The following is a 285,474-nucleotide window of genomic DNA, read 5'->3' as shown; positions in this document are numbered from 1 at the left end:
AACCACAGAGACTCACCTTGAAAAGGTAGACTGCCAGTCCCGCTCAGCCTGCCGCTGTTGTCTGAAGCATAGCTGCAAGGGAGGCATGCACGTTCTTGATAGCTGCAAGGGAGGCACACACGTTCTTGGGTGATGAGCAGTCCGGTTTCCCCTGGCCTTGGGGGGCTTCTAGTGCCAGCAACTGGAGAGGCCAAGGATGAGGCAGGTGTGTGGTGTGTGCCTACAGTTCCAGGAACTTGCAGGCCGAGATTGGGAGTCAAAAGAAAACCTGAATGTAATGGGATTAATTGCTGACTTTTTGACTTAATCTAGCCAACTTCAGGGAAGCGCCTGGAAGCATGTGTGTTCTTTTTTGAGGGAGATAGGGGTTAAAGTCCAGGGTTTGGGGGGCTGGGGAGATGGCTTGGTAAAGTGCTTGTCTCAAAAAGATGACATCTTGAGTTCAGGTCCCTAGCACTCGTGTGTAAAGCCAAGCAAGGGGCATGTCTGTAACCCCAGCTCTGGGAAGGCAGAGACAGGAGGCCCCCTGGAGCTCATCAGCCACCCAAAGCAGCTCAGTGAAAGACCTGTGTCAGAAAAATAAGGAGAGCAACCGAAGAGGACCCTCTGGTCTACACACACACACACACACACACACACACACACACACAGACACACACACACACACATACACACACACATGCACACGCACACGCATGCACGCATGTACGCGCGCACACACATATACACAAACACATACATACACAAGCACACACAATACACAGAACCTAGGACTTTGTGCACTCACACATGCTAGGCAAATGCTCAGTCAACTGGGTGAGAAGCATGTATACTGAGCCAGTGTCCCACAGGCCCATGACACCCACCCCACCTCCCGCTTTTCCCTTCTCAAGCATTTGCATTTCCTGCCTTCCTTCTGGAAACGGCAGCTAAACAGGAACCACTTAAAGGACTAGACTGCTGGAAACGAAGGGCTGTGCAGGAAGCCACGGGAGATGGAGGCCCTAAAGCCGAACTGCTTGGGCTCTTTCTTGTACTGGACAACCTCAAACTTAGTGGAAGATTTGAATAAAAAAAAGCAAAACAAGCCTGTCAGAGGTGTGCCTCTGTCACGGTTCATCTCCTTATAAAAACCCATTTTTTTTTATCTGAAGGCAAATAGACTGTGATGTGTGACCTTTTGTGTTTGTCTTTTCATTCAACACCATGTTGTGAGATTTATTCATAATTTAGCATATTCTGTCCTTTTCATGGCTGAATAATATTCCAGTGGGTGGCTACATCACATGCTGTTTATCTGTTCATTCACCAGTAGACACTGGCCTGTTTTCCCCTTTGTGAGTAATGTTGCTATGAACACATCAGACAGGATCCCTTCAGTCTCTTTTCTGTTCTTTCCAGTATCTGCCTAGGCATATATTTACTGGATTATATGGTAATTCAGTGTTTAAACTTTTTCAGAATCCTATTTTCCTTCTTTTCTGACCTATTATATGTGCAGTTCTGGCACTCTCGGCCAGGCATTCAGAGTTCTTTGAGTGGCTCCACGCAATAACCAAGTTTGGTGACAAGGAGCCATTGATACCTCTGATTCCTTGACCTTTCCCAGGATCCGCTCTCTGTTCCAGCTGGGTGGAGCTGCCAGAAGCAAACAGAAGCCTCTCCTTTAGGAAGAGCCTCCCCAGCTTCACTGTGTCAGCTCAGTAGAGACGGGCACACATGCATCCAGCGAACACACAGCAGAGGTCTGTGCTAGCTGACACTGGGGCCAAGGAAACAAAAGTCCTTGTCTTAGTGAGCTTGCACTCCAGTGCCGAGAGGCAGAGAGTGAACAACGCAGATAAGTCAGAGTAGCCAGGGGAAAACCATGAGTGTGTAATAGTCTTGGTACTTTAAAAATCTGTGTGACTATATGTGGTTTTTTTCCTAGACACATCTCTACAAGCCTTCCGTCTTAATAATCTTTTTATAAGACAGCCTTTAGTTTTGTTTTCTCAAATTTTTTATTTCACTGATTTCTACCCTAGTATTTCCCTTTTATGTCTTATAGTTGGTCCTGTTATTCTCCAGTGTGTTAAGTTGAACGTTTTGATTATTTTTTCATCTTTCTAGTTTCCTGGTGAATCATTTAGGGCTGTGTATTTCTTTCTGTCTGAAGTATTGCTTTAGTGGTGTCTACCTGCTTTGACTTGTAGTGTTTTCATTATCTTTGATTCTGTAAGTTTCCAGGAATCATTTAGCAATCATTTATAGGGGTTCCAAGTAGTTGTTGAAATGTGTCTTTTGAAAATTCATTTTGAGTTTCACTGAAATGTGCTTGAAGAAACTGTTCTGTGCTATACTGAGCACTGGGTGTAGATGGCCTGATGCATGTCTGCCTATTTCTATAAATGTTCCATGGACCTCCTTCCTAGAAGAGAAAGTACATTCTTGGCAGAGTGTCGAATTCTCTGTGTATCTGTTATCAGGGAAGAAGCGGGTTTGAATCATTTATTCTGATAATCGTGCGTGTGCGTGTGCGTGTGCGTGTGTGTGTGTGTGTGTGTGTGTGTGTGTGTGTGTGTGTAGGGGTGATATTCTAGGCAAAGAGAACAGCAAGAATGAAGGCCGTGCATAGGGATGAGCTTGCTATCCATGTCCCAGGGACACAGAGAGAATGAATTGAGCAGAATGGACTAGGAAGGCAGCGGTGGAGTTCAGGCTCTGGGGCGTCATCAGCGGCCAGAGGAGGTAGGGCCTTTGAAGCCATGGTGTGGACTTTCGCTGGCACAGCGGATTCTTGACCATTTACCAGGTGGTGTGCTGAGCACTTTGCATACACTTAATGTCAAGCATAAATTGAAATTCATCTTATACAATGGAGAGAGCATTTTGAGATTAAGAGTACCCAAGAGGTCCTAGTCAGCCTAGTTGTTTCCTTTGCAAATAGGAAAACTAAGATGAATTCTGGACAAGTTTCTGTAGTTCAGAGCAGAGTTCTGGATACCCACCCCCTGTCTTTGAAGGAATATTATGAGTTCAAGACCAGCCTGGACTACATAGCAAATTCCAGTCCAATCTGGGTTACATGACAAGACCTTGTCTCAAAGGAAGGAAAAAGAAGAGTCAGTGTCCATAATTTTATTCACATGCTGTTGAAAGGGATCTGTCTCATGAACCCCATCTTAAAACAAAACCCACTCACCCATCCAGGTATTTATTTTGTAAATGTAAGTTTTTGCGCTGGCCAGTGGTGGTGCACGCCTTTGATCCCAGGACTCAGGAGGCAGAGCCAGGTGGATCTCTGTGAGTTCGAGGCCAGCCTGATCTAAAAATCAAGATCCAGGACAGGCACCAAAACTACATAGAGAAATCCTGTCTCAAAAAACAAAACAACACACACACACACACACACACACACACACACACACACACACACACAATGTAGTTTTTTGCAGATCCAAGTTAGTTTAAGTCAACTTTCCCAAAAGTATTCCCTTTCTTCTAAAATGTTCTGCTTGCTCTAATTTCACCCCTTTCTGCTTCATTTCCACGCGTGGGTCTGTTTCTGTGAGAGAGCCGCTTCAGCCTTCCCTGCGTTCCCCCAGGCGCCAGTTTCATTTCCAGGACAGCCTATCCCAGCCCTTTTTTAATGGGGCCTCTGTGCCCCATTCAGAAGTCTTCGAACCCACGGCACTGACGGCTGTGGCAGTTTTCCCAACCTGCCAAGACAGCATGCCAGGTGGGTGCCTGCAGGGGCCGCCTCTGGTGTTAAAGCACCTTCAAAGGAGCCTTTCCTATATCTCAGCTGAGACTTTCTCACAGGGCCAGAGGGTAAAGGCACTTGTCACCAAGCCGGGCCACCAAGTTCTGCTCCCAGAACCAGCGTGGTGGAAGGAGAGAGCTGGTCAGTGTGTTGTCTTCTGACCTCTGTATGTGTGTGTGCATTCACACCCAGTCACACACACACACACACACACACACACACACACACACACACAGTAAAATAAAACATGTTTAAAAACAAGCAAATCACCAAGGGGCTGGAGAGATGCCTCACTAGTTAACAGAACATGCCGCTCTTCAGAGAACCCAGGTTTGGGTCCCAGCACCCACAAAGTGGCTGGAACTCCAGTTAGAGGGAATCCAGCCATGCTACTTCTGGACACCCATTCTGCTTCCACAGGCGCCAGGCATGCACAAGGTGCATGGATATGCATGCAAGGCAAAATCCCTGCTTACGTTTAAAAACAAGTACAGGAGAACAAAAGCAGGAAAACCAAAAACAAGGCTAAATGGTTGAGAATACTTGCTGTTTTTGCAGAGGACCTGGGTTCGGTTCCCAGCAACCACATGGTAGTTTACAACCATCTGTAACTCCAATTCCAGGACACCTGACCCCTTCTTCTGACATCAGATGACACCAGGTACACACTCATATAATACAAAATGAAGCAAACCAACCAACAACTTTGTGCTATGAAGTGAGCATGGCCAGAGGCATGTCTCATGTCTATCCATCACTTTGATCTTTTACACGGGTTCTCCATGACATTGAAGTAAGTACACCCCAAAATCTTTCAACCATCTTTTCTTTTTATTTTATTTTTATTTTTATTTTTTATTTTTTTTTGTTTTTTTCGAGACAGGGTTTCTCTGTGTAGCTTTGCGCCTTTCCTGGAACTCACTTGGTAGCCCAGGCTGGCCTCGAACTCACAGAGATCCGCCTGGCTCTGCCTCCCGAGTGCTGGGATTAAAGGTGTGCACCACCACCACCCGGCTCCCATCTTTTCTTTTTAAAGTTATGACTTCACACTGAGCATCCTCAAGAAAGTACTCCTTAACTCAGCGTGCTCAGGAACAGACTCCTTAAGGGAGCATGCTTAGACATGGGCCCGACCAACCCTGTGTGAATGTGTATAAACCTCGTGCTCTCTTTGCTCCACAAGGTTATCACTTTGGAAATGACCCTGTGGTCTCCTTGCCATCTTTCCCGCCTGGGCTGGGTTGGCTTGGCTTGGCACTCACTCACTTGGGACTCCGTTAGGGTTGGTTACAGAGCCACCTTGCCCTTGTGGTGACACTGTGGCCAATGCGGGTGAACCTGAGCAAGCCAATTTCTCCCGATGACACACAGGAGTCCTGGACGCTGCAGTGGGGACAGGGCCCGCCTGCCACCTGCCTCCCAGCCTGCCTCCCGTTCAGGGAGCTGAACCCGGTGGAATTTACCCTCAGTGCCTTATTGGAGGAAGTGCTGGATGAAGACCAAATGGATGCTTCAGGCGAGGTCCACACCAACAAAGCCAAAAGGAAGAAAGAGTAGGGGGGAGGGTGGGAAGAGGAGGAGGAGGAGGAGGAGGAGGAGGAGGAGGAGGAGGCAGCAGTGATCTGTGAGTTGGAGGCCAGCCTGGGCTACATAGAGACACCCTGTCTCAACAAAAAGAAAATTCCCTCATCTGCAGAGTTTTTATTTTTGTTTTGTTCCCCCCCCTCCCCAAGACAGGGTTTCTCTGTGTAGCTTTGGCTGTTCTGGAACTCACTCTGTAGACCAGGCTGGCCTTGAACTCAGAGATCTGCCTGCCTCTGCTGGGATTAAAGGCGTGCACCACCACCGCCCTGCCAGGTTGTTTTTACTTTAAAAAAATTTTTTTTGTATTTATTCTGTGAGGACTTTATACAATATAAGATCATATTCTTTCCCTCCCCCCAACCCCTCCCAGATCCTGTTTGTTTTTACGGATATTGCTGCTTCAAATGGTCATGAGTGCCCGCCCACCTTCAACCCAGAGGGTGTGTACCGAGAAGCAGAACTGATGACTCATAAGACAATTCCATTTTCACTTCTTTAAGGAACTATTAAACGCAAGCATTAGATTTTTGTATCCAGAATTATTTGTCACACCACAGGCCATGATGGCACATGTCTGGAATCCCAACATTCAGGAGGCTGAGTCAGGAGGAGCCTGAATTCAAGGCTAGCCTGTGCTACCTAGCAAAACCTTGTCTCAAAAGGCTAAGGACTCAGGGCTGGAGAGATGGCCCAGCAGTTAAGAGGACCGACTGCTCTTGCAGAGGTCCTGAGTTCAATTCCCAGCACCCACGTGGCAGCTCACAACTGTCTGTAATTCCAGTTCCAAGGGATGTGGCACCCTCAAACAAACATGCAGGCCAAAACACCAATGCACATAAAATAAAAATAAATAAGTCTTAAAAACAAAACAAACAAGGGCTGGAGAGATGGCTCAGAGGTTAAGAGCACTGATTGCTCTTCCAGAGGTCCTGAGTTCAATTCCCAGCAACCACATGGCGGCTCACAACCATCTGTAATGAGATCTGGTGCCCTCTTCTGGCCTGCAGGCATACATGCAGGCAGAATATTGTATACATAATAAATAAATAAATCTCAAAAACAAACAAACAAACAAAACCTACAAAGGACTGGGCACTGGGGGAATGGCTCAGCCGCTCTGGGCTCTTTCTGAGCAAGTCTGAGCAAGTGTGAAGACCCGAGCTCAAATCTCCAAACCCATGTAAATAGCCAGGCATTGGTTTATAAACACAGTGCTGTGGGTGTGGAGAGGAGGATCACTGGGGTTGCTGGTAGCCAGCCTAAGTCTAGGCTCCCTGAGATACCCTGTCTCAAGGGACTACGGTGAAGAGATAGATGCCATGTCCTCACATTGCATCAGTCCTCTGGGCGCCACATACATGTACACCATACACATAAACACACACAGAAGAACAACTGCGGGCTAAAGATGTAGCTCAGGAATAGAAGGCTTGCTCAGCACAAATCCATATAGGAAAACTTGAAAGAGAGCCTTTGCTTGATTTCTGGATACAAGAATCTACTAACCTTTTCAGGAATCTCTCAGTAATTGAATTTGTTCTTATCCACGATACATTCATATTCCAATGAAGAGCTAGGCTATTCTTTATCTACTTAAATGTGTATTCAGTGTTGTATTAGTCAAGGTTCTCTACAGTAACAGGACTTATAGAATGACTGTTTTATATATACATATATGTGTGTGTATATAATGAATATATATATGTATATATATATATATAAAATGAACGTGTGTGTGTGTGTGTGTGTGTGTGTGTGTGTGTGTATGTGTGTGTGTACATATGGGATTTATTAAAAAGACTTATACGCTGTGGGTCCAGCTAATCAACAATGGCTGGCTGTGAATGGAAAGTCCAAGAATCTAGTAGTTGCTCAGCTCATGAGGCTGGAAGTCTCAGCTGGTTTGTCAGTAGACACTGGAATCCCAAAGAGGTAGGCTGTACTGCTGGTGAAGGAATAGACTTGCTGGCAAGGTGAGGGCAAACAAGCAAAGAGCAAAAACCTCCTTCCATGTCCTTACAGAGGCTTCCAGTAGAACGTGTAGCCCAGATTGATTGACTGGCCTGGAGAGATGGAGAGCACTGGCTGCTGGAAATCCTGAGTTCAGTTTCCAGCAACCACATGGTGGCTCACAACTATCGATAATGAGATCTGGTGGACTCATCTGGGCTGCAGTCATACATGCAGGCAGAACACTGTATACAAAATAAATTAATAAATCTTAAAAAAAGATTTGACCTATTGATTTCCCTTTGTTTTGTTTCGTTCTTTTTTTTTTTTTTAGAAAGGGCCTTATTGCTTACTTTGTAGCTCTGGCCGTCTGAACTCACAGAGATCCACCTTCCTGGGCTGGGATTAAAGGTATGCCCTGCCATGCCCAGCAAGAAATATTTTGAAAGTACTTTCAGATTCTTCTCTTTCTTTCTGTCGGGAGCACCAGGTGGCTTCTGGGTCATCCCATGTGATCCCAGAGTTCTGAGTGATGTCTCCTCCCCAGGGTCCCCCCTTCTGCTAGTGTCTCCAGGGCTGTTATCTGCAGCGCCGCCAATTGAACTCAGGCCTTTGCACGTGGTAAGGATTTTCCCTCTCTTTCTCTCTTCCACTGAGCTACATCCCCAGGCCCCATCGTTTATGTGTGTCTGTGTATTTTTTCACATTTGCATGTTTGTCGGCATGTGAGGGCATGTTCAAGCACAGGGAGGCCCAGGGTTGAAGTCAGGAATCATCCTTGATTTCTCTTCCATCTTAATTCACCCAGGCAGGGTCTCTCAGTGAAACCCAGGGCTCACTGGTAGAGTCTTTCCAGCCAGTTTGCTGTGGGGACCCGCAGTCCCTGCTTGCCGAGGCTGGAATCACAGACATCCCAGTCACCACCCTCCCCTTTCCCCTTGAGACAGGTCTACCTATGTACCTCAGGCTAGCCTTAAAGTCGAGAGCCTCTGCCTGAGCCTCCTCGCACGCCTGGACCGCAGGGCTGTGCTCCGGTACCTCACCCAAGGACACGTCCGTCACTGCTCTCGTGATACCAGACAGCCCAGGAGTGGCTCTCGGTAGCTTTACAACTTGGTCAACAACCTCAGCCCTTTCTGTTTGAAGATCTTTCTCAGCTCATCTCCCCCCCCCCCCATGTGATCGTCGCTTACTTTCTTCTCTGTCTGGGGGATGAGACAGGTGGGATCTCAGCCTGGCTCACACTGTGGGATCGATGGGAACGACTTCTTTTCTCCCGGGATGTGTCACTTTGCTTCAGCTGGTGAGGCCTCCTGCCCACATCTCACGGGTCTGTCAAGCTCTCAGGACGACATCTGAATCTACGTTGTCTGCCTCTCTTTGAGCTTCTGTTTTTGTGAAATGGGATCACATGGTCTGTGAGGTAAAACAGCCACACAACACCGAGCGCTAAATAGCTAAGATCAGCAACAGTTTATTCCCCACAGCTTTGGAAAGGACAGCTCGCTGGCCATCAGAGCCGCTTACAGCAGGTGAGCGAGAGGCTGACTTTGTAGGGTCTGGAGGGTGAAGAGCTGTACCGGCTTCATTCTTTTTTAGATGTATTAAGTATAGTGTTCTGCCTGCATGTATCCCTGCAGGCCAGAAGAGGGCACCAGATCTCATTACAGATGGTTGTGAGCCACCCTGTGGTTGCTGGGAATTGAACCCAGGACCTCTGGAAGAGCAGTCAGTGCTCTTAACCGCTGAGCCATCTCTCCAGCCCCAGCTTCATTCTTTTGCTGTGATAAAAACACTCTTGACTAAAAGTGGCTTGTCGAGGAAAGTGCTTATTTGGCTTACACGTCCAGGTTGTGATCCATCAAAAAGGAATATCAGAGAAGAAACCTGAGCAGAAACCACGGAGGAACACTGGTCACTGACTTCTTATGTGGCTCACACATTCACAGGTGCATGCTTAGTCAACTTTCTTGTACAGCCCGGGACCACGTGCCTAGGGGTGGTGCCGCCCACAGTGGCCTGGGCCCTCCTATATCAATTAGTAACCCAGACAATCCCCAAAGACATCCCCACAAGCCAGTCTGATCTAGTCCGTTCCTAGACTGAGGCTTTCCTCTCAGGTGACTTGGTGCCAGCTTGACAATTGTTGCTTCACTAGAACAAGGACCCAATTCTGAGGGAGAATGAGATCGGCTTCTCTGGCCAATTCCATCAGTGAGCAGGAAGTAGAGCTGATCTCTTGCATGAGGGAAGGTGTCTAACCAGACCTTTCCAAGGAGGGGCTGAGGAGGACCAGTGGTCAGGTCGTTCTCAGGTACCTGACTTCCACCTTTGACCTTGTGACACAATGGCATCACCTATGAAATTCACTCTTGAGGCCATGCGATGGAATTACAATAAATAAAACCTCCAAAGCCTCGCTGTTTGAAGTAGGTTTACAGTTAGGTGTAGGACCACATTCAGAGCTGTTCTGGGATGCAGAGAGGCCCTGGGCACTGTTGGAAGACTGCTTCAGACCGTCCATCACAGGAACTCGTCGGTGGGTTCTGATGACTGCTTTCCATTTCTCCATGTGATGCACACATCTGTACCTGGCCTGACACTCAACATCCTCCCCAGCCTGGGCTGGGGGTGTTTCTAAAATCAAAGCATCCCAGAGCTGTTTCTCCTTGTCTCTCACTGCTTGTCTTTCTGTGACTCTGAGAGGAGGAAGATAAGGGGAGAAAGAAGTTTCATAGTAGGAAAAGGTTGAAATTTAAAACCATATCTACCATCATCCATATTTTCTACATAGTGATTTTTTTTTTTCTTTTTCAGTACTAAGTCTCGAATCTGGGGCCCCATACACACAAAACAAGTTTACCAGTGAGGTCTAGCCTCAGCTTCAGAATGACCCTTTCTTTCTTTCTTTCTTTCTTTCTTTCTTTCTTTCTTTCTTTCTTTCTTTCTTTCTTTCTTTCTTTCTTTCTTTCTTCCTTCCTTCCTTCCTTCCTTCCTTCCTTCCCTCCCTCCCTTCCTTCCTTCCTTCCTTCCTTTTTTCCTTCCTTCCTTTTCTTTCCTTCCTTCCTTCCTTCCTTCCTTCCTTCCTTCCTTCCTTTCTTTCTTTCTTTCTTTTTTTCTTTTCCTTTCTTTCTTTGTGTTGAGATAGGGTTTCACTATATCCCCCTGGCTGCTCCGGCATTTTCTATGTAGACCAGCCAGACTGGCCTCAAACTCAGAGATCGGCCTGCCTCTGTCTCTAACTGCTGGAAGCTGTGTGCCGCCATGCCTGGCTCAGAGTGACTTTTCAAATATTAAATGTGATATTACCAGACTCCTGATTAAAACCCTTCATGGCTGCCTGTCTACTGATTTCAACATAAGAATATGCTCTTTATTAGACCTGTGACAACCCCCCTTCCCCTACCCCACCCCCCTACCTTACCCCCACCCCCCGCCCATGCAGGACACTTGTTATAAGCACTACTTGGAATGCTCTACCCTGCCCCATTTAGAATTCTAGTTAACTAAGAGTTTCTCTGCATTTTTTTTTAGCTTAATTGTTCCTTCCCCAGGTAGAACGCCTCTGATCTCTGCACACAGGTCAAATTCTCCCATTAAGGGACCTCAGAGCATCATTTACCTTCAACATGATATATACCACAGGTGGCAAGTTTTCATTGCTCAAATCATTTGATCCCTGTCTATGCTCATATATCTCTTTGGGAGGAATAACCTCATCTACTGGGAAAATGAATGAATTTATTGAGACTCAGGACTCTTCTGGGGGAAAAAAAAAGAAATCAAAGAGAAGACTTAAATAAATGAATTTAAATCCATTTTTATTATTAAAATAGTTAAGAAAACTTACATTACCAACCTGAAATTAGGAAATGTTTAGAAGATGGTTCCCGTTAAAGAGAGAAGTGAATCAATCCACCCTGAGTGCTGCATGAAGTCGGTCACCTGCGTCAGGAAGCGTCTCTCCCTTCTCACTGAGGAAGCCATGAATACCGGGTAATGGACAGAACAGAATGTGGCTAACAGCAAAGAACTGATCCTGCACACTGGGCTGTTTACGGCCTGGACCATGGCAATACCCACGCAGGAAGGATGCACAGACCACTGCAGCTGCAGAATAGCATGTCACCCTCACCACAGCACCAGTGACCAAGGCAAAAGAAAACACTAGAAGGATCCAGTGATCATTCACTATGTGAGGCCGCAACATGGAAATGTAAGCACACTAGGAAGGAGGCATCGAGATGAAGTTTCGAAGATTCTGAGCCCACAGGACAGGAAGCCTGTAGCTCTTACAAAGAATCCTTAGACTAAAAAGTTCAACTCTGAGGTCAAATACAGCCCACTTTAAAAAAAAATATATCTCCAACCGGGCAGTGGTGGTGCACACTTTTAATCCCAGTACTCGGGAGGCAGAGCCAGGCAGATCTCTGTGAGTTCGAGGCCGGCTTGCTATAGAGAATGAGATCCAGGACAGACACCAAAACTGTACAGAGAAACCCTGTCTTGGAAAAAAAAAAAAACTCCAAAAAGATAGGAAAAAATAAAAATCAAAGCTGGTGCAACTAGTGTGATTCCTGAGTTTAAAGCTAGAGAAAACTCTGGGCTTAAAAAAAAAAAAATAGGTTTTATCCATGCTGTTTTCTATCACTACAGTAGAAATCTCTGTTTTTAAAAATGTATGATATTACATCACGTACTGGGGGCGGCCAGTGCTTGTGTGTGGAAGTCAGCGGACGCCTTGTGGGAGTCGGCTCTCTCTTCCCATCATGTGGGTCAGGCCAGGCCATCCAGCCTGTCAGCAAGCACCTTTTTCATTAAGTCATCTCGGCCCCACCCTTCCAATCTATAGTTATGGCTTCTGGCTCTTAAAAGTCTCAAAATGGCAAGTCTCAGAGCAGATCATCAGTCACAGTAATACTCACAGTCTCTATTCTGCGGAAGAGTCTTTTAGAAACAAGCGGCCATGTCTAATGAAAAAAACCATAAAAAGGAAATCTTGAGGCGGGACCCCAAACCTGTGACTGTCCACTCTTAGTGCTTAGCAGTTGCAGAAGACAGTGAAGGGTACTGGCTTTTTCTTTAAAAATTAAATTATTTTATTTATTATCAGTGTGCACGTATGGTGTGTGGGGGGGCACATGTGGAGGTCAGAGAACAACTTTTAGGAGTTGGTTCTCCACTTCCCCCACAGATTTCAGGGGTTGAGCTCAGGTCATGAGAATGCGTGGCAGGCTCCTTCACCCTCTGAACCAGCTCTTTATGTGGGTACTGTGATCCAAACTCAGGTCCTCTTGCTTGTGCAGAAAATGCCATTGCCCTCTGAACCATCTCTCTTCCCCCTTTTTTAATTATTATGATTATGATTATTTTTCTTAAGGACGTGGTTTTGAAGCTGGAGAGGTGGCTCAGTGGTTAAGGGCACTTGTTGCTCTTGCGGAGGACTCAGGTTCGGTTTCCAGCACCCACATGGTAGCTCACGACCATGTGCAACTCCAGGGGCTCTGATACCCTCTTCCGACCCCCACAGGCACCAGACATGTGGGGTGCACAGACGTACATGCAGGTCAAACACTCCACCTTCCTGCCTTGGCCTTCTGGGCACTGGGATGGCTCTGCACTTGGCAGTTTGGGCTGCCTTTTAAAGTAGCACTCAGGTCCCTGGTTCGATCCCGGGTTTCGGCACCAAAAAAAAAAAAAAATTAAATAAAAAAAAAATAAAGTAGCACTCAGATTGCCTCCACACTCGTTGGCTGTAAAGTCCAGGATGTTAAAGGCACAGAGGTGGCTTTTACCAGTTTCTGACAATAGTCACTTAGAACCATAGGCTAGCAATGAGGACCAGACTCTATCTTGTATACGTTAGATGTCATGGCTTCTAGGCTGGGTTAACGAATCCTCTTACAACTGCCCAGTAGAGTGTTACATTTTGTGGTGACCCCAGGCCTCCATGTCCACCTCTTGTCCCAGTTACCTATTGCTGTGTGCCAGCCCCCTTCCCCCAAATGTAATGACTTAGGACAGGAGGGCCGACCTCTGGGTGGACTGGGCAGTTCGAGCTTGGCCTGACTCCTGCAGTTCCAGTCACGTGTTAGTAGGGGCTAGAATCACCCAAGGCAGCCTCTCTCCCTGTGTGGTGACTGGACTTCAAGGCGATGAGCTGGCAGCAGGTTGGGTACTTCTCCGTGGGCTGCTCAGGCTTCCTCACAACAGAGAAGCAGCCTAGAATCAGACTCTCTACTTGGGTTGGCTTCCCCTCAGCAAGAGTTCCAAGGGCAGGAAGTGGAAGCCGTTAGGCTCTTAAAACAAGGTCCTGAAATAGATGCAATGTCACATCCACTACTGGATGAAGCCACCAGAGCTGCCCATAATGGGGAGGGGGAAACAAATGTTTTGGGGTCTTGAGGTTTGTGGGGGTGGGTGTCAAAGAATCTGTGGCCATCTTTAATCTCTCAGGGCATTCTCAAATGCCAAAGGTTTAGTTTTTAGGGTTGGACCTTTGCATCCATGGAGCGATGTAAACATTTACAAGAGAAAGTAGGCTGGGAAATGAGGACCCTCTGTACACATTCAAAGTTGAGGGTGGCGCAGCCAGTCTCGGACTCCAGGCTCAGATCTGCATCTGGTTCTCATTCATGTGGCGAGGGCTGGTGCGCCTGTGGGTTGGTCTAATCAGGTCCTCAACACACAAAAGAGAGGGAAGCTAAGTTCCCTTTGTCTGAAAACATGGCTCTAGGTCTTTACGAGAGAAGCTGTCCGAGGAGCCACCATAATGTGCCAAGCTGGACTGTCAGTAGGGACACCTGAAGCCACTGTACTGCCCCTCAGTCTTGGGGAACTCCTTCCGGATCCGCCAGCGACAGCAGCTGGGCAGGATGGCAAAGTCAGCCATGTCCTGGGAGCCGAAGCGCCAGAGGGCATAGCACCCGTACGCGCAGTGCCGCAGCCTGCGGTTGCCGACCTCTTCCTCCAGCCCCAGCAAGGGCTCCTGGTAGAGCAGGAGGAGCTGCAGGGTCTGCCTGGACAGCACGAGCTTCCGGAAGAGCTCCGAGGTGGTGATGCAGGGCCCCCGCTTCCTCCGGCAGCACAGCTCCTCCAGGGCCCTGCGATTCTCCGGTAGACGGGACGGGAGGCAGTTTCCACACTGGCACCAGCCTGGGCTGTCCCCGGACCTGGGGGCCACCTCTTCCCGGAGCAGCTGCATTTCCTCAGGTTGTCCGGGAACGGGAGGCGAGTCGTGGAGAGACAGGGACAGCCTAGACAGGTTCGTGATGTCCATCCGAGGCCTCTGAAAAAGTCAAGTTTCCAGACCCTTCATTTGGGATTTAGGCTCAGTAGCTGCATCAACCTATGTGATCACATGTAATATTACCGCGACTGGAACAGCTATCACCTTTTTTTTATCTGTATCCGGGTGGGGCAGCTGTTCTGCCATCAAGTTACGAACCTCTTGTAATGCAAATGCCTGTCTCCGCTGTACGTATTGGAAAATGAAATTCAGAAAAGCCAGGTATCAACGGGGACATGGCCTCTTGCCCTGGCTGCCTCCTCCTGGAGGAGTCTCCCATCACATCAAGACAGTAGACTGCCCTCTTCATGGGGCTGACCTCTCAGGAAGGATCTTACTAGGGAATATGTTTCTTTGGTGACTGTTGTCTTTTAAGGGAGAGCAGAAACTATGTTTATTTGCTCCATATCCTTGGTGCCTGGGGCAGTGCCCAGTCCACAGCAGACGGTAGGCATTTGTTGACTCGTTCCTAATATTGCCGTGCCTGCCAGACTCTCTCTACTGGTATATCCATTTGTTATCTTCCTAAGTTGCCAGAATTGCCACGCCTCGTCTATGTGACATATGCCTTTATTCACTGCGTGAAGAGTATGTGAATGGTCACAGCCGCACTATTTATGAAAGGCTGAACCACCCCAGGATCCGCCGACTAGTGGGTGGATAAACAACAGCTGACCTATCCAGGCAGCCTGTCTATCCACGAAGACTACTGAGCCATAAAACAGACCGGAACAGTGGCGGACCGAAACACAGAGCAACATAGATGCGCCTTGAAAACACGATGCTAAGTGAAAGAAGCGAGGCAGAAGGATCCCAAAGTTTATGACCCATCTTATGCAAATTTCTAGAGCAGACGGACCAATCGGAAGTCAGTGAATAGTTACCAGGGGCAACTGGAAATGGGAAATGACGGCGTGATGGATTGGGGTTTCTTTCTGAGAAGGCACAAGAGTTCTGGAGTCGGTGGCATTGACTGAATAGCATTGTGACATATGGAACATCACTGAATTATGTGCCTTAAAATGGTAAATGTACACACTCTCAAATACTATATATATATATTTTTGAGACAGAGTTTCTTATAGCCCAGGACAACCCCAAACATACTTTATAAGGCTGGTCTTGAACTCCTGATATCCCTGCCTGTACCACCACACTCAGCTAAATAGTTCACTTCCTACCCAAATTCTGCAAGGACATTATAAGAAAGGAAAATTTTGATCAGTTTCTCCCAAAATGAGATATAAAAGTTTTAAAGTTTTAAATATTAACCAAATCCATGAATAAACGCAAAGAACAGCACATCATAGTAAAATGGAAGTTGTAAGATAAGGAAGTGGTTCCACTGGCAAAGTACCTATCACGCGAGGATAAGGACCTGTGTCAGGTCCCTCCCACTCAGGTAAGAAGCTGAGCACCTCAAGTCCCAGTGCCAAGGACACAGAGACAGGAGGATTCCTGGAGCTCACTGGCCAGCCAGTCATCAGAATTAGGGAGCTCCAGGTTCCGTGAGAGACTCTGTCTTGAAACAATAATGGAAGGTAGAGAGTGATTGGGGAAGACGAGTGATCTCAACTTCCGGTGTCCATACACACTTGCACACACATGCATTCACATGGACGAACATGCACACAAGCCTACACACATACCTAGCTGTTGTGGGGTATTTATTAGCTTAAGATGTGTTACATTTGTTTATGCTGTGGAATATTTGTTTAATGATGCAAAGATGTGTTGCCTTCTTTTATGCTGCATTTGTTTAACTCTGTGAAGCTGTGATATTTTGCCTGTCTAAAACACCTGATGGTCTTATAAAGAACTGGCCAATAGCAAGGCAGGAGAAAGGATAAGCGGGGCTGGCAGGCAGAGAGAATAAATAGGAGAAATCTGGGAAAGGAGATCTAGGAGCAAGAGAGAGAGAGGAGGAAAGGAGAACTCCAGGGGCCAGCCACCTAGCTACACAGCTAGCCACAGAGTAAGAAGTAAAGAAAGGTATACAGAAATAGAGAAAGACAAAAGCCAGAGGCAAAAAGTAGATGGGATAATTTAAGAAAAGCTGGCAAGAAACAAGCCAAGCTGAGGCCAGGCATTTATAAGAAAGAATAAGCCTGTGTGTGTGTGTGTGTGTGTGTGTGTGTGTGTGTGTATTTGGGAGCTGGGTAGTGGGCCCCCAAAAAGTAAAAGAGTAAAACAACAACACCCAGCCTTTGTAAATCAGGAAGTTCCAGCAGCTTAGAAAGCTGAGGATCATCCCTGGCAATTCACCAGGACTTTGTCCTGAAATAACACAGGGGTGTAGTACTCAGTAGTACTATATTTCCCTAGGTATTCAAGGACCTCGGTGCAAACCCTAGTATTCCCCAACTTAGACAAATCATTGAAATTCACCTCATAACAGGAAAAAGAAAACCTCACAGATTATTTAAAAAGAAGTAGAAAAATTTTTTAAATTCCATATTCATTCATGATATATATATATATATATCACAAAAGAGAAATTTCTTGAATCTGATACCACATTCTTTTTTTTTCTTTTTTTTTTTTTAAGATTTATTTATTTATTATGTATACAGTGAGTGTTTAGCCTGCAAGCCAGAAGAGGGCGCCAGAGCTCATTACAGATGGTTGTGAGCCACCATATGGTTGCTGGGAATTGAACTCAGGACCACTGGAAGAACAGCCAGTGCTCTTAACCTCTGAGCCATCTCTCCAGCCCTGATACCACATTCTTAAAAGCTCACCAAAAACCTCTGGCAGAGAATGAACTAGCCAAGCTGTCTGCTGAGAAGGGAAATGAGGTAGAAACCTGTGCTTTCTACACTGGTGTGGAAGCCTGCTGGGGCCCAGCCCGTGCTGGGGCTAGTGGGAGGATTCTTCCCTGAAGCCTCCAGGGGGATCCAGTGCCCTGCTGAGACCTTTAACCTCAGCCGGTTAGGTCCTGACTGGAGTGTAAACCTGCTGTTGAAGCTGTCTAGTTTGTGGTCGCTGGTTATGGCCACAGGAAATCAATACATCTAGTGCCAGCGGCCGGAACTGTGGGGAACACACATGACCCCAGCCACCTTGTAGCTGTTTGTTGGTGTCTTTTAACACAAAACATATACTGGCTGTGACTCTCGGGTGATCACCTGACAGAATGCCATATGTTTGCCATCATGGCATGATTGACATTTGCCCCCATACTAGAAACTCCCCAAATGAACTTCCATGCTGAATGGGTAAACAAAATGAATGTTTACAAAGCAGAAGTTATACAAAAATGAGCATGAACTATCACCATATGCAATGTCAGATAACTCACTAAAATAATGGATGATAGGAGTCAGACTTTTTGTTTTGTTTTTGATTTTTTCAAGACAGGGTTTCTCTGTGCAGCTTTGCACCTGTCCTGGAACTCACTCTGTAGCCCAGGCTAGCCTCGAACTCACAGAGATCCGCCTGCCTCTGCCTCCTGAGTGCTGGGATTAAAGGCGTGCACCACTTTCAACAGAGTGTGTTTTATGACAACGTCTCACTGGGTTTCCCAGCCTGGTCTGAACTCCTGGGTCCAAGTGATCTCCCTGCCTCAACCTCTCAAGTACTGGAGTTACAGGTCTAGACAGCTGTACCCAGCTTGTACAGTTCTTTTATACAATTCTAGAATCAAAACTAATCCTTAACCTCAGTGGTGGTAGCACATGCCTTTAATCCCAGCCCTCGGGATCCAGAAGCAGGTCGATCTCTATGAATTCCAGGCCAACCTGGTCTCCATTAAAGTTCCAGTCCATCCAAGGCTGCATAATGAGACCTTGTCTCAAAAGAACAACAAAAACTAGATCCTAAGCCTTAGATGCAGGATGAAGACTGTTTTTTAAGAGAAGATGGCAATTCAGGAGAGGCATAAAAAGAACTTCTGGAATATTCAGTCTCTTGTCTTTCCTCCTCTGGCTAAGTACTCTACTATTAAATCCCAGCACTTGAGAGGCAGAGGCAGGCGGATCTCTGTGAGTTCGAGGCCAGCCTGGTCTACAGAGCGAGTTCCAGGACAGCCAGGGCTACAGAGAAACCCTATCTCAAAAAACCAAAACCAAAACCAAACAAACAAAACCCCCAACTCTACTATGAGCTATGCAAAACATCTCATTTTATTAGATTTATTTGCGTGTGCATTTGTGTGTGTGTGTGTGCATTTGTGTGTGTGTGCACATGTACCATAGGAGATCAGAGGCTAACTTGCTGGAATTGGTTCTTTCCTTCCCCATGTGGATCCCAGGGATCCAACTCAGGTCATCAGCTTTGGCAGGCAAACACCTCCACCCTCTGAACCACCCCATCAGCCCCGGAGCAGCTCATTTTTCAATCTGGGTGCTGGTCCCATGCGTATGTTTACTTGGCTAAAATTCATCAACTGTGATTTATATAAATATCTCCAAGTGTTTATATTTAAGAGCGACACCTCCTAAAAAAGAAGACTAAATGTTTTCACTTACTGGAACTTCTTGGCCTTTGACAACCTGCAGACTCTTCCCGAGCAGCTGCTGGTCCACCATCCGAATGTAGGGTTCATCCACAAAGGACACATACTTTAATGTCTAGGAAAAGAAGGACAAAAGTCTGCTCTGGAGCTGGGCAGTGGTGGCGCACACCTTTAATCCCAGCACTCGGGAGGCAGAGCCAGGCGGATCTCTGTGAGTTCGAGGCCAGCCTGGTCTACAGAGCGAGATCCAGGACAGGCACCAAAACTACACAGAGAAACCCTGTCTAAAAAAAAAAAGTCTGCTCTGTACGGAAGTTACAAGAATCTCCTGTCCAGACGCATGTGAACTCCTCTGCTAATCGCACTGACCACACGACAAAGCAAGCTAGCCAAGACCTAAAGGGAAGTCAGACATGGAACCCCGCGCACCCTAACTGGGAGAGCCATCCTGGCCCCAGTCCAGCGAGGCCCCAGCACAGTGTAATGGCCTGTGCTGAGTCTCCTGAGTCCAGTGTCCATGGGTGCAGTCTCTGGGGGGCTGTGGCATTGTCCTTTATTTGTTTATGTGTTTGTTAAATTTCACTCATCTGGGAGGGGCCATGTTGAGCTTTAGTTACAAAGGTAAAATAATCTTCCTCTTCCCCTCCCTCCCTCCCTCCCTCCCTCCCTCCCTCCCTCCCTCCCTCCCTCCCCCCTCCCTCCCTTCCTTCATTCCTCTCCTTTCTCTCCCCTCTCTGTTCTTCTTCTCTCCTTATTTTCTTTTTTGAGTCAGGGTCTTATTCTCCAATCTGGACTAGCCTCGGATTCGACATCCTCCTGCCTCAGTCTACCTCCTGCTGGGACTGCAGGCCAGTGGCACCACACTGAGCCTGGCTGAACTTTCATTTCCATCAGGACCACAAAGACAATAGACAATAAACAATGAACTGTGCCTTTGGCCCCTGGAAAAGGACAGTCAGTGATGTTCCCAGGGTAAAACAAAGTAACCCTCTTTGTGTTCAAGGAGCCAGCGGTTTCTCTGTGGGGAGCATGAAAGTGAGTGGAGTAGACTGCCTCACGGAGTAGACCTGCCTCACGAAGTCCAAATTAGTAAAATCAAAGCAGTACAGGTGTGCCTACCCTCCTGCCTTAGGCTCTTTGTCAGAAGCTACCAGCAACCACTGCTGTCAACACTCTCGTGTGGGTCCAGGACACACATATGCATATATACATGTACATGTGTGAAATGTACATACAGAGAATGCATAGAAGTAGATTGTGTGTGTAGTTGCCTTTCGGAACCTATAAATGGTGATATATAGTTCTCTTATTTACCTTTTTCCTCTCAACAAAACATCTTGGCTATTTGCTCAAGTTATCACCTGTACCTAAGTGGTTATAGCAGATTCTGAGGCCAGCTAGCCTCAGGTGGAATCCCAGCCCTGCCGTTTACTGTATCTGTGACTCTGACACAGGAGTAGTTAATCTCACTCTCTCCTCCCTCGCCATCTCTGTTTCTCACTCCAGACCTATGAGGGTGTTTTGTTTTGTTTTGTTTGAGACAAGGTCTTTTTCTGCAGCCTAGACTAGCCTTGCACTCAAGGCAGTCCACCTGCCTTAGCATCTCCAGTGCCAGGATTATAGACATGAGGCTCCACATCCAACTTTCTGGGTTTATTTGTTGTTGTTGTTGTTGTTGTTTCAGGTTGATCTGGAACTCTCATTCTTCTTGCCTTAGCCTCCTATGCAAGGGGATTACCGGCATGTGCAACCATACCTGGTGGTCCATCTACCTCATTCTAGTGAGTGGTGTGTGTGTGTGTGTGTGTGTGTGTGTGTGTTGGGGGGATCTGACAGGGAAAGCATGCCTTACCCGCTTTGGCTCCACCACCGACTCACACTTTTTCCTGTAGTAGTACTCATTGACTGCACAAGGTTCGCAGCATGTACAATAGGGGTAAACGCTGGACTTGCAGAAGGCACTGGAGTAGGTGTTGATGAGCAAGTCAATGAAAACAGTGGCCTGTGGAAAAGCAGACACCCACACCGGTGAGACCTCCCCTGCCACATCATGTCCTTCGGTGGTTTTGTGGCTGTTGTTTTTTCAAGCCTGGGTCTCACCATGGACACTGGGATAGCCTCAAGCTCACAGAGATCTGCCTGCCTCTGTCTCTTGAGTGCTGGGGTTTAAGACGTCCGCTGCCACCACCGCCTGGCCTGAATCACTTTCTTTCTTTCTTTCTTTTTTTTTTTTTTTTCAAGACAGGGTTTCTCTGTGTAGCTTTGCACCTTTCCTGGAACTCACTTGGTAGTCCAGGCTGGCCTCGAACTCACAGAGATCCACCTGGCTCTGCCTCCCGAGTGCTGGGGTTAAAGGCGTACGCCACCACCGCCCGGCTCTGAATCACTTTCTTAAAGGGTGGGGAAGAGACCTCTCTTACCAAGCCAAAGTAGGATAGTGTGGATCCAATGTACACAACCAGCTGGATGATGTCAAATTTTCCTCCCTGAAACAGAGCGGGGAGCATCACTCAGCTGAACTCTAAGTGGTGCCTTTTGTTTCTTGCTAACTTGCACTCGCTGCACCTAGCATGCGCAGAAGCCAGCGATAGCATTGAGGCACACACCGGAGTGCTCAACTGTCACAGAGACTGTGAGACATCATGCTTCCCCTTTCCGCCATCTAGAATGTTTTAGAGAGATGTGGTTGGTCCGTAAGGGGAGGACCTCTGAGACGAAGGTTTCAGACAAGCTGTCCCATAGTGTAGGATGACTGGGGGAGCAGACATGTCTATATCCATCTGCCTTTTTTTTTTTTTTTTGGTTTTTTGAGACAGGGTTTCTCCGTGTAGCCTTGGCTGTCCTGGAATTCAATCTTTAGACCAGACTGGGCTTGAATTCACAGAGATCCGCCTGCCTCTGTCTCCCGGGTGCTGGGATTAAAGGCGTGCGCCGCCGCCAATGCCGCCGCCGCCACCACCACCACCATCCAGCCCATCTGTCTTCTTATTGGTTTCTTCAAGGTCCGCTCTCAGTGACCTTTCCATTCACTTATTTTATGGGTTCTTTTCTCTTCCTTCCTATTTATTTAACTTGAGACAGAGTCTTACTACATAGCCTTTACTGGCCTGGAATTTGGTGTGTAGATCATGCTGCCCAAACTCACAGATCACGTGCCTCCTCTGCCTTCAGATTAAAAGTGTGTACCGCCACACCCGACTTCGCATATGATTGATTCTTTTGTTACAATGTGGCATCAATCACATGCCACCAAGCATGGTGTGCTTTACGTGGTAGAGATCAAACCTAGGCCTTCTTATCTCCCGTAGGCAGGCATTCCACCTGCTGAGCTATGCCCCAGCTCAGTTTCAGATGCGGTTTATTTATTTAGTGTGCACTGTCTGTTCTATGTGCGTGTGTATGTGTACAGGTGTGCTTGCCCATGCATACCTGTAGAGGAGGTTGATTTTGGAACATCTTTCCTCAATCTGTGTGATTGCTTTTGAGATAAGTTTCTCAGTGAACCTGGCTGGCCAATGAGTCCCTGGAATCCTCCTATCTCTCCCTCCAGTGTTGGGATTACAGACCTGCACACGCTGATGTGCCCAGCCTTTGCCTAGGTTCTGGGGGTCCGAACCCAGGTCCTCATGCCTGTTGGTAAACACTTTATTTACCCTCTGAGCCAGCTCTCCAGTTCCCCATTAAAGTATCTGAAAAGCTGAATATTAGAGCTAGGTGTATGGGTGCACACCTATAATCCCAGCCCTGAGAAGGATGAGGCAGGAGGATTGGGAATTCAAGGCCAGCTTGGCTACGGAGCAAAAGCCTGTCCCAGAAAAATAAAAACAAAGGTTGGCTATTTGGATTTTTTTCCCTCAGTCACATTTCATGTTCTTCAGATGGTTTGTTCATCGATCAGAAGCCCCAATACATCTCTCCCTGGTCTCATTCCGCAAGTGAATCGCACAGAGCCAGCTACTGAGTCCGGCCGCCAGCAGTCACTCCTAGCTACATTCATAATTAGACAGCCACAGGAAAGAGAGACTTACGGTGCCGAACACCAGGATGTCAAAACGGATCCCATAGGCTTTGATCAGAGTCCGCTTTTCCACGTTGTTTTCCTTGTAGTACTTGGCGTACCTGCGGGAGAAGAGCAGCCACATTTACCACACTCTCTCTGGAAGTGCTGCTGTCTTGTGGCGAGAAAGAGCAAACCAGTCGCCAGTCCAGTCTTCCTCACTGGCTTCTGATGCCTGCCACAGCCGGCAGAGGAAAGAATACAGTCCACCCCTCTGATTCCTCTCTGCCCGAAGAGGGACCCCAAGTTACCTCACCTGCTTCCATCATCCCTGAGTAACAGAAAGTTGGCTTTTAGTTTCCTATTAAAATATCTAACATTTGCCGGGAGGTGGTGGCACATGCCTTTAATCCCAGCACTCGGGAGGCAGAGGCAGCTGGATCTCTGTGAGTTCGAGGCCAGCCTGGCTACAGAGTGAGTTCCAGGACAGGCGCCAAAGCTACACAGAGAAACAAACAAACAAACAAAAATCCAACATTTAAGGCAATATAAAATCAACAATAAGCAAAGAAACTTTAAAGAGTAACTTCAGACAATGTGTTTATTTCTCTCTTCTCTTTTTTTTTATTTTTAGACAAGATCTCTCTATATATAGTCCTGGCTTCCTGGAACTCACTATGTAAACCAAGCTGGCCTCAAACTCAGAGATCTGCTTGCCTGCAACTGCTGGTATTAAAGGCGAAGGCCACCATGCCAGACGTGTTTATTTCCTTCTCCCTTTCTTTTGGTCTTTCAAGACAGGGTTTCTCTGTGTAGCCCCAGCGGTCCTGGAATTCACTCTGTAGACCAGGCTGGCCTTGAACTCAGAAATCTGCCTGCCTCTGCCTCCTGAGTGCTAACAGGCGTGGCTTCTAGAACAAAGCAGGGAAGGACAACGTGAGTCTCAGCTCTCTGTTGTCCACTGGAGGCAGCTAAGGATCTGTCATAACTGTGGTTTCTCAGATTCTGCATGCATCTCTCTGCCAACCATTAGTCCCAGAGCCGAACCAAAGGTCGGTCACCTTGTGGACAGCAGCCTGAAATTCATCTTTTGTGAGCCTGTGAAAGTCACGTTCCAAACCTTCAGGCCAGTTCTGGATTCCCTGCCACCACCTCCTCTAATTCTCAGATCCGGCCAGAATTTCTCTATTCTCAGGCACACAGAGGCAGGTAGGGCCAGGGCCAGACATATCATTCATGAATGTCGGGGTTGGGGATTTAGCTCAGTGGTAGAACGCTAGGCCCTGGATTTGGTCCTCAGCCCCAGGGGAAAAAAAACTCATGAATGTCCTTGTAGCCCAGTGTCCAATGACAGCTCTCAGCCCTCTCCCCAGCCTACCTCACCTTTCCTCACAATGCAGGCCTCACCCTCCCCTTGCTCTGTCTCTGACCAAAGCAGTGCTTCTCTTGGGCCCTGGGTGGGAGAGCCTGCTTCCATCCTCTGGGATATGTAGGCCTTAGGTTTAAGTCCAGTGACGTTGACTTCTCCATGTTATCATACAACCACCTTTATGAAGTAACCTGGCACAAATCACAGCCACCCCAAACAGGTGCAACAGGGGTGTGTGTGTGTGTGTGTGTGTGTGTGTGCGTGTGTAACTTTATTTTTCATAAATAGTCAGGAAGACGTAAACCACATATGTTTAGCAGGGTATGGGACTACACACCTGTTATCTTGGCACTTGGAAGGCTGAGGCAGGAGGATTGCCTTGAGTTTAAGGATAGCCTGGGCTGCAGTAAGTTCAAGGCTAGCTTGGACTCTATGGTCAGACCCTGCCTCACAAAAGCAAACAAAACTGCCACCAAACAATGCAGTCCAGTGCAGCACAAGACCATAAACCTCGTGAGGCTTTGTCACGAGTCTCTCTACCTCTGCAGGTTGTTCTTACATAAAAACACGGATTTTCTTTCTGAGTCATTCACAGCCTATTTCCAGGTGTAGGAAGAGAAGAAAACAGAAGACAGGTGCTCTGCCAGAATATCACCTGGAATAGTCCGGATCCTTTCGGTAAAAAGCCCTCAAATCCTGAGACTGAAGCCAGGCGGTGGTGGCACACGCCTTTAATCCCAGCACTCGGGAGGCAGAGGCAGGAGGATCTCTGTGAGTTCAAGGCCAGCCTGGGCTACATAGTGAGTTCCAGGAAAACCCTGTCTCGAAAAACCAAACCAATTAAACCAACCAAACAAGAAAAACAAAAAACCCTGAGACTGAATCAGGCCGTCTCCGGCACTTCAGTGTTTGGTTTTAGCCAGAGGGGTACCCATTGCCTTGACTCTGTTTCATTCCGAGAGAGTTCTCTCCTTCCCGCTCTGGCGAATGAATCACCTTCTAGCACACAAGGCGGCATGCATCAGTACTCCACGCTTGTGGTTGGCTTGCCTGGGAAAATTAGTTTTGTAAGTTCTTGAATTTCTGCTTCTGGGCTCTTGCCATTGTAGATCATAATGGAGGGCAAAGATTATATGGGGAGACTATCAAAAAGGGGGGCCTCTGGGCCTGAATGCCAAAGAGGGGTTTCAGAAGGTCTGAGCAGTTCTAGGAGTCATCTCAGTACAGGCAGGTAGGGGGTGAGTCACTGAGGGACTCTGGACCAGGATGCTTTTCTGCACGTAATGGATTAAATAGTGAACCCCAGAGACGACAGGTCCAAGTACTTAACCCCAGGCCAGCACAGTGATTATGACCTTATTTGGAAACATAGTTCTGCAAATGTATATAAGCATCTGCAAATGTATATAAGGGATTGTGAGCATCCCTTGACTTCCTGGCAGTCCTACATCCCATGATTAGCAGGCGTCCTTATAAGCTAAAGGGGATGGGAATTTAGACTGGAGGACCGCAGCGAAGCCATTCGGAACGAAAGCAGAGATTGGCCTGGTTCAGCTACGAGGCGAGAGATTCCTGGAGCAGACAGAAGTAGGAGAGGCAAGATAAGAAGACCCCCTCCCTAAGCCTTCAGAGAGAGCACGGCCCTCGGGTCTCAGACCTCCCGTCTCTATGAGAGAATCCACGTAGCAAGCATCCACTGTTCACGACAATCGCCTTAAGCCATTTGTGGTCATCTGTTACAGTAGCCACAGGAAACTCATACTTATCCACACACGTTCTGGACCCGAGAAATGCATCTTATACCCCAGTATCACACATATAAATCAGTGAGGTTAGGGTTAAGCTCACCAGAGGAGGACATTCTTGTGTCGTCTTTATTTTCGTGTGTGTTTGTGTGTGTGGAGACTGGGGTGGGGTGGGGGTGGGGTGTCCACACCAGATAATCTTTCTCCATCACTTCCTTTCTTATTTTGTCAGACATGGTCTCTCCCTGAACCTGCCGCTCACTAGTTTGTCTGGACTGCCCAGCCCGCAAGTCGCATGGATTCTTGTCTCTGCTTGCCCGGCACTGGGATTCTAGGCACACAGCACTAGGTCTGGCTTTTTACATGGATGCTAGGGAGCCGAGCTCATGTCCTCCTTGCTTACCCAGCAAGTTCCTTTCTGACTGAGCCATCTCTCCAGCCCCCATAGATCTTTTTCTTGACCAAGTTATATAATGTGAACTTTTTAACTTCCTGTAAAAAGAGAAAGCTATATTTCCCCAAATACCTCATGGAGCCTGTAATTTCCTTCTCTTTTGTGACGCTGTTTGAAAAGAACTTGTTCTCTTGCCTATCAGATCTCCACAATTTATTTTTGGCCAAAGAGTTCTCCTGGTGCTCATTCAACAACAAATCTGCTAACGCTTTAGTCTAAAAAAATACTGACGTCATAACCCCTCCTGGCTTCTAGAGAGTTCAGTCCCACCAGGAGCGGATGTTCTTAGGTTCAACTCAGAGAACAGGAGGCCGTTGGCCAGTGTCTGCGTGGTACATTACCCTGCATGCTTTGGCTGACTGCTAAATAAAAATGCCCAGGAGAGTCAGGGGACCATTCTTCATGTCCTCTCTTTCTTGCTAATGGCCACAGCCTCTTCAGCACATCACCCTATTCAGTAAGGGTGATCACAAAGTTACCGGAACTAAGAGCCTCTTCCTGAGCCAGGGATGAAACTTCACTGACCCGGAGGAGGCAAAAGGCCTCGGTCGGCTTGATGCTGAGTCAAGAGTCTCCAGCTCAGATCTCCACAGGGGCCAGGCATAAAGGATGCAGGTCACAGAGAAGGACATAAAGAGTTCAGCCAATGGGAGTGGATCGGGTGGGGGGTGGGTGGGGGGAGTGTGGTTGGTATGTAAAGTGAAAAAAAAAATTGAAATAAAATTGAGGGAGACCAGTTCCCTCTTATTCCCCTAGGGTACTTTTGAGCAGGGAGAAAAAAGGAATTTGGAGATAGAAAGATATATGTAGAGAGATAGACAGAAAACACAAGATAGTCTTGGGAGGGCCTGGGTCCAAACCCACCAGCCCCTTCTGTCTCTACTAAAGGGCTTTTTAAAGAAATGCCAAGGGGTGGAGCAAAAGACCTCCCCCAGCACAGCCAAGTGCAGACCATCCCAGTCACCTGGTGACCTGGCATGTGGTCCAGCCATCCCTTAATGCAGCCCTGCTGTGTAAAGCAAGCTCAGATCTCACTAGAAAGCCTTTGTGGGCTCCCACATAAAATAAAATGTTAAAAAAAAAAAAAAAAAAAAAGGACATGAAGAAGCGGTAAGAACAGTGTCAACGTAAAAGCTATGTGCTCTTTCTCCAGGGCCCACACCCAACTCCAGCCAGAGCTGTCCTAGGGCATCTATCTGGGCCCAGTGTTACTTAAAGTTTATAAACTCTTCGTCAAGCACATTAGCTTTTCAGGAAAAAGAGGAAGCCCAAGTCTGTGTGTAGACTATCACAAGGTTTAAAACATTCCACAGGTGCAAAGGAATAAATGGAGTCTCCAGGGCTGGTCCAATGCAGGTGTTTGCTAAGTCAGGGGTGGGGAGGTACTGTGTGTGATGCTCCGCACCATAGCTGGCACCCAGGTGAGGCCCCTGACCCAGGTTCCGGGATGGAGCTCTGAGGAGAGGCGTCTGCACCCAGCAGGGTTCGAATTCGAGGGAACATCAGAGCCCCATGGAGACTTGTGAAAATGTAGATCACAGGCCCACCTCTGTACAGTCTGAACCAGGAGGTCTAGGCTGGGCCCAGGAATGCGCATTTTCGAGTCACTGTGTGCTGCTGCTGCTGCTGAGTGCTGCATTTTGAGAGCTGCTAGTCTAGACGGGATGTGAAAGGGATTCACAGACGTGACTTTGTTTCCCGAGTTCCCTCTCAGAGCCCAGGTTCCAGTCCTCCCTCATAACTAGAAAAGGGAGCCATACCTGCAGGGTCCCCATCTCCTGCTTGGAGAGGCTTCCCTGGCCACATCTTCCCATCACATTATCTTGCTTGATTTTCTTCAAAGAACTTTACCGTCATCAGAAATGCCCTAGTTAGATCTGTCTGTTGGTTCTATAGAGATATCATTTGCATGACTTACAATGCATAAGTCTCGGTTCAGTTTTTATCTTTTGTTTGTTTGTTTTGAGGTAAGGTTTCTCTAAATAGCTCTGGCTAGCTTGGGACTTGCTGTGTAGACCAGGCTGTCCTCAAACTCACAGAGATCCACCGGCCTGTGCTTCTGGCGTGCTGGGATTAAAGAAATACACCACCATGCCCAATGAGCCATTTCCATGGCCCTACAATTTTATCTTAGTGTGGTTTTAATTTGCATTTCCCTAATGACTAGTAATGTTGATGAGCTGTAACGTTTTATTTGCTTACATTTTTGTCTATGTGTCCCTTATCAGAATACAGCAGCAACCATGACGTCGCAACCTTGTCTTTTCTGTTTGCTGACTCTGCCCCATTGGCACATTCTATACTGGTACCTGAAGTTGTAGCCAGGGACCAAGGACTCGTTGGTGTACTTGTCATCCAGGCGGCGGAAGCTGTATCTGGGATAACAGTGATGGGACCAGCTGTCCAAGTTGCAGTCCCAGTAGATCTCAATGCCCATGATTCCTCCCTTGGGGGACAGTCAACAAGAAAAGTCACTGAAGTCTGTTGGGTGTGGGTTATGCACCATTATATCATTAGTAATGATATTGTAATATTATTGCGGGAAGGTTTTCTCTCTGCGGGGGGGGGAAAATGCTCATTAAAAGGTTTCAGTGCGCTGGGTGGTGATAGTGGTGGTGGCGGCGGCGGCGGCGGCGGCGGCGGCGGCGGCGGCGCACGCCTTTAATTCCAGTCCTTGGGAAGCAGAGGCAGGCGGATCTCTGTGAGTTCGAGGCCAGCCTGGTCTACAGAGAGAGTTCCAGGACAGCCAGGGCTACACAGAGAAACCCCATCTCAAAAAAAAAAGAGAGAGAGAGAAAGAAAAAAGAAAAAAAAAAGATGGAGGAAGGGACGGCCAACCAACAAATAAACCCCAGGAGCACAGCGGGGAGGTAAAGCAAACATGCATTCTCCCCTGGAGCCTCCAGAGGGCGTGCGCTGCTGTTGACACCTGAGCTCAGCTCAGATTCTGGTCTGCTACTCCAGGCACAGAAGAAAACATGTAACATTAAGCCGCACATCAGTGGTGATTTGTTACTGCAACCACAGGAAAAAATACACCAAGTAGCTCACTCAGGATTGTGGGAGTCCCTGAAGGAATGCAGGCGAAACCCTTGGCACTGGGTATGGTTTACCAAATGCAAACAAATGTGAGCCAGGATGCCAGCCTCTACCATCAGACACTGCCAGATGACATTTGACATCCTCTACCTCCCGACACATATACAACCGCTGTGCAAAAACCCCACCAACCTGGACTGCCACCTCTGAAAAGTTCTCTCCTGCTTCCTGGAAGATGTCCCCGAGTCGGAAAATGGGACACTGAGGGTTGTGAATCTTATGAAAGGTGCAAAGGATGCCCGTATCTGGCAAGATGTTTCTCCTGTGAAGAAATGCAAATGAACAGATGTTTTACCAATCATCTCTCTAAAGGGAAAACTGGTGCCTGCCAAGTAGCGCTTGCTGATTACCGTGGTGTAAATGCTCCCACCACCAATGGGACATTGTTGAACTTGACGTTGATCTACTACAAACAGATCCATTGCTCATTGGTGTGAGCTGTGTGGCAGCTCCCTTGTCTTCTGGGGACCCTTGTAGCATGTCCTCTTACATTGTGCTAGGAACAGTCTTTGTGACCAACAGCACATTGCAGAACTGGTTGGGTATCACTCCCAGAGATTGGGGCTTCCATCTCAGTGGCCCTTGCTCATCTGCGGTGCAGACTGCTTGCTCTGGTGAAGCAGCTACCGCATCCTAAGGAGACTCAAACAGTCCTTGGGTGAGAGGAGGAACTTAGCCCTGCTGCCTCAGGCACATGGGTAAGGCTGGAAAAGGACTCAGCTCTGACCAAACCTAGAGCTATCAGAAGCTCTGACTGACAGCTCTGGAAAGAGCATGAGCCAGAGACACCCAGCAGAGACATTTCCGGATTCCTGATCCACAGATGAGAGAGAGAGAAAAAAAAAGCTCCTGATAATTTTTAGGCTCCCTAGGTTTGGTTCATTCGTTCCACGGCCTTGATAACTGATGCAAACAAACTGACCCACGCAGCCCGGCATCTGAGATGCTTACGTCGTATAGTTGTGGCCGGGGAAGTCGATGTTGTTCTTGATGAGCACAGTGAAGTTCTCTGCACTCCTCAGGAGTGCAGGCCTGGGAGAGGGAAAGGGGAAGAAAACCAGGATCAGTGACCTCAGGGACCAAGAGTTGACGGGACCAGAGGGTGATGGCTTTGAGTGAAGAGAAATGAATACAGCCACTTCCCAGCGTTCTCCACAAGGCCTGTGGCTCCTCCCAGAGGCCTTCTACCTTCTCAAGACCCCCATGGCGAGGACAACATCACGTCCAACCCTGATACAATTGCATGCTTGGCTGTGGTGCGGGGATGTGTTAACATCTGACAACTAGCTCTCCAAGGGACAGACAGGAAAGAGCCTCTCAGGTAGCACTTGCTGATGACCATGCCGTAAGTCTCCCCACCGCGGCTGGAGTCAAGCCCCCATCCACCAGCAAACCTGAAACTGAGGCAGACTAAGCATAATTAGCTTTGAGCCAGTGCCCGTCAGCTCTTGAGTAGCCATGTTTGAGGCTTCCTGGATAGGCTTGAAGTCCTTGCCAGGCTGAATGATAATTTTATTTTGGTATGCCCAGCCTTTATCACAGGACCACAGACAGAATTGTCTATCATTCATCCATTCATTCATTCTTCCATCAGAGGCTCTGGGTAGCATGTAGTTCTATACTGAGTTAGGGGAATCAAAATTCCAGGCCGCAGGAAGGCCACCTACCCACCAGCCAGCCAGCCACTCATTAGCAAATAATTATGGTACGGGACGTAGAGCCGGGGCACCGGGGTACGATGATGAACAAGACCATTAGCAGTTGATAATCTATGAAAGATGGAGTCTGGCTGAAGGTTAAAATGCCGAGTGGTGGTGGCACACGCCTTTAATCCCAACACTCGGGAGGCAGAGGCAGGTGGATCTGAGTTCTAGACCAGCCTGTTCTACAGAGCAAGATCCAGGATCCAAGATCTGTGTGTGTGTGTGTGTGTGTGTGTGTGTGTGTGTGTGTGTGTGTGTGTGTATACAGGTGCGCAGGCCTCAGAATGCTCACTTGTGGAGGCTAGCAGTTGGTATCAGATATCTTCCCCCATCACCTTACATTTTTGAAGCAGTGTCTCTCACTGAACCTACAGCTCACCCATTTGGTGAGCTAGACTGGCTGGCCAGCAGCCCCTGCCTGGCTCTGCAGCCATCTGCTGCCACACTTGGCTATTCACGTCAGTACTTGGGATGCCAAGCCAGGTCCCCGGGCTGGCTGGGCAGGCCCTTCACTTACTGCGCCACCTCCACAGCCCTGCTTCCTCATATTCTTTGTCATTTAATGAGCACGGATGGATCAGAGTCAACCCTGCTCTTCCAGAGCAGCCATGATAGGCAGGGCCATCTAACGGCGGTCCGGGTCACGGCTACATGCTAGCTGGTTCAGGATTTCTATAACATGTTAAGAGCAGGCAGGGCCTTCCTAGAGATGGCTAGAGGTCTCCAAACCAGCACTTTGCAGCCAGGACTATGCTGATCAGAGAAGCCCAGGAGCCAGGGAAAGACCTCACCAGGAGCTGCCAAGACCATTGTTTGTGCCCCCCCACACACACACCACGAGACTCACCGGGGGGCTTCTTTCCCCTCCTCAGTGGGACACCAAGCAAAGACTTCACAGGTCTTCTCCTTCTTGTTCTTATCGTCATAGGGTATACACTTGCCAGTCTGGATTCCTACAAGTTTTAAGGGGTTGAAGAACCACAGATGTGATTGTACCCGAAGAGGAATATCTCTAAGGGGCACCATGTACTCAGCCCACACAGACATGATGCTACACTCTTGGTTTTTTTGTTTGTTTGTTTGTTTGTTTTGGTTTTTCGAGACAGGGTTTCTCTGTGTAGTTTCTCTGGTGCCTTTCTTGGAACTCGCTCTGTAGACCAGGCTGGCCTGGAACTCACAGAAATCCACCTGCCTCTGCCTCCTGAGTGCTGGGATTAAAGGCATGCACCACCACCACTTGGCTCACTCTTTTTTTTTTTTTTTAAGTTTGTTTATTTATGATGTATACAGTGTTCTGTCTGCATGTATGCCTGCAGGCCAGAAGAGGGCACCAGATCTCATTACAGATGGTTATGAGCCACCATGTGGTTGCTGGGAATTTAACTCAGGACCTCTGGAAGAGCAGCCAGTGCTCTTAACCTCTGAGCCATCTCTCCAGCCCTGATGCCTCACTCTTAAACCCAAGCAGCTCCCTCTTCTATGAACCCCACCCTCCTCACATATGCACTCCAAGCCAAACAGAACACTTGACAAGACATCTTTACAAAGGCCCGGAGATAGCACAGGGAGATGCTGGAGTTTTGTTAATTTTTTTTTTTTTCAGAGCTGAGGACTAAACCCAGGGCCTTGGGCACTGAGCTAAATCACACAGCCCTTGTTTGTTAAATTTTTGCAGGGAGAGATGCCTGCGAGAGAGTTCTGTATACAATGTATCCTATCCATGGACTGAAGTATGGCTTTTCATGTGGCATCTGAGTGCCTCCATAGGTACACAGCTTGTCTGGGAATGTGTGAAGCCCCATGATGAACTTGGGGAGCATCTTTCTGAAGTGTCAGGAAGGGAGAGAACTGATAAAAGGCCAGCCACATTACAATGATCTCCATGGCAACTCATGTACACATGTTGTGGAATGGACCGCAGCACTCAGGTGCTTTTCTGTGAGCATGAGTGTGTACATTGCTTTTTTTTTTTTTTTTTTTTTTTTTTTTTTTGGTTTTTCAAGACAGGGTTTCTCTGTGTAGCTTTGCGCCTTTCCTGGAACTGGCTTTGGAGACCAGGCTGGCCTCGAACTCACAGAGATCTGCCTGGTTCTGCCTCCCGAGTGCTGGAATTAAAGGCGTGCGCCACCAACGCCCCGGCTGAGTGTGTACATTGTAACCACTGGTGGCTCTTACTTCCTTGTTTTGAGACAGGGTCTCTATTTAAGCTCTGGCTGGCCTGGAACTTGCTATGTAGACAAGGCTGGCCTTGAACTCACAGAGATCCACCTGCCTCTGCCCCAGGAATGCTGGGATTAAAGACCTGCACTACCACACGAGAGTCTTACGCTTTTTAAAGTTAAAACATGAGGCAATGTCTTTTTGCAAGGTTGGGACTATAGCTCAGTGGTAGAGTGCTTACCCAGCCTGCAAGAAGCCCTGGAAAGAGAAGAAAAGGAAAAAGAAAGTGGAGGGAGGGAAGGAAGGAAAAGTAAAATTAAAAGGCTAAGCTCCCAGGTTTGGAGGTTCAAGTCCCTCCACCCTTGGGGAAGTTCTCCAACAATTAGACCCTGAACCTACATCTCTCCCCGGGGCATTCAAGCCACGCTTACAGGCTTCAGCTGGTCTATTGGGGACAAATCAGGGGACAGATAGCCTGACCTGTGATCTGGTGGAAGAAAAGGCAACTGAAAGGCGGAGGCTGAGGACTGGAAGCTGGACATCAGGAATCACAGAGATGCCAGACCGCCCTGCCTCAGCAGTTCAGGGAAAGGCAGAGAAAAAGTACCTTTACTTTGTGGGTCCATCCACCCCTCTTTACAGTCCTTGTTAGAATCACACTGCGCACCTCGGCGGGGATACTGCAGGAAGGAGGGCAGGAGAACAGAGAGTGAGCACTGCACCCCCAAGACACCACAAACCCCTGCTCACCACTGTTCACTACGGCACTGCGCCCAGTGGTCAGAAAGTGAAAACGGACCAAATCCATCGGGGTGAGACAGGACAAATTAAAGGGGGTTCATCCATAAGTGGAGCGAGTGCGTGCGTGCGTGCGTGCGTGTGTGTTTGTGCGTGCATGCATGTACGCGTATAAGCCAGAGGTCAATGTCAGGTGCCTTTCTATCACTCTCCACCTTATTTTCTGAGACAAGACCTCCCTTCATAAGACTGTCGCTCACCGATTTGGCTGGGCTGGCTAGCCTCCCATCAAGCCCCGGGGATCCACCTGTCTGCCCACCTAGCAATACGATCACAAGTGAGTACAGCTACATGGGTGCGGAGAATCAAACTCAGATCCTCCTGTGTGAATGGCAAGTACTTTAATGGCTGGCCCATTTTTTCAGCCCCACACGTGGAGGCTTGTTCAGCCAGGTCCTGACACACGCTACGTCACGGACTGACTTCAAAACAGGGATGCCGTGTGAAAGGGGACAGACACAGGAGGCCACATCCTGTATGGGTCTGTGTATAGGAAATGGCCTGGACAGCCAAATCCACAGAGGGAGAGCAGATGGGCTGTCAATGGCTGTGGAGACAGGGAAGAGATTGGTCACTAGTGGGGACAATTTGTTTGGGGAGTCAAAGTTTCCTGGGGAGGGGGTGTGGAAAATTTTCTGGAATTAGGTAATTATGGTGATGGTTTACATGATGTTGAAAAAAAATCACCAAATTGTATACTTGGAAGTCATAGGTTTTAAAGTGTATGAATTATATCTCAAAAATAAAAATGTAAACAGCAGGTGTCAGGGCAGCCAGGAGGCACTTTCAGGGATGGCCTTTGGGGTAGAGAGCAGGTGGCGAGGTCGAGGTTGTAGTGGCCGCCACTGGACCGAGAAGCTGCCAGGTACCAAGGCACAGCAGACCAGGTGGGAAGAAAGGACATCGCCAGCACCCTCCTGCCCGGAGAGGATGGGTCGGCTGTGTCCGGGGCTGAAGGATGGAGCAAGGGAAGAGAAAAGAGGGGGATTGGTGGATGTTTGACTTCATGCAGCAGGTCCAATGGCCAGTCTCAGGAGAGACAGAAGAAACACAGATGTGCAATAACCTCTGCTCAGGGTCACCTGGGCACTTGGTTGGTTTTTGTTTGTTTGTTTTTTGAGACAGGGTTTCTCTGTGTAGCCCTGGCTGTCCTGGAACTCACTCTGTAGACCAGGCTGGCCTCAAACTCACAGAGATCCGCCTGCCTCTGCCTCCCGAGTGCTGGGATTGAAGGCGTGCACCACCACCGCCCGGCTCATTTGTGTCTTTTTATAAGATCAGGGCAAGGATCTAGGCCTTGAGTCCGGGTACTCCTGTGTTCTGTGAGAGCACCTTCCTCCGTGGGTTGTGTTACCTTGGCCAAGTCATTTCACTTCCTCTAGGCTGTGTTTGGCTCATCTGTTAGAGGAGGGTAAAGCGCTTTGACTTGTAGGGATGCTCTGAAGATGGAAGTAATTTTGGAAAGAGGGCTTAGCATGTAGTCCTTGCTCAATGAATAGTTCTATGTTTTCAGACTCATTTTCTCTCTACTACCTGGATTATTTTCTTTCTATGGCCCACCAAGTCCCTGGGTTCTCCTCTTGGTAACCCCTAAATTCAACTATCAATCTTTTACCTGCAAAGCCTTGGTCACATCTGTATAGCCTAACTACCTGCCTGACTCATAACAGGTCTTGATCATCGTAGTGGGAATGAATGAATGAGTGAATGAATGAATGATTATATACTATGGCTTTTGGGCAGTTGTGATTTTCATTATCAACTATTAGGAACTCCTGAGAAAAAAGATACACCAATTCTGTTCTTGTCTGTAAAAGAAACTCTAACAACATTAGTTTTGTGTTGGTCGCATGGGTTGGAGAGAGTCCCGGTCACTCTCCTGACCGATAGATGAAGTATTTCCCTCCCTTTGGAACTGGGCCTGTGTGTGATCACAGAACTCACAGAACTAACGCGGTGCCAGCTCCAGGCTTAGACCTTCCTCGGCCCCTTCTTGGCTCTGGGGTCCCTGAGCTGCAGTTTGGAAAGTTGGCTACTCTTCTGGAGGAAGCATGTGGAAAGACTCCGAGAAGAGAAAAGCCCTCGAGAGTCCCCGGAAGTGAAGAGGTGCCCAGCACTTTGAGCTGCCAAATGATGCTTAAGGGCAGCGGCCTTGCAACCACAGCTCTGTGAGAGACTCTGTGAGAGACTCTGTGAGAGACTCTGTGAGAAAGGAGCCAAACCAACAGAAAGCCAGTCACCCAGCTGAGCCCAGCCCACGACGGAACTGAGACTAAACCAAGCTGTGTGAACCCCTGCAGGTGCACAGGAGTTTGAAGAGCTGGAAGAAGCCATACATATTCAGGTGTACATTAGGGCTTGGCCGCGTTTATTGAGATGACCAGAGACAGTGTGAATATTGACAAGCAAAGGGAGGAGGCACATGTCCAGGTGGAACGACCCAGGCCAGGCTGCAGGTCGGCTAAACTCCCCTTCCCAGAGTCATGTGGTACCCTCCAGGCTGGCAGTACCCCCGTGGAGGGAGGCCTTGGGTTTCATCTGCTCTGGGTGATTATTTTTGTTCCACAAGCAGCACATTTTCTGAGGGCTGGTAGTGTACCATGAAATGTCTTAAGTGTTTTCTTGTGTAAAACAGGGCCTCCTGAATTTGTGAGGCTCTGAGGAAATGTGAAATAACACACATGCCTGGAATCATGTTATTGTGAGCTGCACAGAGAGCCTGGGAAGGTAAGAGCAGGTGTTCACACAGGCCCCTCGACTAAGGAGAGCAGACAAAGATCTCTTTCCCAGAATGCATCTCCCTCTCGGCCTCTCTGAGAGGGTTCCCTACCTACCTCAGGACACCGCTTTTGTTCTTGGCCTTCTGACTTGAGAAAATTGGTCATTACGAAGAACGAGTTCCCCTGCAGAGAGAAATGGAGGGGTAAAGGCAAGACCTTGGGGAGCAGAACTCCTTAGGCAGCATATGTTTCGCTAAGTGCCGGGGGCGAGCCTTTGTACTCTGAGAAGCTTCTAGAAATCAGCCGTGGGCAGCATGGACTTTGCCAAGGGTTTAACATCAAAGCTGCAGGAATTGTCTCACCGGGCGGGCGGGGGGGGGGGGGGGCAGGAGAGCTTTCAAATGTGGGGAGCCGTCATTTTCCGAGCCAGCCTCAAAAAGCAGCTGTGTTATTTTCCTGACACAGTAAAATCCCATTCAATGGAGGCTCTGGAGAGCTGGGGAAGCGGAGGTGGGGTGTGGGCCGCACCCTGGGCAAGCTGTTCAGATTTCTCCGGGCTTTAATGGAAGGCTGTGGGGGCTTCCCACTACCTGGGCAATCAGTGGCTTTTATGGTTTCTAGCTAGAAACTAATAGCAGCCTGGGCCTGATGGTTTTGCCAAGTGCTCTGGCTCCCCAGGGTTGCACATGGGTTCTTTTGTTCCTCCCACCCCCATCTGTTCCTAACTCCCTGGCCTCGCTTTTATTTCTCCTTTTTTGGTGAATCGCTTTCATTTCTCCTGCGCGCTGTAGCCTCAGCCGGCCGGTGCGACCTCCACCCTTTCTCTCTCTCTCCGTCACCACATCCTTTCTTGAGAAAGACTCGAGAACCTTCTCCCGGAGGCCTTTTCAGTGATAGAAGGTCATCACACAAGCAGATGCAATCGACAAGCTCTCTGCCCTTCTGAATCCTCGCTGAGCTGGCCCTGCGGTGGCCCTGCTTCTAAAGCCGCTCGCCCTCGCTCGCATGCCGCATGCGCACGGGCGCGCCGCCGCCGCCGCGAGTGAATCAGATCCCATTTGGACTGCGCCAGGACCAGGATGTGCTATTTCCAGCAGCCCTCCCTGTAGGGCTCGATAAAGCAAAGACGCATCTTCTTTGAGCTGCTGGCTGTGACCCAGTTTGGCAATTTTTAGGTTTTCTCAGTTGGGATTTTCATAGGCTCTAAATAGAGCCGACGTTTTTTTTTTTTCTACTGAGACAAGGTCTTACGTATTCCAGACTGGCCTCAAACTCACTGTGCCGCTGAGGGTGACCTTGAACTCCCAGTTTTCCATCCTTGACCTCCTGGGGCTACAGGCTTATACTCCCACTGGTTTTATGGGGTGCCAGGGATTGAACCCAGGGTTTCATGCATGCTAGCCAAGCATTCTACCAGTTGAGCTAGATCCCTGGCGCCAGCTGCCTGGTGCTCACCTGCAAAGGGAAGGTGTAGTCTGCGGTATCAAAGACGCTGTGCAGTGACTTCAGCACCCCACCCTCCGTGACATTCTCGGTCACCTCTGCGATCCCTTTGACCTTGGTGTGCACGGAGCTGATAACAGATTCTTTCCGCTGATACAGCTTGTCACTCACCAAAGCAAAGCTGAGGACAGATGAAAAAGTGTCAGTGGTTTTCTCACAACCCAGGGCGGTGGTGTGGGCTGCAGCCTCTGTGATCGTGGGAGCTGCTTCTGCCCAGCGACCTGCTTCCTTGTGACGCTCTGTCCCTGCAAACTGGGACCAGAAGCTGTACCCCATCCCGCCCCTTAGTATAACCTACGATGGACAGAATTTCAACTCAGTCCCGTTCCTGGTGGGTTGACTGGCTCCGTCCCAGGGTTCAGGAACACCTCAGCTCTGCTTGCTCTTATTTCAGCTCGTTAGATTTTTTTGTTCTGTCTGTTTGAAACAGGGTCTCTCTATGTAGTCCTGGTTGTCCTGGTGTAGACCAGGATGACCTTTGAATTCACAGAGATCCTCCTGCCTCTCTGGGATTAAAGGCGTGCACCACCACACCCAGCAGGTCATTTCATTTATTAGAAATATGCAAAATAAATCTATAGGGGCAGAAGATGGATAGTGGCAGGAGAGAAGAAATGGGGAATGACAGTTAATGAGTATATTATTTTCTTTTAAGATGACAAAAATAGCCAGGTGGTGGTGGTAGTGGTGGTGGCAGCAGCGGCGGCGGCGGCGGCACATGCCTTTAATCCCAGAACTCGGGAGGCAGAGCCAGGTGGATCTCTGTGAGTTCGAGGCCAGCCTGGGCTACAGAGTGAGATCCAGGACAGGCTCCAAAGCTACACAGAGAAACCCTGTCTCGAAAAACAAAACAACAACAAAAGACAAAATATACTGGCAGATAAAGGCATTTATTATATAATACCAAGCATGTGTTAAATGCCACCTATGTGTTCACTTTAAAATACTCCTTTATTCCCCCCCCCCCAAGTGGTCAGTTTTATGCTATATGAATTTTACCTTGATAGGTAAGATAAAAATTGCACATGCCTTTAATCTCAGCACTCAGGACGCAGAGGCAGGTGGATCTCTGAGTTCGAGGCCAGTCTGGTCTACAGAGTAAGTTCCAGGACAACCAGAGCTACATAGAGAAAACTTATCTAAGAAAAAAAAAATCATACATTTTTATAGATATAGACATATGTCTATAGAAATATCAAAACAGCCGGGCGGTGGTGGCGCACGCCTTTAATCCCAGCACTCGGGAGGCAGAGCCAGGCGGATCTCTGTAAGTTCGAGGCCAGCCTGGGCTACCAAGTGAGCTCCAGGAAAGGCGCAAAGCTACGCAGAGAAACCCTGTCTCGAAAAACCAAAAAAAAAAAAAAAAGAAATATCAAAACAAAGGGACAAACATCAAATTCACAATGATATTTACCAGGGGAAAGAGAACGGGATGAAGGATGAGTTTCCAGGGAGCAAAGCTGGATTAGTATGCTTAAGTTTCTAAAGTTGCACAGTAGCACGTAGGTATTATATTATTCATAGCACATTTTAGTGTTTCTTCAACATCGATGGAAGAAGAAAGAAACTGGGCTGGAGAGATGGCTCAGTGAGTTAAAGCACTTGCCAACAAGACTGGCGACCTGGGTTCGATCCCCAGAACCACACACATGATGAGGGACGGAGAGAACTGATTTCCAAAAGTTGTTCTCTGACCTCCACACGCACACCAAGGCACATGAGCATGCACACTGTGGCATATGAACACAAAATGGGAACAGTTTATTTTAAGGTGTGGGTGCTAGAAATCCAGGTTCAGGACCCACTCAACATGTATGATATACACAGTTTGATAGAACCCTGTAGACAAATACAGTTATCAGCGTTCTTCGGTCTCAAAACACATACAAAACACTTGCAATGTTCTTTCAGGTTATCCCTTGCAACATCCCTCCAGAACAACACATGTTCTACAATTTGGGAAGCTCAGTCTGATGCATCATTTCCATTCCAGAACGTGCAACACATGATTATCTTTAATAGAATCCAGCCCTGTCAAAATCATAAAGGCTTTGAAAAAAATCATAAAGGCTTTGCAAATATAATGGGCTTTTGTGTCGTAATAAACATGAAATTCTTTTTTTTTTTCCCCCGAAACAGGGTTTCTCTGTGTAGCCCTAGCTGTCCTGGAACTCACTCTGTAGACCAGGCTGGTCTTGAACTCACAGAGATCTGCCTACCTCTGCCTCCTGCCTGAACACATGCTGGGATTAAAGGTGTGCACCACCACCAGCCAGTGAGCATGAAAATTCTATTAACACATCCTAGAGATGCATCAAAGGAGAAAAGAGAGTTTGCAGTCTCTTGCCCGTTAGAAAGAACAGTCTAATGATCAATCTAGTCATGAACTCTTGACCTTGTGTGATGATTCAAGAGAAACCAAGCTTCCTCTCTGGGCCATGGGCTCAGTCCTTGAATGAGGTCACAATTCTCTAATCTCTAATCCTGGTGACTATTAGCTCTAAGAAACTGATGTTCAGTGCATCCAGGCGCACACAAGTCACCAGGCCCTGGAGCAAGCACAGTGTTAAGGAGCCAGGTATCTAGCTGTGCCTGGTAGAATGGGTAAGATGGAGAGGTGGGGAGGGAAAGAGCTGGAGAACCTGGCCGGCACAAGAGACCTGAAACAGGGGAAGCTAGAATCACCCACAGACCCTTGCAGACCCGTCTGGCCCAAGAGAAGGTAGCCAGGAGGTGAAGCCAGAGGTGAAGAGGGAGGTTTGATCCTGAAGCCCTGGCACTGGCTCTGGCCTGACTCACCAAATGTAGAGGCAGATGGCCACTAGAAAGATTTTCTTCAGAGTCCCAACCCAGACGCTTTGGATATGAAGGACTTTCACCGATGTGTAGCTACAGAGCTGGTCCGCAGACAGCATGATGAGAAAGAAGGTCCTCTCTCTCAGCTCCCCGGGCAGGAAGTGCCTCTCAGCAAAGTCGGCCTGCCTCTTAGAAGGAACCCTGAGCTCTGAGCAAAGGTAACTCTAAGTGAAAGACAAACCCAGAGAGAGGCCTGCCTTCACGTTGGTTTACTCCACAGCTAGCCCCAGGACCTGGCTCCCGCCTTTGCGGCCTCTACCCCCTCTCATGTTGCCAGGAGCATTTGACACTTCTCTGAGCAAAGACACTCCTCCTGAGGTGAACCGCCAGGTCAAAGGGCATGCACATTTATGTCTCAATTCCTTGGGTCAAAATACAGAAGGCGGCGTTGTCTCGTGCAAAGCAAAAGCATGCACCCGGCCTTTCACAAAGGTCTTGACAGATAAGGGCATGGTCGCATGGGGGTGGCCGAGGCGGTGAAGGGTCTGGGTGGTACCCTGGGCATCGGTATGGCGATGAGGATAGATGTAGCAGCAGCGAGAAGCCCTCTGAAGGAGAAGGGCACAGAACGGAGCTGTAGCGTGATTACAGAAAGAAGGGGGCCCCGGCAAGCTTGCCCTGGGGTAGCTAGCTGGTGCCAGTGAAGGTGACAATGACCGGGGTGGTTTGTCATTTACGCCACCCCTTTCCCTCTTTCCCCCCATCTCTTTCCCATCTGCACTTAAGTATGATTCCTCATCTTAAAAAATACAGGCTTCCTCCTCCCCACATTCTTCCACCACGTGCAGGGCCTGGCTCCTCCCGTGCAGGCCAGTCTTTTGAAAGAGTGAGTCACCACATCCATTTCCGCATCTCCATTCACTCCTCCACCCACTCCAGTCTGGCTCCCACCCCCACCGATTCTCCGGTGCCTCCTTTGCCAGCTCACTCCCTTCCCGGTCCGACAGACATGCTACAGATGCCATGATCGGCTCTGGTGGCCATGGACCGCTTCCTTCTCCTCTTCCCTCAGCCTCGAGGAGACTACATTCTCCTGACCTCCTTGGCTCTCTCTGGCCTCGCCATCTCTGAATCCCTTGGGAACTTCTGCATCTCCTTGCCCCTTGGATGTCAGCACCACACAGGGCTCTGGTCCAAGCTTCTTGCTTTCGTTTTCTTGCTGGTCAGTTGAAGATGTCCACGGCTCCGATTACCATCTATAGGCTGGTGATATATAATCTATCTTAAAGCTCTGAAAGCAAATATCTACACAATCAAAATGCACAGCTAGGAGCCTCATATACCATTCAAACTCAAAGCCTTAAGCTCAGAACTTAGCCTTTGACCCCAATTGCTTTTCCTCCTGAACATACTAACTCCAGGAAGGTATTCCACCAACTTCTTATCAGCTGCCCAAGTCAGAAATGCAACACATTCTTGACCCATTCTCTCCGTAAGGGTCATACATTGCTCATTTATGGAAGCTGCTCTGTTGTGCCACAGCAGAGGCTTCTGGGTAGACTGGTGTATACCCAAGGCTTCTGGTGTCCACTCCAGCCAAGCCTCCCCGGATGATAACACAGCACTGGACCATGAGTCGACCCATCAGGCTGGTGTTACAGTGTCTCAGAAGGGAGGCCCAGGGTACGCCTCATCCATCCTCCTCCTCACAGATCTTTCAACTGCAAATCCTATCCTTTGAGCTGGGCAAGCATGCCACTTGGGTGGTAGCGGCAGGAGGTCAGCTGAATTCGAAGTTACTTGAAACCCTGTCTCTGATACGGCTGATGTTGCTCAACTCCACCTGTCCCCTGTCGCCTCCTCAGTTCAGATCACCCTCAGTTCACAGCTGCATGATCCAATACCGTTTGACCTCCCGCCAGGCCTGGTCCTGACGCCTCCACTCTCTAATCTGAGCATGAAGTCTGGATAAGATGTTCAAAGTTCAGTCTCAGCTCTGCCCCGACTGTCTCTGTGACTTTGGTCACCAAAGAGATTTGTAAAGGTTGTTGGACAATTCCAAACCAACAGTCCTTCTCAGTGGGAACCAGGCACCAGGGCCTCGGCTGCCGCTGCCCCCCTAAAAGAGCTGGATCCTATCAGTAATCCTTCCTGTTGCATGTCGCCAAGGATTTGCCGATCCTGATCTCTAGCAATGGTACCTTATCAGGGAAGAGTCGAGACACATGAATGTGGACTTTGAGATGGGGGATTACTTCGGTTACTTGGGCGAGTTCCAAATGCCCACGTGTCCCTGTCAAAGAGGCGGAGGGCAGCCTAACACCCACGCAGGAAAAAAAAGAGGCATTATGAAAACACAGCCGATAGAGAACCGAAGAGGCGGCCTCCTCTTCATGTTTTCCAGCACCTTCAAGATAAAGCTCAATTCTGGCCAGAGTCTGGGCCCTGCTGGCTTCTGCAGTTCCCCGGGGCCTCCCCTCTGAGACACTGTCACACCAGCCCAAGACAGTTAACTCATGGTCCAGTGCTGTGTTAGCAGCCGGGAAGGCTGGGCTGGAGTGGACACCAGAAGCCCTGGGTGAGCACCAGTCTACCCAGAAACCTCTGCTGTGGTACGATGGAGCAGAAGAGCTGGCTGCCCCAACAGCTTCCATAAAGCTAAAGAGAAAGGGATTGTGCTTATCTTCTTTCTTTCTTTCTTTCTTTCTTTCTTTCTTTCTTTCTTTCTTTCTTTCTTTCTTTCTTTCTTTCTTTCTTTTTCTTCCTTCCTTCCTCCCTCCCTCCCTCCCTCCCTCCCTCCCTCCCTCCCTCCCTCCCTCCCTCCCTCTCTTTCTTTTTTTTTTTTTTGAGATTATATGTTTCAGAATTTTTTTTTTTTAACATCTTGGGGCTAGACATGAATTAAAGGACCTCACAGCACAAGTAGTCAGAATGTTTTAGCCGCTTGCCCAATATCTTTACCAGTCCTGACCAGTGAGTCAGCGAGCATGCCTCCCTTTGGTCTGGCATGGGTCAGACAAAGTCATCCCCATCCACCGGACGCCTGAGCCACCTCTCCCCAGAGCAGGTCCATCTCAACTTGGTCCGCATCTCTCCAACTCCACCGCCCGCTCTAGCCCATTTGGGTGGCTCCAGCAGTCTCTCAGGGGCGCACTTGTACCCCATTCTGGTCCTGCTTCATGCACAGTCCCCTTCTCTCTGCACAGTGGCACTGGAGCCTTTAGGTACACCAGTCAGATGGCTCTGCTCCCCAGTGACAGATAGGTTCTTCAGAGGATCACAGTCCAGCTCTTATCCACCCTGGCTCCTCCTTATGTCCTTGCTGTCCTTCTTATTTGCTTCCTCAATCTTTGCAGGTACTGGCCTTTGGGCCCCGTGTGTCACGTGACTGGATTCTTCTCCTACAGGGGTCTCCTCCTCAGTGGCCCTTGTCTAATCCTCCAGCTGCCCGAACTCTATCATATCACCCAGGGCCAAGGTGATGAATGGCACATTTCACTTCCCCTGAGGCCATCCAGCGGGGCCTGGGTTGGTTGGGTTTGGTATCCGGTATCTTCTCCACCTCCAAGGCAGCTTCACAGAAGAGGCCCAGCCTTCCAGGTATGAGACCACCTTTTGGGGAACAGCCAGTCAGTCTGGGGCTGCATTTTAAAAGCCATACATAAGCACAGACACACCCTCTCCCCAGCAAAAGACAGCCCGAGGCTTCAAAGGACACACTGCTTGCTAGTAGTGGAGGATGGCTGGGCCAGGAGAAGCTGCTGCCAGCGAGATCATTGTTTGGCCACTGAAGTATTTCTGAGATCAGTCTCCAGGAAAGGGGGGGGGGGGGCGAAATTCACAACAGAAAGCAAATATCTCTTACCTCTCAGCACCAAAGCATCCTGTGGCTTCTCAGCTCGTGGAATAAAATTAAAGACGGTGACATTACAGGTGGCCTGGTTCAAACAGTAGCCCCTGGTCACAGCAAACCAAATAGGAGCACAGCACCAGTGGGAATCAGCAGTTGCTGTGGGCTCCTGCTGGGACTGAGGAAGGGGCTAGCCTTGGCAACAGCCAGAAGCATAGTCTCCACAGCTGTTTCGGGGCTGAGACGACATAGACAAACCATGACTACAAGCGGGCCCCAGACTCCCCTGAGATCTCTTACTTGTTTATTATTTTTATGTATGTGTGTGTGCCTGTGTGAGTTTATGTGCAGCATGTATGTACAGAAGCCTGCTAAGGCCACAACGTTTCAGATCCCCTGGAACCGGAGTTACAGGCTATTATGAACCATTATATGTGTGCTGGGAACTGAACCCAGGTCCTCTGTAAGAGCAGCCAGTGTTCTAAATCCCCAAATCATCTCTCCACCGATCTCTGGCTTTTGAAATGACCTTATAGTCGGGCGGTGGTGGCGCACGCCTTTAATCCCAGCACTCGGGAGGCAGAGTCAGGCAGATCTCTGTGAGTTCGAGGCCAGCCTGGGCTACAGAGCAAGATCCAGGAAAAGCACCAGAGCTACACAGAGAAACCCTGTCTCAAAAAAACCAAAAAAGAAAAGAAAAGAAAATATAATAAACGTTTTGTTTTTGCTTGCCAACTTTCCTCCTTTCTCTTTCTTTTTTTCTTTCTTCCTTTCTTTCCTTTCTTCCATTTATTTTGGTAACAGATTTTTTTTTTCCATTGAGATAGGGTTTCACACAGCCCAGACTGGCCTCAAATTCAATTATGTAGCTGAGGCCGCCTTTGTTACTTTGATGAAACCCTTAAATTGTCCAGAAAGCAGACCCAAAAGAGCCATCCTAGCTTCCAGTGGCGCTCTCCCAGCTCTAAGGAAAGCTGCCGTTCTTCCCGTTTATCTCAAGGTAGAGGTGGTTGACTCGTTAGGAGCCCTCCTGGGGTTTACATCTTGGTGAGCAGGTGGGACAGTAAGACATTCACTCTGAGAAGCAGAGGGAGTGAAGGTTGATAGAGGGGTCCCTAGACCAGCTAATCCCTCAGGTTTATGACGGGCACCTAACTGCGGGGTCATTACACTATTGAAATTGCTCTCTCCTGCCGAATCTGCGTAACTGAATTTGGGGGTATTCAACACACATAAGGCTTGATTCCACCACAGGAACGGATCTAGTTATTATTTTTAAAGATTTATTTGTTTGTCGTTGTTTTTAAGTTTTTGAGACAGGGTCTCACTATGTAGCCCTGACTGACCTGAAACTCACTCTGTAGACCAGGCTGTCTTTGAACTCACAGAGATCCGTCTGCCTCTGCCTCCCCAGTGCTGGGATTAAAGGCGTGTGCCATAACACTTGGCTGATTTATTTATTGTTATTTTGTATGTGTGGTGTTTTGCCTGCACTTATATATGTATACCATGTGTGTGCAGCGCCCATGGAGGCATTGGATTTCTCTGGAACTGGAGTCACAGGTGGTTGTCAGCCACCATGTGGGTGCTGGGAACAGAACCTAGGTTCTTAACCATTGAGCCATCTCTCCAGGTCTGGAACTAAGTGTTCTAAGGAGTTTTCATAGTTATCTGTTTGATCTGCTGTAAGAAACCGTGTGTTGGACAGGTGTAGTGGCATACACCTTTCATCCCATCATTAAGAAGGCAGAGGCAGGTTAGTTCCAGGCAAGCCAGGGCCACACAGTGAGACCCCACTGCTAAATAAATAAAACAAGAAATCCTCCACTGGACCTAATAATGCCACAAAGTCACACTGCTGGGAGAACTGGGACACCATCCATATATTAACACAAAATGAGCATTTCCTAACCAGCGCCCTTGGCCACTGGTCCCCTGCCAGCTGGTCAAAGGAGCATCTTATTTTTTAATTTTGACATATATGTTTGTCATCGATATTTACTGAATAGTAAATACACAGACCAAAAGTAACACCCCTAATAATAATAACGAAAGCCAAACGAGGGTTTGCCAAATGCCATAGAGTTCTCTAATAGCTTTGTTATTAGCTCATTTAGTAGTCCCAGTGATTGGCCCTGTTTTATAGATGAGAAAACTAAGACCCAAAGAGGCAGAGGACATTGGGGAAATGGCTCAGTCAGTGAACTGCTCGTCACCAGAGCATGAAGGCCCGAGTTCTCACATGAAGGCCAGGTTTGGTGGCAGATGCCTATCATGACCGTGCTGGCAGATGAGAGAGAAGGGACTCCCTGGCTGCCAGCCTAGCCAAATGGGTAAGCCTCGGGCTCAGGGAGAGACCCTGTCTCCAAACAGTAAGGTGGAGATCAAAGAACCCATGTAAACATCTACACACATGTGTGTGCACATGCACATACAGATGGACACCTCCAAAAACATGCAGGGGGTGGGGTTGAGTCCACATTTCTACATCTTAAACCCAAGCATGGTTGTGGTTACTCTGAGGCTCAAAATAGAGGATGGATCTAAAAAATATCCATTCTGCTCACAAAGACGATTTCTTAGAAAGAGCTACCAGTTGTGGATGGCTCCCCTCAAAACCATGATAAGAGGTGGACTTTTTCTTCTTTGGCTATCCAGACATTGCACGAACGGACACAGAAACAGCGGCGTGCTGGTTAAAGTGACTTGGCCAAGAAAATGTATCCAGGAGCAGGACTATAACAGAGGCCACCTTGGAGCTTGAGCAATGGCTCCGGGGGCTGTTTGCTGTGCAAGTGTAAAGACCCACATCCAACCTGCGGCAACCGTGTACAAGGTGACCATTGCTGTGGGATGTTCTGTATGTCCTGTGGGAGCCCTTCTTGGGTTCTTTGTGGCATTACCCAGCAGGTCCGCATAAGAGGATGATTAGGACCATGGGCCTGAGTGCAGGTGTCTGAGATGGTCTGCACTTGGCTGTGCTGGGGGATGGTCTGTATGTCAAGTTGTTCTGATTGATCAATAAATAAAACCTGATCGGCTGTGGCTAGGCAGGAAGGATAGGCGGGACTAACAGAGAGGAGAAATAAAAGGACAGGAAGGCAGAAGGACTGACTGCCAGATGCCGCCATGACCAGCAGCATGTGAAGATGCCGGTAAGCCACCAGCCACGTGGCAAGGTGTAGATTTATGGAAATGGACTAATTTAAGCTATAAGCACAGTTAGCAAGAAGCCTGCCACGGCCATACAGTTTATAAGTGATATAAGCGTCTGAGTGATTATTTTATACGTGGATTGTGGGACTGCAGGGCTTGGGGAGCCTGGAGAGAAGCCCTCCAGCAACAGACCATAGTAGAAGGTGCCTGGAATCCCAGCACCAGGGAGGCAGAGCCTGTAGGATCCTGCCGCTCAGTGGCCAGCCAATCTGCCTGAACTGGTAAGCTTCAGGGCTTCTGATTTGTTTTGTTTTTTTTGTTTTGGTTTTTTGAGACAGGGTTTCTCTGTGTATAGTTCTGGTGCCTGTCCTGGATCTCGCTCTGTAGCCCAGGCTGGCCTCGAACTCACAGAGATCTGCCTGACTCTGCCTCCTGAGTGCTGGGATTAAAGGCGTGCACCACCACTGCCCAGCTTCAGGTTTTGTGAAAGACACTGTCTGAAAAAATAAATAAATAAATAAATAAATAAATAAATAAATAAATAAATAAATAAATAAATAAATAAATAAATAAATAAGGAGGAGAGCTACCGAGGAAGTTGACCTCTGGCCTCCACATACACACTTACCCTCACAAACAAGTTCACACACACACACACACAGAGGCCACTCTCGATCTTAATAAACCACAGCACCTCCGCATGTCGTGTCAAAAGCACCATGGTTACCATAGTCTGAGAAACACAAGGCAAAGCCACAGGAGAGATCACATCACACCTGCGAGGTTAGTTATGATCAGAAAGCCACAGTATCGCGGTGTTGGTGAGGAGGCAGGACCGGAGCCCTCACGCTCCATTTTGCTGTGAAAAGGGAAACCTTCCCTGCAAAGCAGCCCATCCGTGCCTCCGAGAGTGACATGCAGCTGCCGCGTGACCCAACAAGTCCCCTTCTAGGTATGACAAGAATAGCAACAATCCCACATCCATCACCTGACAAATGAAGTAGTTTACACACAGTGGGCTGTTATCCAGTCATAGAATCTGGACAGCATTATTAACACACGTGACAATGTAAGTGAACACTGAAAACATGCTAAGGGGAAGAGCCAGTCACAAAGGACCGGATGCTGTATGGCTCTGTTGATATGAAATGTGAGAAATAGATAAATCCATGGAAACTAAGGGACAGTGGCGAGGTCAAAATGATGGCTAGAGGGTGGGGAGATTCATTTTGGGAAAATGCTTTTTTGTTGTTGTTGTTTGGGTTTGGGTTTTTGAAGACAGGGTTTCTCTGTGTAGCCTTGGCTGTCCTGGAACCCACTCTGTAGACCAGGCTGGGCTTGAACTCAGAGATCCACCTGCCTCTGCCTCCATGATCGGCTGGAAATGTTCTAAACTTTCTTTTTCTTTGTTTGTTTTCTTTGTTTTTGTTTTGTTTTTTGTTTTTGTTTTTTCGAGACAGGGTTTCTCTGCGTAGTTTTGCGCCTTTCCTGGAGCTCACTTGGTAGCCCAGGCTGGCCTCGAACTCACAGCGATCCATCTGGCTCTGCCTCCCGAGTGCTGGGGTTAAAGGCGTGCGCCATCACCGCCCGGCCTGTTTGTTTGTTTTTTTTTTAACCACCATACAGCTCAATGAAGACACTGAAAACCAGGAACAAGGACACTGTAAATCGGTCAAAGTCCAAGGTACACACTGTAACTTCCTAAGCTGGTTTAAAGGGGCCCCCTCGATGCTCCAAAACAACATTTCCAAACCTGGTCCTATACCTCCTAAGCTCGAGGATGACTCAGACTCCCCAGGGGAAATCCCCACCTCCACTCTGGGAGCCCGGGATGTTGGCCTGTGTCTCCAGGTTCCTCAGGCATGCCCGGCCCTGCTCATCCTGGCGTCCCTGGGCTGCAGCTGAAAAGGCTGAAGGGAGGCACATAGGCCCGCCACCCTTTCTTTGTGGCTTGCTCCAGCTGCAGCCAAGGGCCGCTTCCTCCTCCCGTTTCCTCTAAGCCAGCTATGAGAGCGTGTGTCTCGGATTTAAACCACCACGTGGAATCCAGCAAGCTTTGCACCTGCAGCTGCACCCTGGGAGCATTGGTGCTGTCCAGCGCTGCAGAGATCTGCCCGTCCCACACCCCACTCACCTCACGTAAGAAAAGACGATCACGTGCAGGAGCCACTTGATGGTGCCATAATTCATGCTCTGGATCCGGGTGACTTTGTTCGTCTCATACTGCAAGACGTCACTCCAGCGGCAGCAAGCCGGCATGGCGACGACGGGCTGGCTCTCCGTTCAGGCTGGACCTTGGCTAGACCCCTCCCAGGCTAGACCTCAGCAAACACCCAGCTAGGAGCAGCCAAAGAAAACGCACCAAGTCTTAGCAGGAACACTGGACTTCCAGTTCTTCCAGTGACTGCGGAGGGGGCGGGTCCTGGCAGCGGCCCCAAATGTGAGTGGAATAAACAAGAACCGAGTCCTACAGGCTTGGCTGACAGATGACTCCGCCCTGCCATCCTCCCCCAGACACCCGCACAAAGATAGTGTTGAGGAGATGGGCATTTTTTAAATTCTCCCCTCCCCCTTTCCTTTTGCTCTTTTGAACCCATTTCACTTGCCCTTCAAATGTCATAAGACCCTGTGTGACTCAGAGAGGGGTCTAGATACTTCCATTGCCTCTAGCCCCGTGAAGAGGCATCCGTTTTGTTTTCTTTTGTTCATTGGAGACGGGTTCTCAAGCATCCAGGCTGGCCTCAGATTTGTTATTTACCTGAGGCTGGCCTTGAACTTCTGATCCTCCCGCCTCCACCTCCTGAGTGCTGGGATTATTGGATCGCGCCACTACAAATCACAGAAATTACCCGTTCATTTTCCACATCCCTGTGTTCAGTCCACACGTACAGATGTGCGGGGTGGATGAATGGCGAGTTTTGTCCTTCCCTGCTCCCGGCAATACGCTGGTCTGCAGATGACGGTGGGCGGGATCAGATTCATTATGGGATGGGAAGACTATATCCACACTGCTTCTTTCTTACTCGATCCTCTAGATTCTGTCCTGCTCCATACCCTGGGAGGTCAACCCATGACTTGGGCCAGTCAGCTGCCAACCACCAAGAACAAAGCTACCATCCAGAAGTAACCCTCTTGAGTAACCCTCCTGCCTGAGGCAGACTATCTGCTGGAGGACCAAGGATGTCCCCAGACAGGAGAGGAGTAGGGTTCCTAGGAAGGTGGAGATGGCATCTTGTTTGATTTTTTTGACTTGGCTTTTTTTTGTTTTGTTTTGGGACAGGGTCTTATGTAGCTAACTCAAGCTTCTTTTGAACTTTCTGAGTAGCTAAGACTGGACTCCTCATCTCCCTGCCTCCACCTATCAAGTTCTGGGGTTACAGTTGTGAGTTACCACACCGGGGTGAAACCCCACTGGGCAGGCTGATGGAAGACAGGGCGTATAAAATGGGCCGCTTCCAACACGGGTAACACAGCAGACCCAGGGCCCTGTGTGATATAGGCATGGTTGGCATCGAACGGGAGGCACTCGCAGACCCCTGTGTCTGAGGCTCTGCACTAACGTGGATATGGTGGCTGTTTCTCTGCATCAAGACTGAGGACCGTCCAGGCACAAGTGGAATGTTTGATTCTGAGAATCTGATTTCAGAGGACAGTGCTCCTCCCTAAGAAAGAAAGAAGGCAAGAATCACTCGCTAGCCAGAAAGAGTAGGAAAGAGTCTTCTCTTTGCAACTGGCTCAATCCACTGCTCTCTCTCTTTCCGGCCCGATTACTGGCCAGGCAGATTTGCGCGTTTCCCGTCTGAGTTTGTACTTTCTCTTCCCTATGATCTCCATCAAGGCTGCTGTCCCCACCTCTGCTGGCTCCAGTTCAAGAGACCAGGGGACAGGGAGGCTGGATGAGTCTCCCAGCCCTCTCTGTTCAGATTCCTACTTGGGAACTCTGGCTTTGTTCTTTAGGCTCGGGAGTGATAAGGGTTTTTCTCTGTTGCCAGCCACAGACAGCACACTCTGCTTTCTCTTAATCCTGCCCCCAACTTTGTACCACCACTGGTTTCTTTGCTCAAGAAGGTCATGGCTTTCCCAAAACTCAGGAATATGGTAATCTTCGTCTGTAAACAGAATAGATGGGGCCACTGAGATGGGAATAGTGCTTACCATCAAGCCTGATGACCTGAGTTCAATACCCAGGACCCATATAATAGGAGAGAAATAACTCCATTGAACTGTATACACACACACACACACACACACACACACACACACACACACACACACCTCAAAGATGAATGTAACAACAAATATTTAAATAGCAGATATACAGGGTTCCCATTAGGGCAGTCAAGTCTGGTGGTTAGAACTAGAGGGCTAGCTGCCTGATTTCCAATCCTGGCTTTGTATTGTATCAATTATGGCTTTGGACAGCTCTATTCATGCCATTCATTCATTCATCCCCAGGAATACAAGGAAATAGTAGATATAGCAATGAATAGGTGTGCAAGTCCAAAAATGTCCATTCACTAAAGAACGGATCAAGAAAACATGGCATATGCGTATGATGAAATAGTATTCGGTCATAAAAAAAAAAGGAATAAAGAACATGTAGATGCTATAACTTGGATGAACCTTTGGAGATGTGAAAGGAACCAGAACATCTGATAATTCAATTTCCAGAAATGCCCAGAGCAGGCAAATCATTCTGCTATTTTCTTTTCTTTCTTTCTTTCTTTTTTCTTTTCTTTTCTTTTTTTTTTTTTTTTTTTTTTGGTTTTTTGAGACAGGGTTTCTCTGTAGCTTTGGAGCCTGTCCTGGATCTCACTCTGTAGCCCAGGCTGGTCTTGAACTCACAGAGATCCATCTGCCTCTGCCTCCCAAGCACTGGGATTAAAGGTGTGCACCCCCAACGCCTGGCCATTCTGCTATTTTCTTTGCACCACCTACTGAATATCTCCCATGGATATGTCATGGTCTTTCTTTCCTGTATTTTCACCACCCTATCACTCCATGAATGCTGTTGTCTAGGTTAGTTATTGCTATGAAAAGACATCATGACCACGGCAACTCTTATGAAGGAAAACATTTCATTGGGGCTGGCTTACAGTTCAGAGGTTCAGTGCATTATCATCATGGCGGGAAGCATGTGGTGTGCAGGCAGACATGGTGCTGGAGAAAGACCCGAAAGTTCCACATCTGGATCAGCAGGGGCAGCAGGAAAAAGAGAGAGACACTGGGCCTGGCTTGAGATTTGAAACCTTAAAGCCCGCCTCCAGTGACTCACTTCCTCTGAGAAGGCCACACCTCCAATCGGGCTACTCCCTGGTGACTAAGCTTTCAACTCTGTGAGCCTATGGGGCATTCCTATTCCAGCCACCACAGCTGTTCTCAGGAAGATTACCAACACTTCCCAGCGCCGGATTTAGCGAACATACATACATTCCTTATTTCGCTTGACCTCTTGGACTCATTCAACAGCATGGCCACTTACTCTGTACTTCTTGGGATAATTCCTCCCTTGATTCCCACCCCCCCACCCCCAGCTGAGGACCGAACCCAGGGCCTTGCGCTTGCTAGGCAAGTGCTCTACCACTGAGCTAAATCCCCGACCCCCTCCCTTGATTTCTGTGACACCCCTGGTCTCATGCTGTCCTTTGGGGCTCTTCTCGTTCTATGACTCCCTTCTCCTCACACATATCAGCTCCAGCAATTCCTTCTCAGCACTCGTGTGTTCCTGTCGGTCAGCACAGGACAGACTATGCAGCCATTACCAGGCACCCTCGCGGCTTCAAGTAATGGTTTCGCTCTCATCCGCGCTGCCCACCCAGCACTAACGGAGCAGCCTCATCTTGAACTTTGGAAGGAGAACTCGGGAGATCTCACAGCAGCAATTAAACACGGACCCAGAAACAAAGCCCTTACTGGTGCTTGTCACTCATTGGCCAAAGTAATCTCGTGGTCCCGCCCATCCACTCGAGAGCCTGGGAGCTCAGTGCCTCGGTACATCCCCGGTACCCCGAAACAGAATCAGCATAACTATTTGGTGAATAGTGTTGGTGGCTACAACCCACCTTCCCTCCCTCCCTCCCTCCCTCCTTCCCTCCATATATGCTGTTCTAAGTATTAAAAAATAAAATCAAAAACAGGGCCTGGAGCCGGGCGGTGGTGGCACACGCCTTTAATCCCAGCACTCGGGAGGCAGAGCCAGGCGGATCTCTGTGAGTTCGAGGCCAGCCTGGGCTACCAAGTGAGTCCCAAGAAAGGCACAAAGCTACACAGAGAAACCCTGTCTCGAAAAAACCAAAAAAAAAAAAACCAAAAAAAAAAAAAAAACAAAAAAAAAAACAAAACAAAAAAACCAAAAACAAAAAAACAAACAAAAAACAAAAAACAGGGCCTGGAGAGACAATCCCACAGTTAAGAGCACTTGCTGCTTTTCCAGACAACACAAGTTCAGTTCCCCAAAGCCATGTTGGGTGGCTCTCCACCGTCTGTAACTTCAGCTGCAAGGGACCTGACGCCCTCTTCTGGCCTCTGCAGGCACCTGCATGTACATGTGTGTACATACAAGCAGACATACATAAAAAAAAAAATAAACCTTTAATTTAAAAAAAAAATCACCAGGGGTTGGGGATTTAGCTCAGTGGTAGAGCGCTTGCCTAGCAAGTGCAAGGCCCTGGGTTTGGTCCTCAGCTCTGGAAAAAAAAAAATCACCAAAATCTGTAGCTGGGCTGTGGCTCAGTGGTAAAGTTCTTAAATAGCATGTGCAAGTCCTTGAGTTCTAATCCCAGCGTGCTTTCTTATTTCTTTTCTTTTTTTGGGGGGGGGAGGGGGGTGAGACAGGGTTTCACTGGGTGGTCCTGGTTATCCTCAAACTTGCTCTGTAGACCAGGCTGGCCTTGAACTCACAGAGACCCACCTGCCTCTGCTTCCCGAGTGCTGGGATTAAAGGCCACCACCGCCCAGCTATAGGAGTTGATCTAATGGAGCTATGGTGTCAAGGGAAAATTGCAGGAGGGGGAATTAAAGATGTGAGCATTGGATGCTTTCAAAGAAGAAGTAAGCTAGCTAGAGAGGAACGTGGCTGTCGGTGTCTGTCTCTTTGTGAAGTGGGAAGCCAGATTGTGATGTGAACAGGGATTGTAGGATTTGAAGGGTGACTTTCTTGGAAAAGTGTGTGTGTGTGTGTGTGTGTGTGTGTGTGTAGGTGTCTTAGGTGTCTGGTTACAAGTTCCTGAAGGCCCGGTTTCTTTAGGGGAAACTGGGGGTTTTCTTTGAGAAACAGATAAAGCTGACTGCAGTGGTAACGGGAGTCAGCATTTCTCTGTGACTATGAGAGGATCTGAAATGTTCTCGAGCTCCTGAGAACCTAGAATCGGAAGCTGAAATCTCCCTGTGCTGAGGTTGCTCTTTCAATTCTACTCATCTGAGCCACGTGGTTCTGTCTCTCTGGACACCCACTGGGTGTCTCTGTAATGTGTGATTTCTCTGAAATCCTCATCCACCCGTCCCCCTACCCCCTACCCCCCCACCCCCAGCCACCACCACCACCACTGGGCTCTTACTCAAGTACAAATCCAGACCCACTGGATCCAGGATCCAAGGAGAATAAATCTGATTGGTTCTGCCACCTCTCCCTGATCCATCAGCCACGCCTGTGGGCGGGGCCACAGGACAGATGTCATCTAGATCAACCTTCCAAAAGAGGGAGAATGAGAGGTGGAGGCATGGGGGTGTGCTTCTCAGAATAGACCCGAGGCCAGGGGACCCACTTCCTCTCTCGGATAGGACCGCCCTGTGGGCTGCCTAGGCCATCTCCCAGGGCAGCAAGCCCGGAAGCAGGGACTGGCCCTTGACTGCTTCCGCTTTCCTTCCTCCCAGCCCCGTCCCACTTCTCCAAGGTCTTTCCCCAAGCAAACTACTGATTGTAAAACACCTTTAATCCCAGCACTCGGGAGGCAGAGCCAGGTGGATCTCTTCGAGTTTGAGGCCAACCTGGGCTACCAAGTGAGTCCCAGGAAAGGCGCAAAGCTACACAGAGAAACCCTAAAAAAAAAAAAAAAAAAAAAAAAAAAAAAAAAAAAAAAAAAAAAAAAAAAACACTCTCGTTGGGCCTGGGGAGTGGTGCATGCCTTTAATCCCAGCACTCGGGAGGCAGAGCCAGGCAGATCTCTGAGTTCGAGGCCAGCGTGGACTACAGAGTGAGATCCAGGAAAAGCGCCAAAACTACACAAGAGACCCTGTCTCAAACGAACTACAAAAAAAATAAATAAATTAAAAAAAAAAGTTTGGGAGCCTCGGTGGAGTAGGCCCAGCAGAGGGGATCAGAAGCGGCCCGAGGACACTAGACCAGAAGAGGCAATTGGGAAGGAAGGAAGAGCAGGAGACACTGTGCCCCCAGAAGCCATCGGAAGAACACTTCTCCAATAAGCCAGCGGTCACAGACCATAAGGACAGCGACAAAGCTTCGTCATTAGGCGGCGCTAGTGAAGGGTGGGCAGATAAGCTATGGAACAGGACAGAGTCAAGGGTTAAGCAGGGTGAGAATGGGAGCTGGATGTGGGATATTAGTTGAAGATGTGTTACATTGCTTTATGCTGTGGAACGTTTGTTTAATGACACAAAGCTGTGTTGCACTCTTTTATGTTGCATTTGTTTAACTCCATGAAGCTGTGTTACTCTGCCTGTCTGAAACACCTGATTGGTCTAATAAAGAGCTGAACGGCCAATAGCTAGGCAGGAGGGAGGGACAGGTGGGGATGGCAGGCTGAAAGAATAAATTGAAGAGAAATCTAGATAGGGGGAGGAAGGACACCAGGGGCCAGCCACAGAGTAAGAAGGAAAGAAAGGTAAGCCGGGTGGTGGTGCACGCCTGTAATCCCAGCACTCAGGAGGCTAAAGCCAGGCAGATCTCTGTGAGTTCGAGACCAGCCTGGTCTACAGAGCTAGTCCAGGACAGGCTCCAAAGCTACAGAAAAACCCTGTCTTGAAAAACAAAACAAAGATATATATAGAATAAAGAAAGATTTTTTTTTTTTCCTTTTGCACTGAACATGTGGCCTGAGGATTCATGCGATCATTGCCAGTCTCATTAGGACATCGTTAGCAATTCTCTTCACGTAGATTCTGTGTTTACTGTCCTGCAATGCTTACTCCGAGTCACATTTTTTTGTTGTTGTTGTTGTTTTGTTTTTAAATGTTTGTGTTGTGGGAGATTAGCCCATAATCATGCCACCTAGAGGGGAGGTTTACAAAAATAAAGCACCAAGTCTCTGAGGGCAGCATCAGCCACTGACCACCAATTGTCATGGAAGTCTCAAGAGTTCCCGGGGCTCAGGAAGCCCTGCTTTGGTGGCACTTGGTGACTCAGTAAAGAAGGGAGCTTCTCTTTCCATACAGAACCTGGGTTTGACCTCGGGGCCTTGGGGAACTAACAGACCATAGAAAGTTTCTGCAGTCTCAAGAGGGAGGTGAGACCTGTGGGTGGTGCCTCAAGGGCGCCCCCTGAAGGCAGTGGTGAGAAGTTTTCTACAAACCCATGGGACCAGAGCAGGAGAGGGCATCTCTGTGGATGGCCGGCTGACTACATTTGAGAAGCCCCATTCCTGAAGTTTCCAAGAAGCAGATGAAAGTGAGATTTGGCAGGCAGGCAGAAGTCCTGCCAAACCTGTCTGTGCATTCTAGATGAGGTGCTCTCTGCAGGGGTTTCTGATAGGCTAGTTTCTTTAGAAAAGTAGACATTTGTGATCAATTTTTGGTTCTGTTGTGGTTACTGAAATTAGAATTGGTTGAATCTTAGCCTGCAAGAGACTGTGGGACTGAAGACCTTAACATCTAAAACAAACAGGCCCTTCCGTTTGTATTAAGTTACCTGGCTTTATTTTATTTTATTTTTTTCATCTGTTCAGACAGCTATATTTTACTTAAGTTGTGTAAGTGAGATTTCTATCCATCTTCCCCTTCACTGTTTGATTTATGGCAGACATTTTTCTATAGGCTAATCCATAATCTAAAAAGATTTTAGCCTCCCCTCCTGAAAGTACAGCAGGCATATCCTTTCATCAGCTTGAGGCGGAACAAATTCTTATCCTAATAGTGAAATGTTTCACTAAAGCTTGCCCAGTGATTGGGCAAAACTAAAACTTACTATAAGCCACAATCATTCTAGGGTCCTCCCTGCGTGGTAGCCTCCCTGGATCTGTGGAGGAAAGAGAGATATACACAATAAAGAAAGATAAAAAAAAAAGGCTCAGAGGCAAAAAGTAGTTAAAGCGAACTGGGACAATTTAAATTAGAAAAGCTGGCTAGAAACAAGCCAAGCTAAGGCTGGGCATTCATAAGTAAGAGTCGGTCTCCATGTATTTATTTGGGAGCTGGAGGTGGCAGGCTCCCAAAGAGTTTAAAAAAAAAACAAAAAACCTACAGGAGTTCTATGGACCCAAGCATCCAGCATCTGAGGAGGAAGAATTTTCTTCCAGTAGAGTCTGGGAAACACTGGCCAGCCAAATGGTGTGGACATGGCAGAGATGGGGACTGTGGTCCTTGAACTCATCCGGTTTGAGATGTTTAGCTGTAGGAAACGGGGCTGGAGCCACCGGAAGCAAACCGGATCGGCTACACCAGACGGGTTTCCTTCTCTTTCGATTGCTTGCGTTTGGCACCAAGGAGGAAATCTACCTGGTCCTCCTTCGCAGGCGCTCACCAGTGACGTCATCTCTGGCGCATCCCTCCCTGGCTAGTGTTGGAGTCTTCCTCCTCCCCGCTCAGGTTCTTTGTTCCTGTGGACGCTGTCGTGGCTTTGCATCAATGACGAGAGCCTCTCTCTGTCCTTAGGTGTGTCCTCTTCCGGCACAGTTCACCGTGGTTGTGCAAACAATGCCAAGAGGGACTTTCCCCTCCCCGTGGCTCCGTGGCTCCGTGGCACCTGGTAGTGGCTCCGTGGCTCCGTGGCACCTGGTAGTGGCTCCGTGGCACCTGGTAGTGGCTCCGTGGCTCCGTGGCACCTGGTAGTGGCACCCTCTGCCCTCTTGGCCTTCCCTCTCCCTCATCCCCTACTCCAGGGGAATTAGAGCCTGCTGCTCCGTGGCGGCAGAGGTTAGGAGGACACTCTGAATTTAAACACGCTTTTCCCTAAATAAATAAATAGGCTCCCCACCCCCAGCTCCAAGCCTCTCCCACAAGCAGCTGTTTTTTAAAATTAATTTAAATAAAATAAAAAAAATTGAAGCATCCAATTACACTAGCCACATGTGCCTAGTGCGGTCCCTCCCCCTCTCCCCCCCGCACCTTTAGACAGTGAAGATATAGAAGCTTCTATGGGACAGCGCAACTGCCTCTGTCAGTTGGGAGAGAGGAAGAGGAGAGTGTGTTAACAGGTCAGTGATGAAGGGGAAGGCGGTCCCATTGTAGCAGCAGGAATCTTAAAAGTTCTTATCAATGAAAACAAACCCGGAGCCAGGTATTGGGGTCAACGCTGGAAGATCAGAGAAACAGAACAAGCCACAGCTAACCTCACCTTGCCAATTCCTCAACTGATCCTATTTCCTCAGACTGGAAACCTCTGAGTCCTCATCCAAATGAGTCTCAGCTGAACTGCTTCTCGAAAGCCTGAATGCTTAACCAGCTAAAAGCTTCTAGTTTCTGGTCCTCACGCCTTATGTACCTTTCTGCTTTCTGCCATCACTCCCTGGAATTAAAGGCTCACTTTCTGGGGTTAAAGGCGAGAGTCACCGTGTTTGACTGTATCCTTGAACACACAGAGATCCAGGTAGATCTCTGCCTCTGGAATGCTAGGATTAAAGGCGTGTGCTACCACTGCCTAACCTCTATGTTTAATGTTGTGGCTGTTCTGTTCTCTGACCCCAGATAAGTTTATTAGCGTGCACAATATTTCGGGGAACACAATACCACCACAAGGGAAGGGGAAGAGCCAGGGTTCAGTGGTGGGAGAACAATGCAGAAAATTCAAAGTTGTTGCTATGGTGACCAGGGCGAAAGAGCCAGCAGGAAAAACAAGAATTCCAGGGTGGTGGTGAAAACCGGAGACCATGAATTTGCTATCTCAACCGTCTGCGTGGCTGTGCATGTGACAGGTTTGGGCCTTACCCCAATACAACCCATCATTGCTGGCCAAAGGGTTGAGCGTCTCTTAGGACTTGTAACCATTGGTGCCATCAGTGTAAGATGGGCATCAATGGTGGCTCCTGAAGCTGCAAGCAGGGTCCCAAGACACAGGAGCAGAAGGCTGACTCTATTTCTGTCTATACAGCCCCTGGCTGTCCTGGAACCCCTGTGTAGACCAGGCTGGCCTTGAACTCACAGAGATCCGCCTGCCCCTGCCTCCTGAGTGCTGGGATTAAAGGTGTGTGCCTCCATGCCTAGTTGTTGTTCGAATCTTAGATGGTCTTATAATAAAAACCTGGTACCAGATGTTGGGGTCAAAGCTGAAAGATCAGAGAAGCAGAGCAGGCCACAGCCACCACCTATTACCTCACAAACTCCACGAATCCTCTGACTGAAATCCTCTGAGTCTTCACCCAAAAGGGTCTCAGCTGAACTGCTTTAGTTCCTGTTTCCTCACACCTTATAGACCTTTCTCCGCCCTGCCATCACTCCCTAGGATTAAAGGCGTGTGTGCTTCCCAGTACTGGGATTAAAGTCATGTGCCACCACTGCCTGGCTCTGTTTCCAGTGTGGCCTTGAACTCACAGAGATCCAGATGGATCCCTGCCTCCCGAGTGATAGGTTTAAGGCTGTGTGCCACCACTGCCTGACCTCTATGTCTAATCTTGTGGCTGGCTCTGTCCTCCGATCCTCAGGCAAGTTTATTAGGGTACACAATATATCACCACGCCTAGTTTTTCTTTTTATTTAAATTTCAGACAGGATCTCAAGTAGCTTGGCCTACCCTCAAACTCCCTATGAAACTGAGGATAACCTCAAAATTGTGATCCTCTGAGGTCCTGCCTCCCAACTGCTGGAATTCTAGGCACGTGCCCCATGTGAAGCTTGAATTTATTTTTATGGGTGTGTGTAGATGTGTGTCATTGCCTGTGTGTAGAGGTCATAGGACAGCTTGTGGGAGTTCTTTATTTCCTTCTGCCATATGGGTCCTGGGGGACAAATGCAGGTCATCAGGCTTGGTAGCAGACTCCTTTACCCACTGAGCCACCTTGCCTTGAATTATTGTTCAAGCATCCAGTTCAGCAGCACTAAGTACACGTACTTTGTTATGCAACCATTGCCAACACCTGTCTTAGGCTGTTACTGTTGCAATAGATAAAAATACCCCGATCAGGCAATTGATAAAGAAAAGAAGTCCTAGAGCATGGTGCTGACATCTGCTTGGCGTCTCCTTAGGGCCTTCTGCTGCGTCAAAATGTGGCGGGAGGTGTCACGTGGTGGAAAGGCAAGTATATGTCTTAGCGCTCTCTCTCTCTCTCTCTCTCTCTCTCTCTCTCTCTCTCTCTCTCTCTCTCTCTCTCTCTCTGACTCTTTTGTTATCAGGATCTTTCCTCCTAGGCAAGCTGGCCTTGGCTCCTGACCCTCCTGTCTCAGCCTGGTAAATGCTGAGATGACAAGTAGGAGCCACCATGCCTCTGTGTGTGTGTGTGTGTGTGTGTGTGTGTGTGTGTGTGTGTGTGTGTGTCCTGGATCTTGCTCTGCAGCCCAGGCTGGCCTCGAACTGACAGAGATCCTCCTGGCTCTGCCTCCCGAGTGGGATTAAAGGCGTGCGCCGCTGCTGCTGCTGCTGCTGCTGCTGCTGCCGCCGCCGCCGCCGCCGCCGCCGCCGCCGCCGCCGCCGCCGCCCAGCCTAACTATTTTGTTTTAAGACAAGGTCTCACTCTGTAGTCTACCTTGGCCTCACTGTGTAGCCCAGGCCGGCTTTGAACTTGGGGCAGTCCTGTCTCTGCCTCCTGAGTGCTGGGATGACAGGTGTGGGTCCACACACCCAGCTCCGGCTTTTAATTCTCCTGGGTATAAATAGCTCCCAGAGGAATTGCTGGACCATATGGGAATTCTATATTTAAGCTCCTGTGGACCGGTGGTGGTGTAGCTCTCAGCTACTTCTCCAGCACCATGTCTGCCTGCCTTCCACCACGCTCCCCTCCATGGGGAGTCCATGATAATGGACTAAGCCTCTGAAACTGTAAGCGAGCCTCTAATTAAATGCTTTCTTCTTTTTTTTTTTTTTAATGAGTTGACTTGGTCACGCTATCTCTTCACAGCAAAAGAACAGTGCTTCCCTTTCCAGCTTCAATCTGAAATCAAATGTCCTTTGTGTCCTTAGCTGTGGCTCATTAGACCAAGGAAGGGCTCCACCCAGGAGAGTCAGACCATTGGCTGGCTAGTGGGCTGGTCATGGCTGCTCCATCGTGAATATGAATGAGGGAGTTGGAAAGATGGCTCAGTGTTTAAGAGCACTGGCTCCATCTTTGGGTCATTGGGCATGGCGCTGCTCTAGGCCAGTTCTCTCTTGCAAGGGCTTGTCTGAGGGCAGGTTTTCAATTCTTTGGGGGTAAAAAAAATCCAAGAGAATTTGCTGCACCATAATGCCACCAGCACACAGTAGGTGTTCTAGAGACCTCCCTCCACTGTTGCATCATCACAGTTTGCCCAGCAGATACCATTTTGGGCATTTAGGCATTCAACACACACACTAATTTAAATAGTATTTTTTTCTTCATTTTCTTTTTTTTTTTTTTTTGGTTTTTCAAGACAGGGTTTCTCTGTGTAGCTTTGCGCCTTTCCTGGATCGCGCTCTGTAGACCAGGCTAGCCTCGAACTCACAAAGATCCACCTGTTTCTGCCTCCCGAGTGCTGGGATTAAAGGCGTGCGCCGCCCGCCGCCGCCGCCGCCGCCGCCGCCGCCGCCGCCGCCGCCGCCGCCGCCACCACCGGCTTTTTCATTTTCTTTACTTTATTTACAGGGTCTACCTATCTAGCCCTGGCTGTCCTAGAACTTGCTATATAGACCAGGCTGATCTTTCTTCATTTTAAAAAATTACTACATTTATTCACATGAGTGCACGCGGGTGTGTGCCTGTGTGCTGTAGTGTGCAAGTAGAGGTCAGAGAATAATTTGTGGGTGCCATTTCTCTGCCCCCACCATATGGGGATCTAGGGATTGAACTAGGTCTTTGGGCTTGCTGGCATGTGCCTGTAGTCATTGAGCTATCTCAACCAGTTCTTGTATAATATTTTCAATACAAGTCACCATAATGGCTTGCTTCATTTTTGTATTTTGGTGGTAGAATGTTTACTCTGGGGGCTGAACTTGAGAGTTCAAGTCAGGCATCTGTGTTTATTGACTGATGGACCCCAGACATGTGTCTTAACCTCTCTGAGCTTTGTTTTCTTAGCCTACCTTACAAAAAGATCCCTGATAAATAAGCACCTGACACTCAACAGAGCTTAGGGCCTCTGGTCCACAGGCAGCTAATGTAGTGTAAGTAAAATGAAAAGAATGCCAGAAAGGGGAGGGGGTGTCCTTTTCTCTAACAAAAGCAACTCAAGGGAGAGAGGGTTTATCCTGGATCACAATTAGAAGCTGAAGTCCACAGCGACAGAGGAAGTCAAGGCCACAGGAGCTTGTGGCAGCTGGTCACACCGCATCCACACTCAGAAAGCAGAGCCAGAAGAGTGAACGTGCCCAGCTCCCTCTCCCTTTACATGGACCATGAGCCCGGCCCTGGGAATAGGTGCCACCCACAGCCGGAGAGTGTTCCCACGTCAGGGAGCCAGATCAAGAGCCTCCTCCTCCCCCAACCCCCGGGATGTGCGCAAATACATCTCTTCCAGGTGAGTCTAGATTCTGTCAGGTTGACAATTAACACTTACCATCACAAGTGGCAAAGGAGGAGGTGGGGGGAGAGAGAGAGAGAGAGATCCCAGACTGTTTGGAAAACTCCGAGAGCCTGAGAAGCTATAACACACGAGTTTCCGGTCCTTTTTTCTCTCTTTACTCAGTAGCCCCTGAGTCAACATACTGTCCCCTCTGTCCAGGATAGCTCTGTGCCCTCAGACAAGTCCCTCCCCCTTGAAGTGCCTGTGGTCCAGGGGCCGGGGACATGACCAGCAGAGGGCAGCAGTGCACCAACATTCACTATGGCGTCAACGCTGCTTCTTGGCTGACCCTGGACAGGAAACCGGGTGAAATAATGCAGTACGTCACTCTTTTCTAAGACGGTTATTTTACCCTCCATGCACAGTCGGAACAAGGTCTTCCCACTGGGTACGGATGAAAAAAAAAAAGTTGAGTCTCCAAAGCGTAAGAAGTGTAACAAGGTTATGTATAAACAGTAGACTAAGAGTTGGGGTCACAAGTGTCCTAAATTTAGACTGTGGAGAGGTGTAACTGCTGTGTGTTTGGCTGCAGAGCGCTGATGACCTTCCCCTGGCTTTATGCTTCACAGAGCTCTTTCTGAGCCTCGATATGAGAGAATCCTCATCTTAATCCCCCAGTTTGCAGGCGAGCAAACTATGACCTCTGAAACTCATTTGGTTTGGCACTTGGCTTAATCTTATAGGCTAATAGTAGACTCTCAGGAATAGCACCCGCGAAACGACACAGTCTAGGTGTTCTGCCATGTTGTTCTTTTTAAATTTAACTTCACAGGTGCGCATACCTGCGTAAGTTCACGTGCACGGTGTCTGTGTGTACCACGTCTGGGCAAGTGCCAGGGAAGTCCAGAGAGCATAAGATCCCCTGGAGGTGGAGGTGAAGTTGTAGATGGTTGTGAACTGCCTGACGGGCATGCTGGGTATTGAACTCAGGTTGTCTGCAAGAGCAGTCACTGCTTTTAACTATTCCCAGCCTGTTTGTCTTTGAGTTGTGTGTATGTGTGTGTGTGTGTGTGTGTGTGTGTGTGTGTGTGTGTGTGTCCATTTGTGCATGTGTGAGTGCAAGTGCCCTCAGAGGCCAGAAGGCGGCGTGGGATCCCTTAGAGCTGGAGTTACAGGCAGTGAGCCACCCAGTGTGGGTGCTGGGAACTGCTCTGGGGTCTTCTGTAAGAGCAGAAAGCATTCTTACCCATTGAGTGGTCTCAGCCCAATAATGCAGGACGATAATGCGATAATGCATTATCAGGTGCGATAATGCAGGACGATTTCTAGCCCACGTGATCCGCCTTGACTTCAGACAGTAAGGCAAGCTGCTCCTCTGGCTTAGGGCATCTGGTGTTAGCGAATCCTTCTAGAACTGGGATGGCTTCCGATCAGCCAACAGTCCTCCAAGGACTATCAGAGAAACCCCGCGGCAGGTGCTGCTGCCCACCCTCTGCTGCCCACTCACGGGTGCTGATGGCTGTTTGGCCAGTTTGCATGTGCAGTGCCTTCAACAGACGCTTGGGTTGGCTACGATGATGTAATAGGAGAGCACGGCTCAAATTAGCTTCAACATAAGGAACATGTAATTCCTTGGATTTAACAAGCAAATCGCAAGGTGGTGCGGGCAGCCGTTCACCAACTTCCAAGGGTCTCTGATGCCTTTGCCTGAGCACCTTTCTCTGCTAGGTACTGTATTCCCAAACACAGGGCTGCAAGACCCCGAGAACAGTGACTTGGAACCACCAGTTGTCTCGTTTGAAAAGAAACCACCCTCCACCCATTTGCTCTCTCATTTCATTGGCCAGAAGCGGATCACATGGCCCCGCCTAAACCAATCCCAAGCCGGGGCAGTGAGATTGCCATATAGGTTTAGACCAGGTTAGCAACCAGAGACTTGGCTTTGTGGGAAGGCAATGAGCGATGTTTGTGGTGCTCCCCGGTGCGGATACTCTAGCTCACAGGGAGCAATGACCAGCTCTGACATCGTGGTCCCTGCCTTAAGGAGCGAGGAACTACGAGAGACCATGGGTCCTGGTGTCCCATTGCCCAGCCCTGGCTGTTCGTACCACTTTATTTCCTTTATGTTGTGGCCACTTCTGTCTCTTTCTCGTGGTGGAAAATATGACGAGGAAGAAAAAAAGCACAATCCTGATTGCCCATGACCCCACCACTCGGAGATGGCTGCTACCGACAGTTTTCCTCCCATCCGGGGAACTCTTCCTGAAGATGGAAATCCAAGTGCAGTGTCTCCCCAGACTTCAGCCCCAATGCTGAAGCCACTCGGATTCTCTATGACCCAGGAATCCTGACACAGTTTCCATTAGACCCAGGGAGCTTGAATCCAGGAGGCACAACGTGGACACCAAAGTCCAGTTAAAGGGGGCGAGGGGTAAAGGTTTAAGGGCGGCCTTTGCCCAAAAAGAGGGCAAGCTTCAGGAACATTGTAAGTGGGGCAAACGCCTTTTTTCGTGGGAGAAGGGGTCACCCAGCATTCATTCCCTTTTCTGATAACAGAACCCATCTGTCCTTGAGAGGAGTCACTGTTAACCTTCCCTCCTGTCCTCTGGTTCCAGCCTGTTCCCTGATTCCCCGTGATTGGTTCTCAGAAGGGTGGGCACATGACCAGATCAGGCCAATCAGGACCAGTGAGGCTCAAGTCCGGTTAGATTTGACAGCTGGCAGTTACCTTGCCATGACGGATGTAGAGGTTGCTTAAAAATAGAACCAAGGAGATGGAGGTGTGGCTCAGTCAGTAGAGCACTTGCCTAGCACGCACAAGGCCCTGGGTTTGTTCCCTAGCACAGAATAAACCCGGTGTGGTGGTATATGCCTGTAATCCCTGCGCTTGGGAAGTACAGATAGGGGTATCGGAAGTTCAGGACTGTACTCAGCTACATAGTGAATTCAACACCTGCCTACATGAGGCTCTGCCTTAGAATAAAATAAAGCCGATATGGTAAAGAGTGGATGTAAGAGACAGAGAGAGGACAACCCAAGAGCAACCTTGCAGCTCCTCCCTCTTTGCGCTGAAATCCATGGCCTCCTTGGACTTTAAATTACACAAACAAGTCGATTGCCGTTCGTTCTATATATGTGTGTATTTCTGAGATGGGGCTTGCTGTGTAGCTCATACGGCATTGGACTCATGATCCTCTTGCCTCAGCCTGCTGGGTGCTGGGATTACATACGTGCCCCGTGACTAGTCAATTGCCTATTCAAGTTTTAGTTCATTTCTGTCACCTGGGTTGGCAAGGCGCTCAGTGGGTAGAAGCGCTTGCTGCACACTGACCTTAGTTCTGCGTCCTCCCAAAGCCACAGTGGAAGGACAGAGCCGACTCCCAAAAGCTAGGCTCCGGCCCCACACACATGGTGTGGCATGCCGGCACTCAAACGCACTGCACACACAATAATTATAAAAGTGACCTAAACATTTCTGTCTTGTGTAACAAAAGCGCGAATTCATTTTGTTGCTAAAAGTAAGGGGGAAAGTCTCAGGACTGGGGGTGTGTGCGGGGGTGGGGGGGTGGGGGGGGTTTGCTGTGCCACACTGCCAACCAGCTGTTCGGTCGGATAAGTCAGCTCACCTCTCCGGACTCAATGCCGGGAAGTAGCGGAAGTAATCCGTACCCTTTTGGGGGAGGGGTGGGAGAAGTGATGGACTCTGTGGAGCTGACAAGTGCTTCATGGATGTGATGAGAAATAAAAATGTAAAGGATTCTTCTGAAATGTCAGGGATAATTTTAGAGACTCCAGAAGGGCTTAGAAGGGTGGCACATTGCGAAGTAAACACATATGCTGCCGGAGCTAAATGGCCTCGAGGAGGAAGGAGGTGATGGTTGGGATAAGGGAGCTGCCAGAGCTGAGCATGGTGGTGGCGCACGCCTTTAACCCCAGCACAGAGGCAGAGGCGGGTGGATCTCCGAGCGTTCAAGGCCAGCCTGGTCTACATAGGGAGTTCAAGGCTATCAAGAGCTACATAATAGAGAAACTCTGTCTCAAAAACAAAAACAAAGAAAGATACTGGGCCTTCTGGTCTACCCTTCCTTTCCCTTTTTAATAGATATGAGCGGCAAAGGACTAGTAAATGCCCTACGAACATGGCAACAGAGTCTGGAGATGTGGCTCAGTTGGAAGATTACTTGTCCAGCATACTGGAGGCCCTGGGTTCAATCCCTAGCACCACGTAAACCAGATGTGGTGGTGAATGCCTATAAACCAGATGTGGTGGTGCATGCCTATAAGCTCATCGCTTGAGAAGTAGAGGCAGGGGGATCAGAAGTTCAAGGCTATCCTCAGCGGCATATGGACTTTGATGGCAAGCGGGATACATGAAACCCTGTCTCAAAAAAGGGTAGGAGGAAGCGGGGCAGACGGTAACGTGTCTGAGATGCATGGATGGGAATCTGTGTTCTTATCTCGAGGACGCACATGACAGCCTTCCCTGTAACCTCAGTGCTAGCGCTGAGGTGAGCCGGGCCAGAGACAAGTGATCCCGGGAGCTTACTGGCCAGCAGCCTAGCCAGATCACTGAGCTCCACGCACAGTGAGAGGCATAGACCAGTTGGTAGAGGGCTTGCCTAGCATGTGGGAGCTTCTAGGTTCAAGTCTAAGTACTACAAAAACAAACATTTGAGAGCCAGTTAGAATCTGCCACCTGCCTTTGCCGAAAGGTCTTCACAGAGGCCAGTGAGTGAGAGTGGGCTTCGCCATCGTGGCGCTGGAGAAAGCAAGGCTCACGGAGAGCCTGCATCCACAGCTGCTAACCAGAGGTACCTGAGGGGAGGAACTCAGCTGCTCATGGGTTGTACTGGAGATAGAGGTGGCTTTGAAGATCACTCAGAACAAAGGAATGAAAATACCTTTGCCTAAACTGAGGTATGACCCCTGCCCTTTTCGTCCACTGCATTGCTGATATCTTGGTTCTGGGAACCAAATCCAGGGCTGCCTGCATGCACTCTGCTTACCCACGCCCCTCCTTCCTTAGGGTCTCCTTTTGATCCCTCCCCCTTACAGTGACTGTAACCACTGGGCAATGCTTTATGACATGTTGCTCCTGTTTCCTCCCGGGATTCTGTCTCTGAGAGCACTGTGGCCTCCAAGTTCATGTGAAGGCCAACCTTCCTCTCTCTTGGGGGCCAACCGTCATGGCGTCTCTCTGCCAGCTCTGCTGCTCACAGACAGTTGATCCCTTTTTCCTGTGCCTTAAGCGGGCTCCCCTAGCGAGGAGGCCAAATGTCTTTGACAAACTGATGACTGAGTTCCCACCCCACTACCCCTTCCTTCTTGGCTTCATATGTTTGAATCCTTGATCCCTAAGCTGGACCTGTTTTGGGAAGGTTCTGGAACATCGAGGAGGTGGAGCATGACTTGAGGAAGTGCGTCACTGGAGGCGGGCCTTGCGATTTGACAGGCAGGCTCCACTTTCTGGCCTCTCTCCTCCTGATTGAAGGTGCAATATGACCCGCTGCCTCACGTTCTTGCCACCGAAATGAACTCTACCTCCCTTAAGTTCTCTTCTTGTAAGGTATTTTGGTCACGGTGACAAGGAATGGAAAGACAATGACTTCCATCCCTTCTCAGCTCCCTTCCAAATTCGCTCCTTCCTTGGCGTTTGCTTCTCAGAGGATCCAAATGGCCAGAGGTCTTCGTGAAGTGAGCTGGGGAGGGGGGGAGCGGGAGGGGATGTTTCAGACATCCAAACTCATGGCCATGTTGCCAAGGAGACAGGGTTCCACTCTGCAGTGGTTAGGACCACAGGGTTAGGACCGGGCAAGCCAGAGCGTGGGTTCTACTCACAGCCTCTCCACTCACTCTGCACCCTCCTCTTCCCCAGCCCGCCCCGCCCCCATCAGGGATTCTCAGCCAGGAGTAACCTCGCCATTTTTCCATCCCCAGGACGTTTGCCATCCACGTTTTGTCATGACTGGTCAAAAAGGCGGTAGCTGCTGCTGGCTCCTAGCAGAGGTCTGAGATACTGCCGGATGTCTAGCGGTAAAGACACAGCCCTCTGCGACAGTCCAGTGTCTACCATGGCAAGGTTGACATGCCCTTTGCTAAATGGAGATATTCCTGGGAACTACTCGAAGAGCTGACTTCAGAACCCAGGGAGCATTAGGACGTCATTTCCGCCTCCTTTCAACCACCATGGCAGAGGCCGGATGACTCTCAACCGTGTTCTGTGTCATCGGTGATGAAATGCACGGTTAGGCAAATGATTATTAATTGTGGAGACATTTGTCAAGCCTTTGCAGCCCTGGTTCAGTGCCCGAGGCATAAATGAATCTCGGTATTTGCTGAATGGCTGAGTGACCGATGCCAGGCTTTTTCAGCCCACTCATTTATGTGCTTTGGGAAGGTCACTGGAGACTCTTGAGAGACAGGCCTGCTCTTCCTGAGTTCTGCAACAAGGGATATGGTTCGTCAAAGAAATGACTTCAAAAGACTGGGACCTCTGTCAGCCAACCTTGGAGCAGGGAGCCGGGACCAAAGTCATGGAGAAATCTGGATGGAAGTCTTACTCCATTTAGGCAAAAAAAAAAAAAAAAAAAAAAAAAAGGAAACCAGGCCAGGCTTTGTGCAGCCTCACTGAGGAACAAGAGCTGTTTTCTGGGCCCAGAACCTGCTCTGTCCCATGTTTAATTTCTTCCATCTGTCTGGTATCTGACCTCTGCTGCCCCCGAAGCCATTGCCACACATTGTCTGCCTGTGTTCCCATATAAGGCGATCTCTCTCTCTCTCTCTCCCTCCCTCTCGTCCTCTCCCTCTCTCCCTCTCTTTCTCAGGGTTGGATAGCAACACCACTCGCTTCCTCCACCCTGCTCTCCCTCCCTCCCTCCGCCTGCCCTGGCATCCTCTGCTGCCAGGATGGACAGCGGCTGAGAGCGGGAAGGGGCAGGGGGCTGCCAAGGAATGCAGCAGGTTTATTTTTATTCAAGCTGCATTCTTCGCCTGCCCTGCAGGCCTCAGCCACTTGGGGATGTCACATGCCGATAAGCCGGGGCTGAGGGGTGGGGGTGGGGGGGTGGTGCTCGAGTGAGATCCCTCGCTCAAATCTACCACACCCCAGGTGTGAGCCGTCGTAGTGGAGCTGGGGTGGAGGGGAGGGAGCAGGCAGGGACACTGAGGTCATGGGATTCGCCTGTTCCAGCTGCTCTGCCTCCGGTTCCCAGAAGTTTGGTTTTTCTGAGAAGCAAAGGCAGGGACTGAGAGCGCAACCACCAACTGAGGCCCAACTCTGGGCAAAACTCAGCACCTGCCAGGACACAGGGTGAATCCAGGTATCTGAGTGGACTCAATAGCCTGTGATCCTTTGTGACCTTGCTGTCAGTTTCCTTCTCTATCAAAATAGTAACATCTGTTTGATACTATTCTGTTGTCCTAGAGAAGCACGGACCTACCAGGCAGGATTTTGAGTCTGTCTTGTTCCCTATTGTGGCAGTGGCATTTGTACTAAGGCCTGGCACACAGTAGGTGGTCAAATCTGTGTAGAGCAACTCGATGAAATAATACTTCTCAGTTTTCGGCACCCAAGAACCGATAGCTGGGTTGACCATCGTCTATTTCATGCCCACAGGCATCTGGTAGATATGAGCAAGTGCCAGGTCATTTTAGGTGCTGGAAAATGTAACAGAGAACCCCGCAGAGAGGGTTGGGAGGAGGCTCAGTCATTAGAATGCTTGCCCTTACAGTATGTGTCCTGTGGGATGGATTCTTCCCCTCAGTACAAAGTTCTCCAGGGTCATCCATGGTGCAGCGTGTATCAGTACTACATTATTTCCGTGTGTGTACGTGTGCGTGTGCGTGTGCGTGTGTGTGTGTGTGTGTGTGTGTGTGTGTGTGTGTGTGTGTGTGTGTGTATACACACAGATGTGTGCAGGTTCATCCATGGTGCAGCATACATCAGTATTTCATTTCTGTGTGTGTGTGTGTGTGTTTGTATACACAAATGTGTGCAGGTTCATCCATGGTGCAACATGCATCGGTATTTCATTTCTGTGTGTGTGGTGTGTGTGTGTGTACAGATGTGTGCAGATTCATATGTGTGCCCATGCTAATGTTCAGTGTCTTTCTCAATCACTTTCTACCTTTTATTTATTTTTTTCTTAATATGTTCTGTTATTGATCTGGTGCTCACCATTTTGGCCTAGACTTTTGTCTTAGAGTTTCTGTTGCTGTGAAGAGACACCATGACCATGGCAACTCTTATAAAGGAAAACATTTCATTGTGGTGGCTTGCTTAGAGTTCAGAGGTTCAGTCCATCATGGCAGGAGCATGTCAGCATGCAGGCAGATGTGGTGCTGGAGCTGAGACTGCTACATCTTGACTCGGAGTCAATAGGAAGTTGGCCGACTGACACACTGAGTGCTGGTAGAGAAAAAGATCTCAAAGCCCGCCCCCACAGTGACACACTTCCAACAGGTATGGCCCAGATTAAAGGAGTGCCCTCCAGCCTCAAGGTCTGGATTAAAGACGTGTGTCACCCAGCCTCCTCCAAGACCACACTTCTTCCACCAAGGCCACACCTAATAATGCCACTCGCTATGAGCCTATGGGGGCCAAATACATTCCAACTACCACCACTGACTAACCAAGCATCCTCCTGACTCTGCCTCCTGATTCACCCTCACCATGCCTGACATTTCCGCACAGATTCTGAGGATCTAAATCAGGTCCTCAGGCCTGTACAGCAAGCTCTTTATCGACTGAGGCATCCCTCCAGCCCCTAAAGTCTTTGTTTCTTTTTTAAGGCAGACTCACATTTTACCGTACACATACACCACGGTTCCTTGTTCATTCCTCAGCTCACCCATCTTTGGGGTTCTGCCATCCCATCTGTGACCCTATCGAAGACCTTGACGTGACGTCATCAGTTCCTGGGAGCTAAGAAGATCTTGGCCAAGTGAAGGGTGAAGCCCCTCTGTGTCCTTCTGCTCTCAGCCTTTTCTCACCCGCTCCAACCCTATCTACCTTTTCCTGCATGGTTCTGAGTTTTCTGATGGCCTCAATGCAGCTCTATCACTGGCTACCCTTAAATACTCCCCCTGAATTCTATAAATACACCAAACATTCAGCTCAGGAAAAGAAGATGGAAAAAAAAAAAAAAGAAAGAAAGCAGCCGAGAAGCATCCAAAACAAAAATACACTTTTTCTTTTCCATCATTGGCCAAGGGTTTTTGATCCATCTTCCTCTGCTTTGACTCTGAGGTATGTGCTTGGATTATTTTTCAACCATTCCCCCCACGTGGGTAGGAGATTAGGCGGCTTGGGCTGGTCGTAGCAACACACACCTGTAATCCAGTGCTCGACTAGATCATGAGTTCAAGGTCAGCCTGGATTCTGGGGTTCCATCTCAGAAAAGGAGGGGAAGCTTGGCAGGTAAAAGTGCGCGCCACACAAGGCTGATAACCTCAGTTCAATCCCCAGAGCCCACCAAGGGTTGGATGTGGTGGTTCTTGTCTGTAATCCCAGGACTCCTACTTTGGGATGGGAGGTGCAGACAGGAAAGTTGTCTCCAAATCCACAGGTCAAGTAACCTGGAGTATGAAGAAACAAGAGAGACACTGACTGCCTAATAAGGTGGAAGGAGGGACTGACTTCTCCGTGTTGGTATCTGACCTCCACATGATGATGTGGCATATCTGCATGCACACACATATGCACATAAAATAATAACAATAAAAATTAGAATAAAGGAAAGAGTGAGTGTCCCCAAAAGCAAAGAAAGCCCCACACTGTGTTAATGCCAACCCTTGTGGGGACCTTTGGCCACCTACCTTGGTAGCCTGACTGTGGTCTTTTCTTCTATGCTGGTGTGAGGCAGTTTAGTGGACGGTGAATATGGCTTTGGGATCATGTAGACTGGTGTCTGAAGTTTGGCTCCACCAGCCATTAACAACGTGACTGTGGGCCCTCCATTAACTCAGCAGGCCTCCATTTCTTTCATCATAAAACGCCATGAGGGTGAATGCCTGGCCTCAAAATGCCTTTTTGCTCATCATTTGGTTTCAGAATTCAACCTGCAGAGACTCAGTCTGCCCGTCCAGGTCCCCCTCTACAATCCAAGGAGGATGAGCTATATGGATGTGGGAACTTCTCCCCCTTTGGCTACCTGTCGGGCTCAGCCTGATGGGAGATCAGGCAGGAGATGAGAGGATCGGGGTACATAGGATCTGACTGCCTATAGACAATCCCTGGATTAGCAGCTCCCTCTGGCTTTGTAGGATTCTGGTCCTTTCTTGAACTTCCTGCTTTCAGCTCAGGGAACCTATGACACCCTTGTTGCTGGTCCCCTGTTAGGCCACTTAAATCCTGCTCACACCTTTATATACAGCCCTGGGTTACACTCTCCTCAGTTGCTCAGCGTGGGCAGTCTCTCTACCTTGATGGGCTCGCTCACTGATAGAGGTCATTATCGGCCTTAGGCCGGGACTCAGGTCTGCCAGAAGGATTTTATTTTGTAATCTGCTGAAGTCTGAGCCCCTCTTCTGTTAGGCTGGAAGGAAATGCAATCTCATGATTGAGTGTCCTCCCCTTGGTACACATGCTTGGGGGGGGGCAGCTCCCCGGAACTTTCTGCAGTGATGAGGTTTTGGGGTACCTTATGACCACTTGCTCACTCATCACCTCACCCTGCAGCTCCGTTCTCAGGCGCGACTGCCTTCATGTGACTTGCCTCCTTGCACAAGGAAACTGTCATTCAGACCGGAAGCCCCAGGGCTCCTGGTGCGGCCTCTTTGGAGTACTTTCATCTCCTCCTGGGCTCGGTCCCTGCCCTGGAATTCCTCACAGCACCTCTGTGTCTGCTGGTCCACTTGAAGGCGGTCCCCTCTTCTCCCCGCAAAGACTGAACAGCTTATGCAGCAAGTGCAGATTTGCTATGGGAATTGCCGCCTGCTCGCGACAATTGGAATTGCTTGCAGAGGAGGGGACATAGGACCGCACCCCACACATTAATATCGGAGTCAGTTCTGACCCAATCTGAGCTATTTCTCAAAGCTGCTGATAAATAGTAAACTCTCAGCAAATGATGACTTGGTGGTTTGAGCCCCTGGGGGAATGTCCGGTGAGGACTGTATTTCAATCCAAATGGATAACCAAGGAGTCTACATAAATTGTAATAGAAGTTTGGATACTTTATATAGCCCATTAATCTCACTGGTGATTTTCAGGCTTTGCAAACTGTAGTCCATTTGCAAACACAAAATCCATTACCAGGAAAGCCTGAGAAAAATGTAGTACCAGGCATGCATTTAATTAGGCCTCTGGAATCTCATCCATTTAGCCGAATGTTTCACAGGATATTTATCTTTCTGCCTTTTAAGAAAGCACATCCTGCTACCAAATGTGCCCACAAGATCCAACTGCCAGAGCAGAGAGCGCTTGGGGTATCTCCAAACCTCAATTCAGGTTTCCACTTAAACTCAATGACTTTCATCTCCACGTAACCCAATGGCAAAGGCGTTAAATGGCAATCGATGGGTAATGAAATGACCCACTTGCAGGCATGTTCCGGCGTCCGGGTCATTTTCCCCCTGTTTTCAAAGGATAAGATAATGTGGGCAGCGGGCAGACTACCCCAGATGGGATGGCATCTTGGAAACTGGCGTTCACTGAATGCTCGTTCAGGCTCCAGAAATATCTCCTGGTCAGGATGATAGGTCTAAATTTAATACCCCAAACAGAAAATTGGCTTGGATTCCTTGGATTCTGCACAGGAAAGTTTTTGTTTGGAAGTTCTGAGCTGAAAAAGGGGGCTGGAGACGTTGTGTTTGTGGCATCCCTCAGATGTCTGTGAAGACCTATCCTGGCCCACAGTAGAGGCCTGCCCTAGAGGCAGATAATTCCTTGGGAGGAAACAGAGTTCCCATTGATACAGACACTCCACACAAGGTATACCTGTGCATTTCTTTTTGGTTTTGAATTATTTCTCATTTATGTGTGTATGTATGTGTGTACGTATGTATATATGTGCATTCCATGTGCCCATGTGTGAAGGTCAGAGGACAAGTTTCAGGAGCCCGTTTTCTCCTTCTACTCTGTGAATTCTAGGAACCAAACTCAGGTCATCAGGCTTGGCAACAAGGCGGCATCTCCCCTCCCACCCACCCCCTCCTTTTTTTGAGGTAGTGTTCCACCTAGCACAGGCTGGCCTCAAACTCACCGTGTAGCTAAGGATGACCTAGAACTCCTGGTACTCTTGTCTCTGCCTCCCCAGTGCTGAGATAATGGGCATGTACTACCATGCTGGTTTACGTGGTACCGGGGATCAAACCCAGGGCTTTGTGCGTGCGAGACAAACGCTTGACTGATAGAACCACATTCACAGCTTTCAAGATGAAACAGCCTCTCCCATCACAACTGCCCTGTGTGGCTCTTGGCACAGCATCTCTCCCACAGCTAACAGGCCCAGCCCTTCCTTCTGGAGAACCACCCTCACCCACTCCATTACTGTTGCTATAAGAAAAGAACCAGGAGATTCAAGAATGGTTTGAACCGGGTGTGGTGCACATGCTGATGGAAAGTGGAGGCAAGGCAGAGTTTGAGGCCAGCCCGGGCCACACAATGAGTTCCAGACCAGTCTGGGCTACATATTAAAGACCCTGTTTCAAAAAAACAAGCAAACAGAATGGAGTATGGCATGGTGGTGCACACTTTTAATCCCAGCTATTCAGGATGCTGAGACAGGAGGATTGCAAAATTTAAGGCCAGCACGGGTGACTTAGCAAGACTGTCTCAAAATCACGTATGACCACCGAAAGAATTTTTTAAATATTTAAAAAGGAAATTGTCTGGGGGCTGTAGAAATGGCTCAGCAGTTAAGAACACTTGCTGCTCTTCCAGAGAATCCAAGTTTGATGCCCATCACACACATTATAACCACCTGTAACTCCAAGAGTCTGATGTCCCTCTGGTCTCCGTGGGCGCTGCATGCATGTGGTGTGCACACACGCAGGCCAAAACACCTGTACACATAAACTAAAAATGGAGATGGGCGTCAGTCATAGTCTGTGCCAATGAGAGTCTGCTCTGGGAGTTTCCTGAACACCAGGTTGGCAGGATGTAAGCCTCTCACCGCTAACAGCCCGTTCTGAGCAAAGTGGAGAGGAGACAGGGAGAGAAGGAGGGAGGAAGTCAGGATGACCGTGAGCTCTTCAATGAAGTCACACCTGAAGGTGGTGAGGTCCTTGAACTTGACAGTACCCAGCATCTAATCAGCGGTTCTAGTTTGCTTTTCTGTGGCTGTGATACAATGGCCATGACCCAAAAAAAAACTGGAGAGTCGAGGTTTTGGAGAGATCACAACCCATCCTCCGGTAGTAAAGGCAGGAGTTCAAGGCAGGAAGTTGAAGCAGGAACCACAAAGCAACACTTCTGACCGGCTTGCTCCTCCTGGCCCGCAGTGGGCTGGGCTCTCCTACGCACAATAAGTAAATGATATAATAAAGATAAAAGGGAAGATTGAAGAGGTAACTCAGTGGTAGAGTGCTTTCCTGGTGTGGGGGAAGGTTAGCAGGAAGAGATAGAGGAAGAAGAGGAGGAGGAGGAGTGGGAGGAGCGGAGGCAGAGGAAGAGAGGGGGTGAATTAGAAGTGACAAGCTTTCAAAACTACTGTCACATAGGGTTAGAATCTATTAAAAATCTCAAATACAGTTCAGTTAAAAGGTATCATCGAGAGGTTACCTGCAAGACTTGACCTGGAGGCAGGTTGTGGGGGGGTGTGGGTGAGTGGGGGCGTGCTTGTAGCTTGCTCCAGACAGAATCAACAATGCCTCTCTGTTGTGAAACTGTTACCGGGAATGTCTCCTTCGACTCCTCAATGAGTCCTGTCAAGGTTTTAATCTTAAGGAGTCACAGGCAGAAATCAATTCTCCCGTTGGCCCGTCAACCGGCGGTCTGTCTCCGTCTCTGTGGAACCTGACATTAGGTGTGTGCACCAAGCACCTTTACCAGCTGAGCCCATCCCACCAGATTCTTTTCACTGGTCCTTAAACGTGGCTCTTTGGGATGGAGGCTTGACAGTATGACTCCTTCAGCCCTCCCCGTCCCCCAGTAAACGCGGGGCTTCATCATCACTGGAACATTTTGTTACATCTCTCTCAGTCCCGGCCTGTTTAATTGTGTTCTCTGTCTTACCCTCCCCCGCCCCACCTCCCCGGGGGACAGAACCCCGCTGGATCTTGCTCTCTATTGCATTTTCTAATTGCAGCAGCCAGCAGCATGGGGCATGTAAGAAAAGTCTAATTTGTCATTTGTTAGTTTTAGGTTGTGGTTAAGTCTGATGTTAAAGTCACCGTTTCTTCAAGAATGTCTGAGCAACTAACCCAGTTTTCAGAGTAGGACTCCATTTGTCTGTCTCTCTCTCTCCCTCCATGCATGTCGTGTCTCTTAATCTATACTCTAATTGTTCCCATGAACGTTTTACTCTGGAGATACGTCGAAAACCTAAACTTGAAAACCACGCCCAATGCTTCCTGACCCCAAAACCCATCTAGCCCTGCTTCAAAGAAGTAGTCGAATCAAGTTTAGTAAATAAATAAATGAATGAAACAGCATATGCAAACAGCACAGGCCGAGTACTTTGTCAAGGGAGAACCGTAAACGGTTTCCAAAGGTTATTAATCGCCCCAGGCTTTCAGCAGTGGCTCGGAACCCCAGGCGCGGGGTCCAGCTTCCCAGCCCGAGGCCCCACCCCCGGTGCGCGCCCTGAGCCCGAGGAAGTGACATCAGCGCATGGCAACCGTTGCCAAGGAGCCGTCTCTAGGAACCCGCGTGCGCCCGGGTGCCTCCCGTGGGGCGGGGGTGGGGAAGTGGTTTCGCGAGGAGGATTTGAGGTAACCCCGCCAACTCGCGGTGGGGAACTCGGCGAACCCCGAGTTCCCTCGAACTGCGCCCGCTCCCGGCCGCGCCAGGGCCTGCTCGGGTCGGGGGTGGTCGGCCGCGCGGGGCCTGGCGGGAGCGGGGTCCCTGGTCCATCCCCCCTCCTCGACCCCGGCCGCCGCAGGAGCCAGCGGGCCTGCGCGCGCAGCCCCGACTTGTGCCAGATAAACGCGCGCCCTGGTTTTAATTCTTGCCCCGGCCCCCTGGGTGCTGCTGTGGGTGAGTTAGCTGGTGAATTAGCGCGGCCAGCAGTTGCGCTGGAAGAGGGAGACTAAATTGCTTTTGCTAATTTTAGCGCGCAGCGCCCGCCGGGCACCGACCGCCTACCTGTTCGAGAACATCTTTGTCCTCTGAAAGCTGGTGGGCGGCCCGGGGTGCGGGAACCCCAACGGATTCCTTTCTTTAAAAAAGTTTTTTTTCCCCTCTTTTAAATTGGCACATATTAGTTATGCCTAATGGGTGCCATTCTGCTGTCTTCATACCTATAGTGTATTTTGATCATTCCACTTCGATTTCTCTCTTAGGACCACCTTTCCACTCCCACTGAATCCCTTTCCATTTCCCAGCTCGTCTCCCTTCGACTTTAATGCCCCTCTCCCTTCCTTTTTGGTGGCCCAATGAGTTTACTTATGGTTTCTTTCAGGAGCGTGGATTACTTACTTATCAGTGGCACACCACTGAAGAAAACGCCTTTCCCTCTCCTAGCAACCATTACCTGCCTGTAAATACTCCTAGAAATACTCCCTAGAATCCCACTTTTATTCTCTTCCTAGCAGTGTATTACTCGTGTATCCAGATATTTGGTTTAATTTTGTGGGTTTTTTTGTTTTTCGAGACAGGGTTTTTCTGTGTAGCTTTGCGCCTTTCCTGGATCTCACTCTGTAGACCAGGCTGGCCTCGAACTCAGAGATCTGCCTGCTTCTGCCTCCTAGTACTGAGATTAAAGTCTCACACTACTATCCCTGGCTAGGATATTCTTTTGGTATAAGCTTAAAAGAAACCTTAAGTTTAGAAGCTATTCTGGTTATTTCACTTTGTTTGTTTTTGTGTTTGTTTGTTTTTTCTTTTTACTATTTTATTTATTTACTCATAATTTTATTATTATGAAATAGTATCTTTAGTTTTGTTTTGTTTTTATGTTTTCTAAATGTAAGCTTCACCTACTCAGTTAAGAAACGCATTTCATACCAAGCTTGGTGGTCCTTGATTTTCATCCGAGCACTCAGGAGGCAGAGGCCTGGTCTACATGGTGAGTCCCAGGCTAGCCAGGGCTACACATGGAGATGTTTCCAAAGGAAAAAACAAAAACAAAAACATTTTTTCTGTTTTAGAGCACAATGCCCATGCCCTCACTGTATGTCTTGAGTGAATAGTATCTATTTCATAGTTTTAACTGAGAAAGCATTGAGATAACCTTTTCTTCCTTTGTCTCACTCATCTTTTCTAGTTTAATCGAGTCTTATGTAGCCCAGGCTGGCCTCAAACTCTGGCTTCTTCTTTCTCTCTCCAGTCCTGAGGTTACAGTCGTGTGGCATCATACACGGGAGAGGCAGTTCAGCTTTGTGGTGATTTTGACAAGGTCTCAAGTGGCCCAGGCTGCTTTCAGCTCACTAAGTAGCCGAGGATCACCTTGCACTTCCGATCATCCTGCTTCTGTGTGCAGCCACATCCAGTTCATTCAGGGCTGGGAATCGAACCCAGGGCTTCGTACATTTTAGGCAAGCCCTCTACCAACCAAGCTACATCCCCAGCCCAGCAGTTCATTTTAGTAAAGCAATTTCCCTTGGTAAAACATAAAGCCTTTACAGCGGTTGAATCAGATATACTATTTTTAATTAAAAATTTAAAAATATTTATTTATTTTAGGTGAGTGTTTTGCCTGCATGCATGTATGTGCACCACATGCATGCCTGATGCCTGTGATGTTTAAAAGAGGACAATGAAGTTAGGGATGGTTGTGAATCACAATGTGGGTTCCCGGGAACCCCCAGTCTTCTGCAAGAGCAACCAGTGTCCTTAACTGCTAAGCGCTCTTTCCAGTCCCAGACACTCAGTTTTTTAAGGTTATGGCTTTTCATAACATCCTTATTTCCTTTAGACTTTGGCTTCTGTGTTTTTTATTTGTTTTGATTTTTGGCTTGAGGCCTATGAACAAGTTCATTCAGCCTAGCAGAACTCACTGTTTTCAGCTCAGTGTGTATTCAAAATGGAGTTGGATAGATTGCTCACGGAATGTACAGTTTTGCAAAGCAAGAAATAATGTGCACCTAAGAAGCTAGAACAAGATAAAAAGTAGACTAAGGAAAGCGGTGTGGATGATATGGTGGGGGTGGAGGGCAGGCTCTGTTCCTTTGCCGCAAAACTTGAGGGTTTCCTGAGAAAACTTGCACCTGAGCCCGGGCCTGGATGGTGTGAGATTTACACCTCCAAACAAGGGTAGAGGAGGCAGAGAAAAGTAGGTGAATCAGGGAGCAGTGACAGCTGGTTTCAGAGTGAAAGGTTGAGGTAGATCACAAAGGTCATAAGATGTCAGGGTTAGCCTTTATTTCATAAGAAGCAAGAAGCTTACCAGTGATTTGGGGTGGGAGGTGGAGGCCAGAAAGCCGGAACGGTTTCCTCTTTGAAGGGAAAAGGAAGCCAAGGCCTGAGTTGCTCAGAATTGAGGTCTCCCAGGCTAATCCAGTAATAGAAATGGGTGGAGAGTGTTTGGCAGAGACCTAAACAGCCCTAAAGGATGTGCCTGGGCTGAAGTGTGTGGGCCCTACTTGCGTTCTGTGTTTGAGGCTAAGCACAGGTATGGGCACCGGGCTGCCAGATCTGATTTTCAAAAGGAACAAGATCTGGATTTTACCATAAAAATCTGATGTTTTCAATGTGAGTTACCAATTTAAAAAAAAAAATAGCTTGTCTGTAGCTCTGCCTTTAAGCCAGATTCGTGAAAACTTTGTGGTTCTATTGAAGAGGCTTCACTGTAGGACGTTATTCATTTGCCGGGTTCAGGTGATTGCTGCCAGAGTGGATGGATGTACAAAAGCAGTCCATAGTGAATATTAACAGCATAAACAGATTGCATAATAAAGTTTCATACTCTGATTTCTTCCGACAAAACTGGTCTTTTCACGGCATTCTGTATGCCGTGCAGACATATACCACCTCTCTGCCTACTTCCTATGATCTTTTTTTTTTTTTTTTTTTTTTTTTTGGTTTTTCGAGATAGGGTTTCTCTGTGTAGTTTTGGTGCCTTTCCTGGAACTCACTCTGTAGACCAGACTGGCCTTGAACTTACAGAGATCCGCCTGCCTCTGCCTCCTGAGTGCTGGGATTAAAGGCGTGCGCCACCACTGCCTGGCTACTTCCTACGATCTTAATTCTGATTTTCTCTCAACACTTTTTTTAGCTATCAAGATTGAGGAATCCTCTTTTTTTTTTTTTTCCTCTTTAGTTTTAAGCTATAAGACTTAATCATGAGTGACCAAATCAAATTCATCGTGGACAGCCTTAATAAGGAGCCTTTTAAGAAGAACTATAATTTAATCACATTTGATTCTCTGGGACCAATGCAACTATTACAAGTTCTCAATGACGTTCTGGCTGAGATCGACCCCAAGGTAAGTTTTCTCTTTCTTTCTTTTTTTTATTTCCTTTGACACAAGTTTCTGTGTGTGACCCTGGCTGTCCTGGAACTCACTCTGTAGACGAGGCTGGCCTCAAACTCACAGCAATCCACCTGCCTCTGCCTCCTAAGTGTTGGGATTGAAGGTGCGGCTAAATTTTCTCCTTTGTAATGAAAAATGTGTTAGGACAGTCCACCTTTGCCTCTAAATAACTATCGTAGGTCTGCAAAGCCCTTCCTGGGCCTTCTTTACTGTGTTGTAAAGGGGTAGTTAATGATCTTTTAGGCCTCTCTAGTAACTCACATTTCAGTTATCTACTAAAAAAAAGAAATTTCTTTTTACCTTTTATTTATTTTGTGTGCATGTGTGTGGGCATGTCCGTGTTTTTCAAAACCATGAAAGAGGACAGCTTTCAGGTATCAGTTCTCTGCTTCTACCATGTGGATCCCTGGGGTCAAACTGGGTCGCCAGGCTTGGTGGCAGACCCATTTACCCAGTGAGCCATTTCGCTGGCCCCTCAAGTTTCTACTCAAGCCTTATTTAGACATTATTTCTCTACTTCTAGACACAAAAAGCTTGGGTCCTGGAATAAAGATGCATTTGACAAAAGGTTCGATTGTATTGCAAGTTAGTTCATGTCTTTTATACGCGTTCCCATTGGAGACTTGTTTTGACGCTTGACATTCTGAAGGTGAATCCTGATCTGACTCGTGTGCTCCCTCACTTGGAATCTGGGCCCTGGACTTAATCTGTTCTATGAAGAGACCATTGTGCCTGTTCTGCTCCAGCAGAACAAGCTTGTCAGTGAATTTAAATGTTTTCCTTTGTTAAATATACAACAATGACGTATTTTTCAATTTCTTTGTTTATTAGCAAGATGTTGATATCAGAGAGGAGATGCCAGAGCAGACAGCCAAACGGATGTTGAACCTTCTTGGTATCCTTAAATACAAACCTCCCGGAAATGCCACAGACATGTAAGAATCTGCTCATGTATCATGCTTTCTTAAAGCCATGGTTTAAAGCTCCAGCCTCCGGATGCTACAGTTAGTCTTTTTAGGCAACCTGGTCTGTCCTCATTTGATTGCCTTAGGACATAACAGAATTTGAAGAGTTTTAATCCTTCTAATGCTGTTCTGTCACGTAGACGTCTTAAGTGGGTCAGTTCTTCTCCTCTGGCCAAAATAGTCAGACAAATACCATTTTATGATTTATGCCATTCTACATAAAAACAACTCTGGGGCTGGAGAAACGGCTCCGTGGTTAATAACAGCGTTTGCTGCTCCTCCAGAGGACCTGAGTTTGGTGGCTCACAACCACCTACAACTCCAGCTCCAGGCGCGCGCACACGCACACACGCACACACACATGCAAATATACACATACATATAAATAAAAACAAATCTTAAGAAACCAAAACAACTTAAAAGCTGCCCAGCCAATGAAGAATTAAGGTTTACTCTGCCAATGAATGGTTTCAAGATAACTTCTTGGATAGTTTAGTGTGGTGGTATTCTAATTGTACTGAAATGTGATTTTGATTGTATGTTAATAAATAAAGTTGCCCGGGGGTCAGAGCTATTAGAGCCATAGACAGAGTGTGGTGGTGGCATACACCTTTAATCCCATAGATCTCTGTGTGTTCAGGGATACAGCCAGCATTGGAGACATATGCCTTTAAGACCTAGGGGGCTGTACATTCAGACAGTGACGAGGCAGTCACGTGTTTGGGTTTACAACCAATGAGAAGGCAGAATGACTATGAAACGACTTACACACAGGGAAATAGCTCTCTTTTGGGAAGTTAGGACGACCGCAGGAGGAAGGGTGAGATTTTAGCTCTGAGCTCTGACCTCTCGGCTTTCTCTTTTACATTAGTTCTGTGTTTCTTATTTAATAAGACGGTTGGTTACATCTACAGTTTAGTAATACATGGAGGATCCAATTTTCTAACTAATGTAAGGCTGACTATAGCCTTGGATCTGTATTTTAAAAGTAGTTGTGTAGAGCAATAAGGACCCTGTACATCCCGCTTTGAACACAGGCTGTCTTCCCCGCTCTGCTGACTGCGCCTGCGCTGTGTGTCCTTTGCAGGAGTACTTTCCGCCAGGGCCTGGTGATCGGGAGTAAGCCTGTCATTTACCCAGTGCTGCACTGGCTCCTTCAGAGGAGCAGTGAGCTGAAGAAGAGGGCATACTTAGCTCGGTTTCTAATAAAACTGGACGTGCCGAGTGAGTTCCTACAGGATGAGACTGTGGCCGACACCAATAAACAGGTACCTCGTAGTGAACAAAGCTGCTCATCTGCAGCGTTAATCTTTCTCTACCTGTGACTTTAGGGTTCCAAGTGACACTGAAAGGAAAATAGTGTCAGCTGATGGTCAGTGACTTCCTTGTTTTTTTTTTAATTGTTTTTTAAAGATTTATTTATTATTATGTATATATGCATATATACATATATTATTATTATGTATATTATGTGTGTGTGTATATATAATATATATACATATATATATATATTATATATATGCCTGCAGGCCAGAAGAGGGCACCAGATCTCATTATAGATGGTTGTAAGCCACCATATGGTTGCTGGGAATTGAACTCAGGACCTCTGGAAGAGCAGCCAGTGCTCTTAACCTCTGAGCCATCTCTCCAGCCCAGGTCAGTGACTTTCACACTCAAATACTATAGGGTGATAGGACCTTATGGATAGGAAATGGAGATGTGCAAATACTTCCTGTACTTAGTAATCCTGGGTAGATGGACTCCTGGGCTTGAGATGCAGAGCACTGTGCTGATCATCAAGGCAGTTATGCAGTTTGTCATCCAGATGAGAGAGAAGCTGGCTGTCATGGTTGGTACACCAGGACAAATGATAGACGTTGGATCTGCCTCTGGCGGGTTGGAACATGTGAGCCCCTGCAGCTGATCCAGGCTTGCCAGGTTTTCCAGGGCGGAGAGAGTAGTGGGAGTTTGCAGTGCATTTCCCTCACCAGCATTGGCTCCTGTGCTCTGGTTCCTGGGTCCTCTTGTCTCAAAGTACCAGGCTCAGGCGGTGGTGGCGCACGCCTTTAATCCCAGCACTCGGGAAGCAGAGGCAGGGGATCTCTGTGAGTTCGAGGCCAGCCTTATCTATAGAGTGAGTTCCAGGAAAGGCTGCAAAGCTACAGAGAGAAACCCTGTCTTGAAAAACCAAACCAAACAAACAAACAAAAAGAAAAAGAAATAGAGAAACCAGGCTGAATTTCAAAGAATTTTAGTTTTTTTATACTTTTATTTCATAGTAGTTAGGCTGATTTGGGTCAGTTTGTTATGAAGTTTGTCATTTTCTGGTAGACTGTGAGGTCCATGGAGACAGGTGTCGAGTTTATACTATCCATCTTTGTTTTCTTCCAAGATTTGGTGTAGAGGCTTTCTGTATGTTGGTTGCTCAGTATTTGGACTGTATCAAAACAACTGAATGCTTTTATTTTTCATTTGTGTATTGTTATAGCTGTCATTAAAAGTAAAGTTAATATTGATCTTATATATAATATTGATTATAAGCCACAGCTATATAAGTACATAGGTCAGGTGTCATAGTAGGCATGTATATGATACAGAAAATGGATGTGTAAGTGTGGAGTATTCTACTCCTCCCCACCCTCTTCATAAGTGGGTTCATATGTAGTACGTAGATCACAACCAGGGACTTTAAAAGATTGCATTTTGGATATTTATTTGATAGTGTAAATAATTCCTCTAGAGGGAGTTTATTAATAGTACCTCTTAATATGCTCAGCTAATTAAGAGGATAAAAGGTAATAAAGATGCTCTTGAAGCATGTCTGAGAGGTATGTGTTTTTAAAAAGAGACACATTTAGCAAAAACACTAGTAAAAATTGTATGTTGTTGTCAGGTAGGAGTGGTGCACACCTTTAATCCCAGCACTTAGAAGCAAAGGCAGGTGGATCTCTGGGAGTTCAAGGCCAGCCTGGTCTACAAAGCAAGTTCGAGGACAGCTAGGGCTGTTAAACAGAGAAACCGTGTCTCGAAACACACACACATACACACACACACACAGAGAGAGAGAGAGAGAGAGAGAGAGAGAGAGAGAGAGAGAGAGAGAGAGAGAAAGAAAGAGGGAATGTTGTCTTTCTGAATGAAAAGTTTTAGAATGAATAATTTGTAGATTTATAGCATATGATCAGTCAAAAATATCAATTTTCTGATATTGTCATTTAAAACATACTGTGGTGTGTGTGTGGTGCTAGAAATTGAACCTAGGATCATTTAAAAAAAATTATTTATCTTTATTTTATGTGCATCAGTGTTTTCCTTGCATGTATGTCTGAGAGTGTCAGATCTTGGAGTTACAGACAGTTGGGAGCCGCCATGTGGGTGCTGGGAATCGAACCCGGGTCCTCTGGAAGAGCAGTCAGTGCTCTTAAACCATTGAGCCATCTCTCCAGCCCCTGAACCCAGGGTCTTAGGCACGTTATGCACATGTTCTACCACTGAGCTGTATTTTCAGACCTTAGACTGCCATTCATTTAAAAATCAGGATAACGGCTATGGTCTTTTCATTCATCTGACCACTCTTTACTGCACACCTGTGAGGCTTACGGCCTGTAGTAAGCCCTGGGGTTATGAAGGTGCTCATAGCAGATGCAGTTCTGGCTCTCCTGGCTATGGCTGCTTCCTGGAGGGAGGCAGACAAGAAGGTACTCTGGTATAACATGATCTCTACTCCGATAGACGAGGGGCCGGAGCAGGCCTGGCTGAGAACAGTGGTAACTATGCTGAGACTGTTGGAATGCATCTGTTAGCCAGGTTAGCAGGGAGGGCATCATGAAGGTCCCCAGAGGGGACAGGACAGGTAACCTGCAGGCGGGGGCCAGGGCTGTCCCAGCGCCAACGTAGCTCCAGTTGAGATTGTGAGAAAGAAAGTAGCCAGAGCAGTGTTCAGTGAGCAGACCATGCAGATCTTGGTTTATATCCCGCATGGATTGTAAGAATGCGCAGGATTACGTTTTGTTTTTGAGACAAGGCCTTGAGAGGTAGCCCATGCTGACCTCACACCCTTGATCATTCTGCCTCAGCTCTCCAAGGCCTAGAATTACATTCATGTGCTATTGTGACTGTTTTTTTAAATTAATTAATTTTTGGTTTTTCTTTTCTTTTTTTTTTTTTATGATTTACTTATTTATTTATTGTGTATACAGTGTTCTACCTACATTTATGCTTGCAGGCCAGAAGAGGGCACTGGATCTCATTACGGATGGTTGTGAACCACCATGTGGTTGCTGGGAATTGAACTCAGGACCTCTGGAAGAACAGCCAGTGCTCTTAACTGCTGAGCCATCTCTCCAGCCCCTAATTTTTGGTTTTTCGAGACGGGGTTTCTCAGTGTAGCTTTGGTACCTGTCCTGGAACTCGCTCTGTAGACCAGGCTGGTCTTGAACTCACAGAGATCCACCTGCCTCTGCCTCTCAAGTGCTGGGATTAAAGGCATGTGTCACCACCTCCTGGTGTGACTGCTTTTTTTTTCTTGGAGCTGAGGATCGAACCCAGGGCCTTGAACTTGCTAGGCAAGTGCTCTACCACTGAGCTAAATCCCCAACCCCGTGACTGCTTTTTAAAAACATGTTTTTAATGTTGTTCTTGTAAGGATTGAAGTGATTGCTGCAAGTTAGTGGGCAGCTTGATGACGAGGACACTAGATGTAGTCATAACTGGTAACCTGCTGACCTCTTCTTTCAGTATGAAGAGCTGATGGAAGCCTTTAAAACTCTGCATAAAGAATGTGAGCAGCTCAAAACATCTGGATTTTCTACAGCAGAAATAAGAAGGGTAAAGAAATATCCATTTGGACTTGAATAACACTGTATTCAGATTGTTTGATTTTGGTTAATTCAGAATGAGTTTTAACTGTATGGAAACTAGTGTTGGTAAATATCTGCTTTTGTGGGACCTTTAATATTGGTGTGTATATGTGTTGGTGGTGTGGACATATAAATCTGTGTGTGTGCATGTAGAGGTCAAAGGACATCTGGAGTCTTCCTTTGCTTTCTACATTGATTTTTGAGGCAGAATCTCTCACTGAACCTGAAGCTTAGTCAGAACCTGTCTGACTGGCCAGCCATATCCGTCTGTCTCCAGGTCCAGCACTGGAATTACAGACACACTCAGCCATGCCCAGCTTTTCCTTTGTAGTTCTTTACTGAAGAAACCAGTGAGGACAGTGAGTTCATGTTTCATGTTGGCAACTTGCAGGCATTTAGAAGTACTTCATTTTGAATCTTTATTGGTATGTATTCCATATATGATATAGAAAATGCAGAGGAGAAGAACAAAGAAGAAAAAGTTGCATTGTGTGTATATGAGATCATGCAATACATGATTACCCCATCTTGCTTTCTTCATGAAGGCTAGAAGACGACTTCAGGTGTCATCCTCAGGATGCCATCATCCTCCTTAGCGACGGGGTTTCTCGTTGGCCTGAAGCTCACCCATTAGCTGAGACTTTCTGGCCAGCAAGGCTCGGAGAGCCTCTTGGTTCCACCTCCCTAGTGCTGGGGTTCCAAGTATGTGCCCCCCCCCCCCCCCCCCCCCGTTCACTTCTTATGTAGGTGCTGGAGCATGAGACTGAGCTCGGGGCCTGGCAACAAGCTGAGCCACTCCCACAGTCTCAGGGCTTTTTCCAGATTTGTTTGTATTTTAAAACACGTGTCCACGTGTGTTTCTGTGTGGGAGAATGTGCATGTAAGTGCAGGTGCCTGCAGAGCCCAGAGGAGGATGTTAGATCCCCCCAGAGCTGGAGTCACAAACTGTTAAGAGTCATCCAACATGGATGCTGGCAACTTAACTCAGGCATACATGCCGCTAACCACAGATCATCTCTCCAGCGCCTTGCTGCTTTTTAATTATTACATTGTGAATGTATTTTCATTGCTATCTTTCTACAAAATTATAGCAATGACCGAAGTTGTTATATATTAATCATATTTAGGTTTTGGCTTCTTCTTCTTTTTTTTTTTTTTTTGCTATTATAAATAATGCCATGATTATCAACCTAATTTTGGTATGGCTGTGATAGTTTATTTGCAATATTTTTTAGATACAGAATTGCTTATTAACTCACATAAATTATTTTAGGGCTTTTAATGCATGTTCTCCAGAAAATACCTTTACATTCTGCCTAGGCTTTCAGGTCCTTCCCTTAAAGACTTGTTATTCTGACTTGCATGAATCTTGTATTTTTAGAATTCCCGAGTTAGGAGTGCTATCTTTATATTCTCATTAAATCAGGGACATCAAAGTTTCTTCCTCAGGGAAGCCGTCCCTGGCTCCCTAAATAGATCACGTTCCCTAGTTCTTTTCCTGTTATGGCATTCATTGCCCTTTAATTGCCTTAATATCTGTCTTCCTAAATGCGTGAAGCCCTAAGAAGGTAAGGGCTGTGTCTGTGCATCTTCACCCCTGTATCCCCAATGCCAACGCGGTGTTGGGTGTCAGCAGGCCCTCAGGAGGAGGTGGTTGATTAGAAATGGAAGGTGAGCTCAGCTCTGGCAGATAAGAAGGACCAGTGAGAGATCCTCCATTCATCCGCTGTGTCCTGTGAATGAATTGCAGGTGATGACTCAGAGAACGCAGAGTCTGACTGTAATTTCATTCATTCTTACTCAATAGTCTTCGACCTCTTCTCTGCAGTCAGTTTAGAAAACACGGTTAGAGAAGAAACAGAAAAGAACGCACTCACATCACACACTCTTGAGGTACCTACTGTTGACAGTTTTCCTTGGAACTGAACTATATATAACTAACTATTGTAATTTGCTTCTTTCAAGGAATGTCATTTCATAACTTTTCTCATGTCATTAAACACTCTTTGGCACCATTTTAATGACTTTCATTTTGTTACCTTCTAGTTAATCATTGTCAGACGTTTAGATTCTTTCAAATCTGAGCTTCGTTGGTATCAGTAAGAATCTTTAAAGAAAAGTAGAACTTTAAATGAATGTTTTTATTACATTTATTTGTGTGTGTGTGTATGTGTGCACGCACAGATGCACACCACAGTGTACATGTGGAGGGAGGTCAGAGGACAACTTAGGGTCGTTATTCCCTCTTCTACCATGTAGGCCCTGGAATTGATCTCAGGTTTTCAGGCTGACACCAGGCGCCCTTACCCACTGAGCCATCTTGCTGGCCTTAGTGAATATTTTTATTAGCACACCTCCAGTGCAGAGTTCCTGGCCTGAAGGGATGCATGTTTATTTTATGACTTCTTGTATTATTATTTAACACAACACTATCAGTACTGAGGAAGAGTGTCCATTTCCTGAAATCCTACCAGTAATGGCTGCCATTGTTTAGGTTACCCTATAGTATTATTACGTAGATTTTTAATTTTTTTTTTGTTTAGGAAGGATATTTGTTTGTTTCTCTGTTTTCATTACAAACTATTGTAGAGATGATTTAAAAGAAGGAAGTTTGAACCGGGCGGTGGTGGCACACGCCTTTAATCCCAGTATTCGAGAGGCAGAGCCAGGTGGATCTCTGTGAGTTCGAGGCCAGCCTGGACTACCAAGTGAGTTCCAGGAAAAGGTGCAAAGCTACACAGAGAAACCCTGTCTCAAAAAAAAAAAAAAAAAAAAAAAAAAAGAAAAGAAAAGAAAAGAAAAAAGGAAGTTTATTTATTTTTATTTTTTTCCAGAGGAAAAATTGGCTAATTAACAAAAACTATACTTATTTTTACATCTTAAGAACACCACATGGGCCAGGCATGGTGGCGCACACCTTTAATCCCAGCACTTGGAAAGCAGAAGCAGGTAGATCTCTGGAGTTTGATGCCAGCCTGGTCTACAGAGTGAGATCCAAGACATTCAGGGCTGTCTAGGGAGACCTTGTCTCAAAAACAAAACAAACAAAAGCCCACCATAACCTTAAAAGTAATTTTGATAGGAAATCAGCAGGATACATGGTTTGGTATTCAACAAAGCAGTTGGGATGTCAGCAGCTCTTCATGTATTTAGGCCTGCATACATTTCATTATGGAAAATTTTTGAAGAATCATGTAGCCATATTTGGAATGAGAACACGAGTGTGCTGGCTGGCAGCTTTTACCTTGCTGTGCCGTAACCTGCCTTAGTTGCTTTTCTAGATGAATGCCAAGCTGCCAAAAAAAAAAAAATTCTCTTGCATAAAGAAGCCTGGGGGAAATGGAGATGCCCTTAAATCCAAAGAGGATCTTTGTTACTTGCTGCTCTGGTGATGATGGGATGGTAGATGGCAGGGCTTGGGCACAACTCACCTCAGTCCTGTAGGTTGAGAGCGTTTTTAATGATGGCCTCTTGACTGCTTTTTAGGACATCAGTGCAATGGAAGAAGAAAAAGACCAGCTCATGAAGAGAGTTGAGCGTTTGAAGAAAAGGGTGAGTCGAGAATTAGCCCAGTAGACTTCAGCGAGTCCTGAGGACTGGCAGAGATTTAGGAATGCAAACAAAGATGAAGCCAGGCTTGGGCATTCAGTGGAGGATGGGACTCAAGTAGCACTGGGGAAAGGGAATCTCCAGGCAGGAGCCCAAAACTTTCAAGGACCTGGAGTTGGAAGCTTGGCTGTCGTCTCTGGGGAGTACTGTTTACCAAAAGGAAATGATAAGTGGATGTCGGAGTCACCTGACCTGCTAATGCCTTTCTCAAACGTGACAGTAACATGTACTACTTATTCCCTTACTGTAGGTGGAGACTGTTCAGAATCATCAGCGGATGCTTAAAATAGCAAGACAGCTTCGGGTTGAGAAAGAGAGAGAAGAGTTTCTTGCACAGCAGAAACAGGAACAAAAGAACCAGGTATCCACAGAACGTTTATACTCAGGACCACAGAAGTAGCTCCTCTTGGTAATTAAAAAATATACATGAAAAATGAATCGTAGAATTTCACATTTCCCTTTGGCAGCATGAGGGACCTCCTCTTTTTCTGTAGGACTGGGTGTGTGTGTGTGTGTGTGTGTGTGTGTGTGTGTGTGTGTGTGTGTGTGTGTGTGTTGCTGGGAATCAGACCAGGGGCCTTGCTCATGCTGCACATGTACTGTATGACTGAACTTTATCCCCAGTCAAGACTGTTTTTTTCTTTCTTTCCATTTTTTTTTTTTCCTTTTTGGCAGTATTTGAGGATTGAATCTAAGGCACATGCTAGACAAGCCCTCTACAACTGAGCTATATCCCCAGCTTTCTTTTTACTTATTATTTTGAGACATGATTTGCTTCTTTGCCACTGAAATAATATGTCTAGGGTTCTGTGATCAATGAAACCAAAAGAACATTCTTCCTCCCTTAGATGTAGGGTGCCCTGTAAAGATTCTGTTCTATCCATTAACAGTTAATCTTGCTGCTACACAGTAAAATGATCCTCTGCTCTGTATAAACAACATGAGCCAACTGCAGTCCAAAACACAGTACTTACACACATAGTATGGAGCCCCAAAAAAGGTGTTGCTGCTGTTGACAATGTCACAAAATACTCTTAATTAAAAATAGTCTGGGGCCTCAGAATCACCCACACTGCTGTGTTTTTAAGCTTTACCTTAAAGAAGAAATTATTTGGCTTGAAAGTATTACTTTAATTTATTAAAAATCAGTCTTAAACTTTAAAAACATATTTCAAATGAGTGTAATTTCTAAATGGCCACTTGAAGCTGGCAGCTGAGCTGTTTAGCTCCATGGGAGCTTGACTTGGCCCCGCAGCAGTGAGTTCCATCTCCTGAGCCTCAATGGTCATTCAGTGTCAGTTTCTGATGCTGAAGCGTTACTGAGAATGTTCACATTTCCTTGGCTTAAGGAAACCTTGTTACACAAGGAAAGGCTGCTGCATGTGTCTCTCCAATGAATAGTATTCATTCATTCACTCATTCATTCATTCCATTCATTCATTTATGGAGACAGGGTCTTTCTATGTAGTCCTGGCTGTCCTGGAGCTGGCTATGTAGGCTGGTCTTGAACTCAGAGAGGTCCTCCTGCCTTTTCTATCCCAAGTGCTGGGATTAAAAGCAAATGCCACCACACCAGCCACAAAGATCTTTCTTTAGTCACTAACTGAAACAGTAACTAAAGAAAAATGTTCCGGAAGCATGTTTTAAATTTTGCATGGGGGACTAGGTAGATGGTTCAGGAGACAGGAACCCCTGCTGCTCCTGCAGAAGGTCTGTGTTTGGTGCCCAGCACCCACACAGGATGGCTTACACCTTCCTGTAACTAATTCCATAGGATCTGACACCCGCTTCTGACCTCTGTGGGCACCTGCATGCAGTGGCACACATGCGTACACTCAGGCACACACACACTCACACATAAAATAAATAAAAATTTAAATTTACGTGAATACATAGTGAGAAAACTAATTCCATTTTTGGTTTAGTGAACTTATTTTCTTTTTTTTTTTTTTTTTTTTTGGTTTTTTCGAGACAGGGTTTCTCTGTGTAGCTTTGCGCCTTTCCTGGAACTCGCTTTGGAGACCAGGCTGGCCTCGAACTCACAGAAATCCACCTGGCTCTGCCTCCCAAGTGCTGGGATTAAAGGTGTGTGCCACCACCGCCCGGCGTGAACTTATTTTCTTAGTATCTACCTGTTTCTTCTGTAGTGTAGGAGTCCCACAATTCCCATCGCTTGCCTATGTGAGTGAGTGGTGTTTCACTTGACTGAGCAAGTAGTGAATGACGTTGTTGTTTACAGCTGTTTCACGCAGTGCAGAGATTACAAAGAGTGCAAAGCCAGCTGAAAAGTATGCGGCATGCTGCAGCGGACGCCAAGCCTGAAAGTAAGTGAAGGTATTACATGACGCAGATGATTAGAGCATGGTCATTTTCACCAGGGTACTCCTTAAGATGACTGGTGGGCATTCATTACCTCAGCATTTTGGAGCCTTTTTTCTTACCTGGTCAATGGGAATCCTGATAAAAACATCCATGGGTTTTCAAAAACATTTTTCCATGTCCTATTTCCCGTCAAGGGGGTGAAAGAAATGTTAACTGTGAGAGTAGACTCTTCCCGGTGTGCTTAGGATGGGGATTCTGAAAAAGCTGGGTGGAAGAAACATGAGTCCTCGTCAAGGCTATAAAGAAGAAGAATCAAATACTGGACTTACATCTGAATGTTTTCTATGGCTTGGTTTCTAGACTAACAGGTTAATAATGTGGGTGTCCCGGCTGAGTTCTGTGTAGCGTTGCCCAGTGATGAACTGTTCTCATAACCCACTTAAGTCCATCCCGGGCATGTTGAAAGTGTTCTTGAATGCCAGAAAGGAGATTACCCAAGCAAAAAACAATACAAAGTTCTTATTTGTGTTAGAGAAATATTACAATATAAATATCTAGCTAAGGGAGAGATGGTAAACTATAGATAGAACATGAAACATAGAATGACAATAATAAAAGTAGCAGACAATTGCAAGTGTTGGCAAAGATGTACAGAAATTAGGGTCCTCATTTTTGTTTCTGGAAATATAAAAGGATATAATTGCTTTGAAAAACAATTCAGAAATTCTTCAAAATGCTAAAAATTGTCACCATTGGCCATCTATTTCTTTCTTTTCAACATTTATTTGTAAGAGGACACACGTGCCACAGTATGAGTGTGGAGGTCAGAAGACAACTTGTGGGAGTTGGTGGTCCCTTCTATCATACGGGTTCCAGAGGTCAAACTCAGGTCATCAGACCTGGAAACAGCCACTTTTGCGTGATGAGCCAGCTCACCAACTCCCGAACCACTGTTTCTAATCTTCGGCATGTAATTAAGAGATCTAAAACATGTATTCATACAAAAACTTGAACATACATGTCCATAGTAGCATTATTTGTGATAAGCAAGTGTTGAAGTAACCACATGTTCCTAAAGTGATACATAGACTAACAAAATCTGGCATACATTGGAATATTATTCTGTCACCAAGTGAATGAAGTACGAATACCTATTTATGACATACATGAACCTCAAAAACATTTCTGTAAGAAACTAGCCATAAAAGACCACATATTGTACAGTACTATTTATAAGAAATATCTAAAATAAGAAAATTCATAGAGATAGAAATCAACTCAGTGGTTATCTAGGGCTGGGAAGAAACTGGTTAGGGAAATCCAAGTAAGTGCTTGCAGATGAGTTCAGAGACTTCTTTGGGAGCTGATAATAATGACCCAATGGACACCCGTTCATGTACTGAAACTATGCAGTTATACCTGTAAATGGTCGAACTTCGTGGCAGGTAAATGATAGCTCAATAAAACGATTAAAAGAGATAACACAGGGACTGGCGTCATAATGGCTCAGTAGTTCAAATGGCTTAGCACTTGTAGCTCTTGTAGAGGACCCAGGGTTGGTTCCCAGGACCACATGACAGCCTACAACCATCTGTAACTCTAGCTCCGGGGGATCTGACGTCCTTCCCTGACATCCATGGTCACTGCACACATGTGGTGCGCAGACATAGAATGCAGGCAAAACACCCAGACACGTAAAATAAACCCTTAGAAAAAAAAAAGAACTGAATACGAAACTCCTGTTTACAAGATGAGTAGCTGTACATCCGCCTCTCACTCGTCTCAGTCTGAATTCCAGATTAATCAGTGAGCGTGCATTTAGGTGCTGGTGTTCTTTAATTCTTCGTTTCCTAAATGTTACTGTTCCAGAGGCTAATTGTCAGCAGGAAGAGTTTTGCCTTCATGTGTAGGACATGTTCTTTGTATGCTTCTATTATAAAAGGAAGAGAATGTTCAAAAGTCTCCATTAAATTACAGCTATTTAACGATTAATATCGAAAAGTAATTTGTGTGTCAAAAATTACTAAATATTCTGCTTTAGTAGTTGGGAGGGTTGTGTCATAAAATTTTACCTGGAGAGCGCCAACACATGTCTACTCACCCCAGATAGGGAGCCCACAACAGACCAAAATAGGGATACGAAAGTCCAGCTTGGTGAGCCATGAGTTTTATGGGGGTTACTTAAAAGGAAGATGAGTGAGGGGTTACTTATAGGAACAGAAACGACTCAACGAGAGCTGTATCACCAAAGCCCACCCCAGCATGGGTGACAGCTCATAAAAACTGGGGACCTGGAGCGCACTGCACAGCCTACAGGCAGCTCAACAGGTTGGAGAGTGTCCTTTCCAAGTGTCTCTGGCCTAAACCTCTTCCAGGAAGCTAGGATACTTTCTCCTTCCAGGCAGCTGGTCTGTTTCAGTTGTCTTTACAGCTTGGCCAGTGTATTAGTTAGGGTTCTCTAGAGCAGTGGTTCTCAACCTTCCTAATGCTGCGACCCTTTAATACAGTTCCTCATGTTGTGGTGACCCCAACCATAAAATTATTTTGTTGCTCCTTCATAACTGTAATGTTGCTACTATTATAAATTGTAATATAAATATCTGATATGCAGGATATCTGATATGGGACTCCCCAAAAAGGGTTGCAACCCACAGGTTGAGAACCACTGCTCTAGAGTAATATAACTTATAGAATGAATGTGTGCGTGTGTGTGTATCTGTGTTTAGCAAAGAGATTTATTAGAATGACTTACAGGCTGCAGTCCAGCTGTAAATGGAAATTCCGAGAATCTGTTAGTTGCTCAGTTCACAAGGCTGATGTCTCAGCTGGTCTTCACTATGTGCTGGAATCCCAAAGAAGTAGGCGAAAGAATGGGCTTGCTATTGTTGTACTCAGAGTCCCCCAAAGACCACCAAGAAACCAAATTTGGTACAAAAGCAAGGAGTCTTTTTACTCTTATGAGTTAACTCGGGCTTCTCTGTCAGTCTGACGCAGCAGCAGAGCAGAAGAGACCCTGAGTAGCAACGGGGCAGGGTTTTTATAATGGTTAGGGCAGGGGATCTGGGAGAATTCCAACTCTGTAGTTACAAGCTTAGGATTGGTGTTTACTTCAGGTTAGAGACGCTTGGTTTGAACTGATTGGCGAGTTGCAGCTGCAAGGAAATATCCTCTAGCAGTTCATGTCGTCACATCTACATCATCAGCAGACCCTTTCCTCTGGTAGACATCCCATTTTTATCTGCAGGAAAGTGATTCCCACTGACAGCTATGGTATACAATCCATAACAGTAGAAAGCACCCCACAGGACATATCTGGTGCTTTGTTTATTATGCCCGTTGTGTTATATCATATCCTTTAGGTTATGGCAGGTAATGTCTGGAACTCATTTTTGTGTAGCTCCTAATTGTCTCGGGGCAAAGGGGCAGCACATCCTCTGGTGGGTTTTTAACAACAATTTGTCCAAGGGCCTGCTATCCCCTCTCCGACCCTTCTATAAGATGACTGCAACCCTAACCTCCTCTCGCTAGCACTGTGAGGGCAAGCAGGCAAAGAGCAAAGACCTCCTTCTTATACAGTCCTTATACAGGCTTCCAGCAGAATGAGTGGCCCAAATCAGAGGCGGGGTTTCCCAGCTCAAAAGATCTGGAATAAAGGCATGCCTTCCTACCTCAACGATCCAGATTAGATGTGGATCTTCCTACTTCAAATTAAACTAAAATCCCCAGCAGGTGTGCCCTCCATTTTTGGGTTCTAGTTAATTCCAGATGTAGTTAGGTTGGCAACCAAGATGACCCATCACAGCTAGTCAGAGAGTAACTCTCAGCAGCTTTATTGCTTGCTTTGGAAGGGTGAGGCCTCCCAAATCTGGTCAGTTTCAGGAACTTCCTGAAGCTATTTTGAGTTGTTTATCCTTCCTGCTTAAGGAGTCTTCCTGCAGGATGTAGTGCTTCAGTGTACAGTTTCTAGGAAACCGTTAAGCAACAGGAAATGGGAGTTGAGCTTTAGCTTGGATGAAAAAACAAAAAACAAAAAACAAAACCAAAAACCACAGTCTTTTCCATAGACAGGAAGGGAAAAATCAAGTCAGGAAAAATTGGCTGAAATAGAGATAAAAATAAAATATTATATGTAGAGCTGAAGAGATGGCTCAGAGGTTAAGAGCACTGGCTGCTCTTGCAGAGGTCCTGAGTTCAATTCCTAGCAACCACATGGCGGCTCACAACCATCTACAATGAGATCTGGTGCCCTCTTCTGGCTTGCTGGCATACATGCAGACAGAAACTATATACATAATAAATAAATAAATAGATTTAAAAAAATATTATATGTAATGCATACATTGTGTGAGTGTGCAGGAACTGGGGCCTAGGATTCCCTAGGATTCCCTAGGATTCATGCATGCTGGGCAGACACTCTGTCTTACTTTTGAGCTCTATTCCCAGACTGCTATCAGCCTTTGATCAAGATCGCAGACATGCCCCTACTCTGAACTTTTTTTGTGGCCTTTGTGATGTCTCCCTCAGGGCCCTTCCTCTTCTCCAAGCAATCATCGATCTACTTTTTGTCACTGTATGGTTAGTTTGTGTTTTCAAAACTTTTTAAAATAGAAAACTAATCCTTAAGACTTTTCCATTCAAATAATATTTTAGGCTTTGATTCCATGCACCTTTGCTTATAGGAAGTGTGAAGTACCTGGAGATGAGAAGGCTGGGTCCCCACAGAGCCAAAGCGTTAGTGAGAAAATGCTTGGGAATGAGTACCTAGTAGACTGTGATTCATTAAACCTTCCTTTCTCCAGGCCTCAAAAGGGGCGGGGATGGGGGACATTGAAAGAATGAATGGAAAACTTGCATGTTCTATTTGTATAAGAGAACTAAAAATAATTTTAAGGCTTTGAGCCATATTTATTATGCAATCTTTGTACATAGATTACTTAACCTGGAAACTCATGGTTTTTAAAAGTCAAGCCAGAGCCGGGCGGTGATGGTACACATCTTTAATCCCAGCACTCAGGAGGCAGAGACAGGCAGATCTTTGTGAGTTCGAGGCCAGCCTGGTCTATAGAGTGTGTTCCAAGGCAGGCAGGACTATATAGAGACACTGTCTCAAAAAACAAACAAACAGCAAAAAAAGAAAAAGAACAAAGAAAAGGAAGAAAGACTAAGGTGTCTTTTGTGTAGAAGAGGACCTGGGTAGATTTCATTTGGCTCACTGGCTTCTTAAATACTTAGAAGGCAGAGTAGAAAACTGAGAGATCTGATTCTGTAACGGTCACTTGTGCATAGTTTGTAATTAGGAATTAGGTTACAAAGTTAAAATGATCATAACATCACTTTTACTATAATTATCTAAATATTCTTCTATGTAAATTATGATTTCGACTCATACTGATGGACTAATTTAGACTCATCACTAATTTCCGTGATCTTTATGGTACTGTATAGATGCTCCTTTAACACACAGCGCCACTGCCCGTGCCTTACCTCTAAAGCAGAGTGCAGAGTATCATAGCACTTACGCTTTTGAACTAAACTTTCTTCTTCTTTTCTCCTTCTTCTTTCTCCTTCTCCCCCCCCCCCCCCCTTCTTTTTGGTTTTTCAAGACAGGGATTCTCTGTGTAGGTCTGGCTGGAACTAAACTTTCATATACTTGTTTTTTTTTTTTTAAAAGGTTTAATGAAGAGGCTAGAGGAGGAGATAAAATTTAATTCCTATATGGTCACTGAAAAATTCCCGAAAGAATTAGAAAGCAAGAAAAAGGAATTGCATTTTTTACAAAAAGTGGTTTCTGAGCCAGCTATGGGCCAATCTGACCTTCTCGAACTGGAGTCCAAAGTAAGTGACAATCACCTTCCAGTTCCCAGCTCTGTCTGTCCTGTGAAGAGTACTTGCACGGTTCCTACTCGTGACTCTAGAGCTAGCCTGGGCTAAGGGCTGACAGCTCTGCTGATGAGTTGTCCTTGTGAAAATTCTAGAATGTCGTGTTCTTACTTCAGAATAACCATAATAGAATTTCAGATTTTGGGTTAGTTTTAATAGGGAAGTTTTACATTTAAAGCTTTTCATGTGTGCTTTGACTAGACTTGATTTCAGTGCTTGCTGACTCTGGTAACGTATTACAACATTTTGTTCCCTATAAATAAAACACTGCTCAGTTGTACATTTTTAAAAGTTATGAAAATTGATTGAAAGGTTTTTATTTGCTGGTTCCTTAATTTATTTAATAGTCTTTATAATTAAATGTCTAATTCTAACCATATCGCTCTGTTAATTTACTTAGACAACATAGACGTCCAAGTCAGAGATGACTTGAATTTAAGGTCACAGGTTAAAGGAGAGCCTCGTCTTGGAAGGATGGATATACTGGGAGCCATGTTTTATTTTGTTTCCTTGTTGAGAGGCTGGTGTTAGTCAGTTTTATTACTTTAGAAAGGGTTACTGATCAGTGTAAATAATACCTATCAAAGGACCACAGACCCTTAGGATAGTAGGAGTTTTGGATGTTCCAGGTCAGCTTTCAGCTGGGTTCATGAACCCCCTGTACTCTGCCTCTGGGGAATGTCTGTCTGGATTTACATGGTGACTTAGTGACTTGTAAGTCAGAGCCGAGGTGTATGGGTAACTTCAGGTTTGTAGAATGCACCTTCCACATAACAATGTAAGAATAGTTCCTATAAATACTTCAGGGTCATGTAGGCACGTCGGATTCAATTTGTAGAAGTAATCAAATTGTACAAATATTGCTATTAAATTTAGTTGTTTCTAAAAGTGCTCATAAAAGTCCACTCCTACAGTAGTTGAAACTCGGCTCCTCTGGACTTCAGAAATGGTGAGAACTGTAAACTCCAGCTGAGTGTGGCCTGGGGTCACTACTGAGTTTACTAGTGTACATGATCACAGGGAAGGCTGTATGCTTGTCTGCTTGTTTGATTGGTTGGTCGGTGTTTTTGAGAGAATTCCACTGTATAGAGAATCTGACTTTGAACTATCTATCCTCCTGCCTCAGCCTCCCTAGTGCACTGCCACTCCTGGCTCTCACAGGGGGAGTTTTAACATGTCTCACTCTTATCCTCTTAGGTCAATGAAGTAAACACGGAGATCAACCAGTTGATTGAGAAGAAAATGATGAGAAATGAGCCAATTGAAGGCAAGCTCTCGCTGTATCGGCAGCAGGTAGGGCCTCTGTCTCGGCGCACTTACTTCAGTCTGTAGGTTGTGGGGAAGGCCGCGCTGTCTGTAAGGTGAGGAGGAAGTACAGAACAAAGGCTTTCTGTCATCGCTAACCTCCACGTGAGAACAGAAGTAACAGAGACTCCGGGAGGGCAGCAGTGTGCCGCTTCCTGTGAATATGCAATTCTGTCTTCTAAACGACACGCTTATGTGAGGTGGCGTGAGTCAAAACATACGGACACTCTCAGATTAAAGTATTGATTTGTTACCTGTAACTTTGCTGTCCATTTTTCAAGAGATGTAATTATATGTTATACAGCTTCCAACTTTCAAATTCTTCTGCTTCTTGTCTGTTGGAGTTAACTAATAGCTTCACCACTGTTGGACACAGGGAGATGCTGGGCACTTTGATCTGGAGGGATACTCGTGTTTCTCCGTTCTGTGAGATCGCGGCTTGGGCTGAAGTTTCTGTTTCTATTGCCTGCCTCCACCACAGATCCCAGAGTGCTACCTCCCTTCCTTGTCTTTGGACATGGAGTGCTTGCATGTGGGGAAACACTCCTTCATTGCCTCTCTTTTTAGTTATTTTTTTAATAAAAAAATAGATTTTTTAAAGGGTTTGTACTAGACAGTACCCTTCTGTCACGTTTGTTTTACCCTATGATATTTGTACTGTGCCACAATTGGCTGATATCCTCAGAAACATGAATATTGTGATTCAGCTAAGAAAATTCCCCAGGGCTGGGTATAATGGTATCGGCCCACACCTTTAATCCTAGCACTCAGAAGGCAATAGCAGGAGGATCTCTGTGAGTTCAAGGCCAGCCATAGTGAGCTTCAGGATAGCTAGGACTACATACAGAAACCCTGTTTCAATCAATCAATAAAAGAGAGGGAGGGAGAAAGGAAAAGAAAGAGAAAGAAGTAATTTTCCAGAGTTCTAGCTCACATAAATACTCATTTACCTTTAAGAGCAGCCATTTGGATTATGTAAACACATGCACAATTCTGATGATTCTGATGTTTAAACTTAAAAAATATATTGATTTATTATACATATAGTGTTCTGTCTATATGCATCAGAAAAGGGCATCAGATCTAGTTGCTGGGAATTGAACTCAGGACCTCTGGAAGAATAGCCAGTGCTCTTAACCTCTGCGCCACCTCTCCAGCCTCCTGGTGTTTAACTTTTAACCTACATCTTATTTATTAAAAGGCTGGAGAGGTGGCTCTGCAGCCAAGAGCAATTGCTGCTCTTGCCGAGGACCCCAGGTATGTTCCCAGCACCCAGGTCAGGCAGCTCACAGTCGCCTGTGACTTCAGCTCCAGGGGATTTAAATTGAACGCTTTCCGGTCTTCTGGTCTCCGTGGCCGTCTACATACACATGGCACTCGAGCACACATGCGCGCGCGCTCTCTCTCTCTCTCTCTCTCTCTCTCTCATGCATGCACAATACAAATAAAAATAAATAAATCTTGGGCTGGGAAGATGGCCCAGTGGTGAAGAGCACTTACTGCTCTCCTGGAAGACCTGAGTTCAGTTCCCAGCACCCACATAGCAACTGACAGCCTCCTGTAACTCCCATTTCAATGCCCTCTCTGACCTCCATGACCTTATGTACACATGTGGTGCCATGCACACACTGAGACAGACACACACATGCATGACAAATATTTTTTTAAATCTTTTTTATTTTTTTTCCAGAGCTGAGGACCAAACCCAGGGCCTTGTGCTTGCTAGGCAAGCGCTCTACCACTGAGCTAAATCCCCAACCCCTTAAATCTTTTTAATATGTATCATATGTAGTAGATATTTTGACTTTTTATTTTTAAAATATTGGTATTGACTTTAGTGAGCTGAACTGCCTCGTAGTTCTGAAAATAGATGTTCTTATTTTCTTCCAGTGAGTGGAAACCTACCATGTAGAGAAACAATAGATGGGGTCTTATTCTGGATACTTCCCTAGAAGGGGTTTTCATTGCCGTTCAGAGCTACTGAAGAAGGCTTGAATATTTTTACTGTTGCATATTTGGATTTTAGTGTTGTTTTTTTTTCCAGGCATTTGTATTTCAAAATGTTTTGAGTTTGACAATACACATTTTGCTCATGGTAAATACTAACTGATGAGAATGGACAGTAGAGCCAGCAGTGTTGGTCAGGAGCAGCAGAGCTGATACTGACAATTTAAATTGATGAAAATCCCAAGACTAGATCATTTCACAAGGTAACAGGAAACTGAATGTATTTCTTACTTTATTTTCATATTCAATACTCAAATAGGCATCCATCATTTCTCGTAAAAAAGAAGCCAAAGCCGAGGAACTTCAGGAGACCAAGGAGAAGTTAGCCAGCCTAGAGAGAGAAGTGTCGGTGAAGACCAACCAGACCCGGGAATTTGATGGCGCTGAGGTTCTGAAGGGAGACGAGGTCAGTTGAGACATCTCATGGATCAATGTTATGACAGTGAGGTTTTGTTTGAAATCACTAACGTGTTTAGTTTTCTTAAGTGTATGTTGATGAGAAGTTAATCTCATTTTGTAAAACTTACTGAAAGCTGAAGGATTAAATATTAAGCCTGGAAGGCAGAGGCAGGCAAATCTCTCTGAGTTCAGGCCCTGTCTCAAAAAACAAAAACAAACAAACAAACAAAATACATACATACATATATATATATATATATATATATATATATATATATATATATATAAAGTCTTTTTGAGGTAATATTGAAACATTCTGGATATAAGACGTGAAAGACTGATGTTTTGTGAGATAGTATTCTGGAGTTTCACTTAGCTTTTTAAGTTGTGTCGGTGTGTGTGTGTGTGTGTGTGTGTGTGTGTGTGTGTACATGTGAATGCAGTATAGGTGGTTGGGAACCACCTGATGGGTGCTGGAATTGAACTCAGGGCCTCTGGAAGAGCAATACATGCCCTGAGCCATCTCTCCAGCCCCAGTACTTTCACATTTTAGTGAAGTGGATTTACTTATATTGGATTTATTTAAGTATTCAATGATAAAAGAAAGCGAAACTAGTAGAATCAAATAGATGATAAAACTTGACCTTTGTTGATAAATGTATTTCCATAAGAAACTAAGAAAATAGCACTAAATTACTCTGTCAGTGGTATGTGTTTGACTAGCACCTGTCAAAATGACCTCAAATGACATGCTTACAAGTTTTTAAATGTGCATTTCTCTGTTCTTTAAGTTTTGAGCAATGCTCTAATGGTTGCATTTATTGCATCAGTCTCGTAAGTTAGCGGGACAAATAATACTGATTACTGATAGCTGAACTAGCAAAAGTTCCGTTCTTCATCATTTTTCCTCAAGTTAACTCAAGAGCCCCGAAGGGTCAAGGCAGACATCTTGGATAAAGGAGTGACGGAAGCCTGGAGTCCTGTCTCAGCCCAGTGCTTTCTTACTCCGCAGTCACGTGACAGGCCACAGCTGGATCCCCACACTGTGCCTGTGCTCCTCACTCTCTAACAGGCTGTTGCATTTATCTCAGCTCCTGCTCCTCAGCAGAGGCTGCTTGTGTCCAGACCTCATGTTGGACTTGGAGAAGTTCTTGAGTTCATACTGTGAAAAACTGGCTGTGTCCCCTCACTGTGCCAAACACTGGATTTTTCCCTGCTGCAGATGTTTCCTCCAGTGCTTCCGAGTGTAACCATCCATTGTGGCTGTTGGTCTGAAGGGAAAGTAGTGACTTTGAGAAGGCAACATTTGGTTGAAAAAATTCCCTTTGAGAGTTAGACGTGAGGCTTGAGCCTATCATCATGGCACTCACTGGGGGCCCCAGGCAGCAGGGATGATGGAACTCTTAGGCTAGCCTAGGCTACAGTATCTCAAAACAACAACCACCACAACAAAAAACCCTCAAAAACTAAATTTCTTTGGCTTTTAGCATCTACTTCCAGATGGTTATCAGACACAGCATATTTTAAATGGTACTTGGAAGCTGAGTGTGTGCTTCATGGCGTCTTTGATGTCCAAGAAACAAAAAGGTTAATTATGCAGCAATTTTGCTTACAGGGACCCATGCTGCTTTCTAGTGTTTTTTATCTAAGTGAAGGCCCAGTGACAGGAGAATCTAACTGCTGTGATCACAGTGCTGTGAATCATGCCTTGAATTCTCTCCATGCAAATGTGTAGGGAAAGAACCCAGTGATAAACTGTGATCCTTTCATTTTGAGACATCATGTTGTGTTGAGGTAGCTTATGGCAGATCAAGAATATTTTTAAGTGGAAAAGATAACTTTGGAAATGCTATGGTCAACTTAATTTTGCATTATGTCTGATCAAAACTAGAACAAATCAAGTAAATTATTTGGCAATTACCTAAAAGAACAGAAGGTATTGGGGAACATTATGCATAATTTTATAAAGAACAAATCTTGGTAGACCAATTTTATTTTCAACTTTGATAGAGTGATAGGCCATATGGGCAAAAAGAAGGAAGTTTGTTCTACTTAAAATTATGTAAGATAGCTGGCCTTCACTGAAGTTTCTTATTTGATATCAAGTGGTAGTCACCCCCCACAACACACCTCATATTTAAAAATTTATCTGTCAAAGCACTTGTGAGGAGGTGTTAAGAAATAGTAGTATGCCAGGCGTGGTTGTACATGTCTTTAATCCCAGCACTTGGGAGGTAGAGGCAAGTGGATCTCTGTGCATTTGAGGCCAGCCTAGTCTACAGATTGAGTTCCAGGACAGTCAGGGCTACACAGAGAAACCCTGTCTTTAAATAAAAAGAAGAAGGAGAAGAAGAAGAAGGAAAAAATGAAAAAGAAATAGTGGCACAAAGCTGGGTGGTGGCTGGATCATGTCTGTAATCATAGCACTCAGGAGTTTGAGGCAGGGGGATAGCCAAAAGTTTGAGGCCAGCCTCGGCTACATAGTGCCAGGCCAGCTGGGACTATATAGTCTCTGTCTTAGAGAGACAGAGAGAGAGATAGTGTTTGTAAAGAGTACCATGACTGAACCACATGCAGAGTGAAGAAGTGGGGCTGACGTTTTTGAGAGCTTCTCATGCAGAGCTTTGTGCTAGATGTTTTACACATAACTTGTTTTCTTATTATAAGAACATTGTTATCATTTTTACTGTACAGTTTCATGACACTCAGGGAAATGATAGCATTGCACAGCTAAGACTTGTGCAAAGTAGAATCTGTGTTTCTGTTTTCCTTGAATGGATTCATTGGCTCATCTGAGGAGTTTCTATCTGCAAAATTAAGATGATTATCTCTAGGGAAAGCACATTAAATAATTTATATCAAAGCTTCTGACAGCTCACAGGTGCAGTTACCACATAGCATGTGGAGTAGTCGTTCCGTGAGGTGCAGAAGCATTTGCTTATATTGTTCTATTATTAAATAAAACTCAGGAATCAGATATCAGGATAAAAACCTGATTGATCAGAGAAGCAGCCAGTGAGTTCCTCTTTCTCTCATTCCCTGATCCAAAAAGGCCCACAAATCTTTCTAAGCCCCTCCCTACTAATTCCTGTGTCTATTTGTATCCTGGGTCCTCTAACACATGTATGGATAATTTTGGTCAGCTAGTCACTAACTCTGCCCTCTGATTCAAAGTAAACTTTATTGTCTGTCTTGGAGTGTCAGTGTGAACAAGTGTCCCACAACATTTCCCCCTTTTTGTCTAAATAAAAAGGAAAGGTTTTAACTTTAACAAAGTAAAACTATATACAGTAAGAACAATTATCAAGTAAGAATTACATTCACAATGTCCAGTCCATTTGTATTTGGCAAATTTGGAGAAAATACTCCATTATCTATCCAATCTTAGTAAGTGCAAAGTTTTGTACCTAATTTACTTTCTATCATAACTTGTATTATCAACCTAGAAATATCTTTTTAGAAGACCTTAAATTTTCTTAGATTATGACTTAAGCATTTATGTCTCTCAACCTTGTACACTTTACATCATTCTTGTGAGTTTCTTTTCTAAATTTGGTAACAAGGAAAATTGTAACTATAACTATCTAGTCTTTAACCCATCAGACCAGAGAAGATATAATATTACCTGAGTAAACAGAAAGTACCAAGCAAACAGCTTCTCAAATTATAGAAATGACAGAGACATCTGGCTACCTGGAAAGTCATCCAAGGTTCCTCTGTAACATGGGGGCATCCATCTTCAGCCTACAGGCCTAGAATATTTGACAGACTTTTATTTGAAGCAGGAATTTTGAAAGACTGTCCTACCTTGTCTTGGCAAAGTTCGGCAGTTGCCTTCTTCTGTGTCACACTTGTCCAATTTGGACAGCAGACTGTCAGCAAGTCGAGGAAAAGGCAGTTTCTTGCCCAGTGGCTAACTTTTCCACAATGAAAGCAAACTCCATATGGGGGTTCTTCAATGCCTATCATCCCTTTTTGAAGTAAATTGGTGCTGCCAGGAACAGATGTGTCTCACTGTCATGAAAAGCCTTATGTTATTAAAACATCTCAAATGACATATTCTGTAGGTCTCTGAAGTGTTTGAAGACCACCTGTCTATCTAAAATATATCTGTTTGACTTTGAAAACATACATCACATGGGTACAAATTTGATTGATATAGATAACTAACTACTAACCTGCATTTCTTTATTATTCTAAATAGTTTGTAATAATAATTTCTAAGGACTAGAACTTTAAATTACTTTGTTAAATGAGCTGTATAGGTACAATACCTTAAACAAGATTACAAGTATATACAGTATAACAAAAACAACCTTAAGTTTGTATTAATTTACAAAAATTCATACCAATGTAAAACATGAGACTACTAGTTGTTTTTTTTGTTTTTTGTTTTAGTTTAAAAGTAAATTCAATAATCTATCCTTTTATCCTATCATTCCTATATCTGTCCTTTTGCTTTTCAGAATGAGATGCCTGAATTTAATCTCCTTTGCTTAGTTTCCTTCCTTCCTTCCTGACTATAACCAGTAACTTGCAAGCAACCACTGAATGACCAAAAACCACCTACCCCACCTCTTTGGAATGTGGGTGTCATGGTTGTTTTTTGTTTGTTTGTTTTGTTTTGTTTTGTTTTGTTTTTTCAAGACAGGGTTTCTCTGTGTAGCTTTGGAGCCTGTCCTGGATCTCACTGTGTGGACTAGGCTAGCCTCGAACTCACAAGAGATCCACCTGGCTCTGCCTCCCGAGTGCTGGGATTAAAGGCATACACCACCACTGCCTGGCGGGTGTCATGTTCTTAAAATTACTTTCTGTTGCCTGGGGGTGATGGCATCTTTAGGGGACCCTGAAAATTTTGAGATAATGATCAAGTCCTGGAAGAACTAGCTGTTGTCCAGTCCCAGTGTGATGGGAATGTGCCGGGCTCATCTGAAGTCCTGACTGGAGTAGTCTATGAGGCTGGACCATCTTATCTAACCACTTTGAAGCTGTCCTGAGCAGTTTTTAGTCCAAAGCTGACCTTTGGGTCATGTTTGTCAGCTTAGTGACATTACCATCATGCAGGTGGATTTATTTTTATTTATTTATTTTTGAGGTTTTTTTGAGACAGGGTTTCTCTGTGTAGTTTTGGTGCCTATCCTAGATCTCACTCTGTAGACAGGCTGGCCTCAAACTCACAGAGATCTGCCTTGCTCTGCCTCCTGAGTGCTGGGATTATAGGCATGTGCCACTGCAGCCCAGCCCAAGTGGATTTATTGTTGGAGGGCCCCACGTCATCTTTAGGTCACTGCCTGGAATGGTCACAGTTCACTGCAGAAAACTTAAACATTTAAAATGTCATATGCAGCAGTTCATCAAGAGGTTAAAGGACCACAATTTGTTAAGTACATCTAGGGTACACAAACTTAGTTACTAGTTACCTGCTTCAGACTCAAGCCTGAAATCATGTACAGGAAGCTAAATGAAGCCTATTTCTAGAATTAGTTAGTACTCTGTATGACCATTAATATTACAACAGAAAGTTTATATATTTTGAGATGATATTAAAACTTTTCTTAAGTTTTAAAGAGTCAAAATAGAACCAAGAATTGAGATTAGTGGTAATAAAATAGTCCCTTAATCTTGGCTTTTCTTCTGTCCCATATCAGGTGGCTCTTCTGACATGAGACAGATTTTAGATTTCTCTTGTAACAAGTATGCTTGGGTTTAGAGAAGGAGAGAGCCACTCTCCAGCTCCAAAGCCAGCTTTAATTTTTAATTGAACTTGGACTGCAAAAAGACAATTAGCATTTTATGTCTGTAGAGAACAGCAGAAACAAACATTTGGGAAGACTTATGAAATTTTATTCTGCTGTATCAGGGCAAACAAATGTCCCGCAACACAGTGCCACTACTCATGGCATGTGGAATAGTCATTCCGTGGGGTGCCACTACTCATAGCATGTGGCGTAGTCATTCCGTGGGGTGCCACTACTCATAGCATGTGGAGCAGTCATTCCATGGGGTACCACTACTCATAGCATGTGGAATAGTCATTCCGTGGGGTACCACTACACATAGCATGTGGAGTAGTCATTCCGTGGGGTACCACTACATGTGGGAGGAACATACCGTGTGCTGGAGGAGTTAAGAACACAGAGTCTGGGATTCGGTCATTTGAGTGCCACTCATCAACGGCCTTGGGCAAATGTCCGCATCTCTTCACACTGAGCTGTAGAATGTACAGGGTGTACAGAATGTACAGGATGTGTAGAATGATGAGAGCAGTGACTAACAGTCCTTAGCGTCTGAGGACTGACTGCATGAGCACCTGCAGAGTTCCCAGAACCCCAGTGGCCGCATGACAGGCTCTAGTGTGGTGGCTCCTGACGCTCTCAGGTTTTTGTTGTCACTCGGGTGGAGAATTTGAAAGCTAGAACTGTACTTTACAGCTTAAACTTTGAAACCTGTGTTACTCAGACTGGAGCTATTAGAAATAAATATGAAATATTTTCTACTTCTAAATAACCTAGATTCGGATGAAGTAAGGAAGTGCTGGGAAGAATTATTTAGTTCACTGAGCAGTTAGCATGTGCTGTCTTTTTTTTTTTTTTTTAATTTTATTTTTTGCCGAATGTCATTTATTGAAGGAGGGAGGAGGTCTTAAATACAGGCTTACAGCACAATGGGAGAACCTCAGAGGGCAGAAGTTCACTACCGATGTTTTACAATCTTGTATCTAAGCTGTTAACGCCCATTATGCAGGATACACAGACAAGGAACTTCCCTTAAGCATTCAGGAGGGTGGAACCCGGCAGGGAATTAGCATAGGGAGGATATCAAGGTCAAGGTCAGCAAGCAAGGCAACAGTTACCCAAAATGGGAGGCCAGGGACCTACAGGTCCCCCTTTTACTAGAAAATGAGCTTTTGACTTTGGTTGCATGGGATGTCAGCAGGTCACCTTACCCATCATGGAGACGCCTGCCCAGGCCACACAGGCGCTCTGTCTTAAGTTGGTGAGCGCCCCCCAGGCATTACCCATCTCATTATCATACAGGCTCAATCGTGTGTGAGCTGCAGAGTTAACTGCTGCCAAAGATCTCAAAGTGGCGCTGGGCTTGCAATCTGTGTGTTCGACACAGAAAAGACCAACAGAAGTCCTAAACCACCCACAGCCAGTAGGCTAAAGGCAACTGAGCCATTCCCTTCCTTAATGAGCCTTTCTGCAAATTGGAGTCCTTGTAAGATGGTATCCCAAAAGCAAATGGAACTTGAGTTTATAAATTTATAATTTTCAAAGCCAATCGAGATGTATATAACTACTGAATTAAATTTATCATGCCCAATAGAATGAAAGATTAACTAACTGTGGTAGCTACTTTTGCTGCTAGGGTCTCCACTGTGCTAGCTGTAGTAAGCAATTATGAAATGATAATCCCAGAAACAGTAGCAGCAGTTGCCGCCACTGCTATAACAGCAACAATGGCAGCAGCGATGTCAAATTCTCTTCTGGAGCGTATGGGCATCCACTGGCATTGATACAACTCCAGGAACACGAACCGCCAAGACCCATTTTTCTTGATCCCAGCATGACTTTAGCTGGTAGCTCTGCAAAAGAACAACTAAGAACCATAAAGAAGAAATAGGCAGCTCACAAGGAACATAGCTAATGGTCTCATAATGGCTACGTTCAGGCTCATAAATTTTAAGGTATCTTCAAAGGGAGCTAAATGAATTTTAGGAGGCCAATAAATGTTGCACAGAGTGTGCCCAGTCTTTAAAAACGTAGTTTTTGGTAATGGTTGTCCACAGTAGGAATGTATTGTAATGGTTAACACAGTTAGAATAAGAGACATGTAGAAGATCAGTGAAGCACCTATGAGCATGGATGTGATGGTACCACGCCCAGCTAAAACTTTTTATGTGTATGGGTATTTTGTCTACATGTACATCTGTGTGCCATGTGCATGCCTGGTGTCTGTGGAGACCAGAGGGAGGAGTTGGAGCCCCTGGAGTTACAGAGACTTGTTAGCCACCATGTGAGTGCTGGGAATTGAATCCAGGTCATCCGGAAGAATGGCCAGTGCTCTTAACTATAGAGCTGAGACATCTCTGAAGCCCCCTGAAAAGATTCTTGTAGCATGAAAATTGGACTGTTTACTGTTGGACTGTTGGCTATCCCCAGTCCAACCCTTCCAGAGAGAACAACTGACAAGAGGTCCTTAGATCATTGTAGGTCTGTCTCTAAAGACGGAAACAGAAACAGTGCTGTTCTGTGAGTCTGAGAAATCTGAGAAGCATCATACCTTGTTTATTGTGCACTTGCTTCTGGAAACATGTCTTGCAGATGTTTCCAAGTCAGTACAGAAGAGAGGCCAAAGAATGTCCCAGAACACCTGTGTGCAGATTCTAAAAATAATAATTGCATGTGTTTGTGACACATTGTAATGGAGCTGTGTTTGTTCTAACAATGGAAACAGTTTGATCTATTAATTCTTTGAAATTAAAAGTTCCTTTATGGTGTTACCTTTTGTTTTTTCTCCAATGTTTTATAATTTAGATTCTATTCACATTTTCTTTTGTTACTTTTAAGGGTTTTTCATGGCTTAGGGTTTCTGGGGTGTGTGTACAGTCTTTCTTCAAGCTCAAAATTGTTGTCAGTGTTTTTCACCTCCAGCAGAGCAGTGGCTGGAGGCTGAAGAAGTGTCTCAGCAGACAGTAGGGGCATGCTCTCCTCCCCTCCTCTGCCTTCAGCTGTCCCGGTTCTGGGTTCATCTGAATGGTATATCGGGCCTTCATGTAATGAGAATAAAATCCCACTGTTAAAAAAGATTTGAAAATCAGTGAGTTAAATCAGTGAGTTAAATAATCAATGAGTTAGAAATCATTGAGTTAAATATGTGCCTCAAGGAACATATGAGGATTTCCCAATGTGACTTTGCTAAATTTTATCACTTATAAGAGAAACCACATTTTAATTTGTAAGTTAGTTTGTTATTAGATTCTAGTTCAAATCTTCATATGGAGGGCTGGAGAGATGGCTCAGTGATTAAGAGCACTGGCCGCTCTTGCAGAGGTCCCAGGTTCAGTTCCCAGCACCCACATGGAGATGCTTTATCTCCAGGGGATCCAACACCTTCTTCTGGTCTCCATGAACACCACACACATGTGGTGCATAGACACATTCAGGCAGACACTCCACACATGAAATAAAAATAAAGTTTAAATCTAAAAGAACAGTTTACATTCTCATATGGTTGTACCTTAGGACTAGGTTTAAAGTCCAAAGTGCGGCCGGGCGGTGGTGGCGCACGCCTTTAATCCCAGCACTCGGGAGGCAGAGCCAGGCGGATCTCTGTGAGTTCGAGGCCAGCCTGGGCTACCAAGTGAGCTCCAGGAAAGGCGCAAAGCTACACAGAGAAACCCTGTCTCGAAAAACCAAAAAAATAAAAAAATAAAAAAATAAAAAAATAAAGTCCAAAGTGCTACCATTATTCCAAGTTCAGACAGCTTCAGATACTGGAACAAGATCTTAAGATTACATGATCTTCCCTTTTTTTTTTTTTTTTTTTTTTTTTTTTTTTGAGGGGGTGGGGGTGGGGGCGGTGGTTTGAGACAGGGTTTCTCTATAGCTTTGGAGCCTGTCCTGGACCTCGCTCTGTAGACCAGGCTGGCCTCGAACTCACAGAGATCCTCCTGTCTCTGCCTCCCGATTTCTGGGATTAAAGGCGTGCGCCACCACTACCACCTGGCACAATTTTTTTTTTAACATAGAATATCTCTTTGTGGGTGGAGCCTGAGCAGCAGCACAGCACGCTGCAGTAGTCAGAAGTCAGGTCTGTGACCGGCGTCATCACAGACAGGCTGCAGTAGTCAGAAGACAGGTCTGTGACCAGCGTCATTGCCGATAGGGTGCTGCTTGCTGTCAGTGTTCTTTTCTAGAAGCAGCTTAAGTAGAACGTCTTCTGGGATGCCCTCCCTAATACTGTCTCCTGTTTAACTCTGTCACTGTGGTTCTCCAGGACATGTTCCGACAGCGCTTTTTCTTGATGTTACAACATGCAGCACTCTTGAGGTCACTTGTTCAATTTCTGCCTTCCTAAGAAACCAGTACTAGCCAAAGATATGTCTTAGGTACCAGACCACCCTCCCTCCCTCCTTCTTACCTCTCTCTCTCTCCCTCCCTCCCTTCCTTTCCTTTCTATCTACATGGTCTCAACTATGATCCTACCTGGCCTGGAACTCAATATGTAGGCCAAAGTGGTCTCAAACTCACAGAGATCTGTCTGTCTGGTCAAAGTTGGTTTTTTTTGTTTGTTTGTTTTTAAATTGGGATATTCATATTAAATGTCTTGGCACTATTTTGCAAGCTTCAGTTAATGAGAAAACTAGTCATATGTAACTCTTCACCCTGACCTCGGCTGTTTACTTCCTCACATAATTTTATGTGCCTGATCAGAAACTGAAATTTGCTATTTCATGTGGTAGCCTGTAGCCAAGTCTTTTTCTATGATTTCTGCCATTTCTTAGTCAACAACCTACACTTCTAGACTGTGTTCCCTGGGTTTTCATTCAGAGTGATGTACGTCTTTTGGGTCTGAATTTTTTCAGAGCCACTAACGAACCTCTGGCTCCAGTTCCTGTGGTCCATGGGTGGAGAGGTCACCACTGGTTTGCAGCCGGTTGCCCTTTCTCCCTTCACCATCACAGGAAGCTTAGCAGCTTGGAAAATGTGCTTAGTCAAATACTATTATAAGTGGCTTTAGACACAGCCAAGCATCGCATTCTGCAGCTACCACCAGAAATCCTAGAGCTGAATAGGGAAGATTATGAAATCTCTTTAACGACTTCAAAGGGAAGCGGCGCGGAGATAAGGGAATCCTGGCAAGAGCGGCCGCAGCTGTCAGTTCCCGGAGACTCAGGAACCACATTTTGACACTTGTAGTTGAATCATCCACCGTTTCAAGGGAGCCTAGGCAAACCTGAGGTATTTTTAGAACCTTTCAAATCACATTGTGCTCTTTATCATGGCAGGGCCTGCAGCTCCTAAAATTTCCCAAGAGCTAGAACAAAACAGGACCAAATAAATTTGGCTCAGCTTACAGTAATAGAAATAGTATATGATGCATGCAATTTTAGATGTAAAACTCTTCATCTTTTTTCCTGGCGCATTAAAACCACTGGGACAGCAGCTGAAGCATTCATTAGAACAGTGACAGCTGTGAGGTGGTCTGATCCCTAATAGACTCCCAGAGACTTGGGAGGGCGTGATCAACCCTCTTACAGGTGGTCCTGGGCCAGCATGTCACTTAAGGCTGATTGCTACAGCATATATCCCATTGTTCATTATAGACTGCAAAGACAATGCGGTTAACTAGTCACTACCATATGCACAGAATCACGTTGTTCATGCTTGGCTGCTGAGCCTTTCTCATTTACAGTTAAAAATGTAATACTAACAGGTTGGGAAAGGTTGGGATCGAATTTGTGTACATGTTTATGTCACACTAGTTCTGCTGAGTGTTGTGAACAGGCAGCCATGGTAGCAGAAAACAAAGGTTGCTTGGAAACATTTTCTTTTTGCTTAGAACGGGTAGCCGCTCTGAGAGCACACTTCCGAGCCTGTGGGTGATCTGCAGAAGGAGACAGCCTGAATTCAGACAGAACAGCAGACGCTGACCAGTGGGGGATGCTGCCTCTGGACGCAGCCATGCTACTTGTAGATGGTGGCGTCTTATCTCCTTACTCCTTCGCTCCCTCAAGCCTGTAGAGTCCTATAGAATATAAATAAATAAAGAAGTCATACGTGTCAGTTGGCAAGGCAATTGACAAAGATATGATTTAATTAAGACATGGAAAATGGCATGGATGTCGCACTAATAGGATTTGAGAACAAAAAGTACTCATTCTGGTCCAGTTGTTCTAAAAAGAAATTGGAAAGTTTGGTGGAATTAGGAATTTCTCTTTTAAAGTAAGCATAGCTAGCTCTTTATTGTCTTGAGCAGCAGAAAGTACTTCTTGTAAAACTCTTCCAGCTAATTACTTAGAAAATAATTTTCATGCCACATCTTGAAGCAGAAAGTTTTCAGCAGGGGCAGATTCATGTTTTCATGTAAGTGTGCAGAGTGAGGTTGAGAATCCGGTAACTCTCTTGTCGTTCCTAATAAGCTTGGAAGGTGTCAGGGAAATAGGCTAGCCCAGACGCGGATCATTCCTGTAAAAGGTTAGAAACACAGTGAGTAGATAAAAGAGAAAGAACATTTGTCACGTTCCATTTTAATCACAAAGGAGCTGAGTCTGTAATGTTGGTCCTAAAGGCAGAGCTAACACTGTAAATCATTAATCCATTACCCACACCCAATGCATGCAGATAGATGAGAGCTCCAAATAATAGAGTGCTCACTTAGCACCTACTGGCCTAACCCATAAAGCATTATTCCTGCTGATCTAGGCCTGGAGAATGAGGGCCGATCTTTCAGAAATGACAGTGTTGGATTCCTTATGGAGAGGGGTACATATGATTACTGCAGCTGCTCTAATGCATTTTTCCACCCAGTAGCAAGCTTTGTATTTTACTTTAATGATGGCACATTTGTTTGAGTGACCATCACCGTGCATAAAGAGAAGCTTTTATCTTAATCTTGCAAAGATTTGTTGCTTATATCCTTTGCCTTAAAACCTCCCTTTAAAATGACTACTTGTTTTTTCAAACTCCTGTTGACTGGAGAAACGACTCATCAGTTAAGAGCATCTCCTGCTCTTTGAGAGGACCAGAATTCCCAGAGTCCACATCAGGCAGCTCACAACCGCCCATAACTCCAGCCTCAAGGAACCCGATGCTCTCTTCTGGCCTCTGGGCACCAGCACACATAATCATAATCATAATAATAAAGTAAATATTTTTTTTAAAGCCTGGAGCTGGAGAGCTGGCTCTAAGGTTAAGCACACTTGCTGTTCTTACAAAAGACCCAGGTTCAGTTCCCAGCATCCACATAGTGGTTCAAAACTATAACTCCAGTTCTCGGGGATCTGCCTCCTTCTGCTGACCTCCTCAGGCACAGGCACACCTTTAAAAGTATTTTTGTGGCTGAGAAAGTGACTCAATCAGTAGTGCTTGCTGCTTAAACGTAAGGGCCCGAATCAGTGTGATATAACCACACACATGTGCAAGTTCACACACATGAACACACACAACACTTCATCTTTTAAAATATTTTTAAATTGTTCCTTTTGAAGTCACTCTTTTAATTTTAAATTTAAATTTACATTTTTTCCTCTTTTGTAGCTCTTTTTTTTATTTAAATTTTTTTTTCATTTTACATACTAACTCCTGTTCTCCCTCTCTCCCTTTCTCCCACTACCCCCCAATTCTACCCCCTCCTCATAGGGGGTAAGGCTTCCCTTGGGTAGTCAACACAGGCTGGCATAAATTTACATTTTTATTTATTTACATGTATGTATATTTGTGTGCCACGGTGCACTATTGGAGGTCGGGGATAGCACGAGGGAGCTGGTTCTCTCCATTCACTCTTGGGTCCCAGGGTTCGAAGTCAGGTTGTCAGGAATGGCTGCACGTGCCTCTACCCACTGAGAAGTCTCACTAGCACAGAACTGATTTCTTTTAATGAAAGATTTATCTATCTATGTATTATGTGTCCAAGTGCAAGTATGCACGTGCCTAGCACACATGTGCAAGTTACAGGACAACTTTTGGGAGTTGGTTTTCTCTTGCCTTGTCCTTACATAAGGGTCTCTTGTCTTTTTTTTTTTTTTTTTTTTTTTGGTTTTTCGAGACAGGGTTTCTCTGTGTAAGCTTTGCGCCTTTCCTGGAACTCTCTTTGGAGACCAGGCTGGCCTCGAACTCACAGAGATCCTCCTGCCTCTGCCTCCCGAGTGCTGGAATTAAAGGCGTGCGCCATCACCACCTGGCTGGGTCTCTTGTCTTTGTACTGCATACACCAGTGTAGCTTAGGGTCTTCCTGCTGATTCTCCTCTGTCTCCCATCACTTTGCAGGAATGCTAGGATTACAGATGTGCACGGACACATCTGGCTTTCTGCATGGGTCCTTGGGACTGAACTCAGGTCATCGGGCTTGCCCAGCAAGGACTTCCACCTGCTAAGCTGTCCCCCACCCGCTCAAAATTATTCTTGTAAATAGCTAGTTCAATTTTTAAAGATTATTTATTTTATTTAATGTATATAAGTGTTTTGCCTACTTATGTGTATGTGGAGCACATATATATATATACACATATATGCCTGATGCCCTCAGAAGTCAGAAGAGAGCCACAGATCTCTTAGAACCAGATCTGTAGATGGTTGTGAACCACCACATGACTGCTAGGAACCCGGATCCTCTGTAAGAACAGCAAGCGTTCTTTCTTCACTTCTGAGCTGTCTCTCCAGCCCCTCCCTGAAACGTTTTTAAAAACTTTCACAAGCAAAGAACACTCAAGGTTTTTGGGGGCGCTGTTTTGTTCCTGTTGTCTTTGTTTTAGTGACTATAGACAGAACCGTGGTGGTCAGCCCACCCTCACCCACTTTCCAGCCCAGAAGTGGGAGGGGTCATGGTCCAGCAAGCAGGAGGAGAGAGCAGTTTAGAACCCGTCAACAGACCTGAGGGAGGAAGGCAGACCCAGGTGCACAGATTATATACAGGGACTGGAGCTCGGACCAGGGTGCCAGGCCAGACAGGGTATGGGGTCTCACTCGTTTTCTAGCCAGCCATCCTCATAGAAGAATCTATTAATGACTTCCTTCATGGCTGAGTTGGAGATGAGCTATTCCTGGGTCAGAGGGCCCCAGGTCTCGGGTGGCTCACACCTACAATTGCTCCTCAGCATCCTTCGCCATCATAGTGATGCCGATGGGTGTGTTGCGGGCTTCCCACATCAGTTCAGAGCTGGTCTTGCCACACCAGTGTTCAGGGATCTCTTCCTTGTTTCCCTTCTTGTCCCCCCGAGAGAAGAGCTCGTCTCTGTCTGCCATGTATTTGTTGTACTCCATGTCGGCCTGCTGGGCCTGAATGTGGCCGTCACTCTCGCCTCCCTCCCTCGTGGTTCCGAGGATGTATCAGTGCCCTCTCGGGCTCAGCAGCACCGAGCCTGGGGAGATGGGAGTGCAGCTCACTCTCCTGGTGGATGTGCCTTGCCTCAGTCCTGTTCTGATGCTGCTGATGATGCCAAGGGGCTAAGGGATGTCATCTGCAAGCTGAGCCGCTGCCCCTTGGCCGAGGTGTAGGCTCGCTGCCGACTGGCAGTGGCCTCACCCTCACTCGGCACATCCGGCTAGCACTGCCCCAGGAAGAAGTGTGCCTTCACAGACTGCCAGGCACGCTCCAGGGCGCACTGGCAGTCGGCACGTGCCTGTTACGGCTGTTACTTAATCTTCAGGTAGTAGAGGGCCCAGTTGCTAGGGTACACAACCGCTTGGGTGTTGCAGGCAGTGCTGCAGCCACAGCATGCCCCTGCCTCTGGGTACCTTCAGTGCCCAGCTTGGCACCTCTATCCTTTTCCTCCTGGCCCAGTTCCCACAGCCTGAAGAAGCAATTCTTATAGAAAGCAAACACCTTAAGATAATGTTGGGTGTATTCAATAGTAAAAGTTATAACGAAGGTGAGAAATAACATACAGGAATCATAGGGTTCCTAGTTTAAAGAAATCATTCAGATAAAACAGTCTCGCTCAGCCCTGTCTGTCACTAGTTCCTCCTGAATTATTTGCAGAGGTGGATTATGGGAAGCAGAGTGTACCGGGCTTTGGTTCTCAGTTGCAGCTGCCAGTTTAAAAGTTTCTGACTAGAAATATAAAACGAGATATGCTGGGGCTGGAGAGTTGGCCCTGTGGTTAAGAGCACCTGTTCTTCCAGAGGATGTGGGTTCGATTCCCAGCACCCACTTAGCAGCCATAATTCCTGTTCCCAGGGGACCAGGTCCCTCTTCTGGCCCACAGACAGTACGCATATATACGTGCAACAAACCAGTCATGCAAATAAAATTTAAAAAATTTTTTTTATTTTTCAAGACAGGGTTTCTCTGTGTAGCCCTGGCTGTCCTAGAACTCGTTTTATAGACCAGCGTGGCCTCAAACTCACAGAGATCTGCCTGCCTCTGCCTCCCAAGTGCTGATATTAAAGGCATGTGCTACCACTACCTGGCACCAATACAATTTTTAAAAAGGATTTTTTAGCTCCTCAATTCTACCCATCATTTCCCATCCTTGGAATTCAGCCTACTGGTCTCACTTGCATAAATACTCCAAGCACCTCCTACTGCTCCACCTCTACACAGTTCCCTGCTCCTCTGTTTCCCTTTGGTCTCTGGGCCCTCTGGCCATGCCACTTTGCTGCTGAGTCATCGTCACTGGCCATCCCTCCAGGGACCACTGTCGTTCCTCTGAACCAGGAACGGGAGGTAGTTCTTCCTCTGACCTTCTCACGAGTACATAGTTTATAGATGCTTCCTGTGTGAGCATACCATTGCTATGGGGGCTAACAGAGTATATGCTTGCTTTTTCTTGTGTTCTAGAATGTGTGGTATACCACACTGCTGATTTTCATTTCTAGTATGGTAACTATGGATAGATAAGATTGTAAGCCGGGCAGTGGCGGCTCACGCCTTTAATCCCAGCACTCGGGAGGCAGAGGCAGGCAGATCTCTGTGAGTTTGAGGCCAGCCTGGTCTACAGAATGAGATCCAGGAAAGGCACAAAGCTACACAGAGAAGCCCTGTCTTGAAAAACCAAAAAAAAAAAAAAAAAAGATTGTAAGACGAATTGCTATATGGTCTTATTAATGAAAACCTGGAGCTGGATATTGGGGTTAAAACTGAGAGATCAGAGGAATAGGACAAGCCACAGCCAACCTTACCTGGCCAACTCCTCAGTCTCCAAAGAGAGCTACTTCCTGTATACCAATGCCTATATGCCTTCTTGCCTGCCATCTCACTTCTTCTCTCCACCCAGCTACATCACTTCCTTTTCCTGCCCAGCTCTGTCACTTCCTGTCCGTCTGTACAGACCTCCAGATCTTTATGGTTAACTAGTGTTGGAATTCAAAGCGTGTGCCACCATGCCTGGCTCTGTTCCCAGTGTAGCCTTGAACACACAGAGATCTGGATGGATCTCTGCCTCCCAAATGCTAGAATTAAAGGCATGTGCTATCATTGCCTGACTTCTATGTGTATTATAGTGGCTGGCTTTTTCCTCTGATCCTCAGATAAGCATTATTAGGGGGCACAATACATTGGGGGGACACAATTTATCACCACATAAGAGCTACATAAAATCTTGAGATCTTTGATAATTTTAAGAGGGTTGCTGGGCATGATGGTACACTTCTGTAATCTCAGTTCTTGGAAGGAGTTAAGAGGATGATGAGTTCAAGACCAGCCTGGGCAAAATAAAAAAGATTACATAAAGGGTATTTGAGAGCAGAAGGTTTGAGAATCCCTGTTCCAGATGCACAAGGCAGTAACACAGCAGGCCAGTGACAGAGTGAAGCAGTGACAAGCAGGCTGTTCCGGAAGATCCCTGCAGGTGCTCAAGAAACAATGAAAAGCCGAGCTTCCTAATGGAGACTTGCAGGGTTAAGAGGATGCTTGCTTCACTTTTCAGATCAACTGTAAAAGTATTATAAATAGCCTTCTGCAGAGCACTTTGGCAGAATATCAGAAATGCATGTTCCTTTTGACCATTTCTGGAAAAATACCCTACAGAAATCGTGAAGTGTGTATTTAAGGCTAGCGTGGCGACACAAGGCTGTAATCCCAGCACTCAGAAGGCAGGAAGATCTGGAATTGCAGGCCAACCTGTGTCACATAGCAAGATCCTTGTTTCAAAAAAATAAAGTGAAGAATCAGTGTGTTTGTATTGTTTTGTGTGATATTTAAAAGCCCAGAAATAACCTAAAGCCCAAGTGGTAATTAGAAGGAATGTGTACAGTGGACTGAAAACATTGGTGATGTGTTTCTTTCTCCTTAATTAGCCAGGAGCAGTAGAGTACTTAGATGCTAAATGGCCACCCTATTGCTTCTTTGTGTGGAACTGTGACTCATGTGACCCTGGCTGTACCCTTCCCCTGGGTACAATGAATGCCCAATAATAACCAGTTCTCGTATAGTATGGTGAGTAATATGTGGAATTGTTCTTCCTCCAAAGCATTTCTAGCTTTTAGCTTTTAAAAATAGTTGTGGAGCAGAGCAAGATAGAGAAGAGAAGTTGGCCTAGATGTTACACAGGATGAGAGCAGATGAGCAGGGCTGATTTCATTTCGGGCGCTTTGCCCAGGACACTTTTAATAGAATGTATAGTTAGTTACTCTAGGGATTCTGAGTTGGTTATATCAGGCTTCCACATTTATGCTTTAAAAGGAAAATTAGCAAGTTATTAGACTAGGTACTTTGCTATGGCTCAGATTTTTCGAGCCGCTTTTATAACCCATCCATTGAAAATTCACTGTGTGGGGGCTGGATTCCAGAGTAGCAAGACTAACTCATTATAGAGAAATACTTGGAGAGCAAGGCATGGTGGTGCATGCTTGTGATCCTAGCCTGGGAAGTGGAGGCAAGAGAATCAGTTCAAGGCCAGCCTTGGCTGCCTTGTGAATTTGAGGCCAGCCTGGCTACGAGAGACACTGAGACAGTCAGTCTTCCCACTCCCCAGTACTTAATTAACCCCAGTGTGGTGTCACGTGCCTGTAATACCAACACTCAGGATGCCAAGGCCCAGTGTCATGTTCAGGTTCAGTCTAGCCTGGACTGCAGCGGGAGACCCTATCTCAAAAATCCGTGAAGAAAAAGAAGGAGAAGTATTCTGAACTTGCATCATCTACATCTCGTTTTCTGAAACTGTGGATGCTAAGTTCGTGGGGTGATGTAGCAGAGCTTGGGGGGTCACAAAAAATTTGACAGCAGCAAAATCTTTTTGAACATGCAATAACCGAAAGGAATTCAAAATCAAGTATGTCCAAACATGATGCATCTGCAGTGCTTTGGGCAGCGCTGACCCTCATTGTGTTGCAGGACCTCTCTGCAGCCCTGTTTGCAACACAATACACACTGCGCTGCACACACCGTCACACCATGGCTCACATTCGACACCATTGGCCTATTAAGAGTGGTAGTGTTGGGGGCTGGAGAGACGGCTCAGCAGTTAAGAGCACTGGCTGCTCTTCCAGAGGACCCGGGTTCAGTTCCCAGCAACCACACGGCAGCTCACAACTGTCTGTAACTCCAGTTCCAGAGAACCCTCACACAGACATACATGCAGACAAAACAGCAATGCACATGAAATAAAAATAAATAAATTATTTAAAAAATTATGGTAATGTTTTTACTGTCCATACAAAAGTTTCTGCTGTTATAGAAACAGTGTCTGATTATAGAAAACACAGACTTCGTATTTTCCCACCATTGTTCCTCAGTGTGTAAGTATCAAATTAGTTTATCTTTGGATTGGATTGGATTACAGTGTTTGATCTTATAAATGGCTGAATGAGTTATGGTCTTGAATTTCATTGAAAAATATTGGTAAATTAACTTTAGCCTAGGATTAAGAGAAATTTTTCCATAATTCTGAGATGGCCATAAACATACTGCTGACATTTTGTCCTGTGTGTTTATGTGAAGCAACATTTTCAACATTACTGAATATGAAATAAAAATATTGTGGGGCTGGAGAGATGGCTCAGTGGTTAAGAGCACTAGCTGTTCTTACAGAGGACATGAGTTCAATTCCCATGGTGGTCACAACCATCTATAACTCCAGTTCCAGGTGATCCAACGCCCTCTCTGGCCTTCACCAGCAGCAGGCACACACATGGTACACAGACATCCATGCAGGCGACACAGCCATACACATAAAGTTTTTAAAAACCGAATATTTAAGTGGTGCATGGTGGCACACCACACACCTTCACTCCCAGCACTCAGGAGGCAGAGACAGGCAGATCTCTGAGTTCGAGGCCAGCCTGGTCTACAGAGTGAGTTCCAAGACAGCTAGGGCAACACAGAGAAACCCTGTCTCAAAACACCAGCAACAAAACAAAACAAAAAAGCAGTGTGCTTTCTCTGCAGTTGCTAACGAGCTGTCTCGAGTAATACAGGAGCTTGCTGTTCTATGGAAGTGGTTTGTGGCAGACGGGGGCCTTAAGATAGGATTTCATCATATATTTAATGAAATGCTGCCTATGGTAGAAGGAATACACACTTAGAAAAGAAGAAATGGTCTATCAGAGGAGTGGGTGTCAGAAGTGTTCCTCTTCAGTAGTTTCTCATGCAGTATTTTTTTTAAGATTTATTTATTATGTATATAGCATTCTGCTTGCATGTGTCCCTGCAGACCAGAAGAGGGCACCAGATCTCATTACAGATGGTTGTGAGCCACCATGTGGTTGCTGGGAACTGAACTCATGACCTTTGGAAGAGCAGTTGGTGTTCTTAACCACTGAGCCATCTCTCCAGCCCTCATGCAGTATTCTTAACTTCTTAAATTTTAGGATGAGTCCCTATCCTGTGTCTGAGATGCTTCCTAAGGAAATGGCCACAGTCCACTCCTCAGGTGACAGTAGTCACTGTGGCCGACCCTGGTTTTCTGTACTGAGCCCAGCAAATCAAGTAAACTTCTAGCAGAACACAGTCATTCATGAAACTCCATGATGAGACCAGGCCAGAGCTAATCATGGCCTCTTCCTTCTCTAGGCCTTTGTACTGTTAGAGAGTTGAATTTCTGTTTTGTTTGTTTGTTTGGTTAGTTGATTGTTTGTTTTTTCCTTATTTATAAAGTTGTGTTTTGTTTTTGTTTTGTTTTTGGTGAGTTTTTGTTTGTTTGTTTTTTGTTTTTCGAGACAGGGTTTCTCTGTGTAGTTTTAGTGCCTGTCCTGGATCTCGCTCTGTAGACCAAGCTGGCCTCGAACTCACAGAGATCCGCTTGGCTCTGCCTCCCGAGTGCTGGGATTAAAGGTGTGCGCCACTACTGCCTGATTTATTTATGAAGTTTTAAGTGAAAAGCTTCTATATAAGAATTCAGGGGGTTGGGGATTTATCTCAGTGGTAGAGCGCTTGCCTAGCAAGCACAAGGCCCTGGGTTCAATCCTCAGCTCCAAAAAAAGAATTCAGAATATTTGAGTTCGAAAATGAAGACACACACACACACACACACACACACACACAGAGAGAGAGAGAGAGAGAGAGAGAGAGAGAGAGAGAGAGAGAGAGAGAGAGAGTTTAATTAAGCAGTTAGTCTTGATGCTGGAGAGATGACTCAGTGATTAAGAGCACTTGTTGTTCTTACAGAGGAACCAGGTTCATAGCTGGGCATGGTGGCACATGCCTGGCTAGCCTGGTCTACATAACAAGTTCTAGGACAGCCAGGACTGCATGGAGAGACATTGTCTGGAGAAACAAAGACGAACCAGGGTCAGTTCACAGCACCAATGTGGCGGCTCACACCAACAGTCACTGTGGTTCCAAGGAGTCCGTTACCCTCTCCTGACAGCTCTGTCTCCTGCCTGCATGCGGTACATACAAACACACATTAAATGCATAAATATTAAGCAATCCGTCTGTATGAGTTTTCTAAGAAAACTAGGTTATTGTGTATTTGTGATGATGCATCGACTGCTAAGTAGAGAGGAGAAGCTTTCTAATAAAATGTGTTTATTTATAATGCTTGGGTACTTTTTTTTGCAGTTCAAGAGATATGTCAGTAAACTTCGAAGCAAGAGTACAGTTTTCAAAAAGAAGCATCAGATAATAGCTGAATTTAAGGCTGAATTTGGTCTCTTGCAAAGGACAGAAGAACTTCTTAAGCAACGTCAGGAAACCATTCAGCATCAACTGGTAATATTGCTTTATCTTGGCTACTAAAAATACAAATGTCAAGAGGTTTATGGCTTGTAACTTTATGCTGAGGTCATTGTTTTTACTGGAAAATCATATAATTATTAATTTTCTTTGACTAATTACAGAGATGTCATATAAGCTGATTCATTTATTTTTTAATGCAGCAGTAAGCACTGCCTTTTAAAAATATGTGTGCTAACTTTGGGGTTATTAATAGATGTTGGAAGCCCAAGTTGGTTTTTCTTTTGGTTAGCTAGTTAATTTGAGTAAAATTATCATTCCAAGAGAGTAACTGTAAAACATTATTTATCATGGCCTACACATGCACTTCCAAGGAGCTTTGGAAAGAAATCCCAAGGGAAGGCGCTGTGGGGAAGTTTGCCTGCAGCCTTGCCCTCATGTTTGGGTTATGAGGTTGGCAGGTGAGAGCTGAAGCCCTGATGTGGAGCTCCTCTGAATGCCAGGTCCCTGCCGTTCTCCTGTGGGACACTTTCCCTCCTCTGTCCCCGTGGGGAAGCTATTTCATCAGGATGCTGCTGTGCCCGAGCAGTGTGGCAGAGGTCAAGGGCATTTCACACGTCGATGACAATATGAACTTTGCCGCTTCGTGATGATTTGCATGGTCTGCTTCCCAAGAACTTAGGACTGAAAATTTACCATGAACCAAACATGGATCCCGACAGCACTATCTTCAGGACTGACAGTAATAGTTGCATTATTGTTGAGATTGTTTCCTAATTCCCATGGCCTTGACTTACAATCAAACATCTGGGGATGTTTCAGGTTCCTCTTGTCCTCTGGACGTCTAATTCCACTGTATCTGTCCCGGTCATCAGTGCTTCTCTTCCCTTTACTTGGACTCCACTTACATCTATAGTAGACTTCATCGCCATTCCCCATGGCCATTCTTATTGATACTACATTTGTCTGTCTGTCATGTTTGTTCATGTGTGTGTGCGTGTGTGTCACGGCATGTGTGGAGGTCAGAGGACAACCTCTAGGAGTCTGTTTTCTCCTTCCACCACGTGGGTCCCAGGGATCATACTCGCCAGGCTTTGTAGCAGGTGCCCTCACCACTGAGCCATCTCATCAGCCCCTTTCTGTCTTATTGATTATGTGTTTCACTTTTTCCTTTCTTTTCTTTTTTTTTTTCATTTCCTATTACTGTTTCTCATGGTGAGTCACTTTGGATTGTTGATTGTTTTGTGTTTTGCTACCTTCTTTTATTTTTTTATATTTATTGTATTTTTTATGTGTATAAGTCTTTAGCCTGTATATATGTATGTGTACCACGTGTGTACCTGGTGTCCACAGGGTTCAGAAGAGAACATCAGATCCCCTGGAACTAGAGTTACAAATGGTTGTGAGCTGCCACGTGGGTGCTGGGAACCAAACTTGGGTCCTCTATAAGAGCAGCCAGTGCTTTTAACTGCTGAGCCATCTTTCCAGGCCTGGTTTGCTACCTTTCTTTATTTATCTGTAATTTTTATTGGCTGTCAGGCTCCACGTGTTTATATTTTCATGGCCCTGGCTGTAATTTTCCTTCCAAAGGAGTTGGTTTTTTGTCTTTGTTTTTTATATTTATGTGTAACAGCTCTGGCTGTCCTTGAACTCACTTCATAGACCAGACTGGCTTCAAAGTCACAGAAATGCACCTGCCTCTGCCTCCCGAGTGCTGGGATTAAAGGCGTGCGCCATCACCGCCTTGCAGGATTTAATTTTTTTCCCTTTCAGATCACTTTAATCCAATTGAGGGATGTCATTAGAGCTGATATTTGTCTAGTTTTCAGTATTCGTAAGGATACAGTCCTCATGCCTCTATCAGGGACTTTATTCCTTGGAATTGGTTGTTACTGTCGGGCCCAGATCTGACTGTGAGGTTATACCTGTACCTCTGAGATGCAGCCCTTCTGGGGCATTGGCTGGAGGACGGGGCATTTACCAGCACCCATATGTTGACAAGTCTGAGCTGTTCCCTCTGTCTCCCTTGTATGGTGAAAACGTTGAAATCTGTGTCCATCTCTTAAGCAGTCATATCGGGTTTCTGAGTATCTTCCTCGGGTGTGCACAGCTTAGGGTTTGATTTTGCCTGTCCACGGATTGTGTACAGAACTGTAAGCTTATTCTCTGTGGTTCCTTCTTCTCTTTAGGTCTAGTCCTGTTGGCAGCCCAGAAATCCAACCCTTTGGAATGAATTTATTTACTTATTTATTTATTTTTGTTTTTTGAGACAGGGCTTCTCTGTGTAGTTTTGGTGCCTGTCCTGGATCTCACTCTGTAGACCAGGCTGGCCTTGAACTCACAGGGATCCTCCTGGCTCTGCCTCCCAAGTGCTGGGTTTAAAGGCATGCGCCACCACCACCTGTTTGGAATATTCTCCAATGGTATTTTTTATTCTTCTTTGAGATGAGGTCTTCTGTGTAGACTAGGCTGCCCTAAAACTCACTATGTAGTCAGAGCTGGCCTTGAACTCCTGATCCCCCTGCCTCAGTCTTCTGAGTTCTGGAACTACAGTCATGTGCCACCATGCCTGGCTTCCAGTAAGCTTTTGGGGTTTTTTTTTTTTGTTTTTTTTTTTTTTTGTTTTTTGTTGTTGTTGTTGCTTTTTTCGAGACAGGGTTTCTCTGTGTGGTTTTGGTGCCTGTCCTGGAACTCGCTCTGTAGACAAGGCTGGCCTTGAAATCACAGAGATCTGCCTGCCTCTACCTCCCAAGTGCTGGGATTAAAGGCGTGCGCCACCACTGCTCCTCCTTCCAATAAGGTTTTAAAACTTACCATGCCACCAAAACTTCTCATTAGATCACAAGTACCTTCAATTGTGAGTCCTTTTCTTTATCAACCTTTTAGCAGCATGTAACATAGCTGAGCATCCCTTCTTCCCTGGAGCGTTTTCCACAGGCACTCGGGAGATGACTCAGTCAGTCAACTGCTTGCCCTGTGAGCAGGAGAACCCAAGTCAAAGTCACGTGCACCGGTCCAAGCCCATGACCAGGGAGGCAGAGACCAGACCACCACTGGGCTCCCTGGCAAGCCAGGCTAGCCAAATGGCTGAGCTCCAGGTTCAGCGAGAAACACTGTCTCACAAAACTATGGTGGACACCTGGGGTCAACCTCTGGTCTCCACACAAATGCAACCTCACAAACATGTGCATATGCAACACATTTTCTCGTCTTCCAGGATGTTACCTTCACATGTTTTCTTCCAAACTCCATGGGGGGGGTTCCCCCACTTCTGTACTTCCTCATAGCTTTACTCAGATGTCATACACTTTCTCTAACAACCTTGTGATTTAAGTCTTCACCTTGAATATGGTCTACTTACTGATCTTTGTATTGTGTACTTATTTCCACTAGAAATGAGCTTTTTGAGGGAGGAGCCCTCTCGTTTTTTGTTGCTGCTCTCCACTGGTGCCTAGAACCAAAGCTAGTGTATCAGAAGTGCCAGATGAGTGAATGAACGCAACTTGTCACTTAGGAATGCATGCCTTCACCAAATACTTATTGAGTGCACCATGTGGCTCAGGTTCCACACTAAGAATATAGCGTTATTTGAGAGTCTGAAATTAGATATACTTCCTGTGCTTCTGAAGAGAGCGTGGCAACTGTGAATGTAGGTTTAGAGTGAATAAAGACGTGTTCCTGGATGAAATAATAAGTGAGGTGAGGGCAGATTGTCTCTCTGCAAACTTATCATTCACAACTTTTCAACAGAAATAGAAAGCGCTTCTCGTGGGAAAAAGATGTCAACACTCATGGCCCTTCATTTCTTCCAGCGAACCATTGAAGAGAAGAAGGGTGTATCTGGGTACAGTTACACCCAAGAAGAGCTAGAAAGGGTGTCGGCCCTCAAGAGTGAGGTTGATGAGATGAAAGGCCGAACCCTGGACGACATGTCTGAAATGGTAATGACACCTCTGTCTTGTTTATTTTGTTGACTTATATGGTTAGAAGGCAGGTTTTTTATGTCTAATCTTCAGATAAACATTTAAATATTAGTCTTCATGCAGTGTTTACTTTATACTCTTTTGCCACATGCTTGCATGTCTCCGGGGGGCAGTGAGGGAGTGAAGACAGACACACAGGCACGTGGGCAGAAAAGGGGGGCAGGTGGTCTGAGCTCGTGGATAGGGAGGCTGCAGCCCCCACACCACGCCTAGCTGTTGACTATATGCCACTGCACTGGGGGCGGGTCGAGCCAATAGGAGCAGGTCTCTGCAGGGCAGCAGTCTTCAGACTGAAAACAGCCACGGGGAGAAAGCCGTGGTGGACATGTTCGGCACACACTGTCGACTTTCCGCACTTAGACCAGAGGAAGGTTTTGTCCCTACCTTGGGACTGAGGCGTGGGTCCTTGGCTCATGTCAGCAACACACATTTATTCAAGACTTCACTCTCTTCCTACATTCTTTCATCGATTTTTTTTAAGATCAATCTCTTGAATTTTTCCATTGCAATATGATTGTTCAACTTAAAACAGTGTATACCTTGTATCTTAATATAGCATTAAAGAAGATTTATGGTAAAAATAAGTCCTAGAATTACTTCATCTTTGTGTATGCCCATGATGTTCCAGATTCAGGGCTGCTGTCCTCCAGATGCACTGGGACATTTTCATCAGGCATCATAATTTTGACATCTTTCACTATTGGTAAATGGTTGCTGCCCCCAAACTCAGAGACTATCCTGGGTATTATCCTAGAACTTTCTGGTTTTGCCCAAATCTAGTTCCTAAAACAAGATTAGTATTTAGTATAGAGAAGGCCTTCAGGACCCCTGCTCTTAATTCAGGTTAAGTATATTGGAACTCACCCACGCATATTTATGTGTATTTTACATGACCTCCTGGGGTGCATGTGTCTTAACACTATATCACTATATTGGCATACGGGTAACTTTGTAGTTTCTTTATGCAGTCAGTGTTAGATTACAAACATTTCCTCATCATGCTTTGCAATCGTGATCATTGACATTTGGAACCAGTAAGTGGCATTTCACCTTGCTAAGAAGTTAACATCTGGGCTGGAGAGATGGCTCAGGGGTTAAGAGCACTGACTGCTCTTCTGGAAGTCCTGAGTTCAATTCCCAGCAACCACATGGTGGCTCACAACCACCTGTAATGAGATCTGGTGCTCTCTTCTGGCCTGCAGGGATACATGCAGGCAGAATACTGTATACTTAATAAATAAATAAATAAATAAATAAATAAATAAATAAATAAATAAATAAATAAATAAATCTTTAAAAAAAAAAGTTAACATCTACTAGCCAGGCGTAGTAGCACACACCTTTAATTCCAGCACTTGGGAGGCAGAGGCGAGAGGATCTCTGAGTTCGAGGCCAGCCTGGTCTACATAGTGAGTTCTAGGACAGCCAGAGTTACATAATGACACCCTGTCTCCCACCCCCCACCCCACCACCACACCACACCACCCCGCAAAAAGAAAACAACCAAACAAAAAAGAAAGAAAAAGGAAATTAACATTTACTAAATCCCTTTCCTGTAGTTCGCACTGAGGTGATTGACAGGTTTTATTTCCTTTAAGTCTTTATCTAACTGCAATAGTATTTTTATGTATGTAGCATTTTTTTTTTTCATTTTTGTAGATGTCATGTTTTTGTTTTGAATGACAGGTGAAGAAACTGAATTCCCTGGTGTCAGAAAAGAAGTCAGCTCTGGCCCCAGTTATAAAAGAACTTCGACAGCTGCGGGAGAGGTGCCAGGTAAGTGTGACTCCGAGGTGTGTGTAGCTCTGCCCTGCTCAGATGGACTGGGGGACTCGGAGTATTTTATTGGGAGAAAATGGAAAGGAAATTATTGTTCCTGTGTTGCTGTGGCATAAGCCAGTGATTATGTAGCCCACACAGGTTTTACTGAATTGATGCTACTTACTTTGTCTTAAATTAATGAGGGCTGGGGAGGAGGAGGAATTCAAATAGAAATACAGACTGCAGCCAGATGAAAATGTTCTTTTAAATCATTTGCATTTGAGAGCTGTAAGAATTAAGCCCGATTCTCTGTGGCCCGGTCAAGGCAGGGCATCACTAAAGTCAGCCATCGATGGCAGGCTTACTGTCCTGGCAGGCCTGGGGAGGCAGAGGACAGCAGGGTAAGTCCAGGTGCCGTTACTTGGATGCTGAGTGTCGCCACTGCTTTAAAGATTTACGGTCAGAAGATAAGTGCCCTCCACAGTGGCATCCAGCGGCCTCTGCCATTTGGCATTAGCAATTACTCCCTCATCATTCTCTGTAGTAATTGTACATCTGAGTGGGAGCCATTTTGCCTGTGCCTGAGGATGGAACTAGAAAACCAGCTCTACGTGAACACCATCTGTCAGTGTCAGCCCCGGAGTGGAAAACCACAGAGACTTTGGAATCCGTTAGACAGACTTTCCTTACAGAAAAGGCCATGCAGTCTGAGATAGGTTTAGTAGCTCATCAGAGAGACAATTGGGAGACGAAAGTAGGGTCTGACTCTAGCCTGGGAATTGTCTTCTTCTTTTTAAGACATGGTCTTTCTCTTCTATTGTGTAGTATTTGTGTAGCCATCATATCATGCCTGGTGACACTATCATATGGTTAAAGACCAAGAATATTTTAAAGTATTGTAAACTTCTAACTTTAATGGGCTACCCTCAAGTATTTAGGGAATTCTACAACTACCTATTACACTTAGAATGCATTCTAAAATTGAATATTACAACTATTTAAAATCAAGTGTATCATCAATTCAAGATTTACAACTACAGTTTATCTAAATTTTTATAATCTGTAACTATGGCCAGCTGGTGGCGCACGCCTTTAATCCCAGCACTTAGGAGGCAGAGCCAGGTGGATCTCTGTGAGTTCAAGGCCAGCCTGGTCTACAGAGTGAGTTCCAGGACAGGCACCAAAACTACACAAGAAACATTGTCTCAAAACACCAATAACTAACTAACTAACTAAATAAATAAATAAATAAATAAGTCATCTGTAACTAAAACAGCATCTTGAAAAGTTTATTCTCTTAGAGGCAATTGTAGAGCTGTGTAATTAAATGAAATAATTACATGTAATTGCTAATATATCAGTTTAAAGTATACAAGCTGATAATTTAGTTTCCTTGAAATACTTTTTACTGATTCATTGCTTTTTTTCTCTTAAAAGTAAAACTAAGCTGAATGTGGTAGAGCTAGAAGGACCAGAGGTCCAAGGTCATCCTTGGTTGTAGCTACATCTTGAGCTGGAAGCCATCATGGGCTCCAGGAGATCCTGTCTCAAAAAACTACAAAAACCCAAAACTATACATAGGTCAAGCTGCACAGAACTGTTTAAGGGAAAGAAAATGGAGTAGGGATGCAGAGCTCAGTTGGTAGAGTGCTTGCCTGGCCTGCACAGAACCCCAGGTTCAGTCCCCAGCACCGAATGGAACTGGGCCTGTGGCCAACACCTGCAACCCAGCCCTTGAAGTAGCCTGGGGTGGAAGGGAATTGAGGTCACCTGGGACCACAGAGGCTGCTGCTATAGAGGGGCAGCCACGCCCCTCTGCAGCTTTCTCTCCATCCCAGGCCCAAGGCCTGGCCTCGTGTCCCATCCAGTTCCTTCACTAAGCTGCTAAATCTCCAGTCTACAGAAGCCCTGTTACCTTGCGGTAAGGCCTTATCCCCTTTAAAAGCTGTGACTGTGTGTTCTAGCTTGTGGTTTTGTCTTAGCCATTCTGTGTCTATCTGTGCTAATCACCCATTTCCTCAGATAGCATCTATTAACTCCCATCTTGAAGAGTGAGGACACTGGTTTGGTTTGGTCTTACTAACTTCTTCTCACCGTTTTTAACTTCTTCGCCTCCTCTGGCAGCAGTTTTGTTACTATAGTGTTGTCTTTCAGTGTGTGCCTGTGTGCTGTGATTATGTCACACTGGTGTAGCTGGGAGAGACACCCTTGACATTCTCCCACTTGCTCCTAGCAACGTTTTTTTAAAACAAGAAAAAGGCCAGGTGGTGGTGGTGCACACCTTTAACCCCAGCACTCAGGAGCAGAGGCAGGCAGATCTGAGTTCAAGGCCAGCCTGGGCTACAGAGCAAATTTAAGGCCAGCCAGGGCCTTAAACTCTGTCTTGAAAAACAAAAACCACCACCACCAACAACAAGATAATAAACTCCATGTGTGGTGTGTTTTACCACACCTAAAAACTGCTTACAAAATCAAACAGAAATCCTTTCCTGGTGAGCTATGTCTTATCTTTCTGGTTTCTGAGGTTACTCTCGATGCCTTTCCTGGGGTGGTTTTGCTCATGAAGCTGGTGAGGCAGGTTCCACGTTGCTTTGCTGCATCCTTTAGTTCTTCTCCCTCAGCCTTCTGTGCCCTTGTGATGCGCTGTGTGTCCTGCACACAGGGAGCTGGCCTTTGTGTGACTGCGCTGCCCTGCGTCTACTCGGATCGTGGGCGTCCGCACTTTCCCTCTCGTGTATCCTGCGTACCGTGCTGGTTCTTTGCTTCAGTTCTTCCTGTCCCCTTCCACTCCGGCAGCCGATTTTTCTTCCTTTATTTCCTTCCTTTCTGTCCTCTTCTGTCTTCTACTTTAATTATAATTTCCGCCTTTTCACACTTATTCTTGACTTAATAAACACTAAGGTTAAGTAGCATCATTTACCAATACACAGACTTTTTAGAATAATTTAACACCCCCAGTCCTCCCCACACACAGGTGGTGGTGCCGCCCTCTGGCATTTTATTTTCTTCTTATCTCTCCATCTCTGAGAGTCGCTGTCATGGGGTTTTTACTGTCTTAATCCCTACTTGATAGGCCATGTCTGGTTTAGATTCACCTCATGGTTACCAGTGCTCGCCATTGCTCCCTATATTTCACACCTTCCTTTCAACCAGTCACGCTCCTTGAAGGTCATTCATTGGTTTGTACGTTCATTCATTCATCCATCCATTCATCCATTCATTCATTCATTTGTTTGTATGGGGGCGCATAAAGGTCAGAAGAGGGCATTAGATGGAGTTAAAAGAGGTTGTGGGCCTCCTGACATGGCTGCTGGTAACCACACTCAAGCCCTCTGGCTGTGAGCCTCGCCTTCAACCCATCTCTCCAACCCTCAAATTCTATTTTTTGGTTCATTCATTTTATTTCATTATGTGTGTGTGTGTGTGCACTAATGTCTGTCTCTTATTGTGTGAAACAGAGTATGACTGACTCACACCCCTCCTCTTCTCTCAGCCTCCTAAAAGCCAAGATTACAGGCATGTGCCACCATGCCCCATGGATTGTGTGTCTCTTGAATCCCGGCAGCAGGTGGCGGTCATTCAGTCATCTGGTCTAATGTTTTAGAATCGTCATAAGCGAGGAGCTAGTTTGGGGCTAATACCTCAGCTTGCAAGTTGTTAGTTAGCCCATGTGGGTGGAGAGACCTAACCCCCTAGTCAGCCTGAGTTCAGGCGCCCATGGCGGTCATGCTGTATCTTGATTGATTTGGATTTCAAATTCACAGACTAAGGAAAAAAAAAGCTGTCATCGGCCAGTCGTTGGGATACAGGTCTTTAATCTCAGCACTCCGGAGGCAGAGGCAGGCAGGCAGATCTCTGAGTTTGAGACCAGACTGGTCTACATAGTAAGTTTAAGTTCCAGACCAGCCAGAACTACATAGTAATACCCTGTTTGTTTGGTTTTTTTTGTTTGTTTGTTTGGTTTTTTTTTTTTTTTTTTTTTTTTTTTGGTTTTTGAGACAGGGTTTCTCTGTGTAGCTTTGTGCCTTTCCTGGAAGTCACTTGGTAGTCCAGTCTGGCCTCGAACTCACAGAGATCCGCCTGGCTCTGCCTCCCGAGTGCTGGGATTAAGGGCGTGTGCCACCACCGCCCAGCTGTTTGTTCGTTTTTAAAGGAGGCTGTCATCAACTGTAGCAAGCTCATCTTATTGAGAAGCTGTTGAAGTATAAACAGCTGCTGCCCTTTTTCCTACTTAAGGGACAGATGATTGTTACATCCATTTATTTTGTGTGTGTGTGTGTGTGTGTGTACATGCATGGGAGTTGGAGGACAACTTGTGGGAGTCCGTATTCCGCCCCCCATACATGGGATTGAATTTGGAGGTCAGGCTTGTCTCCATGTGCTGGTACCCACTGAGCCAGCTCACTGGCCTCCCTCAGCTCGTTTAGATACACACAGATCCTCTCAGTCTTTCTGCTGTTGTAGAAATGTACCCAAGCCATATGGAGTCCACACAACAGACAGCACGTACCACAGGACTCCTCCACAGCGGTGCTCGCTCGTATCCAAGAATGCTACTGTGTGGAACCAAGGTCCTTTTCAGGCTGACTTGACCCTTACACTTGAACCCCTGACCCTTTGGAAGTTCCCACATTGAGATCAGCTTGGGTCTGCCATGGGGTCCTCAGTCCCAGCTCCTCACCCTCGTGTGCCCAGTGGTTTCTTCTACCCTGTGCATATCACTACCCCTCTGCTGTCCAGACTCATTTCCCAAAGAGAGCCACTGTTCATCTCTTGTTTCTAGTTGTGATGATCCCGCTTCCTCGGCAATTCAGCTTAGCTCTGGGTTTTAGCAAGTATTTACAGATACTTAGCATCCCTGTGTATTTGCAGCAGATTTTTAGATTATCTCCCTCAAAATATGTGACTACATTTGGAAACTCCTAAAGGAGCCTGAGCTCATGCTGACTCTGCCCTTCATAGCAGTGGAGTCGTTCTGAGTCTTCTCTGAGCATCGTGTGGAAGTAACAGTCAGTGCCTCCTTCAGGATGTTGTTGTAAGGTTTCATTATTGTCCAGGGCCCCCAGTTCCTGGGCCCTAATAGGGTTCAGAAAGTTCTTATCATGCTCTCTGTACCTCTTCATCCTCTTCTGGATATTCTCAGACCCACTCTGACAATGGACTGCTCATCCGTTCCTGAGTTTTCCTCCTCCTTTGCTTCCAATCCTTCACACACGGTATTCCATTTGTTTTTGTTTTGAAAGTATTTCCTCCCCCTTGCTCACCTCACCCTACCCATTCTCACTAATCCCTCCTTCTGAGTGGAGCTATCAGTTTCTCCAGGAAGTCGGGCCCACTGACCCCCAAGCCTGGGTTAGGGCTGAGGGTCCTATGTGCGCCTGTCCAGGCTGCCTCTGTCCACTGAAGCTCTTGGAACCTGTGTGCTCTGAGCATTACGTAGGGGAATGCTGTTTTGTTCACTGTTGTATTCCCCGCTCCTAAGCAAGAGCCTGGCACAGAGATGAGGACATGGTAGCTATTATTCTTATCAGCACCTCCATCTGTCATAATTCTCAAATGTCCGATTGTTGTCTAAATAACTCGTCAGTCTGCCAAGGTGCTCAGAGTTCAGTGACGAGACTGACAAGGACGTGCATTGTTTCGGAGCCACGTTTTATGCGTTTGTTCTTCACTTCATCATTTGCCCTTTTCAAACTAGGAACTGACCCAGGAGTGTGACGAGAAGAAAGCCCAGTATGATAGCTGCGCGGCAGGCCTGGAAAGCAATCGGTCCAAATTGGAACAGGTAAGAAGGGAGTTTTTATTTCAACACTTTAGCACAAGCTACCCATGTGTGACGTTCTCACACCCTCAGTTCTTACATTCTTTATCATCGTCTCCTAGCCCACCTCCAAAGCATCAGAAATTTTGATTCCTTTAAACTCTATATTCATACACTGAATTTTTCCATCCGTACCATATTCTCTTGCCCCGACTCTGTAGTAACCATCTATCCGATGCTCTTGTCTTCCTACATTTGATCTCCCAGAGCAGACAAAGAAACTAGTTTCAAATATAGGCCACCCTCCATTGACTTCCCACCGCACTAGAGTGAAAGTTAACCTCCGGATTCTGTGGTGCGGGCTCCGCCTGCCTTGTCAAGGTCGTACCGGTGTCCTGCGGCCCTCCTTGTCCGGCACTCCAGACTGGCCAAGCTCAGTTCCACCTCCAGGCTTTTGTGTGTACTCGTCTCTCTGCAGGGACGCTCTGTCTTCTCTCCCTTTTATTTCCATCACATGGACCTCAGCCTGAAAGTCATCGCCTCCTCAAAGACCTTCCTTTCTTTCTTTCTTTCTTTCTTTTTTTTTTTCCGAGACAGGGTTTCTCTGTGTAGCTTTGCGCCTTTTCCTGGAACTCACTTGGTAGCCCAGGCTGGCCTCGAACTCACAGAGATCCGCCTGACTGTGCCTCCCGAGTGCTAGGATTAAAGGCGTGCGCCACCACTGCCCGGCTTCCTTCCTTTCTTTCTTTCAAGATTTATTTGTTCATGTTTATGAGTGTTCTGTCTTCATGCACACCAGGAGGAATCTGATCCCACTATCGATGGTTGTAAGCTACAATGTGGTCACTGGGAATTGAACTCAGAACCTCTGAAAGAGCAGTCAAGTGCTCTTAACTGCTGAGCCATCTCTCCAGCCCCTCAAAGACTTTCCTGATCACTCTCCCTAGCGTTTCCCATCTCCTCATCATCTCCTGGTGCACCTTTCTGTGCCATGGACCCCACATTAACACCTGTACTCACCGGAAACATCCTTCATTCCTGTTTCCTTGTTTAGGAGAGCAGAGACCTGACTGTTTTCCTCAGTGCTGTGTCCCTAGCTCTTAGCAGAGTGCTGGGCACAGTAGAGCGTAGAGTAACTGCAGCTGCTGGTTCGAAAGTGCTGGGAGCAGTCTGGGCCCCGTGGTACCCACGCCGTTACTGTAGCCGAGCTTGTGCTGAGAGATGATTCTGATGCTCACTCTTCTGTTGTGCACGTGAAGCCACCTTCTCTTGTCTCCTTTCAATAATCGCTGCCCATTTAACATTCTATATCGCAGGAAGTGCGAGCGCTCCGTGAAGAATGTCTTCAGGAGGAAAGTAAATACCATTATACGAACTGTGTGATTAAGGTAAGACAAAGAATGTGCATCGGAAGCCTTCCTGAAAAATTTAAATATTGTCATTTGTTTGCTTGTTGGTTTTTGTTTTTCAAGATGGGGTCTCTCGATCTAGTCTTGACTGATCTAAAGCTCACTATGTAGACCAGGCTGGGCTCGAACTCAAAGAGGTCTGCCTGCCTCTGCTTTCTGAGGGCTGGGATCAAAGACACGCATCACCAGGCCTGGCTAAAACTTATCCCATTGGTTGATGGATTGATTGATTGTGTCTGTGTGTGCCCGTGAACACCATGTGCCCGGGTGCAGCTGTGGAGGTCGGAGAACAACTTGCAGGATTTGGGTCTCTCCTCCAACTGTGTTGGTCCTGGTGATAGAACTCGGGTTGTTGGACTTTGTGGCAGGTACCTTTACCTGCTGAGCCATTTTGGAGGCCCCTTCTGAGGTCCCCCAGCAGCAGAGACTTCCTGAAGCCTGTCTTTGCCTTTAGAACCTGGAAGTTCAGCTTCGTCGGGCGACTGATGAGATGAAGGCGTACGTCTCTTCCGATCAACAGGAAAAAAGGAAAGCAATCAGGCAAGTCATTTTTATGTTTGTACCGACTCACTTAGTGTTTTCACCTGTGGGGTTTATAACTAAGAAACATACAAAGCGTTACAGCTATCACATACTTAGCTACCACTGAAGACTGAACCTTAGGCTCTTCTAGCCCTCCTAACGGAGTAGGAACACATATAATTGTATTGCTTGCTTGCTTTTTCTCATGTAGTAAATATTTATATAAAATGTAAAATTTACACTTTGGCTACCTCTAAGCATGCAGTTAGTGCCCTGACTTCATTTGCAGTGCTGAGCCATGAGTGTTACCTGGCTCCAAACCCTTTCAAGTTCCATGAATCGTTAACCCCCACTCCCACCTCCGAGGACACGTGCGTGCTCTTGTCTGTTTCCTCTTCATAAGCATTCAGGTTTTAGTGGTGTCTCTTTAAGCGCCCGTGGCTGGCACTCTGGACATCTGCTTGTTAATTGTGCAGGGTGACGACTGCCTTTTAGCTGGAAACCATGTGACTGCAGCACTGTCAGCCTTTGAAAAGAGAACGGGGTGTAAATGCTGCCTCGTCCTTAAATGGTGACTAAAGTCTCAACTTGTGGCCCACTGTAATGAATCAGCGCTTGCCTTCAAAAATACATTTATAGCTAAATTGCAAGTTGTAATAAAACGCAGTAATGGAAGATAAGCCTTCTTCGCCCATCATCACAGTTCAGATGTTTTTTTTTTTTACTGTCCAGGAAGAAGACAAAAGGGTAGGGGTCACATTTGAAGCTGCAGTGCATATTTTGAGGGGCTGTGCATTGGTGTTACCGGAAGGAGCCTAGGAAGTAGTCTGTAGCAGTCTATGTAGTACACTGGAGGGCAAGCCAGAGTGGAGCTCCCCTGTGAAGAGAGGGATTTTAATACTTGCCTTCACATATGAAACTCTACAAGTCCTTATTCAGGTCCTTCCAAGGAGTGTAAACTTTGCTCTTATGGTCTATATTGTCAGTGGTAAGAGATGAGAATAGTTGATTTGTTCTTGAAAATTAGACATTTTAGAAATTTAATTCACTTCTTCAAGGTTATCAGTCTAAAAAGGAAGAAAGAAATAATTGCTTCTGAACTGCTAAATGTCCGATCATTTTCTGACAGGGTGTATGTACTTCATCACTAAAAAATCAGTATGGGGCCAGCAGGGTGGATTAGTGGGTAAGGGTGCTTACTGCCAACCCTGATGACCTGGGTTTAACCCCCAGAACCCACATAGCAAAAGAAGAGAACATAGTCCCACAAGTTGTTCTCTGACCTCCACACGTGCTGTGGCACAGGTGTTTGAATGTGCATACACATACGAAATAAATAAATGTCATTTTTTTTTTCTTTTTGTTTTTCTTTTTTTTTTTTTTTTTTTTTTTTGGTTTTTCGAGACAGGGTTTCTCTGTGTAGCTTTGCGCCTTTCCTGGAACTCGCTTTGGAGACCAGGCTGGCCTCGAACTCACAGAGATCCGCCTGCCTCTGCCTCCCAAGTGCTGGGATTAAAGGCGTGCGCCACCACCGCCCGGCTTAATTCTTATCTAAAACAAAATCAATATAGTTGGTGAGGAGGCTCCATGGGTGAGGTGCTCACTGTACAGAAATGAGGACCTGAATGGGAGTCTCCAGCGCCCACATAAAGAACAGATACGGTTGCCAGGCAGTGATGGCACACGCCTTTAATACCAGCACTTGGGAGGCAGAGGCAAGCAGATCTGAGAGTTCGAGGCCAGCCTGGTTTACAGAGTGAGTTCCAGGACAGCCAGACAGCCAGGGCTACACAGAGAAACCCTGTCCCAAAAAAAAAAAAAAAAAAACCCACAAAGAACAGATATGGTGGCAAGTGCTTATAACCCCAGCACTGAGCTCAGAGACAGGCGTGTGCCATGGGCCTCACTGGCCAGCCAGTCCATCCAAACACACGGTCTGGGTTCAGTACGAGAGACTGCTTTAGACATAAGGAAGGGAAGCACGTGAGAAAGGTTGAAATCCACCTCTGGCTTCTCCACAGCCCGCGTGCGTGCGTGCGTGCGTGCGTGCGTTCGTAGACCAGTCTTACAGACTGTCATCTTCCCTAGGTATTGAATGGAAAAGCACTGTGCCGTGACTACAGTGTCCGGTCAAATGTTATAGAAAGGGGCCAGCAAAATGAGTGGGAGGGAGGAGGTGCTTGGGACCCCCCCACAGTGTGGCAGATGAGGACACACTCCTGCACGTCCACTGATGCACGTGTGCAGATGTGAGTGCACACATGGACACAACTAAATTCAAAATTGTAATGAAAAAATAATTCTGAAGAATAATGTGAAAAACTAGTGTTGGTTACATTGTAAATTCATGGATAAATGTTCAAAAATATTACTACAGAGACAAAAACTTATTGTCATTCCATTTTCGATATTCTGGTTCTTTTTAATTAACCTCAAGGTTTAAGAAATAGCCTGGGTTTGTTGTTGTTGTTGTTTTTAACCCCACCCCCAACTGCCATCTCACCAGGGTCCCGGGTACAAACTAGAGCCTGTACGTGCCAGGTTGGGGCTAGCATACTACTACAATAAGCCTGTTGGTGTCCTGAGAAATTTTATATAAATGAGAATGCCAGTACAATTTGGACAGGTCTCAGACCTAAGATACTGGTGAATTCGTGAGGTCCTTAAAGTCATCTGAGCTGTGGCCATACTTTGCCCCACCCTGGGACAGGGTTTCTCTGTGTAACCCTGGCTGTCCTGGATCTCACTCTGTAGACCAGGCTGGCCTTGAACTCAGAGATCCACCTGCCTCTGCCTCCCTTGAGTGCTGGGATTAAAAGTGTGTACCACTGGGGGTGGAGGGGGGTTGGCGCACACCTTTAATCCCAGCATGCATTCTTCTTGGGTTACTACGGCATTTAACTTGTCCTAGCAGTCATTTGGGGAATGTGGAAAGCAAGCAGCTGGACCTTGTGTTTCATGAATTTCAAGGGCAAAATCGAGGCTCATGGGATTGTTGAGCGTCTCCACCCTTTTTCCTGTGTGCAGATGCCACCTGTGCTTCCCCACAAGGACATGAGTGCTTTCTCTGCCATTCTCCTTGGCTTAGTGACTCTCGTTCCCTCTACTGCAGAGGCATGATCGTTCGCTGCTGCTGCTGCTGCTGCTGCTGCTGCTGCTGCTGGATTTTCCCTTTTGTGGTTTATGATATCTTAGATTCTCCATCTTATCTTGCTTTATTCTTCTAATAGTACAATCTAAGTTTGCACAGAGAGATAAAAAAACAATGTTTGCCTTTAAATCTAGCCAGGCATGGTAGTACAGGCCTTTAATCCCTGCACTCAGGAGGCAGAGGCAGGTGGATCACTGTAAGTTCAAGACCAGGGCTTTTACACAGAAAAACCCTGTCTGGAAACATCCCTCCCCGCAAGTAAACAAACAAACAATTATAAGATCTAAAGTCTCCTTCCATATCCCTTATTTAGTTAGGGTTTTTTGTTTTGTTTTGTTTTGTTTTGTTTTGTTTTTGCTATGATAAAACACCATTGACCAAAATCAATTTGGGGAGGAAAAGGTTTATGTCAGATTCTAAGTATTGGGAAGGCAGGACAGGAACTCAAGCAGGGCAGGAACCTGGAGGCAGGCGCTGAAGCGGAGGCCATGGAGGGGTGCTGCTCACTGGCTTGCTCCTCATGGCTTGTGCAGCCTGCTTTCTTATACCCAAGACCATCAGCTCTGGAGTGGCATCGCCCACAGTGATCAGGGCCCTTTTACCTTTATTACTGATTAGAAAATGCCTTGCAGCCTTACCCCTAGCCCGGTCTTGTGGAGGCATTTTCTCAGTGGAGAGTCCCTTTTCCTAATGACTTCCGCTTGTGTCAAGTTGGCATAAACTAGTCTGGACACTCGCCATCTGTTCCTTAATCTTTACCCTTCAGTCTGTGACATTAACATGTCACCTACTTTAAATCTTGCTTTTTTCTTATGCAGCATTAAAATATGATTGTACTTTGATTTTTAAATACATTTATTGTTTTACTTTAAATTGAGTTTTTTATCTTATAAAAACATTTTTAAAACCAAAAAAAAAAGCCGGGCGGTGGTGGCTCACGCCTTTAATCCCAGCACTCGGGAGGCAGAGGCAGGCGGATCTCTGTGAGTTCAAGGCCAGCCTGGGCTACCAAGTGAGTCCCAGGAAAGGCGCAAAGCTACACAGAGAAACCCTGTCTCGAAAAACCAAAAAAAAAAAAAAAAAAAAAAAAAAAACCCAAAAACTATTCATTATGGAGTAGCCTACATGGATATTGAGTGCTTTCAAGATGAGCATGTTGACATACACCTGTGACCTTCACACTTGGCAAGGCAACGTGACATTTTAAACAAATTGTTTGCCTTTGTTTTAAGGGGAGATTAACAAAAAATAGTACTTAACATCTTAATTTTCTCAACTTAATTTCCCATATAATGCTGCGCCCTCCCCCTTTACATTACTGTTTACTAGAAGAAATGACTAAACCTGAAGAAAAACAAAGTATCTGAGGAGCTTCATTCTGATTCTGCCCTGGCTGTACATGGATATCGATATGCTCATTTATAATTTAGGTGTGTTTGAATCAACTCAAGTTGAAGTTAAATCATTGTGTTGACTCCCTAGGGAACAGTACACCAAAAATATTACTGAACAAGAAAACCTTGGTAAGGTAAGAATGATTTTTTTAGTCTTTCTAATTCAGAGTGTTGCAGAGCTCTGACATTGTCATTCTTTTGGGAGGCCCCAGTTTCAGGGGTGTTAATTCCTTTCTTAAGAATTGAAGGGGACCAGTGAGATAGCGCTGAGTGTTAGTGTGGTTAGCCTGGTGACCTGAGTTCGTTCTCCAGGACTCCTACACTAGAAGGAGATAACCAACTCCCTTAGAGGTCCTCTGACCTCCAGACACATCTCGTGCGTGCGTGCGTGCGTGCGTGCGTGCGTGCGTGCGTGCGTGCGGTGGCACACACTTTTAATCCTAGTACTTGGAGGCAGAGGCAGGTGGATCTCTGTGAGTTCAAGGCCAGCCTGGTCTACAGAGGGAGTTCCAGGACAGCCAGGGCTACACAGAGAAACCCTGTTTTAAAAAACCATTTAAAAAAAATAAATAAATAAGTAGAAAGGAAGGAAGGAAGGAAGGAAGGAAGGAAGGAAGGAAGGAAGGAAGGAAGGAAGGAAGGAAGGAAGGAAGAATAAATTAATGTATTTGAATTAGTTTATATAAACATTCATTTGTAAAATACATTAACAATAGATGTTTAGATTTTTAGAAGTTAGTATAATTGTCAATAGACTTTCATCTAAAGAGTTCATGTTATGTTAATATGAAACTATTCCCCTGTTTCTCTTATTTAGAGAAGTCCTGGGGGACTGGAGGGATGGCTCAGTGGTTAAGAGCACTGGCTGCTCTTCCAGAGGACCCGGGTCAATTCCCATCACCCACATGGTGACTCACGACTGTCTATAACTTCAATTCCAGAAGTTCTAAAGTCCCCTTCTGGCCTCTGGGGGCACAAGGCATGCATGTGGTATAAACATTCATGCAGACAAAACACCCCTCTCTCTCTCCTTCTCCCTCTCCCTCCCTCCCTCTACCCCCCCCCCCCACACACACACACCACAACCTTTTAATTAGGAAAAGTGTCTGGATGGATGTTAATGTGTACAGAAATGTTTATGAAATCTTAAATCCCTTTACAAACTTAATTTCTAAATCATTGACAGCTTAACCTTGGGCTGGGTAAAGCTCGGTGGTAATTCACATGCTGACCATGTACAAGAGCCTGGTTCCAGTCTGTAGCACCAAGAAGAAGTTCCTGCTCCTTCCAGTGTGATGTTTTACTTCAGCAGGATCTCGGGGAAGCTGTGCGAGCAGTGGGATATAAAGTAGTGTTTTGAAGCAGAATGAGCGGGACTGAGCCATACCACAACCTCAGCTCCCTACTCCTCACTTAGGGAGAGGATCTCAACTGCCAAGGCAGCCCAGAGTAAAGCTAGTGTTTCCAAGAGTGTGTTGTACACACATGCAGAGGCCGGAGACCTCTAAGTGCCCTCTTGTATTGCTCTCTACCCATCCCCTTGAGACAGGGGCTGGCACTGGACTGTGAGAGCTGAGTTTGTCCCTCACCAAGCCCCAGGGTCCTGTCTCTGTGCTGAGGTTCCGGTGGAGGTGCTGGATCCCAAACCAGGTCCTCACGCTGGAGCAGCAAACCCTCTTTCCCACTGATCGTCTCCTCCACCCAGAGTCAGCTCTTTAAATAATCTTTAGAGGTTGCTAGCATTTTTGGCAAAGAAATTATTTCAGTAATACAAGAAAAGTTATAGTTTAGGTTTACCATATCTGAAAAAGTCATGCTCAGAACTCGTAAAATTCTTAGTCAATTCTTAGACTTGATGGTCTTTCCAAATACTTCTAATCTGTGAACATAAACATGTTTGTGGTGAGATACATCACTCACAAGATAAATTTTCACATGCTAATCATGTGCTTTTCTGTATTATATAAAAAAAAATGGTTGGTTGCATTACAATTTTATCTGAAATCCTCCTGTGTGTTCTCTCCCTGTTTCCTGTTGTATTTGCTTTTAGTATCCATAACTGGGGTGGGCAGTATTTAATCAGTGGTTTAAATCTCGCCTCCATCCTGGTTCATCCTCTTATTTGGGCAAGCATCAGCCCCCGGCACTGTCATGTGTCCTGCGTGGTGACGAGCTGTGGCCTAAGAGAGGAAAGATGAGTGTGTTCCTGTGCGCGGCTGCTGTGCGTTCACTTGTCTCCTCACACCGTGGTACTGCTGCTCTTCTGCCACACTCTTTCCATGTCTGTACACTGCCAGCCCCACCCCTCTTCCTCGCCGGCTCTTCTTTCTGGCTCCTCTTTTCAGTCAGCCTTCCTCAGTTTCCAGAACCAAAGCACATTTTTGCAATTAGTCGAAAACATTTTGTACTTCTCTTTATAGTTATAGTCAGTGAGTAAAACAGTTTTGTTTTTTTTTTTTTTCTTTTTTTTTTTTTTTCCGAGACAGGGTTTCTCTTGTGTAGCTTTGCGCCTTTCCTGGAACTCACTTGGTAGCCCAGGCTGGCCTCGAACTCACAGAGATCCGCCTGCCTCTGCCTCCCGAGTGCTGGGATTAAAGGCGTGCGCCACCACCGCCCGGCCGAGTAAAACAGTTTTAGCAGGTGGAACTATCTAGACTGTTAGTAACAAAAATAATTCTGGGGGCTGCAGAGATGGCTCGGTGGTTAAAGCACTGTCTGCTTTCCCCCAGGACCCAGGTTCAAATCCCAGCACCTACATGGCAGCTCACATGTATCTGTAACTCTAGTTCCAGGGGATCCAATGCCCTCTTCTGGCCTTCATAGGGACCAGACATGCACATGGTGCACAGGCATACATACATACATACATACAGACAAAACACCCATACATATAAAACAAAAAGAAACAAGTCTTTCTTTCTTTCTTTTTTTGAGACAGAGTTTCTCTGTGTAGCCCTGGAGTCCTGTAATTCACTTTGTAGACCAGGCTGGCCTAGAACTCAGAGATCCTCCTGTCTCTGGTCTTATTTATAAAAAAATATTTCTCATAAAAATTTTGGCTTTTTCAATGGTAAACACCTTTTTATAAAATCACTGCTGTCTCTGAAGAAGATATGCATGTGGTTTGATCATTTGAACTTACATAGACTGTACATGATTTCAGGGTCAAATCTAGCATCTAACGATAACATACACAACACAATACAGGTTATCAAGTGTTGCATCTGTGTTAGCACATGAAGAAGAGTCTAAGGCACATAGTTTTATTATTCCGTTACTAGCTGCAGTTGGCATTGAGAAAGCTGAGTCCAGGGACCCGAGACTTTGCTTCCAACTGGTGACAGAGCCACAGCTGAACCTCAGACCAGACTGCTTCCCCATTCCTTTGTCTCCCCCTCCCCTCCCCTCCCTTCCCTTCCCCTCCCCTTCCATCCTGTACCTTCCCCTCCCTTCCCTTCCCCTTCCCCTTCCCTCCCTTCCCCTCCCCTTCCATCCTGTACCTTCCTCTCCCTTCCCTTCCCCTCCCCTCCCTTCCCTTCCCCTTCCATCCTGTACCCTCCCCTCCCTTCCCTTCCCCTCCCCTCCTTTCCCCTCCCCTTCTATCCTGTACCCTCCCTTCCCTTCCCCTCCCCTCCCTTCCCCTCCCCTTCCATCCTGTATCCTCCCCTCCCTTCCCCTCCCTTCCCCTCCCCTTCCATCCTGTATCCTCCCTTCCCCTCTCCTCACTTCCCCTCCCCTCCTCTCCTTCCCCTTTCCTCCCTTCCCTCCCCTCTCCTCACTTCCCCTCCCCTCCTTTTGTTTTCTCCTGATTTTGTTTGTTTGTTTCTTACACATGACCTTAGCCCAAAGGCTGAGAAGCGATATGTTTGTTTTTGGTGTGTGGCCGTTGCCTGCATGTACATAACTGTACCACACGCGTGTATCAGAGCCCTGGGCTGGAGTTCCAGATGGTTGTGAGGCACCGTGTAGGTGCTGGGACTCAGACCTGAGTCTTCTGCAAGAATAGCAAGTGTTCTTAACCCTCAAGTCATCACTCCAGCTCCCTTTTCTGATCCTTTTAACTTCAGGTTATTCTTCAGGTACCTTAAATTTAGTTAACTTTTTAAATATTCTTAGTGTAAATGTCTTAGAGGAGCACATAGTTGCTTTGTTATCACTTATGAAATGTACAAAACACGCCATACTCCTCTGCCTCATGATGACAGAAGTCACTCTCTTTAACCAATCATTTATTATTACTGTTTTTGTTTTTAATGGTAGAAACTCCGGGAAAAGCAAAAGGCTGTACGAGAAAGCCATGGTCCAAATATGAAGCAAGCAAAGATGTGGCGTGATCTGGAGCAGCTGATGGAATGTAAAAAGCAGTGCTTTCTAAAGCAACAAAACCAGGTTTCCATCGGTCAGGTCATTCAGGAGGGCGGAGAGGACCGCCTGGTGCTCTGAGCCCGGTGTCGATGGCCGATGGATGGCTGTGAGGGCGTCACCCGCACAATGCGCTTCCTTCTTGGAAGGGATTTGTTCATCCTTTGCTTTTTCAGACTCCTTCCTCCTAAAGTTGTCTTGGAAAATGAAGCGAAAGCAGATTGGGTCTTTTTACCATGGCGTTGTTTGTTTAGTTTAGACGTCAAGTGGTATCCTGAGTTTTATGAGAAAGGGACTAAGCTTGCTATCTGTAATGTAAACATATGTCCATTAAGGACCATCTAGTTTTTAAAGCTGTAATAACTGGTGGATTAATGTTTTCTCGATCTTTTTCCCGACTTCAGAGGACTCTTTTAGGAACTAGTATCTCTTGTTTTGAAGAAACGTTTGTCTGAAGTCAGCAGCCCCTAGGGTTTCACATCAGTTTCTTCCTCTTCTATAAATGCAAGCCTGTTTAACATTTGGAAAAGCGTTTCTTCTCTCCATGTGATTTAAAAGCAAATAAAGCCTGGACCATGGCATGGCTGTTGATCTGAAATAATATACTGGTGTCAGTTTTTTCTTTTACAAGTATTTTATAATATTCACTTCTCATCTTACAGGATTATTACTCATTTTCACCAAACATTGAATGAAGAGTTAGTAATACAATCATACGATTGTACTGAGGACTGCTATTATAAATATAAAAATTGTCATAAAATTTGGATGTGATGTGGACTGGAAAGCTAACACAAGATTCCTGGTGAAATTTAGGAGTCCAAAGTGCTTCCGGCCTCTGCTTCATTTGGCTAGATTCTTAAAGATTGGTTTGGTTTTCCTTAAAGAAAGATAGTAAACTCGTATGTTCTCTTTTGCTTCATTTTGGTTTCAATCTGTTTTTCAAAATTCTTGCCTTTAGATTCAAAAACTCAGGTATTTAAATTGTTTGTCTGTCCTTCATAGGCTAGTTCTTTGTAACTGCCCTTTAAAGAAAAGGAATGAAAATTTGTGTTGTGTAAAATATACAGACATGCATCTCTTTGTCCCAAGTTTGATCTGCTCTTAATACTGAAAGCTCATTAGTAATCAGAATCACAGTGTCAGCCTCTGTTCCACACATGACTACACACTCAAATGCATTCACAGACAGATGTGCACATGGGCACTTACACACACACACACACACACACACACACACACACACACATGCCCACAAAGAAGAGGAAGGGAGGAAGGAGAAGATGAGCATTCCAATGTGGAGGGGTGAGTCTGGCCCTCAGTTCATTCGCCCTCTCACCTGGGCAAGGGTCAGCTACCAGCACTCTCGTTCCTTCCTTTGAGATCAGAAGCTAAAGAGGCAGGGCTGTGCATTAGTATGTGGAGGGAAACCCTCCCTAATTCAGTCGTCATTTCTGGACACTGAGGCAAATGATATTTATGCCAGATTAGCTGTAGGCTTGGTATGTCTTCAGTACTATATGATGCTTCGTTAGCCAGAGTGTGAATTCAGTAACCACCACTTGAAAGACTAGATGGCTTTGACAGAAACCTCATTTTATCCCCCCGGAGAAACTCTCACCAGATGACTAAACCTAGAGGCTGATCTGCTTTATCACTACACTCCCTCGGCTTCTCCCCTGAAGCTTTGGGGCCGTGAGCGGCAGCCCGCAGGCCTGCTCAGGGCTCTGATTGATTATCACCTGCCATCTTTCCTCTGCACAGAACAAGTGTGCGGATTACACACAAAGGCAGCTCCGAAATCGCTTTATTAATTGAGACAGAACATCGTTATTACTTCAAGAAAAGCAAATTGGAAAAAAAAAAAAAACAACCCTAAAAGAACAAGTTATTTATAGCTTTTATGTAACATTGGACACTTAGTAATGCGACTTAATGGGTTTCATGCAGACTTCCTTCCAGTCGTCCATGGTTTGATCGGAACAGTAACGAGCTTTGACTAACCCTGACAGCTTCTGACAGCTGGCACTTCGTAAAGAAGAGCTTGCTCCATTTTTTTCCTCTAAGGTTAATATTCTAGCTGGCTAATTGATGAGAGTACTTAATCATTTTAGAAAATGATGTGTCTTTCATGTGGTGGCCCAAATAAAGGAGAAGAATGTAGCCTGTGCGTCTGCCTTTGCAGTCAGCTTTCCTTCTCTGGGGCTGCTGTTGCCAGCTGTTGTGGGGACCGACCGACTGTCAACGGCAGCTCCTCTCCCTCACTATTGGTTCAGGAAACAATCCTGTAGAGGTTGCCCTTCACGAAGAATCCAGAAGAAGGATATGCTTCCAGTTCCGATCAGCTGAATTCAAGGTCACGTTTTCCAGAGCTGGGGAGCGGCTAGAGGACCTCAGAACACTGGAGAGTGAAGGGAATTCAAACCAGAACCCGTTAACCCTCGGGCTGGCCCTTTAGGCTGATGGCTCCTGCCATGTTGCTTTAATTCGGCAGGCAGCAGTTCTAAAAGAAGCCGTTGAATCACATCTGCCTTGATTTGAAGCTTGCCATTCTGCCGAATTCTTAGCATGCATGACATTTATACATCTTGGGGAAAATTTTAAGCTCTGTGCACTTTCCAAATGTGTTTCTTAAGTTTTTAATGCTAAAATGATACCAAGCATTTTTTAAAAATAATTTGAGTAAAATAAGAGGCTGTGTATGCACTCCAACTAAAAATGTGTAAATTGGCAGGATTCTTGGGATTTGAATTTGAAAAAAAAAAATGCATCATGAGTAACGCAGACAAAGCTGTCTTTTACAAAGGCAAAGTTTATATTGAAAAATAACTGTGGAGGTGTGTGTGAGAGACAGCCCTCATCTTACGCAGGTACTCGCCCAGCGCTGGTGCCTGATGAGTGTGAATAAGAGGCTTGTTTCTACATGCCTCTTGCTTGGCAGGGAGGAGTTGGCCTCTGGGAGCAGGTAATGGGCACCCCTGCTGATTAGCCTGCCCCGAGCTTGCTTGCCCACAGCTTGGCCATACTGTGGTAAGGTAGGTCTGGAGCATATGTACCGCCCCGTCTTCCAGACAGTCTACAGCGGCCAGAAAGGCGATAGATCTGCACCTTTTTCACAGGCATAATTATCTCCCTACTTACGCCGAATCCTTCCTCCCTTCCCACTAAATGAGGCCGGTCTAATTAGAGCTGTTGGCCGTGGCAGCCAGGCATGAGGTGAGTGTTTTGTCTGGGGAGGTAGAGAAGGATCATTAAAGGTGATCCGTGTGTTTTGATGTCTGACTCTTCTGTCTTAAGACAGTCTTTAAAAAAAAAAAGTTCATGTGTAAGAATATAGTTTATTCTTACCCAGGCCTTGCAAAAGAAATAAAAAAATAAAGCCAAGAGTCCAAATAAGTAGTTTTTGAGAGGCCTGGACAAACACGTGCCTTCTGCTCCCAGGCTCCCTCTTTTGGCAAACTGGAAGTACTTTCTCAGTCACTGGTAATTGCACAATTTCCTTTCTAGAACCAGGGAGCCTTGCCTCACCGAGCTGGTTACTGTTATGGAAATTCACTCTTGAGAACTTAGGAAGAAATGAAGGATTTCTGTTTCCCGGTGAGCTCCCGAGGTGCAGGATGTAGCGGCTGCTCTCGAGTAGGAGCTGCTTAGGCTGCGCTTGGCAGATAGCAGAGAACTCAGCAGAGTTCAGGCTCTCACTTCACCGGAGCCTAAGGATGACTCACGCTGTCCTCTGTCCGGACCTCAGAGGGAGGGAGCCCTGCCAGCCAGCGCACAGCCGGCTCGCTCGGCCCCTGCAGCAGATTGCTCTCCAGCTCTGTGGAGTGACCACAGTGCAGCTCACACCTCTCAGGGGAGCCTGCTCCCCTCTTAAAGAGCTCAGGCACATTCCCGTGTCAGAGGTCGGACTTGGTTAACACAGGAATGCAACAAATTAGCAGATTTTATCTCCCAAAGCTCTATAATCATGGCGATAAAGCAGAAAGTACTGGAAACATTACTGAGTGCCAGGTCTGTGCCAGGCAGAGTTCGAGAAGCTTCTGTGCGGGAACCAAGGTGATTCTCAGTGAAGTAGGATAGTTACCTCTGCTTATGGATGGGGAGGCTGGGGTACAGAGACTTCCCTAGTATGACCTAGGTAATGAGTGGCAGAGCTGGCATCCAAAACCTGTGTTCTCAACCGCTGCCTCCGCATGGGACCCACTGTATAGACGAGGTGTTTATTTGTAAACAAGTTGTCTCTGAACTATCACGTGCATTAAATTCTGTTTAGTGCTGCTTATAAACTTAGAGTACCTTTTTAAAGAATGGATTTGGGGACCAAAGAGATGGCTCAGTAGTTAATAGCATTGGCTGCTCTTGTAGAGGACCTGGGTTCAATTCCCAGCACCCACATGACAGCTCACAACTCTCTACAACTCCAGTTCCAGGGCATCTGACGCCCTCTTCTGGCCTCCTCAGGCATCACACACATGGTGCACAGACACACATGCAGGCAAAACTCCCATATGTACAAAATTATTTAAAATAAAAGCTGGATGCCAGGCGGTGGCGGCGCACGCCTTTAATCCCAGCACTCGGGAGGCAGAGGCAGGCGGATCTCTGTGAGTTCGAGGCCAGCCTGGTCTCCAAAGCAAGTTCCAGGAAAGGCGCAAAGCTACACAGAGAAACCCTGTCTCGAAAAACCAAAAAAAAAAAAAAAAAAAAAGCTGGACTTGCTTACTGATTGGAAGAACAGATTTTCCCTAACGCTCGACATGAGCTATGTCAATGAGACAAGGGTTTACACTAGAAACTGAGTCAGGGAACTCAGAAAAGCTGGGGCTAATGACACAGACAAAATGAAGCTCCGCAGGGCACTGTTTAAGACTGCCTCTGATGCTGGGCAGTGGTGGCGCAGGCCTTTAATCACAGCACACTGGAGGCAGAGGCAGGCGGATCTCTGAGTTCGAGGCCATCCTGGTCTACAGAGTGAGTTCCAGGACAGGCACCAAAACTACCCAGAGAAACCCTGTCTCAAACACACACACATGCGCGCACACACACACACGCACGCACGCACGCACGCACGCACGCACAACGACTGCTGAAATGGTAAAGTTAGATAGATGGGCAAGGCCAATTTTTTATTTATAAAAATTCGGTGAAACAAAAACTTAAATACAAAAAAAAATTAGCAAGACTACAAAATATATTTAAATTTATTAAATCCAAAATGATTTTGACCAGTTTATAAACATCTTCTGTCTATAAAATTGCTAAGACACAGCTGCTTCATTTGTTTACAGACAAGTATCGTCTTCTGCGTGTAGGACACTGTACTAAGTTTCGAAATGTAAGATCTACACGAGCTGAGTTTTGCTCTAAAAACCTCCTAGGCAGACAGGTGAGGCGGCTTAGCAGGTAAAGGTGCTTACCACCAAGCCTGGTGATGTGAGTGGACCGTTGAAACCCATACGGAAATAAAAGCTGTCCTCTGACCACACACATCTACACAATCCACGGAACTTTCAAAACTCACAGACTCAAGTATTATAGAGAGAAGTGATGTTATATGTGCAGTTATTTTGAAATGGGTTGAGGAATGATTTAAAGAAAAGCGAGCCGTGTCTAGATTTGCAAGGACTAGTTAAGATTTTACAGACACAGAAAAAAAAAAAAAAAGGAAGATATAAAGACATGTCAGGCTGGAGAGATGCTCGGTGGTTAAGAGCACTGGCTGCTCTTGCAGAGGACCTGGATTGGGGTTCCAACACCCACATGGTGGCTCACAACTGCCTGGAACTCCAGCTCCATGGGAACTGGTTTCTTCTTTCTCGTTTCCTGGAGTACTACATCTACACAACCCACATACAAACAAGCAGGAATTCTCGTGTGCACACGTTCACACACATGCACGCACGCGCGCGCGCGTGCGCACACACACACACACACACACACACACACACACACACACACACACACACATTAGATAATTAAGTTTCAAAATCACTTAAGGACATGGCATGTTCAGGAAGAGACAGGAGGTCTCAATGAGTGGCCCAGTTGCATGGGGGGGGGGCGGCACCATGACGTGTTAAGCTATGCTTTGTACATCTGTCCCTCCTGACTCACAGGTTTGCTTTCTGATGCTTCAGCTACCTGTACTCCAAAACTGAGAAATGAAAAATGTCATCACAATTCATAAGCTCGAAACAACTTCTATCACAGCCTATGATTTTAAATGTATCTTCTTGTTTCTGCTATTAAGTTAAAATGTATCATAAGTATGAATATACAGAAAAAACGGTGTGTACAATGAAAAGGATGATTTGGTACTGTCTTTGGCTTCAAGTATCTGCTGGGGGCCCTCAGCTAGACTTTATGAAAAGGCACATGAAGATACAGTAAGCAACAGTAAACATGCAGACCTAATAACCAGGTGTTAGAGATGCTGGTGCGGTGGACGGTTAGCAAAGCAGTGATTTAGGGTGTCCTTCCCTACACCCCTCCCACTCTGGGGAGTTCTTTCTCACTTTTCCTAAATAAATCTATGCTCATTCTACTCAAAAAAACAAAAAACAAAAACAAACCTGGGATCTGGATCTAACACAGTGGCTCATGCCTGCTGTCCTGGTTCTTGAGAGCTGAAACAAGTGAAGGAAGAGGATCCCCAGCTCGAGAGTTCAATGCCAGCCTGGGAAGTGATGAGTTAAAAGCAGGTGGAGATGAGGGGGGAAGTGAAAAGAACAGAACAAAAGCTAGGGATATAGGAAAGACCAGAAGGTGAGCGAAAAGTCAAGGAGGCTTCGTGGGAGAGGTGGGAATTGACTTGGGCCCGGAGGATGAGGAAGATGAAGCCAGTGAGGCCAGCTGGGGCTAAGGTGCTGTGGTGCTTCCTGCCCCAGTGAGGCCGCAGGAGCTGGAGAAGCATGACGTCATCTATCTGAGCAGCGTAACCAACAATAGATGTGATTTTAGTGCCCGCTCAGCCAGTAAGCAGAACTACCCCAGATTTTCTGAAAGTTTCAGTATTTCAAGATAGCCAAGTTTATTACGAAGAGCAGAACTCTATTGGCCTTCCAGACCCTTGTTTTATGACTTAGTTGATTTCCTTTATGTTGTGTGGAGGGTGTTGCAATCCGTTAGGGGTTTAAGATCTCTAAGGGACCAATTCAGAATTTAAAAGAAAGAAAGCCCATTCAGCTGAGCGACCTAGGCTGGCCCAAGGAGGAGCAACTCCCGGGTCTCCACCTCATCTGGAAGCATGTGTAGAATCTAGCTTGGAGAGGAGCAGGGACTCCATGGGGAGCATGAACGCTCCAGAAGAGAATGCCCTGGGGTACAAGGCGGCACCCACTGGGGATGAGGGAGGGGCTGCTGGAAAGCGGATTGTGAACGTCCTGTGAACTGCTGGGACCATGAGCAGGTATCAGAGTCTGACAGTCTTGGTTCTCCGTACTGTCCAGCTTCTGTGTGAACTGTTGATAAACGAGACAGAGGTTCACTATGTAGAGAACACACGATCGTCTGTGGGCTTTACAGGGAGTGGGGAGTCGGCCAGTTCACTTATTATATTGGGGGATAATTTCATACCCAGACAAAGATCCAGCCTTTAAGGAGGTATCATCTGCACTTAACAAAAAAATTATATGTAACAGTTTTGGATTTGTGAAAAAAGATTTGATCATTCTAAAGAAGTTAGCTGAGGAACAGAAGATCCTAAAGGGATATTTTTGTTGGGAGAGATTTTTATAAGTTTATATGATTTCCTGTGTTTAAAAAAAAAAAATCAAAGCTGGTGTTTCACAGTGCTTGATTTCTTTCCCTTGAGAGCCAGGAGAATTTTTGTTGGAACAGTTGCCCGGGTTGCCAGGGAAAGCCTCAACCATCAAGAAGACCACTTGCCAGGAACTTGGCCATGTCAAACAAATGGTCAGCTTTTATTCTGACACTTCTTGAAGAATTTGATTGAAACTATATATGTCCAGATAACACTCAGCAAAGTGCCCTTCTTACATTTGTTTCAAGATATATTTGGAAACAAGAGAGATGACCTTGGGCTCAGCTGCTTTTCCAATTTTGGACTTTGCTCCGGGTCTACTGAACGATACTCCCCAACACAGCAAATTCACCGAATGGAAAAACATTTTCGTTACGCCGTGCCATAAGTCCTGGGATGGAGGACATTTCCCCCCAGCAATATGTTCTGCCTTTAAAGGAGGGCTATATTTAGCCACAAACTCTATATTAGCTTTCTAACCATCTACTTCAAAATACAGTCAGGCGCACATTCGCTTCTCATCAGAGAGCTTTTCTGTAATCTAAATTGAGCTGTCCTTGGTTTTTAAAATCTTTTCGCTTTTTCTAAGAAATGAAAGACAGACAACCTTAACCCTTTGCCTTTGCTTCTTGGCATTCAAAATTTGGTTTGAAGCCAGAGTTCACTGCAGCTTGATGTGAGGTCTAAAAGAAGATTTGGGCGGTACCAGTGTTCCCTTCTGAGGTTGGTACCACCTGTCCCAGATGACGGTAGAAGTCCTACTGGTCCAGCCTCCAGTCTGAATGCCAAAGTTAGCTTCCAGCTGTATCTATACCATGGAGGTGGGTGGTGTATACCGTCATGATGGTGACATCCTTTCAGATGCTACTTTGCATATTCCAAAGGCAATTCCGTTTTTAGTTTGTTGTCTTGGCCTTTAAAAAATTTTTTAGACTTAATTATTTTTTTATTTTATGTGTTTTAGTATTTTGCGTGCATGTGTGTCTGTGTATCACATCTGTGTCTGGTGCCTACAGTGGTCAGATGAGATTGTTGGATCCCCTGGTACTGGGGACTGTAAACCTCCATGTGGGCTCTGGGAACTGAACCCGGGTCCTCTACAAGAGCAGTCAGTGCTCTTAACCACGGAGCCATTTCTCCAGGACCCCCATCGTGGTTTTATTCCATGATGTAGACAGCCTCCTTGATAAGGTGTATGTACTTTTAAGCAAATAAGAATTACGGTTTGATTATTGTTTAATCGTACTTAGCGGATCACCAGGGATAGTACCATCTATTTTCATATGGTTTCCCAATGTGATACAGGCAAGCAGAGCATTTACCGAGACGGTTCTGTTGTGAGCAACAGTCTCCAGCACATACATTCATTTCCACTAAGATGCTGTGTACACCCTTACCACACGTGGAAATAAAGGCGCCACACTGTAATACTTTAAGGATAACTCGTGCTTAGCAATTCCTTGTTGTTTGCTTTGGGAATCAAGCTTTACGTCAATTGTTAGCCACAAGGTAAATGATCTCGACCGGATATAAAGTCGACACAAAACTCATACCTAAGATATTTTTAAAGATGACGCTTGCCGTCTGAGGACGGGCTCATCTGAAATGTTTAATTATTACAGATGGTTACGCCAACATTACTTGGTAATTTCCTAACTAAAGCTGAAAACATTTCTTTAATCCTTTACTCCTTTATAAAAACAGGCTCTGCATGATGGCAGCCCTGTGTACATTTCCATTATTGTGTTGATGTTGAACCGGGGCAGTTGCTGAAGTCACTACACTGACCCGATTAAGCAAATAAAGGCTCGTGGTGCCCAAGCTGATTGATTTGTACAGGGTGAGCAGTAAAGTTTGCTTGTCCTGGTTCGAGAGACTTCTCCGGTTGCGTAACTTTTGAACTGTGATTTTAGCGATATGGAAAAGAAAATAAAGAGATGGTCTACAAAATGTTCCCAAGATCTGGAGTGCTTAAAGGAAAATTTTCATAAAGAGAATGCCCCCAGAGGAGGGGTAAAATTTAATCTTCAGTAAGAAAAATGTGAATTTGCCAAAAGTTTTCAGAAAACATTGTTTTCAAAAATATGTATTTTCTCACCCAACCCAGGGCCTCACATCTGCTAAGCAAGTGCTCTATCTACGGTGTGAGCCACATCCCCAGTCTTTCTCATCCTTTCTCCAAAAAACGAACACAGGGCTGAGAATGTGGCTCACTCGTGGGGTGCTTGTTCTGCATGAGCAGGGCCTGGGTTCCATCCCCAGGAATGAAATCAACAAAAACACACAACTTTAAGCCTAAGACTTAGAACATGCCCGGGTAGTTTGCGCTTGTGAAGCTCGTCCGTTTCCAGAGCCCTTTTCTCCAGCTCTCCTCTGTCTTCAGATTCTCTTGGCCAAGTAGGTATTCTCAGTCTTCAGCAAGTACTTGTGGCTTGAGAATAAGCCCCTCCCTCTCTGTCACCCTTCTTCCGGTGGGAGATTTGAGAAAGCAGGTATTAGCGTGGATCTCTCAACTCTTTTTTTTTTTTTTTTTTTTTTTTTTTTTTTTTTTTTTTGGTTTTTCGAGACAGGGTTTCTCTGTGTAGCTTTGCGCCTTTCCTGGAACTCACTTGGTAGCCCAGGCTGGCCTCGAACTCACAGAGATCCGCCTGGCTGTGCCTCCCGAGTGCTGGGATTAAAGGCGTGCACCACCACCGCCCAGCTCTCTCAACTCTTAATCTGCGTCTCCCAGAGATGGAACCCACCCAGTCGTCTGCAGACTGATGGAGAATCTGGTTCGCCTAAACATTCAAAGCCCTGCCTAATCGATGGTTTCTGAAACCAAACTTTCTTTTAGATTGACGTGTTTTGTTTTATGTGTATGAGTGTTTTACTTGCATATGTGTGCATCGTGTGTGTGTGTCTGCTGGTGCCTTCAGAGGTCAGAAGCGGGTGTTGAGTGGTTGTGAGCTGCCATGACTGGGTGCTGGGAGCCAGAACCAGGTCCTCTGGAAGAGAAGCACATACTATTTCTACAGCCCAAATGGTTCTTTTTCTTTTCCTCATCATGCCTGTATATCTTATCTCAATCTTTCGATACAAAGTCCACATTTGTTTATTTAAGGAGGCAGACATAGCTTGTTCATTTAAAAATCTTATTTTTTCTGGCCCTTTCCATCTTTTTTCTTTAATTGTTTGGGTGGATTCAGGTGTGGTCATGTGGGGGGGGTACACATGAGTGTTAAGTGTACCCACTCCTCTGCATCTGAGTTGAGGCTGGAAGTCAACTTTGGATGTTTCCTTGGGTACCGTCTACCTAATTTTTTGAAGTAGGGTTTTTTTTGGGGGGGTGGGGCGGGAAGGGTTGAGACATGGTTTCTCCGTGTAACAGCCTTGGCTGTCCTGGAACTCTCTCTGTAGCCCAGGCTGGCCCTGAACTCACAGAGATCCGACTGCCTCTACCTCCCTAAGTGTTGAGAAACCCTGTCTCAAAAACCAAAAAACAAACAAAAAAAAGAGATGTTTTCTATTTTTAAAAACATAGAAGCCATATATGGTGGTGTGTAGCAGAGATGATAACTCAGAAGTCACACGGTGTGTGTAGGAGACAGTGAGTGGCTGTTCCCAGAGTTCACCTTCTGTCCCCTCCTGAATACCTATCCTTTTATATTTGTCTTGCATCAAGTACTTTGGGGAAATGGTTACATTGTGGAGTCAATGTGACAATTTCTTTTTTTTTAATCTCAGCAAGATTTTGTGTGTTACTCAAGATGGATTCTGTGACCTTTTAGGTTTATTGAAAGAGGAAAGTATATATAAGATCAGTTCCAGGGGCTGGAGAGATGACTCAGCCGTTAAGAGCACTGGCTGTTCTTCCAGAGGACCTGGGTTCAATTCCCAGCACCTACATGGAAGCTCACAACTATAACTCTAGTTTCAGGGGATCTGATGCCCTCACAGACATACAGGCAGGCAAAACACCAATGCACATAAAATAAACCAATAAAATATTTAAAAAGAACAGTTCAAATAATACATCTGAATTACAGTAAGAAAGCGTCTACTCTCAAGTCTGAAAGAAGACATCTTACCAAGTTATGAATCCTCCCCAGATTCAAATCTACTAAAAGAGAATTTTTTTTTATGGAAGCATCACATAGACCTGAGTGTGGTGGTATTCACCTATAACCCCAGAACCTCAGAGACTGAGGCAGGAGGATCGATGGACTCAGCTTCTAGTCCTGCCTGGGCTATGGAAGGCCAGTCAGATTGCATAGGGAGAATTTGTCAAAAATGACCTTGGGGTGGGAGCTGGAGACATGGTTCTTGCAGAGGATCTGAGTTTGGTTCCCAGAAGGCACATCAGGTGGCTTACTGCTGCATGGACTCCAGTCTCAGGGCATCTGATGGCCTTTGGCCTCCAGGGGCTCCAGCACACTCTTGGTGCGTATTACCTCAGGAAAGCACAGGCACACGTAAGTATTTTTTTTTTAATCTTGATGCAAGTGGAAACATTTCTCATTCCTCTTTAGTGCAATACCATGAAAACAACAGGCTGGCACACGAGCTTTTCCCTTTTTTCCATTTGTAACCCCCAGAATTGCATAATCAGGCAGGAATCAGGAAGTAAAAACAATCACAAAATTAAACTAAGCGGCCTGTTTCCATAACTCCATCACGAGTTAAAAAAAATATATTTAAGAAGATAAACATATCAGCAGGTTCATCACACTTAAGAATTCTTTCCACGGCAGTCACAATGACAAGTGAAGTCACTACTCAGGCTTTTAACTCAGGGCTGTACTTGACATCTTTTTAAAAATGTGGCAGATGCCGGGCGGTGGTGGCGCACGCCTTTAATCCCAGCACTCGGGAGGCAGAGCCAGGAGGATCTCTGTGAGTTCGAGGCCAGCCTGGGCTACCAAGTGAGCTCCAGGAAAGGCGCAAAACTACGCAGAGAAACCCTGTCTCGAAAAACCAAAAAAAAAAAATAAATAAAAAAAAAAATAAATAAAAAAAAAAATAAATAAAAATGTGGCAGAAACAAAATATCCCAGGCTGGCCTCAAACTCTACCTCCCAAGTGCTGAGATGATGAGCCCGGGGCTCGGCATCTCCCCTGTCCTTCCCTGTCCACCGCAGCAGCGTCCGCACGTCAACCCTGCAAACCCCGAGATCTGTCCAGCAGCGATTGCCCGCTCTCCTTCGCTGCTGGCACCTACCCTGCTGGTTTCTGTCATTGACCGCAGGCGCCTTGCCGCTGGCATCGCGTGTCTTTTCCTTCTCTCGACATCCTCCGGGTTCATCCGCGTTCCTCCGTGAGGCCGGACACTGTTCTTTCCCACCTGCCCTCTCTGGGGCTGTTCTATCCGCAAACTCCTTTACGATCAAGCCTGGCGCTCCGAAAGTAAACGTTCTGAAGATCGTATCTATCCTAGCGCCCCAGCGTGTAATTAAGTTATGGAAAAAAACGAATCAAGAGGCACATTCGGTTCTCTAAAATGCCCAGAAATCAAGAGAGGCTTATAAAGTGACTGCACAATGTAGAACTTCCTCATCTCACAGCCATCAGGCCTGAGCAGCCTTTGGGTGCCCCCCCCCCCCCCCAGAGTAAAGGCTTCCCGGCTTTCTGCACGGTGCTGGGCCTACTCAACCGGTTTCGGAGGCTCCTGGGCTCTGGCCCCGGGCGCCCTCCCTTCTGCAAGGAGCCCCATGCCCAGTAGCAATCGCTCCTGCTTTTCCCAGTTTCCCCCCAGTATTAAGCAACCCCTAACATACCTTCTGTCTGTATAGATCGGCCTACCCTGAACATTTAAATACTAGAACTATACGAGGTATGTGTGTTAGTGCAGGTGTGCACATGCCTCGGTGTGTGTTTGGAGGTTAGGGTAGCTGTGTGCGGTCAGTTCTCTCCTTCCTCCACTGAAACTCAGGTCTTCAAGCCTCTTGACCAATTTGTTATTTTATTTTATTCTTGGAGACACGGTCTCACTATGTAGCCCTGGCTGGCCTTCAGCTCACCAAGACCCTCCTGCCTGTGCCTCCTGATTAATCCTGTGCTGGGATTAAAGGTGTGCGCCACCATGCCTGGCCCCTTAGCTACTTTGAAGTATCCATTTCAGGGAAGTACATGGGCTTTGTTGTGCGAGCCAGACCTCTTCCCCTCTTGTAGAAACTGTGTAGCCATTGGATAATCAATCCCGCCCTCCCCACCCCCCTTCTTCTCTTCTGGCTGTGTAAGCGTGGTTGCTCTAGGTACCTGCCCTGAGTGTGCTCTCATAGCATCTGCTCTTTTCCGAATGGCTTATTGCACTTAGCGGGTTGCCCTCCAGAACATCTATGTCACGCATGCTCTAGGACGTGCCAGGGTTTCCTTCCCGGCCCTTCCATGGGTCGAACGTGCCTTTGAGTGGTTTCACTAGAGCTTGTCTCTCCGGGGCAAATGACAGGCAGTTAAGTTGTTGCTATTTTTTGACCATCCATGAAGAGCGTTGCTGGGAACACTCAGTCTGTGCGGCTGTTTTCAGTTCTCTTGAGTCTGTGCTCCGGGTGGGGCATTTGAGTCATATGATAACTCTGTGTTCAACTTCTCCAAGAATTGAGACCTGTTTTCAAAGCCACCCTCTCACCAGGGAAGCATTGTATAAAGATTGCCATTTCTGCACATTGTTGCCGGGCATGCCTTGTGTTTTGTTTATGTTTGTTTGGTGGTGGTTGTGGGGGGTGATGTTTTGACTTGAGTTTCTGGTTTTTTGTTTTGTTTTGTTTTGAAACAAGGTCTCATTTCATGCTGGTTAGCTTTGAACTGACCTTGGATGCTGGATCTTCCTGCCTCTACCTTCCCATCACAGGCTTGGGCCACCAACCCAGGCTGCCAGCACTTGTTAGTTTATTTTTCTTGCCCAGGCTAGAACCCGCAGAACAATGTCAAACAGAAGCTTTGAGCTTGGGGATCTTTGCTCATCTTTCCCCATTAACTCTGATGTATGCCCAGCGTGTTTGGTAGACATCTTGTCTCAGACTGAGAAGCTCCCTTCTATTCCTTGGGTGTCCCTCTCCTAAAAGGGTGTGTTGTGTTTTTTCTGCATCTATTGAGATTGGGTCTTGTTGTCATTTATTCTGTTTTTGTGTGTGTGCATGTGTGGGGTGTGTGTGTGTGTGTAGTCATATATATATATATATATATATATATATATATATATATATATATATATATATTACATACATCGATTACTGATTTCCACCTCTGCCCGGTGAGACTCAGTCTAGTTCTCCCCACTCTGAGCCCTTAAGGGTGGGTGGCACCTGACAGAACTTTGCACATCCACGTGTACACAGCAGCCCCCTGGGGTGACTGGTACCCGTGTAAATACTTATGACCCACAGTGCCACTTGAAATGAAGTCATTCCATTCTCTTGCTTTTGCAGGAAACAAAGGGGCGTCCTTTCGTGAGAGTCAGAAGTGAGCGTGTCCCCGAAGGGCCGGTCTCTGTGAAAGGTCAGCAGCCTGGTGGCCTTGAGCTGGCCCGCTCCGCCTCTGTGCCCGGCTGTGGCGCTGGTTGCTCCGGTAGCAGAAGCCTGGGCAGCCATTCACTCTTAGGCAGCGCAGTCCTTGGCAATGACTCTGGGGAGTCGATTAGCATTGCTCCTGAAGTGAGAGTCCAGGATCTCTCAAAAGAATAGTAGAGAAGGAAAAGCCAGGAGATGCTGAGAGAGAAAGGGGGGGTCCATCGACAGAGGTGGGGCGCTCTCTGTGGGCTTGTGTACAGAGCACACATGCCTTGACCTGACGGTAGTTTAGTGCATCAACCCTTCTCCCCTGACTACCTTCCAAACACACACACACACACACACACACACACACACACACACACACACACAGCAATGTAGAGCCCTCCCAAGTCTGGAAAATCTTTTCTGCTGGGTCATCAGTTGCCTGCTTTGTAATGACAGGCTTAATGATTTTTTTATAACTCTGAATTCCACGGGGACCACCTACCCAGAGGCCACACCCCACTGACCTGTACAACCAAAGCCCGAAAACCAAGCCTGAGAAGCCGGGCCGGGCCTGAGGAGCTGGGCGAGCTGCCTTCTTCTGCTCTGGCCCAGTCTGACTTTGCTGTGTGTCTCTGGCCATGCTGCTCACCCTCTCCATAACTCAGGGCTCCAAATTCTAAAACAGGCCTGATGGTTCTCGTCTCCTAGCAATGTAGGGAGAACAAAGTAAATTATGGTCTTCAAGGGCTTACGCAGCCGGGAGACGGGGGCTCCAGAAATCCGGTGTTTTTCCTCTTGCTTGGGTTGAGATGGTGAGGGTTTTATGGGCTCTCTTATGCAAGTCCTTAGGAGGCATTTAATCAGAGAACAGACTGGGGAGAAGGCGAGCCTGCTTACAAAGGAGAGGGGCCTGGGAGAGTCTCCCTTCCATGGCTCCTTCCAGAAAGCCGGGCCGAATCCGCAGTGACTCCTGGCTGGCAGCCTGCAGCGGAGGTGGAGCTGATTAGGTGACTTGTTTTGCTAACTTTGGTGTCCCTTTCCAGGCCGATCTTTTTTTTTTTCTGGGTCACTAGTTGGATGGGTCACAAGTTATGGGAGAAAAGACAACATCCCGCTGCCGAAGGCTGGCAGCTGGACAGTCTATTGACCAGCCTGCCCTGGCAGCAGGTGAGAGGAGAGCCGTGCGGAGGTGGGGAGGGGGGGAGGAAGAAAGAGCGTGGCCTTTTTATTACTACGGTAGGTCACTATTAAACCATGATTGGCCAGATCCGGTCCCTGTGGGCCTGCCCTCTGGGAGACAAGGTAGAGGGCAAGTTTCAGCTTCCCAGTCTGTCCCCGTCCCCCCCCCCTCCCCCCCCCCCCGTGGTCCTGGAGTATCAGGTGCTGAAGAATGGACTCTGGGTTTCTTGTCTTCACCAGAGTGCCTCGGGTTGGGCTTTGAACACTGTAGTTTTCTCCTGATGCTGCTGTACAAATTACATCAAACTCCATAGCCTGACACATACTACATTTCTAAGGCCAGAAAATCCAAAGTGGTCTTACCAGCCAAGAGTCAAGGTGTCTGCTTGGCTGTGTTTCTTCTCGGGGCTCCGAAGGGCATCCGTCTTGCTTTTCTAGCTTCCAGAAGCTATCACATTCTTGAGGTCCCTTCCTCTGTCCTCAGAATACAAGGATTCCTCCCTGACTTGGGGCCTCCTGCCTTGGCCATGTGATGAGTCACGATGAGGTTTGGCCAGAGCCTGTTCTATCCTTTGTTCTCCGTCCAGTATTTCTTCCCTGTACTTCTCCTTCTCGAACTTTCTATTTTGCTTTGTTTTTACCTGTATGGGTCTCAGTGTAACTCCAGGCCAGCCTCGAAGTGGTGTTCCTCCTTCCCAAGATTACAGGCATGTGTCCCCACACTCAGCTTCCTTCATAGTCCCTCCAAGGAACTTCCTGGGGATGGGAGATCATGTCAGGGAAGAAGCCTCAGGACAAGTCCATAGATTCTTAGTCTTGGGAACTTTTCCCTAGAACAGAGAAGCATCTGAGGATGGGGTACCTGTGGTCACTGGAAAGGCAAACCGTCCAGGAGTGTGAAGAAGAGGAACCCAGTGTGTGGGGGCTGTAAGAGACACAAGAATAAGGGCGCAAACGGCTCACACGCTGATGTGACCTAGGCGTGTACTGGACGGCCTTCCCCTCCGCCTTGACTGCAAGGGTGACGTCACCAGAGCACCACCGCGCTTCCCATGCCTTCATGCTCTTATTTTTAGTTTGGGGTATTTTCTATTGTTTGAAGGTTGCCTTGCCACCCAAAGTTTGCCTGGAGGCTTTAAACAATATAGAGTTTCTTCGGGGAGCAGCAACAGTAACCAAGTAGCCAAGAGAGACCGAATATAAACTTTTAAGTCTTATTTTCTCAGAGTTTTGTGCACCAGCGATGGCTTACACAGAGGAGCGCGCGCGCGCGCGCGCGCGCGCGCGCGCGCGCGCACGGGCCCCCAGCTCGCCTCTCCTGGGGGAGCGTGCGCGCGCACGGGCCCCCAGCTCGCCTCTCCTGGGGGAGGGCCGAAGGGTGGCTGGTGGAACACTGTGCGTTCTTATCGTCTGTACTAGCGCGGTAGAAAAACAAAACATCTGCTATTAATACACCCCAGTCCTCCAGCGCATGGGCTGGATTTGATTATTTGTGAAAGGGGAGAGATGCCCCCCTCTGACCTTCCAGAGCTCTCCTGCCAGCCGAGACAGAGCTGCCAGAGGCGGTACCCTCCATGATAGGAAGGGGATGGGAACCAGGGCCTAGCTTTGGACAGGAAAGAGGAGCCTTCAGACCTCTCCTGAGAGAAGTGTGTGGTTTGCTGGGGTCGATGTGTCTGAAGCTGTGCAGCTTCATTCAGAATTAAGAAAGAGCCGGGCAGTGGTGGTGGCGCACGCCTTTAATCCCAGCACTCGGGAGGCAGAGCCAGGCGGATCTCTGTGAGTTCGAGGCCAGCCTGGGCTACCAAGTGAGTCCCAGGAAAGGTGCAAAGCTACACAGAGAAACCCTGTCTCGAAAAAACCAAAAAAAAGAAAGAAAGAAAGAAAGAAAGAAAGAAAGAAAGAAAGAAAGAAAGAAAGAAAGAAAGAAAGAAAGAAAGAAAGAAAGAAAGAAAGAAAAAAAAAAAAAAACAGGCTCCCGCAGAAAGCTAGACAGGGAAGAGCCAGAGAACCCCACCTCCCCAGCAGACAGGCATCATCACCACGGCCATGTTTGTGTCCAGCTCCAGGAACCAGAGACCCAGGCAGCCTCACCAGGATCCTCAACCGAACTTACTTCCTTGGCAGTGAGCAAGGCCAAAAAGAGGACCGAGCTGGTCAAGAATGCTGTGCAGAACAGATGCAAGGTCCCCTCAGCCCTCACTCCTCCCAGTGACAGCGTCCAGGCTGGCAAGGGCTGCCACGATGACTGGTTAATGATCAGCCTTCAGCTGGCACAGAGCCAGAGGGCAGGGATCTGGTGTGGGGGCAGGAGCACACGCACCTAGACCCGTCCTCCCTTCTGTGACGCCGCAGAAGTTCGTTCCACGGTGCCCTAACTGCCTGAAGCAGTCTCTGCTTGTCACCCGCCAGAGTCAGGCTGCTGCCTCAGGCTCAGAGAACATTTGACCAGCCAGGAGCTCCCCGGCAGACACTAGAAGAACAGGGCAGTGCTAGCGGGGCCCAGCCCTCTCCAAGAGCAAACAGGACAAAGGTCGCTGTACTCACAGCCGCCTCTCCCATCCTGCCTGGCTCCGGTGCCACATGCCTCAGGTTGTCCCCGGCATTGCCACACCAGGTAGAAACGTCGCCCGTTGCTCGCCCCAGATCTCATTCCCCAGTGGGACGCGGTGCCGTCCTTAGTGGAAGCGATGGCGTCCAATCATCTTAAAACGGGGAAGCCGTCCTGTCTGGACACGTTTAGTTGGGGAGCCACACTTATGTGGGAGTATGTACGAGAGGGAAGAGTCCTTAAGGAAAGCCTGTGCTCTGGCCTGCCAGCAAAAGTAGCTCTCTGTGGGAACAGGGCTCCCTGGGCACTCTTGAACTGACTGACAGTCTTCCATTGCCATCCAAGCTTGGCTTTGTCTCTCCTCCCGCAGGTCCAAGTATCCACTGGGCCTCTCTCTGAGAATTCAAATAAGTTGGAGGCCACAGAGTCTGCCAGGAGTAGGCAGGCCTGGCACTCGTTAGCCGGAGACGGAGCAAGAGAGAGCAGGCTTCGGCATTATGAATCGCCGAGGTCCTGGCCCACAGCCTTCTCGCTGGGATGGGGTGGGTATAGGGAGAGCGGTTGCTGTTTCTTCTTTGTCTGAGGATGGCCTTCAGCCCCTGAAATGGTGGGCATCTGGCCACGAGTACTCACCAGAGACTACACAGCGCACACCGTGTGAATTCTCTCTTTGTTTGGTGGTGGTTTTGTTTGTGTTTGTGCTTTGGGGACAGGGTCTCATGGAGCCCAGGCTGGCCTCAAACTCACTATGTAGCGCCCAGGTTGAACTTGAACTCCTGGTCTTCCTGTCTCCATCTCCCGAGTGTTGGGATTACGGATGTGTCCCATCATGCCGAGGGTGTCACCTTGTTTAACTTCCCCCCGGATGCCTATGAGGTAGGCACAGCACTGACCCACTCAGTAGTGAGGACGGAGGCGGCTCAGAGAAGTTCATCGGTTGTGTGTGAGCGCGTGCACCCTGCAAGGTCAGGAGGGAAGAATTGGAGGACAAGTCTCACTGAGGGCCATGGTCGTGCACAGGCTCCTTAGAAGCCACGGCTCCTGATTTCCTGATTTACGCTCCTCGACGCTGTCTGAGGAAGTTGTTTAGCTTCCGAGGTGATAGATGAGGGGCGGGTCTCCTGTTTGCAGAGCGTAGGTTGGAGGATAAGTCAGGACAGTTTCTCTCCTCTGGTCCCCGATGGCTGGGGCCGTGTTTACATCATCCTTTTGAGGGCACTGGTACCAGCACAGCCACTGGAAGCTCTCCCTTCCTCCAGCCACCCTCCCCGTGGAGAGAAGCCAGATGGGAGCGTTTCCCATCCATTTCCCTTGACACAGCCGGTACCTGCTAGAAACCCAAGACCCAGTTGAAGCCTGGCTCAGGCATGTTTCTGTAGACGCAGACACCTCCTGTGGCCACACCACCTCAGGCACAGGGGTGCCGTGCATCTCTGATGACACACACACACACACACACACACACACACACACACACACACACACACACGGAGCCAGCTGACTGAAACACTTACTCTACAGATTGGGATGGGCGCAGCAGCTGGATGGGAGAGTGGGAGAGGATGCCTGGGGCTGGAGCAGCATTTGTGTTCAGGGCTTTTTCTTTAAAAGTCTCTTAGAGCCAGGCGTTGGTGGCGCACGCCTTTAATCCCAGCACTCGGGAGGCAGAGCCAGGCGGATCTCTGTGAGTTCGAGGCCAGCCTGGGCTACCAAGTGAGTTCCAGGAAAGGCGCAAAGCTACACAGAGAAACCCTGTCTCGAAAAACCAAAAAAAAAAAAAAAAAAAAAAAAAAAGTCTCTTAGAGATGGGGGGGGGGGCAGGACGGCTTCAGTGTTTTTACAGATGGGGAAGAGCCTCCCTCACGTGCAGCAATGAAAGGATAATATCAGCACCTCATCCCTGACAGTGAGTGTGCCACCAGCTAGCTGCCCCAGAGCCACTTAGGGTGCACTTGTCCCTTCTGTGGAGGACCCTGGTTCCCCTAGCTGTCCCCAGGAGCCACAAGACCACAGTCCAATGCCCCAGCTGTCAGCCTCACCCACACTGCTCCTGAATTATACTCACTGGCCGTGGGCCCCAGCTCTCCTGTTCCTGTGCCCCGACGTCCTCTGGTTAATAAGCAGCTCAAATAAAGACACCGAGGACTCTTTGGAGAGGCAGAGAAAGTCTGCGGCTCCCTGAGTGCAGGCCAGGGAGCCCTGGACTCAGCCCAGGATCTTGGGGGCCCGTTTGTGTTCTCTGCCCTTTGTAGCCTGCCTTGTGGGCTGCAGAGGATCCCCACCCAAAAGCCACAGTAGACAGCTAGGTGAGGCAGTGAGGTAGTTATTAATCATAGGAGGCATGCTGAAGCCTGAGGTCCCTTCCTGGAAGAGCCTTAGCTCTCCTTTCCGAGAGACCAGATCCACGAGGTCCCTCCAGTTCCAGCAAAGCCCTGGAAACCGTCCTGGTGGCTGTCTTCCCGCTCCCACCCATCTCCTGCACCGTGTAACCCCAGGACTTTTGGGTATGACCTTGCGATGTCCCCACAGAAGGAAGCACTGGAACTGTGTGTCAGACAACCTCCTCGTCACCTCTTGGTCTACATCCAACACCGTAAGGATGGTCAGAGCCCCTCCTAGGACTTGCCCATTTTCAAGGTCGTGATCACCTTTGACACCGCCTACAGGGATCCCCGTTGCCAGCGGGACTGTTTTGTCGAAACCCAGCAACATGACAGGTTGAACTTGAGCTCTCTAGACAAATGTTTCTCGCTTAATCCTCCCCTGGGTTGGCCTCAGGTGGCTTTAGCCAAATTTATCGGACACCACTAGAGCCCGGAGGAAACATTGCCTTTGTTCCAGGCATTGTGTTGGAGTGGGAGTCCAGGGTAAACAAGGTGAAGTCCCTGTCCTGGAGGACAGACTGCCGGAGAAATAGTATAAAACAGAGGACCCCGCTGGGCAGTGGTGGCGCACGCCTTTAATCCCAGCACTCAGGAGGCAGAGCCAGGTGGATCTCTGTGAGTTCGAGACCAGCCTGGGCTACAGAGTGAGATCCGGAACAGGTACCAAAACTACACAGAGAAACCCTGTCTCAGGGGGGGGGGGGGGAACAAAAAACAGAGGACCCACTCTTTCCTTCCAGACACCACCATCCACCCCTGCTCTCCACATCCCTCCTCGACACTGCCACTTGTAATTTCTAGACTAGTTGTAAATCTCCAAGAGGGGGTTATTGGAGTCAGAGGTGGTAACTCAGGCCTGGAAACCCAGTATTGTGGAAGCTGAGGAAGGAAGGCCATGAGTTCAAACCCAGCCTGAGCTAGAGAGCAGAGACAGTGAGCCCTTACTGCAAAATTGACTAGAAAGAGGCTGGCAAGATGTTCCCCAGTAGACAGACACCTGCTGCCAAGCCTGATGACCTGAGTTTGACTCCCCCGGGCCCACAGGTTGGAAGGAGAGAACTGACTCCTAAAAGCTGTCTTCTCTCTCCATGCTCTTCATGCTCTGTGGCATATGCACATCCAAACACATCCACAAGAAATTAAAGAGGAGGAGGAAGAAGAAGAAGAGGAGGAGGAGGGCTGGGGAGATGGCTCAGTGGTTAGGAGCTGCTCTTCCAGAGGACCCAGGCTCGATTCCCAGCACCCGCATGGTGACTCAAAACCATCTGTAACTCCAGTAACAAGGGAATCCAACACATGTCTTCGAAGCTCCACACATGCACCATGACACATGTGTGGACATAAACACATGTACAAGTGAATGTAATAAGAAAAAAAAATTACAGGCCTGGATTTGATACCCAGCACTGCATAACCTGGATGTGGTAGCCCATACCTATAATCCCAGCACTCAGGAGATAAAGGCAGGGAGGTCAGGAGTTCAAGATCATTCTCAGCTACATATCAAGGCAGAGGCCAATGTAGGATCTGTAAGGCATTGTCTATAAATATATAAATAAATTTTATAAGAATAGGGTTGTGGCTCAGTAGTACAGCACTGATCTAAAATGCATGAGGCTCTGAATCCCATCCCAGCACCACAGATGGATTCATGGATAGATAGATAGATAGATAGATAGATAGATAGATAGATAGATAGATAGATGATAGATAGATAGATACATACATACATACATACATACATAGATTGATACATAAATATATAGATACATAGATAGACCAACAAACAGAAAGAAAGATAGATGATAGATAGCCAGATAGATGATAGATAGATGGACAGACAGACAGATGATAGATAAGTTGATAGCTATTAAAGCTCCCAGACTCATAGCAAGAGCTCAAAAAGGGAAGTCTCTGGGAAGCCTTGAAGCCTGAAGACTCTGAAGCTCCAGGAAGGCAGAGGGAACTGGGAAAGAAGCAAGCATGCCCTTTATTAGCGAGGGCCCCTGTTCTTTCTGTTAATCCTTGACGCTTGACCTCCCTGGTTTGGTTCACATTCTCCCGGAGAAGAGCGTTCCCTGATAAAATGTTCCCTCCCTTGGTCCTCTGTGCCTCTTTATGGAGCACCAGGAGGCACAGGAGCTGTCCACACTTAAGCCTCACCTGCCCGAGATGGGCATTCCGCTGCCCTAATCGCTCTCCACAGCTCACCCACCCGATCCCGACCCCTCCCATCCCACCCACCCCCATCTCGAGTTCTGTTCCCTCAGCTCCTTAATCAAATTAAGGGAAAGGAGAGGGTTTAGATAGGGTTGCTAAATATATTTCTGTTTAGGGGATGGGGCGGGGGAGAAGAAGAGCTGGAGAGGAAGGAGAGTGTGAAATTCCTTAATGGAATGTGTCCTGAGCCTCCTTTCCCTAGATTGAGCCCGCCCCGGATCACCTCCCTGTGGTTAAGTGCTTGTACGGACATTATCTCCCGGAGATATGGCCGGTGGCATTGCGCCCACCCAGGGAAAGGTCTGCTGAGGCCATCGGGCCCTGTGAGCTGGTCTATATATTTCACAGGACACCCTGGCCCCACAGGGGTGACTGGGCTTTCTGTAGAGCGTGACACCAGCAGAGAAATTGTTCACAGTTGGAGGGCACAGTTCACTGGGTGCGCTCTCCACATCAGGGCTTTAGGAAACTTTTTTTTCCCCACTATTTCAAATGCACTAAAGTTTAAAGGGGAAAAGAAAAGCCACCGTGATCTATTTGTAGGCTCTGACAGTCTTTCAAGGTTGGACCTTTAACTGTCTGTGAAATGCCTGTGTATGCTTATTGGAAAGTAGGTTCAGACACACAACGACTATATATTTCTTTTATATTTACCTTATGACTTTAGTGTTTCAGTCCACCAGTGTTTCTTCAGAAATATCTCTAATTTCTTTTTACATTGATTTGGGGGTGGGTGGGTATATGTGTAGAGCCACGATGAATATGTAAAGGTCAGAGGACAGTTTGAGGGGTCAGGTCTCTTTTCCACCATGAGGGTCCAAGATATTAAACTCAAGCTTGGTAGCAAGTGTTTTCATCTGCTGATCCGCTTTGCCTGGCCCCAGAAATCATTTCTTAAAAAAAAACATAATTTGGGAGCCAGGTGGCAGTGGTGCACGCCTTGAATCCCAGCACTCGGGAGGCAGAGGCAGGCAGATCTCTGTGAGTTCGAGGCCAGCCTGGTCTACAGAGTGAGTTCCAGGACAGGCACCAAAACTACACAGAGAAACCCTGTCTCGAAAAACCAAAACCAAAACAAAACAAGAAAAACATAATTTGGATTTGTTGTTTATTTAAAAAGGTATATCAACAACTATTGCTTACACAATCTAGTCTCAGAAGCCAGGGACTCCAAGGATGTTGGGTACCATGTGACATTAATTCTTGTTACAGGTAAGGCTGGCAAGGCCCAGTGACGTAAAAGAACATGGCCTCAGTCCCTAGGATCCTGCAACCTGGGCACAAACATTAGTTTTGTTTTGCTTCCCCCTGCACCCCATCCCCCACCCCGTGCTGGGAACGGAACCCAGGACCTCATGCATGTCAGGTCAGCATGGAGCTGTGTCTCCAACTTCTGGTGGCCTTTTTTTTTTTTTTTTTTTAAATTTTCTGGAGCTGAGGACCGAACCCAGGGCCTTGTGCTTGCTAGGCAAGCGCTCTACCACTGAGCTAAATCCCCAACCCCTGGTGGCCTTTTTTAACATCTAAGTAAAATTCTCCATGAATCTGTCATGGTGAGTAATTCTCCTTTCCTTGGCCATCCAGGGACCCCACCCCACCCCATCCCCCATTATTATGACTATCTTAGCTTTGAGCCACCTCGGTTCACATCTCTTGCTGTTTCTTCCCAGAATCATTTCCTAGAAGTGAAATGACTGAATCATCCTCGTTACGTATCACCGAGTGGCTTTCCAGAAAGCCAATGCGCTGCCCTCCCACTCCTGCGTGCGGAGGAGATGCCCTCTTGAAAAGCACGCCCGCCCGCCCGTTTGGTAGGTGGAAGCTCTCTCCTGCCGTCATTTGCATTTCCTTGATCACTGGTGAAGCTGAACTTGCCTTTGCATGCTCGTGAGTCAGTCGTGTGTCCACGAGGACTTGCCACCGGGCAGCTTTGTCACTCCTGCCTGGCTCTCCCTCCTCCCAGTCTGCACCCGGTGGCTCCAGGGAGGCCTCCCTGAGGAGAATCTGTTTGCACATTCGCTCTACCCTGCGGAACATTGGTCATCGTCCCATGGACTCGCGCCACTGTTTAGACTCCTATTTCCCCCTTCCCTCGGCCACACCTACCTCACTTTGGGCTCCTAAAACACTGCCACACCTCAGAGACCGAAAGGTCAGAGTGCAAGATTTCCCCTCGACCTAATCGGCCATCTCAGGCCGTTCTAGAGGGAGGATCTCTCTCTACAGGAAGTAACCAGGCTAGAGCCAGCAGGCCGGTGCCCTTGGCTTTCTCTTCCCAGGAAACTTAAATTCCTCTTGCTCTCTGGGGAGGTGAGAGAGCCATGAGGCCAAAGAAAGGACCTCAGTTTCTCATGAGCCTGTGGCCTCAGCTGCCCAGCCTCCCTTCTGAGGTTCTGATGGGCTCTCCTGATCTTTGAAGAGGCCTGTCATCCTTGGCACTAAAGGGGCACGTGCCATCGTCTCCCTTGGGTGTGTGAGCCCCTTCCTCTGGCTGGAGCCCAGTGGGTACAGAAGATGCCACCCAGAGCTGGGTGAGGCAGGTGCTGGCATTCTCAGGGTCCCGAAGAACATAGGCAGGAATCCCCGCTCCAGGCTCCAGCTGCATGTCTGGCAGTGTGTCCCTATGGGTGCGGCTCCTATGAGCCTGGGATTAGCTAGCCTCAAGATTGGACAATTATGACCTCCTCAACCTCTGCCGGCTACCAGATATATATATATATCTTCTGCTATCCTAACATGTCCCAGCTTCAGAAGATGCAGGGGGTAGGGGATGCTACATGCCATGAAAACATCGGGGGGGGGGGGGCAGGGCAGGAAGTATAGCATGACTCAGAAAGCTCACGATGCCACTATTATGCCATCACGGCACCAATAGCATCCAACATCTGAGTCCGTTCTCTGGCAAAGCGGCAGTTACACATTAAAGAAACGAAGGCTTAGAGGCCACACTCCGGCCTCAGAGAGCCACACAGGACAGAGTCAGGTTGAAGGACAAATGGGTGGTCACAGGGCACCGTGTGATTGCAGACTGGGGAACTCTGGCCGACCCAAGGTGGCTTCTGCAGCTGGAGCCTGAAGGCAAGGATGTGGGACGTGAAGGGGGCATGCGGGACCAGATGTCCCCCACACGGCCAAGGACAGAGTCCCAAAGATGGAAATGCAACCGCTGAGGGCAGGGATTGCTGGATCCTTTGGGCTACTAAAGAACATCTATGTGCAAGGGGCCAGAGATGAGCAGGAACCGACCAGACAGAGACAGGAGGTCAGGAGTTACGGCACACCATTGGCTTATGCAATGGTGAGGGTTGGCTGGGAAAATCCCATCCACGGGCTAGCTTGGAAGCTCCCAGAAGCTGCATCACAGGTAAAGTGTCTTCCACAGGGAAGCCTTGGCTGGATGTCAGATTATCTAGAATAAACTCCTTAAAGTCAAGTGCTTCTAGACATTAATCATCTACAAAATAACAGCACAGCCAGAGCGGAGCCGCAGTTGGAGGCTACCTTGGACTATGGAAATCTTGGAAGGGACAAGGGAGGAAGAAGGAAAGAAAATTTTACATAAAGAAAGTTGGAGCCGGGCGGTGGTGGCGCACACCTTTGATCCCAGCACTCGGGAGGCAGAGGCAGGCGGGTCTCTGTGAGTTCGAGGCCAGCCTGGGCTACAGAGCGAGATCCAGGACAGGCTCCAAAGCTACCCAGAGAAACCCTGTCTCGGGGAGGGGGGAGGTGAGGGGATTGGTAGTAGGACACAACAGGTGAGTCAAATGCAGAGGCCGAGGAAGGAAGCGACAAGCCAGGGCAGGAAGACAGGACACAACTGAGGAAAGCCACACAGCACAAAGCCGCATAGACGTAAATGGAGGTCATTTTAGTATCCGTTTCCACTTTGGTTATGTGTGAGGGTTTCTATGATAGGCACTTTTTCTTTTTTTTTTTTTTTTTAATAGAGGTGAAGCTGTAGGATGTGAATAGGATAAATCAGGGAAGGAAACCCAGTCCGTGGGTTTGAACTGTATGTCGCAGTCATCCTGTTGTGACCTGGCCATATTCCCACAGTGCTTGCCTGCCTGGCATGCACAGAGCCAGGTTTGATACCCCCACCCCCACCCCCAGCACCACGGAAACGTGCACACTGGTATATAACTGTCATCCCGGCAGTCTGGAGATACAGGCTGGAAGATCCGCAGTTCAAGGTCATCCTGAGCTACACAAAAATAATAGAGTGCACCAACTCTCCAACTGAATGTCTCTTTGTTTTAACCTTGGGGGAGCCAGGGAGGAAAACAGGTTCGTCATAAATTTCTTTTGGGGTGACACCTCATTTTCCCAAGGCTGATTCAGGACAGGTCAGTTTGTTGACAGGTCCCTGCTTGCCCTTGTTTCCAGCAGACGCAGCCTGAGACTTCTTGGACTGAGAGGAAGGCTGAGGTTTCTAGAGCTTCCCTCCTCCTCCTCCTCCTCCTCCTCCTCCTCCTCCTCCTCCTCCTCCTCCTCCTCTTCCTCCTCCTCCTCCTCCTCTTCCATTCTATCCATCACTGAAACTATAAGGTAAAGTTCCGGAGGAAGAAGAGTAATGGCTGGCATTCATTCTCTGTGGCTCCTTCCGTGCCTGCCTCCATTCCAGCAAGCCCCAGTGGACCCCAGAATACCCATATGTCTAATCCCTGGATCCATGGATGAAGCCGGTTGAGGCTGGGAGGCTGCAGGCGCTGGCCTGACCCCAGCAGAAGATGAGGCAGGAGCACCAGACCAGGCCTAGCAATGAGCCAGCTTGCCTATCCGTGGAGACACTGGAAAGGAAAGGGTCTCCAGCCTTCTGGTCTGACGTGACACAAAGGGCCAGTCCGACCCTGTCCTGTGACTTAGAGCATTGTGTGACCCTGTTTAGACCTTTCCCTGGAAGAGTGGGACACTGACCGACTCAGAGTCACAGGCGACCCCAAGGCTCAAGGCAAAACAAAACCCACCACCAACAAAGCCAAGAGGAAGTTTCCACACAAGATCTAGATTCTGTGCACCTGCTCCCGGCAGCTTCATCCCTCCAGTGGCCCCAAGAACAGAATGACAGAATGAGGTCGATGACTTCTCCTGACAGTCAAATCTCCCTCTGCCTCCCGAGGAGAAAGAGGGGCGGGGGGGGGGGGGGGGGGGCCGGAGTGGCAAGACTTCTCAGTTCTAAGTTGAAAACAGCCAGCACAGAATTGGAGGTGGTTCAGACGGAACCATTCCACCCCGAGTCTGAGCCCGACTCTATCTAGAAACAGCCTGACAAGGCTAACCAACGGGATGAGCAGGGTGGGGCTGCCAGGCCCAGGGCACCCTAAGGAGTCAGAGTTGAATCGCAGCAAAAATGAGCTCACCCAGGTGGTGGGGATAAAGGTTAGGGGCAAGGCTTATAGCCAAGGGTGGAGTACCATGGTAGAGACTGAAATGTCGGCCTGGTGGCTCAGGCCTGTAATCCCAGCTGCTTAGAGGTTGAGCCTGAGGACCACAAGTGTAAGGTTAGCCTGGGCTAACCTAAGGTTAGTCTCCAAACATTAAAGGACGGGGTTGGGCTATAGCTCAGTTCAAGAGCACTTGTCTAATACGTATGAGAAGTAAGATTCAGTATCCAGTAATAAAATATTAAATATATACACATACACATACATGGAACATCTGATCTAGCCATCCCATTATTGCATGTCTGGACAGGGAACCCTAAAGAATTGCAAGCTGTCTTGGAGAGGTGTCTGCTCTACCCTGTTCGTTATAGCACTGTTCACAATAGCTCAGAGGTGAAGCAGTGTAAATGCCCATCAACAGATGAATGGTCAAAAAACAGACACAGGAGATTCCCTTAGGTACCCCAGGAAAGCTTGAAACTGATTCTATTAGCCAGGTTTGGGGGAAAGGTACTGAGGGTGAAACCCAGAGCCATACCCCCAACTTTTCATTATCTTATGTTTTTTTTTGTTGTTGTTGTTTTCTTGTTTTTTGTTTTTTCTTTTTGGTTTTTTTGAGACAGGGTTTCTCTGTGTAGTTTTGGTGCCTATCCTGGAACTCACTCTGTAGACCAGGCTGGCCTCGAACTCACAGAGATCCTCCTGGTTCTGCCTCCCAAGTGCTGGGATCAAAGGTGTGCATCACCACTCCCGAGCTCTTATTTATGTATGTATATATGGTTGTATTTTGGGACAGAGTCTCTCTATGTAGCGCAGGCTGTCCTTGAACTCCTTGTGTAGACCAGGCTAGCCTCAAAGTCACAGAGGTCTGCCTGCCTCTGCCTCCCTAGCACTGAAATTAAAGGTATGTGCCACCATACCAGGTTTAAAAGATTTATTTGTACCTATTTTGTGTGTATGTGGGGGGGGGGGGGACGACACACGTGAAGGTCAGGGGAGAACTTTTCAGTAGTCAGCTCTCTTCCCACACTGTTTTTGAGTCAGGCTCTCTTATTTTGGGTGCTATCCTGCATACTCCAGCTTTCTCATACTCCTGTCTTGTCTCACTTTAGGAGTGCTGATATTAAAGACACAAGCTACCACATCTGGCTCTTTGCACAGGCTCGGGGCATCGCTGGAACTGAGGTGGGCCCTCGGGGTTGCTCCGCACGTGGTTTTTTTTTTTTTTTTTTATTGCTGTTTGTTTGTTTGTTTGGAGTTGTTTTGTTTTCATCCGCCGAGCTCTCTCACTATATCCACAGTTGACACACAAGAAAGTGTGAACAAGGTTTAAGTAGCTTCGCTGGAGATCATACTGTCAATATCCAGCGATTGTAACTCTTTATTTCTCTAGCTCCCAAAAGGTGACAGTTTGACATTAAACCACGCAGCTGAGGAGCAGGCACATCACAAGATCAAACACCCCTTCGTGTAAGGGGGATGTCCTCTCTGGAGGCTCTCATTAGCCCTTTCTTGTTCTGATGCACGAAGCCTTCCCCCTTTCCACACTTGCTTTCTGGTTGACATTTAGCTGTCTGCAGCTGTCTTTCTTCGGATCCCTTGCACTTAGGGCCCCTGATCTGGGGTCTGGAGGAGGTGGGCCTCTCCTTTCTTGGATTTCTACCAGTTTCTCATTAAGGTATTGTGCCTGCGTACAATGGGCTCCGCGATCACACCTTGATGCACTTCCCTTTTCGTGTGCACACGGTGCTTGCAGGGCATTCATCATTGCCTCTTTTCCATTGTCCCCGGAGAGGGAGGTAATCACACGCTCGACTTTAAACCTTGGGTGAGCCAAGGTCAGTAAGATGTGTGGCACTGAGATGCCACCCCACGAAGGAAAATGACTTCGTGGTGGCTCACCTTGTTTGGGGCTTTTGTTTGCGTTGCTGGGCCGTCGCAATGGAAAACGAGTAAAAATAAAAATCCCAGGGCCCTTTTTGGCCAGCGCTTGGGAAGTTAATCCCATTGTCCTGGCCAAACGCCAGTTCAGGTCCCTGCCTTCTGTTGGCCTCTTCTTGCAGTTCGCTGGGGATGTCACTTGCCCCTTTCCCATCCCCACCCCCAAGCTGTGACTAGACCAGCTGTCCCTGCCCCACCCGGCAAGAGGCTGCATGCATTTCAGCAGGATTCAAGGGGCCCTCTCTCCCTTGGCCGGCTCTGAGAGGAGGGACGGACCTGGGATCGGGAAACCCGCTGTTGGCTGCAGAGGACATCTGTGTACATACAGCCTTTCACACGCCACAGAGTCCCTGGCTTCTGTCGTAAAAGTGGTTTTCAGAAATTGCTAATGTCTTCCCAGAACTCTGCATAGAATCCCTCCATTTGTTTCGGGCAGATTTAAAATGTTTTTTGTATCTAAAGTACTTCAAATTTATCTCCCCTCAGCACCAGCAGGCTGCTGTTCCTTCTCCTAATTGCTTCCCCTAAAGCTTAGCACCCTTTCCTCTACAAGATTTAGAGCGGTTTGTGATAAGAGGAATGAATCCGTACAAATTCCATACAAATAAGCCTCGCGTCTTCCCGACAGTGGAACAGCCGTGGATGAATAGTGAATAGAGAAATATTTTTCTCTCTAAAAAATATTTACTTTTTTATTTTATGTGTGTGAGTTTTTGCTGGCATGTATGTCTGGGTACCACACACTGGCTTGTGTGCCTACAGAGGCCAGAAGAGGGCATGGGATCCCCTGGAACTGAAATTAAAGATGGATGTAAGTCACCATGGGGGTGCTGGGAATCGAACCCGGGTCCTCTGCAAAGAGCAGTAAGTGCCCTTAACCACTGAGCCATCTCTCTCTGCAGCACCAGCCCTCCTCCCAGTTTTAAAACAGGGTCTCACTCTGTGGCCCAGGATGGCTCAGAACCCAGTGAGCAGTAGCCTAGGCTGGCCTCAAGCTCACTACAGCGTCCTGCCTCGAGTCCCTTTGAGCGTGTGACTGCAAGTGTGTACCACGCCACCACTCTTGTCACTTGTAAAGTGCGTGACTTCAACAAATGGCAGCCCCTCTGGGAACTAGTTACCAGATTCTGACAATCACTGGTTAGCAGAAATGACAATGGCGCCTGACAGGCAGGCTTGTCCTAAGGACGGAAGGAGACAACATGACCCCCGAGCACACTGCCTGCATGGCAAGTTTCTCAAAGACAGCTCTGTCTTCCATTTTTTCCTTCTCCCTTCTGATCTGAATTAGCCTGATTTTATGTGTGTGTGGTTTGGTTTTTTTTTCTTTTCTTTTCTTTTCTTTTTTTTTCAAGACAGGGTTTCTCTGTGTAGTTTTGCGCCTGTCCTGGATCTCGCTCTGTAGACCAGGCTGGCCTCGAACTCACAGAGATCTGCCTGACTCTGCCTCCCGAGTGCTGGGATTAAAGGCGTGTGCCAACAACCGCCCTGAGGTGGTGCATGCTTGTCATCCCAGCCCTGGGGAGATGGAAGCTAGGGGACCAGAAGTTAAGGGTTATCCTCAACTACATAGCAAATTCAAGGCCAACCTGGGCTACATGAGAGCTTGTGTCAAAAAGGGAAAAAATAAAGAAATATATAAATAAAATAGGGCTGGGCAAGAGATAAGGGGGCAGGTATTTTTCTGGAAAACACCCCCCACGTCTGCACATGCTTGTGAATGCTCAGCTGTACCTCCAGCCTCTTCTTTCTTTTCCTTGGGTCAGAGAAGCCTCTTCCGGGCTGTTCTGTGGCCTCAAAATGTCCCCTCTCTCAAGATGCCAGGGCTGATCTTTGGGGGTGATATCTGAGTTTTGAAGTGAAAGCTCTAAGTGAGGGCTGTTTACTTTTTGGGGTGTGTGGTGGGGGTTGGAGCTGGCCTTGTGCTTGCTGCCTTCCAGGAAGAAGGAGGGACTCACTCCACTCTCTTCTGATGAGTCATGGAGAGAGAAACTTCCAATGTTTGCAAACATGTCAGCCAAGTCTCGGCTTCCTGGGGCTCTCTGCCCTGTCCCTACCGGGGCTCAGTGAGCCCACCTGAGAAGCCTTGGTGGTGGTGGTGGTGGGGCCATCGGGATGGTGGGGTCTGCCACCAGCTGAGGTGAAAAGCGGTCAAGAGCAGGGAACAGTTGTGCATCTCGGGACTCCAGCAAGGGAGGCACGGGAGAGGACCTTCTGCCTGCTGGGAGCTCTGTCTACAAACCAGGCCCCGCTCTGCGTGATGTAAGAAGGTCAGGGACAGGAAGTGGGCTTTTGAAGCTCCAAGGCAGCTCGGGTGGTGAAGCACCCAGCTGGCTCCCCAGATCCATAAATCAGAACTGCAAATGACCCTGTGCTTTCCCAAGAGGCCTGCCCTCTGCAGAGGGTCTCCAGTGAACCTCCGACCCCAAGGGGGACACCCAGACCCATGGGTGAAGGGTATTGCAGGAAAGACCGCAGGGCCTGGGTGAGGAGACGTTTGCAGGGGTCTTCCTCTCCAGGAAGACTAAGGAGGAGCGGGCTGGAGAGGGTTGGAGCTGCTGGCGGCTTGCTGGGATCCGCTGCTCCTCAGCTGAGACTGCTGGAGCCAGATGGGACTCATGACGCTCCCAGATGGAACGGATCAGGCATGTCAGACACACTTCTCTCAGGATACACAGTGTTCCCCTCCTTCCCCCTCGCCAAAATGAGGAACCGCAAGGTGACTCCAGGGGCAGCCAGACCCCGGGGGAATCTGGGGAGAGCTATCAGGTGGCTAGAGCCGGATCACAATAGACGTCTCACCGTGCCCACCGGCTGCCAATCACCCTCTCCGCTATTGTGGGACATCAAGGGACCGAGCGATCCTGTTCTAGGAATTTGTCCACGGCAACCCTATCTGCGGCTTGCTCTGTCTGTCCTTGGATTCCCGCCAGCCTGAAACTCTACCTGTCCACTGCTGCTACCCCGACTGGGGAGCAGGGCCTTGGCATTAGCCGGGCCCTAAGCCTCGAGCTTGCCTCGCAGAGTCTCATCATTGACTAGTGAGAATGTGTTCCATCACTCAGGGTTTTGGTTGGGCTAGGAGACCCAATGAGTCCTCCCTGTGATTAGGAATGTCGCTGTTTAAGGTTTAAACACCTTGGGGGAGCTGGTGGGGGAAGAAACGAGCAGAGAGAGGTTTCCACAAAAATCAAAGAGCAAGCCGCTGGGTGGGAGGGGGGAACGCTGCTATATTTAACATGCATTCCTTGGGGTTGGGGATTTAGCTCAGTGGTAGAGCGGTTGCCTAGCAAGCTCAAGGCCCTGGGTTCAGTCCTCAGCTCCGGAAAAATGAAATAAAATAAAAAATAAAAATAAAGTGCATTCCTCCTTTGAGGAGCCACAGCTTTGAAAACCATCCCACAATACTCCGCTTAGCACTGCTATACAGCATTCTGTCCGTCTGTCTCTCTTTCCTTTTTTCTTTCTTCCTGAAGATGGTAACACTTTGGTCTCCCCCCACCCATGTGCCCCCCCCTGACCCCCCCCCCCCCAGCAACAACTGCAAAGAAAGAAGAGGGTTTGGTTAATTAATTGGATTGATATGTGCTGGCGCCAGCAGCAGCACCCTGGGCACTATGCTAGATGCTGGGGACACCATTGCGGAGGGCCAAAGGGTCTCAGAGCAAGTGATTATCACACGATTATCCGGTCACTTGTTGTTTCTTGAGGGTCCCCGATCTCCTGGGGCTTATAATTTGTTGTAGGAAGAGAGATGGCTGGGAGTGATTCGCCGTGTTGTGATTCGTGGGTGAGTTTGCCCAGTTGTTATTCCTTCCGCCCTGAGCCTGAACTTCTTGGTCCTGGGTATTATTGCTGTATTATTTATGGCTCCCTTCTCCAAAGGACGTGACCACGCACTGACCCTCCTCTGGTTACTGTCACACGGGAACCCGTGGCTTGGGTAGGCGGGGATGTAGGCTGGCCGCTGAGTTCGGTTAGTCGGCATGTGGGAATGTGTGTGCCATGCGCGTGTGGGTGGGGCTAGAGAATGGGAGAGATTGGAGATAGGGAAGCATGGCAAGGTCTGGGCCTTGGTACACCCAAGATTCAGAGTTATGCAGAGAGAGAGGGGCCCAGGAGGAGGTCGGAAAGGACAGAAGGGAAGCCGAGTTACTGCGGTGATGTGAGGAGAGGACCAAGCTGCAACATCTAGTGCTGTGCAGGCAGATCTCTGCCAGTTCCAGGACAGCCAGGGCTACATAAGGAGACCCTGTCTCAAAAGTAAGGAAATAAATAAATGAAATCAGCCTGCTAAACTGGTGAGTTACTGGCTGGAGTGGCTGAGAACGGCATCTGCCACCACCTGGGACAGTTGGGAGGTGGAGGTGACTCATAGCTGATCAGCCATTGTTAGTCTGAACTCCCAGGAAGTTCCTCCTTCTTAAGCATCAACTAAGAGTTGGAGTTTTGCACAGTCAGTCAGCCAGCCATAGGCAGGGGGAGGAAGATTCTAGAAAAGATGCTCTGTGAAGTCGTTCCGATTTCTCAGATGCTACTCTTGCGGCACGTAGAAACAGTGATGGTCGCAAAGTGCTGGGGTGTTTGTATGTTCAGAGACATGAGTTATGCTCGAGTGAATTTGTGTTCACACAGAGACTGACAGAATGGTGATTTGGGGCTGTCGGCAAGGACTCCAGAACATAGCTCTCCCATTCAATTCTTTTTATTTCCCCCTAAGACAGGGTTTCTCTGTGTAGTTTTTGGAGCCTGTCCTGGAACTCACTCTGTAGCCCAGGCTGGCCTCGAACTCACAGAGATCTGCCTGCCTCTGCCTCCCGAGTGCTAGGATCAAAGGCGTGCGCCACCACTGCCTGGCTTCCCATTCAATTCTTATGGACAGCCAAGAGTACATGGGGCACACCTATGATCCTAGCCTTCAGGAGCCTGGGGCAGAAGGATCTCGAATTTGCAGTCATCATCTCACTCAATAAGCACACATCCAGAGCAAGCAAGAGGTGGCAGATGGGATCCTGTCAGAGGTCTTGGCTCCTTCCGGCCTCGGTGTGAGCATTTCGTGATGCCAAGTCTGGTCCTGTTGCTTAAATGGATATTTCTTGCGGTACATGACCTTCAAGTCAGCTGACTACATCAACCAGAGGAAGGGTGATGTTCCAACACCGTATGTCAAACTGTCAGGGGGATAAGTAGGCAGGAGCACCCTTTAGGATCTTTCCTTTTTGACCTTGGAACCTCTGGTCATAAGATTTATAAAGGGCTGGAGAGATGGCTCAGCGGTTAAGAGCACTGGCTGCTCTTCCAGAGGTCCTGAGTTCAATTCCCAGCACCCACATGGTGGCTCACCATCTGTAGTGGGATCTGAGGCCCTCTTCTGGCATAAAGGCATACACACAGACAGAGCACTCATATGCATAAAATCAACCAATCTAAAAAAAAAAAAAAGATTTTTAACAATTGAAGAATCACATGCAGCCAATTAGTTATTTTTAACCTGGGATGAGTCACTAAAAGGCCTGTTGGCTAGTGACATAGACATCCTGCCTGTAAACTGTGTAAATCAAATCTGGGACGGATCACTAAAACGGTTTGGGGGCGGGGCTGGAGAGATAGCTCAGTGGCAGAGAGCACTTGGTGCAGAGGACCTGGGATTTGTTCCCAGCACCCACATTGTGTAACCATCTGTAATTCCAGTTCCAGGAGGTCCGATGCCTTCTTTTGGCCTCCAAGGGCACTAGGCAGGCATATAATATGAAGCGAGACACTCATACATACAAATACATTTAAATCTTTTTCATTTTTCCCCTGTTATTGAAAACAGATTCTTTTCTCATATATCCTGATTATAGTTTCCCCTCCCTCTACTCCTTCCAGTTCCTTGCCGTCTCCCCTGCCCTCCAGATCCACTCCCTTTTTGTCTCTCATTAGGAAAGAACAGGCTTCTAAGAGATAACCAAACATGACAAAACAAACTATAATAAGATGAAGCAAAAACTACCATAAAAATAATGGAATGCTTCACAAATTTGCATATCATCCTTTCACACAGCCCATGCTAATCTTTTCTGTATTGTTCCAATTTTAGTATATGTACTGCCAAAGTAAGCATAAGTTGAAAAAAAATTTTTTTGAGAAAGAGATTGAGAGAGAGAACATAATGCTCTTGCAGAGGACTGGAGTTCTTTTCCCAGCACCCATATTGGATTGCTCACAAGCTATAACTCCAGTTCCAGGGGATCTGATGCCCCCTTCTGGCCCCCTCAGGCACCTGCACTCGTGTGCACATACCCCCACACAGATACACACACAAACACACAGTTAAAATAAAATAAATCTGGGGGGCTGGAGAAATGTCTCAGTGGTTAAGAGCACTGGGCTGCTCTTCCAGAGGACCCAGGTTCTATTCTCAGCATCTACTTGGTGGCTCACAATCATCTGTGACTCCAGTCCCAAGGGATCTGATGCCTTCTTCTGGCCTCCAAGGGTACCTGGTAGGCACACAGTGGCGCACAGGCATACATGCGAGCAGAGCACTCATTCACATTAAAAAAAAATCTTTTAAAAAAGGCTTGGAGGGCTGGAGAGCACTGGCTGCTCTTCCTGAGGTCCTGAGTTCAAGTCCCAGCAACCACATGGTGGCTCACTACCATCTATAATGAGATCTGGTGACCTCTTCTAACATGCAGGCAGAACACTATATAATAATAAAGAAATAAAATCTTTAAAAAAAAAAAGACTTGAAGATGAAAACTCAAAAGATCATAATAAGTACAAAAACATTCATTTATAGGCAGGCTCCATGCCTGGGGTGCACAAAAATCAACAAGCTAAGTATACCATAAATAGATTTAACGGGACTATGGTTTGCATGTAAAGGACTTGGTTTGAGCTCGCTGGTAACACTACGGTGTGTGAGCGGAAGGCTTCAGACAGAGGTGGGTCATGCTCAGAGTTGTGTGCTCAGTACTGGGCGTGTCCAGAGGGGCGGAGGGGCTGAGACCCGGGCTACAGGAAAACAGCGTCGATGCCACGCTGCTCTTTATGGTTAGGAAAGGAGACATTGATGCAATAAAGATCTTGCCATACTCGAAGGGGTCACCTACTCGGGGGATTAAGCTTGTTCAGGGTGTTTTCCGAGAGCTAAATAAGGACGAATGTAGCTAAGAGAAGGTGGATTCTGCCCAGGATGGAGCTGCTTTAATGGTTAGAGCTGTCCAAATATGGAGCAGACTGCCTCTTGTGGCCTCCACCACTTCACAGGAGGCCTGCAGAGGACTGAGAACTGGCCGGGCCTCTTTTGCAAGTCACCTCCTGGCTTTTTTTTTTTTTTTTTTAGTCTGAATAGCTTTTTAAACTAACCTGCCTTTTATTAGCTAATGCCTTCCTTTATTGATGCCTCGGACAGTCTTCGATCTCACTTCATCTTTGTGCATCCCACTCTCTCTTCTTTCCCTTTTTCTGTGTCCTCAAGTGACTAAGTACGTGGCTAGGAGCCTTGCTGGAAGGCAGGGTAACCTTTCTTATTAAAGCCTTGCAAACAAGGAGTGAGAACAGCACTGTGCATAGAACAAACTGAGGCCCAATTTTCTCTTTTTTAAAAAGGCAGGTTCTCACTATGTAGCCTTGGCTGGCCTGGAACTTGCTCTGTAGACCAGGCTGGCCTTGAACTCACAGAGATCTGCCTGCCTCTGCCTCCTGAGTGCTGGGATTAAAGGTGTGCACCACCATGTCCTTTCTATTTCTTCTTCCTTTTTTAAAAAAATTTTTTTATTTTTGGCTGGGTGGTGGTGGCACACCCCTTTAATCCCATCACTTGGGAGGCAGAGGCAGGCGAATCTCTGTGAGTTGAAGGCCAGCCTGGGCTACAGAGTGAGTTCCAGGAAAGGTGCAAAGCTACACAGAGAAACCCTGTCTCAAATAAACAAAAACAAGCTGGGTGGTGGTGGCGCACGCCTTTAATCCCTGCACTCGGGAGGCAGAGCCAGGCGGATCTCTGTGAGTTCGAGGCCAGCCTGGACTACCAAGTGAGTCCCAGGAAAGGCGCAAAACTACACAGAGAAACCCTGTCTTGAAAAAAAAAAAAAACATTCCAGAAGGGCAACGGAATGTGGTAGCGGTGCCGATGAGAATATAGATCATGCTCATCTCTGACAGCCCTGTAAAGTCGTTTCACCTTCTTTTTTTGTTTTAAACCTGTTTCGCGTAGCCATGCTCATAAAGGCAAGTGGCTTAGAGGCAGTCTGGTTGGTTCATGAATGGAAATCAATCAATCAGAGTCCAGCAGACGTTTGCTGAGGCCTCCATGCTGGTACAGCCCTTTGCAGGTTACTGATGGGTTGGGAAGGGTGGGGATTCTCATTCACTTAAACTGCAGGTACTTAATAAATGATGAGTGGATGATGCCGGGGAATGACAAGACCGACCAGCTGTCATGGAGCTCATATCTGGGTGGCCCACTAGGGAGACAGTAAGCAACTAAACAAAAAACACAGCGTCTTTTCCATAGGCAGGTGCTTGGGGGAAGGGGACCTTGAATAATGTGATAGAGGGTGCCCTGGGGAAGGGAGCTGCTTCAGATAATAAAGCATCTCTCAGGAGGGGACGTATGAATGAAGAGGATAGCCTGAGGGAAGTACCGGGAACTCTTGTTTTAAGATGCAATTGCCGCCCTGAAAAAGGGGCTACAAGAAAAAAAGAAAGAAAGAAAGACAACCTAGACCCAGTGAACGTCTCAGGCAATTTCCAAACCGAGACAGGGTGCGATCTTCCTGCCCTCGGTGCCTCTTGCTGTTGGTGTGAAAAACACGAAGCCAGGCAGAACTGGAACACCAGGAGGCCGGAGACCCACCGTGCTCCATCACCACACCCCCACCTAGCAGGCAGTCACCTGATCCTTCCGAAGAGGCTGTGACCTAACCAGTTTCCACCTTGCTTCTGGGGAGTGCATTGCTATACACTAGAATTTGTGTTTGTTTGTTTCGTGTAGGGTTCTGTTGGCCCTTTCCCAAGTATCAATCAGAACTGCATGCCAGCCTCCACTCCTTGGAAATAATTAAATGAAATGACGTACTTGATTTCTTTTTTCAGTCGGGTAATGCACCGCGATTTGCATCTGTTGAAGGAATCTCTCAAGTCTTAAGGCCCAGCCCTGTGGGACGACTCAAGTGATTTTTGGGGGTGGGGGGCGTTGCGTTGCTAAACACTCGAGTGGACGAAATGCTTTATTTTGCAACCGATTCCCTTCAGGAAGCTGCTCTTTGTGAGAATATTCGTGAATTCAAATGCAGGGGTCCCCCGCCCCCTGTTTGGTATGGCTTCCCACCTTCCTCTGCTTTTTAAATTTATTATTATTATTATTATTATTATTATTATTATTATTATTATTTTAAGACAAGGTGCAACATCGCGGGCTGGTTCTAAACTCATTAAGTGTCCGAGGACGACCTTGAACTCCCGATTCTATTGCTTCCACGTCTGCGCGCAGAGATCACTGGCGGACAGCACATCACTTGACTCAGTATGACCTCTTTATATTGGCAAAATTACATCTCGTGCTAGGCTCTGATCAGACCTCACCGACAGAGCCGATGATCTGTGGTTTAAGAATAGGTTTGAGATTGAAAGCTCCTTCTCTCCCATTGGGGGAAGTGGACGTCTGTCTGGCAGCCTTCATTTTAAAGCCAAAGTCAAGCACCTCGGAGACGCACAGCTGCCACAGCATAACCTGTGACTTCTATGCAGACGTGTGTCAAAGGCTGTGTGGGCTACTAAAAAAAACGAAATGAAACTTCCTCCTTCCTCCCCCAAGAGTGGGATTCCCTGTCGGGGTACAGAACCCGCAGGGGAAGGAAGGGCTGGGGTTGGCGTGCCACGGAGATGGGGCTCTCGGCTGGGGGTGTGGGATGCGGTGTTCCCGAGGCGACAGCTGAGCGATTTGGGCTGTGTGGGAAGGGAACTGCGGAATTCCTCCCCTCGGTTGCTGAGGGGGGCTCTGAAGGAGGAGGCATTAGGATGCAGAGCACGGCTCGGGCGGTCCAGGGCGCAGAGGCGAGCCAAGGACACCCGTCCGAGCGCGCCTCGCTCGCCCGCGTTCCGGCACCTCCCTGCCACCCAAGCAGTTTCCCCCCGTCCCCCGCAGCGGCGGGGCCACCGAGCGCAGAGCGCCGACCCGCGAAAGCCCCGGCCGAGGACGGAAAAAAAAAAAAAAAAGTCGGGCTCGCCCCTCCCGGCCGCCCCGGGCCGCCAGCAGCGGGCCAAGCGCGGTCCGGGTGGAGGCGGCCTGCGCGCGCGCACGCTCTCGCTCTGGCTCGCGCGCGCGGCCTCGATCCGGGTTACTGGGGGGGCGGCGGCGCGCGGGAGGGGGCGGGGCCTGGCGGCGGCGCGCGCGCGCGGGGCCGCGCGCCCTGGCCGGGCCGGGCGGGGGGGGGGAGAGGGGGCGGGGCCGCGCCGCCCGCGCCGCGCTGGGCGCTCTCGGCCAATGAGCGGCGTCCACATGCCGCGGCGGCGGCGAGAGGGGAGGCAGCGGCGGATAAATGCTATTAGAGCAGCCGCCGCGGAGCCGTCCCCGACGCCACCTCCCCGTCTCCTCCGCCGCAGTTTCCTCCGCCGCCGCTGCCGCCGCTGTCGGGGGGTGCAGAGCCGAGGAGGGGCTCGTGCAAGGCGCGCCGCGCAGAGCTGCTGCGGCTGCTGCTGCTCCTCTCCGGTCGGCTCCGCCTCGCTTCTTCCCCCGCGCCGAGCGAGGGGCTCGCCCGGGCGCCCCTCCTCAAGCCCCGGCGGGTTCTCCTCTCCACGCAGCGGCGCCGCCGCGGCGGCCGGCTGGCTGGCAGCTGAGGCGACGCAGCCCTCGCAGCGCGGCGGGAGGCTCGCAGCCCCCCGCGGGTGGGCTCGGCGAGGCCGGGCCGCGTGCGGCGGTTTCTAGGGGAGGGGGCTCCGGGTGATTCAGCGCCCGGTCAGGCGGAAGCGGCCGCAGCCTCGGCGGCGGCGGCGGCGGCGGCCGAGCAGGAGGAGAGGAGGAGGAGGAGGAGAAAGAGGAGGGGACACAGCTGTCCGCGCCCGGGCGCCCGCGGTGGCACGAGCCCGCGGCCCGAGTGCGAGGCGGAGGCGAGGAGGAGGCCGCGGGGACGCGAGGCGAGGCCGGCCGGGGCCCCCGCAGCCATGGAGAACGCTCACACAAAGACGGTGGAGGAGGTGCTGGGCCACTTCGGCGTCAACGAGAGCACGGGGCTGAGCCTGGAGCAGGTCAAGAAGCTCAAGGAGAGATGGGGCTCCAACGGTAGGTGCGGGGCGCCGGGGCTGCAGCGGGCGCGGCGCGGGCCCGAGCGCCGAGGAAGAAGATGGCTGACCCGGGCTCCACCTCGTGGGGCTCGGCTCGCTCGCTCGCTCGCTCGCTCGGCTCGGCGCCCGACGGCTGCCGGAGGCCGGGGCGGTGCGCACGCGGGTCGGGGCCTCCCTCCCTCCCATCCCCCCCCACTCCCGACCTCCAGGGGTCTCGAGCCGGTGACCTTCCCGGGGCGCAGCGAGCCCAGGGCTGGTGGTGGTGCCGGGAGGCTCCTGCGGCTGGGCTGATGTCCCCCGCGGGTTTCTGCCGCGGCGGCGTAGTTGAGAAACCAACCCTCCGACCGTTCCTTGTGCTCCCCGAAGTTACACATCTGGCAGAAGGGATGACCCAGCAGCATGGTCCCCGAGGCCCCGGGGAGCTGGCGGGCAGGACCGTGGCCATTGATGACCGGGGCTGCATGATTTTCTCGGGGTATCAGAGTGGAGAGAGGGGGGCTGGATGGTCATATACCCACATCTGTCTTTCAGAGCACGATGGTGGTGAATTTAGCAGTGTTTTTTTTTTTTTTAATAAAGGCGCTAATAACATGTCTGTATTTTTCTTTCCTCCCGACACGTTGGCTGGCGAATTTCGGCATTCTAGAATTACCGGCTGAAGAAGGTAAAAATCTTCATGTTACTTTGGAGAGACGGTGTGTGTGTGTGTGTGTGTGTGTGTATGTGTGTATGTGTATATGTGTATATGTATGTGCGGACACGGATTGATTGATGTAGACAATTAGAACAAATTTTTTTTGTTTGTTTTTTTTTTCTTTAACAGGAAAAACCTTGCTGGAACTTGTGATTGAGCAGTTTGAAGACTTACTAGTTAGGATTTTATTGCTGGCAGCGTGTATATCTTTCGTAAGTATTAAGAGAAATATATTTTATCTGTCCATAAAAGCTGAAAGTATTTCACTGATACACCAGAAAACAAATAATAGCCATTGAATTTCCATGTTTTTTTTTTTAAATAATAATAATAACTTAGGTGTCAGAGACAAAAAAAAAAAAAAGGTAAAAGCTATTTTGTAGGGAAAATAGATGCCCAGCTTTTACAGTGCCCTGAGATGGCTCCTGACCGGCCGGGTCTCTGACATTTTTAGCCTCAGAAAGTTTCTCGTGGCAAGGCCTTCTTTTCTGTTGGGTTCTTCCATTTGTTATCGCGTTGTGAGATCATGCTGAGATGATGTTGGGCCCTTTGTAAATAGAATGTACAGAGGGAATATTCCAGCGGCTTTGCCTTCCTGGTGGTGGCAAGGTGACAGTTGTGCCCCGCGGTGACAAGAAAGATGACGGCCGTGATGGCACCACTGTTGACCAAATTTGGTCACTGACCTTTAGGATGGCATTCAACCCAGACCCCCTGTCTTGAGTGATTCCTAGAGCGAGAGAACAAAGTGCGATACTCTTGGTTCTAAATGTTAAAGAGGGGATGAAGGTAGAAGGTTTTTTTGTTGTTGTTTTTTTGTTGTTTGTTTTTTTGTGGTGTCGTGTGTCCCCCCCCCCCACCTTGTTCTGTATGTGCTTGGGCCCTGTGTGGTTGCTAAGAAACTAGTGAAATGCACAGAGCTGTCTAAGAAAAACTAATCGAAGTGGCAAGGTTATTTCTAGGTTATTAACATTTTTCTCTGGTGTTTTTTTCACTGCATTCTTTTTTCTGGCCAGTGGACTTCTTCATAGTTTCCTGGTACACAGATGGTCTTCACCTTCACGGCACACGATGCTTTTTGTTCTTACAACGTTGCATTCTTACACTGGGGTAGGAAGTGACAGTCATAGAATACTTGTTTCAAGGACTCACAAAACTGACAGCTGTTGGGGTTTCAGTTATGTATATTCTCTTGTAACTCTGACCTAGGGGTCATGCGGTCCATGAAAGCACCAGCAGGAGGACTGTTGAGAGAACTTCGTGAGTTCAGGTGAAGGGAGATTTATTTTTAGCTGTTTTTAAAAGAAATATTGGTGACGTTTAGGAGCAGTTGTGTACATGAATTTTGCCATGAAACTTGACTCTGTCATGTTAGCTCAGTGTTGTGTGGCCATCACTACTAGTTCAGTTCTCAAGACTCTTACCTGTGGTTTTCATTGAATAAAATTTAGTCTCCAATAGCAAACCATTCAGCATACTACTGAGTCCCTCACTCTATACCACTTACATATCTTTTTGTGATTTTTGAAAATTTTTGCCCTATAAATGGCTGCATCATTGGTAAACAGGCTAAATGAATAGAATAGTTGTTGGGTTATAGTTTGAGCTTGTTGACATGAGGTAAAATAAATTATACATTTGGGGAGTTATTCAGGGTTTGTATTTATGCAGGCTACGTAATTCTGAAAGTTAAATGCTGGCACTCACTAAGGTCTTCAGGGACTTAGAAATAACTAGCCGATACATAGAAGCCATAGGCAAAATGCATTCCTGCCAGTTCCTTCTGTGTTACAGTTTAAAGCAATCTTGGAAATAGTGCCACTTGTCAATGAACAAGTTACTGGCTATTGGAGCTCGGGGTTTCAAAATTGTGAGTGGTCAGTTTGACTTTTTAGCAAGTAGGATTAATGATTGTAGGTGTATTTTACAATGGAGTAATTAGGAATTTGTTATTTTTAATCATTTTCAAATTTTAAGTGCTTAACTTTTTTGTTATGGAGGATGTTTGTTAGTGTTTGTAGTTGAAATAAATGTGAGTTCATTTTCAATAACTACTTGGAATTCTTGTTCAGGAAATGAACTGTTACATTTTTATGTTATGGTTTGCTAAATGGCTAAAGAATAAGTGTAGGAAGTACTTCTTAGAGAATTGGCTTAATTGGTTTTGGTTTATTTGATGAAGATTGTGGATAGGTTAAGATACTATTCTGAGGCTGCTCTAGAACTTACGTTACTGACTGTTAGTGTCCACACTGCAAGGTTGCCTTATTTGAAAAGGTTCAGGAAACTGAGGCATCAGGACAGCCTGGGCTAGAGTAAGACCCTATCTCAAGCTATAAAAATGGAAAAGAGAGAAATTGTGCTAGAAGGTGACTTCTGTTGATGCTTTTCACGGAGGGTTGATGGTGCTGTGTGCTACTTGAGCTGTCCTGTCCTTATTTCTCTTTATTTCTGTTACTGTGTGTGTGTGTACAGGGATGTGTGTGCGGTGGCCAGAAGTTGACATCGGGTGTCTTGCTTAATGACTGTCCACCTGATGTACTGAGTCAGGGTTTCTGGATTAAACCCAGAGTTCACTGATTCAGCTAGTTTAGCTGGCCAGCTTTCCCCAGGGACCTGTCTCTACCTCCCAAGTGCTGCGATTACAGGCAGACAGACTATCACCACTTTCTGACCTTCGTGTGAGTAAATGCCTGAGGTCTGAACCAGGTCCTTAAGCTCAGCCAGTTTTCAGGCCCTGTTTTGAGATTGGTCTCAAACTCACTCTGTATAGCTCAGTCTTATGCAATCCTCCTGCCTTACTTAGCCTCTTAGGTACCAGGGTTACAGGCTTGTGCCACCAACTTCAGTTTATTATTTATTATCATAGCTTCCAAATAAGAGCACTGACTTATTTGTGGTAGTCAGTATTTTTTTTTTTTAGTAGCTTAACAGGAAAAACATGATCTTTGAATACTTAGATTCTTTTGCAAAAGTGAATAAACCGTTCTCATAAATCATCAGATTTCTGTCCAGGTTAGAAAGATATTAATGATTTATTTCAAATATCAGAGTAGTAAACTGTTAACTACAGTTAATATTTTGCTCTGGCAAAAAAAAAAAAAAAAAAGGAAGCTGCATTAATGTTTTACACTTGTGGCTCCTGGGAGCAGTTTAATTTGTAGTATTCACCAAAGTTGTTTCTTTTAAAAAAGATAAATTCCAACAGAGTGGTGCATGCCTATAATCTTTTAGTTAGGAGTTCAAGGCCATCCTTGACTATACAGTCGGTTTGATGAGGTTGGCCTGAGGTATATAAGGATGTCTCAGCAAAATGCATCTCCCTTTGCATATGGACATCAAATTTCCTTAACTTGATGTCATTTACTGTTTTTCATTTGGACTCCCATTCTCTGAGGTTACTAACTTTACCCTCAATATACTGCATCATCTGGTTGCCTAACTGGAATGCCTACCCACTCTTCCCCTCCCCCAATAGAACACAGACACAGGGAATATGGTGCCTGTTACTCTGAAGAGTGCTTTTGAGAAAGTGAAGGGGCTGTGATAAGGGAGTTGTCTAGGGAAGAGGAGCACAGGCTTTTAGAAGGTAATCGCTGGGTAAAGAGCTGAAGGAGAGCTGAGTGTGTTAGGGCTGTGGTGGCGTTGGCATTAGCTGACCTGTCTAGACCAGGGCGGCACCTGCCAATGATGGAGATCAGCATAGGTTTCTTTATTTACTCTTTGCCCTGTTTCCTGGTTTACACTGCTTAGATTGATTCTAAAATAGTCTTGTTGTTTGGAGACAGTGTCTCTTACAGTCCTGGCTATCCTGGAGACCAAGACGATGTAGACCATGCTGGCCTAGAACTCAGGAAGATTCTCTTGCCACCAAGCTGAGCTCTATGCTTTCTCAGTGTCTCAAATACAGGAATGAATTTGTTTCTAGCATTTTGAGGCATTGATAAAACATGGGATCTGTTTTTGCTTTGCTTTATTCAGTGATATACAGGAAGTATTTAATAGTGTACTTTATGGTTATTTAAATTTTTTGTTTTATTTATTTTCTTAAAATATAATTTAAAAGTTGATTTGAAGAGGAAACATTGTCTTCCTCCACTTTCTCTACTATGATGACAGAGAATCCAGGGCCTTTAGTCTGCTACTGACTTTATCTTCAGTCATAGTGTGTAGTGGGGGGGGGGGTTGGGGAGGAGACAATCGCACTGTTTGGCCTTGGCTAGCCTGGACCTATCAGTGTGGACTTGAGATCTACCTTGCTCTGCCTTCCAAGTGCTGGGATCAAAGCTGTGTTGGTTTTCAAGGTACTGTATTACTATATGGCAAGGACTCTCGTTTCTCCTGCCCTGGCCTCCTGTATCCTGGGATTACAGGTGTGTATTGCCATGCCTAACTCTGGTATAGTTTTTTATTTTTTAGATTTTTTATGTATACAGTGTTCGGCTGCATGTGTGTCTGCAGGCCAGAAGACTGCACAAGGTCTCATTGTAGTTGGTTGAGCCACCATGTGGGTGCTGGGAATTGAACTCAGGTCCTCTGGAAGAGCAGCCAATGCCCTTAACCTCTGAGCCATCTCTCCAGCCCCTTGGTATAGTTTTTTTTTTTTAAGTGTTTTTATTGAAGAGAATGAATTCTAATTCTTGTTAGGTTCGTTTGCTTTTTGTTTTGTTTTCAAGGAAGATGAAAATAGCCCTTCTGGGGCTGGAGAGATGGCTCGGGTTAAGAGTGCTGACTCTTCTTCCAGAGGCCCTGAGTTCAATTCCCAGCACCCACATGGCAGCTCACACCTGTTTGAAACTCCAGTTTCTAGGGGCCCCGATACCCATGGTAAAAACACAAATGCACATAAATATATTTTAAAAAGAAAAAGAAAATAGCCCTTCTGATACGATATGTCTTTTTTCTTTAGGTTTTTTTTTTTTTTTTTCTTCTCTTTTTTTTTTTTTTTTTTCTCGAGACAGGGTTTCTCTGTGTAGCTTTGGAGCCTGTCCTGGAACTCACTCTGTAGCCCAGGCTGGCTTCGAACTCACAGAGATCCGCCTGGCTCTGCCTCCCGAGTGCTGGAATTAAAGGTGTGTGCCACCACCGCCCGGCTTCTTTTGTTTTTTCAAGACGGGGTTTCGCCGTGTAACATCCCTTACTGTCTTGGAACTGACTTTGTAGACTAGACTGGCCTTGAACTCAGAAATCCACCTGTCTCTGCCTCCTGAATTCTGATTGCTCTTGCCACTTTTAGGCAGGTGGTGCTGGCATTGAACTGGGCCTCTCTGCAGTCACTCCCCACTAGACTATACCCAGCTTCTTTGCCTTCTGGGAGGTCCTGAGAGTTCAGCCCTAGCTGGGTATGGTAGCTCACAACTTTAATCCCAACACTCAGGAGGCAGAGGTAGGTAGTTCACAGCCAACCTGGTAGAGAGCTCCAGGCCAACCAGCCAAGGATACACAGTGAAACCATGCCAGAGAGAGAGAGAGAGAGAGAGAGAGCGCGAGCGCGCGCGCGAGCTCAGCCCACAATCCCAATGGCATAATTTGACCACCCTCCCAGTATATAGCAGAACATGCCTTTTTGCCTTAGAACAAAATTTGCTTTGTTATTCCAATTAGAAGTTAGTAGTGCCAGGTTAAATGTGGGGGCATATGCCTGTAATACCAGCCATGAGAAAACTTGAGGCAGGAAGACTTCTATAAGTTGGAGATCAGCCTGGCTAGAGCAAGACTCAGGAAAAACAGGAAAGTTAGGGGACTGGAGAGATGGCTCAGTGGTTAAGAGTACTTACTACACTTGTAGAAGACCTGGGTTTGGTTCCCAGCACCTGCATGAGGTGGTTCAAGTGATCTGTAACTCCAGTTCTGAAGGTCCAACACTTTTCTGGATTCCGTGGGTACCAACATGCATGTGAATACACACACACACAGAGAAAATTTAAAAAATGGTAAGGGTATTAGCAGTGCCATGGTGCCGTTTCTTGTGCGTTGGGATCAAACCCCAGAACCTCATATCTTTTAGGAAAACGCTCTACCTCTGAGTTACATCCTAATCCAGAGATTAATCCTGTGACTATCAACAGAGAGATCTCTTATCCTCACTACTTAGGCTTAAAGTAAAGTGAACGGTGCCTTGGAACAGGGCTGGCAAGTGTGAAACTTTGACCTTCTGGATATTGTAGGGAAGGTGCTGTTCCTGTCACAGTACAGAGCTGGAAGGAAGAAGAAACACTTGACCTAAAATGACAGTGCAGCTCCCCTGTCCTCCTTTCCACTCGTTACTTGTGGGGTGTTGTGCTTGGTCTGGGTTTACTCACTGTAAGACACTGAGCATCATCTGGGTACCAGAGCCTCTTTGGACCCCTAAGGATGCAGCTGTCATCAAAGGCAGTACAAAGAAATCCTTTATGTTCAGCCTACTTCTCCTTTTCTATAAATATGTTTTGTGTAACTCAGGAAAAACCTAGTTAGTAACTACACTGACCGTACCATAAGACAGTGTCTGTCCAGTTTCTTCTTAGACCTTCTCACCATCAGTCATTTTTGTCAGCACTAACAGGATTTCTTAGAACAGAACAAACCACGAAGGGCTGAAAAATAAAGTCTGGTGTAAATTGGTTTTTATCAGTTAAATGTGTTCTTCAATTTTGAGGTATAGGATTTGAGTCTTTGGGTTATTTATTGTTTTGAGATAGATTTTATTTTTATTTAAAAACGATTTTATTTTATATGTACACGTGGGTATGTTTGTGTGACTATATGCCACATGTGTGTGGGTACCTCTAGAGGCAAAGTGGTATGTCTGATCCCCTGAAGCTGGAGTTACAGGCAATAGTACCCTGTAATATGGCTGCTGGGAACTGAACTCTAGTCCTAGAAGAGCAGCAGTCAGCTCTTAGCCACTGAACTGTCTCTTTAATCTCAGACTTTTTTTTTTTAAGTCCTCAAGAAACTGCTGTGGAGTTCCCCGTCACCCCTTGTCCTGGGGAATGAGCCCAGAGGCTGGCTGGCATGTGCTAAGCAAGAGCTGTAGCCATTGAACTAGCTTCCCAGGCCTAAATGGAGGGTGGTCCTTAGATTTTAAATAAATGGATGCCATTCTAACACCTTAATAGATTAGGCCACTAGTTTCTCATCCAACAGTAATTAATATATCTGTAGAACGTTCAAGTGTGGGTAGCCTGTGTTTTCTACTTAACAGGTCGCATGGAAGGCAAGTTCAGAATTCTTCATTTGATAAATATTAGTCTTGAGAACAATGTGCATCTCTTGACTAGTAGAGGCTCGTTTTTACTCTGGTAGTTCTGACACTGCTCACCCTTTCCTTCGCTCCGTCTGTTAAGGGATGTCGCCTGCCAAGAAGGAAATTCATACCCACTCTAACAAGGTGTGAAGCTTATCTTAGAGTTGCTAATGCCTCACTGACCTTTTAGAAAGGTCTCTGGTCACTTGTGAAGTTGAGCAATTTTTCTTCTTTAAGAGCTAATTAAATTTCTTATTATGATATGTTCTCCTTGGCAAATGTTTAGAAGGCTGTATCAGCAGCTGTGATCCTGCATCTATCAAAATTTAACTTCCTAGAGAAGTTTTCATTCTGGCCAAGATCCTGGCCTTAGTACTGGGAATGCCCTGTTGAAAGCTTGCTGTGCTATTTATTAGATTCATTCTGGTTTCTCCTGCCCTGCTTGTCAGTGGTAATTGACATGTGTCAGCCTGGTTACTTTCTGTTTGGTTTTTCTTTGATCTGATTCTTTGCTAATTCAATGTTATTCCTCTTTTAGAGTTTCATATCAACTGGTCATTGGCTATTTGTGTTTAAAAAAAATGTTCATAGGAGTACAAATACTATATGGATTCATTATTTTGGGTTTTTTTCAAGACAGGGTTTCTCTGTGAAACAGTTCTGGCTGTCCTGGAACTCACTCTGTAGAGCAGACTGGCCTCGAACTCACAGAGATCCACCTGCCTCTGCCTTCTGAGTGTTGGGATTAAAGGCGTGCGTCACCACCACTTGGCAGGGTTCATTATTTTTAACTTAATTTTACTTATAGCACAGGGTGACCTCTGTGTACACACACACACACACACACACACACACACACACCCCTACACACACACACACACACACCCCTACACACACACACACACACACACCCCTACACACACACACACACACACACACCTACACACACACACACACACACACACACACATATGTGTATGTTGGTTTTGAGACAGGGTTTCTATTATGTAGCTAGCTCTACCATGTAGACCATACTAACTCAGAGATCTACCTGCCTCTGCTTTCCAAGAGTGAGAATTAAATAGTGTGTGTGTGTGTGTGTGTGTGTGTGTGTGTGTGTGTGTGTGTACTCACAGAGGTCATTTAACAATTTTATGGAGTTGGTTCTCTCCCTGAGCTTTTATGTGGATTCCAGGGGTTGAATTCAGGTTGTTAGGCTTGTAGGGTAAGAGTCTTTACCTGATAAGCCATCTTGCTAGCTCCCAGGTAATGTTTCAAAGAAAAGGTCTTCATTGTGAAATGTGTTCACTTTAAGCAACATCAACCACCACCACCACCCGCTCCACACACACACACAAAGCAAAAAGCCCACGTCCCAGACTGATTCAGGTTGGCAGGTTTCTGATAAAATTGCCACTGATATTTGTCAGGACCTGGCCCTGGATAATGGGAGGGAGCTTGTGTGCATATGTGACATGGACCTTGTATGGAGGTCAGAGGACAGCTTTCAGGAGTCAGCTGTCAGGTCCTTCCACTGTGAGTCCCAGAATTGAACTCAGATCATGAGGGTTGCACAGCAAGTGCATTTACCCCTGGTCCAGCTCACTTGCCCTCCTGGTTAACATTTAACCACTTAGATCCTTTCGTGGGGATTGCCTAGGACCATTGAAAAAACACAGATATTTAATTACAATTCATAACAGTAGCAGAATTACAGTTGTGAACACAACAGGAGAGCTGTATTAAAGGGTGGTAGTGTTAGGAAGGTGAGTGAGGTGTGTGTGTACACTGCCATCCATGCTCTTTTTTTATTAACTCACTGTGTTATCTTTGTCAGCTTCATAGTATCTTGGCTGTTAACTTGTAGTTGGTGGGTGAGTACGGGCAAGGATCTTTCCATGTGCCTCAAACTGACAGTCTTTTTGCCTTGCCCTCCTAGCACAGATTAGATCCGGTTTTTGGGTTTTTTTGTTTTTTTGGGTTTTTTTTTTTGTAATTACATTTTGTTGTAATGTGTGTGTGAGGTGTGTGCATATGTGTGTATCCATGCACATGCCTTTTGAGAGTAGTTTCTTTCCTTTTACTGTAATTGAATTTAGATTATTGGGCTTGGCAGCAGGCATTTTTACAGTATATGCCATCTCCCTGGCCCAATTTATTTCATTTATTTGGATTTCTGAAGTGCTGTATGGTAATACTAAGTATTATGTGGTGAATAGACTTCAAAATACATTCCCAACTCAGAACAGCTTTGTAATTCTGAGGTGATCTTCACTACCTCTGAGAAGTTAGGTAATGTAGTTGCTCTACATTGAATTTGAGTAAGTGGTCAATTTTTTACCTCCAAATGTTTTCTTGTTTGTGTTTTGTTTTCTAGTTTTTTAGACTATAAATTCAGGCCATGTATGTCTATGACTTGATGTGAATTTTTAAGGAATTATTTGGTTTTATGGTGGTTTGCCTGCATGTATATCTGGGTATCACGTGTTCAGGGCCTTGGACACGAGAAAAGGGCATTAATCCCAACTGCTACTGGAGTTACAGATGATTATAAGCCAGTGTGTGGGTGTTGGGTTTGGAACTTGGTTCTCTGGACTACCAACCAGTGTCTTAAACCTGAGTCATCTCTCCAAGCCCTGATATGAACATTAACTAAATCAGTGTGACTATTCATGTTTACCTGTTCACTTTTACTATAATAAAATCTTAAATTTTAAGGTTTTTTTTTTCTTTTGAAATATACATTTGAATTGAGTGAGATTCCTTCTTTCCACCAAAAAGACCCACTTTATTTGTGCTCTTTAATGGCATTAAAAAATAAATTAGCTCAAGCCTGGTGGTGGTGTTCGCCTTTAGTCCCAGCACTGGGGGCAGGGGCAGGGGCAGGCAGATCTCTGTGAGATCAAAGCCAGCCTGGAATACAAAGTGAGTTCCAGGACAGCCAGAGCTGTTATACAGAGAAACACTGTTTTGGAAAAAACAAACAAAAAAGTTGGTAATCTTAACTCAGTTAAGAACAGGACATAAGCCAGTTGTTTCTGTAACTACATTTTGTATGTCTCTAAAGATGTAAGAAAAGGGTTTTTTCTATAACAATTCCTATAATGTGATCCCCTTTTTATTATAAAATGTAGCTATGTCTAGAAGCACATTAACAAGTCTAACATCTACTGTTTTTCTTTTAGGTTTTGGCTTGGTTTGAAGAAGGTGAAGAAACAATTACAGCCTTTGTAGAACCTTTTGTAATTCTGCTTATATTGGTAGCCAATGCAATTGTGGGTGTGTGGCAGGTAAGCAAACAATCTTGCAGCCCTGTATGTGTTACATTTTAGTAGTTTGTGTGGTTTTAAACGGTAGTCTGGTGTTTTGTTTTTGTTTTTGTTTGTTTTAATAAAGGCAGGGTCTTTATATAGCTGTAGCTGTCTGGAACTAAAGTTTTTAATTTCTAACCTAGAGACATTTAAGGAGGCAGGCAGGCAGGCTTGGTTTATCATACTTGGTTTTTCTTCATACAGGAGAGAAATGCTGAAAACGCAATAGAAGCCCTTAAGGAGTATGAGCCAGAAATGGGCAAAGTGTATCGCCAGGACAGAAAGAGTGTGCAGCGCATCAAAGCTAAAGACATAGTCCCTGGGGATATTGTGGAGATCGCTGGTGAGTTGTTTATCATGTTTCCCTTCCTAGACTTTATTTCTAAGGTATGTCCTTTGCTCTAGGTTCAGATTATATTTAGCTTTTTGTGTTTCCTGTTTTTTGGTTTGTTTTTTTAAGTTTTATGGAGATGGGCGATTTACCTGCATATGTTTGGGTACTTGTACATGTTCTTGGTGCCTACAGAGTCCAGCAGAGGGCATGGGATTTCTTACTGGACAGATGGCTGTAAGCTGACATATGAATGCTGGGAATTGAACTCAGGTTCTTCTGAAGAGCAGCCCTGGGTTTTGTTTTGTTTTGTTTCATAATTATATTTAATTAAAACTAATTTTTTACTAGTTTTAAGTCTAGTCTCAAATTCCCAGATTGAAGTGATCCTCCTGCCTCAGCCTCCTGAAAGGGTTTTGTGTTTTGGACCAGATGTTTGTGGTATTGTAGTTACCAGTTACAGAACACTATGCCGGATGTGGAACTCAAGGAGCTGTAGTGACCAGTTGTTCACAGCTGCTGAGTGGCTGCCTGTGTTTTAAGTGGGTTCTCAACTCTGGTCTTCATATCATCAGTGTGGTACATACTTCAGTGACTGAGCTCTCTCCAGCTCCCCTTTCCTTTCCCTGTTTGATTCTGAATTGTTTTGTCTGTTTGTTTTGGACTTTGATGTAGCCCTGGCTTTCCTGAAGTGTTCTCTGTAGCCCAGGCTGGCTTCAACTCACTATTCTCCTGCCTCTGCGTCCCAAGACCTGGGATAAAAGGAGTGCACCTTTTGGGTGCTGGAGTAAAGGCACGCAGTATCATGCCTGGCAACTATTTTAGTTTTTTAAACAAGGTTTTATGTAACACATGTTGGCATTTAACTCACTATATAGTCTAGACTTTCCTCAATTCCTGATCAGGCAGGAGGCCTTCACATCTTAGGTCCTAGGATTAGTGGTATGTGTCACTAGCCTGGTTTTGGAAGGAATGTTTAATGTACTACTTGTAACTATCCAACTGTGTTGTTTGTTTCATTTTTGGTCGTTTCATTGGTGGAGGGAATGGAGAAGAGTTACTGCAGAGGATTATTCAGATCGTGGCTTATTACATCTTTTTGAGCCTAGATTAATTAGATTTGTTTGCTTTTATAGTGACTTGTTTTTTTTTTTTTCTTTTTTTTTTAGATTTATTTATTTATCATGTATACAGTGTTCTGTCTGCATATGTCCCTGCAGGCCAGAAGAGGGCACCAGATCTCATTACAGGTGGTTGTGAGCCACCATGTGGTTGCTGGGAATTGAACTCAGGACCTCTGGGAGAGCAGTCGGTGCTCTTAACCACTGAGCCATCTCTCCAGCCCTGCTTTTATAGTGACTTGTAATTAATTCTTCTACATTGATTTAGGGAAGATGGGCTTTATCAATATTGTCTTATTAATTAAAATAACTTTTTGTTTGCTTTGTTTCCTTTTTTTCCTAAGATAGTTTTCCTGTAACAACCCTAGCTATCCTGGAACTCACTTTGTAGACCAGGCTCATCTCAGACTCACAAAGATCTACCTGCCTCTGCCTCCCAAGAACTGGTGTTAAAGGAGTACACCACCATGCCTAGCTTAATTACAACAATTTTTAAAACTTCATCTTTTATCTGTGCTCTACAGGTCTTATGCCAGAAAGAAATCTGGCTTTGTCTAGATATACTTCTATTGGTAATTTTGTTACTGTTGTAGAATAGTTTTTGGTTGTGAGCCTAGCCTTTAACGGCTGAGCCATTTCTCCATCTCCACTGTTATAGAATAAAGGGGTAGTTTGGATAAGTACGCCAGTACATTGAGTACTTGGGACTGCAAGCTGATGTGTATAAATGATTTAAGAGCACTGTTGACCATGGATAATTGAGTGGGTAGAAGTCCTTACCATGCAGTGCTGGGGATGCCCTTACTTTGACCCCTTTATCCCAGATTGGAAGGCAGGAACCAGCTCCTGGAAGTTGTCCTCTGACCAACACATACTTGGCAAGGTGTGTGTGTGTGTGTGTGTGTGTGTGTGTGTGTGTGTGTGTGTGTTTTGCACAAAACATTTTGGTACTTGGGGGGTTTTTTTTGTTTGTTTTTTTTTTTTTGGTTTGCTTTTGTTTGGTCTTTTTTTGAGACAGGGTTTCTCTGTGTAACAGTCCTGGCTGTCCCAACTCATAGAGATCCACCTGCTTCTGCCTCCCAGTACTGGGATTAAAGGTGTGTGCTACCACCACCCAGCCTAAATATTTTTTAATATTTAAAACTAGTTCGAGGCCAGCCTGGGCTACCAAGTGAGTTCCAGGAAAGGCGCAAAGCTACACAGAGAAACCCTGTCTCGAAAAACCAAAAAAAAAAAAAAAATATATATAGTCAGTAGTCAATATCTACATTTAAGTCTATGTCCATTCAACCTGTTTCTGAATTCTTCATGGGCAGTGCTAACCCCTGCTAGTTGGCCAGTTGTGCATGTGCACTATGGAGAACTCAGGCAGTGCTCTGCCCTTGTGCTAATGCTTGGTTCTGAATCGTTCGGAGAGGTACAGAACACAGGTAATGACTAGGTTTTACATAGATACTTTGTTAAAGTACTCTGTAATGCTGACCAAAACATGAAATCACAAGTGTGGGGTAGATGCAGCTAATAAATACCCTTAACATAAAATTGGCTCTGCAGAACAGACTGTGAAAGGGTGTGAATGTGTTCAGGAATAGGTACTTAGGAAGAGTGGATAGGTTAATAGCCTCAGCCACTCTAAATATATCCTGTTTACTTCCTCTACGTGAGGAAAGTGAATTATTGTCGTTTCTAGACAGTATATACATGATAAACCTATACATGGTATGTATATAAGTCACATTTCAATTTGTTGATGGCTCATCACCACTTTTTAGCGTCTTACTGATACATAGTTCACACGCCATACAATCTTCTCTTCAGTTTTAGTTATGTGACCATTATTAAATTCAGATTTTCATCTGCTAAGAGAAACCTATCTCCATTAGCAATTGTTCCTTGCCTTCTCACTATTCCTTAACAAGAACTTACTTGGATTTTTATGAGTTTACTTATTCTAGACATTGCACACCATATATGATACTTTGATATGCAGACATACACATGCACGTAAAAATCTTTGTTTGTTTGGTTTTTGGGGGGTGTTTCAAGACATGGTTTCTCTGTGTAGTTTTGGTGCCTGTCCTGGATCTCGCTCTGTAGACAAGGTTGTCCTCGAACTCACAGAGATCCGCCTGGCTCTGCCTCCTGAGTGCTGGGATTAAAGGTGTGTGCCGCCGCCGCCACCACCACCCGGCCCAAAATAAATCTTTTAAAAAGAAAATAAAGGTTCAGGGCTGGAGAGATGGCTCAGAGGTTAAGAGCATTGAATGCTCTTCCAGAGGTCCTGAGTTCAATTCCCAGCACCCACATGGTGGCTCACAAGCATCTGCAATGAGATATGGCACCCTCTTCTGTATACATAATAAATAAATAAATCTTAAAAAAAATAAATAAATAAATAAAGGTTCAATTATTAGCTAATGACCATTGTTAGGAGAGATTATGTGAACATTACAGATGTTTAACCATCATGAACACTAGAGTCATATAAAGTTGCTTGGCAAAAAGAAAGAGATAACAACTCATCTTATTTTCATCTTCTAAGTCCATAGCAGTTTTACATTATTTTTCAATCCAGGAGAATATTTCTGGATGGATGAAAACAAAAAGTGGTAAAGTTGTGCATACTCTTTACAGTTTAAGTTTTCTGTGTTATCTTGTTAATCTTACAGATGTGAATTAAACTATAATAGGGAAAAGGTCTCTACTTGGAGAATTTGGCAGTGGCTTTGGTGTATGTCCTGGGGGCTTATTTATCCAAGGGGGGCACTGTTTTCATTCCTGTTGTAAATAGATGTTGTGTATCTTGGTAACAGGGTTGATAAATATAAGCATGAATATGCTCCTGTCCTGTAGTGTTCTCTGGAATGAGCCCTACTTTAAGGTTATGCAAGTGATAACAATGACATGATTCTACCATAAAGTTGTTTAAACCTGTAAGAAATAGATTTTATATTTCCTAATGAAGACTGTCGAGCAGGAGAGACAGCGTCTTCCAGATTTATTCAGTAATAAGGTATAGTTCTTAAACCTGATGACTACTTAAAGGAAGGGAAGTTTATAGTAATGAGGTTTAGTAATACAATTTTAAGCCTTGTTAGCCTGGTGTAGAGTGGCACCCACCTTTAGTCCCTGCATTTGGGAGGCAGAGGCAGGAGCAGCTCTGACTTTAAGGCCAGCCTGCTCTACATAGTGAGACCCTGTCTTGGGGCCCTCCCCAATTCATTTAAGAAAACCAACATTATCTTTCTCTGCCTGACATTGGCCAGAGAAAATTCACCTCTACAGAATTAGGCCGTAAAAGTGGACTTAATTCCTTTAAGATAGTTTTCTGTAGCTCAGGCTAGTCGTGGTCTTGCTATCCAAGGCAGACTTTGAACTTCTTACTCTCCTGCGTCTACCTCCCAGGTGCTGAAATACAGGTATGCACTGCCAACCCATCTCCACCCATCTCCGAGTGGATTCTGAGGAGCTCTCTGAGTCTGAAATAGTGGAGAGTTGTGGCCATGGGGCTTGGTGTTTTATTTTAAAAAACTGAAGTTGAGTGGCCTGACGTTATATCTTTAATAAACACCTAATGCTATACCTGATAAGCTCACCAGCCATGAGAGCACAGACCAAGGCAGTATATGGAATTTTTGGCTTTGGTTTTTGTTTTGGAATAGGTACTTACTGTGCAGCCCAGGTTGGGCTTGAACTAAAGATCTTCTGCCTGTTCCATCCTCCTGCAAGCTAGAATTACATGTGTGTGTGACTGCCAAGTTGGCAGGAATTTTTCTTCTGGCATAACACCAGGCAGTATTTTGGGCAGTTCGTCACTCACAGCAAAATCTTTCATTTCTTTTTAAAGCAATCATTTAAAAAGTGTAAAAATAACATGGAGGCTTATCTATGTAATTTAGCATTTAGAAGTTTTACCACAAGTTTTTTTGGGGGAGAGGATTTATTAATTTTTGTTGTTTGTCTGTTTTTTTTAGACAAGGTCTTTCTCTACATAGCCCTGGCTGTCCTGGAACTCTGTTTAGAGCAGGATGGCCTGTGAACTCAACAGAAATCCTCCTACTTCTACCTCCCAAAAGCTGGGATTAAAGACATGCACCATCATGTCCCCACTGGTTTTTATTTTATGTTATAGGTGTTTTGTCTGCATATAGGTGCCTGCAGAAGCCAGAAGAGAGGCCATTAGATTTCTTGAGACTGGAAGGAATAACAGATGGTTGTGAACCTCCACATGGATACTAGGGATTGAACCTGGGTCCCCAGGAAGAACAGTGTTCTTACCCTAAGCCATCTCTCCGGCCCTGTTTTTTGTTTAAGTACAAAAACAATTTTTGTTTAGAGGAAAACCTAACTTTGGGCAATTTGATTATGATTTTGTTTTTTTTTTTGGCTTTGTGCCTTTCCTGGCACTTACTTGGTAGTCCCGGCTGGCCTCGAACTCACAGAGATCCGCCTGCCTCTGCCTCCCTCCCGAGTGCTGGGATTAAAGTGCACCACCACCACCCGACCATTGATTATGATTTTGTATGTGTGCACGCGTGTATGTCTGCATATCAAAGTATCATATATGGTGTGCAATGTCTAGAATAAGTAAACTCATAAAAATCCAAGTAAGTTCTTGTTAAGGAATAGTGAGAAGACAAGGAACAATTGCTAATGGAGAGAGGTTTCTCTTAGCAGATGAAAATCTGAATTTAATAATGGTCACATAACTAAAACTGTAATTTGGAAGAGAAGATTGTATGGCGTGTGAGCTATGTATCAGTAAGATGCCAAAATTTGAAATGGAGCTGGGTAGTTTCAGTATTTTAAAAGTTCCTAGAAGCTTGTCCTAGGGTGCTATTTGTTTTTAAAAACTAATGAAGCCAGGCGGTGGTGGCGCACGCCTTTAATCATAGCACTCGGGAGGCAGAGCCAGGTGAATCTCTGTGAGTTCCAGGCCAGCCTGGTCTACAGAACGAGTTCCAGGACAGGCACCAGAACTACACAGAGAAACCCTGTTTCAAAAAACCAAAATAGAAAATAAAAAATAAATAAAAGCTGTAATGTGGGGAGCTGGAGAGATGGCAGTTAAGAACGACTACTGCTCCTGCAGAACACCAGAGTCAGCTCACAGCTCCAGTTCTATGGGTTCCTCTTGTCCTCGTAGATACCTGCACGTGCATAGTGCATCAGACAGGCATATATGTGAGCACACACAGGGGCTTCAGGACAAGCTCTCACTGTTTAGCTCTGGTTGGCCTGGAACACACATCACCTGCTTCTTCCAGAGTGCTGGGATTAAAGGTGTGTACTTCCCTGCAGATGAAATTAAAACTTGAAGTATGGCTAAAACAGTAATTACTATCTAGTTTAAGCAGTTTACAGTAATAATGAGATTAGGTTTTTCTTTCTTTTTTTTTCTTTCTGGAGCTGGGAACTGAACCCAGGGCCTTGCACTTGCTAGACAAGCACTCTGCCACTGAGCTAAATCCCCACCTAAGATTAGATTTTTAAGTGTTTATATAAAGTCAAACTAGGTGGGGGAGATAGCTGTGCAAGGATTAGAAGAGGAGTTAAGATCCCCAGTGCCCACACAGAATGGGAATGCACGGCCACTCACCTCCAGTCCCACCACTCTGGGAAGGAATTCTTGTGGCAGGTTGGCTAGCTACACAGTTGAGGTGCCCTGTCAGTACGGGGGTCTCTTTCAGTAAAGTAGAATAGTTGAGGAAGACACCTGATGTGAGCAGCCTCAGGCCTCTACACACACGCACACGCACCCTGCTCCCTACATTTTTTAAAAGTCAAACTTAGATTAGAGAGAAAGAGGAAGAACTCTGACCAGACAAAGTGTTGATGAGTGATACAGTGAGGGGGTGAGGGCGGGGCTGGCTGGAGAGAAGGGTCTGGATCCACCCAGGTAACACGAGAAATGATCATCTTGGTTGTTCCTCAAAATCAGGTCCGATTCTTGATGTTAACGTGTGTGTGTGTGTGTGTGTGTGTGTGTGTGTGTGTGTGTGTGTGTGTGTGTGTGTGTGTGTTAAGAGAAGCAAGGGGCTGGATCAGCTCAGAGGTTAGGAGCGGGTGTTAGTCTGGCAAAGCACCGGAGTTCATTCCCAGCACCCAGTTGGGCCCCTCACAGCTGCCTGTAAGTAACTTCAGCTCCAGGGAGATCCCACACCACTGGCCTCCTCAGTCACCTTTACTCAAAAAACATGTAATAGTTAAAAATAAGAATTAAATCTTAAAAAAAAAAAAAAAAAAGCTCCCAGTTAAGAGCATTGGCTACTCTTGGAGAGGACCTAGGTTCACTTCCCAGCAGCCCTGTGATGACTCAGAGAAGTCTGAAAGTCTAGTTCCGGGGATCCGACATCCCTTGTCCTCTGCAGACAACAGGCGCACGTGAGGTTCACGCACACATACACATGCAGGCAAAAACACCCATACACATAGATAAATGTAAATCTTTTGAAAGAGAAAAATACTTCTTAAAAATGAGTGTAGATACATTAAGCAGTGTTTTGAAATGAAGACCCGTTAGCACCAGGATAGCTCATAAGACACTGAGGGTGAGGACTGTGGGAGGTCTCCCCGCCTTCAGACCACACAGACCAGTTGATCTTGAAGCTTGACCTGATTACATGGGCTGGCATTTCCTGGTTTCCTGTAATCACTCCTCCCGCCCATGACTCAGTGGTAGTCAGCGTCAGTCCTCCCAGTCCTGCCACTGAGATGAAGATTTTGAGAAAAAAAGAACCACTGGAGGGGGGTCACTTTTCTTTGATACTCTGACTTTTGAAAAGTACAGTGCTCAGCTTTGCTTGTAGTGGGACACTCAGGAAATTGGAATTTTGGGAAAATGGCAGGGATATAAGTGAGAGTAAAATGATAATCCCCACTTCCATGGTTTTGCCCTCCATAAGTTAAGACATTTATAAATGTTTTTACTCTGTAACATTGTAGTAGGAAAACTGAAAACCCCATCGTAGATGGCACAAATGGAGACTGGCTCAGTCTGTATGGCTGTGAGGTGCCATGACCTTGAAGAGCACCTCATTTATAAACAGGGAATGAAGATAATAGCTGCTTCTTTGTGAAGAGTTACGAAGGATGACCTATATAGCCCTTGCAACAACAGTACCTGGTGTAAAAAAGGCCTTCTTGGGCAGGAAAGATGGTTCAGCAGATAAGACCTTGCTGCCAACCCTGCCAACCTGATTTCAGTCCCCAGGACCACATGTTGTCCTCTGACCTCCACTCTACCTCTTCCATGGGTATGTGTGCAACTTCTCCCCCGGGAGAATGTAATTTTTAAAAAATTCTCCTGATAGTGCACACCTTTAATTTCAGCAGGCAGATCTCTGAGTTGAGACCAACCTGGTCTACACAGCAAGTTTCAGTCTGACCAAGGCTACTTGTGAGACCCTGTCCCAAAAAGAAAAACAGCCCCAGTGTTCTCCAAATGTTGATGGCTATGTGCAGCCAGTAGAGCGGTAACAGATCTGTAGAAGCTAATATAAAGATCTGGGTTTTGTTTTAGTGAATTTAAGTGTGTTGTACATAAAATTCTAGAAGGAAAATACTGTCAACTAAGTGTCTTGTTAAATGGTGGAGAGGGATTAGGGTTTCACCTTTAAAAGCATGTTGTACTTTATTTTTTTTTAAAAAGTCTCGGCTAGAGAGGTGGCTTGGTGAATAAGAGGATCAGGTTTGGTTCCCAGCATCCACACGGCTGACAGCTGTCCAGGGGATCTGTTGTCTGGGCCCCAGGCATGCACATAATACATATGTGTACATGTAAGCAAAACACTTACAATCAAAAAAGTAAATTTTTAATGTCTAATGCTAATAGCCCTGATACTGTGCCTGCTAATCTTTAATGGTCCATGTACTTTGCCTATGGTTCATGGATTACCTTGGCTGTCTCTTGAAATTGGAAAACATTCTTGCATGGGATTGGCTGAACTATTTTTAGTCAGACATAATATAAAATATCTTTTAAAAACTTGAATTTTTCTTTTTAGTGTTAGCTATAGTAAACAAGTATCATTATTCAGTCTCATTTAACACAGCCAAGTCTTGGTTTTTTGAGGCAAGGTTTCTCTGTGTAGCTTTGGGCCTTTCCTGGAACTTACTCTGTAGACCAGGCTGGCCTTGAACTCACAGAGATCCCGATCCGCCTGTCTCTGCCTCCCTAGTATGGGGATTAAAGGCTTGTGCCACCACCGTCTTAGATCTCATTATATCTTGATTTTTAGTTCCTTTCATTGCTCATAGATGTGATAATTATCTAATGTGCTGAGCTCCTCCACTTCCTTTTTCAGTCCTGGGGATTTAACTTAGGGCTCTTTGAATAGGAGAGCTGCATTTCCAGCCTTCTCTCTCTATTCTGAGACAGCGGCTCCCTCAGTTGTCCAGGCTTGCCTCAGCTTCCTGAATGCGGGTTATTACCAGTCTATACCACCAGGCTGGGCTTTGGTGTGAATGTTTTATTTATTCATCAACAAATACTTTGTTTAGCTTCTGCTAGGTGCCAGGTGTGGCTGGGCAATAGAGTTTATGTCTAGTCTAATAAGAAGCTATTGAATACTTTTCTAAAGACATTATTTCATACTTGTGTTTTTAAAGGAACTCCCCCAAAGTCACAGTGGGAACAAATGTATAGCGCTATATTACTTTGTAAGGTTTCTTCCCTGCTCACCCTGAGACCTGGAGCAGTCATTAAAGCAAGTGGGGAAGAATGCCATTCATGCTGCAAAACCACAAACGGAATTTAAGAAATACAAATTAATTGTATCATGACTTGTTTTAAGAGACATTTAAACTCAAAAACAAGAATAATGTAAGACAGTTTCTGATCTTTTCTTTCTCTTTGAAAAGACGTGTTGAAGTTAATTTTCTTTAAATGTACATCAACTTGATTAACAAAGGCTAGGGGCTAGAGAGTTAGCGCTCTGGTGAAGATCCTGCTGCCAAGCCTGGCGGCCTGGTTGGATCCCCAGGGCATGGGAGAAGGGAGAACTGACCCCTGCAAGTTGTCACCTGACCTCCACTCGGGCTGTGGCACAGGGCACAGAACTAAATAATAAAATGTAATTAAAGTAAAAAGACTCTTTGGGGGCGGGGGTGGAGCTTCTCTGTGTGGCCCTGGCTGCGGCTCTCCTGTAACTCACTTTGTAGAGTAGGCTGGCCTCGAACTCAGATTCACTTGCTTCTGCCTCCTGAGTGCTCCACTGTGCCTGGGGAAAAAATACTTTTCATTTTCCCAAATACATGCCTATTTAAAAAAACATTTCCTAGAGTATATTAGTATTTTTGTTTTACTTAAGTAGAAAAAGATGTTTTAAGTATCAATACTCATTGTAAGATAAAGAAAACTTGTGTTCAATTGTAAAATAGGGCAACTTTTAAAATGTGTTCTTGGTAGCCTAACCTTTAAATTGTATTGTTCAGAGTGAAACTCAGTATTGTGATGGAAAGGAAGGAGCCAAGAACTCCATGTGAGCAGTGTCAGGTGTTAATAAGCAAATGGAAGGTGGCTTATAACAGATACTTTCATTCTCCCTGCCTCAACCCAAAGAAACAACCACAAAAAACCGTGGAGGAAAAATTGCAGAGCACTCCCTTGGCAAGACTCAGAACTTTCCACTCTACTTGCCCTGGGGCTCTGAGTTGCCCGTCAGGGAAACATGACTGGATGAGCAGCAGCGCTGCCCTGCCTGCTGCCCTGCCTGCTGCCCAGGCACAGCCCTGTCTGACACTCAGACGCCTGTGCTGTGAAGGAAATTGTCATTCCTTGGGAAAATATCAGACGGGTCTTTACCTTCGTGGATTTTTTTAACTCCTTCATACATCTGCTTCCTGATCAGCCCATCAAGTAGACTCTTAGTTAAAAGACATGAAGTGGTCATAGCAAGTTCAAGGAAGTCTTTGATTAATTGAGCTTCCTGAAGCAAAACTCTTTACTTCCTGGCCTTAGTTCCTGTCTGTAAAACAAGGTCATGGGTTAACTAAGATGATGCAAAGGTTTTCCTGCTAAGAGAACGCTGGAACATGCTGAGCTATAAAAAACGAACTTGGGTATGCTTGCTTCATGTCTTTCCACAAAGGGATAATCTTGTAATAGGAGCAGAGTAGTCACAACATGAAGATAGCCACTTCCCAAGTGCTAAGCAGTTGGACTTTCACTCTGGAGCTAGTATTTCTGGTATGCCAGAAACGTAATAGAAGCTGTCCTGAATAAGCCCTCTGCAGAATCTGTGAACCTGTGGTTATGAGCAAGTAGTTTCCTAACATTAGGAAATGTATTTATTTACATTGTGTGTGTGTGTCTGTGTCTGTGTGGGTGTTCACCCACAAAGGTTAGGAACAAGTTATAGGAGTTTGCTGTTTCCTACAGTGTGGGTCCTGGAGATTGGACTTGGGTGTCAGGCTTGATGGGGAGTGGGTTTAACTGCTGAGTCGTCTTGCTAGCCCTCCTTGTGTTAAATTTTCATACTTGATCTTAGCCAGAAAGGCTGAGAAGTGATGTAAGAAGTAGGTCACCAGAGGGAAATGAAAGAATGACTCAGCCTCAAAACTGGGGTAGACTTGATTGGTCTGAGAGGTTGGTACCCCCAAACCCTGCTAGTATCCTAGAGTGCAGGAGTAGGGTCTTAGAATCAGGTTTTGTAGTTGTTTCCCACGAGACAGGGTTTCTCTTCATTGCCCTGGCTTGGCTGTCCTTGAACTCAGAGATCCAAATACTTGACTTGGGGAGGCAGAGGCAGGTGTATATCTGGGAGTTCAAGGCCAAGCCTGTTCTACAGAGTGAGTTCCGGGACTGCATAGACTGTCTCATGAGAGTGTGACTAATCGAGAAGCTTTTAAGGGGAGTCAGTTTAAAAAAAAAAAAAATCGTTGTCATGTCAGTATCTAATTGACATTCAAAAGAGACAGAAACCTATTGGGGGTGTGGTTGCGGCGGCGCATGCCTTTAATCCCAGTACTCGGGAGGCAGAGGCAGGCGGATCTCTGTGAGTTCAAGGCTAGCCTGGGCTACCAAGTGAGTTCCAGGAAAGGCTCTAAAGCTACACAGAAAAACCCTGTCTCGAGAGAAAAAAAAAAATCCTAAGGCCGGGCGTTGGTGGCACACACCTTTAATCCCAGCACTCAGGAGGCAGAGCCAGGCGGATCTCTGTGAGTTCAAGGCCAGCCTGGGCTACCAAGTGAGCTCCAGGAAAGGCGCAAAGCTACACAGAGAAACCCTGTCTCGAAAAATAAAAAAAAAAAGAAAGAAATCTATTGAGTCCTTTTTATAGCATTGTCCACAATGTCCCAAAGACATCATTCAGGTATTGGAATAATTTTTCCAAACTTGTGAGTTGGAGGAGGGTATTTGGTAGCTTCCTGTGGTTAGGGTATATAAAGAAAGACATTGGTATTTCAGAAGATAGGATTTTTTTTTTTTTTTTTTTTTTTTTTTTTTTTTTTTTTTTTTTTTTTAGCTGTAGGTAGACAGCTGCAGTGTTGAACTGAGCCAAAGTCATCTCCTATGTATATATAGGCAACTTAAAACGCCTTTAATCCCAGCACCTGGGAGGCAGAAGCAGGCGGATCTCTTGAGTTCTAGGACAGCCTGGGCTACAGAAAAACAAAAACAAAAAATCAGGAAGAGATAATCCTTAGTGAGAAAAGTTATAGAAATAACATCTCATGGTTAAGTATAATGTCTGAGGACTAGTCATTAAACATACTGACCATTACATTCCTGGGGCTGTTTAAGACCATAGATGTGGTCAAAATTAATCTTTCTGGTTTTTTGTTTTTTTTTTTAACTGTCAAGGCCAGTTGAAGATCTGGTCCTCAGGATTCTTTGGGCATGCGGAACTAACTTCTGGCTGCTCCTTCAGGCTTTCTTTACCAGTTAGGCGGTCTCTGAGCACAAGTCAGAAAAGCCTTGCTTGGCAACTGCCTCACCAGGAGCTGTAATGGACATTTTCCCGTTGTTGACCTCTCTTTATAACCTGGACATTGATTAGAATCCATCACATGAGGTCTCCCTGAACACAATAAACAGACTCCGTGTGGTTACAGAACATTGTAAGGGATGCTCCATAGTAGCCTGGGACCTAGCTGACTTTGGACAGCAAGGGTGAAATTTTCACCTGTCTGACCCCATTGGTGTAGGCCTCCAAGGATGATTATTGAACACCAAGAAGGTCTGTTACACCAGACACTAAATTTTTATTAGACATATATTTTAGACAGTTCTTGTAACTTAACCTTAGAAACTCAACCGCATCCCTACATAACTTAAATAACTTCTCAGAGCTTCGTAACTCACGTAAGCTTTGTAGTATTTTCCATTCTGGAAAAGCTATGTAGGTTTTTTTTTTCTTCTTTATTAAAATACAGTCTTTTAACATTTTTCACCATCTGTTTTTAGAAATTTTTTCTGGGGGACAGGGGTGACTAAGTGATATCTATCCCTTCCTTACAAGATTCCTCCATTTCGTCTGAGTTGACCCTGGTGAGTTTATTAGGCTTACTTACAGAGAATTGATAAGGGATACCTAAGAGGAGTGTGGGTGACCTAAAGCATGTATGTATCAGGGCTTTGCCGTCCCCAGTCTAGTACCCTAGATCCTCCATAAGATCTTGAGTCCTCATGTAATTCAGGTATAATTATAACCAGCTGGGATGGCTCTATCCATCTCCTCTTTCTGTAAAGCAGTATAACATTTAACCTGTCCCACTGTGATCCTGAACAGGAAGATGGCAGTTGTTTAATGTAGAGCAGAGACGTTGTGTTCTAAGAGGTAGACACTAGTTTGCTGGAGGACATGTAAAGGTGAGAAGTACTTGCTGTCAGGACACCTTGTCTTTTAAAGCTATATAATGGATTAGGATTTTATTCTTTGGCAGTGATGTAGCTAAAGTAACCCCAGCCCCTGAAGAGGGTAGTAGGTCCCAGTGCATCCCAAATAGTAGCAGACGGAGTGATACCTAATGAGAAAGTACCCCAGGCCTGAGAGATGTTCTGAAAGTTCCCTGCAGGTTGAGGGGCTGGAGAGGTCACACAGTGCTCCCAGTGAAACAGAGGGGAAAGTTGCCAGGCTGAGCACACCTTTGATCCCTGCACTCTGCACTTGGGAGCAGAGGCTGACGATCTCTGAGTTTGAGGCCAGCCTGGGCTACAAAACAAGTCGCCAGATAGCCAGGGCTGTTACCCAGAGAGACGCTGTCTCAAAAAAAAAAAAAGAAAAGAAAGGAGAAAGGAGAAAGTTTCCCTGTATTAGGGTTTGATTGATCGTGTGTGTGTGTGTGTGTGTGTGTGTGTGTGTGTGTGTGTGTGTGTGTGTGTGTGTTGTGTGCGCGCGCGCGGTAAGCAATGTTACGGTGTGTTTAAAAAAACAAAAACAAAACATCAGTAACCACATGAACCAGAACTGTCCTCTCTTTCTGAGCAGGATTGAAAGGCTCCCTGGGGAAAAGAGTCCCAGATTTCAATTGGACCTTTTGTGTAAAAGAAAAAAAATCAGTGATCCAGCTAGCTATTCAGCCCTGAGACAGAGGGCAAGCTTTGAGGGTGGTAGACGAGAAAAAGGGTAGTGTGGGTAGATGGTATAAGTGGGGCAGGGCGGGAGAAGTGTGTGGAAGGAGATCGGGTGGGAGAAAGTTTGATAGGGAGGGGACCAGATGTCATTGGAGGTATGCAGTCTTGCAGCATCCACAGTTCAGTGAATAGCAGCAGTGCATGTTAAAACAGCAGAGGGACAACCTTCATACATCAACTATACCTTTAACTGTATATTGCCAGCATTATATTTTTATATGTGGGTATTAGTTTTACCTTACTCTAATACGGTGTTACTCACAAATTTTAATTTATGCATTTATTGCTGGGTTTAGAGGCATAGGCCTTTTTTTGTTTGTTTGTTTTTTGAGACAGGGTTTCTCTGTGCAGTTTTGGTGCCTGTCCTGGATTTCGCTCTGTAGACCAGGCTGTCCTCGAACTCACAGAGATCCGCCTGGCTCTGCCTCCCGAGTGTTGGGATTAAAGGTATGCGCCACTGCCCCAGTATTCCAGAAAAAACAAGAGTCTGAACCCTGTACTGAGACCTTATTTCAAAAAGGCAAGGATTTGTAAATAGCTCAGCAGTGAGCAGTAGAGGGCACTTGCCTAGCGATGCATGGCCTTGGGTTCGGTCTTAGCACCAAGAGTTGGGGTAGAGATGGCTAAGACAGTTAAGAGCACTGCCTGCTTTAGCAGAGGACCAGAGTTGGGTTCCTAGTGCTTATGTTGGGCAGCCTGTAACCAGCTGCAACTCCAGCTCCAAGTGCACCGTCTCTTCTGGCTTCCATGAGCACACGTGTACAGGAGCCTAGGCACACATGCCCCACTTCTCTTTCTCTCCCCACCCCCACCTTTTTGTGTGTTGGCGGGAGCGGGTGGGGTTGAGGAGACAGGGTCTCATTATGTAGCCTTGGCTGTCCTGGAATTCACTGTGAGGAACAGGTTGATCTCAAACTCACAGATCAACCCGCCTCTACCTCCTGAGTCCTAGGGTTAAAGGTGTGTACTGTTGGATTTGGCCCTTTCTGTTTTACTGGGATGTGTGTAGTGTGTGTGCATGTGGTGGCTCAGTGTGCTGCAGAGGAGGGGGTGGTGGTTCTCTCTTCCACCATGAGATCCAGCGATTAAACTCCGGTTCTCAGGCTTGCTCTATGGGAGCTTGACCGGATGAGCTGTCTTGCCAGACAAAACAATTTTTCCTTGTTAATATAGGTGTTTTGCCTGCTCATTTGTCTACTCACCATATTTCCAAGGAAGAGGGCATGGGATCCCTTGGAATTGGAATTAAAGGCAGTTGTGAACCACCATATGGATGTTGAGAATTGAACCCAGGCTCTCTGCAAGAGCAGCCAGTGTTTTTAACCTGAGCTCTCTTTCCTGCTTCTCCAGATGGACCTTTGTAAACACAGTTATGTGTGCTCCTCGGGTACAGCGCAGAAGTAGGGCACCAGTTGTAGATCGCAAGCACCTCTGTGCCATGTTGGCCAGAAGTCTTGTCTGAAACTCCCATAGGGTCATTATACAAGTCATCTCAGACATCAAAGGAGCATTTGAAATTTTCCATTTAGAGTTAATAATACTTCCCTTTGACCTTGTGCTCATTTCACAATGTTGAAAGGCACAGGGAATCAGACTAGTTTGTGACATGCAGAAATAAGTGCTGGTGTCTAGGTACTTTGGCCAAGCAATAAAATTGTCACAAGTTCAATGCTAGCAAAAACCTGTCTTAAAAGTCAGGACCATACATTCCAGGACAGACCACATGCCCACATGCATACATGCATTTTGTGTTAACCAACACAAGTAACTAGTACTTTGTGGGGTTTTTTAATTTCATTTTGTTTGTTTGTTTTTAATCTTATTTATCTTTTGCTTGATTTGTTCAATTTGGTTTTGTTTTGAATTTTGTGGGGGAGTTGTTTATTGGTATTAAAGGCATGCACCAACACACCTGTGTAGCATGAATCTTAAAAGTTCTTATTAATAAAAAACAAACCTGGAGCCAGGTACTGGGGTCAACGCTGGACGATCAGAGAGACAGAATAGGCCACAGCTACCTCACACCTGGTCCTAACCTTTTTTGTTTGTTTGTTTGTTTTATTTATTTTGGAGCTGAGGGTCGAACCCAGGGCCTTGAACTTGCTAGGCAAGCACTCTACCACTGAGCTAAATTCCCAACCCCCCTAACCTTTTTTGTTTGTTTTTTTGGGGAGGGTCTATTTTTTATTTATTTATTATGTATACAGTGTTCTTCCTGCATGTATGCCTGCAGGCCAGAAGAGGGCACCAGATCTCATTACAGATGGTTGTGAGCCACCGTGTGGTTGCTGGGAATTGAACTTAGGACCTCCGGAAGAACAGCCAGTGCTCTTAACCTGAGCTATCTCTCCCAGCACGTTTGTTTGTTTTTCAAAACAGGGTTTCTCTGTAACAGCCCTGCTGTCCTGGAACTTGCTCTGTAAACCAGGCTGGCCTTAAACTCACAAAGATCTGCCAGCCCCTGCCTTCCAAGTGCTGGGATTAAAGGTGTGCACCACCATCGCCCAACAAGAATCAGTTTTTGGAGTGGGGAATGTGTGTTTGTTTGGTTTTGTTGTTTTAATGTCTTAATCATTTGGATGTACTCCCTTGCGTATACAGTGAACAGTTAAAGTGGAAGGCTCATTTATTCAGTTGGAATATTGCCGTTGGTTGCATAAGCATTTCCAGCAGGAATTCTACCTTCACGTATGTGTCCCTGCAGTCAAATGCAAGGATGTTCTTTGTCCCTGAAGATTTCTGACCTACTAGTTCTTTCTGTGTCGCTCTGTTTTCTTAGGCATAAACTTGATTTGCAGAGGTTTTCAACATGTCTGCAAACAAGCCCTTCACAGGGGTCATAGATATCCTGCTTATCAGATATTTACATTACAATTCATAACAGCAAAATTACAGCTATGAAGTAGGAATGAAAATTTTATGACTGGGGGTCACTACAACATGAGGAACTGTACTAAAGGATCATAGCATTAGGAAAGTTGAGAACAACTGTACTAGAGTTTAAAAATAGTTAGCGGGCTGAGAGGCGGTGGTGGTGCACACCTTTATTCCCAGCACTTGGGAGGCAGAGTCAGGTGGACTTCTGAGTTCTAAGACAGCCAGAGCTACTCAGAAACCCTGTCTCCAAAACTAGACAGAGACAGAGAGAGCTATATTCTCCTTGGGTAGAGCTCTGAAGAATAGAGAATTGAACTAAACTGAAGGATTAACAAGTGCAGGGGTTACTTCTTGGATAGGATGGTTAGTTTGCCATTTTATTTTCCCAACTGCTTTGGTTGCCTTTTGGAACATGGGAAGATTCACACCTTGAGACGGGAGACAGTCCCAGGCGCTGCTAAGCAAGCTGTCTGCTGACATGCCTGGTCCCCTACTCTTGAACGTCTAGTTCTCATGCAGATGTCCAGTTTCTGGACAGTATTTGAAGACTGCATTGTTCCATCCAGGTACTGTTCTCAGGAAGTATGTGGAACTTTTCTTTTGTCTGTTACTAGACATATTGTTACATCATTTTGCTTTTCAGCCTAGAGCCCTTTAGGGCTATTAAAGGAACCCTTTACCTAGGAAAGAAAACTGTTGACTGAAAGATCTTCAGGCTATCCAGGAGATTTATTTATTTATTTATTTGATAGTTTTAAAGGTACCTAAGGTTATAAGGTGAAGGGTCTCCACTGAGACCTAGAGACCCGTTGTTGCTCATTTGTTAAACCTTGTACCACTGTCGGCTCTGTGTGTGCGATATCTTTTGACTTCCCATGTAACATACAGGGATCTTTGTAAATTCCACTGTAGTGTGAGTATAAAATTGTCACAGCTTACTTGCATTGTTCACACAAAAGTCTATAATAAAGTGAGGATTTGTGCGGTCAGAGCAGTGTGCTGTAGAAAACAAAAGTCCTGTCCACGTGACACTCCCGTGTCTTGTTTACAGTGGCTGGATGCACAAGTGAGCTATAGTAAAGAAGCTAGTCCTACACACAGAGAGTCTTGGGTGACATACGCATCCTATTCTTTCCTCCCATTGTGGGGACCCTAGGCATCAACTTCAGTTTTGGCTTCAAGTGCTTTTACCCCCTGAACCATCATCTCACAGACCCACCTCTGGTTTTTTACCTCTAACGTTTGTGTTGTTACTGGGGTGGTGGTGGCAAGTTTGTGGAGTTGATTCTTTCATCTTTTCATAGGTTCTGAGACTGAACTTAGGTGTCTAGGCTTGCGTGGCAAGCTTTAATGACCTAGACAGCCTTGGTTTTTTTTTTTCCCCACTAAAACTGGCAATGTGATACAAGAATCTTACTTCCATAAATCTTTGTTGACTCGGTTCTATATTATTTCTTGCCACTTGAAAGTTAAAATACCATTTCTACTGTTGTGTGTTGTGAAGTAACTGATCATCTTTTTAGAACCGTTTGTTTCTTGTTAATATTGTTGCTTTCCTGGTGGAGTGAAACTGGCCTTAGCCCCGATGGCTGTTGTAGTCAGTGTATTGCTAAGTGTTGAAAGTAAAAGTTTGGAAGCCTGTGTGCGCATACATGATTAAACAAACATCTTTTAGAATCATATGTATTTAGGTTTTCCTAAACATCATTTCCTTTGTGTGTATTTGAAATCTATTCAGTGTGTGTGTTTGGCCTCAGATTTGTTTGTAGCTGAGGATGACCTTGAAGTCTTGAGCTTCTGTTGGTATTACCTCTGTACCATAGGTAGCCCAGCAGTGCTAGGACCCCGCCCCATCCACATTGTGTTTGTTGTGCACTGACGGTGTTACTCTGTTCACAATGCTGAGAAACGGGTATTCTTTTGCATTGTATGCAAGGTATTTGTTTTTAAAAACAGTTGGATTTGGAAACAGTTTCATCTTCACATAGCTGCCAACATTGCTTACGTTCGCTGCCTTTTTTTTTTTTTTTAACCTGTTAGTTGGTGACAAAGTTCCTGCTGATATAAGATTAACTTCCATCAAGTCGACAACGCTAAGAGTTGACCAGTCAATCCTCACAGGTAAGTAGGACACAGTGGAAAATCATTCAAACTGGAAGCTTCTTATCTGCCAGCTATATGTAGTCAGTGCCCAGTGCCCCTTTATTGCGTCCTACCTGAACCCTCTCTGAGTAGTTTTGAAATTAGTTTTGGGCTGGAGCAATGGCTTAACAGTTAAGAGCCCTGGCTCTTACAGAGGACCCAGATTCAATCTCCTGCACCCCACAATTCCAGGGGATCCGACACCGGGCTTCTATCTCCAGGCATAGACACGCACTTGACTTACAGACATACAATGAGATGAGACTGCATTCAGTTTTTAATTTTGATTATGAAATACTTTTAGGGGAGAAAATGGTTGTATATTCCTTTGTTAGCATAAGTGATAATCTTCAGGTTAAAGTATTGTCTTCCTATCTTTGGAATAAATAAATATGCAGGTATCAAAAGTTAGCTGGAAAGACTGACATGCTGCCTGCAGTGTTTACTCATGGATTTGGCATTGTTTGGAACATTCCCTCAGTGTGTGTGATGCAAGCACGATCCAGGGAGGGATGATGGTCTGGAAACAAGGTTGTCAGGTTAAAAACAGTGCTGGCTAGTGCCATTGGCTCACTTGGGTAAAGAAAGATGCTTGCTCAAGCCTGACAGCTGCATTCGATTCCCAGGACACGCGCGCACATGAGCACACAATTAAATAGCAAGTGAGTAATTATAAATGTTAAACACTGTCAGGATTTATTTGGGTGTCAGTTTTAAAAGTGACTGATCATAATATGGTAGGTCTGAATCTCCTGGACTTTAACACTTGCTTTTTTTTTTTTTTTTTTAAATTTTATTTATTTTACAATACCATTCAGTTCTACATATCAGCCACGGGTTCCCCTATTCTCCGCCCTCCCACCCTCTCCCCTTACCCCCAGCCCACCTCCTCCAGGGCAAATCACCACACCCCCCCACCCCCCACCCCCGCCAGGACTGCGATCAACCTGGCTGGTAGACTCAGTCCAGGCAGGTCCAGTCCCTTCCTCCCAGACTGAGCCAAGTGTCCCTGCGTAAGCTCCAGGTTTCAAACAGCCAACTCATGCAATGAGCACAGGACTTGGTCCCACTGCCTAGTTGCCTCCCAAACTGATCAAGCCAATCAACTGTCTCACCTATTCAGAGGGCCTGATCCAGCTGGGGGCCCCTCAGCCTTTGGTTCATAGTTCATAACACTTGCTTTTTATATAAACTGCTTAACTGGCTAATTCCCTTTAGCAGCAGCATCTTCAGGTGTTTAAGCCACAATGTTAGGGTATATCTAGAATAGATGAGGGAATTGAAAAAGTCTCGAAGGTTTCCCTGGACCCCCTTTTTTTTCCTCTTAGCTTTTTGAAACGGGCTCTCCTGGAGCCCAGGCTTCCCTCAAACTCAGTGTATAGCGGAGAATAGTTGTGAACTGCTCATTCTACTGTCTATACTTCCCAGCCGCTGGGCTCACAAGCGTGTGCCGCCACACCCAGCTTTGTATGCTGCTGGAGACTGAACCCAGATTTTTGCGTGCTAAGCAAGCTCTCTATCCACCGAGGTGCATTCCCGGCCCAATTGGATGTCCGTTTAGTACAGTTGTAGGTCAAAGGAGAAACCATACCTTTGTCAGCCAATTATTTGACTATTCCAGGAAATGAAGGTATTTGGGATGTTTTCAAAATTAATCTGTTTTGGTTTTTCAAGACAGGGTTTCTGTGAGTAGCCAAGGCTGTCCTGGAACTTGTAGACCAGGCTGGCTTGGAATTCACAGAGATCTGCCTGCCTTTGTCTTCCAAGTGCTGGGATTAAAGGTGTGCACCACCAGCTCCTGGCTAGTCTTTAAAATTACACTTGTTTGTAATCCTGACATTCTTTACTCTGACATTAATTTCCACTGCTATTTTCCTAGTTTGCCTGCTTTGAATAAATTGAGCCCTTTGCTCCTTTTTCCTTATTGGCCATGAGTATGCACTTTTGTTTGATTTGAGAATGAGTCTCTGTTGCTCATCCCTCAAACTGCATATGTAGCACATGGTGGCCTTGAAATTGGAAATCGTCCCCCTGCCTCAACATCCTGTGTGTTGGGGTTATAGGTGTGTGCCACCACAACCGCCCACATTGGCACTGGTGAACAGTGGAGATGGGTTGGTGTGGGTGAGGGTTACTAAGATTGGGTGGGTTTGCCTCAAACCAAGCTAACCATCCTGTCTCATAACCTGCTTAGGTGAATCTGTTTCCGTCATCAAGCACACTGACCCTGTCCCTGACCCACGAGCTGTCAATCAAGATAAAAAGAACATGCTCTTTTCTGTAAGTTTTATCAGGTGTTGGGGATGGGATTGCTGGGGGTTGAGCCCAGGGTCTCACACATGCTAGGTTCTAGCTTGTCCAAACTTTTACCAAGCTTTGCCTTTATCTAAGAACGTTTTCTTTGGAGATAGTCCTTGTCTCAGTTAGAGGGTTTCTCTTGCTGTGAAAAGACATGAACAATCTCTTATAGAAGAACATTTAATTGGGGCTGGCTTACAGTTCAGAAGTTTAGTCCATTATCATCATGGAGGGAAGCATGGTGGCATGCAGGCAGACATGGTGCTGGAGAAGGAGCAGACAGAGTTCTACATCTGGATCCACAGGAAGCAGGAAGAGATAGTGGACTACTAGGCCGGGCTTGAGTTTCTAAAACCTCAAAAACCTCAAGGCCACACTTCCAGTAATTGCCACTCCCTGCGTCCATGGGGGCCATTTTCCTTCAGACAACCACAGTCCCAGAGTTGTGAAAATTCAGACTTTTTACTGGTCACCTTCAGTGGTCAGACTTCAGAAAATCGGTTCTTCCAAAAGATAATTATTCTTTACTGTGTGTCTCAGCTGTCAAAAAACTAACACAGCTGGGGGTGAAACAATGGCGGACACTTAGTGTGCTAAAGGCCCTGCCTGCTTCAGTCTTTATTGAGCAATAAAGCAAATAAAACTAGAAACCAGCTGGGTGATGATGGCGCATGCCTTTAACCCCAGCACTCAGGAGGCAAAGCCAGGCGGATCTCTGTGAGTTCAAGGACAGCCTGGGCTATAGAGCAAGATCCAGACAGGCACCAAAACTACATGGAGAAATCCTGTCTCAAAAAACAAAAGAAGAAAAAAAGAAACAGGCAACACACACAGGCAGATCTCATCTAGAGATTAAAAGGAACCACTGTGCATTCTGTAAGGTCCCCCACCCTGACAAATGTCACTGCATAAACAACAACAAAAAACTAGAAACTGTAAAATGGTGGCATGTGTGACTTAGATGGTTTTGTTTTGGTTGCCAGCTAATAAAATGACTAGGGCAGAAATGTTTAACCTCAGTATGTAACAGTTGAGAAATAACCTTTTCAGAAAGTCTTCAATCAAGCCTGTAAGGGTGCTTTCAAATGATGGGGGCATTGCTGCTGTTTGTGGCCTGTAGTAAAAAAAAAAATGTTTGTAAAGAGCAAAGTGGCGCACCATTCGGAGAGCCTAGGGGGAAACACATGGTTGTTTATTTTTCTATTGGTGTGACATTCTTCAAGTAGTGCAGAATGCATGTACTTCTATTATTTAGACTCTAGTACTCAAGGGACAGGCTTTGCTGGTTATTAGGAGAGCGTAACTGACAGTCAATAAAGTGCAGGTGCTGCAGTGTCCAGTGAGAACAGTGCTGCAGTGTCCAGTGAGAGCAGTGCAGCTGTGTCCAGTGAGAACAGTGCAGCTGTGTCCAGTGAGAGCAGTGCAGCTGTGTCCAGTGAGAGCAGTGCTGCAGTGTCCAGTGAGAGCAGTGCAGCTGTGTCGCTCACACTTGATTTCACTGGTCTAAAGTGGTGCCGGAGCAGAAATTCTGAAACAGCCCACAGGGCTGATTGCCCATCTCATGGATGACAAAAAGAGGAGAGGCCGACTTGTGGAGCCAGAAACCAAAGAGTATCTAGTGCTGAGAGCTGCATGGACTTTGAGATTATAGCAGTTGGAGTACTGCTAAGCCCAGAGCAGGTGTGGAGACCAGGCTCCATGTTTGGGAGAGCTGTCCTGTCCCATTGGGTGAACAGGTACTATGTGGACTCCAGTCTGTATTTAAGTTGTGTTGGTCTTCTGACCAGCTGTCCTCTGCTTCTCCCTAGGGTACAAACATTGCTGCTGGGAAAGCTATGGGAGTGGTGGTCGCAACCGGAGTTAATACTGAAATTGGCAAGATCCGGGATGAAATGGTCGCAACAGAACAGGAGAGAACACCCCTGCAGCAGAAGCTCGATGAGTTTGGGGAGCAGCTTTCCAAAGTCATCTCCCTCATTTGCATTGCAGTCTGGATCATCAACATTGGGCATTTCAATGACCCAGTTCATGGGGGCTCCTGGATCAGAGGCGCCATCTACTACTTTAAGATCGCAGTGGCCCTGGCTGTTGCTGCCATCCCTGAGGGTCTGCCTGCTGTCATCACCACCTGCTTGGCTCTTGGAACTCGTCGAATGGCAAAGAAAAATGCTATTGTTCGAAGTCTGCCTTCTGTGGAAACCCTGGGTTGTACTTCTGTTATCTGCTCAGACAAGACAGGCACACTTACCACAAACCAGATGTCGGTCTGCAGGGTGAGTAGGGTGTCCTTTGTGACTCGGGTGTCCAGGGTCCTCGTTAGATGATGCTTTTATGCATGCCATCGAAACCTTTGGTTGATAACTTACTACTGTGATAAAGGTTTTGTGAGGCCTAAGCCAAGTCTGACTGCCTGAGAGAAGTTAATCACTCAGTCACCAAACAAGGACTGGCTAAAAGCACTTGGTGCCAAGCTTGATGGCCTGAGTTCAATCTCTGAGTGATCCCACTTGCTGGATGGAGAGAACTGATTCCTAAAGTTATCTTCTGACCTCTGCATGCACACAAATACATGTTTAAAAAAAATTAATCATTTCTATATTGTCTTGGGAAGTACGGGGTAGCTATAAGTCTTAATAAATTTCTATCAAAGAAATAACTGTAGGCTTGATCCTGTCTCTAGATGTATGTATTCCAGAGGAAGTAACTAGTTAACCTCCTGCTGAATTCCTGATTATTACTTCCCTAGCACACTAAATGAAACATGATTCCTCCCTGAAAAGCAGGGATATAACTTGACATATTCTGTCAGGCTAACCCTGCCTTTCTTACCTATTAGATCATTGGAAGTAAAATAAGAAGCCTTTAAATGTGCTCCTAGAACAGTAAGAACTAAGACTAGACACAGTGACCCCCAGCTTAATCCAGCTCCTGCAGATGGAGGCAGCAAGTCAGGATTATCCTTGGCAACACAGTGAGTCTGAGGCTAGTCTGGGCTAAGTGAGACTCTGTCATATTTAATTAAAGAAGAAAGCAAAGAACGGAGAGGCTAGGTGAGGTGGCACGTGCCTACTTCAGGCTGAAGCAGTAGAGTATTAAGTGATGGGTGAAGGGCACATTTTCAGTAAAAGATGAAGTTAAGATTTTCCTTACAGAAAAGACTGGTTATTAACCCAGGCTTCACTGTTTCACTTCTTGTGTAATCTTGGGCCTGGTTTTCCTATAAAATGAGTCGTCGTGTTCTCCCCCCCCTCCCCCCCCAGTGCACACCTTTAATCCCAACGCTGGAGAGGCAGGCAGCCCATGTACTGAGACCCTGTCACAAAACAGCCAAACCAAACCAGCACGTGCACTGGGAGAGAGCAGCTGGTCTGCCAGTCCCCGGAGAGGGAGGGAGCACCAACTCACTCTGCACACAGCTCGTCTCACTTTACTAAGGAGTGTTTGACTCTGACACGTGAGGCTCTTTTACCTGAGCTTTTCTGCCCGGTTCTAAACTAAGACAATGAAATGAGAAAGTAACTGAACCTCGGTGAGCATCATTCAGACCTCCATCTTAAATGACAAGGTTTTCACTGTACACAAGGAATGATTGTGTGTCTCTCTAAGGACTTGTATTCTGTATTTCCTTATAGATGTTCATTCTGGACAAAGTCGAAGGTGATACCTGTTCCCTTAATGAGTTTACCATAACTGGATCAACATATGCACCCATTGGAGAAGTGTGAGTAACGGTCTTCCTCTGCAGACTGCTGTGTTGTGGTGATTGGTTAGATGATCACAGAGGGTGGATCTAGAAAATCTCAATGTTGGCAGAGCGGTGGTTTGGTGGTGGAGCTAAGGTGTGCCTAGCGCGCCTGAAGCCTTGCTTTGATCCCCAGCACCACAGTGGAGTGTGGCGATGGACACTGGCAGGTCGGGGGGTGACAGCCAGCCTGGGCTACACACACACACACACACACACACACACACAATAGGAACTATAGCTAAGATTGCTGACTATGCCTCAAATTAGTGATTTTTATTAGCAGAGTATCCTTTGAAGCCTAGATTTTCTGTTGAGGGCTCTATTTAGTTCTTCACTTACCCACATGTTGGAGTTTCAGTAACATTTTCAAAGAGCTATCATTCAAATTATTTTGAATCTGTCCCAATCTGTTCTCCCCCAACTTATATTTCCATCACTGGGAGGCTGTGTAAGCAAATGGGAGGCTGAGTATAAAAGCACTTACCTTGTAGGTGTGACAGTGGGGGTTCCATCTCAGGAACCTACATGGTGGAAGGAGATCTCCCACTGTTTGTCCTCTGACCTTGTCTACACACACATGTTCCATCGTGTACACAACCATAGCCCCTCACACTAACAAATGTTTCGGTTTTTGGTTTTTTATCTTCAGTTAAGGCAAGCTGTGACCCGGAAATGTTTTCCTTTTTGATAGGCATAAAGATGAAAAGCCAGTGAAGTGCCATCAGTATGACGGGCTTGTGGAGTTAGCAACTATCTGTGCTCTGTGTAATGACTCTGCTTTGGACTATAATGAGGTAAGACTCGTCATGTGCAAGAGGCCTGTCCCTGCCTCAAGGGTAGGGTAAGTGGAATAAAAAAAAGCCATCCTCCTCCCTTTGAAAAACAAGTTCCTGATTTTATTCCCATTTCTATTCAGTGTGGCCTGGCTGAAGAAAGCCCAGTGCCTTTCATAGATCTGAGGCTGGACACTGTAGTTTTACCAGGATAAGTAGTGTGTTGTGGTGTTTTGACCACTGATGCATCCTGACTTTAAAAACCAGAACTCAGGCTAAGAAGTCTTTCTGACAGTGGGGCAATGATTCTACTTGAACTGTGGATTACCATATATCCTTGAGGGCAGCAGGGAGCTTATGGGGTTGTTTTGGTGGTGGTGAAATGAAGAATTGTAACCAAGAGGAAACTTTTTAAAGTTAAATAACGGGGGTCAATCATTTGCTTTCTTTCTCAGAGGCTAGGCCTTCCCTGTCAGAGGGTGCAAACTCATCCGCATAATAGACAAGGACCTGAAATGAACAAATACTTGAAATGAGAAAGCCCATTAATAAAGTCATGGTAGTGTCTCAGGGTTGTACCTTGAGTGTCTTTTTTCATGTGGGGCAGGCTGCCCTACTGACAGTGACTTCTTTCCACAATGCAGGCGAAGGGTGTGTATGAAAAAGTTGGAGAAGCTACCGAGACTGCCCTCACTTGCCTGGTAGAGAAGATGAATGTATTTGATACCGAACTGAAGGGACTGTCTAAAATAGAACGTGCAAATGCCTGCAACTCGGTCAGTATTTGAGCTTGGTGTGCTGTGTCTCTTAGCCTTACGGTGTACATTCACTCTCTCGGTCAGTATTTGAGCTTGGTGTGCTGTCTCTCTTAGCCTTACGGTATACGTTCACTCTCCTGCCTCCTTGACCTGCACTCCTGAGTACATATTTGCTCTTCCCCATTTTTTCCTGACAGTCACAGTCAGGCAGAGAACTCTCAAGCCTATAATCCTAGCACTCAGGAAGCTAACCAAGTCCAGGAGGGTTGCCACGAGTTGTAGAGTAAGACGCTCATTAGACAAAAGCAATCACACCACAGACAGACAGACAGACAGACAGACAACCTCCAGCAGTCATTAGTAAAGTGTCAGATGCGTCACAAGGGCTGCCTCTTCTAGGGAGCTGTGAGCAAGCGAGCTGTCCTTGGTCCTGCCCGCACTTCAGTGCCAGGCTCTGCAGCAGCAGCAGAGAGGATAGTTGTCTGCTTGTCGGTCTCAGAACTGCCCTTTGCCCTGGTTTTCATTTGACACCCCGTTTGTTGAACTCGGTGAGAAGAACTGTTGTATTATCCCTTTTCACCCCTGTTTTCTCAGATCCATTCCAGTCAAGCTCTTGCCTTTCCCTGTCCATCAGAAACCTTTGGGGTCACTTACAACCTTGGGCTAAATCCAGTTGGGTTTGTTTGTTTGTTTTTGTTTCTTCTTTGGTTTTTTATCAAGACGGTTTCTCTGTGTAGCTTTGGAGCATGTCCCAGCCTGTCTTTGGAGCCTGTCTCACTCTGTAGACCAGGCTGGCCTCGAACTCACAGAGATCCACCTGTCCCTACCTCCTGAGTGCTGGGATTAAAGGTGTGCACCGGCTAAATCCAATGGTTACATTGTTAAATATAAACAAATATAGTTAAATGCAACAAAATATACTAGTCAGCAAATGATGAATAGAGATGAAAAGATAGCTCCTTGGTTAGGAGCACTGGCTGATCTTTTAGAGGGCCTGAATTTGATTCCCAGCACGCACATGGCAGCTGTTTGTACCCCCTATTCCAGAGGATCAGAGGTCCTCTACTGGTCTCTGCACAGGCACATATGTGGTGCAGACATACACACAATTCAATTGGGGTAGAGGGACGGGCGTGCTGGACAGAGGGGTCTGTGGTTAAGAAGGCACTGGCTGCTCTTGTAGTGGGCCTGCGTTCGAGGACTGTGTTCACAACCACAGTAACTCCATAAAGAGAAAAACAACCAGAAATGTATATTTCAACACATCCCAGAAATCAACCCAGTGACTAATTACATGGAAAAAAATCAGTAATGATTATAATGATTCCAAACATTTTGTATTTGTTATTACTTGTTACCATTTTTTTGTTTTGTAGTTTTTTGTTTTTTCAAGACATTGTTAGTCTGTGTAGCCTATTGTCCTAGAAGTTGCTCTGTAGACCAGGCTGGCCCAAACTCAGAGACCTGCCTGATTCTGCCTCTCTGCTAGGATTAAAGGTGCCTGCCACCACACACAGCCTCCCTTTTTCTATCGTTTGGATGGGGGCTTTTTACCATTTTCAAATTCAAACAGATCAAGAATAGAAAATACTACTGGTCCATGAAGCAAGGCTCAATAAGTTAAATACAAAGACTTAAAATAATAAAAACTACAAAAAAGATCTCTCGGCTAACCCTGATGAGATTAAAGTGGGCGTTGGCAACTGTTGAGACCTCCAGGTATTTAGAACATTTAATTCAGGGTGGAAAAAGGAACAGCAGCCTTTTGTGGGCTGGACGTAAGGGGAAGTGGTTGGTGATGAAGAGTTGTCTAGATGGTATTTTGGGGATTCTCTTGAGTTAATTGAAGTGGGAACACCATTCCCTAGGAAATAATTCTGAACTGTCCTCGTGGAAGGGAACTAAGGGACTAGTCTGTATGGGTGCATTAGTCCTCTGCTCTTGACTGGATGTAATAATGGGTCTAGTTCTCTTGGGCTCCTGCCACAGTGATTTTCCTGCCAGGCTGTGACTTGCAACAGATAAACCTCCTCCTTTAAGTTGCCATTCTAAGGATATTTCCTCTGACCAGGAAACCCTGAGACACCTGTACCCACTGTTTGGGAGGCTCTTGAGTTCAAGGCCAATCTAACCTAGGCTACTTAGTTAGCAAGACCCCATCTCAGGAGGGTAATATAAAGCTAGAAATTTTTTTTTTTTTTTTTTTTTTTAAAGATTTATTTATTATGTATACAGCATGTATGACTACAGACCAGAAGAGGGCACCAGATCTCATTACAGATGGTTGTGACCCACCATGTGGTTGCTGGGAATTGAACTCAGGACCTCTGGAAGAACAGTCAGTGCTCTTAACCTCTGAGCCATCTCTCCAGCCCCTAAAAGATCTTTTTTTTTTTTTTTTTTTTGGTTTTTCGAGACAGGGTTTCTCTGTGTAGCTTTGCGCCTTTCCTGGAACTCACTTGGTAGCCCAGGCTGGCCTCGAACTCACAAAGATCCGCCTGCCTCTGCCTCCCGAGTGCTGGGATTAAAGGCGTGCGCCACCAACGCCCGGCTAAAGCTAGAAATTAATGCTACAAGTTTCTATCTGAAGAAAGAATTTTAAAAATTGAAAACTTTTTCTTTTATTTGAGACAGTGTTTCTCTGTGTAGCCCTGGCTGTCCTGTAACTCACTCTATAGACCAGGCTGAGATCCACCTTCCTCTTCCTCCCTAGTGCTAGGATTAAAGGTGTGCCACCAACACTACCTGGCTCTGTAAAGTATTTCTTTAAAAAACAAAAAACCCACTCACTACAGCCACAGAAGACATTCAGTGAATTTCACTGGCACAACAATGGGACTACAGAGTTTTGGAACAACAACTCTGGACTCACACCAGTGCCATCGGCCTGGTCAGCTAACCAACACTGTGCTCTGGCTTTCCCTTAGGAAGTGACCCCTTTTCAAAGGGGTATCACTGTAGCTGAGGCTGCCCTTGAACTGACGGCCTCCTGCCGTGGCTTCCCAGGTGCTAGGATTATGGGCATGAAGTCCCACACCAGCCCTTCGGATAGCTCTTAATAGCCAGTGTTTGAAGCCTTCCAGGGTCTTCCTGTGCGGTTTTTCCTCTGTGTATTCACTATATCTTAGTTTCATAGTCTGGTCTGTTCCCAGACTAGAGGGCTCCAGACTTGCTATCTTGTTGGCTGCTCTCTGTGCCGCCTGCCATCCTCCTAAAGACCCACACGCTGAAGGTACCTGACCAGGGCGAGGGTCTGTCATGATGGGTGCTCATGAGTATCTGAACGGGTGTAAGATGTCTAGAAGTAGTAATCCAGCAGTTTCCATCTCTGATCTCCCACAGGTCATAAAACAGCTGATGAAGAAGGAATTCACTCTGGAGTTTTCACGTGACAGAAAATCAATGTCTGTCTATTGTACACCAAACAAACCAAGCCGGACATCCATGAGCAAAATGTTTGTGAAGGCAAGTACTACAGAGACCGAGGCTTTCCTGCCGCCGGGTAAACAGGCAGAGACAGCCACTTACCTGAATCTCACATCCTCAGGGTGCTCCCGAAGGGGTCATCGACAGGTGTACCCATGTCCGAGTGGGAAGTGCCAAGGTCCCCCTGAGTCCTGGTGTCAAGCAGAAGATCATGTCTGTCATCCGGGAGTGGGGCAGTGGGAGTGACACCCTGCGGTGCCTGGCACTGGCCACCCATGACAGCCCGCCCAGGAGAGAGGAGATGCACCTGGAGGACTCGGCCAACTTCATCAAGTATGAGGTACCGCACCTGCGCAACCACGGCCCAGCCGGGGCTGCCCTGGGACAGGCGGATGTCCTGGGCAGGCCGTCTTTAGTGTTGCTTCAGACAGAAATAGGACTTCACAAGTCTGCTTTCAAACTAGAATAATCCAGACAAGTTCAGACCAGCCTGTGAAACTTAACATGCATTCAAAACTCAGTTTCCTTTTAAAATAATAAATTTATTAGGTGTTGGAGAAATATACCAGTTGAGAGATTCATTTCCACTTCCTCCATAGACGATCGTTTTTACGTCAGGGTTTGTAACGTCCTAAACAGAAAGCTTCGCTGTAGCGCTGACTCCACAGTGTGAGGTCACTCTTACTCTTCTTTCTCTCCCCGGATGCATTGCTCACAGAATGTGAGAACTTAGACTAGAATCAATTGGTGTCTTAAAAATAATGGAGGGGTGTGATTGGTGGACGCTGCTGAGCATGAGGGAAACCCTGCTGCAGTCCCCGGCTCCATCACGGAGAGACGTGCAGTCAGCAGCTGAGGCAGGACGGGAGCGACGACGACAAGTGTCTGTGGGACCCGTGTGTAGTGAGACCTTGTTTCAGTCGAGGGCCAGCACCAAGTGTCAGGTCACGACTCTAATGGTGGGGACAAGCTGTAGGAACTCACGGTGACTCTCTCTCCATGTAGACCAATCTGACTTTCGTGGGCTGTGTGGGCATGCTGGACCCTCCCAGGATTGAAGTGGCCTCTTCTGTGAAGCTGTGCCGCCAAGCGGGCATCCGAGTCATCATGATCACTGGGGACAACAAGGGAACTGCTGTGGCCATCTGTCGCCGCATCGGCATCTTTGGGCAGGATGAGGATGTGACGTCAAAGGCTTTTACAGGGCGGGAGTTCGATGAGCTCAGCCCCTCGGCCCAGAGAGATGCCTGCTTGAATGCCCGCTGTTTTGCTCGAGTTGAACCTTCCCACAAGTCTAAGATCGTTGAGTTCCTCCAGTCCTTTGATGAGATCACAGCTATGGTAGGTTCTAGACGTGAGCAGTGGTTCACCTGGCACAGACAGCAGATCATCCAGTCGTGGTGTGTGTGCCTCTAATCCTGGCCCTTCAGAGGATGAGGCAACCCTGGCTACCTAGTGAGACCTTGTCTCTAAAACAAAACAATGGGATGGTTTTAGGGTTTTTAATCTATAAACAATAGTTAGTATTCGCATATGTGTCTGAAGTGTGTAAATGACTTTAAATTACGTGCCCGGCCACACCACAACTGGCTCTTGGGTTTGGAATGTTGGTGTAAGACAATCCAAGCAGACGGGCAGGACCTTGGTTCTGCGTCTCTGCGTCTCTGGTTAGCTTCCTGGGTAGAGTGCTTGGACAGCAGCTACTGCTCGGCCTCCTTTCCTTGTGCTGCTGTCAAGGAATCAGCTGTGGCTTCCCTTTCAGACTGGTGATGGTGTGAATGACGCCCCTGCTCTGAAGAAATCTGAGATTGGCATCGCCATGGGTTCAGGTACTGCAGTGGCCAAGACTGCCTCAGAGATGGTCCTGGCCGATGACAACTTCTCCACCATCGTGGCTGCTGTGGAGGAGGGTCGAGCCATCTACAACAACATGAAGCAGTTCATCCGATACCTCATCTCGTCCAATGTGGGGGAAGTGGTCTGGTGGGTGCCTGACGGGGCCTGGGCAGGCTTTCGGGGCTGGGGTGTGGGCTGTCTCAGTTTGCGGCTTCCGTTGTGGCGACTTTGTTGTTGGCCTGTGTGGAGAAAAAGGTCTCATGGGGCTTGTCTGCAGCTGCCTGGTGTGCAGAGAATATTCCTTAACACGGGAATTAAGCTGGGCATGGTGGCACACGCCTTAATCCCAGCACTCCGGAGGCAGAGACAGAATCAGAGTTCGAGGCCAGCCTGGTCTACACAGAGAAACCTTATCTCAAAAGACCAAAAAGGAAAAACACAGGAATTAGTTTATCTCAATAGTTTAAAGCCACAGAAGGCGAAGACCTCTTTAGTTTCCTATGAACGTTGATGGAATGTCTGTGTTATTTGATGCTTGTGGCTTGGAGAGGGCGAGGCTTCTGTGGTCCCCAAGTCCCTGAGTCCCTTCTCTTCTTCCCTCGGATGGAAACAGTATTTTCCTGACGGCGGCCCTTGGGTTTCCTGAGGCTTTGATTCCTGTCCAGCTCCTCTGGGTCAATCTGGTGACAGATGGTCTGCCTGCCACTGCGCTGGGCTTCAACCCTCCAGACCTGGACATCATGAACAAACCGCCCCGGAACCCAAAAGAACCCTTGATCAGCGGGTGGCTCTTCTTCCGTTACCTGGCTATTGGCTGTGAGTACCCTTGGTTGCTGTTGATCCCTCAGCCTCCTCCAAGGCCGTGTTGAGCATCCAGACAGGCCAGGGCCCTTCCCTGCTCAGAGCTCCAGGCTGAGATGAGTGGGGACTCACGACCGAGGGAACAAGTGGAGTCCTTCTGTGTACCCTGTCACATCTAGGGAAGTGATGCCCAGAGAGGCGAACCGATTGTCCTGGGACCCGCAGTGCGGCATTTGGTTCAAAGAGCACACAGTGGTCCAGAGCTGCCTGGCGCTCAGGCAGGCCAGCCCTCTGGCTTGGCCTCCTGAACCAGGTGCCCTTTGGAGAGGAAAGAGACTTTGGCCTTTGCAGAGACCTCCCCCGTCCCTCTCTGTCGTCTTTAACCAGTGCCCTGAGCCCCGTGGTAATTTCCAGGGTAGCCAGTGTGTGCTCTGCAGTGGGTGACTGACCACGGGGGGGTGGGGGGGGTGGGGGGTTGGGGGGGGTGGGGGGGTGGATGCACACCTTTGTAGTAGATGTGCTGAACTCCAGTTGATGAGGAAGGGTCTCTGCCTTAGACCCAGCAGTCCCTTGAAGGGTTCTGCTAGGCCATGAGTGAAACATGGCAGCCACATCCTCACCTACAACTGTGTGTCCTGCCTGGTGGGCAGGGCCTGTACACCTGTGCTCGCAAGCAGGCCTGGCTTGCTCTTCAGCTCTGGCACATTGTGCGGAGTCTGGGTTGGATTCAGCAGGATCTTTTCCTCACTAGCTCCAGAGAACCATCCTGTCTGGTCAGCTGCTCTGGCCTGTGGTGTGCGCCGCCGTCCACAGCCCCAAGTGTATCAACAACATCGTGTTTGTTTCCAGGTTACGTTGGCGCCGCCACCGTGGGTGCTGCTGCGTGGTGGTTCATCGCTGCTGATGGGGGTCCGCGAGTGTCCTTCTACCAGCTGGTACTTAGCCGCTTTCTTCTTTTCTCTCCCTGTGGAGTGGAGCGCACTCCTGTGAGCCCTTGGTCTTGCTGTAGTGTGGGTCGTCTTAGGACTCAGACCCAGGTTAGCTGAGCTGAGCTGTATGCATGTGGGTGCGGGTTAGGGAAGTAGCCTGCCTGATGGAATGTGTTTGGATTTTGTTACAGAGTCATTTCCTACAGTGTAAAGAGGACAACCCAGACTTCGATGGAGTGGATTGTGCAATCTTTGAGTCCCCATACCCAATGACAATGGCACTTTCTGTTCTAGTGACCATAGAGATGTGCAATGCCCTCAACAGGTTAGTGAGTCTTGTGTGTAGGCTGGGGGTTTATGGGAGTCCTGGCTCTGCTCTCCCAGAAAGGACAGTTGGAAGCAGTAGAGGCTCTCACCACCATGAGCTCCTGCTACTTAAGGCCGAAGTCCCAGCGGTGCCAGCACCCCTGGGAGCACCAGAGATTCCAGCCCCCTGAGCCACTGACAGAAGGTTCCGGATGGCTAGCTTTGGCCATGCCAGCAGCTTTGAGCCTGCTGAACTGAAGCCTCCAGGTCACCCCACTGTGGGAAATCCAGACCTTAGAGTTAGGTCAGCCCGAGTTGCCAAGCTACCTTCTAACTAGCGTGTAACACACCCCACACCCCACCCCTCCCCCACCCCCCGTGTACTGACATGAGCCTTTGCACCCGTGAACTCACCTCTCTCTCACCTGTAGTTTGTCTGAGAACCAGTCCTTGCTGAGGATGCCCCCGTGGGAGAACATCTGGCTCGTGGGCTCCATCTGCCTGTCCATGTCACTTCACTTCCTGATCCTCTACGTGGAACCTTTGCCAGTGAGTCACTGTGGACCCCAGGCTGGGGCTGGGGTGCTCCCTCTCTGCCATGTCCAGAAGGTTGACGAGGCCTTCTTTGTCTCAGCTCATCTTCCAGATCACACCCTTGAATCTGACCCAGTGGCTGATGGTGCTGAAAATCTCCTTGCCTGTGATCCTCATGGATGAGACGCTCAAGTTTGTGGCCCGAAACTACCTGGAACCCGGTAAAGAGTGTGTGCAGCCCACCACCAAATCCTCCTGCTCGCTGTCGGCATGCACCGATGGCATTTCCTGGCCGTTCGTGCTGCTCATTGTGCCCCTGGTGGTCTGGGTCTACAGCACAGACACTAACTTTAGCGATATGTTCTGGTCTTGACTGACAGACAGCGCCACATACAGAAGATGTTTAACTTAATCAATTAATTTTTTATTGTTTAAAGCAACTGTCTATTTCTGCTGAATTTTCACATGAACATATTGGCTGGTGAAGGAGGTTTCATATTCTAGATTTCGTTTTGCTTTTTCTGACTCCAGTGGGACAAGATTTTCCTTTTTTTTTATACACATAATTAAAGTGTCCATTGACATGTACAGAGAACTAACACTATTTTATGCAGATATTTTTTTGTAGATGAAAAAGCATGTACAGTGTTCTGTTTAATACTCATACTTGTACAAAGATAGTTGAGCCAGCAGACATTGTCAGCAAAGTAATTGGCAGCAGACTGTAGGAAATGAATGTGTGTGGTTTTTAAAAGGAAAAAAAACAAAACTAAACTAAATAGCATGTATTGTGTCTTTTGCATGATTCTCTGGATTTAATTTGATATCACAGTCTAATTTTTATTCATAAGCCAATTTTTCTGCACTGAGCAGAGTCCTGCTACCTCAGTCAGTATTTTTGGTTTGCCACTTGCACCCTCAGCCTCTGTCACCCCCAGCCCACCCCAGCCCGCTCGGCTTCTTCTGTAGGTCTGATGGTTCTGTTTACATCCGTCTTCACGAGAGGTTTGCCTGTTCTCGCTTGTGCAGAAAACATTGCTCCCGATTCAATTGACTGGGTTTCTGTCCCTTTGCCTAGTTTTTAAGGTTATTTATTTAAATGTCTAATGTATTTTATTGTAACAGACATTGTTTTGCCAACATTGCCTATTCAATGGCACTTCACAATCTAGTTTAAAAGAAAAATAAAACATTTTAAATGGACAGAGAAAAATAACTGTCTTGTTCTTAATGGCCTACCTTGAACTATCTATAATCAGTTCAAATTTCTCTGAGGTTCTGAGCTTAGAACCTTAGTTTTCTGTTCCTGAGGGAAGGATCCTGTTCTGCTGCACAGTAGGAATTTATTTATAATGTATAGGCACGATCTGTCATGTGACATACATTTATGCAAGTTTCTGCTGGCCTGTTGTGTGTAGCCTGGTGTAAGGGCAAGTGTGTGTGTATATGTGTGTATGTTTTGTAAAAATCTGTAAATAGCACATGACCAAATGAACATATTGTATAGAACTATTTTTATTTGAATGTGGCACTAACCACCACCATGACTGATGAACGTTTGCGCATGTTCAAGGTCAGTCTTAACGGCAGTGTGAGTCATTAACAGTCCTAACTGTGGTGTTTTCCTCCAATGCCTTCCAACATCCATCCACTAACGTGAGTATCTTCCCTGTGGGGTTGGGGGCTGAGGCTGTGGACAGGTGATGCCACCGAACAGGATGGCCCCTGTTGCTAGTGGGCTGCATGGTTCCTGTGCCCACCAGGCAGCCACTTCCTGAGGAAACAGGAATGTCAGCTGCTCACTACACGGACTCGGGTGTAGACACTGCCCAGGGCAGTGATTTTGTCAGTCGTGGGGAAGAGGTTCTCGTGACCAGGCTGACCTTGGCTGACGAAGCTGTGTCGCCTCTGGTGCCAAACGGACCTTAGGTAAAAATGTCCCAAGGTTTGGATTGTCACTGGCTGCAGGAAGCTAGTAAAGCTGGATACTGACCCTGTATAGGAAATTTTTGTCACCTTTCTAGGACATGTCTTAGTGTGGGTGCCTAGGCCATGGCCATCAAAACAGCCCCCTGGTTGTATAAGGTTAGAGAAAGGCCTTGGGGCTGCTGATCCCTTAGGTGCTGGTGGCAGACCGGCAGGCCGGAGGAAGTGCCAGGTTCTAAGGGAAAACAGCAACCGAGTTTGAGGTCACTGGGTGCTGCAGGGAGCAATGATTCTCAGAAGCAGGCAGGTTGTGCCGTGTTTGGATGCCCTAAGTGTTAAAGTGATCGAGTAGGTCAGACAGATGCGGCTGAGCCCCAAAGCAGAACACAGTGGTAGACCATGCCCCAGGACCAGTCAGCGGGTCCTCATTTCAGTGACCTCTACAAGTAAGTGGGCCACAGGAGGAGATCTTCTCACCCTTTGTGCTGTGAGGCCTTAACGTCCACAGAGACTGTCTGGGCACTAGTTCAGCACCGACCGATGAACAGTCTAGATCACTGCTGCCTTGAGCCGGGAATACTTGGTCCCTTAGCCCACATAGACCAAGGCCAACAGCATAGTCCCAGCCACAGGCCTCCTTCTGCAGGTACTCAGCCTTACCCTCACCCAGCACCCCCAAGAAGGTACATGGATGGGCAGGGTTGTCTTCAACCCACTAGGGTAGTCTAGCCTGGAACTGAGCTCTGAGATTTTCCTGAGTGGCCTCTGGTACAGCTGTATCAAAGGTTCAGCCTTGAGCCCACCCAGCAAAATGCAGGTGACGCATTCCCCAGCAGCTGGGGTGACTGCCAGAGCTGGGGGGGCCTGTCACATCGCGGCAGCTGCTAACCGTAGCACCCTCAAACCAGGGTCTCAGCTCCACAGTGTCACAGGCCTCAGCCACATCCGAGGTGCAGTGCCCGTAAGCCACGACCAGCCCTGCAGTTGAAAACCCTTGCAAGCAGAGCTGAGCCTGCAGCCCAGGACTGCTGTCATGGCGAAGAGGGAGGGAGCAGGAAGGCCTTCCCTCCCCTGGTGCCCTGCCACCTCACTCTGCTCCACCTGCCTCACCTCTGCATGGCTCCCGAGATCTCCCGCTCTCACTGCCCTTGTCCCCGCCATGCCTTTAGTTTCTGCCTCGTGGGCCTTTGTTAGGAGCTGGCGGGAGTCGGTCACCATGCCACTGCTTCTAGATGGGCCGGGGCAGCACTTCAGGACACTCAGTCAGAAATGCTGGTCCTGCATCTAGACCGAACGGCAGTGTTCTTTCCGTCTGTCCCTGTCAGTGTGTCTCGGGAAGTTGTTCTAACATGGCTCTTCTGTTTCAAGAAGCTGATTTCCTCTCTCTTTCCTTTTCAGCAATACTGGAGTAACCGCTTCCTAAAGCATTTGCAGAAATGTAAGGGTGTTCGGGTGCGTGCATGTGCGTTGTTAGCAACACATCTACCAGCCCTCTGCATGACTGATGTGGGGAAAAGAAATAGAATCAGTTCCCAACTCTCTGTGTGATGTGGAGGAAATGTGTATTGCCAGTGGGCTTTTAGTTGTCCAATCAAAATAATAACAAATGTACAACTTAGCATAAAGAATCAGAGAGCCTCTCCAGAGAAGTCTGGTTTCTTTGCTGCAAGAATGAGTGAGGTTCTGAAACCTCATCCAAGAACAGAAGCCATCAGCCAAGTCTCCACATTTCTCTCCAGAATGTCATAGTCTCTCTAGCTGTATGATATTGTACTGCATGCCTTCAGTTGTAAGCAGCCAGACTGCTCTACAGTGACATTGAAACATGCTTTCTAATTGGCCCTGTACAGTTTGCTTATTTATAAATTCATTTAAAACACTGCAGCTGTTGAATGGTTACAACCTAGGCCTCTGGTCCTAACTTGAGTTGTTTTTGGGTGTGCAGCTAGCTGTTTTGACACTGTGTTAATGTAATTTATTTAATGAAGTCAGAAGCAGTAGACCTGTGGGTGCAATACAAGTATTGTGTGCATTTATTGTAATAAAGTGCTCAGCGTCAGCTCCTCACAGCTTCTCACAGCGCATGTTTGACTGTAGACTGGAAATAGAGGTCAGTTTCTCTCTGTGCTGGTAACGGGTATTGCACAGACATGGTTTCGGGTAAATAAATCTATTCTACGATAAACCCTCAGCGTAGCAGTGGCTGTTTTATAGGAGGGTGGGGGTGGGCACCGAGGTCCCTCCCGGGAGACTAGTTTTGTACTCAGCTTAGAGGGAAGCCGAGTGTGTCACCAGTAGGCCCCAGCAGAAACAGGCCTTGTCGTTACTGAGAAGGAGGAAGAGGAGATTCCACACGTGACCAGAGTTGCTTGGCTGCTCAGATGCAGGGCAACCATGCTGTCACCTTCTGAGACAGCAGACAGGTGGACCTGATGGAACCACAATGCATCCCTTATTTGCCAGAGATGGGCTTGGAGTGAGCCCATGCCCTCCAATGGTCTTTACTCACCCAGCTAACGGAAACCTTAAGTCCTGGCAGCTCCTGAAATGCAGGAGAGAACCCCTTGATGACACCCAGCAAGATGGCTCAGCAGGGGAAGGCCTCTGCCATAGAAGCCTGGAGTCCGATTCCTGGGACCCATGGTAGAACTGGGTTCACAAAATTGTCCTCTGACCTCCACACATGCCCACATTGACACTGGAAGTATTCATGATTAACACTTCAGAATAACAAGATCACTGTCACCACCAGTTCAAACGAGACTCAAGGCAAATTTCTCAGAATGAGGGAAGACCGCAGGGTCTAACAGACCAAGCTGGCCTGGGGCTCCATCTGCCTCTGCCTCTGGAGTGCATCATGGCTGCCCAGCACAAAGAACAGATGTTGAAGATAATGATGGTCTTCATCTAATAGATTCATTTTAACATGGCGGGAAGCATGCCAAGCCGCTAGTGCCCTGTCTGAGGAGGCACCTGAGCCCAGTGGGGTTGGCAGGAAGAAACACTCCAGTATCCCTAGTCCCTATGTTGTGCAAATGGGTAAAAAGCTTTCCAAGCCCAAACTGCACACTGGGAGAAAGATGCCTTACAAAGGATGCTGGGATACGGTGCCCTGTGTCAGCCCTGCTTTGGTGGCCCGTGGCAAAGCAGGGCCCCTGGAGTACCACTGGGTGTCACCTTTCAGGACCCAGCAGGTCCGCTCTGAACCCCCAGAAAGGCTCAGAACTACAGCACCACTTGCAGGAGAGAAATAAAACTGCCAAGTGCAGAGCGGCAGGAAGCCTGGAGCAGGTGAGTCAGACTGAGTCAGAACTCGGGGTCAACCCGGACGCACACAGTGCCCAAAGCGCTAGGACCTCAGCCACGTGCACGTTAGGCAAGCTAACCACAAAGCCTCTCACCAGATGCAAGGAAACTTGGCCTTTCCTGGAATGACCTAGAACCCTCGGGGGAGACAAAATCTGTACACTTCATCCTAGCTAGCCTAAAAGCAGGGGGATTAGAATCTACACTCCAGAGTCGAAAAACCAGGTTCCTCATACACGAACAGAGAACCAGTCTCTACTGGGACAACAGGTGTGTGCCGCATCTTAGCTCCACACCCCACTGTTACTTTGGTTTTTGTTTTTCAGTCTCCTACTGTGGCTCAGGTTGGCTACAGTATGAACTACGTTATAGAGTCCAGGCTGGCCTCAAACTCAGGCTGCCCTCCCACCAAGTGCCAGCACCACCATGCCCAGCCTCTGATCTATTCTGAAATGCCTATACCCTTTTGACCAGCAGTTCCCAAATACGTTCAGACAAGAGCGATCCGTTACAGTTTCTTAGGTAGAGTCCCATAGCCCAGGCTGGCCCTGGCTCAAACGCAGTATAAATAGCTGAACCTGCCCTTGAATTGTTGCTTCTGCCTCTGCCTCCCAAGCCTATTGGCTTGCAAAAACTGGAACAATTGACTGCCACCAATAAACAATGTCTAAACAGTGGTTCTCAACCCTTGAACACAGCTCCTCGGGTTGTGGTGACCCCAGCCATAAAATTACTTCCGTTGCTACTTCACACCTATAAAGGTCAATGAATTGTAATGCAGGATGGTTTAGGTGACCCCCCTGAAAGGGTCATTTGACACCCCTCACAGGGGTTGCAACTCAAAGGTAGAGAATTGCTTGTTTGGACCGTGGAGAAAGACAAGACCTGAGGAAGTCATCAAGGAGCGGTGGATGATGCACGTTCTGCCTAACAGGGCTCAGGGCAAAGCTGACTGTGCATCCACGGGTGCTGCACAAGTTCCAGGCCAGCTTGCAGTACAAAGGGAAAAGAAAAAAGGGGGGGGGGGCTGGCAAAGGGGCTCAGCTGGCGAAGGTGACTTCATCCAGCTTGCCCACCAGATCCCTCATTGTAGGAGAGAGCGGACTTTCACACACGCCATGCTTGTGTGCATACAACCACACACAGTAAAAAAAAAATTAAAGAAGGGTGGTGGGATGGCTCAGCAGTCCAGAGCACCTACTGCTCTTGCAGAGAATGTGGGTTGGATTCCCAGCACCCACAACAGTAACTCGCCAGTTCCAGGTGGTCCAGTGCCCTCGTCTGGCCTCTGTGGGCACTGCATGCATATGGAGCACAGTCATACATGAAGGCAAAACACATAAATCTCTTGTGGTTTTGAGATAGCGTTTCTCTGTGTAGCCATGGTTGTCCTGGAACTCGCTCTATAGACCAGGCTGGCCTCAAACTCAGATCCGCCTGCCCTTGCCTCCTAGGTGGGACCCACCACCTGGCCCCAATTTTTTCTTTAAAAAAAAATTTTTTTTAAAGATGTATTAATTATGTGTACAGTGTTCTGTCTGCATGTATACCTGCAGGCCAGAAGAGGGCGTCAGATCTCATTACAGATGGTTGTGAGCCACCATGTGGTTGCTGGGAATTGAACTCAGGACCTCTGGAAGAACAGTCAGTGCTCTTAACCACTGAGCCATCTCTCCAGCCATAATTTTTTTTTTTAAAGGAGACAAAACTGACTCACTTCCTTGCCTTGGTGGTTGTAAGCAGCGGCCTGCAGGATGTAGATGGTTACAGAGGCAGCAGGGGAACTGGACAGGCCTGGATGAATTCTGGCTCAGCTCTACCCATGGCTGGAACAGGGGGCGCATGTGCGGGTTACTGACGAAGGGAATGCCCACCCAGAAGCGGGGAGCATGCGCACTCCCACCCAGTCTTCCTCAGACCACTCCCCATGGCAGGTTCCAAACAGGACGTGGCGTACGCCTCAAGTACGGCCGCGCTAACCACAGCCCAGATGGGGCTTATCCAAGGACTCAGGACCAACCTCACTGTAGAGCGCTGAAGCCTGGAGCTCACTAAGTGTGAAGTAATCACAGGTCGGCACTGGGGTGAACAGGGCAAGAGCTGCAGAACTCGGGTGTGTCGTCGTCCCCCCCCCCCCCCCCCCCCCCGGCTCAGCAGCGGTGAAGCCAGTGTCCCTCCAGGGGAGGCTGGACAGTGTGGACAGGGAAGGCCTTTCAGGAGGCAGTGTCTGGGGTCTCCACATAGAAACAGCAGAGTGACATGTTGGTAGGTCTTCGAGTGACACCTGGCTTGCGGACATTTAACATGGAGTTCAGTCAGAGGCAAACTGCCACCCCCAGGTCTTCTAGATCTTTCCCACCGCTGCATCCATGGCTTCAACTGCTGCTGGTCTCAGCAGCTCCCTGGGCCAGCAACCCACTCGATGTCCAGGATACCTCCTCCGTGCTGGTGACATCCTGAGGCAGGCACCTTTGGTTCCCTAGAATGCTTCACACCTCAGGCCAGTCACCAGGAGCACATCTGACAAGACTCCGGAGAGGAACCCCCAACGAGCACCCTAAACCTCAAGATGGTCCAAAATTCAAAGAGTGTGTGATAAAAAGGTGGTCACCCAAACCACAGACTTGACGACGGGGGTGGGTGGGTGGCATCAGAGGCAGACAAGTGACAAATCACTGAGCAGAATGCAGCGGGGACAGGAGGAGAGCTGGGTGCCCGTGACAGCATCAGACACTTGTCACGTCAGAACTGGTGAGACCATGATCCATGGCGGGAAGAATTTTAACTTCCAACCAGGACTGAAAGAAACTCAGCGACACAGTGAACTGCGGAACACAGGACATCTTACACAGCTGTGTGGGGAGACGTGTCCTTTGCAGGAATGACTGAAGCCAACCTGGAGAGACTGCACAGAATTTAAAGAATGGAGGTGACGAGCCATTTCACACGCCCGAAACGGGTAATTCCACTTGGGACAGGAGCAGACGGACTTGAGGCGGACCCGAGACCCCTGTCATCCAGGACAAGGAGACGACAGTTCATTTCAGTCCTGGACATCGAGTGGGTTGCTGGCCCAGGGAGCTGCTGAGACCAGCAGCAGTTGAAGCCATGGATGCAGCGGTGGGAAAAATCTAGAAGACCTGGGGGTGGCAGTTTGCCTCTGACTGAACTCCAGGTTAAATGTCCGCAAGCCAGGTGTCACTCGAAGACCTACCAACATGTCACTCTGCTGTTTCTACGTGGAGACCCCAGCACTGCCTCCCGAAAGGCCAGCTGTGCTCCAGAAGGGGAGGAGGAGGAGGAGTCACGGCGAGTGCAGCCCCCACCCGTGACAATGATTGTTTCTCCATGAAAATGGGCACCAGTTATAAAATGTATATAAGTGAGACTGTGCACAAGGTGTTTGCTGGGGGATGGTCTGTATATCAGATCTGTTGCTCTGATTGGTCAATAAATAAAACACTGATTGGCCAGTGGCTAGGCAGGAAATATAGGTGGGACTAACAGAGAGGAGAAAAGAAAGAACAGGAAGGCGGAAGGAGTCACTGCCAGCCGCCGCCATGACAAGCCGCATGTGAAGATGCCGGTAAGCCACGAGCCACGTGGCAAGGTATAGATTTATAGAAATGGGTTAATTTAAGCTATAAGAACAGTTAGCAAGAAGCCTGCCACAGCCATACAGTTTGTAAGCAATAGAAGTCTCGGTGTTTGCTTGGTTGGGTCTGAGCGGCTGTGGGACTGGTGGGTGACAAAGATTTGTCCTAACTGTGGGCAAGGCAGGAATACTCAAGTTACAGGTGTTGATCTGTAACCACTGTACAGCTTGACCTTTAGACTTCTTTTCTGTGTACACAATAGTTAGGAATCAGTGTGGGTGGCCGGGTGGTGGTGCCACACACCTTTAATCCCAGCACTCAGGAGCCAGAGGCAGGAAGATCTTGCTGCAAGCCACAGGAAAACTTAATGGAATTCAGCTACTATCATAAAAGCTACTACTTGGAAAAGTCAAGGACTTCTCCAAAGGTCAAGCCATGGCTGAAGAAGTCTTGGTGATCTTTTAGCTTTTGTAAGTATATTAGCTGGTTCCTACAGTGATGTTCTTGGAATGCTGTGCATGCTTCCAAGAACTCCTAACAGTGTATCTATCTAAAATACCTACTCCTTCCTTTCTTCTCTCTCTCTCTCTCTCTCTCTCTCTCTCTCTCTCTCTCTCTCTCTCTCTCTCTCTCTGTCTCTCTCTCTTTCTTTCTTTTTTTTTCTCCGAGACAGGGTTTCTCTGTGTAGCTTTGCACCTTTCCTGGGACTCACTTGGTAGCCCAGGCTGGCCTCGAACTCACAGAGATCCGCCTGCCTCTGCCTCCTGAGTGCTGGGATTAAAGGCGTGTGCCACCACTGCCCGGCCTACTCCTTTCTTATACAGCCTTACTAACATTTCAGACTCCTAATTTCTTACCTAACCACTTCTAGGAATATAGTTTGAGCACACAAATCCCCCTTTTCTGATATACTAATGGATCATTAGCTCTCAGTAGACCTCCTCCTTTACCACTCCCCTTTTGGGTTGTAAAAGAAAGCCTGACTGATGGTCACTGCCTGAGGGAAACTCTTGTCTGCCTTTATGACCCTGAAGGAATTCAAGCCTGGTGACCTGGCTGGAGGGGAGGATTGCTATTGCTTGGGTTTATAACTGAATACCCTAGAGAACTTGAGAAGGAAGAACTGAGGGGTATAGGAGATTCAGAGGAGGAACTGGAGAGAGGACTTGAGGATGAGATGAAAAAGAGAAAAGAGAACGGAAGAACTAGATGAGTAAGAACTGGAGAGGAACGGACTAGATGGGAAGAAGTAGATTGAAGGGCTAGAAGAGAGGACTAGAGGAATGAGATGGAGGATGAGGAAGAGCCAGATGGGGAAGAACAAGATGAGAAAGAAGGAGATGGGAGAGGAGCTAAGATGGATGGATGAGAACCTAGATGGGGCAGAACTAAGATGAGAGAATTAAGATAGAACTTAGAGGGGACAGCAGAGAAATGTAGAGAGAAATCAGGGAAGACAGGAGCTAGGCACGAGAGCAGAACTGAAGCTGTATAAAGAGAACTGACTCAGAAGAATAAGGTGTATGGACGAAGGAGTTTGGTGTACATAGGTCCATTTCCTATCTTCAAAGATTAAGTTATCAGCTGGCTGTAGATTCTTCCTGGACCCTGGGAGGGGACTATCGAGGGGCTGAACCCCCACAGTCCCCAATAAGATCTTAGTGAGTTTGAGACCAGCCTGATCTACATGATGAGTTCCAGGACGGCCAGGGCTATGTAGAAAGACCCCCACGAACATGAGTGTGGCTGCTTCCCGAGTCACAGAAGATACCCAGTGTGGGTAGGGGTTCATGTATCCCAAGTTGCCCTCAAATTTGCTATAGAGCTGAGGATGACCTCAAACTTCTGATCCCTCTTTCCACTTCCCAAATGCTGAGATTACAGTCACCTCACCTGACTACATTTTCATTTTATTACATGTCTGGACAAGGTGGGGCACGCCTTTACTCCCAGCTCTTGGGAGGCAGAGGCAGGTAGATCTCTGTGAGTTAGAGGCCAGCCTGGTCTACATAGTAAGATTCTGTATCTAAAAATAAACTGAGCCAGGCGGTGGTGGCGCACGCCTTTAATCCCAGCACTCGGGAGGCAGAGGCAGGCAGATCTCTGTGAGTTCGAGGCCAGCCTGGGCTACCAAGTGAGAGCACAGACCCTGAGCACAACAATTAATAAATGGGACCTCTCGAAACTGAGAAGCTTTTGCAGGGCAAAAGACACAGTCAATAAGACAAAAAGACAGCCAACAGATTGGGAAAAGATCTTCACCAACCCCACATCTGACAGAGGATTGATCTCCACAATATATAAAGAACTCAAGAAACTAGACATCAAAGTACTGAACAGTCCAATTAAAAAATGGGCTAAAGAGCTAAACAGAGAATTCACAAAACAAGAACTACAAATGGCTAAAAGACATTTAAAGAAATGCTCAACATCCTTAATCATCAGAGAAATGCAAACCAAAACGACTCTGAGATACCACCTTACACCTGTTAGAATGGCTACGATCAAAAACACCAATGACAGTCAATGTTGGAGAGGATGTGGAGCAAAGGGAACACTCCTCCACTGTTGGTGGGAATGTAAGCTTGTACAACCACTATGGAAATCAGTATGGCGTTTTCTCAGAAAATTAGGAATCGAACTACCTCAAGACCCAGCCATCCCACTCTTGGGCATATACCCAAGGAATGCTGATTCATACCATAAAGATACATGCTCAGCTATGTTCATAGCAGCACTGTTTGTAATAGCCAGAACCTGGAAACAACCTAGATGCCCATCAACGGAAGAATGGATGAAAAAAAATGTGGTACATATACACAATGGAGTACTACTCAGCAGAGAAAAACAATGAAAGCATGAAATTTGCAGGCAAATGGATGGAACTAGAAAAAGTCATCCTGAGTGAGGTAACCCAGACTCAGAAAGACAGTTATGGTATGTACTCACTCATTGGTGGATTCTAGATATAAAATAAAGAACAATCAGACCACAACCCATAGAACCATAGAGGCTATATATATAGCATGGAGGTCCCTAGGACGACTGTGGCATATAATAAATTTCAGTTTTACTCAATTATTAAAAAAAATAGCCAAATTAGCCGGGCGGTGGTGGCGCACGCCTTTAATCCCAGCACTCGGGAGGCAGAGGCAGGAGGATCTCTGTGAGTTCGAGGCCAGCCTGGGCTACCAAGTGAGCTCCAGGAAAGGCGCAAAGCTACACAGAGAAACCCTGTCTCGAAAAACCAAAAAAAAAAAAATAGCCAAATGAATGGAAACACATGAACTATGAACCAAAGGCTGAGGGGCTCCCAGCTGGATCAGGCCCTCTGAACAGGTGAGACAGTTGATTGGCTTGATCAGTTTGGGAGGCAACTAGGCAGTGGGACCAAGTCCTGTGCTTATTGCATGAGTTGGCTGTTTGAAACCTGGAGCTTATGCAGGGACACTTGGCTTAGTCTGGGAGGAAGGGACTGGACCTCCCTGGACTGAGTCTACCAAGTTGATCACAGTCCTCGGGGGAGGACTTGTCCTGGAGGAGGTGGGAATGGAGGGTGGGCTGGGGGTAAGGGGAGGGGGTGGGAGTGGGGGGAGAATAGGGGAACCCATGGCTGATATGTAGAACCGAATGGTATTGTAAAATAAAAAATATATATAACAAAAAAAAAGGCGCAAAGCTACACAGAGAAACCCTGTCTCGAAAAACCAAATAAATAAATATATAAATAAAATAAAATAAAAAATAAAAATAAGCTGAGAGAGAAAGAAAACACTGTGCACCCCCCGCAGGAAATGCTAGGCCTAGACTCACTGGCAGGCCAATCCACAGCCTCGGGCTTGGAGGCAGCACACCCACTGTGCCCTCTGATAGCGAAGCCCGCTGCTCGGGGCACCATCCTCTTGACTCTACCAGGGCGGATTCCTGCTCTCTCTGGTTCCCAGTCAGCTCCTGAGGGAATCTCAGCAGCTGTCAGCGGGCTGAGAGGGCAGCATTTGTGCTGAGGGTTGAAAGCTGATGGAAAACTCAGGTCCTGCAGGCCCTGGGTCTGGCTAAAACAAGCAGCACCAATCGTGAGGTACAAGGGACATCAGCCAGTCTGAGAGCAGGCCTGGCCTGCAGAGGGAGGGCAATCATGTCCAGGGGAGGCTGAGCCTCCAAAGGACCAGCCTCATGCTCCAGCCTGGGGCTCCAGGGATGTACGGACACACTTGGGACAGGCAGAGAAGACAGACACCTAGAAGAGGCTAAGGCCCTGGCTGGGACACCAAGGGAACCTCATCCCACATGCAGAGCCAGAGCCAGAGGAGAGGCACCCCCTCAACCCTCAGACCAAGGGGTCTGACTTTAGCAAAGGGAATGAGTTCCCCCAAGACAGAGCTGGGCACAAGGGATTATCCTGAGCCCCCAGGCCTGAGAAAAGAGTCACCACCCCCTCCCAGCTCCAGTGAGGAGTAACTGGCCATTTTCAGAGGGGGTCCTGGTTCACCCCTAATCTGAAGTTTAAGAATGAGCATCCAGAGAGAGATGGGACAGCTGAGAGAGGGCCCAAATGGGAAAGGGCTAGCCTGGGCTACCAGATGCTTACAGAGTGGACAGTTGGCCAGCCCCCTGGAAAGTTCCAAGAAGGATTACTCCACTCTACAGCATCCTGCTAGGGATTTACCCAAAGAAGGAAAAGCTGGGAGCCAAGAGAAGCTGCCAGAGGGCTGTTTACAGACAGACTCGGCAGACAGAAGCAGCAGGAGAACCGGTCTCAGGATGACACCACCGTGCCCAGACTGGCTGGCAGCCTGAACGCAGTGAGGCTGAGCGTAAGGGCTGCTCAGAGGACAAGGCCAGAGCATGGGGGTGCGGCGGGGTGTGTGTGTGTGTGTGTGTGTGTGTGTGTGTGTGTGACAGCCATGGGCTAGAGAACACTCTGCTCAGGGAGTCACAGCATGTGACCTCAGGGTTGAACAGCAGTGTGATCCCAAACAGAGCTGACCTGGTGCCAGGCCGGAAGCCCACACATAGCCACAGGCTAATCGTGACATGGAAGATGCCCGGTGAAGGCCAGGGCAGGGCAGGTTGGTGGTGCCCGGGTCAGCAAAGGTTCTAGTCTATCACCTGAGAGCGAGTGACTGAGCCATCCATGATGGCTTCGCGGCACACGGCAGCGCACAAGAACGTGACCTTATTGCACTCTGGGACTGTCAGATCTCTGTCTCTGACATCACAGGCAGAGACTAGACTCAAGACAAGCGTCAAAGCAACAGCCGAGGGCACACAAGGGCTCTGCACACCATGTGACAAGTGTGTCCAGGGGACAGAGCAGCTGAAGACAGCCAGGCCCAGGTTTTCATTTCATAAGGAGTGTGTGCTACGCACAGATGATTCACCTCACACCCACTGTGTGAATCGCTGAACTGGTGGGATCACGGGTTATCTCTTCATACATTTAGGGGCAAACTATCCAATTTGCTCTTTCAACCATTTTTCAAAGCACTTCCCCGGCGTGGACTACATTTTTTTTTTTTTTTTTTGGTTTTTTGAGACAGGGTTTCTCTGTGTAGCTTTGCGCCTTTCCTGGAACTCACTTGGTAGCCCAGGCTGGCCTCGAACTCACAGAGATCCGCCTGCCTCTGCCTCCCAGTTGCTGGGATTAAAGGCGTGCGCCCCCAGCGCCCGGCAGTGGACTCCATTCTTGTGGGACAGCCCTGCAATCCCAGCTGCAGCTCTCCCCGCCCGGCCTGAGGAGCCTGACTCTTCCAGGTGCTGCCGATGAGGGCCAGTCAACACACTACCTGCCCGTGACAGGCCTCTTCATCTACCGTAACCTTCCCCACGTGCATTCACGTCTGCAGTTTGGTGGCTGGATGACAATCCACCCGCTTCTCACCTTCTGTGTGTGCGTGCTGGACGCCTGGATTGTTCCGACCTCTTGTCAACTGTGAACCCAGGTGTGCAGTCCCTGTCCGAGCGAGCACCCCCTTCCATTCCTGTGGGCATCTACCACAAGTGGAATGGTGGATCGGGAGGCCGCTGCAACTCTGGATCCACCAGCCTTCCCCACATGGCCGCACTTTCTTCTTTTTCAATAATGTGTTTTCATTGTTTAGGCATTGGTGTTTTACCTGCATGTATGTCTGTGTGAGGGTGTCGGATGCTGGAGTTACAGGCAGATGTGAGCTGCCATGCGGGTGCCGAGAATTGAACCTGGGTCCTCTGGAAGAGCAGTCAGTGCTCTTAACCACTGAGCTATCTCTCCAGCCTGTGGCCACACCTTTTCTTTTTTATTTTCTTTTTTGGTTTTTCGAGACAGGGTTTCTCTGTGTAGCTTTGGAGCTCACTCTGTAGCCCAGGCTGGCCTCGAACTCACAGAGATCCGCCTGCCTCTGCCTCCCGAGTGCTGGGTTTAAAGGCGTGCGCCACCACCGCCCGGCGTGGCCATACCTTTTACATCCCATCAACAGACCGATACCATTACTTAAAAACTAACATTTTTCCATTGATGGCCACTAAGGCGGGCAATCGTAGGGTTCTGGATTCTTCCTGGCTTTGCTGGTGCTGTGTGGTTTGCAAAATAAACGCTCTCCCCTGCCAACGACAGACATTTCCCGTAGAGTCTGGGAAAACCCCATGTCCCTGCTCCTGCCCTGGCCCCTGAGCACCCAGGCCGTGTCTCCTGCTGCTCCAGGCCTGGAGGGAGCTTGCCAGCAGATGCCAGCCTTTGCGTCCCTCCACCTCCCCGGGAGAGAGGCGGCAGCTGACGCTCCACCTTCTGCCTCAGGGGCGGGAGGCCCCTGTGCAATGTGGAAAGCCTGAGCAGGATGCTTACCTCAGCAGCCTCCCCAGAGGCCGCGGTGAGCTGTCTGTCCAGTCTGGCCTCAGCGCATCACCGGCGGACGATGTGGCCTGAGAACTGGTCTGGGCAGAGCTTGCAGCGAGCGTGACGAGTTTGTGCTGGCAGAAGCCATGGGCTGCTGCTGGCCCGGGCCGGCCCCAGGTGAGCGGGGTTTAGGCTGTAAGACCCAGATGCCACAGGTCGGGCCAGTTAAGGCCCATTCTTCCCGCTCGCTCACAGGTGCCTAGGGTGAGGCTCCAGGCCCTCTCTGAGGTCAGCCTCAAGTCCAGGAGGTGCCCAGAACAGGAAGTCGGGCAGAGCAAAGATGCCCATGCCCCAGGCCAGGGTTCCAGACCTTGCAGTCCGGAGCACTGCATGGCCAAGTGCGAGCCTTGGCTAGACAGTTGGTTTGTGCTCCAGAGAAAGGCTCAGAAGTGTGTGTGGCTGCCGTGGGTCCTGTGAGTGGATCACCCGTGCCAGGCCGCTGGGTCCAGAGGGACTCAGCAGTGGAGAGGGGCCCACGGGGAGGGCAGGGCTACAGACCCCACCAGGGAGGACCCTCAGAGGCTCACAGATTCCAGTGCTCGGTCACCTGGGAGTGGCACTATTGGGAAGGATCAGGACTAGGTGTGGCCGGCCCCGTGGGAGGAAGTGTTTCCCTGAAGGTGGAGGGTCTGAAGTTGCAAACACCCAGGCCAGGCCCAGGCCCAGGCTCGCTCTCCGCCTGTGGATCGGGGATGTATTCTTCAGAATTACCGGCTACACGGCAAGACCCCGTCTCGAGATACACGGTAGATAAAACAGGTCGGGTCTCATCCAAGTGTCTCAGTGTGAACCTCGGCCTGTGCACACCACCTGCCCTGAGCCACATCTGAGGCTCCCAGGGACTCAGTGCCCGCCTGCACGCCCCCATGCTCCCGGCTGTGAGGATAACGGACTGGACCTCGGAAACTGTGGGCCCCAATCAAGTGTTTTTTTTGGTGAGAGTGGCTGTGGTCATGGTGTCTCCTCACAGCAGGACAGTGCCCGAGACAACATCAGAGCGCTGTGCCCGGCCTCCTGCCTGCGGACTCCTGTGCTGGAGGCTGCTGGGGTGCTGGGGTGCAGCTGCCCCTCACTGGGGCGGCGAGTACCACGCACTTGGCACAAACACTTCACCCTAGCTATGACACGCTGATGCCACAAGGTCCCTGTGGGGACCACCGCTCAGGGTGTTTGCTCTCAACTGGACAGCCACACACAGGCTCCCGGTGCCCATTCTGCTTTGACAGAGGCGGGGCCAACACCCCACCCTCTGAAAGGGCCAGGGGTGTCTCTCAGCTGCTCGGAGGGTCCCCAACTGTGTGGTTTCTGCACCCTCAGCCCAAGGCTGGCTCTGAGGGGGGGGTTCGGCTGGGATGGAGGCTCCCACCGGCCCAGACTGGCCCTGTAGCATGAGGGACAGGCAAGGGGAGGAGCCCTGCAGCATGAGTGACAGGCAGGAAGGGGAGGAGCTCCAGGCCAATGCAGGAGGCTGCAGACCCACCCTGAGCTGTGTGGGTCCAGCCTGACACCGGAGCAGGAGGGTGGCTGGGTTCAAGCCGTGCTCAGGGGGCTTTGCCTTCTCCTTCGGCACTGACCAGTCACCGGGGCTGCTGGCGAGGCCAAGTCAGGAAAAGCACCCCCACACGCTGCCTGTGGGAGCCTGAGGAATGGCTCAGGGCAACAGTGTGCACAGGCTGAGGCTCACACGGAGACACTTTCATGAGACTTGGTCCATTTTATTTATCACGTATCGTGAAACAGATCCTGCTGTGTGGAACTGTCACGCCTCTGTCCCCCAAGTGCCAGATGTCTCACCCAGGCTACGCTGGCCCACGTCCCTCTGCACTGACAGGTGTTCTGACTTTGACAACTGCCCCTTTGCAGTGAATCTCTCTGTGCATCAGATTTCTAGCACCTTGGTCTGCATCTTGAAAGGCAGAGCCCAGGGTGGAGGTGAGGCGGCCTGTTCCCAGTGCTGAATGACACTCGGCTGCTCCAGGGCAGATCAGACCTGACCTCTGGGCCCCATGTGAAGTGGTCAGGGCTCGGCCTCCCACCACATGAGAGGAAAGGGAGTGTATTTATGGCCAGCTGTTCTAGAGGGAAGGGAGAGTCTATGAAAGGGTGTCCACTGTGACCCACCGAACAGTTTTATTAGTTGAACGGCCCTGGCTTGGCCCATGCTCCCATCATGCTGCTTCTCAGATCTGCCCACGCCAAGGCCCAGGACTGCTCCGCAGTCACTGAGGCACAGGGAAACTGCCCCGCCAGAACAACGCCATTCCTAGCAGGGAGCGTGGTGGGCCCAGCACCATGACTCCCGGGAACCAGACACCTGACAGGGCCACCCCGTGCGTGTGTCCTGTGAACCCATTCCTGTCGAGAAAACGCATCTTCCGCCGGGCACCTCAGAACCCCAGAGCCTGGTGAGTGGGCGGCTTGGGTCGCTCTCGGTCCTCAGCAAAGCAGGAAGGACAGACATCAGGCTGCTCAAGTCCCGACTACGAGGTGGGGAGCCGGGCAGGGAGTCCTCCCACAGCGTCCGTCTGTCCGTCCAGGAGTCCCCAGGGCTGCCGCCGCGCCGCCATCACTGCATGCCAAACCACTGCTCCTGGTCAGCCCACTGGGCCGCCTCACTGTCGCTGCCCTCCAGGTCCCCTTCCTCGCCGCTCCCTTCCATGTCGTCCACATCTTCCTCCTGAGTAGCATCTGTGGGACTCTCCTCCTTCTCCATCTTCTGCATCCCCTCCAGAGACTTCTGGTCGTTGGGGTCCAAACTAAGGAACAACAAAACAGAGGAGACCTGAGTCTCGCCTCGTCCTGGGACTGCTGTATCTCCGAGCTGGCCCCGCAGGGGCGCTGGAGTCGGAGATGATGCACGCGATCGCGGCGTCCAGGGCTGGATCCAGGGAGTCCGTTGGAGGGAAAAAGGGGTACTGTCCCAAGTTCTAGAAATTTTAACTTGCGGGGCCTGGAGAGCTGTCTCAGCGGGTAAGAGCACTTGCTGCTCTTGCAGAGGACCTGGGTTCGGTTCCCAGCACCCACATGGTGACTCATGACCACCTGTGACCCCACTTCCCAGGTACCTGACGCCCTCTTCTGGCTTCTGTGGGCACCAGGCACACGTGGTGCACAGACACACATGCAGGCAAAACACCCACACACAGAAAGTAAAAATAAATTAATAAACAATTCACTAAAAAATGGCTAAAATTACAACTTTTCTCACAACTACAAAGCCCTAGCACCCTGCTGGTGGGGGCAGTCAGACAAAGGGGCGCATGCCAGTAATCCCAGCACTTGGGGGAAGAAGGGTCAGGGTCAAAGTCAGCCTCAGGTACATAAGGCAGTCGTGCAACCTGCCTCCAGCAACAAGTTACTGTTCTGTGTGTGGCACTGTTCCATGTTGTCACAAGGACATCATGCTACATCGTGGAACTGACTTTAAGTCCTGAGGATAGACCCAGACCAAGGCATTTTCTTTAGTAGGAACCCCACAAAGCCAGGAGCCCCAGAATCCTTCTTTATTCGGCTCCTAAAAACAAAACAAAGGACTAGAGAATGAAGCTCGGCCTCCCCCAGAAGCCAGTCCCCAGGCACTCACTCAGCAGCCTCTGTCCAGTGACATTTAGCCAACACCTCTAACAGACTTGGTGCTTGGCTCTCACTGCAGGCCACGCTGGGATCCTGTTCCCGCTCACAGACACGGGGTAGGCAGCTACACCTCACCCCAGCCTCCCACCCAGCTCTCGCCTACACAGAGGCTCGCACACTTCGGCCGGCCTGCCCGCCAGGCTGCAGCAAGCGTTCTGAGTACTGCGAGTCACCGAGCGCTCAGAAGCACAGCCTCCACGGTCTACAGACACTGAACAGACGAACACGAGCCTGAGGAGGACAGGGCCAGGCTGTACTGAAGACATACTCGCAAGCCTCAAAAACAACCCAACCACTTCCGCCCTAATCAGTACAAATACCTGTATTTCCTTTTTACTACATACCAGGTACAGTGCTCAGAGCTTTTTACTGAATACTCTGGATTGTCATTCAGCCATTTCTTTTCAAAAGTTAGATTTACTATTAGTGTTCTTTTTTTTTTGTTGTTGTTGTTGTTGTTGTTTTTTGAGACAGGGTTTCTCTGTGTAGCTTTGCGCCTTTCCTGGAACTCACTTTGGAGACCAGGCTGGCCTTGAACTCACAGAGATCCGCATGGCTCTGCCTCCCGAGTGCTGGGATTAAAGGCGTGCGCCACCACCGCCCGGCTATTATTAGTGTTCTTACTTGGTGTGTGCACGCACATTTGTCTGTGCATCATGTATCAGCCATGGCATGGTGCAGAGGTCAGAGGACAACCTTTGAGTCGGTTCTCTCTTCCACCTTTATGTGGGTTCCGAGAATTGAACTCGGGTCTCTGGGATTATGCAGCAAGCACCATTCCTGGCTGACAATCTTGACGGCCCCTAATTCTGTCATTTACTACGCAATGAGGTACAGACAAGGAGACTGGTTAGTATTTACCAAGACGACAGGTAAGAGCTGCACTCAAACTTCAGAATTTAAGTTTTAATTACTATAGGAGGTAGAACCACAGGCAACCACTTCACAACACGTTGCTCTAGAAAGCAGAATGTCCCGTCTACACTAGGTACAACCGCTAAAGTCACAGTGTGGGGCAAGCACAGGCGGATCTGTACCGATCAGCCGGGAGTACGCTGACGTGGGCTGGGAAGAGGGGAGTCGCTTTGATTCTGTTAATATGCTTCCGGGAAATATGCCCCAAGTCATGAGCTCACCAACCCTGCTCTCCTGACTCCGCTTAGCCGGCCTCAACTGTGGGCACAGCATGCGTCTGCCTCCTCCATCCTCACCCCCTCCCCACAGGAGGCCGAGCACCCACCTCAGTGCGATACTGTACTGGTCCATCGCCTCCTGGTACTCGTTCACAGCCACCAGGAAGTCGCCCAGGATCCGATGCAGGACGCAGTCGCTCTGATTGGCCAGGGCATTCCTCAACAGAGCAATTCCATCTTCGTATTTCTGCTCCCTGCCTACAGAGAAAGACAATCTTGACTGCTCAGCCAGTGTGGCCACACCCACCACAACCGACACCTTCCTCAGAGACACCCTTAAAGGGTGGGTGCTGCAGCGTTCAGGAGGGGCGCGGGCATGTGGTCTTTACTTCATTGGGAAACTGATATAGAGAGTCCTGAGTCTTTCCAACCATTTTTATTACGTGATTCACTTATGTGAAGGGGTGAGCACACCACAGCACGTGAGTGAAGGTCAGGGGACTTGTGGGGGTTGATCTGTCCCATCGTGTGGGTCCTGAGGACTGAACTGAGGAGCTGAGGTGGTCAGCCTTGGTGACACCTTTACCTGAGCCACTGAGCCTGTGCCCCGGATCTTTAGATGCACTCTTAAAAAAAAAAAAAAAGGGGGGGGGGGACGACAACATGGTAGCCTTTATCCTAACACAGGGAGGCAGAGGCAGGCGGATCTCTGTGGGCTCGAGGACAGCCTGGGCTACAAAGCAAGTCCCAGGACAGCCAGAGCTATTAGACAGAGAAACCCTGCCTCAAGAAAACAAACAACAAAAAAAGCCCATTTCAACTTTATTTTCCTAACCAGCAAAACCACAGGAATTTACATGAATGAGAACAAACGGTTTCCCCACTCAGGAGCCGTCTTGTGCTGCCTTTGGGATCCAGACGCCAGCAGAGGGCAGCCCCGGAGGAGAGCCCTGGCCTGCACACAGCCACAAGCCCAGTGGCCTCGCCACAGCGTCAGATAAACCTAGGACTATGTCAGGAGCAGGACAGAGCTCAGAGAAGGTTAAGGGACTCCAAACAGATCACCACAATTCAAGCTGACTAAAACCAGCTGTATTCAGAGTACACTGGTTCAAAACTAAACCAGAGGTGAGCTGAACAGCTACCAAGTGATTTTAGCTGGTTGAAACCAGTCTACGCAGGTCCAGGTCAGGTCTGGCTGTGATGGCTCAGACCTGTTGCCCTCTAAGCTTCAGGCACTGCAGCACCCACCAGAGCCGTGGGTCACCACCACCACCACAAGGAGCACACAGTGGGTACACTCACTCAGCAGCTCGGCTTTCTTCACCACGGCTTTGACGTAGTCCGGCCTCTGGGCCAGCGCCTTATCTAACAGCGTTTTGGCTTTCTCCTGCGTCACCGGGTCCTCCAGGCACACCGTGGCTAAGAGCGTCAGGGTCTGCGCGTTTGCACCCAGAGTTTTGTAAACGTTGTTGGCCATCACCATGGCTTCTCGAATGCTGTTGGACGCTAAGTAACATTCTATGAGACCTGGAAAACAAAGCAGAGGCGCTCTATCGCAGGCCACCCCACCACACCCCTCACCACGCTCTGCCACCAGCCAGCCACACCGCCCTCAGGGCCTCCCTCCACTCCAGTGACCCAATGGGGCTGCAGATGACCCAGCACAGCCTCTGACTATATAAGCAGATTTTTCTTCTTTTCAACTTCAAATTTTTTCTTCAAATTTGAACTCATCTTCCTGTTAGGAGGCAGATTACTGAGCTTATTTTTAAATTCTTATAAAAATGTTTTAGAGGAACAGAATCTTGTAGGAGCTATTTTAGTGTTGGTGACTCAGTCACCAAATGTTGCTAAACCTGGCACAGCTCTGCTCGGCTACAGCGACATCCTGTCTCAGAAAAGTATTAATAATAAGAAATGTTTAAAAATCAACCAACCAACCAATGCTGGTTTTCAAAGCTGCTCTCCCCAGCTGCCGTGACTCTAACACACAACAGCTCTGACCTAACAGAACCTTCCACGTGGTGCAGCTGCCACCCCCACAGAATCCCCCAGCCGCCGCCGCTGGCAGTTTCCTGTCTTACCTTCGTAACAGTCTAAGCGACAAGGTGCGAGCCTTATGGCCTCCCGAAAGTGTATGATGGCTTCCTGGACTCTGCCCATGTTCCTGAGCGCTGCGCCTTTGAGGAGCAAGGCTTGGACGCTGTTGCTGTTCAGCTGAATGGCCTTGGCGCCCAAGTAGAGGGCCCGAGAGTAGCGCTTGCTGTAGAAGCTGTGGCATCTAGAGACAAACCACCGGAAGTCACCTCAGAGAGGAGCCTCACTGCCAGGCTGGCCGCGAACTCCTGCACTCCCAGCACCTGGGAAGCGGACAGACTGTCTTCCCAAACAAACCAAAACACAAAAAGCTGTCCAAATGGCTCAGCCTGAGTTCAGGATGAGCTGAGCTCAGTCCCTAAGACCTACCCAGGGAAGGAGAGAAGGAGAGAGCTGCTCTTGTACATGTCCTATGACTTCCACAGAGGCGCCAGGTGTTGACACATCCACACACAAATAAAATGCTAAAAAATGTTTTTAGAAAGCTTCATCCACAATCAGAGAGCCAGTTACGAATTGTGCTTACAGCTACAACCCAGATATCAGCCGGAAGCACACAAAACCAACATAACCCAACTAAGCATCTCCTCCTCCGAGGGGATCGCACACAGGCCCGGTCAGGCGCTCCAGTCACCCCATCTCATCCAAGGGGGAGTCAAGAGGCTCAGAAGATGAAGTGCAGCAAACAAGTCACCAGATGGGGTTGGGGATTGAGCTCAATGGTAGAGCGCAAGGCCCTGGGTTCGGTCCTCAGCTGGGGGGGGGGGGACAGGGACGGGGACAACAAGTGACCAGAGCGCTCGGCCACAAATGGGACACCCATGTCACATCCCCTTTGGGAGGGACCGTTGTGAAGAGGCGGAGGTCTGGGAGGACTGGAGCAAGTGTCTTCGGGACATGACAGAACGGCTCTGCTCCGGAACCCACACAGCTGTGGTGCCTGCCTGCACAGAGTCAACACCCCAGCACGGAAGGGGACGACGGGGCTCATGAGATCCCACCCCTGGCTGAGGCCCTGCGGACAGCTGGCGGGTCTGGAGGCCGACTAGACTGCACTGCCCTGCCCTACACCAAGAGTAAACGGAGAGCGCAAGCCGGGGTCCAAGGCTTATTTAATAAAGAGGTGCCAAGCTGGGGAAGGGCAGGGAGGATGGGTCTGGCAGGAGCTAAGAGGAGGAGCTCGGAATGAACACGATAAAAATCAACATACAAAACTCTCAAAGAATTGAAAGAAAAAAAAAAAAAAAGGATCAGAAGCCCAAGGCCAGCCCCAGCTACATAGTAGCCCCAGCCTTAGACTACATGAGACTCTCAAAAAACCAAAGGCCAGCCTAGCATGGTGACACACAGGAGGAGGATCTCTGTGAGTTGGAGGCCAGCCTGGTCTACATATTAAGTTCTAGGACAGCCGGGGCTACCCAGAGAGACTTTGACTCAAAACAACAGCTGCGGCTCTTTGTTCTCGGCAGCAGAAACAAGATGAGGAAAGCTGAGGAACACGGCCCGCACACACACATTGTACAGCTAACAACGTAGTAACAACATGCTGTGTGGTAACAACACTGCTGTAGCCCCGAGGCCTGCCACCTTCACAAGTGACCTGTGGCAAGCATAGTTCCCTGCCAAGCACCAAGAGAGAGTATAACTCGAGTGCGGGGCTAAGGGAAGCAACACTCCTGGGATTGGGCCAATGAGGGCACCGAAAATTACCTATCACGGATTAAGACATGGACTCGGTGCTGGGCGGTGGTGACGCACACCTTTATCCCAGCACTGGGGAGGCAGAGGCAGGCGGATCTCTGTGAGTTCAAAACCAGCCTGGTCTACAGAGTGAGCTCCAGGACTGCTAGAGCTACACAGAGAAACCCTGTCTTGAAAATTAAAAAAAAAAAAAAAGGACTCAAGGGGCTGGAGATGGCTAAGTACTTAAGAGCACTGGCTGCTCCTGCAGAGAACCAGATTTTGATTCCCAGCACCGACATGACAGCTCACAGCCATCTGTAACTCCAGTTCCAGGGAATCTGACCACGCCCTCCTCTGGCCTCTGCAGGTACCAGGTCCTCATAGGGCACACAGACACACATGCAGGCAAAAACAACCAAACACACACAATCAAAATTAAATAAATAAATAAGTACATCAAAGGACTGAAGACATCAGGATACTGTCCTTATAAAGCCGTGTTACATGTTACTATGGTTTCATTTCCTGTTTGTGTGGGATGGTGCTGGCTGCCCTCACCCTGAGGGAGGCCTACTGAACACAGCACATCATCTGTTCCTAAGCCTTGAGGTAGGGATCATTGTCCTCGTCTCCAAAGGAGAAAACACACTTAGAAGAGTCAATAAATGCCTGCCCAAAGTCACAGGCACATCCTGGTTTCATTCAGGTCTCATGACTGTGATTTCAATTCATATCCTCTCTCTCTTTGTTTAAAGCCAAGGTCTTAACTATGGGGCCCTGACTGACTGGAACTCGCTCTGCAGCCCAGGCTGGCCTGGAATTCACAGAGATCCACCTGCCTCTGCCCCAAGTGATGGGAACAAAAGCCTGTACCACTATGCTTGGTTAAACAATCTTTTAAAAACCAGAGAGGAAAGGGACTGAACGAGCGTACCCGGAGACCACCCAGGGCTCCGCATGCTGGTCGGATATGTTGAAGAGACGGCAGCCGAGGTTCTCCACGTCCTCCAGTCGCCCTTCCCGCGCCAGCAGGTAGCCGTAGACGTCCATTCCTGAAAGGCAGGACGGACACAGTAAGAAGAGGCTCTTCTAGAGAGGGAAAGGGCCTCGGAGGACACAAAGGAAGCAGGAGAACCAGCTCAGCAGGCAGGAGCACATCCTGCGGAGGCCGGGTTCAGTTCCCAGCACCCACATGGAGGCTCACAACCACATGCAACTCCAGTTCCAGGGAATCTGACCTCTGAGGGAGCCGGGCATGTGTGGGGCACATACACACAAAGGGCAAACATTCACACATAGAAATTTAAAAACAAAGTCAGAGAAGGGCCTATGAAATGTCTTTGTGGGGAAAGGAAATTGTCACCAAGCCAGATAGTTGGATCAAAGTTCAATCTCCAGGACCACTTCCCAAAAGTTGCCCTCTGACCTATGTGCATGCACACACACACACACAATTTAATTTTTAAAAATTAAATAAGCTAGGGTGGGTGTGGCGCACACCTTTAATCCCAGCACTCAGGAGGCAAAGGCAGGAGGATCTCTGTGAGTTCGAGGCCAGCCTGGTCTACAGAGTGAGTTCCAGGAAAGGCACAAAGCTACACAGAGAAACCCTGTCTCGAAGGAGAAAAAAAAAAAAGCCTGGAGATGCAGCTCAGTTGGGAGAGTGCTTTGAAGCATGCACAAAGCTCGGGTTCAATCTCTACCACCACATAAACTGGGATGGGGACACAGAACAGTAATTCCAGCATTTGGGAGCTGGAAGCAGGAAAAGCAGAAGTTCAAGGTCAACCTCAGCTACAAGAGACCTCCTCTCTAAGTGACTGAATGAATAAAGAGCAAACCATCCAAAACAAGCAAGGCCCTCTGTGGGTTTCTGCACACAGACACACAGACACACACACACGCTGAACATGAACTTGCAGGCAGACACCATACACATGAAAGAACTAAAGACGGAGACAGGCAGGCACAGAAGCCGCAGGTCCTACAGCACAACTTGCAAGTCTGTCATGTCAAGAACGTCTGTTCCTAAATATGTGGTGTGGTGAAAAACAGCCCAGGAAAGGCCCCCAAAAAAGCATCACATAAATATTCTTACTCAAGAGCTCTTAGTCATCAGCACATGCTTACTATGCTAAAAATGCTCAGTCTCAAGCCGGGCAGTGGTGGCGCAGGCCTTTAATCCCAGCACTCGGGAGGCATAGGCAGGCAGATCTCTCTGAGTTCGAGGCCAGCCTGGGCTACCAAGTGAGTTCCAGGAAAGGCGCAAAGCTATACAGAGAAACCCTGTCTCAAAAAAACAAAACAAAAAACAAACAAAAAATTGCTCAGTCTCAAACAAGCAAATAAATAAATAAAACGGCCTGGCCTATGCCCCCCAAAGCTGTAGTTTTAATCTATACTGCAGTTCATTAGGGACCCTCCCTCGTGGTTCCTAAGGCCCACTGACTCTCAGGCACCTCTTCCTACTGTTCTCCCTCCCTTCAAACCCCCATTCCTCTCCCAGCAAGATCACAGCCACACTCCTGCTAGCCTGGGTTCCGGGTGTAAGGATCCAACCCCAAGCTCCCAATGCCATCATGCTAGTATTTCTAAAACATTATTCTCTCTTTCTCTCTCTCTCTCCCTCTCTCCCTCTTTCCCTTTTTGTTTTTGTTGATGATTTTGTTTTTTCCATACAGGAAATAGCTGTGTAGTCTTGGCTGTCCTGGAACTCGCTCTGTAGACCAGGCTGACCTTGAATTCAGAGATTCATCTGGAGATCCGCCTGCCTCTGCCTCCAGAGGGCTGGGATTAAAGGCGTGCACACCACTGCTGGCTGCTCTCTGTATTTCTTCGGTGGTGGGTAGGTCTGAGACAGTTTCAAGGAGCCCAGAATGGCCAGACGAACTTGAACTGCCAATCCTTCTTTTTCTACCTCCCAAGTACTGGGGTTACTAATGCAGTGTGGACAGCTTGGAGAAGAGGAATAAACACCAGACAGGGAAGATCTTGTTCACACACTTTCTAGACTGTTCCCACATCTGAATATGAGGGAATGTCCCTGCACACTCAGCCATCCTTTGGTTGGTAGAGTCAGGGTCTCACTGTGTAGCTAGCCTTGATCTCACAATCGTGCCTCAGCGTCCTGAGTGTTGGAATTATCATTCTTTATCGGTCTAAAAGCCTGTTCATTTCTCCGAGGCATGTTTTTCTGTGGGCCTCTGTTGATTGGGTCTTTCTGCTCTCACGTCCCTTATTCCTGAGCACTGACCTTTTCAAACTGCTGGCCCCCCCTGCCCTCACCCACCTGACACTGCTCAGATGACACCTGAACCAGTTCTACCCTTTCTCACTATCTGTTCCTACTTGTTCATAATTACACTAAGGACAGAGTAAAACCAAAGTCCCTAAAAGGACACGAGGGTTCTGCAGATGCCATCCGTCAGCCACATCATAAATTTGTAATTCATGGGGGGAGGGTGCCATGATATCCCTTAAAAGAAAAAAGCTAAACAGTGGTCTGGGTGGAGAAAACACTTGAATTCAAGTCAACACAACCACTCAGGACAGAATTAGCTAAGTGATAGAGACACAGGCCAGGACAGGAGAGGACTGCCACAGTAAGTGAGCCCCACAAAAGCCATCTTAGAAAAGGACAGGAGCAGAGCTGGGCACCAGTGGCAGCAGCGTATGCCTGTGAGCCAGCACCCGGGAGGTGGAAGCAGGAGAATCAAGAATTCAAAGCCAGGTTCAAGGCTAGCCTGGGCTACATGAGACCCCCTCTTCAAACAATACAAACCAAGGGGCTGGAGAGAGCTCAGCGGCCAAGAGCATGGACCTGACCCGAGTGGATTTCCAACCCATGTCACATGGGTCAGAACTCCAAATCCTGGGGAAGCCGATGCCTCTGGCCTCCAAGAGCACTGTACTCACGTGTACACACCCCCACACAGACACACTTACACATAACTAAAAAGAAGCCTAGAAGTAAGACATACTATAGCGAAAACCAAGCAACACCAGGTGCCCAGGCCACATTCTGCCTCTCCTCTTAGCTGCCCTTTAGAGACACTCTCCGGCCCCAGGAGTCACCTTTTATCAGATAAGGATCCAACATCTGCGCCTGTTCAAACTTGAGGACGGAGTTCTTACTGTCTCCTGCTCTGAAGTACAGGTCTGCCAAGCTCCCCAGCAGGTCCACGTTGTCTCGCAGTAAGGACTTTTTCTCTAGTGAACTTAGAAGATATTAAATACTAACCCTTAGAATCTGTTACAAAAGTTTAATCATTGCATTTTGTGGGGGGTGGGCGTATAGATGACATCCTTTTCTGTATGTATGTACCTCCCAAGTCCTGATATTTACACACGGGCACTACAACTCCTAACTATAACAATAATTAAAACAAATTGGTGAGCCAGCAAGATGGCTCACCAGGTGAGGGCGGCACCTGCCACTAAGCCTGCTGATCCAAGCTGGATCCCTGGGACCTACATGGTAGAAGGAGAACTGACTCCTTCAAGTTGTCCTCTGACCTCCACACAAGCACATGTGCCGGGAACAATAAATAAATATAAATGTAGTCTTAAAAACTTTTAATACAACCTAGGTACAATGGTCATTTTTTACAAAGGGGCTGGAGCCATGCTCAGTGGTCAGGGCATCAGATGCTCCTGCAGAAGGACCCAGGTTCAAGTCTCAGCACTAGCACAGCAGTAACTTCAGTTCCAGGGAATCCAATGCCCTCTTCTGGCCTCTGTGCACTAGGCACACCCTAGCTCAGTGACTGCATGTGCTCAGCATGCCTGAGGCTCCAACCTGTGTGTGTCATGCAGACAGAACCACCATCCACATAAAATTAAATACATAAAATGGCTATACATGAAATGGTGTGTGGGTTTATCTCAAATATAACAATCTACAAAGAACTTTTGGGTTATGATTTTCCCTTTTTTTTGAGACAGACAGGGTTTCACTATGGAGCCCTGGCAAGCCTGCCTCTGCCTCTAGAGTGTTGAGATTAAAGGTACACCACCATACCCAGCAAGGTTATAGTTTTTTGTTTTTTAAAGAGGACAACATACATGATTTTTATATGTCATTCATTAAGTGACAGCTACTCCTGACTGAAAACAAAAGACAGCTTTTTGTCCCAGGACTCTGAATAGAAAGAAACCCCAACTGCAAAGAGGTACCCTACGTCAGGTGTCCCAATAAACACCTGCACAAACAAAAGACGTGGCCATGACACCACAGCAGTTTGCTCTCTCAGGGTGGCCATCTTCACAGGAACAGACTCAGTCCGGCTTTCTATGTTTACAGTTCGAGCAGCTGATTACACCTGCAACCACTTAGTGCCTTAGAAAGCACTGCCCAAAGACCACTGACTGCAAGGCCAAGTAAGCAACTACTTTTTCTGCTTTACAGAAACACATCAAATCTCCACACAAGGAAAGGGTCTTAAGATCCTTGGATCAAGCCAGGCTTGGTGGCTCATGCCTGTAATTCCAGCACTAGGGATGCTGAGGCAGGAGACTGAGGCCAACTCAAAAGGCCAACCCGGGCTATGTAGTAAGATCTTACATACTTCACACCGTGCCTCCCACCAAAACAGTCACAGAGTTTACATCCTGGCTCTCACCAGATGGTGTTGATGGCTCTCGAGTTGTCGCCAGTGTGCACAAAGGCATAGGCTTTAATCCACACGGACAGCCAGTCCAGGTTGGGCACAGTCTGGATCACATTCATCGTCATTGACGCCACCTCTGCACCTTTGACAGAAAGGGATAACAAACCTAACCCCCCCAAAGCAAGAGAAAGGTGAGGCACAGCATCTTCCTCCCAGCCCAGCAAACAGCAGGCGCACAGCTGCCTTCCCTGGTCTAAGCAGGATGCTCACAACACACAGAGGTCGGAGCCTCGGGCATGCTGAGCACATGCGCTCTCGCTGAAAGACAGGCATTACTCTATTTCAAAACTGACAGCATTCAGAATGCTCCAAGCTTACTCTAGGGGCTGGAAAAATGGCTCATGGTTAAGAGTACTTGCTTTTCTTGGAGAGGATCCAGATTTGAACCCACATGACGACTTAAAACCACCCATAACTCCAGTTCTTGGGGCTCCAATGCCCTCTTCTATCCTCTATGGGCACCAGGCACACACATGGTTCACAAACATACATATAGGCAAAACCCTCATCCACATAAAATTAAAGTCTGAAAAAAAAATGCCCTACTCTACCTAGTGCACAGCCACAATTGAGAGCTACCACCTCTGACTGCAAATACCCCGGGCAACGGGGAGAAAACTTTCCATACCTAGAATGGCGTCAAGGGCCAAGGGGCACTGCCGCAGGACCTCCTTATAGCTGGTGACTGACGGGCGCTCCTGACCAGCCTTCCTGTACAGGTTTGCCAACATCATGTTTATCTGCACACAAAACAGAGGACAGTAAGGCACGTGTATCCGCGAAGGAAGTACTCCACCGTGAGCCAGCTCCGAGTTTTATTCCCAACTACTATTCTGCTCTCTACTGGAAAATCTACCCACAGCCCTGTGCAAATAAAGACTGACTCCATTCCTCAAAACAAAGAACTATAACCCTTGCTTTTCCTAGTTCTGTTATCTCCCAAATAACCTCGAGTCAAAGATGCTGCCTCGGGACTAACACAGAAGTCCTCAAGCTGACAGATTTTAAAGATTTGTATTTTTGTGTTCACTTTTGTTTTGAGACAGGGTCTCATTGTGTAGCCCTGGTTGGTCTGGAACACATAAAGATCTATCTGCCTCTCTTAACTGTGTGTGTGTGTACATATGTACAGGTGCCCACTCTGTGTGCGTGCATGTGTGTATGTGTGTGTGTGTGTGTGTGTGTGTGTGTGTGTGTGCATGAGTACACGTGCTCACAGAAGCTGAAGGAATTACATCATCCTGGAGCTAGAGTTATAGGTAGTTGTGAACTCAGGTCCTCTAGAAGAGTTGCGCATGCTCCTAACTGCTGGAGCCATCTTTCTAGACTAAGCTGGTATTTTAAATTTAATACTAATACATAAGAAGGTGAAGAAGTCAGAGAGACAGATATAGGCCGATCTCTGTATGAGCTTGAGGCCAGCCTAGTCTATAATGAGAGTTCAAACACAGACAGGGCTGTTACACAGAGAAACTCTGTCTCCAAAGCCAGCTACCACCCAGGCCCAGAACCATGGCTATGAGTTAGCCCACCCCAACATCCACAGCATCTATGAACTGCTGGAGCATGTGAAGGGGATCAACCAACAGATCCAAAAGTACAGGATCTCCTCGACACAGAAGAACATATCTAAGAGGAGCCCCAGACAGAGAGTAGCAGAAGCCAGAGGCCTTGAACCAGACTAATGACTCACAGAAATGACCACTTACAAGTAAAGATGAATGGACTAAAGGGTGAACTGTGTGACTCAGAGGGCCACACTGATGCTTCCACAACAAGATTCTTTTGTTTTGTATTGGGGGGGAGGGTGTAATGATTACAGGGCAGAATCGAGGGGACAGGGAGATAAGTGGAATCTGGATGCATGATATGAAATCCAAAGAATCAATAAAAGTTGAGGAAAAAAAAAACTGTTTAAAAAAAGCGAAGAAATTTTTTTTCAAGACAGGGTTTCTCCGTGTAGCCTTTCCTAGAACTCACTCTGTAGACCAGGCTGGCCTCGAACTCACAGAGATCCGCCTGTCTCTGCTTCCCGAGTACTGGGATTAAAGGTGTGCGCCACCACCACCTGACTGAAATCTTCACAAATTTTAAAAAGACTTTATTTATATGCAGAAACATGAGTGTGTCTGTGTGCATGTATGTGGGTGTGCATGCATGTCTCTGGAGGCCAGCAGAGGTGGAGGATTCCCTGGAGCTGGAGTTACAAGTGGTTGTGAGCTATTGATGTGGGTGCTGGGAACCAAACTCTGGCCCCAGGAAGAACAGCAAACACGTTTAACTGCTGAGCCATCTCTTGAGCCCCGTTTGTTCTTGGTTTTATGAGACAAGAGCTCACCTAGCTCAAGCTAGCCTCAAACTCACTGTGTACCTAAGGAGGACCTTGAATTCCTGATGCTTGTGCCCCACCTCCTGAGTGCAGGATAACAGACATGCACCATTACACCTGGCTGTTTTTTTGTTTTTAAGTTTCTTATTTAGTAGTTCAGTCTAGCTTGGAACTCACTATGTAGATTAGGGTAGCCACAAACTTACGGCAATCCTCCAGCCTCAGCTTCCTAAGTGCTAGGATAACAGGCATGAGCCACCACATTGAGCTTACAACACTTGACATAGCTGTTTAAGGAGGATCAGGGGGGCTGGAGAGATGGCTCAGAGGTTAAGAGCACTGACTACTCTTCCAGAGGTCCTGAGTTCAATTCCCAGCAACCACATGGTGGCTCACAACCATCTGTAACGAGATCTGATGCCCTCTTCTGGCCTGCAGGCATACATGCTGTATACATAATAAATAAATAAATCTTAAAAAAAAAAAAAAAAAAAAAAAAAAAGAAGGATCAGATACAAGCCCCCCAACCCCACAAAAAAAAATCTATGACATAGACTGAGAAAACAAACCTGGCCTCTGGCAGAGCAGTGGCTAGGATCTGGCCTGTCTAATACTTAAACCAGAACTGTCTTCTCACCACACTGAGACGGACAACACATCGAGTGACCTCCCGAGGTGACATGACTCACACAGGAAGCACACTGTTCAAATCCAGTGAGCTAGGACGTCTACGTTCCAGCACGGTTTAAATGTGCACTTGATAGAGCTATTTCAAAGGAAAGCCTTCACTAGAAACCTCTTTCCATGCCAGTCACAGAGGCGCACGCCTGTAATCCCAGCACTCGGGAGGCAGATGCAGAAGATCGCTACACGTGTTCAAGGCTAACTGGGGCTACATACTGAAAACCTCTCAAAAACCCCTAATGTGGGAGCTGGAGCGATGGCTCAGTGGTTAAGAGCACTTGTGCTCCTAAGAGGGCCCAGGTTTGTTTCCTAGCACTCACAGGGTGGTTCACATCCATCTCTAACTCCATTTCCAGGTTGTTTGTTTATTAGGATGGTTGGGGTTTGTTTGTTTTTTTTTGAGACAGGGTTTTTCTGTGTAGCCCTGGCTGTCCTGGATCTCACTCTGTAGCCTTGGCTGGCCTCCAACTCAGAGATCCGCCTGCCTCTGCCTCCCCAGTGCTGGGATTAAAGGCGTGCGCCATCACTGCCTGGCAATTTCCAGGGAGTCTGAAACCCACTTCTGGGTACCAAGCACACACAAGATGCACATACATATATGCATGCAAAATACATATATAAAGAAATCATGAAATCATAAACCTAATACCAAAAAACCTAAACCAGGGCAGCAAGAAGGCTCAGCCGGTGAAAGTACTTGCTGCACAGGCCTGGCAACCTGAGTTCAGTCCTTGGAATCCACGGTGGAAGCAGAGAATGAACTCCTCAAAGTTGCTCTCTGACCTCCAAGGCAGTGCCGTCACACACTTATCCACAGATAATAGTGAAGTAAAAGTGCGCCGGGCGGTGGTGGCGGACGCCTTTAATCCCAGCACTCAGGAGGCAGAGCCAGGCGGATCTCTGTGAGTTCGAGGCCAGCCTGGGCTACAAAGCGAATTCCAGGAAAGGAGCAAAGCTACACAGAGAAACCCTGACTGGAAAAACCAAAAAAGAAGTAAAAGTAAATAAATGAAAGCAGCCCCAAACCTCACACCAACACCCTCACCCCTACCCCGACATTTTTGAGAATTACAAAGACGGAGGCTGGGCAGTGCTGCTGTGCAACCACGGGAACCTTGAGTTCAAATCCCCTGGACCCTGTAACAGGTGGGCACTGCAGCTTCTAACTGCAGCCCCTGGGCTGGCACTCACTGACCAGCCAGTCTAGCCAAAAAACACAGACCACTAAGTTCAGTGCAAGACCCTGTCTCAAAAAAAAAAAGGTGGAAAAGACCCCCCAACCTGAGTCTCTGGCCTCCACATGCACCCACAGAGGAAAGCACTTATACACAGACATATACTGCACATGCTAACATGTACGTGTACAGCACACACTAACACACAAGTGCTAGGACACACGTTAACACAGTGTACTTGTGTTAACACAGCACATTCACTAAAGTATAAGTAAACCTCACACAGGAACACACAAGTATCGACATACAGACACCGAAATGACAAGAACAGAGAGTCTGTACAGTACAAAGAGAGAACGACCATGTCCCAGTTTAAGCTCTTAAACACAAGCTGGTGTCTGGTCGATTTCGGCTCTGAGAGCACAAAAGGAAAAGAATCTTGACTATTTTCAGTTATCTGCAACTTGGCATGCCAGATATCATATATGCACTCAACACAGGGGCTCTGGAGAGAACATCTGTTCCAATTATAAACCTCAGTATATAAGTCTAATAGAGCATTTAATTCACACTGAAATTTAAAAAAAAAAAAAAAAAAAGCCATACATTAAATGATTTTATTTGGCTTTAGGTAGTGCATTTTAGAGGTCATTTTGAAAATGCAAAGAGAAGGCTACAGACAGCTCAGCAGTTGACAGCACTGGCTGCTGTTCCAGAGGACCCAGGTTCAATTACCAGCACCCACATGGCAGCTCACAACCGTCTGTAACACCAGTTTCAAGTGATCTAACGCCTTGTTTTGACCTCAGTGGGCACCAAGCAAGCATGTGATGTACATACAAGCAAAACATTTATACATATAAAATAAATAAATCTTTAAAAATTAAAAAATTAGCTGGGCAGTGATAGCTTATGGCTTTAATACCAACACTTGGAGGCAGAAGACAGCCTGATCCACAGAGCAAGTTCCAGGACAGCCAGGGCTACACAGAGAAACCCTGTCTCAAAAAACACCCCTGCTACGCCCCCACTCCCGCCCCCGCCAATAAAAAGATAGGCACCTAAAACATGGTTTACGATACTTTATCTTTTTTTTTTTTTTTTTTTTTTTTTAAAAGAATAGTACTGTAAAAACTAATTTTACAGCTGGGGTATGACTCATTGTAACATGCTTGATTAGCAAGCACAGAGCTGTAGGTTCAATTCCCAGTCCAGAAAAAAGAATGAAAGAAAAAGGTTACTTTTACATCCATGAACTTAGTAAGCTTTCAAAAAGGTTAACAAAGAAAATGTGAAAATGCTATTATCCATAAAAAAGTAAAAAATTCAGAGATTGCTAAGTTGTCCTCGCTGCCAGTGCACATAGGTCACATGTCTAACCAGTTCCAGTTCAAGGCACTTTCTTGGGGCTAGGGAGATGGCTCAGCGGTTAAGAGCACTGGCTGCTCTTCCAGAAGACCTGGGTTCAATTCCCTGTACCCACAGGGTAGCTCAGAACTGTCTGTAACTCCAGTTCTAGAAGGTCTGGCACCCTCACACAGACATACGTGCAAAACACCAATGCACATAAAAATAAATAAATCTTAAAAAAAAAAAAAAGCACACTCTTTAATACACTGCCAAATTAAACACAAATATATATTCCGCCAGTAGTCTTTTTGTATATGTGTTCTTGTGTAGATGCATTCAAGCATGTGTGCTATAAACATACATGTGTGTGGAGTTCAGAGTCAATGCTGAGTATCTACTGAAATGCTGTTTTTCTCTACACTGGAGCTTGACAGCTTGACAATCTGACTACACTGGTCGGCCTGCCTGTTGTCACCCCACTCTGGGGCTATACACACGGGACAGCCTTGAACGCCTGGCCTTCCTGCTCCTACCTCCCAGTGCTGGGATTTATAGATGAGTGCCATTATACTTAGCTGAATTCTCAGGGTTCCTTAAAGAATCAACCATCTATCTGTCTGACCCCCAACTCCCCTACTAGGGGAGAGTGCAAGAATGAGAGCCACTGACAGGCTGTGGTGGAACACGCCTTTTAACCCTAGCACTTGGGAGGTAGGTGGATCTCTGTGAGTTCTAGGCCAGCCTGGCCAGAGCTGCTACAGAGAGAAACCCTATCTGGAAAGGAAAAAAAAAAAAAAGAATGAGCGCCAGGAGAAGAATGATCAGACAGACTTTCTGAAACATGGAGAACACACGCGATGAGGCAGGGTAAAGAGAACAGGGAAGAGGGAACTCAGCTCACTTTGGGAGTCCTCTGTCGTGAAGGGATCCCGTCGAGCACAGCGATGGCATCTTTGTCCAGTTTCAGCATTGTGTAACACTCAGCCATTTTGTATTTCACTTCAATTTCAGATGGAAGACACTGCAAAATAACAAAAACATCTCTTCAAAATACGATCTCAACAGTGTGACACGTCTTCAAAATGTTAAACAGTTAGTAATCTTATAACCTAGCAATTCTGCTCCTAGACAGACAATCAAGAAATAAAAGCAAGAAGCATGCCTTGAATCCCAGCACTTGGGAGGCAGAGGCAGGTGGATTTCAGTGAGTTCAAGGCCAGCCTGGTCTACAAAGCAAGTTCTAGGACAGCCAGGACTGTTACACAGAGAAACCTTGTCTTGAAAAACCAACAAATAAATAAATAAATATAGATAAATAGACAAATAAGAGCAAGCTCACCTACAAACCTGGACACAAAGCCTCACAGCCACAATGCTCATGGTCAACAGAAGAAGCAACCCAATGCCCATCAATTAATGATAACAAAAATGAAGAACTGTTTCATTCTACACCAGAGCAACCCATCACTGAAAAAAATACTTCAACCCTGTCCTCAAAAAAATTATATATACATATACACATATATACACATGTATGCACACATACAAAGATTGGGCAATGTTGGCACACACCATTAATACCAGCACTTGGGAAGGAGAGACAGGCAGATCCCTGTGAGTTTGAGGCCAGCCTGGTGTACAGAGAAAGTTCCTAGATAGCCAGGATTACCTACACAGAGAAACCCTGTCTTGAAAACCCTAAATAAATATAAACAAACAAGTTCTCTCTTAATCACCTGACTCTGTGGAGTAGATGCAGAATTTCCAGTTGAAGGTCGCACTTTTGAAGTTTTACTCAAGGCTTTCTTTTGCTGTAAAGCCATGGTATACTTACTCACGGCATTCCGATACTCCTTATCGTGAAAGAGAGAGTCTGCATGATACACCAAAAGCTGGTACTTCTGAGATGGGGAAAACAGCTCACTGAAAAACAAAGGAAGCAAGTCCTACATGGGTTATTTTGAAAATTAGAAAGAACATCTCTTGTGGAATATTAGTTTAAGATGTGTCACATTCATTTATGATGTGGAATATTTGTTTAATGATTCAAAGATGTATTGCATTCTTTTATATTGCATTTGTTTAACTCTGTGAAGTTGTGTTACTGTGCCTGTCTAAAACACCTGATTGGTTCAATAAAGAGCTGAACGACCAATAGCTAGGCAGGAGAGGGAGAGGCAAGGCTGCCAGGCAGAGAGAATAAATGGGAGGAGAATTCTAGGCCTGAGCGAGGAGAAGGAGCAAGGAAAAGAGGAGAAGGGGACACTAGGAGCCAGCCACACAGCCAGTAAAGATAAAGAAAGATAAAGAGCCCAGAGGCAAAAAGTAGTTAAAGAGAACTGGGATAATTTAAATTAGAAAAGCTGGCTAGAAACAAGCAAGCTAAGGCTGGACATTCATACGTAAGAATAAGTCTCTGTGTATTTAGTTAGGAGCTGGGTGGCAGGCCCCCAAAGAGGGGGAAAAAAAATCACCCACATACACCTATATAAAAATCAATCAAATAAGCAGATGAAGAAAACACGCTTTCCTTCTCTTTTAAGGCCCTTCCACCCTCTTCCTGCTTTCTGAGACAGTGTCTCCTCATTCTGTAGCCCAGGCAGCCTTGTATTTATAGCAATCCTCCTGCTTCTACCTTGGAAGTAATGGGATTACAGAATGGGCCACTATGCTTACTCAATAAAACCTCTCAATTTAATACACATATATTATCTTAGGTTAACATCAAATTTTAAGGATAATATTGCCAGAGGATAGCAATCACAATGACTTGACTATTACCAAAGGACAGAGACTATAGAAAGGAGGAAACCTACCATTTTGAATTCTTTTTAGAAAAACACTGGACAAAACAAGAATCTGAACCAGGCATGGTGGCATATGCCTTTAATCCCAGCACTAGGGAGGCAAAAGCAGGCGGATCTCTGTGAGTTCGAGGCCAGCCTGGTCTACAGAGTTCCAGGACAAACAGAGCTACACAGAAACCCTGTCTGGAAAAACAAACAAACAAACAAACAAACAGGCAGCTGAAAATTTCAAATACCAAAGAAAAAGCCAGTATGAGAACAGAATAGGAAAGCCAACATGGCAGGATGAAAAAGAATTAGCGTTGGGTCTTTTTAGAGTCATTACTATTATTTATATGTATATGAGCACATGAGCATACTGTTGCCCATGGAGGCCAGAAGAGAATGCTGGATCCTTGGTAAGTACCTGACAGGGGTGCTGGGAACCAAACTCAAGTCCTCTGCACCAGCAGTAAGCATTCTCAACTGTGGAGCCATCTCTCCAGGCCCTGAAAGTCTTTTGATTTTTACACACAGAAAGCAAGCTTGACAACACTCTGCATTCTCTTGACTCCCGGGTGTCTGACAATAATGTAAGAGACCCCATACGTCTCAAACTTTCCTTTGTTTTTTCAGGGGTTCGGACTGAGCCCAAGGCAGCACAAATGCCTTCTATCACAGAACTCCATCCTCTACCCTCAAAAAAATACCATTTTAACTAGTCCTTACCAGCTGACATATTGGACCTCCTGCAGTAGGCACATTTCTTTAGCACTTCCAGTAAGTTCAAGAGTGCCTCTCACAAATGGGAACTGGGCTTTTTCAACAGATGGCAAGAGGGAAGCAGAAAATCAAAACAGGAAAATTCTGGCGGGAGGAGGTCTGTTTAAGAAGCGACTTGAGGTCGGGCGGTGGTGGCAGGGGCAGGCGGATCTCTTGTGAGTTCGAGGCCAGCCTGGTCTCCAAAGTGAGATCCAGGAAAGGCGCAAAGCTACAGAGAAACCCTGTCTCGGGGCAGGGGTGGGGAGGTGGGGGGGGGAGAAGAAGAAGAAGCAGCGACTTGAGCTGAAACCTAAACCAGGAGGCAGTTGTAAAGTGAAGACTGTAAGCAGGAGCCGCGGGTGCCAATGCCTGGAGTTCAGAACCAGCCTGTGCACTGAAGTAGCCTAAAACACAACCAGGGAGGATGGCCTGCGGTGAGAGCTCGGGCATGGGAAGAAACCAGAGACATGAAGGAACCGGCTGGCTTGGGGAGCCACCCCGAAGAGTGGGCATGATGGGGAATTCTGGAGCAGGATCCAACAAGCACTCAAGGCCAGAACTGTCTCGTGCTTCACTCGGTAAACCCGGGCAGAAATGTCACTCGGTCGGCAGTGCTTGCCTAACACTCTGGAAGTCCCGGGTTCGATCGGCAGCCAGCACCACAAGAACACCCAGCACGGGGGGACGGGGTGCGAACACCCTGCGACCCCAGCTTCTGGGGAAGCTCGGGGCTCATCCTCGTTTGGACAGCCTGTTGCAGGCGAGTCTAGGCTACCGGGAGACCCTGCTCGTCAACCAAACCAAACGGGTCACTCGACACCGCAGTTGCATCGGGGCCACCCAAAAGGCTGCAAGGGGACTTTTTTTTTAAAAAAGGCGCCACTCCGCCCGCCCAAGGGTGCTCTGGGTTCCGAGCGTCTGCCCGGGAGAGGAAGTGGGGCCCCCCCTTCCCTACGGCGGAGCGCGACCTCCATCCACGTCTGACACCCCGGGAGGGGGCGGGGTCTCTGGGACTGCGCTGTTCCGGAAGGAGCCGGTCCTCCCAGGCCACCGAGGCCGGAAGAGGCCCTGGCCGCTCGCGCAGCCTCGGCCGCGGGGCTCCCAGATCGCCGCGCCCCGCCCCGCCCCGCCGCGCCGCGCCGCTCAACACTCACGGGTTGTTATTACTCATGGTCAGCAGCAGGCTGCTGAGGAGCCGCACGTTGGAGTGCAGCCCCGCGGCCGCCATGTCCCGCACGTGGTCGATCACGCTCATCCTCCCCCGGCGACACCGCGGGCGGCCCGGCGGCGGCGGACAGACGCGCCCGAGAGCCGAGCCGAGCCTCAGCCAAGGCTCCAAGATGGCGGCGGCGCCGGGGTCCTTCTGGTCCAGACGTGGCTCCGCCCCTACTCCCCGCCGGCCCCGCCCCTCTTCCTGCCGACCCCGCCCTCCCTCCCGCCGACCCCGCCCTACTCCCCGCCGGCCCCGTCCCCACTCCCCGCCGGCTCCGCCCCCTCCCCGCCGACCCCGCCCGCCGACCCCGCCCTCCCGCCCGCCGGCTCCGCCCCTCCCCGCCGACCCCGCCCTCCCCACCCCGAGGATATAGGTAGCTACTGATGTGCCTGCCTAAAAAGAAGCCCCCGTGGGGCGAAAGGGTTTTCGCCAACGTTGCGTCGTCATCTTAAAAGGTAAAACCTCGCTGAGCGCCGACAGGCCCTACTAGAAGGCATCCTTGTAGGAATACTGGCTTTGTCGGAAGGAAAGCCAGCCTGAGGGATGGATGCGTCTGCGAGGCTGCTAACAATGTCCAGCGAGCAGTCCGTCATAACGATGGTAAATAGAGCGGAGGTGGAAAACTGATGGTGAAAATGGCATTGTTTGAATCAGGCGCCCAAGAGCCGGCTTTTTTTTTTTTTTTACAACTACGCGTGCGCACCAGGAGAGAGTGCCACGCCCCCCTCCTTGGTGGTTTGTAGTCCGGTCACCGTTAGTGGATTCTCTGCTGCCAGGCATGGTTTACCAGGTCAAGGGACCCGCTAGTTAATGATCCCAGGAATGAGCTGGGATCGCTGATAGCCCCACAGATAACAACATCTCGAGTCTTTACGAGTTCGTTATTGGATTGCATGTTCCAAAACCACGACGCTAAGGTGAGCGCCGACTCCGCGATCAAAACTGCTGGATCCTCTTGCAGAGGACACGATCTCGGTTCCCAGCACCTTCCTGGCGGTCCACAACCGTGTGAGCCCAGCTCCAGGACATCCGACTCCCTCCTCTGGCCTCCCTGGGCAACTCCATGCATGTGGTGCGCAGACATACACTCCGGCACGCACGATACTCATGAAAATCAACTTAAGAAAATATAAACTTTGAATTGCTATTCCCTCTTTGCCAACGAAGAGACCAAAATTTTAAAACGTGGAAACCGAAGCTGGGCGGCCTGAGTGTTAGCATTTAGGCATTTACACTGGCCTGCTGTCGGGGACCGAGTAGGACACAGCAGCAGCCAAGATGTGACCCTGTAGCCACCCCACCAAGCCGAGCACTCGCCCTATGCACATGTGCTATATCCCCTTATAAAAGGCAGGCCCTTCTCGCCCCGTCTTCTGCTCTCCCTCAAAGGCCGCCTTTGCACCACCCCACAATAAACTTCCCACGTGAGCTCTGCTGCATGGTATGACTTTGTGGTGCCCCTTGGCTCCAGCTCGCCTTCTGCCGCTCAACTACTACACTGAGTGTAAAGGCGCTGACTTCCAACCTGGCCATCTGAGTTCAATCCCGTGTCCAACACGGCGGAAGTAAAGCACTGATTCCTTCAAGTTGTCCTCTGATCTCCACCCGGGCACAGGAGCATGAGCCTCTCACTCCCACAAATAAATAAGTAAATGCAAATAACAAAATTTTAAACGGAAGCTGTTTGCTTTAAAGACTTATTTTTATTATTTGTGTTTGTTTGTTTTTTATTTATTTATTTATTTATTTATTTATTTATTTATTTATTTATTTATTTATTTATTTATATTTTGTTTATTTTTTTTTTTTCCGGACAGGGTTTCTCTGTGTAGTTTTGGTGCCTGTCCTGGATCTCACTCTGTAGACCAGGCTGGCCTGGAACTCACAGAGATCCACCTGGCTCTGCCTCCAGAGTGCTGGGATTAAAGGCATGCGCCACCACCACCCGGCTTTATTTTTGTTGTTTTATTTAGGTGTCTGTGTGTGTGCACACACATGTGCACCAGTGCAAGCCATGCGCATGTCTCTACCTCCCCAGTGCTGGGATCTCAAGCCTGGGCCATTATTCCCTGATGACTTACACAGATGCTGGGTTAGAACTCACATTCTCATGCTTGCATGGTGCGCTGGTTTGAATGGGAATGGCCCCATAGGCTCCTATATTTGAATGTTGGGTTCCCGGTTAGTGGACCGTTTAGGAAGGATTAGGAGGTGTGGCCTTGGAGGAGGTGTGTCACTGGGGGTGGGCTTTGAGGCTTCTCATTTGTTCTCTGCCTCCATCTTTCAGATCAGATGGAAGCTCTCAGCCACTGCTCCAGCACCATGCCTGCCTGCCACCCTGCTTCCCATCAAGATGATCATAGACTAGCTCTCTAAAACTGTAAGCTCACCACCAATGAAGTGCTTTGTTTTATAAGTTGTCTTGGTCATGGTGTCTGTCCCCTCACAGCAATAGAATAGCAACTAAGACCCATAGCAAGCACTTTACCAACTGACGAGTCCTGATCACTTTTCTTCTTCTTCTTCTTCTTCTTCTTCTTCTTCTTCTTCTTCTTCTTCTTCTTCTTCTTCTTCTTCTCACCCTCCTCCTCCTCCTCCTCTTCTTCTTTTTTTTTTCCATTTTTTAAGACAAGGTTTCTCTGTGTAGCTTGGAAGCCTGTCCTGGAACTAGCTCTGTAGATCAGGCCAGCCTTGAACTCACAGAGATCTGCCTACCTCTGACTCCCAGGTGCTGGGATTAAAGGCGTGCGCCATCACAGCCTGGCTGAGTCCTGATTACTTAATTTTGAAGAAACAGATGCAAAAAAATATACTCTATTCTGAGAAAAATCATAAGAGAAACATCTTGACTCCAAACTCATGATCCTCCTGACACAGCCTCCTGAGTGCTGGATGTACAATACCACACCAGGCAATTCAAGATTATTTCTCACAGGGCAGCACACGCCTTTAATCCCAGCACTCAGGAGGCAGAAGTGGGCAGATCTCTGTAAGTTCGAGGCCAGCCTGGTCTACAGAGCGAGTTCAGGACAACCAGGACTACAGAGAGAAACCCTGTTCAGGGGGGAGAAAAAAGTAAATCTAAATAGAATAATCATTTTAGAAAACTGCTTGCTAGTCTGCTTTTATCTACATTTGGAATATTTCATAATTAAAACCAAGTCTGCCCAAATGTAGTGGCACGTGCCTGTAATCCCAGAGTCAGGAAGATTTCAAGTTCAAGGACAGCCAGGGCTACATAGTGAGTTTCAGGCCAGCCTGGTATATATGGGAAGACCCTCTGTCAAAAATAAAACATGCCGGGCATGGTGACAAACTCCTTTAATCTTAACACTTGGAAGGCAGAAGCAGCTGGATCTCTGTGAGTTCTAGGCCAGCCTGGTCTACATAGTAAGTTCCAGGACAGCTAAGGTTAGATAGTGAGACCCTGGACCCTGTATTGAAACAAAATAAACAACAACAAAACAAAAGGAAAACAAACAAAACACATATTTTTCTCTCTTTCTCTTTTTTTTTTCCCCCAGTGTTTCTCTGTGTAGACCTGGCTGTCCTGGAATTTGCTCTGTAGCCCAGGCTGGCCTTGAGCTCCAGAGATCCACCTGCCTCTGAATCCCAAGTGCTGGGGGGCAGGGGGATTAAAGGTTTGTGCAACACCACCACCTGGCACATCTCCACAGAAACCAGAGAATGGAAGTGAGTGTGCAACACCACCAGTGAGTGTGCAACACCACCACCTGGCACATCTCCACAGAAACCAGAGAATGGAAGTGAGTGTTGAGCAACCCCTGGCGAGTCAAACGGATGCACTCACGCAGGGAGCCGCTGCTGAGGGAGAAGAAGGGGAATAAAACTGACCATGAAGGAAGAAAACCGGATCTCAAAAATATGGTGCTAAAAATAAAATTCCCCGAGGTGAAGGAAGCCAGATGGACCGTGCTGGCCAACTCCATCTCCACTTATGTGAAGTATCAAGACACAAACAAACCCAGACAGCCAGGAAGTCATCAATAACAACCGGGCTCTCCTGCCCAGGGCCTGGCCGGAAGGTGTGAGGCCTGTGGGAGCTGAGGAAATGGGAGAAGCCAGACCAGAGACGGAGAAGGGGTTGCCAACCAAGTGGAGAGAAAAGAAAGAGAGGGTGGTGGCGCTGTGGGAGCTGGAGGGAGACTGAATCCTAGGTGAGAACAAGACGTCAAAGAACGTGGAGGTCGGAAGTCAAGGGAGTACAGAGCAGCCCGAGGATTTAGTTACCTTGCCAGGGGCAGTTTTGGTGAGCTGGTGAAGGCTAGAGAACTGGAAACCAATGTGAAGCAGTGTGGATAGATCCCTCCCTCACCAGCGGGAAAGGCTGGAGACTCTCATAGACCAAACTGCGAGCATTAGCCAATCCCAGGGCCTTTCCACACCAGAGAAAGTTTTTTTTTTTTTTTTTGTTTTTTTTTGTTTGTTTGTTTTTTAGTTTTTTGAGACAGGGTTTCTCTATGTAGCTTTGCGCCTTTCCGATTTGGAGACCAGGCTGGCCTGGAACAGAGAAAGAATTTAGAACAAAGTACGTCGTTGGAAGTTTAGCTCAGGTTAGCCTTTAAGTCACTATGGAGCTGAAGCTGGCTATAAACACCTGATGCTCTTCCACCGGAGTCCAGTGGCCATGGCCCACAGCCCCCTCCAGGAACCCTTTCCTCCTGAGCCACACCCGTCCACCTTTACTTCCCAGGGTCCAGCTCCTTCCTCTTTGCTGAGCCTATGTCCCTGGGACCCTAGTCTCTGGTCCATTGGATCGCCAATCTGTCAAGTATATAGCCAGTGAAGAAACGCCAATGAACACAAGAGAAACTGACTATGGAAAAATGCAATAACTAAGTTGGAAAAGCCTAACTTAACGATACAACGAAACATTCCTGTCTTCCATTTTTTCTTCTGGAGATGAGGTCTCCCTGTGTAGCCCTCACAAGAGATCCAAATGCCTCTGCCTCCTAAATACTGGGATTAAAGGTGGATGCCACCACTCCTGGCAAGTAAGTGACTATCTTTTTCGCTTTTTTTTTTTTTTTTTTTAAGTTTTTTCCAGACAGGGTTTCTCTGTGTAGCCTTGGCTGTCCTGAAACTCACTCTGTAGACCAGGCTGGCCTCGAACTCCCAGAGATCCCCCTACCTCTGCCTCCCGTGTTGTCACTAAAGGCCTGTGCCACCACTGCCCTGCTAGATTTTCATTTTACGAGTGTTTTGTGTACATGGCCTGTGGAGGTCAGAAGAGGTCATCCGGAGCCACCAGAACAGGAGTTAAGGATGGTGGTGAGCCACCAAGTGAATGCTGGAACCAAACCCACGTCCTCTGAAAAAGCAACCAGTGTCCTTCGGTCCATCAGACTCAGACTGCTAACTGCCCAGTCTGCTGACTTCAGGTATACGGGTTTCAGTAAATTACCTATTTTCATGATATATCTGAAATCTGTATCTGCCCCATGAGCTTGTCCTAAGGGTTCCGCTGTTCGGTTTGTTTTTGTTTTTGAGGCAGGGTCTCAGTATTTGCTCTGGCTGTCCTGGAACTCACTACATAGACCAGGCTAACCTCAAACTCAGAGATCCACCTACCTCTGCCTCCCGAGTGCTGGGATCAAAGGCGTGCACCACTGCCCAGGCTAGGATTACACTGTGTTTTAAAGTGTCAGCCCAGCCGGGCTGTGGTGGCGCATGCCTTTAATCCCAGCACTCTGGAGGCAGAGGCAGGTGGATCTCTGCGAGTTCAAGGCCAGCCTGGTCTACAGAGTGAGTTCCAGGAAAGGCGCAAAGCTACACAGAGAAACCCTGTCTCGAAAAACCAAAATAAATAAATAAATAAATAAAATAAAATAAATAAAGTGTCAGCCCACCGCAGGTCACCTGTGAACTGGAGCTTTGGGGCCCAAGCGAAGCGGAAAGCCATGGATGGTTCATCTCAGCATCGACATAGAGCAGATGTGGCCTGAAAAGGACACCCTCCTAACGGAGTGGTCTCCTAACATCTGTCAACACAAATGAAAGGCCTAAGGAAACCAACTGCTTTCAGCCTGAGTGCTACAGCTTTCTGGACAGAGCCTCAACTGGGTTTTGTTTTGTTTATTTTTTTCCCATTAAGATGTTCAGTTCTAGTAGGTTTTGGAAGCAGGAAAAGTCCGAGTGAAAGAATTCAAATCAGTCTTGTTCCAGTATTTCCACACACTGTGATCTTTCTTCATCCGATGATGAATGGCGGCAATTAGTGCCTTACAAAAATGACGAATATAAACAGGATGCTTACGAGAAAAGAACAAGGTTACCAGACTGACTCTTTATTTATTATCCATTAGGATTATTAAAGGGCTGGGAATTGAACCTGGGGCTTTGCGCATGCTAGGCCAGTGTTCTGCCACTTGGCTCTAACTCCAGCTGCTGCTGCCTTTTTTTTTTTTGAGACAGGGTCTCAGACTGTCCCCAGACTTGTGACGTGGCTGATGACTGTAAACCTCTGATCCTTCGGCCTCCACCTCCTGAGTGCTAGCACTAGAGGCAAGTGCTGGGGTGGAATAGCAGAGAGATGGCTGAGCTATTTTCTGGTGTATGTTCTCATCAGGGAGTGGCTGGATCAAGAAGACTTCATACCTAACCATCTGACAGAGTTCGGTGCCAGTCACAGTAGATCTGGGTTCAGTTCCCTGCACACATACGCACGCACGCACGCACGCACGCACGCACGCACGCACGCACGCACGCACGCACGCACGCACGCGCATTCTGATGCCTAGTGCTAAACTGCCTTACTTTTAAATTGGGCCCTCTAGTGTGGCGGCACACTCCTTTAATTCCAGCATGGGGGAGGCTGAGGCAGGTGGATCTCTATGAGTTCAAGACCAGTGTTCATAGTGAGTCCCAGGCCAGCCAGGGCTACATAGTGAGACCCTGTCTCAAACAAACAAACAAATCATATGGGGGCGGGGAGGATTCTGGGATGGCTCAGCAGGTAAAGGGAATTGTCACCAAGCCTGACAACCTGAATTTAATCCTATGGACTGGCACAGTGGGAGAAGAGAAGTGACTCTCAAAAGTTGTCCTCTGGCTGGGCAGTGGTGGCACATGCCTTTAATCCCAGCACTGGGAGGCAGAGGCAGGTGGATCTCTGTGAGTTCAAGGCCAGCCTGGTCTACAGAGTGAGTTCCAGGACTTCATCAAGACTCTGTCTCTCTCCCCAAAATAGTTGTCCACTGGCCTCTATGTACCTACCCACATATAAATAACTGTAATAAAAAGTAGCATCTTCTAATAGTCTCTGAATGTTAGCATTACGTTTTGATTAGAACTTTATTTTTTACTGGAGACGGGGTCTCACTGTGTATACCAGGGTAGTCTGGAACTCGCTCTGTAGACCAGGCTGGCCTTGAACTCAGAGATCTGCCTGACTCTGCCTCCTAAGTGATGGGATCAAAGACAATGGACACCACACCTGGCTAAAACTTTATGTGTGTGAATGTTTAGTCTGCATGTACATCTGTCTGTACACTGCCTACATGCAGCGCCTGCAGAGGGCAGAATGGGCCATCGGATCCTCTGGAGCTGGAGTTACTAAGTGAGCTGTTGAGGTGCGGGTGCTGGGAACTGAGCTCGAGACCTCTGAAAGAGCAGCATGCGTTCTGAACTGCTGAGCCTTCTCTCCGGCCCTTTATTTTCTGTGCTTTCTGTTGTTGTTTGAGACAGAGTCTTATTATACAGCTGACTAGCTTCAAATTCATGGCAATTCTCCTGCCGCAGCTCGTAGAATGATGGGATTACAGGAATGCACCACATCCATCTTAAAGCTGTACTTCAAAGTTCGTTATTACTATACTTCATGTAAAATGCATTTTAATGCATACTGGCATCTACCTGAAACCCCAGTGCTTGGGAGGCTGAGGGAGAAGGATGGAAAGTCTGGGTGTTATGAATTATTGCAGGGGGCGGGGTGCGGGGGGTGGGGGAGTGAGGGTCTCCCACTCATGCAGGGAAACATGCTGGGCAGATAGATGCACACCATGAGCGCATGGTGGTGGCCAGTAATTCACAACCCAGACGCTGCATCCATGTGGAGAGTTTATTATAAAAGAGAGATGAAGAGAAAGATCGGAGACAGAGGGAAAGAGAGGGAAGGGAGGGAGGCAGAGAAGTAGAGGGGGTGCACCTCGTGGGAGGAAAAGCAGAAGAGAGGAAGGGGAGGAGTT

The 285,474-nt window shown here is 47.1% G+C and overlaps 4 protein-coding genes, 2 long non-coding RNA genes and 1 other non-coding gene across 25 annotated transcripts; 3 read left to right on the top strand and 4 right to left on the bottom strand.

Moving 5' to 3' along the window:
• Nucleotides 1-11,083: 11,083 nt before the first annotated feature.
• P2rx7 (purinergic receptor P2X 7) lies at nt 11,084-50,844 on the bottom strand. 2 transcript variants are annotated; one of them, XM_006970743.4, is made up of 13 exons: nt 50,508-50,844; nt 38,524-38,692; nt 37,183-37,251; nt 34,158-34,230; nt 32,238-32,343; nt 30,639-30,719; nt 29,820-29,949; nt 28,898-29,034; nt 23,052-23,142; nt 21,444-21,509; nt 20,876-21,025; nt 19,037-19,138; nt 11,084-14,567 (listed from the first exon to the last, which is right to left on the bottom strand). In XM_006970743.4, exons 1-13 carry the CDS (start codon nt 50,630-50,632, stop codon nt 14,070-14,072), a joined length of 1,797 nt encoding a protein of 598 aa, XP_006970805.2. In that variant the 5' UTR covers nt 50,633-50,844; the 3' UTR covers nt 11,084-14,069. The 2 variants fall into 2 exon arrangements, with proteins under 2 accessions (XP_006970805.2, XP_015852129.2); XM_015996643.3 differs by lacking the exon at nt 50,508-50,844 and adding an exon at nt 41,371-41,614.
• Nucleotides 50,845-64,067: 13,223 nt separating this feature from the next.
• Nucleotides 64,068-148,796, top strand: Ift81 (intraflagellar transport 81). Of its 9 annotated transcripts, none has more exons than XM_076559996.1 (19): nt 64,068-64,165; nt 82,513-82,678; nt 83,558-83,661; nt 84,779-84,959; nt 88,429-88,518; nt 92,037-92,102; nt 92,410-92,520; nt 94,399-94,483; nt 100,153-100,316; nt 101,559-101,654; nt 103,933-104,079; nt 125,739-125,888; nt 129,665-129,793; nt 131,522-131,611; nt 137,295-137,381; nt 138,674-138,745; nt 139,221-139,306; nt 143,922-143,967; nt 148,094-148,796. In XM_076559996.1, exons 2-19 carry the CDS (start codon nt 82,535-82,537, stop codon nt 148,274-148,276), a joined length of 2,031 nt encoding a protein of 676 aa, XP_076416111.1. In that variant the 5' UTR covers nt 64,068-64,165; nt 82,513-82,534; the 3' UTR covers nt 148,277-148,796. The 9 variants fall into 9 exon arrangements, with proteins under 9 accessions (XP_076416111.1, XP_076416112.1, XP_006970806.2 ...); XM_006970744.4 differs by lacking the exon at nt 64,068-64,165 and adding an exon at nt 78,899-79,024; XM_015996625.3 differs by lacking the exon at nt 64,068-64,165 and adding an exon at nt 79,022-79,289.
• Nucleotides 148,797-160,963: 12,167 nt separating this feature from the next.
• On the bottom strand, nt 160,964-168,722 carry LOC121825338 (uncharacterized). 7 transcript variants are annotated; one of them, XR_013047487.1, is made up of 3 exons: nt 166,728-166,913; nt 165,474-165,536; nt 160,964-165,367 (listed from the first exon to the last, which is right to left on the bottom strand). It is a non-coding gene; the product is annotated as an uncharacterized LOC121825338 (long non-coding RNA). The 7 variants fall into 7 exon arrangements; XR_006067508.2 differs by lacking the exon at nt 165,474-165,536 and having other exon boundaries at nt 160,964-163,583; nt 163,957-165,441; nt 166,728-166,912; XR_013047486.1 differs by lacking the exons at nt 165,474-165,536; nt 166,728-166,913 and adding an exon at nt 167,159-168,722 and having other exon boundaries at nt 160,964-165,441.
• A 16,368-nt stretch (nt 168,723-185,090) lies between these two features.
• On the bottom strand, nt 185,091-185,193 carry LOC121825553 (U6 spliceosomal RNA). The gene has a single exon (XR_006067880.1). It is a non-coding gene; the product is annotated as a U6 spliceosomal RNA (small nuclear RNA).
• A 4,797-nt stretch (nt 185,194-189,990) lies between these two features.
• On the top strand, nt 189,991-241,162 carry Atp2a2 (ATPase sarcoplasmic/endoplasmic reticulum Ca2+ transporting 2). Of its 2 annotated transcripts, none has more exons than XM_076559992.1 (21): nt 189,991-190,360; nt 191,009-191,026; nt 191,186-191,268; nt 201,470-201,574; nt 201,800-201,938; nt 221,544-221,624; nt 223,840-223,925; nt 225,752-226,216; nt 227,576-227,664; nt 228,380-228,482; nt 229,106-229,237; nt 232,562-232,684; nt 232,767-232,985; nt 233,651-233,986; nt 234,408-234,628; nt 235,095-235,297; nt 236,132-236,217; nt 236,403-236,536; nt 236,949-237,066; nt 237,152-238,707; nt 240,376-241,162. In XM_076559992.1, exons 1-20 carry the CDS (start codon nt 190,243-190,245, stop codon nt 237,422-237,424), a joined length of 3,132 nt encoding a protein of 1,043 aa, XP_076416107.1. In that variant the 5' UTR covers nt 189,991-190,242; the 3' UTR covers nt 237,425-238,707; nt 240,376-241,162. The 2 variants fall into 2 exon arrangements, with proteins under 2 accessions (XP_076416107.1, XP_076416106.1); XM_076559991.1 differs by having other exon boundaries at nt 190,098-190,360; nt 237,152-237,272.
• Nucleotides 241,163-254,863: 13,701 nt separating this feature from the next.
• Anapc7 (anaphase promoting complex subunit 7) lies at nt 254,864-277,480 on the bottom strand. Of its 3 annotated transcripts, none has more exons than XM_076561045.1 (11): nt 277,209-277,480; nt 274,243-274,429; nt 273,408-273,527; nt 267,597-267,708; nt 266,921-267,074; nt 265,374-265,516; nt 262,234-262,351; nt 259,604-259,800; nt 258,822-259,046; nt 257,624-257,774; nt 254,864-255,506 (listed from the first exon to the last, which is right to left on the bottom strand). In XM_076561045.1, exons 1-11 carry the CDS (start codon nt 277,307-277,309, stop codon nt 255,317-255,319), a joined length of 1,698 nt encoding a protein of 565 aa, XP_076417160.1. In that variant the 5' UTR covers nt 277,310-277,480; the 3' UTR covers nt 254,864-255,316. The 3 variants fall into 3 exon arrangements, with proteins under 3 accessions (XP_076417160.1, XP_076417162.1, XP_076417161.1); XM_076561047.1 differs by having other exon boundaries at nt 274,341-274,429; nt 277,209-277,414; XM_076561046.1 differs by lacking the exon at nt 277,209-277,480 and adding an exon at nt 276,022-277,054.
• Nucleotides 277,481-277,620: 140 nt separating this feature from the next.
• On the top strand, nt 277,621-285,185 carry LOC121825368 (uncharacterized). Its single transcript, XR_013047792.1, has 3 exons — nt 277,621-278,915; nt 279,555-279,647; nt 280,792-285,185. It is a non-coding gene; the product is annotated as an uncharacterized LOC121825368 (long non-coding RNA).
• The last annotated feature ends 289 nt before the right edge of the window (nt 285,186-285,474 follow it).

Source organism: Peromyscus maniculatus, chromosome 23 (assembly GCF_049852395.1).
Source record: "Peromyscus maniculatus bairdii isolate BWxNUB_F1_BW_parent chromosome 23, HU_Pman_BW_mat_3.1, whole genome shotgun sequence".
Classification (NCBI taxonomy): Eukaryota; Metazoa; Chordata; class Mammalia; order Rodentia; family Cricetidae; genus Peromyscus; species Peromyscus maniculatus.
The sequence above is the reverse complement of the archived record's forward strand: the minus strand, read 5'-3'. Positions and strand labels throughout refer to the sequence as shown.

Excerpts from the sequence above, each read along its gene's own strand:
- Atp2a2 (XM_076559992.1), top strand. The coding sequence starts at position 190,243 with ATGGAGAACGCTCACACAAAGACGGTGGAGGAGGTGCTGGGCCACTTC. Across the intron at positions 226,217-227,575 it reads ACCAGATGTCGGTCTGCAGG|ATGTTCATTCTGGACAAAGT; the intron begins GTGAGTAGGGTG and ends ATTTCCTTATAG. Across the intron at positions 234,629-235,094 it reads AATGTGGGGGAAGTGGTCTG|TATTTTCCTGACGGCGGCCC; the intron begins GTGGGTGCCTGA and ends GGATGGAAACAG.
- P2rx7 (XM_006970743.4), bottom strand. The coding sequence starts at position 50,632 with ATGCCGGCTTGCTGCCGCTGGAGTGACGTCTTGCAGTATGAGACGAAC. Across the intron at positions 23,143-28,897 it reads GTCCCTGGCTACAACTTCAG|GTACGCCAAGTACTACAAGG; the intron begins GTACCAGTATAG and ends CTTCTCCCGCAG. Across the intron at positions 21,026-21,443 it reads CACTATCCTACTTTGGCTTG|GCCACTGTTTTCATTGACTT; the intron begins GTAAGAGAGGTC and ends GCTTTTCCACAG.
- Anapc7 (XM_076561045.1), bottom strand. The coding sequence starts at position 277,309 with ATGAGCGTGATCGACCACGTGCGGGACATGGCGGCCGCGGGGCTGCAC. Across the intron at positions 267,075-267,596 it reads GGCCCTTGACGCCATTCTAG|GTTTGTTATCCCTTTCTGTC; the intron begins GTATGGAAAGTT and ends TGGGGGGGTTAG. Across the intron at positions 259,801-262,233 it reads GAGCCCTGGGTGGTCTCCGG|ATGCCACAGCTTCTACAGCA; the intron begins GTACGCTCGTTC and ends GTTTGTCTCTAG.
- Ift81 (XM_076559996.1), top strand. The coding sequence starts at position 82,535 with ATGAGTGACCAAATCAAATTCATCGTGGACAGCCTTAATAAGGAGCCT. Across the intron at positions 92,521-94,398 it reads AACAGGAACAAAAGAACCAG|CTGTTTCACGCAGTGCAGAG; the intron begins GTATCCACAGAA and ends TGTTGTTTACAG. Across the intron at positions 104,080-125,738 it reads AGGTTCTGAAGGGAGACGAG|TTCAAGAGATATGTCAGTAA; the intron begins GTCAGTTGAGAC and ends TTTTTTTTGCAG.